This window comes from Callithrix jacchus, chromosome 7 (assembly GCF_049354715.1).
Source record: "Callithrix jacchus isolate 240 chromosome 7, calJac240_pri, whole genome shotgun sequence".
NCBI classification, from domain to species: domain Eukaryota; kingdom Metazoa; phylum Chordata; class Mammalia; order Primates; family Cebidae; genus Callithrix; species Callithrix jacchus.
In genome coordinates this window covers 148,005,059-148,213,382 of record NC_133508.1, presented here as the reverse complement: position 1 = coordinate 148,213,382, position 208,324 = coordinate 148,005,059, and the positions used below count along the sequence as shown (strand labels likewise).

Below are 208,324 nucleotides of genomic sequence, written 5' to 3'. Positions count from 1 at the left end.
CTCTATTATCTCATTATCATCATGTCAATTCTGTGACCAAGTATGGATAAGTATTATTATTTATGTTTTATATATAAGGAACAAAAGCAATTAAGAACGAGTTATTTACTTAAAGCCAATTTTAAAACCTAATTACTGGTGCTGAATTAGCTCATGGCCCCTGGCTTTTCTTCTTTAATGATTCTCTAGGAGTTTAACTTTATTAAAAGCAGTAATTATACTTAAATGGACTGAAATGATACTTTTGTGATTTTTTTTAAATAATGGAGGTGTATTAGTAAGTGTGATGTCTTGTTTTTTGCAAAATATGTTCCTTTAGTAAATACATTTGTCTAACTATAAAATCAGCTTTTTCCTGATGAGGAAAAAATCATACTATTATTTTAACTGTTTTTAAAGAGACACATAGTAGAAAACTTGGATGTGGTTTCCCTGAAGACCTCATATAAAACCAAAGCCTAGCTGGGAACAGTGGCTCATGCCTGTAATCCCAGCACTTGGGAAGGCTGAGGTGGATGGATTACAAGGTCAGGAGATCGAGACCATCATAGCCAACATAGTGAAACCCCATCTCTACTAAAATACAAAAACTTAGCTGGGTGTGGTAGTACCTGCCTATAATCCCAGCTACTCGGGAAGCTGAGGCAGGGGAATTGCTTGAACCCAGGAGGTGGCTATTGCAGTGACCCAAGATCATGCCACTGTACTCCAGCCTGGAGACCAAGTGACACTCTGCCTCAAGAAAACAAAAAACAAAACAAAAAAACCCCAAAAACCAAAGTCCTATAATTTTATTGAGATAGGGTTTCATTCATGTTGCCTAGGCTCGAGTGCAGTGGCACAATATTGGCTCAGTGCAATCTCTGTCTCCCACCAGGCTCAAGCAATTCTTCTGCCCCAGCCTCCCTCAGCCTCCCAAGTAGCTGGGACTCCAGGTGCACACCAAAGCACCCAGCTAATTTTTGTATTTTTAGTAGAGATGGAGTTTCACCACGTTGCCCAAGCTCATCTTGAACTTCTGACGTCAAGTGACCGCCCAATTCCAGCTCCCAAAGTGCTGAGATTATAGGCATGAGCCACCATGCCCAGCTCAAAGCCCAATACTTTTTAAAAGCCTTGAGTGTTTCTCTTAAGCCAGAACCACCTTGTACAAGGCTTTATAGCTACATATTTGCCTCATGTGGCTACTCATTTGCCACAAATATCTACTCAATTGTCTCACATTTTGTCATCTATGGTCTTACCTAACATATGCATAAACAAAAAATAAAGTGCTTGAAAGCAAATTTTAAAATCTATTTAAAATTCTTCATGTTTTATTTCTGTGAGAAGTAAACTGGCATGACTTAGGATCACTGAGACAAGTAAGTCATTTCCTAAAAAAAAAAGAGCCTGTGGCTACGCTTGGTGGCTCATACCTGAAATGCTAGCTAGCACTTTGGGAGGCTGAGGCAGGTGGATCACCTGCGGTCAGGAGTTCCAAACTAGCCTGGCCAACATGGTGAAACCCTGTCTCTACCAAAAACACAAAACCTAGCTGAGCATGGTGGTAGGTGCCTGTAATCCCAGCTACTTGGGAGGCTGAGACAGGAGAATCACTTGAACCTGGGAGGTGGAGGTTGCAGTGAGGCGAGATGGTGCCACTGCACTCCAGCCTGGGAAACAGAGCAAGACTGTTTTTTTTAATATATATAAACAGCAAGACTCTGTTTTTTTTTAATATATATTGTTAAGGACTAGCTTTTATATGTGTGTGTGTGTGTGTGTGTGTGTGTATAAATATATATATAAATACCTAATCCTACCTATAGGTAGGATTATATATATGTGTGTGTGTATATATACATATATATATAAATACCTAATACTACATTTTGACAGAAGCTAGTATATTGTGAAATCTCCTTCCATTCAAAATCATAATTAATAACAACTTAGTAAGGCCTTTTTAGGGATACAGAGAATTAACTTAGATTAGGGTGACTGTCTGGGTCTAGAAAGAAACAAAGTTGTTCTTGAGATAAAGGGCTCTCAGTTTTAAAGCCAGGACAAGTTGGGTACTCCTTATTAAGCAGTGGAGAATACATCTGGATACTTGATAGCCCACAGTGAAAGACTAAAGTTTTTTCTAGTCACCTTCCAAACCAAAAAAAAAAACCCCACAAATTCATTTTTATTTTTACCTCACGCAAGTCCTAATGAGCAAAACAGAAACCAGCAAAGGCATACAACATTTTAAATGAGAATTCATCAGAGCTAAAATAATTAAATTCAATTTTAAATAAGAGAATCTACTTTAAGGCATTAACTGTTTGCCTTGTGAAATGAAATTTTTAAAAATCAGTTTACTTTTCCTATTGACAAGCTTCCAGCTTTCACTTTTTAAACTTTTTCTTTTTTGAGACAGAGTATCGCTCCGTTGCCTAGGCTGAAGTGCAGTGGCACAATCTCAGCTCACTGCAGCCTCTGCCTCCCAGGTTCAAACAATTGTCCTGCCTCAGCCTCCTGAGCAGCTGGGATTACAGGTGCACACCACCATGCCCAACTAAATTTTGTATTTTTAGTAGAGAAGGGGTTTCACCATGTTGATCAGGCTGGTCTCAAACTCCTGACCTCATGATCTGCCTGCCTTGGCCCCCGACAGTGCTGGGATAACAGGTGTGAGCCACTGCACCCAGCCAAACTATTTTTAAAAGAGACAAACTGAGCCAAAGTAATGGCAGGGTGAAACACCTTGCCTTGACTTGTGTCAACCAACCTTAATGTTCTTTTAGCAGGAATAAAAGAAGTCCATCTGTTAAGCACAGTATTCCAGGACCAAAGAAATACGTGAGACAACTTTTAAAGAGCAACAGCAAATACTGTCTTCCTTCCACTGTCTCAAAACTAGACACAGTTCAATAAGTTATTTATATAAGGCACCCATAAATCAAAGAAGTGTGCTTATCATACCTAATTAAACAATTTCAAACCTAAATACTTCAGATGTATAGCAGTCCTCTGAAGCCATAGCAATAAGATGACTCACCAACTGGCAGGTGTCTTAGGTTCTACAAATAATGGGTGTTTGCCTGGATGAAAACAAATGTATCTGCCCCAACAGACGAACTCATCCTGCTTGGCTAAGAGAGGAGAGAGACTAAAAAAACTGATCAGTAGTATAGTACTTTATAATGGACAGAAGAATCAGACTTTGCTACAGAGAGACTTATAATTCATGCAGACTTTCAAAATGCCCTTCCAATTTTCACTTACCAGAAAAGTACAACAGAGTAAGATCTAAGATAATAAAAATCAATTTATGATCCCCAAATTAAAAGTAACTGCAAATGAGAATTATGACATTGAGTTCACTGCTTCAAGAAATGTGAAGTCAGTCACAAGAAAAATAAATCCATATTTAAACCCTCCTATTATATTTTGTGACTTGATGTCAGTTTCCACTCAAGTGAAAATTAGTAGTACATATTTGAGTTCTAGTTCAAGGATGTATACTCATGTGAAAACTGACACCATGTCACAGTTAATAAGATATGGGTTTATAAATATGGAATTAAAAGAAACTTACCCTTTCCCTTTGTGCAGCTCTGACTTCCAACCCAGTTTCTATAGAAACAGGAGGACAAGTGCCAGTGCCAGAAGTCTGCCAATTAGAACTTATCTTTGAGTTGCTGAATAATAAAGTCAGATCCCAAAGTCGACTATAGGTTTTTGTCAGTAGTTCCTAAAAAGAAACCCAGGAGGAAAAAAAGATGTTTAACCAATTACTCTACTTAAAAATGCTCCCTTTAAAATTGGCTTTAGAAAAAAATAAGGGAGTTCCAATACCACATGTTTAAGAAAAAATTGTATTAGGGTTTCAGACATTACTAAAATTAAGAAGCAGCAAATAGAAGAGAGGGTGTCTTTGAAGGTCCAAAAACACTTTTAAACCAGTATATTAAAGGAAAAAAACACTCATACATTATGAAAATAAAGTAGTTTCAATCGTGAAACCTTAAAGTTCAAATGAATCCATTCCTTCTGTGGAATGAACTTTCAGTAAGGTTATAGCATTGCAAAGAGTAAACTTCACAAATGAAATTTGTCAAGAGAAATGATGATACAGGTGAAGTCTCCACTAAAAGCCTCTCATTTCTAGGAGAAATCTATGAATTACAAACAAACCTTTGAAAAGTTTTCTAGAAACATTAGCATTGCAGTGCTTGATGAAAAAATCCCCCTAAGTCACATATACCAATTTAGAAAACTTAAAATTGTGGGATCTAAGAAATAATCTGACTCCAATTTTTCAACTGATATCCACATGGTTGCTTGGTGAATGTATTTGGGACTCTTTCGTCACAAAAATTTACACATTATTTTTATCTTTTCATATGCCTCGAGGTATGAGAAGCACATGTTAAAAGTATCAGGCCGGGTGCAGTGGCTCATACCTGTAATCCCAGCACTAAGGGAGGCCAAGGCAGGAGGTCAGGAGTTTGAGACGAGCCTGGACAACATGGTGAAACCTGGTCTCTATTAAAAACACAAAAACTAGGCCGGGTGCGGTGGCTCACGTCTGTAATCCCAGCACTTTGGGAGGCCGAGGCGGGCGGATCACGAGGTCAAGAGACCAAGACCATCCTGGCCAACACGACGAAACCCCATCCCTACTAAAAATACAAAAAAATTAGCCGGGCATGCTGGCACACACCTGTGGTCCCAGCTACTTGGGAGGCTGAGGCGGAAGAATCGCTTGAACCCGGGAGGGAGGTTACAGTGAGCCGAGATTACGCCACTGCACTCCAGCCTGGTGACAGAGCAAGACTCCATCTCAAAAAAAAAAAAAAACAAAAAACAAAAAAACACAAAAATTAGCCAGGTATGGTGGCTCATGCTTGCAGTCCAAGATACTCAGGAGGCTGAGGCAGAATCATCTGAACCTGGGAGACAGAGGAAGCTGCAGTAAGCTGAGATCGTGCCACTGCATTTCAGCTTGAATGACAGAGCAAGACAATGTCTCCAAAAAAAAAAAAAAAAAAAAAAAAAATAACCAGGCTATGAGCGAGACTATGTCTCAAAAAAAAAAAACGGCCAGGCATGATGACTCACACCTGTAATTCTAGCACTTTGTGAGGCTGAGGCAAGTGGACTGCTTGAATCCAGGAGTTCAAGACCAGCCTGTACAACATAAATTCTTTCTCTACTAAAAATACAAAAATTAGCCAGGCATAGTGGTGCACACCTGTAATCCAGCTACTTGGGAGGCAGAGGTGGGAAGATCACTTAAGTGCCAGAGATGGAGGTTGCAGTGAGCTGAGTTTGTACCACTGCATTCCAGTCTTGGTGACAATAGTGACACACTGTCTCAAAAATAAATAAATAAATAAAAATATCATTCCTGACCTAATTTGATACACTGCAATTTAGAGTACTCTCTGAACATTCATACTGAACTATTTTTTAATACAAAATAATGTTAATACTACATTATTTGTCACTGTATACTTTAATAGGTATTTGATTCATGTTACGTAAGGAAAATTAATTTATGAAGTTAGTACATTACACTTAAGAAACAAAGGCAATTAGGAACCATTCCTCCTCGCAGAAAGCTCTAAACCTACCACTACCAAATTTCCTAAATCCTGGGGCATCAATTAGCAGGGTGTCTACAATATCCTCACCTGTACCTGTAAAAAATAACATGTTCAATCTCACAAAGAAGAGAGGTGACCAGTATAGAATGGGAAGGTAAGAAAAGATATAAGCATAGCAGAGTAATCAAGAACCAACCAACTAGGATAGGCAAAACAGTAACCCCTTCCCCTGTCTTGGTGACAGAGACCTCCGGTAATTTTCTGGTCACCGAGGCTCACTACTTAAGAACTCTTTCATTCTACTTTTCTCGTTGAAAGTATTTTTTAAAATGCTTTACAGTAAATGTCACTGACTAATGCACGAATCTGAAAATCTTATGCACACAGAAGATTCTAATTATCAATTTTTATCATACACAACATTTATGGCTACATCTAAAATACTGCTTCTCAGACTTTAATATACATACAAATCACCTGGGGATCTTGTTCCATTCAGTAGGTTTGGGGTAAGGCCCTGCGATTCTGCATTTCTAATAAGCTTCCAGGTGAGACTAATGCTGTTGGTCTGAGGACCACACTTTCAATAACAGATTCTAGAAGACTGAACAATATACATAGTGTACTGAACCCCAATTACATTCTCAAAGTTTAGTGTTTTGATTTTCAAACAGTCCTTAAAAGGCTGATTGTGTTTATAAAATCTGTCTCTAGAGCAGTTCTTAACCCTGACTGCACATTACAATCACCTGGGAGCAGTTAGAACAAAAGGCAAACAAACTTGGCCCTTTGCAGAAACCCTCTCAACCTAATCAATTTAAACGAATCTCTGAGAGTGGACCCAGTCACTGGTATTAAAGTTCCTCAGGTGATTCCATTGCACTTGTTGAGCCATTATTGAGACCTCTGCTATAGAATGCAGAAAAATTCCAATAAAGGAGTCTAGTTTACTGAAGTGTTTCTGTACATACAGAATATACACAATGACATATATAAGATACTTATCTTGGGAGCTAGGTAAAACTATTGATAATTTTTTTAAGAGATATGGTCTTGCACTTTTTGGCTCAAATGGTCCTACCGCCTCAGCCTCCCGAAGTGCTGGGATTACAGGTGCAAGACTCAGTGCCCAACCTGATAGGCGATTTCTGTTTGTTTGTTTTTCTTTTTTGAGACAGAGTCCCCCACTGTCACCTGGGCTGCAGTGCAGTAGTGTGATCTCAGCTCACTGAAACCTCTGCCTCCCGAGTTCAAGCGATTCTCCTGCCTCAGCCACCCAAGTAGCTGAAGATTACAGGCGTGTGCCACCACACCCAGCCAATTTCTTGTAATTTTTAGTAGAGATGGAGTTCCACTACGTTGGCCAGGCTGGTCTCAAACTCCTGGCCTTGTGATCCACCCACCTCGGCCTCCCAAAGTGCTGGGATTACAGGAGTGAGCCACTACACCCGGCCTCTGATAGACAATTTCTATATGCTAAAATGCAAATCAGTTTTATGAAACATTAATTTTCCCTATAGGTCTTAAAGTGTGTAATAAAAAATATACACACATACAGCATCCCAAAGTATTAATTTTACCTGAAATAATAATTATATTGTGGACACTGGTGTAATAACTTATGCACAAAAATTTTTCCCTAAGTCTTTTTCATAGGTAAAAAGGAATCTGCTGATTACCTGAGAAAGGTCAGATAAATTCAGCACTTAAAAACTGTAAACACACATGTAACGTATTTGCACAGGATAACAGCCATTTCACAAAAAGATCCTCTAAATTATTTTTTAGCAAGGGAGTTTGGTTAGATATCACTAAAAAAAACTGCAAGTTACGAAATACAGAAAGCACGGTCAGTGTGTTTTATCAGTCATATATATGACTACAGTGGAAAATGTGAAGACAGTTTATTGAAAGCAGAAATAATAAGAAGTGGCATGCTCAGAAAATGAGGCATCTTCAGAAGGAAGACTGCTTTGAAAGTTCAGGATGGTCAACAATTATGAGCCCCCCAAAAATAAAATCTTTCTTATTGTACTTAAATAAAAGAGCAGTGCTGATCTCTAACAAGAACATATTTACAGTCTAACAGAATTTGTGAAATGCTAATAATTTATTTTCTTTGGCATTTGAAGGAAATTTATTACTTTCCTTAGGTAGTCAAATCTTGATCAAATTATATCACTCTCCCTGCTTAAAACCTGCAATGGCTTCTTCCCACAGCAATCAGCATTTAAAATACAATCCAGATATAGTATGCACCTAAAGTAAAATAAATAAATAAATAGAATACAATCCAAACCCTTTGTCTGGAGCCTAATAGCCCTAATTCATAGCTTACCACCTCCTTTCTTCCACCAGACTGTAAGCTCCGTGAGAAAAGAGAAATACGTCTCGTTTTCTTCACAAAGATACTCCCAAGATCTAGAATAATGTCTGGTATATAATATGTACCCATATATCTGAATAGTTCATTGCTATACTTATGAAACACAAATGCAGTATACTCAATCATTTACAGGACAAAAATACACTCACTTTTACCTATAATGCCTTTGTCTCAATCCTATTACTAACTTGAGTAGCTGATATAGGTGATGATCCATTAATGGAAACAAGTTTCATGTGTACACACTCAATCCCAGCATCACTTTCAATTTTATGACTACAGTCACAGTATTTTTAGATTGACATCTGAAAACTCAAGGATACCTCAATCAGTTCCTGGCTGTGTATCCCTCAAGTCACAAAACTTTTCTGGTGTCCCGTTAGCATTTCATAAACAAAACAGTGGCCCATCTTCAGGGCTGTTATAAGGCAAAATTAAATAATAATCTAGATTGAGTTTCTTGGAGAAATAATTACATGACTAGAAAACTGTTATGTTACTTAAGTGACAATTGTAAGTAATAAATTCCATGGCAATTGCAGTTTTGTTCTCCTTGTCTGCTGCAACAGCTTTGAAGTTATCTTCTAGAAGCTCCTCTCAGTTTCTGAGACAACACAATTCTTGTTTTCCTACCTAGGCTTTTTTCCAGCACCATCTTCTTTTCCCATGCCTCAAATATGACTTTATCCTAAGTTTACCACAGCACTCTACTCTCCATGGTCCAGTGTTGCTCAATACACGGCCCGCTGACCACAGAATACATCAGAATTACCTGGGGGCTTGTAAAAGAACAGACTCCTAGGTCCTGCTGGTCCTAAGAAATCCCAGAATATCTAGGAGGTACCAAGGGCCTGCCAATGTTTCCCAAGTACTGCCAATGTTGATAGTTTGAAATCCATTGCCCATTTTTCAGGCTTGCAGCTTTAATCCCATTCCTAGCCTCCACAAGTAGAGTGACCAAGAGAGCCTTAGCTGGGACAAAGGGCTGGTTAGAACTGTGGCTCTATCACTAAACAGTCAAATTATGGTCTGTTATGAGACTTAAAGGAGACAATGTATGTAGAGTACTCGGCAGAATCCTTGGCCTGAAGTAGACAGTCAATAAATGATTGTCAATGTGCCCCAACATTATCAATATGCCCCAATTGATCTGTTTCCACTCTCCAACCCTCAAACTGGCCTACTCCAGGATTCCCTGTTTTTGTTGACCCAATCATTTTACTAGTATTCCAGGCTTCAGTTTGCATCTTATCTTTTCCATCAATCCACAAGCTGTTATATTCTTACTCATGCTCATCTGCCTGACACAACCATGTCACCTTCTCTCCACCATTCCATGTCCTACTCTAACAAACTCTTCTGTAAAGCCTTTCTTGACCATCCCAGTTTCAAGTAAACTACCTGTTCGTATGCTCATTCATACACCTATATCACCAATAAAAATCCATTAGAGGCAGGGCGTGGTGGTTCACGCCTATAATCCTAGCACTTTGGGAGGCCAAGACAGGTGGATTGCTTCAAGCCAGGAGTTCAAGACAAGCCTGGCCAACATGGTGAAACCCCATCTCTACTAAAATTACAAAAAATCAGCCGGGCGTGTAATCCCAGCTGCTCAGGAAGCTGAGATGGGAGGCTGAGGCAGGAGAATTGCTTGAACCCAGGAGGCAGAGGTAGCAGTGAGCTGAGATCACCACTGCACTCCAACCTGGGCAACAAAAACCCTGCCCCACCCCCCCACCAAAAAAAAAGATCATTAAAAATTAACCACTCACCTGTTTATATATAGTTTCCCCAATTAAGAGCATAGATTGCTGAAGAGAATAGACAGATCAAAATCTCTTCTTGGTTGCCAAGACCAAACTTGTCTGAGGTTTAAAGGAATTTTGTTACTCAATAAACTCCTCTGCCAAGATTTTAAAACTAGATTATAATTCAAGTTTCTAAGTTAAAGGATCTTTAACCAGGAAAGCTCAAAAAAACTAAATTGAAATGGGAGATAGAGATGATAGTCAGAAGCCATAATCAGATATCCTACTGTCAAAAGAAAAATAGATGCTCTACAAGCTACTAAATACATTGCCTCAGATAAACAGCCTGTAAACAATTATACAACTTAAACTATGGAAGTGGCAATTTATGAAATTCAGGTTGTTTTACTGAAATCAAGATAATAATCCTTATTTTCAATTTTAGTGCTCACAGCAAAACTTTTCAAATTGAGTCCAAGTCAATTTGAAGGTGTTCCTGGAAATGGTTCCTTTACAGAACTCTTAAATTTAGATCACATGAAGGATACTGGGAAACTACACAAATAACTCATAAGGGAAGTTTCCAATTTATAAAAACAGAACTCTGAATCTAACACTCAACTCAGGTAATTTTTTTCACAGTGCAGCTGGGAATAAACTTTAGAGTAATTAAAAAAAAATCGTCATGCTGTGTACCTTCCCATTTTGTATGACATGGTTTTACACACAAATAAATAAATGCCCTGTCTGCAACTTTTTTTCTTGTTCTTACTAGAGAGATGAAGCTTGAAACCTTAAAAAGATACCAGACATACAGAAATATGTAGAAAGTATAACATAATCTTTCTAAATCTCCATAGTGATTTAAAATATTTGCTTACTAACTGGAAAAACCACTCAGTAGGCTCACGGTGTGAACTAGCAAGAAAAAGAAAACACACTGAAAACTGACATTTCTATCAGGTATAAAATGTTTAAAGAAATGCAGGGGAGAGACCATTTAGAAAAGCCTCAGATGGCAGCCATCATCTCATAACCAGCAGTTTTCAAAATTCTTATGACAGTGAGAACCTGAAAAATTCCACTGTACTTCACTTTTTCCCTTTTATTGTATCAAACTATGGGTACATAAGCTGCCTAGCAAAACAATACAAGGAGCTCAATCAAACCTGTGGGAAGGCCGGGCGCGGTGGCTCAAGCCTGTAATCCCAGCACTTTGGGAGGCCAAGGCAGGTGGATCACAAGGTCAAGACATCGAGACCATCCTGGTCAACACATGGTGAAACCCCGTCTCTACTAAAAATGCAAAAAAAATTAGCGGGGCACGGTGGCGTGTGCCAGTAATCCCAGCTACTCAGGAGGCTGAGGCAGGTGAATTGCCTGAACCCAGGAGGAGGAGGTTGCGGTGAGCCGAGGTCACGCCATTGCACTCCAGCCTGGGTAACAAGAGCAAAACTCTGTCTCAAAAAAAAAAAAAAAAAACATCTGTGGAAAAAGTAGCGAGTATAGATCAGCTATTGTAGTTACTAGATACCAGATGTCTTCTGGAAGAGATGAAAAAAGAACAATTCTGTTCAAAAATTTTGATCCCATTTAAAATAAAGCAAGGAAACCTAAGTTGTATTATATACTAACAAAGCTGTGCTTGTGATAAGTTGCCAAAACTTCAAATTTGATTAATGTGGGGGAGAAGGGTTCAGAAGGCTGGTAAAACGACATAGATACTGAAAATGTTAAGGGCAGACAAAAGCCAGACTTCTCAACACTGCTTATTCATTTCCCTAAAGTTAAGGTTGTCTAATTTTATAATCTCTCTGTGGGGCCAAAAAAAAAGAAAAAAAAAAAAAAAACACACACACACAGCTGGCTAAAGTATCTATCACTCTCAATCTGATGGCATACTTTCTTTTGTTGCTATTATACACTGTAATATCTTAACTCTTAAGTTTAGAAATCAGTATTTGTAAACAAGCAACATTTTTATAGCAGTAAATCCTCCTGCATCATTAAATCATGACTAAGGGTAAAGGCCAAGGTTAACAGCAAATGTCAAAATTGTAAAGGACAACAAGGGTATAGGTCCCAAATCCATAACCAAGATTTTAAAACTTTGGCTCACACATTAAAAGTATTTTTTAATGTTAAAAATAAATTAAAAAATAAAAATATCAAGTAGAACAGAAGTTCTGACCTGAAATATGACACTTTGGTGAAGGAAGGAAGCTAGTAATGGCAGCAGAATGCCTTAAGACTTCCATCTAAAGAAACGGACCCAACATTAAAAGCCCTCACCCTATTAATTATAATGCATTTTGACCTCTAAAAACCCTCTTACCTGTTATAAGAGTTTATACAGCTGTTTGCCACTGGAACACCACCTTGCAGAGTATAACCATGGCATCCTTTGTTGATAATCACCTGTTGCCTAGCAATCATCATCCCGCATGGAGACAGACAGCACTAGGGCTCTTCCATCCGAGGTTAAAATTCAAAACAAGCCCAACAAGCCTGCATTTCAAGGTGGTCTTCGTCTGCAACTAGTTAAGTTTAAAACTGGCAAACAACAACAATGGTGTCTGAAGCCAATGGTGCAGCACTGCTGGCTTCCTCTTGAACTCCAGCGTTGTCACTGTGCACTGAAGTCTCCTGCTGCAAACAGGGGAGTTGTTCTCCTGTACTGGGAACAGGCTTCCAAAACTCAGGAGCCCCTGTACAGGATAATGCAGGAACTAAAGGCAAACATTTTTCCTCCTTAAGGATGCCTCCATCTTTTTCCTCACAATCTGTACTACCAACCGAAGTGACTGGGCCTGAGTGTGCGTTCGTACCTATGAAACCGTCACGGTGCATGCACATCCAAGGCATGTGGAACCAAAGGTCAAATAAGGCACAGATACCAAGTAACGGTTCTAATTACAAACGCTAGCTCTCAGGAACTCTTCATCCATTCAGAACTAAACCCATCACTGTATAACTCTGGTAAGAAGCCCCTGGAGACGAAGGAGCTCCTCAAATGTGTCAGGAAAGGCTTTATTAACATCATCATTAACATTTAAAAAGCAAACGGAGCATTCTCCTTCTTTTGGCAATTTGGTGCAAATGTTAAGTGCAAGATAAAGCAATTTCAAACTTCTCTTCAAATTAAAAATGAAACTAAAGCCAAACGTGATGGGTGAACAAAATAAATCAAAACTTAAATTTCAGCAACTCCAGCTCTTCAAACCAGCAAAAGCCCCCGACTCGTGCACTGTGGTGAGGCTTAGGGTGCCTGCCCCGGCTTCTTGAGTGCCAGCAAACAGCACCATTTCCTCATCACGTTGAGAACCGAGAAGCAAATGATCCCCTTCACTGCAAACAAAGGGGGTCAACAGTAACACTAGTGATCCTTCAGAATTGACACACTGTGATAAGTCAAAATGAAATTGATGGTCTCCCTGCTTCTTGCTCAAGACATACAAGATCTGAGCAGCAGCAAGTACCCCCTCGGCTGCAAACAAAGGGGTCAAAGGTTTGCCGTCAATTCACTTCCAGGCAGAAAAACATTTTCCTCAAAAGAAACAATTTATTTAGAATAAAACAAAAGCAGCTCAACTGTGAGCGCACGTTTGAGAGACAGCTACTCTTAAGCTGTGTGAGCCATAAAAAGGGTTTTTCTTTACTTTTCCAGAAATCTTGTGTACACAGCACAAAGCAAAGAGGTCATTTTTTTTCCACTTAAAACACCGGCATTGGCATCACAATAGCAGATACACAACTTTAAGCTGCCATTTTAGTAAAATGCACAAATATTAAACAGATTAGCTTTCTTCCATCAGAGGCCCATGTAAACTCCACACAAGCCACAACTTCTCTTCAAAAAGGTCCATTAGAGCTTTGAATTCCATATCTTCATCCGCTGTTCAACCAGTTTTGCTTGCGGGGGGGAAAAAAAGGTTATTCAGTACAAATGTTTACAATATTAAAAATATATATATTTCCCCTATGCCATTATAGATGAACATAACATTAACGAGACCTTCTTGGATAGTTCACCTCAACTTCAAAAAGCACCAATAATACCCACTGGCATAAACCTTGAAATGAATTTACTGTATGACTACACATGTAACAAATAGAATAGGGTGGGTTTTTTTTTAAAGACTGCAATTGAAGATAACAGGACTGAAATATCCTTTATACTCATGTAACTGAGTAAAACTTGTAAAAATTCAAAGTTTCACGATCAATTTATAATCTATCAATATATTGTAAATAGAACTGAAAAAGTGAAACTATAAAAAGATGATGTTTAGTCAAACTTTTGCCCCATCTGTTTTCATTCTGTAATTTATATGGAGCAACACAGACTACTCCATTATTGTAGAAAGGGGTCGATACAAAGCCATTTAAAAATCCACCCTCATCTATGTTACCAAAGACAGCGGCCATTATTTTAAGAAAACTCTCATACCAATCATTGTTAAACAGCTAAAGAACACTTCAGGACTCTCACTTTTCAACTGTTTAAGCCACACATATAAAACTCTTCATTAAGCTTAACATTTCACTGTGGTTACCTGAATCATTTTCTCCCTTTAGGGATACCACTATAACAGAGTCAGCGCCATGTTTTCTCTCTTCTTGTTCTTATACCTAACTCCTATCTCAAAACCAAACACTGTGGCAGAGGCAGAAAAAAAAAAATGTCCAGAAATTCTCTCCAAATTTTTTTTCACGTAAAAGGTCATTAAGCCCTCTTCTCAAGAGGATTTCCTAATTCTGTTACCAGAGACTTTGGGGAACGGTTCCTATATGGATCCAAACTATAGTTCAAATTGTACGTGGATAATGAACAATCTGCCTTAAAAAGGTGGATTGACATTTTTTATTTTTGAAAAAGCACTGTCAGTGAAAACCTGCTAATCGTTTTTAAATAAACCTAAACAATGTCTGACTCTGAAAGCAATAACCAAACACCTGACATTGGACCTAAAATGATCTGTGAGTCAAGAAGGGCCAGAGTATATTTTACCTTCAAAAGGTGACAAATGCTTATAATCAGCCAGGGTATGAACATTCTAAGATGTAATCCTCTAAAGAAAAACTGTCCACTCTCAGTTAAGGGTCAAAGTACACCAAGAATTTAAATCTTTGTGTGAAAAAAATTATTTACAGGAATCCCAATAAAATAAGCAAAAAGAAGAACTATTGGCTAGGATTTGATTGCTTAATTTTCCATAAAATTTGAAGCTGTGATCTAAAGACTTATCCTCACATTTTTACCAGTAATAATACTTAAGTCATTGAAGGATATCCTGAAGTTTTCTTTCCATTCTTTTTAACTGAGTTCCAGAAAAAGCAACTACATTAAAATAATGATAGAAAAAAAAATGGTTGTTACAAAGAACATTCAACATTGGGATTATTAAATCCTGGCTAATGAGAAGTAGAATGGTTTTAGACTTTTGCTTTCATTCGAATTCTGAAGGTTTAACTAGATACTTTATGGATATTATGAACCTACACAAAAGAATGGGCAATACAAATAAGAGGTTCATGTGCACTATGGCATTCTGTAGGTAATGACCAAACTAAACATAATTATTTTTTTATAATACATACATTTAGAAATGGTATCAAACCATTGTTTCAAAAACACTGAAGCACAAATTGCCCAGACCTAACAAAAGCAGCAATGTCAGGTAACGATTCAAACAAACATGGAGCAAAAACATATACCCTTCTGTAAGCTGTCACACTAATAATTAAAAAAAAAAAAAAAAAAAAATGAGAGAAAAAACAACACATTTTGGATGACAGTAAAATTAGATACCACGGACTTCACTCTCCAAAGAGCAAAATCATTTGTCCAACTATCTTGATTTTCAAAAGTTAATGGTTAGTGAGATTATTTAAACAGGAAAAATGTAGCTAGCCACAAATTATACTTTGAGCCCATGTATGCAGACTCCACACTTGCATTAGCTCTTGGACAGTGTCTACTCCAAACCAAACACTGCTTTTCGAAAGCAAGAAGCATCAAGTCTTCACTGTAGGATTTCAGGTATCTTCCTGAGGACAAGGACCTTCATGCTCATAGCTTAGTACCTTCCTTCTCTCAAAATGGCTAGTGTTTCCAGTTTAAAAAGAAACAACAAAAAAAAAAAGCCGCACAAAACCTGCACACTTAAAAGATTATAAATGCATAGTGAAAACCAAGAGGGATGACACAGCAGTGATGATACTTTTGTGCTGACATGCATTAGACACCTGTCATAATGTAAAATAAAAATTACATGACATTTCCCTGGGTTATTATTGGTGCTATTTCAAAACTACCAGCTTTGATAACAGAAAGAAAACAGTTGGGTTCTGCCAGGCTTCAAATAAGTCATTTTCATAGAACAAAAACATGACTGTGATCCAGAAGGTCCAAAAGTCTCTAATCACAATTAAGTATCAAGGGCCTTAGCTGAAGTCTTCAGCACTTAAATCAAGGGAAAAAAATATACTTACTAATGACCTGACAAACTAGAGGGGAGACAGAGGGGGTAGATAAATAATAACAATAATAATAATAATCCATTACTGTTAAGCAGCAAAAGTCCTTGTTGAGACCCAGAGGTTGATATCATTCTCAGCTTTGGGAAAAAAAAAATAAAACACAAAAACCTGTGAAGGTAAGTTAAGTGATCCTGCAATTAATTCCAGGTGTCTGGGAAAATAAAACAACTAAAAAAGGTTTTCCTACACTGACATTCAATTCTGTTGCTGGACAGCAGTAAGAATATTAAACATAACACTTCCAAGATGTTCAAAACATTTCTAATAATGTAATGTCATTACTGTTTAAATATGAAAATAAAAAGACAAGCAAAATTTTAAAAGAAGATGTCAAAGGCATTTTATGATAACTTTTTAAAAAATTATGCAATCCAAATATGGCTGATTAATGCCCACTGAAACAAAAGATGACTGTGAGCCTGCAGACAACTCTTCTTTCTATTATTGAAACCAGAAATTTGAATGGATACAACAAAAACTCAACTTTGATGAAGAACACTTCGTTTTGAAATATGCACAATTAGAACTGTACCTGCTACACCTCTGAAAAAGTCAGTAAAAACACCACCACACACCAATTACTGACCAAATAATTCTGATTTTAAAAGCACCTACTCACTTCTTGCATACTAGTGTAAGCATAAGACATATATGGTTTGTAACATAGTCCTTAATTTTTACTGAACAGTTTCTGCTACAAACCAAAAGTGCATATACGGGATACAGAACTCTAAAACAAATCATTTTAAAAATGCATGTTAAAACAAACTCTCTGGGAATAAACTGTGTCTTAAGAAATACTCAAAAACCTGATTAAAACAATTACAATGCTATACAATTTACTAGCATATACCTTTGAGATTCCCGATCAAATTTCAGTCATACACACTTCTGGTAAAAGAATTATTTACGTACACACCAATCGAGTCATTTTTAGATGGATGCTACTCTTTATATGGTCAGTGGACTCTTTTCTCCAAATTCTGACTTTTCAAAATTTTGATTTTGTAACTCTGAGGATTTTTTAAGCTCAAGATTAAAAAAAAAAAAAAAAAAAAAACTGAAGAAAGAGAGGAAAAAAAATTACTCATAAGGGTGGGGACTCCTAATAAAACAAACCCATCTGCCCGCTACCTTTAGGGCATCACTTTCACTTAAAATAATAGCTAAACAACAACAACAAAAAAAACCAGCTAAATTGTCCTGACTTAAAACAGCTAAATTGTCCTGACTTCTATTTTAAAGACATTTATAAAAATATAAAAAAGAAAACACTATAATTAACAACTAAAAAGAAAATTGCATCTGATGCTGTATCCCATTACACATCACAAAACAGGAACCATGTCAAAGTAGTAAATACAAGTTACACATGGACTTTAGGACGCACCACGGACAATGATCATGACCAGGTAATCTTCTTCAGATTTGGCCAGTGCCTTGGCAGGGGAATCCAGGAACTGCTGGGAGAACTCACAAGGTGGGAAGGCATGAAGGACCCCGGTGTTTTCCTTGTCTTTGTTGCCCCCCACAGGGAGGCTGATCACCCCGGCTGCCTGCTTTTGCTTTAAATAGGACACAAGGTTCCTAAGTGGCCTCTGAGTAGAAGTGGCAGTGTCTGATGCAGCTGAGGAAGAGGAGGACCGGCTGTCAGAACTTCCAGGCACAGCCAGAAGAATGGCATAACCATTGGGCCCTGCTACTTTGATGCGTCGAGTTACTTCATCCAACTTGGGCTGGTCCAAACGGAGACGCTGAGTGATCTTGAGCTGGGCCACTTTGCCTCCAGTTGAACCCTCCACAAGAAGACTACTAGCCACTTGGAGGTCACCCTGCAACAGATGCATGTTGGAAGGAAAATTGCTGTTCTTCAGTAGAAGCATGCCCTGCCAGGCCAAACAGAGCTTGGGAGAGGCTGCTGCCGCAGGGGCTGTCCCCCCATCCTGCTTCTGGGACGGGGACTTCAGCTTGGAGGAAGCAGTGCTGGTGCTAGGTGCACTCCCATCAGAGCGGTCTTCTTTTTTCAAAGGGCTTTTTCTCTCAGTGGGAGCAGCTGTCCGGTGCTTCCTATCTCGTTCAGCTGATGCAGAGTTTTTACGGTCTCGCTTGTCACCCTGGCTTTTCTCCAAACTACCTCGTCTGTCTCTGACTGGAGAAGGCCTTTCCAAGAGAAGAAGACGGGAAGATCGATCATTGTCGCTGTTGTAACGATCCCGACTACTGCTCAATTCTGGACTGCGATCAGGAGAAGGAGCGCAGTGACGCTTTCGTGGGCGGTCACTTTCAGGAGACCTATCCAGATGTCGTCCTCCACTCTCCTCAGGCAGCCTTCGCTTCCTAGGCTGGTCTCTGCTGCTAGGCAGATCTCGATCACCTCTGTCCCGGTCCAAGGACCAACCATCTCGCCTGCGATCCAGGCTATCCAGTGGCTCATAAGCAGGCACAGAAGTAACTGCAGTCCGAGTGCTGCGTTCCCTGACTGGGGGTGGGGGTGGCACCCAATCAGAGTCAGGATAAAGGTCCCTATCACGATCTCTGTACAGTAAGGGTGGTGTCCTATCCCGAGCACCCCTCAAAGGGTCAGGTGCCCGATGTCCAAAGGCATCTGTCACCAGCTCATAATGAGTCAAGGGCAGAGGCTGCAGATATTGCTGCTGGTAACGATGCTCAGTGTCGGCAAAGTCTACTCTAAGGCGTCGATCTGGGCCACCAAGTGGGAAGCCCCGCATATGGGTCCAAGCAGCATGTGCTGCATCCAGGCTTTCATACTGGATATATGCCCAACTATCACCTTTTCGGTAATCTATGGTGCGTATGGTGCCAAATCGATCAAACTCTCGTGCCAGGGCAGCAAGAGGAACCCAAGGTCCCAGGCCTCCCACCCAGAGGCGGGTGGTGGGTGTAGCTTTACCATAACCAATTTTGATAGGATTCCGAATTATAATTTTGCCAGACATTGCTAATTTGGCCCGGTGAGACATATCTAGGTTCTCAAATTTGAGAAAGCCATAAGTACTAGTCTGGCCGCGAGAAGGCCTCTTGATATCTACTTCCGTGATGACTCCAAAGCGATCAAACGCCCTTCTTAAATCACTCTCGGTGACAGTGATGTCTAGGTTGCCCAAGAAAAGCGTCCGGTTGGCTCGCTGATCATCCTCGGGTGAAATCTCATCCACTTCTCTGAAAGGAGCAGCACCTGCTCCAGCTCCCACCCTTGGCTCAAGACTGTATGCTGGGCGCACTCTCTCGTAGAAGGGGTAGTCTCTCTCTCTCTCCAGCTCTCGAGGCAATGGTGGCGGAGGTGGAGGGGGCAAGCGGCCAAGAGCCAACTGCTGCAGCCGGTAGTCTCTGTATCCCAAAGCTGCGCCACCAGGGGAAAGGGATCTCTGGCCTCCACCCCCTCCAGGAGGGTGCCGGTGACCACCTACAGAGGCCCCGACCACGCTGGCTGATGGAGGGTAAGTATCTTTGTCTAAAGGGGAGCGGCTGCGGCGCCGGCTCACATACACAGCTTCTATCTTCAGAGGCCGGTCATACAGCACCAGGCGGCCTCTGGCATGCTTGGCCGCCCGCGCGTCCTCCGGCCGCCGGAAGTTCACAAAGGCTACCCGCTCATCCCCGCTGCCAGAACCCGACAGATGACTGATTTTGACACTTACATCACCGAAGCGTTTGAACTCATGAAACAGGCCGTCCTCCACCGCTTCGTCACTCAGCTGGGACCCCAACTCGCTTATCTTCAGAGTCTTGTATTCCCCGCCGTCCCCACTGCCGGGAGCTGAGGAGGCGGCCCCAGAGGAACGTGACTCCCCGCCTCCACCCCGGGAGCTGCTGCGCGACTCGCCCCCGCCTGAGGAATTTTTGGTGCTCGGGGAGCTATAACTATGCAAGCGGCTACTGGAGCTGCCCCCACCGGTGTCATACTCGCGGCTGCCACCTCGGCTGCTGGACTTGTCTAGGTGCAGACTCCGCCGCGACCCGCCGCCGCTATCTGTCTTTCCGCTGCTGCTCCCGTTGCTGCCACCAGAGCCACCTAACTTCTTGCTCCGCTCCCCGCGGGAAGTCGAGTCCTCACCACCACGGGAGCGTTTGGCCTTGACTGGCGAGCGCTCTTTCCCCTTCATTGTTGCGGGTCGTCGGAGGTCGTCTCCGCTGAGGTGATTAACCCGCCACCCCGCGCTCGTTTCACACAGCGGAACCGCACGCCGCCATCTTGGACTCCGCCGCGGCCCAGAATCCCGCCCCGCAGTCCTCATTGGCCAATTGGCTCTCTCTTCTACAGTCTCATTGGAAAAATTATTTGTCTATCTTTACATCTCCCCGCGCTCCAGGAAGGCGCCCGCCCAACCACTGTTATTGGGTTTCCAAAGCCCTAGTCAGAGCATCTCATTGGTTATATTTGTTGTCTATCTTAACGGTTCCTCGCGCCAGGCTGTAGCTCCGCCCCTAGCGCTCTACGGTCATGTGACCCAAAGTCTGGAGGTCTTCATTGGACGAAAAGTCTGCCCTGTAACGGTACTTCTTACTCGGTGAAAGCAGCAACCCCACCTCCTCATCCCTTTCATTGGCTTATAAACCCGTCCTTTAAACCACTATTTAGGAGGTCGGGCCATCCGCTTCAGCGTTTTTTCCAGAGGCAGCCTCACAGCGATATCGCGAGAGAGGGTGAGCTCCCTCTTTCGACCCCCTTTTCCCAACTCCTCCGGCGGCTAAAAGAAGTTTAAATCTGATTGGATGTCCGCAAGGAAGTTGATAAGCTGAAATAACTGTCCATCACTTGCTTAAAGGGGTAGGCCCGTATAAAGGAGGAGGCTGACTGAAGGTGAAAGACTAGAACACGTGCTTACTGTGCGACGTCACTTAGATGTCGCGAGAGGGTGGCTGTGAGCCAGCCCCGCCTCCCCGCCTTTTCGGCGTCCTCCCACAAACATTTGTTCAGTTCCGTGAGGTACTTAGCTGTGCTTCGGCCGTTGGAGTTCGAAACGTTCAGGCTCCCCGCCATCCTACCTGCGCCGGCCCAGGAGCGTGGCAGGCTCTCCGGCTGTCGGGGCCCTCCAGTCCCTCAGGAAGCCGTCTTGGGACGCCTAGAGGACACCATCTTAGGTCGCTGTGGCCGCTGCGTGAAAAGCCGGGGGGAGCCCCGCCCCCGCGCGCGGGAGAGTCCCGCCCGCGGTCACCCGGGCCCGCTGAGCTAGGAGTTCAAGGTTCCTGCAGCCCCAGGTCACGCCGCTGCCCCGGGGCGGTGCTGCCACAAGGAACTTCAAGAACTTCAAGCTGCGCGGCGAAGAAGCACTCCTCGCTTGGGGGCCCTGCTTTCCGGGGCGCTCCCCGTCCCCTCCCAAGTACTCTGGGTAGCAGAGGGGAGTGACCGTCGCTCCCCGCCTCTTGGCCCGCAGGCGGAGCCGGAACTGTCGGGACAGCGTGGACGTGTCTCTGGGCGGCCTGTTTTATTTTGCGAATCTGTGTGGATTTTTTAATTCTGTTGTCCCGTAAAATACCTATGTTTGTTTTTAACATCTAATGCTTCTCCCTGGAAAGTCATCAAGCGAAATTTAGGTTCCATGCAGATAATGTAACTTGGTTTCCCCGCTGTAACTTCTGGTATCCCCCACACTCCGCTTATTGTATTAGAAGCCAGCAGCGCAGGCACCTTGCGGCCGCTCCAGATCCACCTCGTTTGGCTCCTCCAACCGTCCGCTTTACAACTCTCTTTTCCGTAGAGCATTACTGTGGCGGACAGAGCACCTGTGGGAGGTGCAGGAGATGCCGAGCTTAGTGGGGTACGGCCTCCGCCCCAGCGCTCGCCGGCTGCTGGAGGGGCGCAGCGCTGAGGTCACCGCAGCCGTTAGACTGTCTGCAGCCCTCCCAGGTATCCGCCAGGGCGGAGGTTATGAGGATTCTTACATTGATCGCGTCCTCAACCTATTTCCCAAGATCTAATCTATGGTAGAGGGTGTGAGGTGTTTTTAAACATGACATTTTTCAAGGTAACAATAATGTCCCAAAAGCCGAAACCTAAACTTGAAAACGGTGTTAAGATTAGGAACTGTGGGCCGGGCGCGGTGGCTCAAGCCTGTAATCCCAGCACTTTGGGAGGCCGAGGCGGGTGGATCACGAGGTCAAGATACCGAGACCATCCTGGTCAACGTGGTGAAACCCCGTCTCTACTAAAAATACAAAAAATTAGCTGGGCATGGTGGCGCGTGCCTGTAATCCCAGCTACTCAGGAGGCTTGAGGCAGGAGAATTGCCTGAACCCAGGAGGCGGAGGTTGCGGTGAGCCGAGATCGCGCCATTGCACACTCCAGCCTGGGTAACAAGAGCGAAACTCCGTCTCAAAAAAAAAAAAAAAAAAAAAAAGGAACTGTAACCTAAATTTAGCGGCCGAGCCATCCTTTTGGTAAGTAATCCTGAGGAATGTGAAGGGGCAGGCCTTTTATCCCTTTATTAGATCAAAGAAATTTGAAGGAAGAAGCTCAATGGTAAAGCAAGAAAGTCTACGATATTGTAATGTATAAACATATTCATTGTATTAAAATAGAAAATAAAACCACAAGCCATAAAATAATGTGTATAACATGCTATCATTTGTGGTTTTAAAAATTACATTTGTGAGTATGTACATTTTAAAAATATCATTGCTTGGAAACTTCCGTGACAAATATATGGGAAAGTGTTACTAGGATCGCCCTGAGGCTGGGTGTGACGGTCTGGAATAGGAAGGAGACTTCACTTTTCTTTGTAGAAATCTTTTGTTTTATACAAAAAGCACGCTATTACTCCTTCAGTTTAAAAAATAATTATTTTTAATTTTCCTTAAATTATTTTTATGGAAAAAGTTTAAAATAAAGAATACTATAAAGAATTCCATATACCCAACACCCTATTTCAACAGTTGTCAAATCATGTCAGTCTTGTTTCATCTGCATCACACTTCCCACTCTTCCTTTCTCTATTGTTTTCTCCCAGACTTACTGATACATTTCCTGCCCCAGTTGTGGAATCAGCCATTTCTCCGGAGAGCTCTGATTCCTTTTAGTGGGAAATGATATTTAAAGATAAAAATCTGGATGCTGGTAGAGGGGAAAAAAAACATGAACACATTCTTTGTAAAAGCACGATATAAAAGAAAAAAGCTTTACCTGGGTTTAAATTTGCTTCAAGGTTATATTAATAGACCACAAATGGAAACTGAAGTTAAACCATTATCTGATTATTCAATTTAACAGCCAATCGAGATAATAAACCAGGCACCAGAGTGACTTTTTAACCTAAATTGACCTGCTAAGGTGACTCACTGATCAAAGAAAAAGATAATGACCAAATCAGTAGTTTTCCAAACCCATGATAGGGGCTGAGGGAGCACAAGAGTTGAGAGAAAGAATTCAGGGAGATAAGCAGGCACCCAGTCTGTGTGAACATGCGCCAGAGGCATGCCAAGCTTAGTGACTTGCCACTTCAAATACCAGGGAGCTTGATGGAAGCTACTGCCCGCAGCTGGCTAGTTGAAGGCTTGCCTAGGGGGACTGGTGATCTGCCTGGAGCCAAGAGGACTAGTAAGGTTTATGGTTAGATGGAAAAGGCCTAAATTCCATTACAAGTAACAGCCAAAATATTGCCTGTGATGTGTGACTGTGACTGTTCCACCTCAGATCATCCAGGCATTAGATTCTCATAAGGAACACGCAATCTGGATCCCTCACATACTCAGTTCACAATAAGGTTAGCCCTCCTCTGAGAATCTAATGCCTCTGCTGATCTGTCAGGAGCTGAAGCTCAAGCAGTAATGCTCCCTCACCTGCCCCCCTCACCTGCTGCGCAGCCAGGTCTTAACAGGCAACTGACCAGTACTGGTCCACAGACTGGGGGCTGTGAACCCCTGCTTTAAAGCATAAAGCTGCTTAGTGAGTTTTTTGTTTTAGAGACAGGGACTTGCTCTGTCACCCAGGCTGGAATGTAATGGTGCAACCATAGCTCACTGCAACCTTGAATTCTTGGCTCAAGCAATCTTCCCAATTCAGCCTCCCAAGTAGGCACACACCACCACACCCAGCTAATTTTTAAATTTTTTTGTATTCATGAGGTCTAGCCAGGTTGCCCAGGCTGATCTCAAACTCCTGGCCTCAAGTGATCCTCCCACCTCAGCCATCCCAAAGCACTGAGGTTACAGGCATGAGCCACTGCACCCAGCCAAGTGAGGTTTTAATATCCTCTGTTTACACATGTGCTTTAGAGACAGCACATATGTAAAAGTGGATAAAAGTGACCCGTGGTTTAGATGGCCAGGACTTTGATCCCTTCTTTTGTTGTTGATGGAATTGTTAAGGTGCAACCTGAGCTTTCATTTGATCTCTTTGTGATCCATGGCCAGATTTGTGAGGACGGCTGACCTAGGTGAGGAGGATCTTTCGATGGTCATGAAAACAGGGCAGGATGTGGTGGCTCACACCTGTAATCCTAGCACTTACAGAGGCCAGAGTGGGTGCATCATTTGAGGTCACATGGTGAAACCCCAGCCCACATCTCTACTAAAAATACAAAAATTAGCCGGGCATGGTGGTGGACGCCTGTAATCCCAGCTATTTGGGAGACTAAGGCAGGAGAATCCCTTGAATCCAGAAGACAGAGGTAGCAGTGAGCTGAGATTGTGCCACAGCACTCCAGTCTTCCAGCCTGGGCAACAGAGCAAGACTCGGTCTCAAAAAAAAAAAAAAAAAGCCACAGAAAGAAAACGGGGTTATGTTACCAGCAGATTCCCTGAGTATCAGAGCAGCTCTGTAAGGATACTAAAAACCACTGAATTGTATACTTTATTTATTTATTTATTTATTATTCGACCAAGCAATTCTCCTACCTCAGCCTCCCAAGTAGCTGGGATTACAGGTATGTACAACCATGCCCAGCTAATTTTTGAATTGTATACTTTAAATGTGTAAACTTTATGGTATATAAATTAAGCTTAATAAAGACTGAAAACATACTGACATCTTAAACTTATGTGCCTGTTTTCAATCAGATGTCCTCTTTCCACCCTTCTCTTTCCTAGGTTTTATTGTTTGTGTATCCTCAATACACACATGGACAATTACTACTGCAATATGAAATTTACCTTGGGAGCTGAGAGCCATTCAATTTCTTGGCAGGTGCAACAAAACAAAACAAAAAGACTAACTCTGGGAATTAAACATTTTTTCCCACCCGTAATAGTAGATTAAAATTTTCTGTTTCAGCCCTTCATAAAATGAGTGGTGTCTTGACAGTTATTTTGTTTGGTCTGCAGAAAAAGTGTATATTTTACCCATAGGCATATTTTAAATCTCGAAAGTAGCAAACAATCATTCAGGACCCAGTTTGTGTTACAAAATCACGATTTGTGGTCTGTGAGTTTTTTAAACAGCTTTATTAAGATAAAATTTATATACCATAAAGTTTACCCATTCAAAGTATACAATTCAGGGGTTTTTAGAATCCTTACAGAGCTGCCCATGTGGTTCCTCCCTTAATATTGTGGAAGAAAGCACTCTGCTATAACTTCTTCGTGACTAAGCCCTGAGATAATTCTCTTTTATTTATTTAGACACCTTATAGGGTAGTGATTAAGAGTACACACTCTGGAGCCAGCCAGCCTGGATTAAATCCCAGCTCTCCTATGGGCCTCAGAAGAGTTACTGGCAACCTCTCTGGGCCTTGGTTTTCTCCTCACTGGGAAGATTAAATGAGTTAAACCATATACCTGGCACATGGTAAGCACTGCATAAATGATTGCTATTATTAATATATTTTATCTTTGAACTTGAGTACGTAGAATTGGATTAATTGTAATCCTTAATTCATGGTATACAATCAGCAGTGGTCCATATCTTCAATGTTTATTATTTATTAATAACATAATGAAATCCATGAACTCAGCACTCAATCCAGCACTCAAATAGAAAATTACCAATAATTTACATCTACCTAAATGCTGCTCCTCTATCCCATCTACTGCCCACCTTCATAGATATCCTGAGTGTAGTATTTAGCAATCCTTGCCTTGTAAAAGAATTTTTAAAGGAATTTTAAAGAATTCATATGTGTGTGTGCTTGCACATGTGTGCACACACACCTGAAAAGTATTATTTTCATTTTGCTTGTTTTTGAACTTTATACAAACTTATATTTGAACAACATACTATATATAATTTTCTAAGATTTACTTTTTTTATTGTGTTACTGTGATTCTTCCATATTATCATATATAATAGCTATAGTTTATTTCCATTGTTGTAAAATATCTCATTATATTGAATATACCACTATTTAGTTATCCATTCTTTTTTTGATTTGGGCTATGAATATTTTCTACTTTTTATGTTATTATGAAGAGTGCTTGATATAGTTTGAATGTTGTGCCCTCTATTCTCATGTTGAACTGTAATCTTCAGTGTTGAAGGTGGAGCTTGCTGAGAGGCATTTGGATCATAGGGGAGGATCCTTCACGGCTTGGTGCTGTCCTAGTGATGGTGAGTGAGTTCTCCAGAGTTCTCATTTAAAAGTATATGGCACTCCACTCTCTCATTCCCACTCTCACTATGTGATATGCTGGCTCCCCCTTTGTCTTCTGTCATGATTGTAAGCAGCCCAAGGCCTCACCAGAAGCTGAACAGATGTCAGCACCATGCTTCCTGTACAGCCTGAAGAACTGTAAGCCAGTTAAATCTCTTTTCTTTATAAATTATCCAGTCTTGTATATTCCTCTATAGCAACACAGAATGGCCTAACACAGTGCTACCATGAAGATCCTTACTCATATGTCCTGAGGCACACATGCAAAAATTTCTCTGGGATAGGATGGAGAGGTGGAAGGTGAAGGATACTAGGAGTGGAATTATTGGATTAAAAAGGTATATTGAAGCTGGCCTGTAATTCTAGCTACTCAGGAGGCTGAGGTGGATGGATCAATTGAGCCCAGGAGTTCAAGGCCAGTGTGGGTAATATAGTGAGACCCTCCCTGTCTTTTTTTTTTTTTTTTTTATAAAAAGGTTATATGAAATGTCCAGTTTCATAGGATAATGTCAAATTGTTTTCTAAAGCAGGTTTTTTTTTTAGCAATTTACAATCTCATCAGTAGTGTATAAGAGATCTTATGATCCATGTGACTAACATTTTATAACTTTTTGTAATCAAATAGATGGACATAAAATAGTATGTCTCTGTGGTTTTGATATTTTACTTCCTTGATTACTAGTGGGGTTGCTTATCTCTCTATAAGTTTACTGGTCATATATATTTCTTCATCTATGCACTATCTATTCATGTCTCTTGCTCCTCTATTGAATTGTGTCTTTCTTATAGGTATATGAGTTTTTCATATGTTCTTGATCCTAATCTTCTATAGAGCGTATGTACAGCTAATATATTTTTATAGTCAAGGCTTATCTTTTCACACAATTTAAGCTGATTTTAAATAAACAAATTCTTAGTTTAAATACAATTGAATTTATCAACATTTTATAATTAGCACTTTCTGTATCTTGTCTAAGATCATTTTTCCCAACCCTGCCACCAGTATTTGACTATATTAAATTTTTCTTCTTTCTTATAAATTATAAAAAATTTTCTACCAGGCACAGTGGCTCACACCTGTAATCCCAGCACTTAGGGAGGCAGAGGTGGGAGGATAGCCTGAGCCCAGGAGTTTGAGACCTGCCTGGGCAACGTAGTGAGACCCCATTCTCCACAAAAAGGAAAGAAAAAGACAAAAAAAGTTTATTTTGCCAAGGTTAAGGATGCATGCCTGTGACACAGCCTCAGGAGGTTCTGACAACAGGTACCCAAAGTGGTCGAGGCACAGCTTAGTTTTATACATTTGAGGGCAACATGAGACATCAATCAATACATACAAGATGTACATTGGTTTGGTAGGGAAAAGTGAGACAACTCCAAGTGGGGAGGAGGCTTCCAGGTCGAAGGTAGATAAGAGACAGATGGTTGCATTCTTAGCCTTTCCAAAGGAAGCGATCAGATATGCATTTATCTCAGTGAGCAGAGGGATGACTTTGAGTTCTGTCTGTCCTTTGCAAGGAATTTCCCTGAGGAGAAATTGTGAGTGAGGTATGTAGCTTGTTTATCTTAATAGCTATCTTTTTTAGGAATAGGATGGGAGGCAGGTTTGCCCTAAGCAGTTCCCAGCTTGATTTTTTTCCCTTTGGCTTAGTGATTTGAGGATCCCACATTTATTTTCCTTTCACACCTTAAGTATTTCAGCCTGTGTTTCTGAGCTCACAGGCATTACCTTAATAACCCCAGAACAACGATCAAAATCAAGAATGATAACATTGGTACATTACTATTAACTAATTCATAATACATATTCAAATTGTATTAATTGTTCCAGTATGGGTTGAGCATCCCTAACATGAAATTTCAAATATTCCCAAACCCAAAACTTGTGAGCACCGACATGAAGCCACAACTGGAAATTAGCATACAAAAACATTAACACAAACTTTGTTTCATGCACAAAATTCTTATTTTTTATGATTATTATTTTTGAGCCAGAGTCTCACTGTGTCACATAAGCTGGAGTGCAGTGGCATGACTTTGGCTCACTGCAACCTCTGCCTCCTGGGTTCAAGCGATTCTCCTGTCTCAGCTCCGTAGTAGCTGAGATTACAGGTGCACACCACATGCCCAGCCTCATTTTTGTATTTTTAGGAGATACAGGTTTCACCATGTTAGCCAGGCTGGTCACGAACTCCTGACCTCATGATCCACCCACCTCAGCCTCCCAAGGTGCCTCGACCACTTTGAGTAGCTGTTGTCGGAACCTCCTGAGGCTGTCACAGGCATGCATCCTTAACCCTGGCAAAATAAACTCTCTAAATTGACTGAGACCTGTCTCAGATATTTGGGGTTCACCAAGGGTAAAGTAAAGAGATATTTCCAACATCCTCTAAATGACTCAGAAAACTTTCAAGGAACAGATTCTTTCCTTCTATTTTGTTGCTCTGCACTTCTACTGCCTTGTGACCTGATACAGCTTCTCAAGTTCCAGCCACGATAAGCATTCCAGTCAGTCAACAGTGAAGAAGGGAGGAACAGCAGCATGGCAGCTTCCTTTCCCAACACTACCTGGAAGTGACACACTAAAATTCCACCTATATCTCATTAGCTGAAGCATAGACATCTGGCTACATTTAGCTGCAAGGGAGGCTGGGAAGTGTATTTTAAAATTTATTTTAGCCCAGCTGCAAAGCAGAGGTTTTATATCTAAGGAAAAGGGGGAGAGCAGGCACTGGGGCCAACCAGCAGTTTCTTCCAGACTCTGTCCTGGTGAATTACATGACACAATGCATGTGATGTCCATGGTACTTGGTAGGATTCAATTATAGCGTGTCATTTCATGATTTGACTTAAATTATCTGATTCAATTCTCACAGTAATCATATGAGTAAAGACAAATACGAATATCTTAATTGCAGATTAGAAAACTAAAATTCAGCTAATTATAGTTGGTGGTGGTATTTTTTGTTTGTTTGTTTGTTTTTGAGATTGAGTTTTGCTCTTGTTGCTCAGGCTAGAGTGCAATGTTGCAACCTTGGCTCACTGCAACATCTGCCTCCTGGGGTCAGGGATTCTCCTGCCTCAGCTTCCTGGGTAGCTGAGATTACAGGCAACTGCCACCATGCTCTGCTAATGTTTTGTATTTTTATTAGAGACAGGGTTTCACCATTTTGGTCAGGCTGGCTGGAACTCCTGACATCAGGTGATTCGCCCACCTGCGCCTCCCAAAGTACTAAGATTACAGGTGTGAGCGACCATGCCTGCCTTTGTTTGTTTTTTTTTTTGTTTTTTGTTTTTTAATTTTTTATTGGATTTTAGGTTTTGGGGTACATGAGCAGAGCATGCAAGACAGTTGCGAAGGTACACACATGGCAGTGTGCTTTGCTTTTCTTCTCCCCTTCACCCACATTTGGCATTTCTCCCCAGGCTATCCCTCCCCACCTCCCCCTCCCACTGGCCCTCCCCTTTTCCCCCCAATAGACCCCAGTGTTTAGTACTCCCCTTTCTGTGTCCCTGTGTTCTCTTTTTTCATCACCCACCTATGAGTGAGAATATGCGGTGTTTCATTTTCTGTTCTTGTGTCAGTTTGCTGAGGATGATGTTCTCCAGATTCATCCATGTCCCTACAAACGACACAAATTCATCATTTCTGATTGCTGCATAATATTCCATGGTGTATATGTGCCACATTTTTCCAATCCAGTCTATTATCAGTGGGCATTTGGGTTGATTCCAGGTCTTTGCTATTGTAAACAGTGCTGCAATGAACATTCGTGTACATGTGTCCTTATAGTAGAACAATTTATAGTCTTTTGGATATATACCCAGTAATGGGATTGCTGGGTCAAATGGAATTTCTATTTCTAAGGCCTTGAGGAATCGCCACACTGTCTTCCACAATGGTTGAACTAATTTACACTACCACCAACAGTGTAAAAGTGTTCCTTTTTCTCCACATCCTCTCCAGCATCTGTTGTCTCCAGATTTTTTAATGATCGCCATTCTAACTGGCGTAAGATGGTATCTCAATGTGGTTTTGATTTGCATCTCTCTGATGACCAGTGACGATGAGCATTTTTTCATATGATTGTTGGCCTCATATATGTCTTCTTTCGTAAAGTATCTGTTCATATCCTTTGCCCACTTTTGAATGGGCTTGTTTGTTTTTTTCCTGTAAATCTGTTTGAGTTCTTTGTAAATTCTGGATATAAGCCCTTTGTCAGATGGGTAGACTGCGAAAATTTTTTCCCATTCTGTTGGTTGCCGATCCACTCTAGTGACTGTTTCTTTTGCCGTGCAGAAGCTGTGGAGTTTGATTAGGTCCCATTTGTCTATTTTGGCTTTTGTTGCCAATGCTTTTGGTGTTTTGGTCATGAAGTCCTTGCCTACTCCTATGTCCTGGATAGTTTTGCCTAGATTTCCTTCTAGGGTTTTTATGGTGCCAGGTCTTATGTTTAAGTCTTTAATCCATCTGGAGTTAATTTTAGTGTAAGGTGTCAGGAAGGGGTCCAGTTTCTGCTTTCTGCACATGGCTAGCCAGTTTTCCCAACACCATTTGTTAAACATGGAATCCTTTCCCCATTGCTTGTTTTTGTCAGGTTTATCAAAGATTGTATAGTTGTATGTATGTTGTGTTGCCTCCGGTGCCTCTGTTTTGTTCCATTGGTCTATATCTCTGTTTTGGTACCAGTACCATGCTGTTTTGATTACTGTAGCCTTGTAGTATAGTTTGAAATCCAGTAGTGTGATGCCCCCCGCTGTGTTCTTTTTGCTTAGAATTGACTTGGCTATGCGGGCTCTCTTTTGGTTCCATATGAAGTTCATGGTGGTTTTTTCCAGTTCTGTGAAGAAAGTCAATGGTAGCTTGATGGGGATAGCGTTGATTCTGTAAATTACTTTGGGCAGTATAGCCATTTTCACGATATTAATTCTTCCTAACCATGAACATGGAATGTTTCTCCATCTGTTTGTGTCCTCTCTGATTTCATTGAGCAGTGGTTTGTAGTTCTCCTTGAAGAGGTCCCTTACGTTCCTTGTGAGTTGTATTCCTAGGTATTTTATTCTTTTTGTAGCAATTGCGAATGGCAGTTCATTCTTGATTTGGCTTTCTTTAAGTCTGTTATTGGTGTAGACGAATGCTTGTGATTTTTGCACATTGATTTTATATCCTGAAACTTTGCTGAAGTTGCTTATCAGTTTCAGCAGTTTTGGGGCTGAGGGAATGGGGTCTTCTAGGTATACTATCATGTCGTCTGCAAATAGAGACAATTTGGCTTCCACCTTTCCTATTTGAATACCCTTTATTTCTTTTTCTTGCCTGATTGCTCTGGCTAGAACTTCCAGAACTATATTGAATAGGAGTGGTGAAAGAGGGCATCCTTGTCTAGTGCCAGATTTCAAAGGGAATGCTTCCAGTTTTTGCCCATTCAGTATGATATTGGCTGTTGGTTTATCATAAATAGCTTTTATTACTTTGAGATACGTTCCATCGATACCGAGTTTATTGAGGGTTTTTAGCATAAAGGGCTGTTGAATTTTGTCGAATGCCTTCTCTGCGTCAATTGAGATAATCATGTGGTTTTTGTTTTTGGTTCTGTTTATGTGGTGAATTACGTTGATAGACTTGCGTATGTTGAACCAGCCTTGCATCCCTGGGATGAATCCTACTTGATCATGATGAATAAGTTTTTTGATTTGCTGTTGCAATCGGCTTGCCAATATTTTATTGAAGATTTTTGCATCTATGTTCATCATGGATATTGGCCTGAAGTTTTCTTTTCTCGTTGGGTCTCTGCCGGGTTTTGGTATCAGAATGATGTTGGTTTCATAAAATGATTTGGGAAGGATTCCCTCTTTTTGGATTGTTTGAAATAGTTTTAGAAGGTATGGTACCAGCTCCTCCTTGTGTGTCTGGAGGCAGGAGAGTCGAAGGGAAAGGAGCAGTATCACCATTCTGGAGCCCTAGATTTTCTAGACAGATTCTCTCCTCATAAAGTCCTGTAATTCTATGTTTTGTGACTTTCCCAATTTGGCACATAAATCTGCAAGGGACAGAACTCAAGTCCACCGACTGCCACCACTGGACACTTTCCACTGTATCCCATGTGAAAACAGGTCGCTGGTAATGACATGGGTCTTGAGAAGCTGCCTTTCCTTCCCACAAGTAGAAATGTGAAGAAATAAATTATCACATGGTCTATTCACTGGAAAATAAAGGTCAAATTCATTGAGCACATACTACATGCCAGGCATTCTGCTCAAGCTTTCCTCACATTAGCTTACTTTACCCTCACAACGACTCCAGGAGACAGGTAAGCTTATAATCCCCTTTTCTTCAGATAAAGAAACTGAGGCTTAGAGATCTAATATATTTTGCAAATATTTAAGAATAATAATATGTGTACCCTGGTTGGTCCCCTGGCCACCACCGCAGTCTGTGCAAAGCATTTGATTTTAAGTCATCCTTCCATATTGTGGATAACACTGCTGGTTGCCTGACCCATATCCTTCCTCCTGTTCTTTGTTGTGAATAAGTGCAATACTTTAAGGGGAATTTGATAACAAGTGGTGCAGACAATTCTGTAGAAATGTAACATCAAAATATACACTATATTATTAATTGCCTGCTTCAAAAATGGTACTTTAACCTCTGTAGTTTACAGCAACCACAAGAGAGTATTTCACTTGACTGTGGACAGTTTAGAGGCAAAAAATTAGGTGTCTTGCAAAGGAGATGGAGATTCAGGGACTCAATGATTGGACAAAGCTTCTACAGTCAGAGACAGCAAAAGTATGATTTGCAGCTCTTCGTTGAGTATTAGGCAAAGTTCTCTTGCTGTTTCCAGTGTCTGGTGGAGATTCCAATTTAGAGAGCTCTTGAGAGTATATTCTGTGTAATATTCCTATCTCTCACATCTGAAATTCCACCCACTTATAAAAACTGGTATGGTTATAAAATTGATAGACTATGAGTACATCTGTTACCAACTGTGTTTCTTTTTCTTTTTCCTCTTTTTTTTGGGGGGGGTAAAATTAATTAAATAGAAGACTGCCTTGGTCTCCCAAAGTGCTGGGATTATAGGCTGAGCCACTGCTCCCAGCCAACTGTTTCAATTGGACAAAAAGTGGTAGATTCAGATATTTTTTGGAGTGTTTTAGCACATAAAGTCTGTCACACAAATGCAATCAGCTTCTGAGATCTCACAAGCTATTTCTGTGAGCTCACTATTAGCAAGACCAGACTTAGTTTGGAGAAATCCAGGCTCTTGAAACAGCTGTAAATCATCTAGTAGAAAAAAAGTGGAGTTTTGGCTGGGCACAGTGGCTCACGCCTGTAATCCCAACACTTTGGGAGGCCTAGGCAGGCAGATTTCTTGGGGTCAGGAGTTTAAGACCAGACTGACCAACATGGGGAAAACTGTGTCTACTAAAAACCCAAAAATTATCAAGGCATGATGGTGCATGCCTGTAATCCCAGCTACTCAGCAGGCTGAGGCAGGAGAATTGCTTCAACCCGGAAGGCAGTGGTTGCAGTGAACCGAGATAGAGCCACTGCACTCCAGCCTGGGCAACAGATCAAGATTCTGTCTCAGAAAAAAAAAAGCAAAAAAGTGGATTTTGGCAAATGTTTGTATATATGTAGCATGAGTAAAAACAATATTGCCATGAAATTTTAAAATCGTGAGTTCCAGGCAGGGCACGGTGGCTGACACCTGAAATCCCAGCACTTTCGGAGGCTGGAGAGGGTAGTTTGCTTGATATCAGGAGTTTGAGACCAGCCTGGGCAATATAGCTAAAACCAGCCTCTACAAAAAAACACAAAAATTTGCCAGGCGTGGTAGCAGGCACCTGTAGTCCCAGCTACTCGAGAGGTTGAGGCAGGGTGATCACTTGAGCCCAGGAGGCAGAGGTTGCAGTGAGTCAAGATCACACCACTGCACTCCAGCCTGGGTGACAGAGTGAAACTTGGTCTCAAAAAAAAAAAAAAATCATGATTTCCTTTAATAAATCAACTAATTAATCATTATTAATCATGTCTTATGTGCCTAGTACAGTTAAAATATAGGGAGAAAATCATGATATGATTCTTACCCAGAATTTGCTTGTATGGGGATAAAAACCAGGTACGCTTAAAAATTAGTCAGTGAAAAAATATAAATACTTAAAAGTAACACCTTCAAAACATCATCTTGTATGCGATAAATACATATAATTTTGTCCGTAAAAAAAAAAAGGTGTCAAGTATAAAAATGTAGCGAAAGTAGACCAGCAAAGACTGGGGACACCAGGCCAGTTATATGTGTTCATCGTAGCATTCCAGACAGTACAGAATGCTCAGTGTAGAATTCTGATTACATTTCAAGCAGTGTTTTATGAGGGGTGCTGACTCTGAGAGTCCTTAGTGCGTCATCTTGGGCATGACATGTAACCCCTCTGTAAACTGGAGCTGTTGTGAGTAAATAAGAGAGAGGTAACTGTAAGAATGTCAGGAATTGCTATGGGTAAGTTGTGAGATGATGCTTCGACTCTAAGGACCCCAGAAGCTTGGGGACAGGATGAAAGGCTCGTATTTGGGATTCGAATAATTGGCAATCGAATGAGTTGGCTCTTGTTTGGGATATTTTTCAGAAATAAAGAAGGAATTTTTGCAAATGGTTGAGGGTGATGATGACTTCTATGATCCCTCCCAGCTTTGAAATTCCCAGATATATAAATCAAATTTGCAGTCATAAAGGGTAAATGGTAGGCCCCAAAGGTTACAGGTGGGTGTTAGGCTGGAAAGAGAGTCCTGGGGCTCTTTTTGGATCCTAATAATAGATGTTCCAGAGAACATCTCTAATTTTAGGATATGTTTCTACACAATGCTTTGCTTGAATGAATTGAGGTGAGAGCAGACCACTTCTTTCACCATTCCCAGTCCTGTACGTACAGAGGGGAGATTTCTGGAGAAGTGAATGGATATCTGTGAATTATTACAAAGCCAGCTGTGTAGTGGGTTCAGCTGCTTTGTAGAAGAGGGATTGATCTGACACATAAGATGATCAGCATCCTTTTCACCACCATCATCATATGCCAAGCTACCACCATCCTGAACCACTTCAATAGCTTACTAAATAGCTCACCTAGATTCACTCTGGCTCACCTCTGATGAGTTCTCCACTCAGCGATTTGAATGGTCTTTCCAAAACACAAATCTTATGGCTTCCATGCTCCTTGGATAAAGGCAAATTCCCAACATGGCCTATAAGGCTCTATAGGGTGTGGCCTTTTCTACCATTCTAGCCTCATCGTGCTCTCCATCCTTTCGCTGGCCTTTTTCTAGTCCCATCCTGGGGCAAATGCTCTTCTCCACCCTCATCCCCATGTGAACCCTACTCATACTTTAAATGTCAGCCTCAGGTCACCTCCTCAGAGCAGCCTTCCCTGACCAGACTGAAGCTCCCTATTATAGGCCCTAATTTGGCTGTGGAATGTGGCTCTTCTTTATTGCATCTGTCAAAATTATGATTTTACATCTTATAATTATTTGATTTGCAGTCTAGAGCATTTATGTCTACCTCCCCCCAAGTCTTCATAAGGACAGGCCTGTATGTCTGGTTAGTCACCATTCTATCCAGACTCAGCACACTGTGGGCACAGAATTGGCACACAAAAATTGTTGTTGAGTGAACGAATGAATGTAATCTATGATAATATTTTCAAATATCCTATAAAATAAAGCTGATTAAAAAGTTAAATGACTTTATAAAACCCTTTATACCATATTATTTAAGACTCCATCTCTACCCCCCACACATATTTTCATATAAAAGACTGGCAAATCCTGCAATAAAGAAGCCCTCAACTTACTTAACCACAGGATATAAACCAGGACATACTGTGGGCAGCACTTATACTCAAGAGAGACAACTTGGATGCCCATGCTAGTGCTGTTTCTGAAAGTAGCAAATGGCAGGAAGAGTTCTAAATGTGCACTAAAAGAAACTTCCCAAGAGTTGGCTGGGCACAGTGGCTCACACCTATAACCCCAGCACTTTGGGAGGCCAAGGCGGGCAAATCACTTGAGATCAGGAGTTTGAGACCAGTCTGGGTAATGTGGTGAAATCCTGTCTCTACTCAAAATACAAAAATTAGCCAGGTGTGGTAGTGTACATCTGTAGTCTCAGCTACTTAGAAGGCTGAGGCACGAGAATTGCTTGAACCCAGGCGGTGGAGGCTGCAGTGAGCAGAGATCATGCCACTGCACTCCAGCCTGGGTGACAGAATGAGACTCTGTCTCAAAAAAAAGAAAGAAAGAAAAGAAAAGAAGAAAAAAAGAAATTTCCCAAGAGTTAAGCTGCCTTGGGAATCCAGGCATGTCTAGGATTTGGGATGTTTTGAATGGAGCCACGAGCACAAAAATGTTCTATAAATAGAGCCTCACAATTAGTTGAAGAATGGACTCTACTCAGCACAGTAAGTATGTAGCACAGTAAACATTTGTGTGGTGAATGAATGAAGAGAGAGTATCCGGGGGTGATCCCACCTAGGTGGTCTCATCTTTTCATAGAAAGGACAGTTATATTGTTAAATCTAAAATTCAAGTGTGAGTAGAAGATCTTTAAGTGTGGGCTTCTTAACTGGCTAGGTAGTGAAGAGTGAGGCGTAACAAACCTGCACATTTAAAGAACTTACATGCCTAGTAACTGGATTTGAAGAGGTACCATGAACACTCTGAGGACAATGAAATACTGATCTTGTTGGTTTTGTGATAAATGTTTTGTCCAGTGCTGCTCATGCTAGGACTTCATATTCAGTTTTGTCAAATGCAATGTTTTCTTTTTCTTTTTCACCCAGTGCTTATCCTCCTTGATCTTTTGGTATCTTGACAGTGTCACAACTCCTCTTCCTTTAAATTCTTTCTGCCCTTGTTTCTGTGACCTGCACTTTCAATTCAATTTTATTTCAACCCATATTTATTGATCATCTGTGCTGTGCCAGACCAATAAACTATCATCATTGGTTTATTAACTCATTCATCAACATTAACTGAGTTCCTACTGGGTATTGGGCACTGTGCCAGTGACGGGATACAAAAATGAACAAGATGTAGTCCCTGACCTAAGAGGCTGCACCATGTCGTGAAGGAGTCAGCTAACTATCTCATGAAGTGGTGAGGCTGTTACAGAAGTGCACACTCAGGGCCTGTGGTCCTCAGAAAGAATCAATTACTTCGCTTTGGGAGCGGGTGTACATTGCAAAGCACCAGGCCTGCCATGTGCTAAATTTCCAACAAATATTTGTCAAAGAAACAAAAAGTCTTCCAGGCAGAAAGAACAGCACAAACGGGATCTCCAGGGAGCCCTCACTGGCTAAAGTAGTGGTTTTCAACACAGTAAGGCAGAGTCTTCCATTCTCTGGGGGCATGGAAGGGGGATAGTGACAGGAACAATGTGTATCTGAAGGGGGATTACATAGAAAAATGTATTCCTACTGTTACTATTTAACTTACACATTTTACTCACATGCATATTTAAAACCACATTACATAAAATATTAATTTATAGACTCAATTTTATATATTTATATATCAAGAATGAGAATAAAATCATTGTTTTCATAATACAAATTACAGAAATTAAAGCTCAAACTAGGAAAGCTGGATAAATATAGGTAAATATAGACGCTCCAGAGGTTCTGCAGCAAAGCCATTGTCCTCTTGAGGGTGATGTCAAAATTTTTATGTTTAACACAAGGGGGTGTGGAATACTGGGTTGTGAAGGACTGTATTCTGTAGGTTAAGGTTTGTCAACTGGCATCAGAATCAAAATCAAAATCACCTGAGGATCTTGTTGTTTTTTCATTTTATTTTATTTCTATTTATTTATCGTTTTTGTTTTGTTTTTGGGATCTTGTTTTAAAAAGCAAATTCATGGACCCTATGTGTCACTTAACAAAAGGGGTACATTCTGAGAAAAGCATCATTAGATGATTTCATCATTCTGCAAACATCATAGACTATATTTAAATAAACCCAGATAGCATAGTCTACTACATACCTAGGCTACATGGATAGTCTATTCTCTTAGGCTACACACCTGTACAGCATGTTAATGTACTAAATTGTAGGCAATTGTAACACAGTATTTGTGTATCTAACATATTTAAACTTAGAGATGGTATAGCAAAATATAGTATTATGATCTTATAGGACCATTGTCCTATAAGACAGTGTTCATCATTGACCAAAATGTCATTATGTGGCTCATGACTCTGTGTGTGTGTGTATATATATGTATATGATTTATTATAAGGAATTGGCTCACACAATCATAGAAGCTGAGAGGACCCAAGATCTGCAGTCAGCTAGTTTGAAACTCAGAAGAGCTAATAATGTTCGTTTCTTTCTTTCTTTCTGTTTTGAGATGGAGTTTCACTCTTGTTGCCCAAGCTGGAGTGCAATGGCACAATCTCAGGTCACCCCAACTCCTGCCTTCCGGATTCAAGCAATTCTCCTACCTCAGCCTCCTGAGTAACTGGGATTACAAGCATGTACTACCACGCCCATCTAATTTTTTGTGTTTTTAGTAGAGACGGGGTTTCTCCATATTAGTCAGGCTGGTCTCGAACTCCTGACCTCAGGCGATCCATCCTCCTTGGCTTCCCAAAGGGCTGGGATTTCAGGCATGAGCCACCGCACCTGACCCCAGCTTAGTTCCATTCTGAAAGTTGGCAGGCTTGAGACCCAACAAGAACCCATTTTTTAGTTTAGGCAGGAAAAGACATGTGTGCAGCTCAAGTAGTCAAGCAGAAGGAGTTTCCTTTACTTAGCCCTTCTCTTCTATTCAGACATTCAGTTGATTAGATGAGGTTTGCCCTGTTTTACTCAGTCTACCAGGTCAAATGTTAGATGTTTGTTTGGCTGTTTGTTTTGAGACAGAGCCTCACTCTGTCACCCAGGCTGGAGTGCAGTGGTATGATCTCAGTTCACTGCAACCTCTTCCTCCCAGGTCTAAGTGATTCTTGTGCCTCAGCCTCTCGAGTAGCTGGGATTACAGGCACCTGCCACCATGCCTACCTGGCTAATTTTTGTATTTTTTGTAGAGACGGGGTTTCCTCATGTTGGCCAGGCTTGTTTCGAACTCTTAGGCTCAAGTGATCCATCCGCCTTGGCCTCCCAAAGTGCTGGGATTACAGGTGTGAGTCACTGCCCCCAGCCAAATGTTAGTCTTACCCAGAAACACCCTCACAGACATACTCAGAATAATGTTTGACCAGATGTCTGGACACCCTGTGGCTCAGTCAAGTTGATACAAAAATCATACAGATGGTTACTGATGCACACTGTGCATCACATAGATGGTTTCGGATGCACATTGAAACCTGAGGACTTTTACAGACCATTAGGGACCATGGAAGGTTTTCAAGAAAAGTGATTTGATCAAATTCGCTGACTACTTAAGAAGGATCCCTGATGGCTATGTGGAAGGTAGATGGTGATAGGGTAGGGTAGGTAAAGCAGGGCAGGGTGGGTGGGGTAGAACAAGACTGGAAAACAGGAAGTTGTGCAGGACAGAATGATGAGATCCTATTCTTTCTTCTGCTAATGACCCTCTTCCCCTTACTATTGCTACATAACAAATTGCTCCAGTGCTTAGTGGCTTAAAACAATCATGGGTCAGAAATCTGGGAAGGGCTCTGCTGGGTGGTTCACACTTGAGGTCTCCCACATTGTTGTAGTCAGATGTTGGTTGGGGCTTTTTTATTTTGTCTGTGCTAAGATAAATAAGATGCATGGTTAGCAGTTGATGCCAGCTGTCATCTGCTGTACACAGCCTCTCCAGCAGGGTAGTCTTGGGGTAGTCAGACTTCTTACATGACATATGGCTTCGTTTCAAGAGAGCCAGGCAGAAGTTGCATGGCCTTTTCTGACCTAGCTTTTCAGAAGTCATGCAACATCTACTCTACTGTACTCAAGTAGTCGAAGCAGTCTCAACTGGTCCAGATTCAAGGGGGGTGGGAGGAATTAGACTCCACTTCTAGATGAGGGCAGTGGCCAGTTCACAGTATAGAAGAACACATGGGATAGGAGATGTTGTTGCAGCCCTTTTTGGAAAAAAAATCCGATATAGCTCCCAAATTGACTTATTTTATATACACAATTGCTCCCAAGATACCTCCACTTGGAAGTTTTGTTGTCAACTCAAACTCAAGTCTAAAGAATTTATCACGAAACCCTCCATCCTGTTATTATTATTATATAATAACTTTTTTAAAAAAACATAGACGAAAACTTTTTTTTTGAGATGAGGTCTTGCTCTGTCACCCAGGCTGGAGTGCAGTGGCGCCATCTCCGCTCACTGTGACCTCCGCCTCCCGGGCTCCAGCCATCCTCCCACCTCAAACCCCAGGTAGCTAGGATCACAGGCACGTGCTACCACGCCCATCTAATTTTTGTATATTTTGTAAAAACAGGTTTCTCCATGTTGCAGGCTAAAACTTTTTATCTTTGACTTTTCTCTCTCTGAAAATAATCTGCTACAAAGCCCTATTTTTTCTTCTCTTTTCATGTTGGTTCCACATCCCACTTCCCTAATTCTAGAGTGGGCCCCTAACTGAAGCCCATTTATCTAAATTTCTAATATTGGGTTCCCTGGGAAGTAAACTCTGAGGCAGAGCTTAGCATGCAGGTTATTTCTTAAGGGGTTACTTTGAGCTGGACACCTGTGATAGGGAAGAGAAGGAATAGAATTGGGAAGGAGAAAAAGTGGAGCTTCAATACAGGCCCAACACAGCCTCAGGTGACTCAGTGGGGAGCTCTGGAGTTAGAATGTTCCTTCAGAGTTGTCCCACAATGGGCTAAGATGGCCAAGCCTTTATATTTCTGTGTTGTCCAGTCATTGGATGGGACACCATGGAAAGGAGCATGAGCCTGGGCAAGGCAGCTGTCTGCAGTTGAGGAACTCCCCAAGCAGCTGACAGCTGCTGGCTGTCCACTCACAGCACTCCCAGGAGCTGAAGCAACAAGTCCTTTCTTCATTCAGTCTTCGGCAAACTTCATTCCACGTTGTTCTCTCCGTGTTGACTTATTCTCTGATTATTTCATGGCAGCTATTTTGCCCTATTCCAGTACATCTAGGTTATGAGCTCCTTGAGGGAATGAATGGAGACCTGCCTTTTCCCAGTGATGTTCAGCACAGGTGAAGTACAGATATATGTATAGTCAGAGCTCAAAAGGTGCTCGGTAATCAGTTACCTAGGGCTTCGGATTGATGCAGAGAGGGCTCAGTGTACTGTTTGCATTACCATTGCTGTAGCAGAAGAAATGCTTTGGGGACCTTCACCTCATTGCCTTTCTAAAGGAGAAGAAAACTAACATCCTTGTTATTAATAGCTGCCCAGAGCTTGCAGTGCTGGGCAGGGAGTGGGAGTAGGGCCTGGAAACGGTGCCTCTCTGATCCGAGCTGCATCTGAGGTCCTCTTCCCCACCTGGCCTTTCCCCTCCACGAAGCAGAGCGGGGATCCTTCTTGTTCTCACAGGGTGCTATGTGCATTTAACTAAAGTGTTGTCCAAATGTCAAGTATAATTACGGTTAGCAATTACTTTTGCCTGGAGAGGCAGCATTCCAGCCATTGTCAAGGGAGGGAAATGAGTGATAATGTGTTCTCTTAGAGACTAGGGGAGCAGGAGCTGCTTTCCTGCACTCAGAGGGTCAGGAATCTGGATGCAGCTTTCACACACACACACAGGACACACCTAGGCAGGAATCCCTCTCAGGGCCATATTTTTCTTTATAGATTCATTTCCACTTTGGGGAGAGAGAAAGGCATTTCTAAAGTGCAGTGCCAGGAGCCACCACCAAGGAGGCTTCTTAGAGTGTGGGTGAGCTCTGAGAGCCACTCATGAAGACCCCCTCTTCCCCTGGGCCCCAGAGATGCTGTGGGCGAAATTCACTTGGAGGTTTTCTTGCCACCCCCACAGCGTTACCACAGCATCTGAAATTTAACAATACTCTCTGTAATCATAATAATACATTAAAAATAAAGTACTTTGGGGCTCCCTAAATGGAAATTTCTATGTGGTTTTTATATTTAGAATTCTGTCTCTCCCTCTGGGTAAATTTTATAAATAACCATTGGGAATACTGAACAGAATCCAATTTCCATATTGATTCCTTTGTCTTTTCACATAGGAAATATCAAGCAATTTTTTTGCCATGTGACCTTTTCCCATGAAAGTTTATAGAGTTAGATAATGTAAACTGGCCGGTAAATAGGAAAGGAAGGAAGAAAAGAAACTAACAATGCTGTGGAAACAAGCAATGGTTTACTTAGACAAAAATGAAATTCCGTGTTATATCTTGAGATCAATACAGACTCGCCTCCCTATCCTACCTGTTCATAGTTGGAGTTGGAGGCTATGCTAGCTAACATTGATTCAACGCTTGCTGCAACCCACGTAATTCTCAGGTACTTCCCTGTGTCTTATATCATTTATGTCTCACATTAACCCTGGAAGCAGATATTATTACCAACCCATTTTATAGAAACTGAAGACTCTAGAAATTAAGGAATTTACCACATGTGTCCATCTGGCTCCAGAGCCAGGGCTCCTAACATCAGTCTACCACTAAAAGCTGGGATCTGCGGGGCATGCCGTGAATGTGTAGGGTTTGTGATTTCTAGAAAGGAGGGCCAGAGCACTGTAGGTCCTGGGATCATTCCTTCATGCCAGCTCACTATGAACACCCCAGAAGCATTTTTCACCCTCTTTGCCCCACGACTGTGCAGTCTTAGAAGTTTCTTGGTGAAGCTTTCCTGTGTCTATGTATTGAATCTTTAAGCAAAACTTGAGTCCATGTCCATTATTTGCACTAACTCAGAAATAACCTTAGAAAAGGATTTTTTTTAAGATACAGGATCTAACTCTGTCACCTAGGCTGGAGTGCAGTGGCTGATCATAGCCCACTGCAGCCTCAACCTCCTGGGCTCAAGTGATCCTTCCACCTCAGCCTCCCAAGTAGCTGGGACTATAGGCATGTGCCACCACATCTGAATAATTAATTTTTTTTTTTTGTAGAGACAGGGTCTTACTAGTTTCCCACACTGGTCTCAATCTCCTGGACTCAAGCAATTCTCCTGCCTCAGCCTCTCAAAGTGCACTTCACCCAGCCCAAAGACATTCTTTTATATAAAAACCTAGAGGCAAAATTTTTCCTGATACATCCCTCCCCAACCCTGCACCCCAGTCTAGGGCAGTCCCTGCTACCTATCATGCTCTCTTAGAGCATTCTGAACTCTTCCTTCATAGCATTTATTGTGGTTGTGGATTATATGTTGATACGACTGTTCGACCAGTATCTATCTGCCTCACCAGGTTGCAAAACCTCATCAGGGCAGTGACTGAGTATGTGTCACCCTGTGCAACATTCCCAGAACCTAATGCCATGCCTGAATGGAACAAGCACCCAGATATGCACTAGAGGGATGAAGGATGCTACTGGTGGCCCTATCTGGTTCTGAGAAAATGCTGCCGCAAGCTACAAGAAAAATCTGCCTCTCTGAAGCCTTTAAAGACTCATTTTCAAAATGAATATTCTTTAATGCACAACTTCAATTATTTCTGAAATGAGAGTAATCACTGGCTTTTGTTTGCTTGTTTTGTTGTTTTTTTCTTTTTTTGGAGTGCCGTGGCACGATCTCAGCCGACTGCAACCTCCGCCTCCCTGGTTCAAGTGATTCTCATACTTCAGCCTCCCGAGTAACTGGGATTACAGGTGCCCACCACCACGCCCAGCTAATTTTTGTATTTTTAGTAAAGACAGGGTTTCACCATGTTGGCCAGGCTGGTCTTGAACTCCTGAACTCAAGTGGTTTGCCTATAATAATTTTTAGAATTTACAAAGCTCTTACTGGTCCTGGAGTCAGAGGGTCTTGTTCTCATCCTCTGATTTGGATCACGACTTGCTGCAAGATGATGATCAAATGTTTTAACATCCCAGTGCATCCTTTTCCTCCTGAATAAAGTGGGGCTAATACCATTAAAGCAAAGATGTAAAAATTAAATGAGGTTACCACAAGTGAGCATTCAGAATTGCATCTAGTGCATGGGAATCCCTCATAAGTGTTAGCTATTATTATCAGTGTGCCATCAGCTTGGAACTCATACAGTTCTACAGATTTGTATTGTTCCTGAGAACAGAATATGAGACCAAATTAAGACCAGGTGTAAAGGCATCTGGACCCACCTATATCCCTGCCGTCTAGTTTCTTCAAGAGGCCAGTGAGAACCTCCCTCAACTCCAGCCTGCCAAGTGTCATTTATTTTAATGCACTGTGCCCCTGGTCCTAGGAAACAGAATTCTTCATCTTCCAAGGCTTCTAGATGAGACTGGAGACTCGTGCTTGCTCCACCGCTTGGCTGGATTGGATGCCCTAGAAAGATACTTTTAACTTAGGGAAACTGTGACTCCATGAAAGGGTCAGATCCCACCAACAGTCATTCCAGTTATCCATCAGTTTCTCTTTCCACCCCTCCTCCCCCAGCCCATCCTCCATCTGGGCTCCAGGGCCCTTTCCTTCTGTGTTCCCACAGGACAGTGCCTGCTTTTTCCCACCCTCTAGACTTTGCCCCAGTCACCCCAAACAGCTGAAGGTCCAAATTGAATAATAGAAATTCACTTCTCTAAGCACTTTACAAAAACATGAACTCATAAGGTACAGAAACCCAATGAAGTCGGTGTTGGTGGTGCCTCCATTTTACAGATGGTGAACCCTAGGAGAGAAGGGACGTTGAATAACTTGGCCCAAGGTCACTTGCTGAAAAGTGACAGAGCCAGGATTTGAATCAGCCTCTGGTTCACTGCCTTGGAAGAAAGGAAAGTCTCGCAACTCCCACCCCTGGGGAAACTCTTCTTTACCTTTCTCCACATTATCACTGGTCAGATAAATGAGAGGCAAGAAGAGAAACAAAGATGGATGGATGTATAAACTTAGGCAAGCATGGAGAGCCATGGTGGCATGGCTAAGTGTCAGTTCCGGGCCGAATTGCACCGGTTAGTGTGCTGGATTTTGAATTTACTAATCCTGGAAAATAAAATTAGAATAATAGTAAGTGTACATATCTTACAAGGTCATTTTGAACATGAAGTTAATATTAAGTCCTTAGAACAATGTCTGGCATACAGTAAGTGTTCAATCCTTGTTATCTGCCCCCTTTTGTTCTTTCCTTTTTAGGTTCTCAAAAGGCAGAAGCAGCAATGCTTTCGTAGAAACAACGGTAGATTTGGAATCAGAAGATTGGGTCTGAGTACCATTTAGCTTTTCTTCCTGTAGGATCACCAGTAAAGCATTTTTCCTCTATGAGGCCTTGCTGTTTTCATCCCTAAAATTCAGAAGAAAATATTTTTACTCACTGGGATGGTGGCCTATGAAAGAGCTTTGTAAATTCTAAATCTAAAACACTGTGCAAACTGTGACCAAAGGATTATCCCATTTTGTGATTTAGACCTTCTCCTGGAGTAGGTAGAAAGTTGCCTTTCAGAAGGTCTTCAGACTGAAAATACCTTCATCTTTCAGAATTCCACCACTGAGAGCCATTGTTGGAGTCTTCCAGACTTTGAAGGTCTCAGGAAGTAGAGAGCCCAGTGTGTCTGCGCAGAGAGAAGGGAGTCTCAGGAGTATCACTGCCTCGTGAAGGAGTTGAAAGGCTGTCACGGGGTGGTCTGGTCGAACTTCTGAGTGATCAACAGGTAAGAACTGGGTCTCCAAGTGGAAGTGTCAGGGCCGATTTAGTGTGAAGAAGGAAAAGCGTTCTTTTGATTATAGCCCTCGGAAAGTGGAAAGGGCTGCTTGATAGTGAGTGCCTGCCATTGGAGGCGTTCAAAGAGAGATCTGAGAACACTCCATGGGAGTGCGGTAGAAGAAATGTAATGAGGCAGGTAGTGATGAAACTAGTTGATCTGGGCCTAGGACTATCCAATTCATCCTAAAATGGCAGCATGCTGTGAGGGAGGAGAAGGCCTGTGAGGGAGGGGAGGGCGGGTCATTCAGAGAGGCAGGAAGAAAGCAAAGGGGGAAGCCTGATGGGAACCCAGGCCCTGCTCAGCAGAATTCACTCTTTTCCCAAAGTAGTTCCTGTCTCTTCCGCCACTTTAGGCCCTAGAGCCTAGAACTGTACACAGTATACTCATTCATTCAATGAATTCAGCAAACATTTACTGGCCTGAGAGTCACTTCCCGCAGTGAACCCAGCGTGGGATTGCCTGCCCCGGTGAGCCTCCTGCCTGGTAGCCAGCAGAGGGCAGGAGAGCCGTGCAGATGCCAAACCCTGCTCAGCCTGCTAGCCAACTGAGCTCCGCTGGGGAAACTGGGTCACTCAGTCCTGCCAAGCTGCAAACATTCTGAGGGGTGTGGGCATGTTCGGCCTCTCCAGCAAGAGCTATGAGGCCCCAGATGTCATCTGGCAAGACTATCTGAGACCTCAGACCTCTGGACTGGCAAAGTCACTCCCTCCTGCATGGGGAAAGAAGGAGGGATGAGGCTGAGTGTTAGCATGCAATGGCTCAGGGAGAAGGCTGGAGGGATCTCTTCCCAGCAAAGTGTTTCAAGTAGCAGAGACAGCCGAGTCTACGTGTTAGAGAGGAGCCATGGGAGCCCAGGCCTGCCATGGTGGATGGATGGGGCCGTTTGCTTCAAAGAATGCCTAGACTTCACTAAAGGAGCTTGAGGCTCTCCTTAGCCTGGGCTGAAACCCCCATTTGGAGTTGGATAAAAGGCTAACTTGCTGGCTATAAATGGGTGAATGCCAGATCTGATATCTGAGTGGTTAGGAGGCAGGTTTGGAGTCAGATTTGCCTTTGTGTCCTGGTTTTGCCACCTATATGTCACAGGACCTTGGGTAAGTCACTTCAGACTTGCTTTCCTTTTTTATAAACTGGTGGTGCCACTGTGAGCAGTAAGTGGAAGAATGAAGCGAGTGTTCAGAGTGTAGTTCTTTCTCCTCCCCAGCTCTCTCCCCTCCTGGTCGGGGGACTGCGTGCCTGGGATAATGGCTGAAGTGGGTGTCTTTCTGAGAATGGAAGTGAGGAGTGGATGCCCACTGTGCTGTCAGTTCGGGGACTCGTTCTGAGGGAATGCGGTTCTGGGTGAAGCATGTGGGGCCACCTCTCCCCAGGCTTCTCTGGACCCCGTAGAGTCCTGCTGCAGAAAGATGTGAAGTGTGTGAAGGCTCGAGTAACCTCTTGAAGTCTTTGAGGGTTGAGGAATCAGGGAGGTGAAACAGGCCTGGAATGGGAGGAAACTGGAGGATGGAATGGGAAGAAGCCATTCCCCTAACTCTCGTTCCCCTTATGGACTCTGATGGGTAGAAAGGCCACTTGAACCTGCAATCAAGGGCCAGTTTATGTACTCTCAAAATGTATTTTCTCAACTAATCTAAGACCTTAAAGCAAGGACCTTGTTGCCCATTCCTCTCCAGCAGAGGGATGGTGGGCGCTGAGGCTGCTGTATAAATACTTGTTGGCTATTGCTGAGGAAGGCATCTTGGACAGCTCATCTGACTTCCCAGTTGTATTGGTTAAAAAATAAGTAGAACTGAGGCTCAGATAACAGTGGCACCAGGAGAAGGAAAGTTCCTGTCATTTACAATTGCTGCTAGAATCCTCATCTGTGACCATCTAGAGAAAGTGGCTGGATCCCTATGGTGAGCTGCTCAAATCTTGGAGTCTCTCTGCCTCCTTGGGGATTTCTCTTTGTCTACGTCCTACTAAACTAGTCACTGCTTGTTACCCAACCCCAGGTAGGAGACAGACTGAGTTTTCCTCGCTCCAGCCTAACCTCTAGGAGGAGCAGCAAATGCTTCTCTGGGTGAGGGGTAATTCAGCAGGTGTGTAGTGTTGGCAGCGTAATGTGATACAGCCAGTGGCCTGCACTGCAGTTCCAGCACCACCGTGTACTAGCTGTGGGACTTCAGGCAAGATACTTGATATCTCCAAGTCTCCGTGTCCCTATCTATAAAACAGGGACAGTAACAGTATTTCTCTTATATCCACTGCTCTTTCCAGTCCCTCTTAATCCAAAATTGGAAGCATGAATAAATTAAACAGGCCGAGCACAGTGGCTCATGCCTGTAATCCCAGCACTTTGGGAGGCCAAGGCAGGCGGATCACGAGGTCAAGAGATAGAGACCATCCTGTTCAACATGTCGAAACTCCATCTCTATTAAAAATACAACATGGCGAAATGCCATCTCTACTAAAAATACAGAAATTAGCTGGGCATGGTGGCATGCGCCTTTAGTCCCAGCTACTCAGGAGGCTGAGGCAGGAGAATCATTTGAACCAGGGAGGCAGAGGTTGTAGTGAGCAGAGGTGTGCCACCGCACTCCAGCCTGGCCACAGAGGGAGACTCCGTCTCAAAAAAATAAATAAATAGATAAACAGCCATCTTATTCCCTGGGAAAGCCAAAGAGCAACTCAAAAGGAAAGAAGTGGAAGCTGGACTTTGGAATCTTCTAGTCCAGGAACTAGGAGCTGTTGGGTGGTGTAAAGAGCCCAGGGCTGGGAAAAAGGGCCATGGCCTAGCACATCTCTGCTCCCAGATTGCTGCCTTATTCGCATTGCCGAGCCTCTTTGAGCCTTAATATCCTCCTCTGGACAATGACAAGGTTGAGCTTGCTGACTTTGGAGGTCCCTGTAGCCCTGCCCCTACTGAGATTCTCTGCCATAGAGCTGGGCCCTCGTTCTTTGGGATTCAGCCCAGGCCTCACACAGCCACGGTGGCTGAAGAGGCAGCACTTTGCTGAGCTCTGGCCCACTTCCCAGAGAAGGTCACTCGGCCCCAGGGAAGCCCCTGGTTTGCTGGTTTGGATGCGGTGAAGGGCCAGGCAACAGGGACCTTAGCCTATTGGCATCTGGTTCCGGCCAAAGCTTTTCAGGGACATGTGAGGGTAAACAGCAGGGTTGGCAGAAGCAGTGAAAACCAGCCTGAAGCTGACATTCTCTGGCCTTGCTTTGAAATCTACAACCTCAGCCACCTTGGAAATGATGAAGCTCTGAAAGGAAACACTGGCCAGCGGCCCAGGGGAAGTTTCCTGCTGAAAGGCCTGCGTGAGGGATGGATTCCACGTGAGGGGGAATATATTGATAGGAGGAGGCTCTGCGAAGGAAAGCAAGCAGGGCAGGAGCAGATACCCCATTGCTGATTCAGTCAATAAGCAGTGATTCCGCGTCTGCTCTGTGCGTGGGTAACAGCTGTGGGGGTGTCATTAAAGGGGTCAGATGGCCTGGCTTGGAGGACTTTCTGAACCGTGAGAACTGGATGTGGTGTGGACCATAAACATGTGGGGTTAGGGAGTTGGAGAAGAAAAAACTCAGTGCCAGAGGGCTTCAAGCGCCCCCTGGAGGTGTCTTGGAGCTGGCTGCTCTCGGCTCTCAGGCAGGGGATTGGGTGGATTTCCTTCCTCAGGCAGTGAACTCTCCCAAATATCTGACTCATTCATTTGACAACTAATGCCCGGTTATAACTGAGTCTGTAAAGTGTACTCCCATGTGTTGATTCATTGGATCTAATGACCACTGTTTGGTCAGTGGAGACTGGTATGATTATGATCATCTGTGTTTAGAGACAGAAAAGCAAGGGCCAGTCAGAAGTGCTTCATGCAGGGTCACCCAGCTTCCAAGGCTTGGGGCTGAGATTTGAGTCCATATCTATCTATCTTTGAATCCTGTGTCTATTACAGCAAGATGCCAACTCCCAGTGTCCTCCTATTACCCTGTAGCAAGGATAGACAACATCCTCCTATCTTTACCACATGCAGATTGGGCAGATTTTTTGTGGAATTGTAGACATTTTCAGGGAAAACCAGATGTTCTGGTTGCCTGTCCCCACTGTGAGCAGAAAAACAGCTCAGTATTCACAGGGTCCCTGGGCGAATGCCCAGCATTGCCTTAAAGTAGTCCACTAGGCTCTCTCCTTCCGCAGGCCCACATCTTGGGGCCTGATGTACTTGGAGGTCCCCCTGGATCTTGATGCCTCCACTTCCACTTGGTCACTCCACTCCAGGACTTTTTGGTGACTCACGCAGAGGGAAAATACATGGCCTTGCAGAGCCAGGCAGAGCCACTGGAGTCCTGATGAAGGCTCTCTTAACCAGATGACCTTGAGCAAATTGCTGAGCCCTCTGGGCCTGGGCTCCCTCATTTGTTAAAATGATGACAACCAACTACACCAAACAAAACTTACAGCTTCATTCTGAGAATTGAATGGATTAACCCATGAGAAGCCACTTCACTCTAAGAAGATATCCAATAAATGCTATTTTTCACTGTAAACTTTGAGGCAAGAAGACAGGTTACAGGACTGATAATCACTGAGCACATAAAACATACCATTTACGATGCTCAGTTCTTTACTCAAAATGTGCTATCTCAGTTAATTCTCCCGACACTCCTCCAATGCAGGTACTATGCCTCCTCCAATTGCAGATTAGAAACCTGAGGCCTCAAGATGTTGGATTCCTTGTCCAACATCAAGGTGATCAGGAATCCGATGCAGAGCTCATCTCAGATGCTCTGCAACAATCCCTGCTTTCCTGTGGTGACTGCAGCATTATTCCTGAAATGTCCTCTTGTTCCATCTTTAGGTTTTTGATTCAAGGAAGCAATAGTCTCCTGTAGGGAGTTTCCCATCTCTTATGGTAGGCCACTCTCTCTCCTAAGTGCTCAGAAACTGTGCTTATGTTTAACCCTTAGGTTTTCCATGTAGTGTTACACATATGTATGCATGTCTCCTATACTAGGTGATGCTCTTTGTTTTCTTTCTCTTTGTTTCCTTCCCATATAACTATTACCCACAGTGCTTTGTATGCAGTAGGCTTTTCATAAATATCTGCTGACTTGAGGTGTGTATGAGGCAGGGTGAGCAGGGAGCATGAGAGAGCTGGGTTGGAATTCCTCCTCCCACAGACTGTAATTTGCTTTGGGCAAATTACTCAACTTCTGTGGTTCTCCCTCAGTTTTTTCACTCTAAAAGGGGGTGATCGTATTTGCTGTCAAGGGGTTATTGTGAGGGAATGAAATGAAAAACTGCAGGCAAAGCGTTGACATGGTGCCTGGCACATATTCCACACTCCATCAGTGGTATGTATTCTCATAGCTGCAGGGTGGAGCCAGGACAAGGTGGATAGCCATCATGAGGAAGGAAAGAGAGCCCCAGGAGACACGAGGAACAAGGACCTACTAAAGACCACACTTCCCCGGGGATGGAACAGAGATAGATAAAAAGGAAGGAGATATTTTAAGGAAAGCTCAGTAAAATGGATTGGAGCCAACAGGATGAATGTGAGGCTGCTGGGATAAGGGGGAAAGGAATTGATTAGAAGCAAGAGAAGCCTGGAACCATGCCCCAGAGACTCATTCCAGGGTGAAAGGAGGGGCCTGGAGAACAGGGAGAGGCGCCCAACCAAAAAGAGAAAGGGGCCAGGAGTGGGGAGGGGGTGACTGGGAGGATGACATGGCAAACTAAGGTGGCTGTGGAAGGAGCAGTAGCTGTCTGGATCCACAAAGAGGATCAGAAAGCCAAAAATGATGAATAATCCAGGCATTGGGCTCAAGGCAGGAGGTAGCTGTTCACTTGCGGCTTGATGAGCACTTGAGTAAGGCAGTTTCAGAAACTACTTGTAACGCAGTTGAGACTAGCTGGAGTATGCACCTCACCGAAGACCCTGCCCGGCAGACATCACCGAGTAGTGGAAGTGGAAGGATCCCAGATCCATGGACACCGTTTGGGGAGACTACCGCCCTTCTCATCCCTGCGGCGGGCAGCGGCAAGTTGCCAGAAACAGCCTGAGGAAGGCCTCCTGTCCTGGGCCTTTTTGGTAAATCAAGCAGGGTCTTTCTGTGCATCGAATCTAGTCTCTGAAACTAATAAAAATTTGCTGACACAGGGGCTCCTATCTGCAAGAGGTATGCAGGGAAGGCCAAGGTTAGGGCCCCCCTTTGATCGCTTAGCAACAGGTCTGGTCTCAGCTGGAGTCCTTGGTCCTTCATCTGACCATCACTCAGCCCCTTTCTCCACAGTGAAAGGAAGAGCCTTGCCAAGTGGCAAGAGCCAAGTCATTACCCAGCCTGCAGGGGAAGAAATGTTCTTTCTGACCTCAGGATCCGAGCAAGATTGTCCAAAGCAATTTGTGGACTAACTTGAAAGGCGACATGGACAGGAAAGTGTCTGGGGAGGCAGAAGACCCTTCATCCACAGAGCCTTGAGGCAGACATGCCCTGCCTGTTACCTAGAAATGGCACCAGAGCCAGGAGCCCAGAGGAGCACCACTTGCCAGATGTGATGACAGCCTGCGCACATATATGTACGGGTGTAAGTAAGCCTGGTCTCCCGGCCGCTTTCACTCCAGGGCAGGTCCAGTTTGGTAGCACAGGCTTGTGCTCTACGCTGTTACTCAGGGACTTCAGTGGCCATGGTTTTGCCATCTCCAACCAAGGCTGCCCTGGGATTTGCTGTCCAGCAGGTGCAGAAAGAATACTGAGACCACACCTGGGATATTTTTACAGTCAGGTCTGAAAGTGGCACACATCGCCTCACATTACACTGACCGAAACTCACTCCCAAGAACACAGCTAACCTGCAAGGTAGCCTGGGAAATAAAGCGTAGCCATATGCCAGAGAAGAAGGTGAGATGGATTTGGTGATCAATCAGCAATGTCTGTCACATGCCTAAAAGCACAGAGGACATTTGGGGATGGAGGATTGGAAAGAAGCACCTGAGAATGGAATGGATGGAAAAGACACAGGGAGCTTAGACAACATTCCGCCACGGAGTAGCATCAGTAGGCACCCATCTCTTCCCCTTAGGGGCATCATGTTCTACACAGAAGATGTGCTAGGAGTATTTGACTTGGAGGCTCTAAGAACTGGGAAGCTCTTGGCCAACGCGAAGGGTGCTCTCAAGGCCTAGAGGACCCCTCTGAAGAGAGGCCTGGTAACCTAGGGCCAGCTCTGGGCTCAGATGAGGTGAGTTCAGGCAACCTTAGGTCCAGCTCAAGTCACAGGGGAGGAAAAAAGTCAAGGGCCCAGAACATACACTGCAATGCGCCCTATGCAATTCTCCTGTGCTCCACTTTTGTGGAAGGGGGCTAGGAAGCCAAGGTCTAGGAAGAGGAGCTGAGAGGTCAGCAGGCAAGGGGAATATCACTGCCTGCAAAGGTCTGGTCAAAATGGAGCAGGGAGCTCTGGGCATCTGAGAAGGAGGGGCCCAGAGAAAGAAAGGAGGAAGGGCTATGCATGAGAAAAGGGCAATGGAGGCAGAAAGCCTATTCTGTACATGGTGTAAGAGGCGAGGCTTGATTTTAGTGTTGATGTTACTTTGGAGTGCCAAAGACCTATCCAACAGAAACTTCTGCAGTGAGGGAAATGTTCTCCACCTGCATTGTCCCCTAGCCACATGTGGCGACTGAACACTTGAAGTGTGGCTAGTGTGACTTAGGAATTGAACTTGTAATTGCATTCAATTTTAACTAATTTAAATCCAGTCAGACACATGTGGCTACTGGCTACTGTATTAGACAGCACAGGCAGAGTTTCAGCCCAGGAGAAGCAGAGTGGCTGACAGTCATTTCAGCTGAATCTCCTCATTCTCTGCTTGTTACTACTCCTGGGCCCGCAGCTCCATCCCAGCTTTGCCCTGTGGATGAACCCTGGTGGATGGCAGTCTAGTTCTACCCTTGGGCTTGGGCAGATTTTGGACTCTGAGGTTCTCATTTATCCCTGTGGGTCTCTGAGGCTGAGCCGCACAGCGTAGGGAAGAGAGACTGGGCAGAGTGCTAGGCAGCCAGAAAGCATTACTGAATCTTCATGGTCCTAGTTCTGCAGCTTCAAAAGGAGCTTGAGCCTTGTGTTCTCTGCCCTTGGTTTCCAGGTATAGGGCTTTGGTCACCACCCCTCCATCATTAGGAGGACCTGAGGCACTGAGGCCTGGCTGATGTGGTAGCATTTTGCAAGATGCTTAGGGAAAAGCGTCATAACACAAGGATGGAAAACACCATTGCATCTGCCACTCACCTACTACATGCCCAGAATGTCTAATGCCACTAACTTGCTCTGTACCCAGACTACTTACACTGTAAATGCTTTAATGTCCACTGTTCTGGAGCCCCTGCTTCATTTAGAATCTAACAAGTCCTCTCTTCTGGTTCCCACATCAGCTGAACCAGCTCTGCTTTAAAGCCTATTGTTATCATCTTTCATCCTCTTGTCACTTCAAAATATTGAAGGAGAACATCATCAGCAGACATAACTGTCCATTTCTGGTCCCTGAGAGACCTTCAGGCCTGAGGCTTCCTTGCCAGTGCTTCAAAGCCACATCTGGAGCTTGCTTTATCCTTTGAGACTCCCCCATGCGCACCTCTTGGCCTAGGCATCAAGCTGGAGGGGCAGGACCTATGCTGAATCCTTCCCCTCCTCTGTTGACTCACAGTTCTTTCTCTCCTTTGCTACCCTCCCTCCCCTTTGGGGACAGCTGGTTTTTATCCTCCTTACAGGATACAAGGTTGGCTAGTCCCAAAACAGCATTTGAAAGTGGCGAGAGGGAGTTGATAGAAAAGAGATGGAGCAGGGGCCAAGTAGAGTCTGGCCTGCTTCCTACTCCTATCCCCAGAGTCAGCATTTCCTCAAACCCAGGGTTTTCTCTCAGCCTTGAAGGCTGACCCACTCTCTCCATATGCCAGAACTGAAGCCACCCGTGGTCCTCTGTCTCTGGCCTCACCAGCTCTCTGAGGCACCAGAAAGTGCTTTAGCACTTTCCTTTTTCTTTCTTTCTTTTCCTTTTCCTTTTTTGACGGGGTCTCACTCTGCATCCAGGCTGGAGTGCAGTCGAACGATCATGGCACACTGCTGTAGCCTCAACCTCTCAGGCTCAAGAGATCCTCTCACCTGAGCCTCCAGAGTAGCTGGGACTACAGGTGTGTGCCACAGCACCCAGCTAATTTTTGTGTTTTTTTTGTAGAGATGGGGTCTCACTATATTGCCCAGGCTGGTCTAGAACTCCTGGGATCTAGCAATCCTCCTGCCTTAGTCTTTCAAACTGCTTGGGTTACAAGGACAAGCAACTGTACCCAGACCAGAAAGCTCTTTCTAAAGGGCAAAGCTAATGGTATTCTGCCGCATGCAACATCCACCGGTGGGTGTTCGATGGCTCCCCAGTAGAGGCCAGATTCCTTAGCATGCCTTGGAAGACCTGTCACACCTGTTTCTCTTCTCCAGCCCAATCTAACCAGGCTGGGATACTCATCTTTTTCCCTCTACTCCACACTGAGCTGTGATGGTCCTATGGAAGGCCTAGTCCTCTGGGTGTAGCCAAGATTACTCACAGTTCTCTGTGAGCTACCTCTAAGTCTGCCCCTTTCTCTTCTGCTCAAGCAGCACCCTTACTCCACATTACCTTTCCGATCTGCTCAGGCATACCACCTATGTGGCAGGGCCCTTGTCTCCCTAACACCAGGCAAAAAGGGCCTGTCAAACACTTCTTGGATCTTTTTGGTTTTGTCACAGCATCTAAGTGAGGTTTTACAATTTTAATTTCCTTACGTGTCCCTGAACCCACTCCTAGCAACCAGCACATGTTGGACTCTCATTCATATCAGTTTGGCTAGATGGAATGAAGTCCACCCCAATCACTAGCCTGGGAAGCTTTCTCTTGCCCAAAGCCAGATGAGAGAATCAATGCAGGACCTATCTGGTAGAGTTTACCCAGCACTTTTTACACATTGGTTTGAAAGCTGTTGTTTCCCATGTATGGCCTCTACCCCCAGCCCTCTACTCGCAGAAGGGCAGAGACCTAGGTGGGGCCGGTGCAGTCTCTTTCACAAAGTAGGTTCTCTATACATAGTTATTGGATGAAGTTGAGCTCAGACTTCGGTTCCGTTGTCATTGCTGTTTTATTCTTTGTTGTTTTCCGGACTACAGAGCCATGCAAAGTATAGTCTCATGGACAAATGGTATATGCCCCTTCTTCCTACCCCCTCTGCCCTTTATGAATCTAGAGTCAGGCCAGCATGTTCTCTCCCATCTCTGGACTGCTCTGTTGGGACACACTTTCCACAGCCTCCTCCATCCCCAGGAGCAGCCAAGACATCTTATTCATGGACGCTCCGGCTGTGCAGGGCTTTGGTGGTGGCTGCTCCTCCACCACTCTGCTGCTCGCTCAGCCAGAGGCCGGCCAAGCCTCCTCCTCCACACCTGATGGCGTACCTGGCTGGGTTCTCAGCCTCACTTGGGATTTCTTTCTTTGGTTCCAAGTTAGGCCATCTTCTCCCTTCTCCTTCGAAGGAACACCATGGTGCCAGGACCATCACCAATTTGCCTCCCAACTCCTTGTCTCTCCCCTGGCCTCCTCCCTGGCTGCATCTCCTAGGGCAATGCTGGTGCCCTCCCTACACCATCCTTGGCACTAAACTACACTTGGCCTCCTTCAGCCTTGATTGTGTGGACATGTTTTTTTTTTTTTTTTTTTTGAGAGACGGAGTTTCGCTCTTGTTACCCAGGCTGAAGTGCAATGGCGCGATCTCGGCTCACTGCAACCTCCACCTCCCGGGTTCAGGCAATTCTCCTGCCTCGGCCTCCCGAGTAGCTGGGATTACAGGCACGCGCCACCATGCCCAGCTAATTTTTTGTATCTTTAGTAGAGACGGGGTTTCACCATGTTGACCTGGATGGTCTCGATCTCTTAACCTCGTGATCCACACGCCTCAGCCTCCCAAAGTGCTGGGATTACAGGCTTGAGCCGCCGCGCCCGGCCGTGGACATGTTTGTTTTTAGGGGTTTGTGGTATCGCCCAGTGTGGCTTGTGTGCAGATTTCAAATCTCTCTAAAGTTTGCTGTTGTCTTAAATACTCACAGGAATTTCTTTTTTTTTTTTTTTTTCTACTACCTCAACTCAGTGTAGGAGACTTGATCCTTTTGCTTTACCTCATAGTGGAGTTTAGACAATGTCAGTGTCAACTTTTTTTTTTTTTTTAGAGGGAAAAAAAGAAAAAGAGGGAAAAAGGAATATTACTTCATTCCTAGAATGGGTTTCAATAATGGCCGATCAATATTTTGAGTGTTTAAAGTGGTTAATGCATATTTTATATGTTTAAAATGGAGACCTCTATTGTGTTTATTTGTTCTGGCTCTGAGTTCAAGTCCTGGATATTGTTATCAATTTGTTGTCTCGTTGAATCTAAATCTCATTATGTGCTACAAGGATGTAAGGGTAAAAGGATTAATGTAATAATAAGAGATCTTAACACCCAGATACATAAGACATGTTTTATCTCTCTCAATCATGTCGTGGATTCCTTGAGAGAGGGCTTGGGGGCTCAGTATAGCTTTGTAGCCTCCCACATTCGCCATGCTCTCCCTCAGGCCCCCGCACACTTATTGATTACTCAGAAGTGGAGGCTCATTAAGGGATGTGTGAAATTTGGGTTCCCTTTCGCTAGGCAATGGAACCTGGGTCTGCTTTTGTTAGGACAGTGTTTCCCAAAGTGTGTTTTTTGATTTGTAGGATATTAATAGGTGTTGTAGGATAAAGAGACCCATGATTAACTAAAGCACCTTTTAGTTTTAGAGCCCTGATATGTTAATGAACATTGTGGTATTCCAAGAAGAACTGTGTGAGAACTCAGGATCAACACAGGACCAGCGGACACAGGATCCTAATTCAGTGCCCAGGATGGTGGAGAGCATCTACTTATCTCATAAAGGTTACAAGGCATAGCTCCTCGGCCTTTTGGCTAAGACCAAGTGTAGGATGGAAGACAACTGGTTAGAGGAAGACTAGGGCAAGATCAACGAGTAAATCCAACCTCACACAGATACACTGAGTCACCTGGCTCACACAGCTGATGCCAAATGGGGTTCCCATAGTGTGCGGGGACTAGGAGTCTCTTCTCTCTCAGATTTCTATCTTCTCTCAACCCTGGGAGGTAGTGTGCCATCATCACTATCTTAACCAATAAACCTTCATTCAAACCAGCTACACCTGGCTGCAACAGCCAGCTTCCAGATACTGAATCTAAGCTGCAGACCTAGGAATTTTCTAAGTCAGGACTTATACACCAAATAGCAGCTTTCTGAGATAGGACTGACAACAGCTAGTGGCCACGACCAACAAATTTTGCTAAGAAACTTTTTTTTTTTTTTGAGACAGAGTCTCGCTCTGTTGCCAAGCGCCAGGCTGGAGTGCAATGGCACGATCTTGGCTCACTGCAACCTCCACCTCCCAGGTTCAAGCAATTCTCCTGCCTCAGCCTCCTGAGTAGCTGGGACTACAGGCGTGTGCCACCACGCCCAGCTAATTTTTTGTATTTTTAGTAGAGACGGGGTTTCAACATGTTGGCGAGGATGGTCTCGATCTCTTGACCTCGTGAGCCGCCCGCCTCAGCCTCCTAAAGTGTTCGGATTACAGGCATGAGCCACCGTGCCCGGCCTTTTAAAAAATTTTTTAACATTAGGAAAGCACTTTGGTACATGTGCCTTGGAGGCACTCACCTGTTTTCACCATCAGAGAGGCAGCACCATATGGTCACCACTAATGTTTTGTGATCCTTCTGGGCAACTGTCCCATTGTGCAAATCTCCCAGGCTCCCAATGGATGGTAAGACTAGAATTGCCATTGTCCCTATTGAACAGATGAGGGAAGGCGGAGAAATCACTGGAATGGTGAGTCAGGAGATATGCATTTGAGGTTCTGCTCTATCACCTACTAGATGTGGGATATCTAGCTTTGAAATGAGAATATCTGTCTCCCAGTGCTACTGATGGGATGAAATGAAGATATGTATTAGAGGACTATGTAAGACCCATCACCCCATGACATATTTATTGGACCCATGCTATGTATCTGTCGATAAAGAATAGCTACTGTTCACTGGGAGCCTATAGGGTATCATACACAATTCTTGGCTCTCGCTGTATGAAATTTAATGTAATCCTCCAATAACCTTGTGGGGTTGGTTATTACAATTCCCATTTTATAGAGACCAAGATTTGAGGAGATTTACCCAAGTTTACATCCTTATACTGATAACAAGAAAAGCTGAACACAGCCAATCTCAAAGCCCACATTCCATACTTTTTAGTATTAGAAGTTAAGACACTAGTGCAAAAAAAAAAAAAAAAAGAAAAGACGCTAGTACTAAAAAAAATTTAAAAATAAAGCTTACTTCACATACAAAATCAAATGAAAAAGATACTAGGTATAGGCCACACTGTATGTGGTTCTATATAATGAAGATTAATCATATTAATATTCATCTTTAAAATTAGAAGCAGTAACTTGTGTTAAAAGAACTGTGTCCAAAGCTTACTGCTGGGAGTTACTGGTGTAGCAAATATCTTTGCTGCCTGCCTCTCATTTTCTTCCTCTGGAATCCAGGGGGAGATTGCCACCTATTTCCCAAGGCTGTTGCAAGAAGTGAATTGACCTAGAATATGCTAAGCAGCTACAACAGCCTCTGACTCTTGGCAGACACTCAGTAAGTATATGTGAGTGAGATTCTTTGTAGCTTATAATCTAACAATGACATACATTAACATGCTGCAGATATACTGATTTTTAACGACTGAGCATAATACAGGTGGAGATATTAGTGCTTGTTTTTCATCATTGTGTTTTAACAATCAGGTGATAAGACCTGAGGGCAGGGCAGGAGATCGGCACAGATAGGGTAAGAGCACAGACTCTGAGCCATACAGCCTGGGTCAAATCCACTTACCAGCTCTAGGCCCTGAGGAAAGTCACTTAGCCTCTCCATGCCTGCTTCTTCATCTGTAGAATGAGGTGCCTGTGAGTATTATGAGAGTTAATGTATGCAAAGCATTTGGAACAGCGACTGGTATATAGTAAGTGCTAAGGAAGCATCTCCCTTCCCCCTACTGCTGTCTTTCTAAACCCTTCAAACACTTAGAAATGCCAAGGAGAGGTTTGGATAACGTTCTACACTTTGATATTTTTGTGTTGCAGGTTTTATCTCTCCTACTAGATCTAAGCAACTCGAGGGCATGATTCTATCTGATTCAGCCTACACAGGGCTCATACTCAAGTAAGTTCTCAAAAACTGTTTGCGGAATCTGTGAAGAAACCAATGAACATCCTGGGGGGGTCCAGTGTTGAGGGGCACCCAGGGCTGTGTGTTCCCGCACCCATGCCACCCCATGGCTTGGCTCCTTCATTGCGCTGGACCCCCACATTTCCTGGCTGGAGAAGTCCCAAGAAGAGTATGTATGCTCTGAAGAGGCCAGCAGAGGCTGTAGCGGTCCAGCTGCCGCTCTCCACAAACTTTGGCCAGTCTATTTACACTCAAGGCCACAGATCTTGCCTGAGAGGCTGGCAGATTAAGGGCTCAAAAGCACCTGGGCATTATGATGTAAGGAAAAGCCCCTTCCTCCTTGGCCCCCATCTGAAAGTATACCATCTTTTTCTAGTTACCCTCTGGGGCACACTAAACCATTCGCTAAGAGGCATTCTGTAGCTCAGGGTAGGAAAAGGTGATTGAACCCTAAGGAACTAGCATGGGGAGGAGGGAAGGAGGCCAGCTTCTGGGGCCTTGGGAAGCAGGATTTTTGTCTCTCTTCTCCAGGTGCCTGGCAGTTAGGGTCTGGCTCACAGAGTATCAGAGGGGAAGGAGCCTCAGAAATCCTCAGTCTTCAAGCCTCCTAGGGAAGCGACCAGCCATGGCAGACAATGCTGTTTTCACATCTGTTCCAAGCTCATTCTTCACTCCTGTCTTCCATTATCTCCCTAAACCCTTGCACTGATGTTCAACATATGAGCCATCCTTCCGGGAGGCCACCTGGCACAGCTGCCCAAGCTTGAGCTTAGGGGACAATCAGACCTGATTTTAAATGTGGACCCTGCCAATTACTGTCTGTGTGATGCTGGCCAAGTTCCCTAACCTCTCTGGGCTTTAGCTTCCAATATTGCTAATGTTACTATTTCAATTTGATTAATTTCACGATATTGTTGAAATTGATGTGAGCTAATTATGTTAAGTCTCCACAATGACTAGGACATAGTAAGGGTTCAGCAAATTATGATTGGGATGTAGAGTGTCAGGTCTAGACATACACTCCCCCTTTCCCTCTGTTTTCATCCAACTGAAAGCCAGTCAGTCTCAACATGGCATCAGGCGGCCCAGGGTGAGGGTGAGAAGGCTGGAGGACAGGCCATCCTCTCATCTGGGTGACCTGATAGAGGAAGGCAAAGGAGTTACAGGCTGGGTGTTCAACTGCACCTCATGTCTGGATGCCTGTGCATTTGCCAAAGGCATTTGCCAAGCAAGCTGAGCCATCATCACATCATGAACCCATCCCCTCTGAATTAGCTGTCTCCTCTAGTCGCATTCCCAACTTGCCTTTCTCCAGCAAAGACTCTGGGGATCTGAGTAGAAGGGATGGATGCTTGATTGGGGAAAGACACATGAGAAACATCGGAAGACTGATAGTAGTCATGACCAGTAACAACAACAGATTTTTGACGGCCAACTCTGTGCCTGGCATGTGTGTGCCCATGACTTCACTTCATTATTACAACCCCTAAAAAGAGGTGATTTTATTATTCCTGTTTTATAAATGAAGAAACTGAGTCTCAGAGAGATCCAAAAACTTGTGCAAAATTTCATGGTTCATAAGGAGGGAAGTAGGATTTGAAATTAGTCTAATTCCAGGGCCTGCCTACCATGCGTCCAATATCTTTGTAGATGCTTTACATAATTTCTAATCCTTACAACAACCTTATGAATTGGATACTCCCTTTTTACCGTTAAGAAAATAAAGGTAGAGAGGATACGTAACCTGCCCCCAGTCATCCAGTTAAGTGATTTGAGGAATGTCATGCAGCTGGTAGCTGTGGAGCCAGGATCTAAACCCAAAGTTTGTGTATTTCTTCTGTTCAACTCTACTCCAGTGCCTCCAGTTCAGCAGAGCTTGGAAGGGGGGCTCTGAAGAGAAGGAAGAACAATCTTTGTAAGATCCTTGTATGTGGTCGGCGCTTCCCCAAAAGGTGTCTTATTTAATCCTCACAACTGCTCCATCAACATGGTATAATTAGCCCCAAGAAGAAAACCAGGCTCAGAGAGTGAAGCGACTTGCCCAAGATCACGCAGCTAGTAAGCAGGAACTCAGGATTCATACTGACTGCTGGTTCCCAAGGACTTGTGGTTTCTGCTGGGGTGCACCATCTGCAACACCCCATCTGCTGGTTTTGCAATTTTGCTTTGCTCCCAGCCCAAGATCCATTTTCTGCCTGCTCCATGCTCCAGGAGAAAATCTCTATGGATGGTATCACAGGGCTCTCCTGTCTTCTGTCTTCCGATTTGGGTTAGATTAACAGGAAGATTTGGCAGGAAATCAAAGGCATGAGAGAGGTCAGGGTGTTTATTCTGCTCCCTCCTTCCCTGCCCTTCTTTAATTCTACAACTACAGCTCCTCTGGGCAGCCCCCTTGCGTGGCTCCAATAGTTTCTGGGTCCTGAGGACGCCATTCTTCTGCGCACCTCCTCAGGCCGAGGGTAGGAAGAGCTTCCTGTTGTTGCTGGTCTCTATCTGTCTCAGCATTTCTTGTTGATTCCCTTGACCTTGCTGTACCTCTGCAAACGGTTCCCTCATGCAATTACCTTCACAATCCCAGCTGAGGATCCTTCTGTTTCCTGCCAGGACCTGACCAAGCCTCCTAATGTTCATATGAGGCTGTTATTTTTAGAGCTGCTTGTAAGGAAGGCCAGTGGCTTCTTTCCTGATCAAACAAGTTCAGGTCTTTCCCAAACAAATTGGCAGATAGACAGGACAGTGGCTGGGGACTGGAGGCTGGCTCTTGATGCTGTCCCTTCCTCTGTCCATCTGGAATTACAGTTTGGAGCAGCTCAACCTCTCTAAGTCCAATGCCCCATCTTTAATACGTGAGGTTCCAATAAAGGTTCTGTCTGCTCCCCTACAGCCCTGACACCCCAGGCCTATGCGCTGACACCCAGAGAAGGTAAAGAACTTGCTCTCCCTGCACAGTGAGGCAATGGTGTGAGAACCTGAACTCCTGCATCTTAAATCAGTTACTGCTTCTCTGCTTTACCCTGGAGTGTTTCCTTCACAGCTCAATACATATTTCATTAGTGGTGACTCAATATAATCACCATCCCCCATGCCATCCCAGGCAGCTTACAGCCTTGAGACTGTCACTGCTCTTTGACGTACTCTGTCACTTTGCCTCCCCGGGTCACCATCCTCTCACCCGCCTCTGGCTTTTCCCGCAGGAGAGAGCTGGTCGGATGGTACAATTCCTTGAATGGGGAGAAGCTGGGGAAAGGAAGTATGATCTTCAGGCAATAAGGGTAAGAGGAGCTACTTTTCCCATCTGAGTAAATACCAAAAGAAGATGAATGTGAGGCTCCTGGAGATTAGCTGTCTTCTGGGAGAGAAACACCTTCATTGATTAAATACAAAATCTGTTCTGGAAAACATGGTCCTTGGAATAGCTCTTAGCAGATCCTTGCACTAGCTTTTTGCTTGTAAAAGCTAAACTGCCTTCTGTTCCCAATCCATCCCTCCCACTTGGGGAATTGGAGAAAGGGCTGGGGAGAGGGAGAGGAAGACGTGGTGCCCAGGATGCCACAGGGAGAGGAGAATGAGCTAAAGGTAGAGAGTGTGAGGATATGGTCAGAGGGTTATGCCCCTGACAGTCTTGGGCTGGCAAATGCAAGGGTCAGTGGGGAACAGTGCAGGGGCTGAAGAGGCGGGCACGAGGATGCTCCGGTCACGTGGATACTGGGGCCAGAGTACTCTTGGCTCAGACACTGTGTAAGGAAAAAAATGTAGCTTCCTTATTGCCTGTCCTCTGTCCTTCAAAACAAACACTCTTATCTGTTTAAATAGTAGGAGACCACACTCTCAGTAGGAGATAGCTAAAACAGAAATAAATATACACATAATAGGAGAACATATCTTGAGAAGGTAGAAATGAGACCCTCCCCTGCCCCCAGCAGCTCAGCTAGAAAGCTTCTGGAAGAAAGTGATAGGAAACAACCTGGAGAGGGGCCAGAGAGGAGCAGGAGGAGAGAAGACCAATCAGTGCTCACGGGCAAGGAGGAACGCACTGACAGCTGGGGTGTGATGGCAGACTGGTCTCAGGGTAGGGCCTGCAGGGAGAAGCTGCTAGCAGAGGGCATATGGGGTGAAGGGAATAGGGGGAGCAGAGCTTCAGGTAAAAGAGGAAGAGGGGCTGTTTCTCCATTTCTCTTTGGGCTTTTGCTACTTAATTGAGTAATTCCTGGCTCCAGGGCAACTCTGAGAATTTCTCTGGCTTGCGCTAGAGGTGTCACTTAATTACCTTAAGATTCTGTTTGGGGTTTTTCCTTCTGAATTTCCTCAAATGGCCCAGCTTGCCTTGACATTTTGGTGAGTTTTATTTTCTCTGCCATCAAATGTCCCAGGGGTCTCCAGACAAGCACACCTTTCTGAAAGCCTCTGGGCGGTGCCTTTCACTGAAAGCCTGGGCCAGGCCTGGAAACACACACCCACAGGCCTTATCCCCCACCTCTGTGACCTTCTTCCTAAAACATGAAACTCCCAGGCAGTGTCTGAAATGCCTCAACATGAAGAGAACTAATAGTAATTTCTCAGAAGAACACGGGCTCTTCTTTAATCCTTGGATTTAAAGCGCAGATTCCAAGGAGGGTCAATTGTCTTGCCAGGTTGGGTAAATTTGTTGGTCAGGTAGCTTGTATCCACTAAAAAAAGAGATTAATCTGACTACACCTATAATCACCTGGAACTGTTCCATCTCTGAAATCTTTTTTATTTTTTTTTAACAGCTTCTTGTCCAACAGACACCTCTAAAATCTTAATTTTAAATATGCCACTCTCAGGATATAAATCTGTTCATTCAGCTTTCCCCCAAACCTGTCATTTGTCCTCAAGACCTTCAGCCCTAGACCTCTCTGAGTCTACCAGTCCCTCCTAACGTCCCTTCCTTTCCTGCCTGGGTCCCCGCTCCATAGTTGGCCATTTGACCTAACCTTCGCCAGCCCCTTGTATTCTGGCTCTGTATTAGTTTTCCGGGGCTGCCATAACAAAGTACCGTAAGTTCAGGGGCTTAAAACAATGGGAAATTTATTCTCTCATAGTTCCAGAGGCCAGAAGTCCAAAACGAAGGTGTTGGCTGGGCCGTGCTCTCTGCGGCAGCATCGGGGGAGAATGCTTCCTTCCCCTGTTCCTGCTGCTGGTGGCTCCTAACTTCAGCGCAGCTCCAGTCTCTGCTTCCTTCTCCACATGAGGCCTTCCTCTCTGTGTGTCTGTGTCCTTCCCGTCTCTTATAATGACACCTGTCACTGGATTTAGGGCCCACCCTAATTCAGTATGATCTTACCTCCCATCTGCAAAGACCCTTTTTCCAAATGAGGTCACATTTCAAGGTTCTGCATAGACATGAATTTCAGGGAGACACTATTTTACCCACCGTAGCCCAGTTTTTCCTTCTATTGCATTCCAAAGTCCTCAAGCTTAGCTCAGGCCCACAGTACAGCATCTGCCTGCCTTTTGGCCTTGGAACAGCTGAGCTCTGCTCTTAGCTCCTCCTGCTCTTTGCCGGTCTCAGTGCTCCTCAGCAAGAGCGCTTCCTGCAGCCTCTTCTTACATTTCCCTCGGGAAGCAGGTCCTCAGAGAGGACCAAGGTTGAGGGCAGGAACTCCCCCAAATTCAAACCTTAAGGCTGGGCACAGTGGCTCACACCTATAATTCTAGCACTTTGGGAGGCCAAGGCAGGAGGATCCTTGAGCCCAGGAGTTTGAGACTAGCCTAGGTGACATGGCAAAACCCCACCTCTACAAAGAATACAAAAATTAGCCAGGCATGGTGGTGTGCACCTGTTGTCCCAGCTAGTCAGGAGGCCGAGGCGTGAGGATTGCTTGATCCCAGGAGGCAGAGGTTGCAGTGAGCCAAGATCATGTCACTGCACCCTAACCTGGGCAACAGAGTGAGACTCTGTCTCAAAAAAAAAAAAAATTCCAACCTTAAGACCCCCACAGATGTACCATTATTTTCACCTTTTCCACCCTTTCCCATGCCATTGAAGGCCATAAGCGTTTCTGTGCTTCTTGGAAGCTATTCAGGCCCTCACAGCACTGCCTGGGGTACGGCAAATTATCCTGAGTGTGTTTATCTGCTTCCATATGCAACCTACTCTTAAGACTCTCATACCACTCTGCTGCTTCATTCATTCATTCATTCATTCATTCATTCATTCATTCATTCATGTGTTTGTTGCATATATATTGAGGGTCTGCTATGTGCCAGGTGTTACGTTAGCATTATGCCCTTATCTCCCACAACCAGTGAGATCATTACCCTTTCAGAACATACAACATAGAGTTTTCCATGGTAGTCCTATAGGATTTCCATTCTAAAGTTTACATTCTTTAGGTTGGTGGATAACCTCGTTAACCTGGCCCTAACTTACCTCTGACTTCTGTCTCCCATTGCTCCCATCTCTACCCCAGCCAAACATCGCCCAAGCCAGGCTCTTAGACTTCTATGCTGTGATGCTTTCAGTCTTGTCGAAACGCCTCTCCTTTTGTCTGCCTGGAAAACCCCTAGCTATCTTAGATTTAGTTCCAATGTTACCACCCTCCTAGGTGCCGTCCTTGACACTCCTGTCCTGGACTCCGCCTTTCGTGCCATGTACCTCTCTTATTGTGTGAATCATGCTGCCTTGCAATTATTTGTCTACATGTCTATCTCTCTTTTCCCTTGAAGTTAAGGACAATAATTTATTCATTTTACATTCTCTATATCTGGCATAATGTAGATGTTTAATAAGTGCTTAAGCGTTTAATAAAAGAGGTGGTGGAAGACCTCAATTCATCCGAGAGCAGAATCTGCCTGGAACAGCTGGAACTTCTCCACCCTGTTCCATCCTCTATACCTGACCTGTGTGTTCTGGGCTACCCACGGCCAAGGAGCATCAATAGGTTAATGGGAATGTTATGAGCTGAGCTGTGTTGGCCCCAAACTCAAATTTTGAAGTCCCTCCCCTCCCTCATTCTGTGGCCTTGTTTAGAAATAGGATTGTTGTGATGTAATTAATTAAGATAAGGTCTTATTAGAGTTGGGTAGGTGCCCCTTCCAGTATGATTGGTGTCCTTATAAAAAGGAAAAATTGGACACAGACATCCTACCAAGAAGAACACTCTGTGAAGATGAAGGCAGAGGTCAGGGTGATGCCTCTACTTGCCAAGACTGTTGCCAGCTGACCACGAGAAGCGAAGGCAGAGGCACAGCCCTCAGAAGGACCAAACCCTGCTAACGCCTTGGTCTTGGATTTGCAACCTCCAGAACAGCGAGCCAATACATTTCTGTTGTTTAAGCCACTGACTGTGGCACTTTATTCCAGCAGCCCTAGGAAACTCATACGGGAGGTGACGGTGCTCAGATAAAACAGGACCTTCCACTTCCCTGCCAAGCCCTCATCTTTCGTGCCCATGCGCCATTGGATTTGCACACAAATCAGTGAGCTGGTTCCTCAGTTATTATTACCCCCACCATTCAGATGGAAAGAACTGACACTCAAGAGGGCCAAAGAAATTTGGCTATGGCTTTCTCTATTTTTTTTTTTTTTATGGACAGAAGTAGATTTCAGTTTTGGTCTCTTTCCACTACCACATCAGGCTGCCATAAGGCAGTTTTGAAAAGTCTGAAATATTAAACAGTTTGTGAAGTTATTATCATTATTCATAAAGGACAGTGTGAGGTTAGTCTTACCCTAGAGAGCCCTATTGTTAGCCCAAAGTAGCTTTGCCTGGAGCCCTACAGGGTCATGCTTTCAAGGCCCCCAAAGAGCACAGGGCTGTTGCTCCATCCCAACTCCTAGAATGGCTCATTGTGCCCACCCTGCCCCCAGCTGAGGATCCAGGGAGAAGCACTGACCTAGGCTGATCTTGCTATCCCTTCCATTACATCCTTGCCAGAAGAGCTTTTTTTTAGGGGTGATCACTTCCCTCTCCTCAAAAGAATTCTGGGGACCAGCTCGGGCCTGCTGTTGGCCTCAGGGTCACATCTCACCCAGACACCCCCACCATTCCCTCAGGCCTAGGGATGCTGCTCCCCAACCATGGCTCTTCTTTTTATTTTTATTTATTTATGTTTTACATATGCCTAACAACACACTGTAAAGGGATTTTCTCTTCTTTTTTGGGGTGGGGAGGATGGAGTCTCCCTCTGTCACCCAGGCTGGAGTGCAATGCAGTGGTGCAATCTCTGCTCACTGTAACCTCAACCTCCCAAGTTCAAGTGATTCTCCTCCCTCAGCCTCCTAAGTAGCTAATATTACAGCTGCACTACCACATCTGGCTAATTTTTGTATTTTTAATAGAGATGGGTTTCACTGTTGATCTCAGATGATCTACCCACCTCAGCCTCCCAGAGTGCTAGGATTCCATGCATGAGCCACCGCACCTGACAGGGATCACCCCTCTGGCTGCAAAGGGAGCTGGTGTCCTCCCTGCCTTCTTCCTTTCTGCCCCTAAAGACAGGCACACAGGTGATTTTCCTTTTAAGTGTTTTTCTGTGGATCACTGTGAGGAAGTTGAGAGGGGCTGATAAAAGTAACAATCTTTGATATTCTTTCAGTTGGGTCCCTGATTTTCTTTCTGGGCTGACAACAGCAGTCTCTCCTACTTGGAATCTTGGTTTTGTTTCTTAGCATGGGGCTTATCAAATCCACTTTTTTTTTTTTTTTTTTTTGAGACCAAGTCTCACTCTCGTTGCCCAGGCTGGAATGCAATGGTGCGATCTCAACTCATGGCAACCTCCATCTCCCAGGTTCAAGCAATTCTCCTGCCTCAGCCTCCCAAGTGGCTGGGATTACAGGCATGCACCACCACACCTGATTATTTTGTATTTTTAGTAGAGATGGGGTTTCTCCATGTTGGTCGGGTTGGTCTGGAACTCCTTACCTCAGGTGATCTGCCCGCTTTGGCCTCCCAAAGTGTTGGGATTACAGGCGTGAGCCACTGAGCCCAGCCTCAAACCCACTTTTTAATGAAGAGAGAATAAAGAAGCCATCAAAGCAAACCACTAGCTGCCCATCAGATCTGCTCTGAAGGCTGCCTGTCTGTGGGGGTATGTGATTTCTGGGGCTTTCCAGATTGAGTAATGCTAACCCCACTATGTTTCTGAAATTCTCCAGATACAGCCCTGTTGTGTTTCTTAGAGCAGAGGTTCTTTGCCTTTTTCATGTAATAGATCCCTCAGCAACTTGGTGAGCCCTTCTCAGAATAAATTTTCTAATGCAGAAAGTAAAACACATGAGATAATAAGGGAAGTCAAGTCCTTTGAAATCATTATAAAAATATTTCCAAATTTTGTGATATAGTAAGTTTGGTTACAATTTTATTGTATAGTATAATATAACTTCAGATCTAATAGCCATTGTTATTTTGAGGTAGTGGTGAACATATATGGTATTTTGAGATGTCTAAAACAACTGTAATGTGTTACAAAAGTATCCACAATTTCTATTGGTGACAAAGTGACAAGTATTGTGACTACCTCTGTGACTTGCAACCTACATGCAAAACAGAAGGAAATCCTAATGTCTGGTTAGTGATTGGTAGAAATAAAGATGTAACACTATTTTTTCCCCGTTGAGCTCATGGATGCAGGTTAAGAACCCCTGCCCTGGATGTGTGCTTCTCAAATTTTCATGTGCTTCTGAATCATCTGGGCTCTGTTAACATGCAGATTCTGATTCAGGAGGTCTGGAGTAGGCTCAAAGCTCTGCATTCTTGACAAACTCTAGGGATGGTCAGGATGCTGGCCCCTGAGATGGGCACTGTCTAGAAAGTGTGGTACTGGGTAATGGTCACCACCTGGAATCATTATAGGAATCTGAGAACAGAGGCATCAACTGCTGGGGCCTGAGGGTGGGAGGGTGAGTTGGGGACTTGGAGTGAGTCTATGAACTTCACAGGCTTCATGGCAGTCTTGCGGTGACAAGGCCATCCCAGCGTATCTCCTGATGAGGATGCAGATGACACTCTGACCTGGAATACATTTTTTCTGCAAAGCTGAAGGAAGCCTGCAATCTCTTTAATGCTTCAATTAGAGCCTGAACACAAGGCCTTTCCTTTTGTCTGGTAGAAATCAGGCTGGGCCAGTTACATGAGACTTGTCTAAAGGCTTAGGAATAAGAGGAAAAATAAAGGCAGACAATAGAATATGACCATAGAACACAACTTCAAGACTGGCCACTCAGCAATAGGCTTTAAAGACAACCTGGTGTCCTGTCTTTGGCTGGACCTTTGGACGTGAGGCCCATGAGAGAGGCAGCAGTCATTGTTAGAACATCCCTGAGGGAGTATGAATCCCTGGGTTGGACGCAGTGAGGCCCAGTTCCCCTTACATGCTGGTTTTGGAGGTCTGCGATTTTATTAAGAGAGATGGCAGGTCTCCCTGGCTCACCGCCCTTTCCCCACTTCCTGATTCCTGCTTACCTCAAAGTGATGGATGCTGCCTTTGCACTTAACCTTCCAGGAGGCCACACCCACATGGGGAATTCCCTATGCTTCTAGTCTGAGAATCCTCTTTGTCCCCATTATGGGCTGTTTCATCACTATTCACCCTATTGAAGGAGATCCTCCTTTTACGCACCCTAACATTGTAGCCTTAAACCCACAGTCATGTTTGAATATAACACATTACATTTAATAACCTTCCAAGAAAATCACACACACAGTGCAAGAGGGTCTAATCTGTACCAGTCTTAATTTTGCCCTTGTAATCTATCCTTCTCCGCAGTTTGGTTAAGAGCATGATCTTTGCAGCCACTCATATCGGGGCTCTAATTAGACCATGTACAAGCTGTCTACCTTAAAGAATTTGATTAGCACTGTGTGCTAATCTGCAAAATGGGGTTAGCTGAAGTGTCTACCTCATTGGGCTGTTGTGTGAATTTAATAAAATGATACCTGCCATTAGTTCTCTGTCTGGCACACAATAAGTTCCCAATATTAGTTGTCAATATACTATCCTCACCTCCCATGGTAAAGTAATTATTTCAGCATTTAAGAAAATTTCTTCTATCACTCCAAGTACTATGCTTGTCATAGAGTAGGTGCTTGATAAATGCTTTGTGAATAAACAAATTAAGCATATTGCCAAGACTATTTCTGCCTGGGAAAGCATCCCTTGAGGCTCCTGACTGGTGAGTCACTGTAAGGAGGTCACAGCCCTTTTTGATACATGATCAAGATACAACACTTGACCATTTCTCTTGATCTTTGTATCCCTGTGAGATCATCATTAATATCCCCATTTTATCCTAAGAAAACCAAGGCTCATGGAGGCTTAGTGTTGTACCCAAAGTAACACAGCTAGCAGGCAGCTCCACTGAGGGAAGCCTCAGCGGAAGCCCAGTGTGCCCTGAAACAGCATGTGAAGTCTGTCTGAGATCCAGGGGCATGACTTATGATTCGTTAAAACAATTCTGTGTAGCTAGGGAGCTACAGAAAGAGTGACAGAACCTGGGACTTAAGTCATTTTCGAGAAAGTGAAACAGTTAAGCATTAAGCCTTCATAGAAAAGACCCACTCTAAATGATGCTTTGGAAATGCATAATGAAGAGACTGGGAAGTACCCAAGTCCAAAAAAAGTCATCAGGACTAAATGTAGCTAAAGGGAGCTCAGGCTCAGTCAGTAGTCCCCAGTCTGACTGAAGGAAGCTTAGGGTAACTGAAGGTCTGTGGCCTGCTAGGTGTCCAGAAAAGGGCAAATAATACACCCAGTCAGTGTGTCTCCAGTTCCACTGATAGAGACAACTAGTTCTGGATCAGACATAATTAATCACAATTTCCTGTCCCCTGACCTAATGTCTCTTTGTTCTGTACTCACTAAGTAGTCTTCTGATTATTAGTTTTCTGGGTAAGCTTCATACCAGAAAGGGGATACTTGGTAGGAATTGTCACTTTTTGACGTTTACCTTGGGCTCGGCTCCTTAGTGCTAGGTTTTGAGTTTGACCCCATCAAAATGCGTGGTGAAACTGATCCCTGAAATGACGGTGTTAGGAAGCGGGGCGCAGTGGGAGGTGGGGACAGATCTCTCCTAAATGGTTTGGCGGTAGTCAGTGCTTGCTCTCTGTGAGGCAGATTAGTTCTCACAGGAAGGCTTCCTTGAGAGGGGCTTTAATAGAACCAGGATGCTCCTTGAGTTTTGCCTCTTCGCACATGTCCACCTCCCCTTTGATCTTCCACCATGTCTTAATGCAGCAGAAAAGCCCACAACAGAAGCCAAGCTGATGCCAGCGCCACGCTTCTTGAACCTCCCAGCCTGCAGAACCGTGGGCTAAATATCCTCTTTTCTTTCTTTCTTTTTTTTTTTTTTGAGATGCAGTTTCCCTTTTGTTACCCAGGCTGGAGTGCAATGGCGCGATCTCTGCTCACCGCAACCTCCGCCTCCTGGGTTCAGGCAATTCTCCTGCCTCAGCCTCCCGAGTAGCTGGGATTACAGGCATGTGCCACCGTGCCCAGCTAAGTTTTTGTATTTTTTTTTTTTGTTGTTAGAACAACTCAGCAAAATAAAATTCCTGTTTATTGTTGGACAACATTGTTTCACACATACATCAAACAGGCCAAAAAAAATAAACAGCAACTTCATAGACAAAAAAGGAAAAAAAGGAAACCTTTTAATCTTTGGCCTTTTAACCATATCATACAAACCAACTACTTATAGTACAGCTAAGTACATACACAACAAAGGTACTGGAATGATCGGAATACGATTGTTTTTCTGTTGTCGTTTTCGCTTTTTTTTACAAGGTTTTTTTTCTCCTTTGAGATTATAATGAACATGGTCACACCACAAGTAAAGTCGGAAGTAGGACAGAGAACGCTCCGAAGGCTGGTTTGGTCATCCGAGATCATTAAAAATGGCTGACCCTAACAATATGTACAAAAATATAAAATGTAAATAAAAAATACAAACAAATTTCCTTTTTAAAGTACTTTTAAGAAAAAAAGCAGGGCCTTGGAAGTTTTGGTTCTTTTTTCCTCCCCTGTTGCAAATTCTCATGGTTTGGGTTGGGTAGTGGAGAGCGCGTCGTTCGTCTGCGGGTGGCACTGCCCGCGTTGGGCGGGCGGGCCGGCCTCTTCTCGAAGGTGACCACGTTTAGATTCTGAGACGGGAAGTGGAGGGTGAATAGGTCACGGCGGCCTTTTTTTTTGTTTTTTAGTTTAAGTTTTCCTTTTTTGCTGTCTAATCATCCTCGTCGGTCTTCTGCTTCTTGGTATCGACATCATCATCCTCATCATCTTCAGCTGCCCGCTTGCCCGTAGCAGACTCAGCTTCTTCATCTTCATCTCCATCCTCCTCCTCACCATCACCTTCTTCTTCCTCCTCCTCTTCCTCCCCACCTTCTTCCTCTTCTTCATCTACCTCGTTGTCAGCCTCCTGCTCCCCATTTTCCTCATTCGCATTCCCATTAGCAGGGGCGTCTCTTCCATTTTCCGCCTCTTCCACAACTTCCTTCTTCTCCTTCAAGTCCTTGGTGGTGATTTCGGAGCTGGTGTCTACCGCTGTGTCTGACATGGTGGGGCACGCCGGTGATCCGATGCGGGGGATTAAAAAGAAAGCGAGATTTCAAGGACTCTGGCGATAAAGCTGCCGGAGTCTGCGACGGCGAAGGAGACGCGCGGCGGAGGCGGCTGCGGCGAGCAAGGAGTCGGACGAGGAACAATGCAAAGATGGCTTTTCAGAGCAGCCCAGTTTTTGTATTTTTAGTAGTGATGGGGTTTCACCATGTTGACCGGGATGGTCTCGATCTCTTGACCTTGTGATCCACCCGCTTCGGCCTCCCAAAGTGCTGGGATTACAGGCTTGAGCCACCATGCCTGGCCACCTCTTTTCTTTATAAATCACTCAGCCTTGGGTATTCTGCTCTAGAAACACAAAATGAACCAAGACACTCAGTCTCTTAGAAGTTTAGTGATTGTGAGTCAATCTCTTTTGAGTCACGTCCCCCAGTTTTTTATTGGACTCAGATTCATCAGTCTCTTAGGGATTTAGTGATTGTAAGTCAATGATTCTTGAACCCTAAAAACTATGAGCATGCATATAAATCCAACATCTGGAACCCAAAGCCAAGCAAGGGCCATCCCCTGGTCCACAAAAACCTTTCGAAGAAGGTGCTTTTACCCTGGGAGACACCTCCCACTTCCCCCACAGATCCTGTAATGAGATCTCTCCATCCTCCTGCCTCTGGCCACATGCCTGCAGAGCAGAGTGAAGTTCACAGGTCACTTCAGTGGGAGCACAGGGCTTCCTCAGCAGAACCAAGAGCTGAAAGGGGTGCAAACATAACAGGCTTATTGGAAGAGAGCAACATTACAGACATTCAAGCATCCCCAAGGTAAAGGAACAAAAGAACTCTCTTTTTCCCTACCTATGGTCAGACATGCAAGAGCCTCGCTCCTCCCTATAGAAAGAGAAAGAAGCAGTGAGGTGACAGGTGGAGTTAGAGTTTCAAGGACACAGAAAGATTTGTAAACACTGGAGGCTGTCCCTCACTGAGGGAGAAGTCATCACTGGTGGGGCATAGTCCTTCAGCTCCACTCAAGGGATGACATTTTCCTTTCATCTCTTTCTCCCCTCTGGGATCCAGGGAGTGATTGAGATAATTTACCATTTAATGTGGGCAGATGGCTTAATTAAGCTAAAGTGGAAGGCATTCACAGTGGCACTGAGTATGAGAATAACTTGGAGGTGGGACCCTGGGAGCCACCTGGCAGATGTGTCCTCCTCTGCCCTGTCTCCTGGATTGGTCTAGAGGCTCTAGGGTGCAGGGTGCTCATTGGGTAATTTGCCTGCTTGGGAATTTAGAATCCTGGTTCCCCTGCAGCCTCTGCCAGTGCAGCCTGGGAAGGCCCCAGCTCACACATTGGGAAATGCCTCTGGTTTTTGGCCACTCTCCAGGTCTAGGGAGAGCAGCAGCAGCAGAAACCAGCATTGCTGGACCCTCCCTGAGGCTGGCTGGGTTCTGGGTGATAAGTCATCCATGAGATTGAAGCCAAGTCTCTCAGAGAGTTCATACTTAGGTGGGGACACCAGATTCCTGGACCTTTGCAGGCAGGGCCCAAGAGATTCTAGCCCTTTTCCTAAAATTTACAGATGAGCAAACTGAAGCCTAGACAAGGGAAGCAACTGGCTCACCACATGCCACAGAACACAAGTGAGAACTCAGCTCCCCAGCTCCTGTGCTGTAAGTGCAGTGTGTGCATGTGTACATATGTGGGGAGTCAAATACGGAAAGCACAGCTCTTCTAATTCCCCTTCCCTTTTTCCATCCCATTGCTGTCTTCCTCAATCCACGGGTTCCTGCCTGAAGGCCAAGCCCTTTCCCATCTCCATGTTTATGTCTGAAGGGAGGAGTGGGAGCCCCAAAATAGGTAGTGAGTTTTCAGATTGCACTCGTTCCAAGCCTGAATCTCCACAGCCTTTGGGTACAGGCACGGGGTGGCCCCACATCATTTCCTGGGTGAATTCTACTTCCACAGCTCATTAACCTACCCTTGTCTGCAGCTGTCAAGTTTGGGAGGAGAAACTCACAGCAAACCACCCTCCTCTCAGTCCCCACTCCCTGCTCCAAGCACCTTAAAATGATTGCTTTGGCCCAGAGTCAGGGAAGTGATGAAGTTTTCCAAACCATGAGGCAAGGTTTCTTGTCTCATTAGCTTCTTTACTTTGCTATCCAGAACCCCCCACCCCCACCCCAGGGAGCCTGAACCTAATACCCCCAGGAGAATCTGAGTGACTTGGGGCAGGATGCTCACGGTCCTGTCCTCAGGGCTGCAACTGTTTGCTTCAAGGAGGGCTCCTGGAGAAACTAAGCTGGGTAGTGACCACCGGGCAGCTCTAGGCAGGGAATGTGACACAGCAATTTGGTCTATGTGGGGCCAGGAATTTCCACTGGGAATAGCAGGGCAGCAGACCAGGGGATGGTATGGGAGGGGCCAAGGATGGTAGATAGAATTAGTACATAAAATACAAGACAGCCAATTAAATATGAATTTCAGATAAGCAATAAATAATATTTTAGTATTTGTCCCAAATATGCTATACTGGTACTAAAAAAAAATGTTGTTATTTGAATTGCAAAGTTAACCGGCCATCCTGTATTTCTGTTTGCTCAATCTGGCCACCCAAATGTTGGGGGAGACAAACGGAGAATGGTGCAGCAGAGATTAGGGGATTGTGGGCAGCCGGCCAGAGCTAGACTCACCGGACCTCTGAGCTGGGCCTCCCCTCGGGGGATTTTCAGAGTTGTAGACTGAGGACCTATTTCCTACCCAGGCTGAATTCATGGGACTTGTTTCTGCCTTCCCCAAAGTCTCAGGGAAGAATCCTTCCCTCCCCTTCTCCCACTGCCCCTCTCCCCCAGAGTCTCTCTGTCTTCAAACTTGGCAGAGAGACAGAGCACAATCTCCTTCCACCCTGTGGCCATCAAGCACAAGCATCCAGGCTCTCTCTGTTTGAAGGACTTTATTAAGACCAGCTTTGGAGGCACACTGGCCTGGGTATGAATCTGAACTTAGTTTTCCCCTAGCTGGGCATCTTGGGCATGTAATTAACCCCTCTGTGCCTCAATTTCTGAGAAACGGGACAAAAAGAGAACCAAACTATCGTGGTCATCTAGTCGGTCAACCTATTATGGTCATGTTTATAAAGCTGATGAAACATAGCACTCAGTAAATGATAGCTTAAAAATTCCTAAAGCCCTTAAATCACCACAGGGAACCAGGAAACGGATAATAAAAATAATTAACATGGGGAAGTGACACAAGTATCAGATTCTTTCAAAGCTCTCTCACAGCCATTATCGCTCTTTCAGAAATAATGGAAAGCATCAGTCCTGCATTCCCCTTTTACACCTGGAAGCAGAGCTCACTATATCATCTTTGCTCTTTCAAATCTCTCGTTTCCCAGGATCACTCGAATCAGCATCAGTCCAGATGGCAAGCTGTGAATTGGAGTCCATTCCAATTCCAGGGAGCCAGGTGGGCAGTGTGCATCTCAGGGAGATCACACGCTGGGAGGCTCTTCATTCATTCAACAAATGTTTCTGAGCCTCTCCTATGTATACTGAGGATAGACTAGTGAATGCTGGAAGAAAAGCCCATAGCTTAAATCCTGAAGTCCTCTTTAGGACCATGAATCCAAGCCTGGGGGATGAGGTGATGAAGAGCTTCCCCTGGGGAAGGTGAGTCTTCAGAGCTGGCAGACCTAAGTCCCAGAAGAGGAAAGAAGTAGATATGAGACGGAAGGAAGATTGCAGTTGGGCCCCTGACGGGCATGGTGACAGGCATGGTGACAGACAGGAACAGGGTTCAGCAGATAATGAGAGGAAACTGGCAGTGAGAAAAGCCCGGTGACAAGTGATACCTCCATCCCCACTTCCCATCCAACTTCTCTAGCTGGGAATGCCTTCCATGATGATAGGTGTTCTGCTGACCCTGGGGTAACAGATATGATGGCAGCAGATGGCCCTGGGTCTGCTTGGCTAGGAAGGTGAGTTCAGGACATTGGCACAGAAGCAGGGCACCTTCTTAGTACCTGAAATAAGTTTTGGGCCTTGCCATTAAAACTCAGGGATCCCAATCATACATGTTCACGTGGGTTTTTAATACTCACACCAAAGGGAAGATATTCTTGTAGCTGGGAGAGAACTTCAAAATCATCTACTCCAGGGTTTCTCAACCTTGGCATAATTGACATTGTAAACCAAATACTTGTTTGTATTTGGGGCACACAGAGCTGTGCATTGTGGGTGTCGAGGGGCATCCATGGATGACAGCAGCACCGCATGCTCTGTCATATTGTTACAGCCCCAAACACCTCCTTCGCCAGATGCTACCAAATGTCCTCAGGAAGCAAAGTCACCCCTGGTTGAAAACCACTGACTTGTATCATCTAAATCTATGGATAAAGAAACTGAGGTCCAACGATCCAAGATGGCTGATCGCTAACATCTCGGGATTGCAGCTCCCAGTGAAAGCTCAGAGAACGAGAGGATGCCACACTTTCAAATTTTTGTCGCTCACGGAGCAGAAGATTCCCAGTGCAGGAGCCCCACGGGTCGCCAGCACAACACTTGTGGCCAGCGTGGCGGTTTTGCTGGCACCTCGGTGCGGCAGCTCTTGGTGCAGGGTAAACGGGACTGGTTCCCCTTCTGACTGACGTTTGGAGCTCCGGGAAGGCAGAGTCGCCTATTAGGGACTCAAGAAGGAAGCCAGACTGGAGATTCCCGGGCAGAAAAGCACCATCAGTCTTAACGCTGCTGTTTTGGCCGGCGCAGTGGGTTGCTCATATTTCGGCCCTGGGAATTAACAACTTGGACGTCCACTCAGAGACCTAATTTGAAAGTTGGTAATTACAAAGACGACAGGTGGATAAATTTACAATAATGGGAAGAAACCAGCTTAAAAAGGCTGAGAATACTCAAAATCAGAATGGCTCTCCCTCTAAAGAGGATCATAGTTCCTCATCAACAAGGGAACAAGGCTTGATGGAGAACGAGTGCATCCCATTAACAGAATCAGGCTTCAGAAGATGGATAATAAGAAACTTCTGTGAGTTAAAAGAACATGTTGTAGCCCAATGTAAAGAAACTAAGAACTTTGAAAAAAGGTTTGATGAAATCCTAATGAGAATAGACAATTTAGAGAGGAATACAGGTGAATTAATGGAACTGAAGAATACAATATGGGAACTCCGAGAAGTATGCACAGGTTTAAACACTCGAATTGATCAAGCAGAAGAAAGGATATCAGAGGTCAAAGACCAACTTAATGAAATAAAACAAGAAGACAAGAACAGAGAAAAAAGGATAAAAAGGAATGAGCAAAGTCCCCAAGAAATATGGGACTATGTGAAAAGACCTAATTTACGTTTGATTGGTGTACCTGAATGTGACGGAGAGAATGAATCCAAGCTGGAAAATATTCTTCAGGATATTATTCAGGAAAATTTTCCCAACCTAGCAAAGCAGGATAATATTCAACCCCAGGTAATACAGAGAACACCACAAAGATATTCCTCAAGAAGAGCAATCCCAAGGCATATAATCGTTAGATTCACCAGGGTTGAAACAAAGGAGAAAATACTAAGGGCAGCCAGAGAGAAAGGTCAGGTTACCCACAAAGGCAAGCCTATCAGACTTACAGCAGATCTCTCAGCAGAAACTCAACAAGCCAGAAGAGAGTGGGGGCCAATATTCAACATCCTTAAAGAACAGAACTTTTAGCCCAGAATTTCATATCCAGCCAAACTAAGCTTCACAACGGAAGGAAAAATAAAATCTTTTATGAACAAGCAAGTACTCAGAGATTTTATTACCACCAGGCCTGCTTTACAAGAGCTTCTGAAAGAAGCATTACACATAGAAAGAAACAACCAGTATTAGCCCTTCTAAAAATATACCAAAAAGTAAAGAGCATCAACATAAAGAAGAATTTACATCAACGAATGGATACAACAGCCAGTTAACATCAAATGGCAGTAACCCTAAATTTAAATTGACTAAATCCCCCAATCAAAAGATACAGCCAAAACCCAACAGTATGCTACATCCAGACCCATTTCACATGCAAGGATACACAAAGACTCAAAACAAAGGGATGGAGAAAGATTAACCAACTAAATGGAGAGCAAAAATAAATAAATAAATAAATAAAAAGCAGGAGTTGCAATTCTCGCATCTGATAAAACAGATTTTAAAGCAACAAAGATAGAGTGGTAAAAGGATCAATGCAACAATAAGAGCTAACGATCCTAACACCCAGATACATAGAGACTTAGACTCAATGAGGCAGAAAATTAATAAGGATATCCAGGATTCGAACTCAGATCTGGAACAAGTAAACTTAATAAATATTTATAGAGCTCTCCACTTTAAATACACAAAATATACATTCTTGTCAATACCACATCACACCTACTCATAGGTTTGAATGAAATATTGATCAGCCATTATTAATGCCCATTTTTTAGAATAAAGCAACATTTCTGTTCTCTCTCCCTCTTTTTCTTCCTCCTTCTTCCTCTCCTTCACTCCTTTTCTTTCCTTCTCTCCAAAAAAAAGATGTTAAAAAAAAAGAATTACAGAAAATATTTGCAAATTATATATTGAATAAGAGTCTAGTATCCCGATTTAAAAAAAAAAGAGAGAAACTGAGGTCCAGAAAGGTGATCTGCCTAAGGGACATTTGGTATGTCCTTTGGTGACTCTCTTTCTTTTCTTTTCTATTTTTTTTTTTTTTGACAGGATCTCATTCTGTCATCCAGGCTGGAGTATAGTGACATGATCATGGCTCACAGCAGCCTCAACCTCCCGGGCTCAAGTGATCCTTCTGCCTCAGCCTGCCGAGTAACTGGGACTACAGCACATACCATGACACCCGGCTATTTTTCGTATTTTTGTAGAGATGGGGTTTCGCCAGTTGCCCAGGCTGACTTGAACTCCAAGGCTCAAGCAATCTTGCCTCAGTCTGCTAATCTGCTGGGATTACAGACATGAGCCAGTGTGCCTGGCCCATGAACCACCGTGCCCAGCCCAAGAATTCTTCTAATAACACCCCCACACACAAAAAAAAGGGACTTATAAATCTGCACCTAGTGTGATCATACAACTTATAGCATAGCTATATAAAGCCTTTTAGAGTTAGCCTGCATTTAATTGAAGGAAGGCTCTGCTCCTGCCCCCTCTCCTGAGAGTATCGGGTCTGGGGCCTTTCACGATGTTACTTCCCGCTTCGAGCTTCCTGGAATCTGGTTTAGAACAAAGTGTACCAGGTTTTAGAGATAGAAGCACTGTCACTCTCATTGCCCATGGCAGTCCTGCTGACTTGAATGTCAGACTTTATAGATCTTGGTATTGAAGGAGGATGAAGGCCCTAAGTTTCATCTGGAGAGGGAGAGCTCCACGGTTGGTAGCAGATGAGCTATCTCAGGGACAGGTAAGGTGAGGAATAAGGAAAGTAGTGGGCTGTCCATTTCACCAATAAAACCTATTTTCTGTTTTCTTAAAGAAAAGAACTTTTCAGTGTTAATGGGAAGTTGCCTGTGGCATTAAAAGTGACACAGGGAATAGCATTACCTTTCTATTATCTTCCTGATGCAGGCATCAAGACCTGCTCCCGCTATGCTATTTCACATTTCCAGCTAAAAAGCAAGCGATTTCAAAGGCATTTTGCTGGCCCTGAACGTTTTTAATGATGTGTGTTCTTTCTTGACTTCACTTACAATATCACCCCTATCAAGTAAGCCTAAGTACCCGTGATTATTGAAACAGTGAAAACAGATGTCTAAATTTAGATTTCAGCGGGAAGTGGGGTGGAAGGTAATGTTGAAAGCAGAGGCTTCAGAAGAAGAGGACAGTTTACATGTCCTTGGCAATTTGGTAAAATTTGAGTCTCTATAATTAAACATGTGTGGGTGATACTGGTATATACATATGACCCAGCTCTCAACACTGTTAAGAACTTCTGGGGCAACTGTCTGTTACCAGCTCACTTTTGCAGTCTTCCCCCTGAAGGTCCATGTTTTTCAGCCTTTTGTTTGTTTTTGCTTGGTGACATGATGCACGATTCCTGCATGAGATACTAAGCTGCAGGTGCTGTTCTAAGATGTGTTGAATACAACATGTCCTACTCTCTCTACCTGAAGATGATGCTCTTGCATTTAGATGCACTAGAGGACTACAGTGCCTCTGCCAACGAGCCACCTAACAGACTGATGGTAAATCAGAATTGTCATGAGAAGTATAACTCAAAGAGTCTGGACTGGGTGGTCCTGAGGCAGAATGTAGGGCACAGGAGGTTAGTTTATGCTCTTGATGGTCAATATATTATGCCATGGGAGCTAGGTACCTACATCTTCACTCCAGAAAAAGTCCTGCCATAGAGTCCAGGTACCCATGGGGGCCGGTCAGGGTTCCCTCTCCTTCTGAAAAAGCTAGCGACACTAAAATTATCTTTCTCTCTTTGGTCTTGTTTGCCTGAACACCATGAAAACCCCGCTATTTCTATTAACCAATTCTTCACCCGCTATTTCTATTAACCCATTCTTATAAAGGTCACAGAGCACTAAGGGTGGTGGTGGGGTTTTTTGGTATGAATTGAGAGGATATAAGTGCAGTTTTCTTACATGGATATATTATGTAGTGGTGGAGTCTGGCTTTCAGTGTAAACTTCACCTGAATAATGTACATTGTACCCATTAAGCGATTTCTTATCCCTCACTCCATTCCACACTCCTACCCTTCAGAATCTCCACTGTCTACCATTCTACACTCTGTGTCCAGGTGTACATATTATTTAGCTCCCACTTATAAGAGAACACGTGGGATTTGACTCTGTTTCTGAGTTTTTTTCACTTAAGATAATGGTCTCTAGTAGCATCCATTTTGCTGAAAAATACATGAGTTCATTCTTTTTTTAAGTGGCTGAATAGTATTCCGTGGTATATACATACCATATTTTCTTTGTCCAGTCCTCCACTGATGGACACTTAGGTTAATTTCCTGTTTTTGCTATTGTGAATAGTGCTATGATAAGCATACAAGTGCAAGTATCTTTTTGATGTAATGATTTCTTCTGCTTTGGGTAGGTAATCAGTAGTAGAATTGCTGGATCAAATGGTAGTTCTATCTTTAGTTCTATGAGAAACATCCATACTGTTTTCCATAGAGGTTGTACTGATTCGCATTTTCACAAATAGTGTATAAGCATTCCTTGTTCTCTGCATCCTCACCAACATCTATTTTTTGACTTTTTAATAATAACTATTAGTAAAAGATGATATTTCATTGTAGTTTTAATTTGCATTAAAACCTGATGATTAGTGATGTTGGCCATTGTTTTTATAAGCTTTTTGGCCATTTATATGTCTTCTTTTGAAAATGTCTATTCATGTCCTTTGCCCACTTTTTAATGGGTTTTTTTGTTGTTGTTGCTTTTGTCATTGAGTTGTTTGAGTTCCTTGTCAATCCTGGACATTGGTTTCATGTTAGATGCAGAGTTTGCAAATATTTACTTCCACTCTGCATGTTGTTCACTGTGTTGTCTGTTCACTGTGTTGTCTATTCACTGTGTTGATTATTTCTTTTGCTACACAAAAACTTTTTAGTTAAGTTCTATTTGTCTATTTTTTTTTGTTGCTGTACTTTTGAGGCCTTAGTCATGAATTATTTGCCTAGACCAATGTCCAGAAGAGTTTTCCCTAGGTTTTCTTCTAGTATATTTGTAGTTTCAGGATTTTCATTTAAGTATTTATCCATCTTGAGTTGATTTCTGTATATGGTGAGGGACAGGTGTCCAGTTTTATTTTTCTGCTTATAGCAATCCAATTTTCCCAGCACTATTTATTGAAAAGGGTATCCTTACCTCAATGTATATTTTGTTGACATTTTCAAAGATCAGTTGGCTGTAGATATGTGGCTTTATTTCTGAGTTTTAAAATTCCGTTTCATTGATCTATGTGTCTATTTTTTATGCCTATGCCATGCTGTTTTGGTTGCTATAAGCCAGAAGTATAATTTGAGGTCAGGTAATATGATGGCTCCAGCTTTGCTATTTTTGCTTAGGATTGCTTTGGCTATTTGGGCTCTTTTTAGGTCCCATATGAATTTTAGGATTTGTTTTTCTAATTTTGTGAAAAATGACAATGACAGTTCGATAAGGATTGCTTTAAATCTATATGGATTGCTTTAAATCTATATAGATTGCTTTGGGAGGTATGGTCATTTTAACAATATTAATTCTTTCCATCTATGAGCATGAGATGTTTTTCTATTTGTTTATATCATCTACAGTTCCTTTCATCAGTGTTCTGTAGTTTTCCTTGTTGAGAACTCATTATTTTTTGTGGATGAATAGTATTGCCTCCTTGGTTAAATATATTCCTAGGTAATTTCTTTTTGGTAGCTATTGGAAATGGGATTGTGTTCTTGATTTGCTTCTCAGCTTGATTTTTATTGGCATATAGAAATGGTACTGGTTTTTGTATGTTGATTTTGTATCTTGAAATTTTACTGAATTTATTTATCAAATCTAAGAATTTTTCGAAGGAGTCTTTAGGGCTTTCTAGATATAAGATCATATCATCAGTGAACAAAAATAATTTGACTTCCTTTTTTCCAATTTGGATGCTTTTTATTTCTTTGTGTTGCCTGATTGCTCTGGCTACGACTTCCACATTAACTTCTTAATAACATTTTAGTCTTAAGGAAGCTCCCTATGTTCCCAGGTTGGTTCTGGGAGTGTCTTGAGTCCTCTCTCCCACCCATGTAGACTCTGAAGTTTGGATGACTCCCTCAAAACTCAGGGCATCCAGAGAACTTAGGGACAACTGGTTTTGCTACTTGCTCTATTCCTAGGTAAGCAGCTTTATCTATAGGTTTCAGGGCGCCTCCCTACAGACACCACTCACCCATATCCTGTGGGCATGTGCTTTGAGCTCTTCCCCCAAAATGAATTTGAGTGGTTTCACCCACATTCCTCAATGCTCCTTAGCCTCCCACTGTGACCAGGAGCACGCAGTTCCACAATGTGATGGAGAGGGCCAGGGTGGCTGACTGTGGGCAGGGAGGAGCAACACAGTCCAAACCCACAACTCAAACCTGTCGGCCAACTCTCCAGTCACTTTTTGACTGCCAGCCTTGGCATTAGTCTCAGCGGAGGGGAGGAGAGATGGTAACCCAGGGTCCCTGTTCTTTCCAGAATCCTCATCTCACAGAAGAGACCTACACAGAGATAAAATAACTCTCACGAAGGCAGACCATTTCGTTGCAGTACCAACAGAATGCTAAAGTGTTTTCAGTGAAGGTTTAGTGTTGTATTTATCTGCTTCCTTAGAACCAAGCCCAGGGTCAGGCTCATATCTATATACAATAAATATTTACGGACTAAGTAAAGGAACCAGTTGAGGAAACACAGCACTTTCTCTCTAGGGATCACACCAGGTCAACGAAAGACATTTTGTAGCTCTAACTAGATGCCCTTTTCAGCTCCTGGGCTTATTTTCTCCAGGAAATTTTATATGCAGTTACAGATTCGACGCTTTCCTCCTTCCTCTCCTTGCTCAGCTTCTTAATGGTCTTTCATTCTGCCAAGGCCAATTGTCCGGGGAACTGTGGAGATTTAGATAGACACCATAACCAACTCCAGGACTATCCCTTGGAGACTTGGGAGTGAGCATTTTTATAATACAAGGAAATCAGATTACTTGAAGATAAATGCATTTTAGGATGAATTTACTGAACGCAAAGGACAGAAAAGCACTCGTGCAGATCAAAACAAAGGAGGTAGTCATTGTAAGGGTCTGAGGCAGCTTGTGGAAATAAAGTGCAGCCAGTCTCCTCTTGAAAATTGAATCTGGGAAATCTGCACTGTTAGGGCTTGAGGTATTCTCTCTCTCTGTCTCTCCCCTCCCCTCCACTCCTCTTTTTCTCTCTTCTTCTCTCTCCCTTTTTAAACTGTGAGGTATCTACTCACTTTCCCATGCCTCCAATTATGGATTATTATGAATGAAATGTCATGATTATGAGTGGTTAAGTCTTCTACCTCCTCAAGAAAACACAGCACTATTGTGTGACTACAGCATTCTATGGAAAATTCTAATCTTATTATAAACAGAGCTCTGGTTTCATAGCCATCCAAGCTGTCTTTGATTCTCTTTCTCTGGGGCCTCTATGGTGTCTCTATGGTCTCATCTATTTATACATTTGGGCCATTTGTCTCTCTGCAGCTTATTCAAGAGGCATCTCTGCCTCTTAATAACTTCAGCCTGCTCACAGCATTAATTGTAGGTAAAGCTCCCAACTCTCAGTAACCTTTGAGCTCTGACTGCATTCTGGCTGTGCAGTACATACTTAAAATTCTCGGGCCAGGCGCGGTGGCTCACGTCTGTAATCCCAGCACTTTGGGAGGCTGAGGCAGGTGGATCCCGAGGTCAAGAGATCGAGACCATCCTGGTCAACATGGTGAAACCCTGTCTCTACTAAAAATACAAAAAATTAGCTGGGCATGGTGGTGCGTGCCTGTAATCCCAGCTACTCAGGAGGCTGAGGCAAGAGAATTGCCTGAACCCCGGAGGCAGAGGTTGCAGTGAGCCAAGATCGCACCATTGTACTCCAGCCTGGGTAACAAGAGCGAAACTCTGTCTCAAAAAAAAAAAAAAAATTCTCAAGAGGGTGAATCTGATTGGTTGCTGACCAGCCAATAGATTGTTCAACATTGAGACAGGATCTGATTCTGGTCCAATCAACTGTAGCTGCATGGTCACATAGAACACATAAGGCAGTAGAGCCAATCCCTTCAGTAGAGTTTACAGTCCAAGACAGATCACAGAAAGAGACAGAGTGGACCAGGTATCTCAGAACAAAATTTCTATGTTAGATCAGTTTTGAAGTCATTAGAGGTCCACAGCTTTAGGGAAAATTGGGGCAGGAAGAGGAGATCTGTTCATCATGGTGTGGATAATTTGAGGGAATATGGGTAATTATAAGCTTCAAGTCACTCTTAGCTTTTCATGTGTGAACAGAGCCTCCTCCTCCTCTTTCAGCTGCTTCCCAGAGTCACTGTACAGTTGGCAGCAAGAGGGAAGATTCCCAAAGCACACGATGGAGACAGTCTCCTTCCCAACCCCACACCCCAACCCCCTTCTTCCCCACCCTGCACTAGAAACAGCCCCCACATGATTGTTTCCTAGCAAAACTGGACCTAAATGTTTCCAGAGGCAGCTAGCCCGCATTTTGTTGGAATGGCCTTCTAAAGAATGAGAAAGTTGTCTGCTGGCACTGAACTCACAAGCTTAAGCCCCCGTAATCAGAGGCTACGCACATGTAGGTATTTGGGATAGGAATAAACCAGTCCAAGCAGATCTGGGTTCACATGAGTCTTGCTTCCCATTTTTAGATTTTTGCTCTTTAAGAGAAATTTTCTAAACTAGATTTTACTAATGAGCTGCCAGGATTCAAAACTACTCTCGAGAGTTGAGACTTTCCAGTTTTAGCTCTACTACTCACTAGCAATGTAACTGTGGGCTAACTCTTCCCCGCCCTAGGCCTCAGATCTCTCCCCTGTACAAAGAGGGAATTTGGAGTAGATGATCTCTAAGACTCTCTTCTTGACCACCTCTTACCCAGCTTTTACCCAGTCACACCATCACCGCTCAGCTGTCCTCCCCGCCAGGAATATGCCCTGAACTCTCACAACCTTCCCACCTCTGAAGGTTTAGCCTCTATTTTCTCTTTGCTCAGTTTCTCCAGGGTGTGAGGGGCATCTGACCCTTGCCGGTTCACATGAGAACTGCATGCCTTTGACTCTGGACAGTCATTCATTGCTTGTTTGTTTTCTATTTCTACCTTCTCCAGAACTGTCATCCTTCTATTTGTCTCCAAGCCTTCCTGAAAAGATCTTTCAAGAGAGTTCCATTCAGCCCCTCGGTGTCTAAATCTACTGAAGAGCTGATCTTCCACATCAAGAGACTCCTCCATTGTCCTGGAATGTGTACCTCTGAATTGAAGCCACAGCAGAGCCAGTCTGCAGGGGCTGAAAAATGCAATGTTACTGAGAAGGTAGGCCAGGCATCCCGTGTTCAGGCCCTCAGGCCCTGAGAGGTTGCTCACTTCTGATGCAGTGTGGTTGGGTAATAAGAGCCAGACCCACTCCGGAGGCAATCCCTTCCCACCTGTAGCCTTGTTTCCCCGCACTCACTGCTACTGTTTGTCTTCCTCACAACGAGCTCCCTCCCACCTGTTCCTTTCCTGAAGGTCATTTTACTTGGCTTCCTGGTTTGCGCTCACACTCTGCAGTCAGCAGCTTATCTCCCTAAAGAAGTTCAGTACCCACATATGGGACAACTTGCAGGACTCGCAGTAGCTATGTGGACAGGGTCATCAGGCTGCCTCTCTCTACGTCTGCCCTGAGGCTATCAACATGGCCTCATCCAACTTCTCAGCTTTGGTTTGATTTTCGTGGTCTGCCATGAAGACGCAACTGTTTTCCCTGTCTTATTTGTGCAGCCCTTAAATCTCTCCAGAAGCTTGTTTCCTGGGGGATCTGCTGACCATAACCTGTACTAGAGGGGAAGGTCCTCTCTGCACTCAGTTTATTTCCAGAGGAATGAGGCCAATGCACCGGGCAACATCCAAAGGGAAGGGACCGAGATAGGAGAGTCTGAGGGTGGCCTGACTTCAAGAAAGGGGAGGACAGAGGTGGATCAGGAACTGCTCATGACCAAGGGAAGCCGGTTGGACGTCAGTGTTTTTCCAGGTGAGAAGGATGAGGCATCAGTAGCTGTGTCCTCTAGAAACTGCCAAGCACCCTAGAAAGCTTCATTTATTCATTCATATATGTGTTAAAGATATATTAAGCTCCTACCCTGATATATACTGTGTAGGCAATATAGAAATAAACAAATCCTGTTTCCTGCCTCCTAGGACTGCCACTTGAGAAAGAGAAGCACAGAAATAGATCACAAAGTACCATGTAGCACATCTTTAGAATGGAGGGGGACTGGAATGGGGAAACTGGCAGTACCTGACATTGTACGAATGCAAAATAACTGGATCTGTCACACATTGCTGGGAAATGCAAAATAATACAGCCACTTTGAAAAACAGTTTGGCAGTTTCTTAAAAGTTAAATATATACTTACTTCTCTTGCCTGAGATCTGGTAACTAAAAAAAAAAAAAGTTAAATATATACTTACCTTACAACTCAGAAATCCCCTTCCTAGGTATTTACCAGGAGAAATGAAAACATATGTTCACATAAAAATTCTACATGAATGTTTATAGCAGCTTCATTCATCATTGCCCCAAACTTGAAACAACTCTAATGTTCTTCAACTGATGAAGTGATCAGCTGTGGTACATCCATACCTCAGACTACTGCCTAGCACTGGACTACGGCTGCTTGCAACAACACGGATGAATCTCTCTGAGTGAAAGAAGCCAGACTCCAGATTTCATTTATGTAACATTCTGGAAAAGGCAAAAACAGAGGGGAAAAAATAAAACCACCACAGATTAGATTGGTGGTTGTGAGAAGCTGGGGATGGGGGAAGTTGCTGACTTGAAACGTGTGTGAGAGAATGTTTTGGGGTGATGGAATTGTTCTGTGTCTTGATTGTGGTGGCGGTTATACAACTGATGTGTCCGTAAAAAATCTTGAATTGTATTTTACTTGGTGTAAATTGCCCTTTAATAAACCTGAATGAAAAAACAGAATACCATGTAGTTTAGATACCAGGCTACAGGAAGGCCCAGAGGGATTTGCTTTCTGAAACGATGGCCCGTCACAGCCTAATGGGTTCTTCTTGCCCACTGCCCTGAAAAAAACAATGAGAACAACAGGTTGTTGCAGCAAAGAGTATAAAGCTGGGCGCAATAGCTCACATCTGTCATCCCAGCATTTTGAGAGGCTGCGGTGGGTGGATCGCCTGAGGTCAGCAGTTTGAGACCAGCCTGACCAACATGGTGAAACTTTGTCTCTACTAAAAACAAAAAATTAGCTGAGTGTGGGGGTGCATGCCTGTAATCCCGGCTACTTGGGAGGCTGAGGCAGGAGAATCGCTTGAATCCAGGAAGTGGAGGTTGCAGTGAGCTTAGATCATGCCATTGCACTCCAGCCTGGGCAACAGAAGTGAAATTCTGTCTCCAAAAAAAAGAAAGAAAGAGTTTAATAATCTCAGGGCCAGCCAGATAAGCAGAATGGGAGAAACTTCTCAAACCTGTCTTCCCCAGAATTCCAAGGCTAGGGTTTCTTTTTCTTTTTTTTGTTATTATACTTTAAGTTATGGGGTACATGTACAAATTGTGCAGGATTGTTACACAGGTATACACATGCAATGGTGGTTTGCTACATCCATCCCCCAGTCATCTACATTAGGTATTTCTCTTAATGTTACCCCTCCCCGACCTCCCACCCCCTGCTATGCCTCCCCTACCCCCGTCACCCCCCAACAGGCCCCAGTGTGTGATGTTCCCCTCCCTGTGTCCATGTGTTCTCATTGTTCAACACCCACTTATGTGTGAGAACATGCGATGTTTTGGTTTTTTGTTCTTGTGTCAGTTTTCAGAGAATGATCGTTTCCAGCTTCATCCATGTCCTTGCAAAGAACATGAATTCATCCTTTCTTATGGCTGCATAGTATCCAAGGCTAGGGTTTCTTAAGGGAACTCTGGCAGCCAGGGGTCTGGGGAACTGAAACAATTGATTGGCCGAGGATATCACAGGAGTGTCTACAATTGCCTTTGTGCAGTTGAGTCAGGTACTGGGAGGTGGTCTCAAGACCAGTTGGAATCTCTTGGTCTGCGAAAATGCCAAATCTGAAAAACATCTCAAAAATGTTTCAGAGATATATGGGGAAGTTCTTTAGGTTTCACGATAGTGATGTTATCTCTATGGAAAGCTGGGGAAGTTATCTTGTGACCCTGGGGTAGTAAAAAACTTCTAGATAAACACGCTAAGCCATAGGCATTAGCCATAGGCAGAATGGGAGAAACTTCTCAAACCTGTCTTCCCCAGAATTCCAAGGCTAGGGTTTCTTTTTCTTTTTTTTGTTATTATACTTTATTGAAGTTAGAACCTTTACCATTATTCTAATCACGTTTTATGAATGTGACTTCAATCTCGGAACAAGGAAGGGACAGTTTTTCTAGCCTCAAAGTTTAACTGTAAACCAAATTCCTTTCACAGTTATACTAGCCTCCAGACTAGAATAAGCAAAAGACCAATTTAGCCTGTGAGGTTGGGCGCAAGATGGAGTCTGTCATGTTAGATTTCTCTCATGACTTACAATTCTGCAAAGGTGATTTCAGCCCCTTCCTGGGGGTGAGGTACATAGGAAGTGGGGTGAGGAGGATTAAGAATGCCTGAATGTAGGGAGTCACATCTTGCTAAAAGCAACAGAATAAGGTAATGGCTAAGGGTATAACCTAATCCTTAAAGGGGCTGAAACGAAGTTTTACTAGCCAGGGGAGGAGGCAGGAGCCAGATTGTAAATGTACTTAGGAGTGCGTTCTTATGGGCGGCGGAGGCACTGGAGGAGCAGTGCTATGATGCCAGAAGGACATGGAGGCAGCGGGGAATCAGGACAGGCCTCACATCAGCTGAACTGGGGTGTGCGCAGCACAGCACTGAGCCAGAAACGTACTTAGAGCCTCAGAGCTTATTCATTCCCTTCAAAGAAAACCCCTAGACAGCAACTGCAGTATAAATAGCAAACAAGCAAGCACATTGCTCTTCTGCATCAGAATGGAGAAAAGAAGTTGGTCCTGAGCAGCCTGGAGTCCAGCAGCAGCACTCTTGGGCCCCAACCCCTCCCAGGGACCCCCCTCAGCTCCCAGGAAGCCAGCATTCTCCCCAGCAAAGCCCACCTTACACAGGCTCCTGAGCCTCCCACAGCCAAACAAGTGATGAATAGCAGCCCTCTCTCCAAGGGTTCTGCCCACAGAGGCGCGAGGGCTGCTTGCTAAATGGAAGCTACAAGACCTCTGGGGCTGCAGAGGTTTGTTTTGCTGCAGGCCCCTTGGCAGATGGCATTTACTCAGCCTGCCCAGCAAGCCAAAATGAGAAAGTGGGGTGCTTCAAGAGAACTAACCAGGAGCTAAGAAGGAGACATCAGAAGGAGCAAACATCCCCATGACAATGGCACATCAAGGCCTGGGGTCCTGGGGTCCTGGGGTCCAGGGAACACAGACTTTAGGCCTCTCCTGGTATTCGGGTCCCTTGGGGTGCAAGTGCCAAGGACTTAAGGGGAAGAAATGGGGCCCATATGAAGATCAAGGGGGCCAATCTGGGACAAAAAAGGTAACAACAGCTGTAGCAGACTTATAGTTAGGAGCAGAGACCAGAGCCAGGCTGGGTTCAAATCCCAGCCCTGCCACTTATGGGTTCTGTGCCCTTGGGCAAGTCATTTAACCTTTCCTCATTTGCAAAATGGAAATAGTAACAGCATCTACTTTCTAGGATTGCTAGGGTGACTGAAGGAGTTACCCCGCATAAAGGGCTTAGAGCATGCCTGGCTGCTAAGGAGGCCTTCCTAAGGCCTCCATAAGGGTCACCAACAATGACTGACTGTTTCCAGAGGGTCTTCTGAGAACCTTGCAGGAGTTCTTGCTGCTTCTCACTAGGAAAGTGATGTCCTGGGGCTGGATTTATTTGTGGGACCAGGTTTGTTCGGCGCTCCAGCCCCTCCCCTCTTCACTCACCCCTCCAGGGTACAGTTTCAGTGTTATGGCTATGAATGTTTCAAGATCTGATCCCATCAGTCAGCTGAGACTCTCTCCCCATGCAGCAGTGCTGGGATCTGGTTGCCACAAAGCCAGTAGTTGTGTCCCTGACTGGCCACTTAACTTGCTTTCCTGCCCATTATTTCTCTCCCTATTCCACAGGGTGTCAGGTGAATTGGGGGAATCGTACTTAAGCAGAAGAGTGGCTGCATCTATTAAATGCTCCACAGTGCCTCTTCCGTCTTCACGGAACTTCAAGAGCCAGTCCCCACCCTGTCCCTAGCTCTCCATGTAAAAAAGGAACAAGGCTACATGTATTCATTCTGTATTCCTGCAGTGCTCTGGGGTTTAATGTTATCGTATGGGAGGCTGGGTCTATCTGTGCTGAAGGAAGGAATGAATGAACAAAAGACAAAGAAGGTAGGAAAGTAGGAGCAACAAGTCACTTGGGAGGGTCAACAAAGGAACCAAGAGCCTCTCTGGAGTTGGGACACTACCAGGCCCATTTCTCCATGTTTTCAGGAGGAGAGAGTCTAGTGCTGGGCAGGACCCTCCCTGTCCTACCCACCTCCAAGGGCCCCTCTCCTGGCTCTGAGTTCCTCTTCAGGACCCCAGAAAAGGCTCCCTGGTGCTAAAATGAAAGATGATTACTATTTGGGCTTTCTCTCCAAACCAAAGAGGGTTAACATCTTGACATAAGTTTCTTGCAATGCAAGAAACTCAAGCAGCCCAGAGGAGTGCAGAATTCCTCAGTGTTGCCTGGAAACAGGGGCCTCGGTGACTTCTTGGGCAGCTCTCTCTAAAAGCTCCTGGGCTCTGGCTACAGCCCTCTTCTAGCAGCCTCAAACCCAACTGCGAGGGGCAATCCTCTGGGTGAGGAATATTTTATTTATGTTTTATTTCTGCTGCTGGAAACTCAGGGAGTCTGAGAGTTCTACTGTTCACTCACCAGCCACTTGTAAACTTGTTTTCCAAGTCTTCTATCCTAGGAAGAACCTGAACTCTATAAAGGAGATCTTTCTCTGGAGATGCTCAAAGAGTGTGGGGAAGGGACAGGGTAAAAGAAGTTGCTAGCATAGCATCAAATTCTGTTTTGATTGCAATTCATTTTGTACTTTATTATTCTTTCACTTTTCTTGGGGGGAGGGGATGGAGTCTCTGTCACCCAGGCTATAGGAGCACAGTCTCGGCTCACTGCAGCCTCCACCTCCCTGGTTCAAGCAATTCCCCTGCCTCAGCCTCCCGAGTAGCTGGGATTACAGGTTAATCCCACCCCGGTTAACTAACTATGCCCGGTTAATTTTTGTATTTTTAGTAGAGACGGGGTTTCACCATGTTGGCCAGGCTGATCTCAAACTCCCAACCTCAAGCAATCCACCCACCTTGGCCTCCCAAAGTGCTGGAATTACAGGCACGAGCCACTGCACCCAGTCCGCTCTCCCTCTTCTTTCTCCCCCTCCTTCTCCAGAGACGAGCCAGGATCCCTCTTAGGGGCCTAAATAAAGAAATATCTTGAGTTCCTTCCAGGAAAATTGCAGGCTCCTAGCTAGCCTTGAAAAGTAAATGAGCGACTTGGTAAGCAAGAAGGTAACAGTAGTTTAAAGCAATAGCCAAGGAAGTTAAAGTCATGTTGGGTTCCCTGTAAAAACTAAAGATGACATCTCAACATATGTCCCTGAGTTGTTTCTCAGAATCCTGGACCCTTACCAAGCGGATCTGCTGGTGTGTCCACCTCAGATATGGGGGGACTAAGGACTGAACTCTGACCTCTGTTCTTTCTTCTAAATTTCTTCCTGAGGGGCTTGGAGGAGGTCATGCCCTTGAGCCAGAGCTAATTCTTTACTGCTGCTCCCAAATGTTTAGACAAAACTTCATCTCCTTAACCAACCACAAATCAAAAAATCTTTGAATCTACCTATGGCTTGTTCCTCTCTCCCTCACTTTGAGATGTCTTGCCTTTTTAGGTCAAACCAATGTACAGCCTCTATGTATTGATTAATGACTTTGCTGGTAACCCCTGCCTTCTTGCCTTTAAAAACTCTTACCTGTAAGCCACTGAGGACTTCAGGGCTTAAGAATTAGTGGCCCTGCAATTAATGCCTTGGTTTCTCTTGCTGCAGTCCCAATGCCAGTGTTTGGCTTCGCAGTACTGGGCCAGCAGACCCCAGTTCAGTTTAAAAACACCCTTTCTTTTTTTTTATAGGCAAAGTCCCTTTTGGAATTCCTCAGTTGTACCAAGAACAACATGAGAAAGAGACTGCCCCACCCCATCCATTTGACCTGGAAGAATGGGGGAGCTTCGTACCCAGAGGAAAGGAAAGCCCAGAGGTAGAGATGTTTGCGAAGGACTCTCCCCAAATGGAAACCCCCATTTAGCCCCCCTCCTCACTGAAAGCTTACAGGAGCTTAGTTTCGTTTTAGAGAGGAAGGCTGGTTGCCTTCCAGGCCTCAATTTGTTCCCCAAAGTAGTCTTTCCCAGGGGAAGAGCTATTTCTTATTCTATGTATAAAACTGGATTTTTAAACCTGTCAGTCTCCCAGATGAAATGTACCCTCTAAACTGGAGTCACTTTGAACCCAGCAACACTGCAGGTCGGACGATGACCCTGTTTGGAGTGTCTGTCTGTCTGTGTCGCCCAGACATGCTCCCATTTAACCTTGATAATCCTTTCTGGATGAAGGATGCCAGAGTAAATATCAGTCATTCTATCTCCAGCAGCAATCTTAGACAGCCAAGGAAATGTCAACCTTGGAAATAAACAGCCCTAATATTAGCCTAGATGTGTGGACATGTTTCCCCAGCAGGTGTGGAAAAAAACCCTTAAGTTCTCATGTATTTTTAAAGCATGCCTCATGCACCAAAATCTCCCAGGATGTCACTAAATGTAGTTTGGCCCAGAACAGCTGTTAATACCGTATCTCTTACCCAAGGGATGAGCCAGCGTCCAGCCCTCAGTTTCCTGGTCTCAGGATAGCTGGCTGTCCCCAAAGCAGGTTGAAAAGCCCCACCTTTGTTGACCCCACATGTCCCCTTTGCCACCAGGCAGGAAACCATTTTAGAAACACAGCACACAGCAACTCCCTCCACCATAGAAAAGAATGTGCAAGTGACAGATGCAAACAGGTCATGAAGCAGACACGAGAGGTCATGCTGCAGCAATGGGCATTTCCTGACAGGGTCTGTGCACGGCATCCTCTGTTGTTCACAGGGTATCCCTAGGTGCTGGGGTTACACGGAGTCCCACACAGGCGCTGACGACTTGACAGGCAGGAAAGATAGGGCATCGTCATCATGATAAATACTTATTATCCGGCCTGACTGTGCAGGTAAGCACTACAGGAAAGTCCTCAGGGGAGGGAGAGACCAGAGTGAAAGGAGCGGGGGTCAGGGCTGAAGAAATGGGACCTGTGAAGTACCTTGTTACAAACCTAGACCTCCACTAAGGAGGGGAGAGGGAAGGCTTCTGGAGAAGTATTGGGGAAAGGTGGGTTTGACAAGGTTGGTAGAGACAAGCGAGGCAGAGCACAGCTGTATTGCAAAGAAGTTAGAGCTTATCCTGTGACCTTCTGGGAGCCAGACTAGGACAAGTAAATGGGCCTCAAAATGTATGATACAAGAACCAGAAACTCCCTATTGGGCTGAACTTCAAACTCACTGTCACACATGCGGTGCCTGCAGATCAAAGAGGTAGGTGCTGGCAGAGGGTAGGGTTGGGAAAGTCAGGGAAGAGAACACGCACAGAAAGAAGAAGAAACAGTCACTGGGCTCCCAGTTGCATCAAAAGACAAAGTGCTCTATGATAAAAGGCCAGAGGGTGGCTGGGTGAAGTGGCTCACGCCTATAATTCCAGCACTCAAGGATGGCTTGAAGTCAGGCATTTGAGATAAGAAGCCAGAGGTCTAAGGCTGTATACCAAAAGCATCACATAATTGCTATAGCACCCAGAGTCTGTTCTTTTAAGAAAACAGAAATATTTTTATAACTTTATATTTTATAAGCATTTATTAGATAATTGTATCTTTATAGTTCTAATAAAATGAAATCAAAACTTATGGCCTTGTCATTTACAAGAGTTTAAAGTAAGGTGGAAAATTTTGTTTCCAATTCTTTTTTTTTTTTGAGACAGAGTTTCACTCTTGTTCCCCAGGCCGGAGTGCAATAGTGCGATCTTGGCTCACTGCAACCTCCGCCTCCTGGGTTCAAGCTATTCTCCTGCCTCAGCCTCCGGAGTAGCCGGGATTACAAGCATGCACCACCACGCTGGGCTAATTTTTAGTAGAGACAGCATTTCACCATGTTGGTCAGGCTGGTCTCGAACTCTCAGCCTCAGGTAATCCACCTGCCTCAGCCTCCCAAATGCAGGAATTACAGGCGTGAGCCACAATGCCCAGCCTCCAATTCTTTTTTAAGCGTGCAGGTATGAGAGATTTAAAGACATCACAAAACAGTGCTTTGGGCAAAATTGTGTAATGATAGAAACATCTAAACATCTGCTTTCAAATGTTTTTTCCTTAGCAGGTGGTAAATTTTTAAAAGATAACAAAGCATCATCTTTAAAATGAACTGCTTGTTGTTTTGTATAAGAAAAACAAGTAACTTTAGTTTTGATAAATCTTAAGTACTTGCCATGAGAAAACTGGTAAACCTTTATGGGAAACAAAAGACCTCCCTGATCACTCCATATCCCATTACAAAGCATTGTAAGAATTCCGTTATAAAAAAAAAAAAGAATTGTTATGTTTTATAGACCTTCTTTTTATAAAGTTAGCATCATCAATTACAACACAGCATTTTGTGCACATGTGGCTTTAACTCCTTTGCTGCCCAGTAAAGGAATATTAAGTGTGGTTCTATCGTTGTAACCATATCAGATCCCTCTTTTTATTCCAGTCAATAATTTTTCTATAAAGCATTTTTATTAAGGAAGTCATTTACCCTTTTCCCACTCATCTTCCCTTTAGTGGCTCAAAAATACTGCTTTCTCATACAATTCTCATATTTCAACAAAATGTAGCAAGTCCCATTAACTGAGATGTTAGAAATGCCCCCATTTTAAGTTGAATATATAGCAGATTTCCTATAAGGCGTACCTTGTCCTAACATTCATTTACAAATTTTTCAGCACTGCTTTTCATGCATCTTTCTGTAATGCCTGCTGACAAAAGATTGCACTTTTTATTGCCATATTGTTTTTCACGTCTCATTTCAGCCATTTTTCATGGTAGAAAAAGCAAGTGTTTCCCTAAGGGCATATGGCTTTTTGTGTTTTGCAATTACTAAGAACACCAGAAGATTCATGCATATGTTTATCATTAGATTTAATGAAATGTTGTTAAATACTGGATTAAGCATTGTAATGACTAAGCATCAGTGAAAAAATTGAGAATGTTTTTCTTCATGGTCTAGATGCTTAATTTTTAAGTATCTTACTAAGTGGGAAATTTCTGCTATCATTAGCTACTATCTCAAGACAAAAACTCTTAGGACAATATCCCTCATTAACATTAATAGATGTCAACCATATTTCTGATAATTGTTTTTTAAATGTCGAATTTTTCTGTCAACGTCTTTTTAGCTCCGATTGGATTCTCATCACTTTTGCCTTATAAAATAGAGTACTTATAAAGAAGGAAGAGGGTCACTCCAGAAATCTTCTTTTTGTTTTTTATGCTTTTATTAGTTATATTATCTCCAACTCATATTTCTTTGCAGGAATCTTTTAAAGACATTTGTTCATTTTGTGAAGGTTATATAGACATATGGTAGGTACTTGAAAAGATGTTGGTTGATTGAGAAAAATCAGATAGATGATATACTCATTATTTCCTCTTTTTCTTTTTCTCATGCTGTCTAGTCTAAGATCATCATTTTCTCTTTACAAAGATCTTACAGCTCTCAAATGATTTTCAAGCTCTACAATCCATGGGGCTATCAGTGGCAAGCACCCTTATGCCCTAAATGGCTTGATAAAGAGAGGGAAAAGGCCCCCTGTTCCTACTTCAGGAGGATCAAGTTTTAATTCTCAGGGACTTCTCAGCCAAGATGCATTTTCTTGTATGCCACATTCTTTCTTGAGAGGAGTAAAAACAATTCATGGTATTTTATTCTTCACTTTCCCCCCCGAGTCATAACTACAGATGAACAGTCAAAGAGCTCAGCCTTGTCTGAGATGCATGCCCAGGCCTGCTGGAGTTCTGCTGGGAGAATGTAGCCTGGCCAGGTCTAACCTAGGAGGAAGTGAGCCTGAGGACAGAACCTGGACAGGAAATGCACATTGGTTGCTGAGTCTGCAATCGCACAAAAAGGCACTCTCTTTAACAATCTTTAGACGTCACTTAGAATTGCATCTGGCTCCCTGTACTAGAAACCCAACCATGCTGGCTTACCCAAATGATGCTTATATTTTTGTCATATAACAAGAAATCAGGAAGCAGAGAGTTCAGAGATGTTGTCAAGAAAGTTAAGAAGAACCTCGGATCTTTCGAGCTTCCTGCCCCACCATCCTAGCATGGGGCTTTCCTTTTCAGGAGCGAGAGACAGCTGATTCATTCCCAGGCATCTCCTCCTTCAGGTGGGAAGAAGGGGCAGGGTGAGGCCAAATGCAGCCTTATTCCCCACTTGGGCCTTTCTCTGCATGCACACATGCCCTTCTCAGAGCCCTGCACCTACATTTCATGTCCAGCACTGTGAACACTGCAAGAGAGCCTGAGAGATCAGGGATCAACTGAGCACATTACAGCCCCAAATAAAATTGACATCCATTTAGTGAGATGAAGGGTAGGAAAGACTCTGGAATAACTAGGAAGGTCTGGGCTCATCTCGTGAATTAACCACTCACGTTTCAATTCCATATGGAATAGACTGATCCTGGCTCATCCACCATCCCCTCTCAAAAACCTGTTCATCATGCCTTAGACAAGCAGCACAATGAGAGAAAGTCTTCTGGGGGGTTCTCCATGCGCCCCAGTCACACACTGAGCCGGCCTACGATTCATTCCTGAACAATTACCTTGGAGACAGTAGCCCAGCCTTTGGTTTATTGTGGGGAAAAGGAGACTCCTCCAGGTCCTTGACCTACCTTCTGAGTGTTTGAGGAGGATACCTTCGATTCACAAATAAATGGAGCCATCGGCGACAGGCTGGGCAAAGGCTGAGCCTCAACGGCAGAGCCACAGCATCCAACCCTGCTATTCATCCTGAGTCCAGATGGGCGTGCAACCCAGCAACCCCTGAGGGCGTTGGATTTCAGCACGGGGAAGACCTTGTGTGGGAAGCTCTTCCAGACAAGAGGAGGTGGGAGCAGGAGGAGGGGAGGCTCAGGGCTGGGGAGCTGACTGTACTTGAAGCTGTGATTCTCATCAGCGCCTTGGAGGATTTGCCACTTCTGCTCCATTCCTCTTCCAAGGGTGATATGGTAGATTTCATTCAAGTTAAATAGATTTAATATTTTGTCAAATATTAAGAATTTTTGTGCCATCCTCTTAAAAGCAGCATAGCCTAGGTGACTCTGGGCAGGGTTAACAGTCATCTGTGTGAATGATTTGAAGGAGGAGGGATGGGTTTTTTTCTCTCATTGTCAAATCAACATATACACACTGAAGAAAATTTAGAAAGTACAGAACAATTTTAAAAGCAGGAAACAAAACTCTTTGTAAATCTTAGGAGAAATACAAATCTAGATATAGATTCTAGATATATGGATAGCATCTCCCTACAGTGCCTAGGAAAGTGTCTATGGCAGAAATTGCTGGCTGCTCCCAGCATCATTCTTCATTCCTACCACAAGCTCAAATTCATTTAGCATAGCAATGTGCCCGGGTAAAAGACAGCATTTCTTAACCTCCCTTGCTATGTCAAGTGTGAAAGGGTTATAAGTAGAACTTGGATGAGATTGCAGAAAGACTCCTAACGGGGCAGACAGGTCAGGCATGCATGTCCCTTTTGTTCCCTTCTGTTCCCACTTTTCCTGCCTGAAATGTAAATGTGATGGCTAAAGCACCAGCAGTCACCTTGGACACCGTAGGATTAAAGCTATGTGCAAAAGACAGTGATGCACAAAGCGAGAAGAAACCTGCGTCCCTGATGCGTGGTTGGAGCTGCCATCCCTTCTCTGAAACCTGCCTCTGGACTTTTACGAGAGAGAGAGAGAGAGAGACTTAAGCCTTTGTTTAAGTCACTGTGGTCAGGTCTCATTCATCGCAACTAAATGTAATTCTTACTGATCCACTGCCTGGCACAGCGTGATGTCCAGTAAAAGCTGGAACATCTCTAAAGAACTACAGGTGACGAGAATAGTGGGCAAAAGAATCCTGGCATTGCTCCACTACAAGTTATGAGTGACCAAGTCCCGTGCTCTTTTGGGCCTCAGTTTATTTTCTCTTACATGTGAGGGTCACACTAAATACTCTCTACAAGTTTTTTTGAGCTCATATCCCTCAGAATCTATGGACTGGAGAGATCTGGGTGCTCTTCTGGTTCCACTCGAATCACTTTGTAACTGCAGCTGGGTTTCATAGCCTCTTGGAGCTTTGGGTTTTCATCTCGGTTGAGGTGCACAGGAAATGTCTGTTGAATGGAGGAGGAAAGTGGGAATCATGCCACCTGTCTTGGCTGCCTCCCCAGATGATAGCAAGGATAGAAGAAGATGACCCTGTACAGTGCCACCCAGAAGAGCAGGCTACTGTAATTCTAATGGCTGCAGGTCTGGCCTCCCCCGGCCTCAAGCAGAGCTTGTGTTCTAGGTATTTGCCAGAACTGGCCTCTACTAGAAAATGGCCCCGCCACCTTCTTGCGTGGCCAAATCCCTTTGTTGAAGGAAGGACCAGGAAGAGAAATAAAGCGGTCCACAGCAAGTGTGAGCGAGAAATACAATCAGCCCCTCCCTGAATGAAGTTCCAGAGACAGTGTCCACCATCTTCTGGCTGACCCCTTCTGAGGGTGCCAGGGACTTCTGCCATCATTTATCTTCAGGGGAGAAAGCAGTGGCCATCTGAGGAGCTTCTTGATCCCCACTGGCCCAGAGCTCCACCTGTGCGGCTGTTTCCCGGGAGGAAGTTCGGTTGTCCTGGCACTCAATCTCCATGGCAACCCTTGCTTTTGAGACACTGAATGGAAACTGCCTGGTATGGAGAGGCCAGTAGCAGAATACTGATTTGCCTGAGTGTCTGTAACAATGACTACATCTCAATACCTTTCCAGTTACCCAAAGAGCTAAAAATACACCCGGCTCTGTCTAGGGCTCTCCAGCCCCGCTAAGCATCCTAAAGTACATCTGTGCTGGCTCTGACCTGCTAATATTAGTTATCTTCGGCAACCTGGGCTTGGGGACATGGAGTAGGGTGTTGAATGCAAAATTGCAGAGCCCAGGTCTGAAGGGGTGCATTAGAGAGAAGAGGGTGAAGTGAGGAGGACCTCCTGAGAGGAAACAGGGGGTTCCGGGGGAACAGCCAGCAGAGAGCACACCAAAACCTTAACTCCCTGCAGAGCTCTAGGGAGCCTGTTTGTCCAGCTCAGACTCCAAGCATTTGCTCATTTGACAGCCATCTATTAAGCACCTAACTCTGCTCCAGGCTCTTTGCCAGGCACTGGGATGACAGGGGCGGATAAAGGAAAGTGTATGTTCCCTGCTCTCACCAGAGTTTACCAAATGTCTTAAGTCAGAATCATCTCTGCAAGTCCGGGAATACTGTCTGCATATACTTGGATGTCTCCTCTGCTAGGCATGAGCTTCTTCAACTTGAGGATTATTTTACTTACCATGTCGGCACCCTTTCCAGGACATAGTAGGTGGTGAGCTAATACAGAATTGAATGAAATGGGACGAACTGGAATGACAGGGCTTACAGCCCTGCCGCAGCCTTCTTGTGGGCCTCCCACAGGCTCTGGCTGGCTCTGCGAAGTATGTGCTCAGGCTGTGAGGTGCTGTGTTTGGGATAGACGAGGTGACTGCTCCACTGACACCTGCTAAGAAAGCTCAGTATAAGGTGACAGTTTGAATTTATTCCTAGTTTCCTTGGCAGGATGTACAGACAGTCCTCCCCCACCTCATCTCCTTCTTCCTTCTTCCCGTAATCACTGCACATGGCATTCAATTAATTCTGCATTTCCCAGGGCAGGAAGCTGTACAGAGTTTAGAGCAAACAGCCTGTGTCAGGGCTGCTCTCAAAAAAGCAGCTGTTACACACTCAGCCCCAGTCTTCAGCTCCAACCTGGCCTCCTCCACATGGCAGATAAGCCACAAGATGGAGAAACAGAAAATGACCATGACTCTCTGGGGATGTTCTTGGATATTCAGTGGGTGCTATGAAGGTACATGAAGTGCAAACGCCACAGTGCCCCTCACCGTCCTCCTGAGCCTCAGGGGTCAGGTCCTGTGGCCGGCTGGTTGGCTTAGAGCAGAGAGAAGGGGCCGGGCTCCTGGATGCACCCACATCCTGCAGGCTGTCTCGCTGAGAATGAGAGCGCTTCCATGCAACCGAACCCTCCTTTCTGGCAAGCATTTCCAGATATGCCTGAACAGGGACATCCACAGAAGAGCTGCTTGGGATTCCTTCCTGGAACTCTGCAGGCAAAACAACAGCAACGCCCCCCATCCCCCAATAGGTGGGGACACAGCTAAACCATATCAATGTTCTTGGCCTGTGGAGCTTGAAGTCCTCTAAGTGGACTCTCTAAGCCAAGCCGGACTAGCATGCAGTGACACTGTTGCCCCTCACATGGAGGTCCTATAGAGACTCCTGCCAATAGGCCACCCTACCCCATAGGCACTCCCTGGCCTCCCTCTGGGTAGAAGCAGCTGCCACAAGAGATACTTGGCTGTTCCTGTTTGCCTAGGACCTATCTCCCCTCTCTGCCTGCTACAATCCCATCCCCCAGAACTGTCCTACAAATCCCATCCCCCAGAATCTGCCTACTGCAGTCCCATCCCCCAGAACTGTCCTACAAATCCCATCCCCCAGAATCTGCCTACTGCAGTCCCATCCCCCAGAACTGTCCTACAAATCCCATCCCCCAGAATCTGCCTACTGCAGTCCCATCCCCCAGAACTGTCCTCAAAGGCTGGAGTGTAGCTAAGCCTGCAGGAGGTGAGGCCAGGGCTTCCAGGCAGTCCCGCGGCTTGGCTTCAGGAACAGCCACCTGCTTCCCCACCTGATGGGCTTGGCCTAGCCTCCCTACCCCAGCTGCTCCTCTCCTCCTCCCAGAGAAGCCTGGGGCCTCTCCTAGGGGATTGGTCCTTTCCCAGCAAACTGGCTGTATATGAGCACACAGCACCTCCAAGGAGGTCTTCCTTTCCTCTTTTCCCTCGGAGGTCTTGCTGGGTGCCTCACTCAGAGCAAGTGCCACTCCGTGTTTGTGGGATGACTGAGTGAAGACAGGAAGGAATAACTGTGCTGAAAGTCTCAAAACTAATTCAGCCCCTTGGCAATTTGCTTTTCTTCAGGACAGGAATCTCTATCCACACTGACAGTGCCCCTGACCTTTCCTTATGCCAACCATGCAGCCGTATTTCTTCAAGAGGACAATCCCATCTCTTTTCCTGGGAGCTTCCAACCACAAAGTGGCCCAGGCTTGCGCAGTGGTGCCAAATGTGGCACATGAATTATTCTAAGCAACTCGAAGGCCTGATGTGTAGGTGCACGCCATACAAAGAGACTGACGGGAATTGTGCCCTCAGGGAGCTTGTGGCCAAAGGAAGTGAGTGCAGAAGGCCGTAGGGCAAGATACGGGGTGGCCTACCAGATGGCAGCCTGGAGGACGTGGAGGAGGGAGGAGGGGCCCCTCCTAGGGGTCTGCCTGGACTTCTGGCTGGAGATGAGGGTTGAGCTGAGTAGGCATTGCTGGATGATGAGGTAGGCCTGGTCATGTGGGAGGAGGGAGGTGGAGGAGCCCGGGAAAGGGGAGCTGTGTCTGGGAACCATATGGAAGAGAGTGTTTTATTTGGCATGAGAAAAGTGGTGATGACCCATTCCTGTTTTCAACAACTAATTCCTGCTAAGGTGTTAATTGTTAATTAAGGAAAGTGTTTGCTGATAACAGCTTCAAGGTGGGACTTGAAAACATATGATTTCACTTATATGAGGTACTTGGTCAAATTCACACAGACAGTAGAATCCCGGTTGCCAGGGCTGGGGGAGAAGGGAATGGGGCACATTGTTTAATGGGTGCAGAGCCTCCACTGGGGAAGATGAAAAGAGTTCTGGAGATCGTTGGCCGTGTTGGTTGCACAATATGTGAATGTATTTAATGCCACTGAAAAAAATGACTAAAATAAAAAATTTGTGTGAGTCTATTTGACAACAATTTTTTTAAGGCAACGTTTTTATTCTCTTTCTCCAGAAGCAAGGCCTCTACTCATTTTTTCTTTTAAGGACAGCAGACAAGAGCAGTGACACTTCTAAAAGGTCGCCAACCCTGAGCTTGATGCCTAATTATCAGCTGATCCTGCACAGACTCCCAGAGGGGAATTGATTAATCAGTGTTCTGTCCAGGCCGAGGAGTCTATATATCAGACTCATTGGAAGGAAGCTGGCTCTGGTGCTGAAGTCAGGCCGAGGGAGGCGAGGTGGATTAGCATTCACTGAGTGTCTGCTGTATGCCAGGCAACGTGATAAGCAGGTGCCAGGCATACAAATCAACAGCTTCTGTCCTCAAGGAATTTGCAAGCAACTTCCACCCTCATCTACCAGCCTGCCATCCCCTATTGTGGAGAAGGCCATGAATGTAAAGGGGAAGAGACATATTCTTGCAACGGTCTGCCAGGACACAGGACCCAAAGAATTCCTTCCAGGGCCCCCAGAAAAAAGGTGCCTACCCTGCTACCGACCTCTAGCAACAAAAGTGCCTCTGTGTCCCAGATCGTGAAAAGCAGTTAGGGTTGTCTGACAGAATCTTCATAGTGATGTAGTCGGCCATGGGGCGGGAAAGGACAAGAATCCTATCTGGGCTCCATACCTCCTGCAGCCCCCCAGGGTGGGTGGGCAGGGTAGGGGGCCTGAGAGGACCTCACCTTTGAGCTGACAGAAGAGACTTTCTTTGGCCAGCATCCCCTGGTGATCACAGGTCCCCCAAACTGGGAAACCACCCAAATAGTTCAGGTTCCTAAAAGGAGGGTCTTATCTTTCCTACATCTGCCACTCTCTAGACATGTGGCTGACAGAGATCCCACCACAGAGTTTGGCTGGCAGTTTAAACTTTCAGCCTCAATTCGAAACATGTGCTTTTTATTCATTCAACATCGACTGAATCCCTACTTAATATCAGGTATGTTAATAATTGAGTCTCTGCCCTCAAGCCGAACAGGAGACAGAGACATGTCAAAATATAATTTCCAAAAAGTTAGAAACACGTGTCTCCTACAGTTATAGTTATGAATATGTATTAAAGATTTCATTGAACTCACACAATACAATAATAAAGTTGATTCAGAGAGCATTTGAGGAACTGGGATTTAAAAGAAAGGCACACCAAAATAATTTTTTAAAAAAATAAATACATATTTGGTTAATGTCCTACAAGGAAATAAAACTGGGGTTATCTTTCCTACTGGATACGAATCATTTGACTATCAGGCAAACAAACAAACAAAAACCCTGGAAGTTAATATGTAACTTCACAGTCTGAGCCCTTAAACGATAGCAAATGGCAAAGTCAAGCAGTCACTGTCTTCTTCTGCAGCCCTTTCCAGCGGGTACACAATGTGAATCAGGTGCATAATTTAACTTTTTCTAGTAGCCACATCAAAAAGTAAAAACAAACAGGTGAAATTCATTTTAATAATTTCTTTAACCCAACACATTCAAAATACTGTCATTTTGACAAGAGCACTAGCCACATTTCAAGTGTTCAATAGCCATCTGTTGATAGCACACTTTTAGAGAATTAGTAATCTTTATGTCAGACAAAGCCTCAGTATGGTATTGAAGGAACATGCAGGCATCCTCTAGGCCACAGCTATATTTTGGATCATTTTTCCTACCATAGCTACACAGATCCCTGTGATCTAGTTGGCCAGGACTAAAGGAAAGGAGAGTCTAATCTATGAGGCTTGAAAAGGCCTGTGGAAAGCAGTTGAGTAAACATCTAGTGCAACAAATGCTCTTGTAAAGGTATGTCACTGGCTGAGGAACAAGACATTCTGCTGGCGGGACAAGGTAGATTAGAAGAGACTTCACAAGGTCCGGCGCGGTGGCTTATACCTGTAATCCCAGCACTTTAGGAGGCTGAGGCAGGTGGATCACAAGGTCAGGGGTTCAAGACCAGCCTGACCAACATGGAGAAACCCCGTCTCTACTAAAAATACGAAAACTAGCTGGACGTGGTGGTGCACGCCTGTAGTCCCAGCTACTTGGGACGTTTGGGCAGAAGAATTGCTTGAACCCAGAAGGCAGAGGTTGCAGTGAGCCGCGTCACGCCACTGCACTCCAGCCTGGGTGACAGAGCCAGATTCTGTCTTGGAAGGAAAAGGGAAGGGGAAAGGGAAAGGGGAAGGAAAAACTTCATAAAAGAAATCAACGTATCCAAAAGAAAGGCCAGGGCCGGTGGCTCACACCTGTAATCCCTACACTTTGGGAGGCTAAGGCAGATTGCCGAAGCACAGAAGCTCCAGATCAGCCTGGGTAACATAGCAACACCCCATCTCTACAAAAATTAAAAATTAGCCAGGCATGGTGGCATGTCCCTGTGGTCCCAGCTACTCAGAAGAGGATCACTTGGGCCTGAGAGGTCAAAGCTGCAGTAAGCTGTGATGGCACCATTGCACTCCAGTCTCTCTCGGTGACAGAGCTAGACCTCGTGATGGCACCATTGCACTCCAGTCTCTCTCGGTGACAGAGCTAGACCTTGTGATGGCACCATTGCACTCCAGTCTCTCTGACAGAGCTAGACCTCGTGATGGCACCATTGCACTCCAGTCTCTCTCGGTGACAGAGCTAGACCTCGTGATGGCACCATTGCACTCCAGTCTCTCTCGGTGACAGAGCTAGACCTCGTGATGGCACCATTGCACTCCAGTCTCTCTCAGTGACAGAGCTAGACCTCGTGATGGCACCATTGCACTCCAGTCTCTCTCGGTGACAGAGCTAGACCTCGTGATGGCACCATTGCACTCCAGTCTCTCTCGGTGACAGAGCTAGACCTCGTGATGGCACCATTGCACTCCAGTCTCTCTCGGTGACAGAGCTAGACCTCATGATGGCACCACTGCACTCCAGTCTCGGTGACTGACAGAGCTAGACCTCGTGATGGCACCATTGCACTCCAGTCTCTCTGACAGAGCTAGACCTCGTGATGGCACCCTTGCACTCCAGTCTCTCTCGGTGACAGAGCTAGACCTCGTGATGGCACCATTGCACTCCAGTCTCTCTCGGTGACTGACAGAGCTAGACCTCGTGATGGCACCATTGCACTCCAGTCTCTCTCGGTGACAGAGCTAGACCCTGGGTTTAAAAAAAAAAAAAAGATACCTGCACTCATATGTTTATTGCAGTATTATTTAGAGCAAAGACATGGACTCAACCTAAATGCCCTGCCCACCAACAGATAATTAGTAGATAAAGAAAACGTGATACGCATACACATGGAATACCATGCAGCCACAAAAAGAACGAAATTATGTCTTTTGTAGCAACATAGATGGAACAAGAGGTGAAATAAGTTAGACACAGAAAGACAAATATCTCATGTTCTCACTCATAAGTTGGAGCTTAAAAATGTGCACACATGGATATAGAGAGTGGAATGGCAGACAATGGAGGCTCAGAGGGAGAGAGGGCAGGAGAGGGGTGGGTCATGAGAAATTACTTCATGGGTACAATGTATGTTATTTGAGTGACCGACACCCTAAAAGCCCTGATGTTACTACGTGCAATCTATGCATGTGACAAAGTTGCACTTGTACCCAATAAATGTGTACCGAAAAAAAAAGAAAAGAAAGAAAAGACTTCACAAAGGATGAGCAGGTTCACAAGGTGGAGGAAGGGAGGGGACACTCCAAGCACAGGGAAGCGTGTGACCCAACGCAGGAAAGTGCACACATTCAAACACTCCTGTGTGTATGAGATTGGAATCCGAGTGTGTGGCAGGGACTGACTGAGGCCCAAAAGAGAGGCTGGGACCAGATGGTGAAGGTTCTGGGAAGCCACGCTGAGGCATCTCCCCTTTATCTAGCAGGGAGTCAGAGAAGACTTTTCAGAAAAGGAAAGGCATGACCAGTCTTGTCTTTTAGCAAACTCGTTCAAGGAGCTGTTAGACCTGTGGCTGGTGGAATCTTTTCCAACTCTCTACTCTCATCACCCCAGTTGTAAATAGGGATGAAGTCTGAGTCATCATCGGTAGCTAAAAATATTTTCTGGGCACCAAGGGATAGAGGTGATTCCCAAATACAGGTAGAGGGTGCAAGGTGGCTTCTGAAGTCAGCATGGATTAAGGGCTCCTTCAGGGATCTGAAACAGGCTACAAGATGACTTCCATAGATTGGTGATTTAGTAGCTGATACTCTGGCAGCCTTGAGGTCGGGTTGACAGGAGGTCAGAGAAATCCCAGTTTGGCATTAACTTAGCCACTGGACAAGTGAGGCAAGAAATGGGCTTGGACTATTTTTATCCCCCTCCATCTGGATGGAGGTAAGAGCCAGCTTTGATTTTTCTGCCCTTTATATCCGAGAAGCCTGGAGTACTTCGTGGGCATTCCCTACGATGCTGGTCTCTACCTCCTGCAAGAAGCAGGTCAAACAAGGGCAGCTAGAGCTGGAACAGGCACAGATAGTACGAAGAGCCAAGAACTCCTTCGTCCTCTGAAACATCCTCCTTGATCCCCACCCTCTCCATGTCAGAAAGAGGAAACTGACTTGGTGAACTTCTAGTTCAACCTGAAGACAAGATACGTGCACTGGGCAAGTTTCTTCAGGCCAAGAGCCCTTGCCTAACAGGAAGAGAAGAGGCAGTGTGGAGAAGGAAAGCTTTCGGGATGGTTCCATAGTCAAGCCAGCTCTGTTGGGGGTGCATTACGGAAGCAGAACTGAAGGGTCTTAAATCAGCTTCCTTATGGCTGCTGTGACTTGTCTTGGAAGAGAGTGGACTTTAGGGTCCTATTTCCACTTAGGGTTGTACAATCACCAAGTGCAGGATAACTACCCAGTTGAAAACTCTGGCCTGATCTCCTTAGAGATAAGTCTTCTTGCTTCTGACGCTTCTTGCCATTAACTGATCACCAGCAGGGACTTCATGTGAATGCCTTCTGATGACAGGAAGAGCAGAGAGCACTGAAGCCCAGAGCAGCAGAGGAAACTGAGTTAAAACTTGGGGAATGGTCCTAAATGGACATAGATCTGCCAGCTCTCAGCCTCATGTTTAAAACTGAGCTCCACAAAATGTCAAATATTTCATTAAAGCCAAAATCCAGTCTGAATATCAGCTGTGATCCAAATACCACATACAGGTTCAGTCGCCTCTGCCATAGAAGGCACCAGCACTTAGGTTGAGACCCTCTGATCACTCATCTCTCCCCTTCTCTCCTCTGCCAGACCTACCCCTCCAGCCCCAGCCCCTCATGGGGAGGCTGTGGGCTAGCCTATATTCCTTTTCTCCCCAATTTAGCTTTCCTCAAAGGTTCTGTAGTGGAATCTACCTATTGAATTGGGAAAGGTTCTCAGAGCTCATCCAGAAAAGAAGGAAGAGAGGAAGGAAATTAAACCTTATGAAATGTCAAGTTATTGAGCTAAGTAGGTGGGGTACAGGATCTATTGGAGCTTTGCGTGAACCCTCGGAGGTGGGCAGTGTTATCCCTAATTTTATCCCAAATGGGGAACTGCAGCTCAGCCAGGTTAAGCAAGTTGCCAGACTGCACAGCCCATGGCGGAAGCGAGGCTAGAGTTCAGGCCCCCTAATTCCTGTCCACATTTGGTCTCATGTACAGCTGAATTGAATTCTAGAGAAATCAGCGATGGAGCAAACCCCCCACAGCGTGGATGCCTCGGATTGAGCTAAATGGCAGCCATCGGGGCCACGTGGCTCCAGTTATCTTCATAGCCTCTGCTGGTCCCATGTCTAATTTCTAGACTGAAAGTTCTTCATATTGTGTGTCAGGGGTTGGGGGCAGAATCAGAGAGGTGGTGCTGCTGGTGATCAGGGAAGGAACCAGCCCAGGGCAGAACCACAGGTGGCCTGGGCACCTCCCAGGGCGAAGTGCGTTGGTGTGTGTGAGGCATGGCGAGGCTCTGTGAGCTGAGAGAGGCAGGGCCCCCCAGGCTAGTCCTGCCCCGTCCTGGAACTGAACTTTTTGTTCTTTCTTTTTATTTTTTATTTTTAGACATAGTCTCGCTATGTTGCCGAGGCTGCAGTGCTATGACTAATTTAGAGGTGCCATCATCATGCCCTGTAACCTCAAACTCCTGGGCTCAAGCCATCCTCCCGTCTCAGCCGGTTGAGTAGCTGGGACTCCAGACGTGTGCCACCGCACCCGAGTTAGGGTTTGTTCTAATAAGGGAGATGGTATTCCATTACACAGCTTAGATTCCTAAGCCTCCAATTGGAAAGTGGATTAAGACCTCTTCTCCCCAAACCAGTGGCATCCACAGTTAAAATAAGAACCCAGAGTGGTCTTGGTCTCAAAGAAACCCAAACCTTCCACCTGCCAACGATGGGGTGGCGTCAGGCTAATCCCACCACCAAACCAGCCTGTTAAAAATAATGATTACCTAAAGAAAACATTGCGGAAGAAAATCCCCGACTAATCTGTGCTGGACTGGAATACATGCCTTTTGTTCTGACCTATCTCCAGGGTGAAATGTGCCACCTCTTCCTTGCATTGTTGCCCTGTTCTGCTCATTCACGTGCTCACTCAGCAGACACCCAAACAGAGCGTTTGGGGTTTGCCCAGCTGTTCTATTTCCAGCCTGTTCAGTTCATTTTAGGCCCCGCAGCCTCTGCCCACAGCCGGGCGCAGTCCCTCCCCCTTCCCTGCCTGCTTTTTCTCTCCCGGCTGGCTCTGAGGCTCCTGCTCCTCTCTCTGCCACTCTCCCTGTCCCCCTCCTTCTCCTCCTCTTCCCCTTCTGAGATCCTGCTTTCAGTGTTCCCCTGTGCTTCCTCTCACCTCCCTGCCTCCTTGAATCCATTCCCAGCAGCTCACAGGTGTGTGTAGAAAGGACTTAGGGGTGGCTCCTGGCCCTGGGCCCTGGGGGAGGGGAGAGAGAGGAATGGAAGGTGGGGCCAAGGCGCCCACACACAGGGAGCAGACTTTCGAGTAAGCAGCTGTGTGCATTTCCCTCTGGCCTCTCACTGCTTCAGGAAGCAAGCATACAGGTGCTACTGTTTCCGGGTCATCAAGGGGGAAATGGGCATGAAGTGAGTTGTTTCATGAGCACTGGTGTCCCAAGGCCTTACCTCGAGCTGGACCTGCCTCCACCCTCTCAATCCCTCTGAAAAAGGGCTTCTAGTGCTTCTGCTGTGCATGCCATGCCTGCCAGGGCAGGGTCTCTCAGTGTCAATGGGGAAGGACACACACTGAGCACCGTTTCCTGCCTGGGTCTAGAGCTGCTTCACATATTCCACCTCCATTTACTCCTCTGGGCAAAATCTAAAGATGTATCATTATCACCAATTCACAGACCATGCTTAGAGAGGTTAAGTCATTTGGCCAAGGTCACGCAGCTCACAAGTGGCAAAGCCAGTGGAGCCAGAAATAGCGGTCTGGTGTGGACAGGAATCGACGCTAGCGGTGGTGCTGGTGCCAAGGGGCCGGCTCCTCACTGTGGCTGTGTCTGGCCACAGAACCAGTGTAGAAGCAGGGTCAAAATTGGCCTGTGAAATCTATCTGTGAGATCTCCATCAAATTACTCTCGGTTTCCTCGCCTGTAAAATGTGAGTGATTCAAAAAGGCCCTTACCTCTAGGGGTTGCTCTGATCCACTGCTGTGTCGGGGTTAATGCCCTCTGACTCTGAAGGAACACCCAAGTCCACGAGAGAAAGTCGGAAGAATGTTAGCCCCTTACCTTCAGCGGCGCTTCAGGAGTTCCAAAGGACCCATCCATCCTCTTTCTCATGTAATTATCATCCCACCTTGAAGGAAGACAGGGGAAGCTTAATTCCCATTCACACATGTGGAACTTCAAGCACAGTAAGAGCATGGGATTGGCTCAGACGTCTCCCATGTGGAAACAGCCCTTGCCAGCCTCTTCTTCTTTGTCAACTTACGTGGCAGTAGTTTTGTCCAAGAGCACAAACCTGAGCCCCTAACTAGCCCTTGGAGAGTCGGGGTGGGTGGGAGGCTCACAGACCACTAACGAAGACTGAGAAGGAGGAAGAATGGAGACAGAAAGGACTTGGGATGTGAACCCTGCACTGTTCCACGTTGACTGGGATGCAAACTGTAGCCACCAACATTGCGAAAGAAGGGCCCAGATGGCTGAAGCCTGGAGAGTTGAGGGGAATGCGGACTGTGGAAGGGAGCACTGATGGGGAGCGTGGTGCGGGTGAGAAGAGACTTGGCTGGCTCATGGTGGTGGGATGGTAGAGTGAGAGGCCCAGCAACCCTGAGAATTATTCTGGACAAATCTTACAACCCAACCATGGACCTGAATGACAGAGGTGAACAACAGGAAGTCAGCAGAGGGCAGCTAATTCATTCACTCCTTATTCATTCACTCATTGCTTTGTTCACCTTTGGGCTCCTGAGCACTGAGCAGGGGTTGGAGGTAAAAACATGAATAAGGAAAACATCCATAAATGAGTAAACAAGCAATAAATTAGCACTCTGCTATAATGGAGGAATATGCAAGGTTCTGTGCGAGCATAAGGGACAGAGGAACTCTACCTGGGAGAGCCCAGGAAGGATTCTCAGAGGTGACAGTGGAGTGGGCCTTAAGGGATGAGTTAAGAGTTTGCCAGGCTGAGGACACAACAGTGGAACGTAGGAGGGGAGCACAAGGAGAGGGAAGATCTTCCAGACAGAGGCAGCTTCTGTTGCATATCCCTTTGGATTTCTCTTTTGTGCTCCATGTCCTTGTTAATTGGAGCCAGGCCAGAACTCCTTGTAGCCCTGGCCTCTAATTTGACCCACATAAGGAAGTTTTGGATTTCTTCCTCTCCTAATCCAAACAATTACCTATCCTGCTTGGAGCTCTGTGGTGCTAGGACTTCCCATCACAGAGAACAAGGCTCTCACTCTACAAGTTGACAGGAGGTCAACAGTTCTGTCTCCCAGGAAACACACATGGACCCTCAATTCATACTGGAGTGCTAATGACTAACACAAGATACTTTCTTGTGCATAGATCAGAAAATGAAGAGGGTGAAGAGAGCAGAAGGACCCTGGAAATGTGTGTATGTTTGGGGGCCATACAGTAGTCAGCGAGAACCTCTGGCAGCGGTGGGGAAGAACCTGAGGAGAAAGATGGGGAGTACTGGAGAGCAACTCTCTAGTCCTGTCCAGGGAAACCCAGCTTGTCGACACCTAGCACCGAGGCCCAGAGGGAGCCTGGTATCACTGGAGCCTTCTCACCTCCCTGCTGCCCTCAATATCCTGTCCCCGGGCTCCCTGGGAGCTGGCTGCCATCTCTAGTGGGGTCCTGAGAGAAATGAGGTCCCTAACTGATCTGCTAGGAGTGCAAACGGTGTCGTCCCCTCACCAGAGGAGCAGGTGCTGGGCACACAGAGGGATGCTGGGAGAGGGCTGACAGTGACTCCTGTTCCCTGGTACTGTGGCTGCCTGGTGCAGGGAAAGGATGGCACAGACTGGTCCTTCAGCAGCCTAACTAGGAGGGAGGCCCCAGGAGCAGCTTTGCCATGGTGGCAGCCTGGTGGTGGTGGCTGTGGCAGTGGCACAGCTCTGCTTCTCATGGGAGCTTAGGAGCCAGCACCCCAGGGAGGGGCACCGTGGCAACAGCTACTCTGGGAACAGATCCTCCGGGCCTGCAAGGCTGGTCCCTGGTCTTCCCGAGGGGCAGCTGGCAGGCCTGGGCCAGGTGTGGGGAGGAGGTGGGGCACCTGTCTCTGAGCTGCTGAGCCTCTGGGGCCCGAGGCTGAGGCATGGAGGAAAGCCAGTGTTTGTTTTCCTTCGTTTCCTATGAACATTTGATCACTGATGCTGGATTTGGAGTTAACCGTCCTCGGACCAGGGGCTCAAAATGAGGCGCTGAGGGGAGGGGAGCTGAGGGGAATCTCTAGGGATCTTGCAGGTGGCGCTGGGCCTCAGGCTAAGGAATCCTGGGCTCTGGTCCCTGCAGAGGTCTCCTAAGGAGCAGTCTCTTGGGATAGCCGGGGTCTGTGAGCTGAGAGCTCAGGGTGTCCTTGGTGTCAGTGGCAGGCTGGAGGAGCCCTGCAGTCCTGAGGCCGGAGCAGGCACAGGAGGCTCTGAGTCCAGGAGGACTGGAAGGGGTGGGTGGAGTGGAGTGCTGACTCCAGGTGGACGCAGGAGCAGGTTCTCTTTTCCTCTTTCCCACTCCCAGACCTCACTTCCCTCCCTCCTTCTCTTCTTCACTCTTCATCACCTCCTTTGCCCCTCCCTCCTCTTCCAATTTCCTTCTTTCTTCCTCTGCCTTCTTACTCTTTCTTCCTTTCCCAGCACCTTCTTCAATCATTTCAGCATTTCGCTGAGTACCTACTCTGCATGTAGCGCCAGGCTAGGCCCTCGAAGGGGAGCTAGGAGGAACCAGCTCCTCTGAGCAGCTCACTGCGGCCGGAGAGGGAATTTGACAAGTACCAAGTACCAGGTAGAAAATGGTAGGTTCTAAAAGGAAGAGAGGGGAAGAGCTATGGGAACTCTCTAAGGCTTCCTCATTATTCCGACAGTTTCTCAGGCAGGAAATGCATAATGTAAAAAGAAGAGCTTTCACGTTATTCCCCAAGGACTCCCAGGAATGCCCTAGAAGTGAGGTGCAAAAGCCAGCTGGAGAAAGAGCCTGCGAGGCATAAGAGAGAATGGAGTTCAGCAGCTGCTCGTGCCAGGCCTATCTCCTGCCCATTCATTCATTTGTTCACATTTACTGAGCCCCTACAGGCCTAGCAACTTACAGGAAAGCAGGAACTCACAACTGATAGTTACAGAGGACTGCAAGTCCCTTCAAGAAAATGCACTGGCTGCACTGATGGAAACTGACAGAGGCAGAGGGGCATGGATGTGTGAGGGGGAAAACGCCTCAACAAGAAAGTGACATGTACAGCCAGGCCTTCTCAGCCACGAGAAGGAGGTTGGGTGGGGCTGGGCTGGGTTAAAGTAGTCCCTGTGAGGGAATAGCAAGTGCAAAAACAGTGAAGGTGAGAGAGCCGGGGATGTGTGGGAAACTGACAGGAAAGTGAGCTGCTGGTCCCAGGGGCTGAGAGCAGAGGCATGAATGGGTCTGCAGAGGTAAGAAGGGCCTCAGGAGCAGCAGGGCCTCACAGGCCCTCCTAAGGAGTCTGGATTGTAAACTTAGTGGGAACCCAGCCATTGAAAGGGTTCTAAGCAGGGATGACATGAATCTGATCGTTTCCATTGCAAGACGCTCTCTTTCTGGTGGCTGGGTGGAGATTGGTGGCAGAAGGGCAGATGGGACCCAGGGAGACCTGGGAGGAGGCTCCTGCAGGAGTCCAGGTGCAGGAGTGGGGTGAAGAGCAGGAAGTGGGAAATCCCTAACATGTATTTCAGAGCTAGAAATGTGGAACTTGGTAATGGGTTGGAATACGAGTGGGAGATTATTTTTGTCTATTGGTCTTCTGGCCTCTCTCCCTGATTAGAATGTAAGTCCCATGAGGGCAGGGATCCTGTTGGTCTTGTTCACCACTGTTTCCCCAGTGACAGAGTATGGGTGTTTACTAAAGATTTGATGCACGAAAAATGAGTGAGTGAATTAAGGAATGGAAGGATGGTTTTGACATCTGTTTCAGCTTCAAGGTGGATGCTGGCCACACACTGAGAGGGGGACCAGGGAGACAAAAGGGTGGAATCACAACTCAGCATCAGGGAGCTGTGAAGACACCTAGGGACAGCCACACAGGCAGGGAGAGCACGAGGAGGGGGTGTCTATTTGGGTCCCTATTGTATACCCAGCATATAGAGCAGTACCTCAGACAGAGACGCCACATGTGTTTGCTGAATGAATGAACAAATGAATGGCTGGACCTGAGAGGGGATTTCTGGACTGGGACTATAAATGTGGATGTCACCAGTAACTGGAAGATGTTTAAGGTAATGGGAGGGAATGAGGTCGCCCAGCAAAGAGTATGTGGAGAGAGAAAAGGAGCAACCCCTAGCTTCCACCAGCAACCAGAGCTTGCTAATTTCAGAAGCCAAGACCCTAACTCAGCCGAAAGTGGAAGCCCACATTTCTGGTAGACTTGATTTGAATGGCTATAGTATATGTTTGCTAACCCTGCTCTTCCAGGGATCCTGGAGAAGCAGGTAAATAAGAGGAGGGAGTGGAGGAGCCCCCATAACCCTGTGGGGAAAGAAGGGAGAGGCTTCCAGCGCCAACATCAGAAGGCCTCTGACCCCTTTGACTTGCAGCTGCAGCCATTTGGCTCCCTCTCCTCAGGCCCTAAAGCTGGGCCTGAAGCGGTCTGGGAGAGAGCGTGGTCCCCAGCATCCCCGGCAGCCTTTTAGTGTGATTTTGCATTTTGAATGTGGTTACCATGGCCCCAAGTGACTGAGCCAGCTCATGTACCACCTCTTGTGTGTGTGCCAGTGTGAGCACACAGGGCTTGGTGCCAGGAAAAGAAGGAAAGTGGTCACTGCAATAATGCCACAGGGACCCTACAAGGGTGGGCACTGGATGGCATCAAAACCCAGGTCCAGGACACCCGCCTCGTTCCTGGCTAGAGGAGTTAATGTCTCTCTGCCCTGTCCTACACCACTGATGGGCTGGGAAGAGGCAGAGAATTCGAAGAAAATCTTGCTAGAAAAGGAAAGTTTAGTTGAACTCCGTTTGGAATACCTGTGTTCCGGACCTGCCTCCCCCACTAACTGGCTGTGTGTGCCACGTGAGTCAGAAAGTCTTAGGATTGGAAACAGTCTTCTAATTCCACCTCCCACGCAGAGCAGAAATCCTTCCCACAAACCCTGGTGCAGCACATGATCATCCACTGTGTCTCCAAACATTTTCAGGGAAGGGAACTTCACTACCCCGCAGGGAAGCCTATTTCTATTCGGTAATTTTGTTAGAAACCTTCTTTTTCAGAAAGCCTGGGAGGACCCACACCAGATGTTAACAGTGTCACCTCTGCGGAGCAAAGTGGGACTGAGGAAGGGTGACAGGGGATTCCCTGTTGATTTGGTATAGGGATGGTTTCTAACACCTTGCATTAAATAATGTTTGTTTCTTTGAGACAGGGTCTCCCTCTGTCATGCAGGCTGGAGTGCAGTCGGGTGATCACAGCTCAACCTCCTGAGCTCAGAAGATCCTCCTGCCTCCTCCTCCAGAGAAGCTGGGACTACAGGCACATGCCATCACACCTGGCTAATTTTTTCTTTTTCTTTTTGTAGAGATGGGGTCTCACTATGTTGTCCAGGCTGGTCTCCAACTTTTGAGCTCAAGCAATCCACTTTCCTCAGCTTCACAGAGTGTTAGGATTACAGCATGAGCCACCATGCCTGGCAGTATTAAATTTATAATAGCAAGGGAAACAACAGAAAATAAGTTTCATATATATATATATATATACATACCTACTACGGACCCATAAAAATTACAAATAAACATTTCATTTAAAAAATGATTTAAAAAATTTAAGCCCAACCTACCTTCCTAACATGTCACCTATTAGTTCCAGATCTGCAATCAGAGAATAATCTAAACCCGCTTCCCCACGGTCACCCTTCAAACACCAGGTAGTTGAGATCAGGTTTCCAAGACGTGTCCAGCTTGAGCGGCTCCTCATGTAACTTGGGTTCCAGAGCAGTCCTACCCCACTTACCCACTTGTGTGTGTCAGAGAATAAAATTCCAGTGGTGTCACAGAGGGAAGGAACCAGTCACTGAGCGGGGTGTTACCTCCTGCTAATTAATGAATGAATCCCAAGAGGACATCCCTCCCCACTGTACGTGTATGTGGGGTGGGGTTCACACACATAAAAGGGAGACAGAGTTGAATGACTCACTTCCCCAAGCCTTGGTTTTCTTATCTATAAAAGGGGAAAACAGTATCTTTGCTATGAGAATCAATTGCAGTTAAGGAAATAACATTAAAAGCACAAACTCCTACACTGGGGGTTATAACTCACAAGCCCCATTCAGTTCAGAGAGTGGGTAAGCATTGGACACACAGAGCCAGACTGTTTGAGTTCGAATCCGGGTTTTGCTACTTAGTGGCTGTGTGACTTTGGAGAAATGGCCTGACATTGCTGTGCTGGTTTTCTCCTCTGTAAAACAAAGGTAATGATAACATCAATCTTGGAATACATCTTTATAAGCATGAAATGTACCGCCTAGCACTCAATAAATGCTCGCCGTTTGATATAATCGTCTCCACTCTTACTCCTTCGTAAGGAGATAAGGACTTCACTGAAATGAGGTTGAGTCACTGAAAAGTGAGGACATCTAACCAAACTGGTCATCTGTTCCCAGAGTGAGTTGCCCCCAGATCCTCCCCTCTCCCTCTAGCAATGGTTATGTGCTAGGCACTGTGCTCAAGGCTTGTAGGCATCAACTCATTTCTCCTCACAGCTCCATGAGGTAGATGCTACTGTACCCCCATTTAAAAGATGAGGAAATAGAGGTTTAGCCAGGTTGAGTAACTTGCCCAGGGTCACACCACAAGGAAGTGGAGTCAGGACCCAAACCCGAGTCTGCCTGACTCTAAAAGTCTGTCTTGTTCTTTTAAACAACGTCCTGTTCTTTTCACCAGCTCCCTACTTTGGGCTCGACTCCAGCTTCGGGGGACAGGAGGAAGCCAGAGCCCGCCCTTGCCTGACAACATGGCAGCCTGCTGTTTCTGTGAGGTGGGGAGGAGGGGTGGCCTGCTGCTTCTCTCGCCCACCCCTCTGCACTCCTGCACACTGCTCCCTCCTCTTCCGGCAGCCTGAGAGGGTCACTGGGGACCCCAGCTGCCACCCCTTCAGTCCCCTCAGGACCACTGGGGCATCTGGTACCCATGCTGCTGGCTGGGTTCTCAGCCCCTGACCATGAAATGGTTCCACATCGATCTACAGAAAAAACAGCCACTTTGGCCGTGGGCCCTGATGCGTAATATCATTATGGAGTCAGCAGTGCATCCCGTCCCATTATCGCCTGGCCAAGCTTTTCCGAGGCCAGCCTGGCTGCAAATGGCTTTCTCCTGTCTAGGGGGCCACAGCCGCTGTTTGCCCTCCACTACCGGAGGAGAGATTTTATCTTTAATTGACACTGGCTGCCTGCCACCCCCTTGCCTCGGCTGGCCCAGGCTCCAAGCCCGATCTTCCCTTACACTTCAGGAACGGGCTACCTCTGGCTTCTTCCCTCTCCTCGGCCATGCTGTCGTCACCCTGCTGTTCTACACTGCCCCAGACAGCTCCCAGGTGTGTTCTTGTCCTTTCTTGGAGTAGCTAGAAACAGAGATCTCAGAAATCTGCGAAGAAAAGCCTGAGAGTGATGTGAACAGGGCAGGGAGGGAGCTGACACTGTGCCACTACTGTATGTCATGTCACAGGTAGACACATGACACAGGTTCTTCACTCTCACTGTCTCTGAAACAGGGGCCATCATTATCCTGTAACCAACAGGGAAACAGGTTCAGTAAGTCACCCCCAACTTACCCAGCTAGCAAGCGGCAAAGCACACTTTGAATTGAGGCCCCTACGGCCCTATGTGGATGCCCAGAGTGAGAGTGAGGAGCAAGACAAGAATGAGGAGAGGTGAGTGGGCCACCAGACCCGCCAGAGCCCCGCGCAACATGGAAACGCAGGGCCCCCCTTCAACCGTTATTAATTGCATGGTGGTGACAGCTCAACATTAAACCCAGCATGGGGCCCTTCTGAGTGTCTGCACAGGGTGCACACCCATGAGGCTGGCCCTGCATGTGCTCCTATGTGATGGTGAGAGGGATAACCACAGTGAGAGCCAAGGGCCTCGTCTGACCATCACCGGCCATTTTCCCATCCTATCCAGGCCCAGGATGTGTTCACTCTCCATCCCTAAGTGGTCCCCAGTTGTGCTACCAGTCCCTAGTCAGCCTCAGTTTGTCAGCCATACAGTCATTGCAACGACTTTGGCATCCCCAGGGCCGTGGCCCATTTAGAACTGGTACATTGCAGGGAGGAGGGGAGGCCCCCTGCACACATGAAATACAGCAGAATTCCTTAAACAAACAACAGTCTTTTCTTCCATGCTATGGCAGGGCCTTGGGGACAGCAATGGAGATGAGAACACTGTCTGGGACTCAGGGTCCTGGGTTAGGCCTCTGTGTGGCTTTGGGCAGATGACTTGTCCTCTCTGAGCACTAGTCTCCCACAGTAAAATGCGGGGCTTGGGCCGCACTGATGATTCCTGCAGGAGTGGGGTTATGCTGAGTGTGTACACTCCCCAGGTATCAGGAGAGAGAGCCCCAGGAGGTCCCGACAGACACAGAGCCAGAAAGGAGAGGCAGAGGCAGGTGCTCACAGGGCAGGAGCAGCAGGATGCTCCAGATGTCTTTATTGGGGCTCGAGCACAGCATGACAGTTGGAGGCAGGCGGACGGGGCACAGGGCCCAGCCTGGGCATGCCCCAGACACACACGAGTGGACAGCTTTAGAAAAGGACTAACCAACACCAGGGAGGAGCAGGGAGGAAGGGCCGAGGGAGGGGCAGAGGCCAAGGCTGAAGGGGTCACCTGGCCTCTGCTATTGCACGCATCCTCTGGCCACTGGCCAGGAAGTACAGTATTGCAACTGGTCTCCTCTCGCCCAAGGCTTCCCTTCTCAGACCCCTGAGCCAGATGGGCAGACAGATCCTTTCCCTGCCCGTCTGCCCAGCAGCATCTTTAAAAACAAACAGACGAAGGAGGCAGAACAAAGTCAAAACTAAAAAAGACAAAATGCCCCCCTCAGTCAAGGACATAGATGGGGTGGAGGAAGGAGGGGAGGAGGCTGCAGAAGAGCCCCTGGAAGTCCCCCTACAATGAGGGTGTGGGGTGGGAGGTAGAACCCCAATCTGGGGTGGGGTGGGGCTAGTGAGGCAGTGACCCTGGAGGGCAGTCTGGCCTTCAATAGACTTCACCAGGTTACTTACTGACAGGGAAAACACCCCCAAGACAGGAGCCTGGGACAACACAGCTGGACTGGCCATTCCCAGATGTACTTTTCTTAGGACGCTCCACCCACACAGTCAGCAGAAACAACAGAAATCAGTGAAGGGGATGGGAAACTCCAGGTGGGGCAAGGGCTTAGGGAGACACAGCCTAACAAAGAAGACAAACCACCATAGCACGTGCACTACACACAAGAGTATAGTATGTATGAATATAGATACTATATGTGCATATATATCTCTTCAATGTACAGTAGAACAACATCAGGCCCAGATGGCTCTGGGCTCCGAGGGTCACATGGGAGGTTTTCCACCAGTCCTGTGCAAACAAGGATATCTGAGTCTTCCCCAGCGAAAAGATTCTTGTCTGGGTTCCAGAGTTTCCCTAAGCCTCTGGCTTTCTGTCTGTCTGCCTGTCTCTCTCACGTTGGTGCCGCTTTAAGAGAGGGTGAGGACTTCAGCCTGGGCATAGTTGGACGAGAGGGCGTCTTGGCAGGTCTCTGTGTTTAAAGAGCACAGGTGTGAGACACTGGGACGCACGCTTTCGGCTCAACATTGCCTTCTGGGGGGAGGACAGGGAGTTCAGCAAAAGAAAGGGAGAAACAAAGAATGAGATGTTAGAAGGAAGCCAGCTGCTGACCCACGAGGTGTGGGCTGAGGAGCAGGTCAGAAGCAGAGCTGGAAGGCGTGAGGAACCCAGGGCTAAAAGGCCAGGAAGAGCAGGGATGGGGTCAGGGAATGGCATGAGCCCTTCACCCTTCTGCCAGCGCAACTCTGGTGACTCAGGTGATACAGCTCATCTCCATACCTGTTCAGGTAACCACTAACTCCAGGAACCACGAGCCTCTTAGGTCTTCAGAGCTCCAGTGCAGTGGAGAAAGGGACCAGAGCTCTGCCGCCTTGCATGGAGGCAGTGGGGAAAGTTCCTGAGTGGCTGTGGCTCACAGGCCATCACCCCAGCTGCTGCCTGCCCAACTCGAGCTCTCCCCCAAGTAGCTCCAACTGCTGTCACCACCCTGGGATATTCCATTGTCCCAAGGAGCTGATGAAGAAGGCTCCTGAGTATGATGCCATGTTGTGCCCAGCCCCCTTCCTCAATGTGGCAGAACAGAGTCCCAGCAGTTGGAGGGCATGCAGCCTCAGGTCAATGCTGAAGGGGAAGGTCACGGAGGACGAATGTGCCTGTCTCAGGAGAGAAGGTCAGGAAATAGTACCTTATTGAGAAACCCGACCCCTCAGAGCTCTTCTGGGACCCCATCCTCAGCCTGGGATGTCTGTGACCTGGGCCTTTCCTTCTGATATCTTACCAGTGGGACCACAGGTAGGGCAGGAAGGAGTGCCGTTGTCCCAGCAACAGATCTGGGTCAACAGTGGAGGTGGGAGTTCCAGACCCATTGGGACAATCCCTGCAGCTCTCGGGTCTGAGGTCTAGAGCTGGGCCTCCTCTCAAGGTGGGCGAAGATGTAGCATCCAAACCTCACAGCTTCCACCCTGGGCTTTGGGGTGCCTCCACCAACTTTATAGGGAAGGGGTGTCTGCAGTTTGGGGTAATGCTGTTTCCATCTTCTGAAGACTATATGCTCCAGTCACCTCAAACACTGCGCGTTGGTCTACAAGTGTTCTGAGTCTCTGAGTACTAGCCTTGAAATCAGAGGAGCTCAGGGTTTTTCAGAGCCTCATTTCTGAAGACAAGCAGACAGAGCTGTGTTCTTGCCCTGTACTCCTGCTTACATAACTTAAGCAATACCTGCCACTGCTCCCACTCACTGGGGGCCAGGGAAGTGCCTCTGGGCTCCCTGTAGGCAATTAAGCCCTAAGATGCACTGGGGAGAATGCCTGGGCCACTGAGGGGTCTTCTGTATGAGACAGGAGTCACAGCAAGGCTGTCACGTGTCCCAGAAGCCAGGGAGCAGAGCAGCCCATACTGAGATAATGGCCTTAGATTGCTTCTTCACTGGCTTCCATGGACTCTTCCAGGGACCTCTGAGAGTTGGGGAGGGGTCTTCCTAGGAATCTCACCCTGGATTCTTATCTATTTGACCCACCAGGGGTGGGGCAGGGATTTCAGAGAGTGACACTGGCCAGAGCAGAGCTGGCCCTCCTCTCCCAGGAAGCTCTGTGAAAGTGCAGCCTAGGGCCTGTGGCCAGCCCACCGCCTCCTCCCTCTGGCTCCTGTCAGCCAGGCTCTAGGCTGCAGCGCCCCCTCCTCTGGTTCTACCCCTCAGAAGCCCTGAAAAGTGGCCTCTAGGGTTGCTAGTAGCCCTGCTACAGACTGCAAGGTGAGGTTGTGAACTTCTTCCCAGACTACCTCCCAGTTCTGTGGGAAGGGGCGGAGCTCCAGCTGCAGGGGAAAGGCATCTGACAGCCAAGGAGTGGGTGCAGGTCCAGGTCTAGCCGAAGGAAAACAAACTCCACTCTCAGATGGTGGGTGGGAGAGAGCCTTCTCCCAAGGAGGGAGGCCCAAGGCCTGGGTAAGCCCGACGCTTGTGCAGACAGCCACTTCCTATGGCAGTGCCTGGTATCCAGGGTTTCTGCAAATGCCAGGGCTCACCCTGCCCTTTCCTAGGGCCCTGGGCAGGCCCAGAGGTGCTGAGAGGTTGTAAGGGCAGAGAGTCTACTCAGCCCTCCTGTTATCTGGGTTCTGTCTCTCCCAGATGAAGCCAGAGACCCAGGAGGGATGTGTGGGAGCCAGCTCCCTGAGGCATTGGGGCTCCAGCCTGGCACTGCTGCATCTTGTTGCCCAGGGACATCTGTGCCCACCAGAGGGGTGCCATGAGCAGGCCCAGCCCTGTGGGAGGGAAGAGAGGGAAGGAGGCGGTGGGGGCCGTGGAAACTTGGGCTCCTGACAACTTGAGGGCTGCCACAGAAATAGCGGCCTCGGTTCCCTGAACCAGAAAGGCAAGTCAGAGGAGTAAAGAGCAGTGGCACCCCTGCTAACCTGCACACCAGGCTCGCTGTGTCCCGGTCAGAGCCCAGGCCCTCTGTGCCGGGAGCCCTGTTTCTGTTGGGGGCGGGGCCCTTATGTCTCCATCCTGCTCCACAGGCTTCCCCATCCCTGTCACTTCAAAGGCCGGCTCCCTTCTGAAGGACAGTTGCATGGAGGCCCCCGAATTCCCTCTTCTCCACTTTTAGGGATCACTTCATTCTGCGAGCAAGCAGGAGGTGGGCCCCACAAAGCACTGCAGGGTGGGGTATCCCAGTGCCCACTCAGGACAGACCTTTCCAGAAGGACATTTCTGTGTCTGCCCAAGACTGAAGGAGGCACCGAGGTGGGGACGCTCCAGACACAGGCTTTACACAATACCCCCAACCCCACGCAATAATCTGCTCTGCCCAATTCACCTTTCGGACAGCCCCAGATTGCCCAGCCTCTGCCCAGCCCTGATGCTGCCCTGCCATCCTATCTTTGCTGACCATGGAAGGAGCAGATCTGGACCTTACTTAGTCATTCTCTCCGCAAAGTTGCATAATCTGACTCTAAAAATTGCCAGGCGCAGGGCTCTGCTGTCAGGTCTAATTCCCATCAGGTGAAACAGGAAACATCTTGGCTGAGGCAACCTTGTTCCTCAGGCTGTGGAGGGCCCCCTTCCTGGAAGTGGCAGGAGCAGTTGGGGGCAGGATGGCTTCTGTCCCCACACTTCCCCTCAGCTGCCCCTGCGCAAGGTGCACCCCTGCTCACCCAGTGACTCAGAAACCTGTTGTGCTCCTGGGCTCGTTAGGTAAATGAATACACTTAATTATAGAAATTAGATGAGTCTCCGGTTCTGGCAGGAATACAAAGCGCAGAGGCTGGGTGGGAACGGCAGGTGACTCAGAGGCAGGGCTGGGAGTTTGAGGGAGTGGGAGAGGGAAGAAAAACTGTCGCAGAAGCAGAGGAAGCAGCGTGGAGAGCGATGCTGCAGCAGCTCCGGGCGCAGAAGGGACACCAGGTGCCGCCAGTGGGAGTCACCACTGAATCTGGGCAGAGGCTTCCCAAGGGAAGGGTCTCCCTCGCCTAGGCAGCCATCCAGGACCTGCACCAAGCCTGAGGCTACAGAGCTAGGGACCCCCGCCTGCGCCCCAAGCCAGAGACAGAAAACATCAGGCCTCTTCTCCCAGGGCAGCACTGCCCATAGGCACTGCTCTTCCAAGGAGTCAAACCATCTTTACATGAGCAGAGATGCCCCATATGACAGCCTTGTTCCTTGCTGGTCTGGGTGTGGGGTGGACAGACAGACAGACAGACAGGCTGTTTGGCTACTGGTAAAATTTGCAGAGATTAAAAATATTAACATAGGCCCAGCTCCCCAGCAAGGCTAACTGGCCCAGGTGCACTGTGTGCACATACACGCCTGGTGGCTGAGACTGGGACCCCAAGAGGGAGGCAAGGCCGAGAGACAGGTCCAGAGTGTGCACCTACAGCCCAGGAAGAGGCGGTTAGGGGTGGGGAGAAGCCCTGGGACTGAGCTCCCCTTTGCTCTCCCGTTCCAGAGCTGAACCTTTCGGGAAGCTGGGAGCTATGGAGGAGAGGCTCAGGGGCCTACGTTCTCCCCTCCTGACTGCTCCCTCCTGCTGTCCCCGTGGGCCCTCGGTGAGTGAGCGCTGAGGGCATGGAAGGCTCCTATTTGTGCACATGTGCCTGGAGGGAAAGGTGCAGCTAAGGGGCAGAGTGACCAGGGGGTGGGCCGGTGAGGGGCTGGAAGGGGGTGAGCAGAAACTTTCTCAGAGGGTAGGGTGAGCTGTATCGCGATGCCAGTGGAGACAGCCCCAGGCTGGTTCCAGCTGCTCCAGCTATGTTGTTTAGACTCCGGGACTTTCCACAGCCTTGGTGAAGAAAAGGCACACGGGTCAGTGGGTGCAGCTCCTCAGGGGCCACGTTCCAGGGAATACTGCAGGGCGGCAGCCCTGGGCAGGGGTGGAGGGGCCTGGCCCTCCTGGGCCCTCTTTCACTGTCAAGGTCTGGACTCCTGAGGACAGACTCTAGGGCCCCACGCCCAGCTGACTTTTGTCCTGTCCCGTCCCCAGGTAAGCTTCCCTGCCACCCGCCCCCCCCCAGCTCCTTATAGTCCAGCTGCACAAAGACCCCACAGCCGCCAGCATCGACCTTCTTGATCCTAAGGCCCTAATTAGCACCTGCCACCATCCTCCCAGGGAACTGGCACTCTGCCACATGGGCCTGTGTGGGGAGGCCTGGGCCCACTCACTCCCAGTCTTAAACGTGACCGAGTGTGGAGAAGTGCGGCACAGTATGGCGTGGGGAAAGTTGCCGAGTGCGCACTGGGAGTTTGGCGATGTTAATTGCCATGCTTGTCTAGCAGGGCCTGTTTCCCAGCAACCCACCTGTTCCCTCTCGAAGGTCACCCTAATTGGCTGAGCTACATGCTTGTTGCCAGGAAGCACTGTGGAGGCATCTTGAAAACAGAGCAGCCAGGCCCCACAGGCACCCCAGGGATATTGGAGGGTGGGACGCTGGCTCCCCTCCCCCGTGCACGTGCACTGCCTTCCCCAGGTGCGGCTCACTACCTGTACCTCATGGTCCCTCCTGATTGGCACCCTCATGGCCTCTTCCACACCAGTTTCCACTGAGCCCCTCAATGCCCAGGGAGGAAAGCATGTGTGCATGGCACTCAGCTCCATGTTCTTGAGTCCTATTCGTGGACCGATCATTCTAGACTGTCTGCTTAGCATGGTCCAGCCAAAGCAAGGCTTTGGGCACTGAACAAGGACACAGTGGAAGCCACTGCCTGTTTGGGACGGTAGGCAGGAGAGAAGCCCACCTCCAGGACCCAAGGATAGGACATGGAGGTGAACAAAGGAACACAGGCGAGGGTACAAGGTCTGAGCATTCTCCATCTGCAGCCTTTTGCTGGGATTGCTGGACCACCTCCTTCCAAGCACCAGATCACTGTTTCTGCTTCTGCCAGCCCACAGAATACACACCCAGCAAAGCTGGACACATGCCTTTTAGGGCCTGGTTAGACTCGGGAGCCTGGGGCTTCTGTGGGAACAGTGGTAATGGAAGGGCTGGGAAAGGAACTAGAAGATGCTCAGGGAGCCTGCATGGGCTGGCAGGCTGGGGACATGTTTGGAGGGATAGAGGCATCACAGGCCATTCCTGTAGCTGCCACTGCCCCTGCCTCACTCAACTTAGTTTGGGTCTGGGGTTTGGGGACAGAGAGAAATGGGGGGTGGGAAATCCAGCTGGTTAAGAAGTGGCAGAGAACCTGGAAAAGAGTTTGTTTTGGAGGGAATCAGGGTTTATAAATTCCTGGTCTATCATGGTATTAAAAAAAAAAAAAGGGGGGGAATCAGGTTTTATTCTAGAAATAGGCAGAATGTTGAGAGAGATTAGGTAACAGGGACAGGGCAAGAGAGACAAGTAATTGATGGAAAACCAGGTAGGAGCGTCTGTTTCTCAGTCACCACAGGCCCTTCACCATCCTTGATCATTCCTGCCCCCTTTCCGAGGCCCGGAATCCCTTAGCTCCACAGCCCAATTTCTGTCCTTGCCTTGCCGCAGGCTTGGAGCCTGGGGATGGAATTTCAGACCTTTCTGACAAGCAGGGAATGGGCTGCTCCCTCTACCTCTCCAAATCCTCAGAGCATTCCTCAGATGGGACCCACTCTTCCTGGCCACCTGCCCCACCCCCCAGTCACCTCTGGCACTACCTCAAGAGGACAGTCTCACCCCAGGCACTTGCACATGGTCTGCCCATCCTGTGCTCCAGGAACCCTGGGGCAGGATGGGAGGATGCAGGGCCTGTAAGGGGCTCCCTGACTCCTGAACGTTGTTGGCACCTCGAGGGGTGACCTACTTGGGAAGCCTCAGCTGTGTTTAGAGGAGGCCTAGGGAGAAGCTGGAAGTGACCCTGTGGAGTGGGGCCTGAAGGCAGCAGTGGGAACCAGAGGAAGAGAAAGAGATGCAACGGACACACGGGGCGGGGCCCTGGCCTTGTGTGTCCTCAACCCTCTAGTGCTGCTCTTTCCTGTGGGCAGCTGGACGGGAGCCGTATGCCCTTTTGTGATGAGGTAGCCTTTCTAATCCAGGAACTGGAGATCAGGTACCCATTCTAAAAGCAAGGATGCATCCAAGGCAGAGGAGATGGTGGCCACGGTCTCAGGGGAGGGGGGGACCTCAAGCTCTTTGTGGGGGACTGGGGAGACTCAGCTCTTGGGGAGCTCCCCACCTGTCCAGCTTGGGAAGCCATACCTTTCCGGACACTACCATCGGCGCAGGCATAGTCCCCAGCGCTGAGCAGGAAGCAGGCAGCTGCCTTCTTGTTTCTGTCTCGAGTGGTGGACCGTCGCAGGGCCCGGCGCTCCTCGGGGGTAGGGGAGGAGGCCAGGGGCTGGGTGAGGCCAGCTCCCTCCTCATCAGACAGCACCGCGTTGGCATCGCCATTCTGCTTAGAGTCTGAAGCGGGCACACAGAAAGGAGGCTGCATGAGGGGCTGTCTGGGCCTTGCTCATGGCGTCATCTGGGATCTCCCAGGCCCAGAGTGTCACTTCCTCAACCTCAGGAGAGGGCCTAGCATCTACCTGGGAGTCTGTGTCACCAGGGCAAAGGCAGGATGCTGTGCTTGGTCTGAAGGCCAGCTTCCCTCCCAGCCTCAGCCTAGGGTCTTTCCTCAGGGATGAAGACACAGCACAGATGCCCTACAACAGTGACTCCCCAGATCTGCCTGCTGACGGTTGCCCCAGGAGATCAGCCCAACGCAGGCTGCAAACTCTGCTTCCTCCTTGGGTCTGGCTCAGGCTGGCTCTTGGATGAGTCTGCACTCCCATGGAGAATGCCTAGCTTGCTAGAGGTGAGGGGTGGCACAGCAAGGATTAAATCTATAAAGTGGTGTCCATGCTTTCTCTCTGGATGACAGTCAGTCTGGTTCACTAGGCATCTAGGTCAGAGTCCTGTGCCCAAAAAACCTAGAGCCCCCTGCAATTAGGGCTGACCTTTGTCTAGGGAGGATACTGTGGGAAAATCTCCGATGCAACTCCCAAGAGCTATGGGCTTAGTCCCCACCCCTTGCCTCTGTCAGGCAGCAGCACAGGTGAAGCTCGGCCCTGGGATCTGGAGAAGGGGGTGCTGCTCTATGCAAAGAGAGTGACCCCACCATTGGCCAGGCATGCCCTTAATGTGGCTATTGTTAGGGTCAGGTTAAGGGCAAGGCTGATAGGGCCACTGTGAAGTGTACCTTGAGGAGCTGACCTAAGGACTTCCGCATGTTAATATTAGGATTCTCTCTAAGCCCTGAATGGGCTCAGAGTGCAGCTGAAATTCCCTGGAAGATTAATAAAGATTCACGACTTAGGAAGGGGTATCACTTTGGTGGGGGAGAAATGGGAAGCCTGATGGGTGCTATTATATCAAGACCCAGGCCCCTGACATGACCCTAGGGAATGAGAGGACCCAGGCATGTATGATGGGCACATGCCAAAGGCAACGGGTGAGTGTCCCACGCCAGGTGTCTCTCCTGCAGGGTCAGTCCCACTTTGTCCCAGAGCTTAGCCTTAGTCTCCTGGCTCCAGTCCAGCTCCCTGTACCAGGAATTACATTCATTTCCCAGGAGCGCGGCCTCCACATAACAGTCAAGATGCCTTTCCCGCTCTCCAACCTAAGTCTATGTTGCTGGGGATTAAGCTGTTTTCCATTCCCCATCTCCTGATTCAGGGGTGGAGATGAGCTTTCGTGGGATGGCCTTTCCTGTCCTTGAGGGACAGGATTCAGATGCCCAGGCTCTCCTCTTTCAGGGCACAGATACCAGTTTCTTCCATGTTCCTCCCCTTCCCAACACTGTCTGGGCCACTCCCTCCTCGGTTCCTTTCCATCCCATGTCAACCCCTGAGTCCAGGACTTGCTCTAGCTTGTGCTGAACAGAAGGCAGCCTCCCACTACTATTACGTTATCACATTTATTAGGCCAAGATACCAGACTCCAACGTGTGCAGAGAAGTGATTCATGTGTTGATGTACCTTGGAAGAACAGCTGCCCTGATCTTTGGCTAATAATGACAGTGCCTGACGTTTGTAAAGTGGTTTTAATGTCTCAGAGTACTTTCCCATCTGTCATTCATTTGGGTCTTCCAAAGTCTCAAGGGTAGGATATAATATCACTCCTATTTTGCAGGTGCCTAGAGAGGGTGAGTGACTGGCCTCAGGGCACACAGCACAGTGGCCAAAATGGGATTAGAAACCAGGGCATCTAATATACAGTCCCATGCACTGCCCCTCACAGCCTACACTGGGTGGAATACTCACTCCAAAGATCTGATGTTTGGGAAGCTATGGGAGACCAGCCAGAGGATAGAGAAATTCAGCCTCAACACTTTGCTCTCATAAAGGCACATCTCATGCTTATCCCCACACAATAAATCACCAGCCCAAATCCCAAGGGCTGAAGTTCACCTGGAAACTCCCTCGGCCACTGGGGGAAAAGGGATTTTCCTTCCCAACCCCTAATCTCACCTGCCCGTTTCCTCTCCATCATACCCTCTTCCCGGGCAGGGGGGCTGGTATCACTGTAGGTGCTGTCCCGGGGGGAGGTCTCCTCAGACTTGCAGTACATGGGTGACTCCAGCTGGGCCGGCCGTGGCACGTGCTTCTTCCGTTTCTTGGGCAGCTTCTGCTTGGCCATGGCCAGGGAGTAGTACATGCCGAAGTTGTTGACAATGACAGGCACCGGCATGGCAATGGTGAGCACGCCGGCCAGCGCACACAGCGCCCCCACCAGCATGCCTGACCACGTCTTGGGGTACATGTCCCCATAGCCCAGTGTCGTCATGGTGACCACAGCCCACCAGAAGCCAATGGGGATGTTCTTGAAGTCAGTGTGGTCATTGCCCCGAGGGTCGGAGGGCCTGGCCCCGATGCGCTCAGCGTAGTAGATCATGGTGGCAAAGATGAGCACGCCCAGGGCCAGGAAGATGATAAGCAGCAGGAACTCATTGGTGCTGGCCCGCAGGGTGTGGCCCAGCACACGCAGCCCCACGAAGTGGCGTGTGAGCTTGAAGATACGCAGGATGCGCACGAAGCGCACCACACGCAGGAAGCCCAGCACGTCGCGGGCCGCCTTGGAAGACAGGCCGCTCAGCCCCACCTCCAGGTAGAAGGGCAGGATGGCTACAAAGTCGATGATGTTGAGCAGGTTCTTGATGAAGTCCAGCGTGTCGGGGCAGCACACGATGCGCACCAGAAACTCCAGCGTGAACCACAGCACGCACACACCCTCGATGTAGGTCAGGATGGGCTCCGTCTCTACCTCCCGCCGGAAGTGCACGCTGGTGATGTTCCCCACGCGGAGGATCTCCGTCACGTTGCGGTCGATATTAAAGGCCTCATGGGTCTCCAGACAGAAGGTGGTGATGGAGACCAGGATGAAGAAGAGAGAGGCAAAGGCCACTACCTATGAGCAGGGGAGGAGAGCAGGGAGCAGCTGTCAGACAGGGATGAATAAGCCTGGCTGCGGACATGGACTTCTGCATGAAGGTTACCAGGAAGGGCATTCCAGGGTAAGAGGTGGGATTAACATATGGAGTCAGGGGCTGGAAGTCCCTCCTCAGAGGGTCTTTATCTATCTGCTTGGGGGCTCTAGGACAATGTTTCCCAGTCTTTATCACAGAAGAGAGAAGCTGCTCTTGGCTGGAAGCAACTGGTCAGAGATCTACAGCTGCCAGACCTGCGTTGCATAGGTCTGCCCACCTCCGACCCCTTTGCGTTTTAATGCTTCTCAAGCTGCAATGAGTGTAAAAACCACTTGGGAATCTCATCACAATGCACTCCTGATCCAGAAGCTTGTGGCAGGTCCTGTGATTCTGCACTTGTAACAAGCACTCAGGTGAGGCTCTGTCCACGCACCGAAGTTGCAGTAACTAGGTTTTAAGGCAACGGTCCTCAAAGTGTGGTCCTGGACTAGAAGCATTAGGTCTCTGGTCCTTTGGTTAGAAACGTAAATTTCAAAGTTTACCTAAACCTACTGAGTGAGAAATGCTGAGGGTAAGGTCCAGCAATGTTTTACTAAACCTTCTAAGTAACCCTAATGTGCACTACAGTTTGGGATCCACTGTATGAAGGGACGCCCAGAGGCAGGATGCTGCAAGGAATCGCCCTAGACCACTTTCTGCTGGCTGAGCCTATGAGCCATCGTCTCCTCTGCCTCTCACCTCAGGATGTCCCTGCTGACTGCCTAGACGGTGAGGAAGTCCCTGAAAGTGGATGACATGCACCATGGCAGTTGACAGGGTGGTCTGATCACAAGAACCAGTCCCACTCCTTCCCACAAACAGACATTTCCTGGAACTCGAGCTCCAAAGAAAAAGGAACCACACTCATCAGCATCAGAGTGGCAGGGGCTGATCCCGACAGCTGCTGGGATCTCGGCTAGGATGAGAGCAGCACGCGGCAGAGGGACGGCTGGGTTTAAGTGTCCAATCATTATGAATGGAGATGAAATGCATGTGTAATAACACCAATTACGGAGCCTTCATGTGTTATTCATGCTGTACCATTCACCACTGTCAGGGTGCCCACTGACAGGGTCCAGTCTCATGTCTCCTGCTGCTGCCTGTCCCGCATGATGGCTGGACTGCACTTCCTCCTTGACCAGATGGCTGAGCCTAAATAGGTGGGTAAGGTAGGTCAGTGGCCTCGAGGCCACTTGGTAATCCTCATGCCTTCCTGAAGCACCCTGATTTCCATCTGGCTATGTAGACAGGCACTGGCATGTCCCTGTCCCCTGTCTAGTGAGGACTCAGAGAGGTTTCCCTCCCTGGGAGTCTGCACTGGGATGGGGAGGGCACACCTGTACTCCATACTACAAAACACCAATGAAGAATACAAGGGAACCTGGGAAAATGAAGCAAGAAGCAGCGCCTCCAGGGCTTCTGGAGCAGGAGCAAGTTCAAGGGGGAAATCTGGGAATGATAGTCATCGGCTGCCTCTTCTGTGCCTGGGACTGTTAGGCACTCTGTACATACTTCAATTGCCTTCAGTCCTCCCAATGACCCTGTGAGGCAGGCCTTATCACATTTTATGCAGGAGCAACGGAAAGATCAGAGAGGTTACATACTTGCCTAAGGTCACACAGCCTAGAAGGGATGAAAACCAGATTTGGACTCAGAACTGTTTAACTTCAAAGGTTGTACCTTTTCTTCAGACCACAATGTTTTCACCAGCTCCCAGGCAGGGTCAAGTCACAGGCCTGGGAAAGCCATCTCTGAATCTCTGATCCTGTTCCCAGTTAGCTCCCTGACGGCTGCTATTTCACCCGCAGGAATGTGTGCCTTGGGCTTAGGACAGATCGCCCATCACACACCTCGATGTACCTCATTTACACTTGAACTTGGATGGGTTGATCAGAAACAGCATGTTAGGAGAAGGCTGGGTCCGGGGATGAATGGCAATGAAATGCATGTGTAATAACAATCACGGCCGGGCGCGGTGGCTCAAGCCTGTAATCCCAGCACTTTGGGAGGCCGAGGCGGGTGGATCACGAGGTCGAGAGATCAAGACCATCCTGGTCAACACGGTGAAACCCCGTCTCTACTAAAAATATAAAAAATTAGCTGGGCATGGTGGTGTGTGCCTGTGATCCCAGCTACTCAGGAGGCTGAGGCAGGAGAATTGCCTGAACCCAGAAGGCAGAGGTTGTGGTGAGCTGAGATCGCGCCATTGCACTCCAGCCTGGGTAACAAGAGCCAAACTCCGTCTCAAAAAACAACAAACAAACAAACAAAAAAACAATCACACACTTTCTCTATTTTACAACACTGCTGGAGCTTTTCCTGCCCATTTCTCCCCAGTGAAAGTAAATATAAGTTCCTTTTCTGGCCTCATTCTTCTCCTCTGAAGAAAGGGGCTGCCAAGTCAATACAGTCTGATACGGGCAATAAGTAAATGGCTCCAGCCTGTGGGCTCTCCATGGCCATCCAGAGGTGAGTTGGCAAAACTGCCTGTCCGTGGCCATGGTCATGGTCATGCTGGGAATCCAGTCCTGGCACCACCCTCTCCCATGAAAAGCAGAGAGGTTGAGGTAAGGGGAAGGGACAGCATAACCCAATTCTGCCAGGAAACACGGGAAGCAGAAGCTGGCTCTCTGAGGAAAAGTTAGCCAGGAGAGCAGACTCACCTGGGAGACTGAGCGTGAAGTTAATTAGTGACTTGGAAAAACAAGTTCAGCAGAGGGAGGGAGGGAGGGAGGGAGGCCAGTGTGGCCCTGGCCATCCTCTCACAGCAGGGATGCTTGCCTTACTGCCCTCCTCAACTGCCACCACCATGGGCTCATTCTGCAGCAGGCAAGAGAGTCCTTCAGGTCCAGTGGGTACCAGCCGCATCCTGGATTAGGGAACAACCCCCTGGATTCCTGTCTGTCCACTCACCTTTGCTTTTTTTGTTTTCAAAACCCAAGACTGTCCCATCTACTGTTAACTGCTATACTCCATCTCCACCCTCTAGAAGAGGAGGGGAGCTAAAGAGTGGCCATGTGTGCTCATTTTTTAGGGGAAAGAGAGGCACAAGAGAGGGCAGATGATTTGCTCAGGATCACACTGAGGCCAAGTCGCCTGACTCTCAGCCCAAAGGTCTTTCCAGTTGGCCCTTCTGACTAAGCAGGAGGGGACAATCCCCTCCTCCTTTGCTGAAACCTTAGTGGGGCCTCAGTCTTCACTGTGGCCTCTCCAGGGCTGGGGCAGCAGGCACCCAGCAAGCCCCAAGAAGCCCTGACTCCCCAAGGAGACAGAGCTGCGGCCTGAGCTGTGGCACATTGCTCCAGGTGGGTCCTGAGGTTACAAGTTCCCCTTCAGGGCCCAAATTATTCCCTTCTGCCCTAAGTGGCTCCCAAACTGAACTATTTCATAGGTGGTTGATCCTGCTTGCAAATGGCGCTTTTCACCAGGCCTTCCTCTGGGGGCAGGGATACTGCTTCTGTCCTCACAGCTCCCTTGACTTCCTAGCACAAAAGGGGGCCAAGGGAAGAAGAGGCGGCTGCAGCATCACCACCATGCTTAGAGGCCAAAGCCTCAGCCTCGAGCCTTCTATTCATTCCCCGCTGGGCCATCCTGCCACCCTACAGAGCTGGCGTGGACATCTGAGCCTCCCTCTCATGTGCCCCTGTGTGGACAGACTAAAGGGAGAGAACAGCTAAGGAACGCTACACTAGAAGCCTTGGCCCCAGGTTTAGACTTCCTGGATTCCTCATCCTGGCCCTGCCACTAGCCCAGGTAAATGTACTCTCTGCACGTTTCCTCTATATAACACGGGGACAGTACTAGTACCTGCTTCAGTGTTACTGCAGAATTACATGAGCCTCATGGCAAATGCCTGGCACCCAATAAGTGCTCCATAAAACCGAGGCAAGAGCTGAGGAGGGGTGGGGTTCCCCGCGTGCAGCTTTTGAAGGTGAGCTGAATCTGGAGCCAAAATAGCACAGAATCTTTGCTTTTTAGAAGTGAAAAAGACTGAGAAAGTTACCCAGTTCAACTCCATTTCTGCTGTTTTACAGATGAAGAAACTGAGGCCCAGGGAGGAGTGACTTGTCCTGGTTTTCATGGCTGAAGCTGTTAGTTCTTTCCACCACAAAGGGCATGGATTCTACTGGAAGTGAGAGCTTCTAAGCAGAAAACTGCCAGTGAGCTGGCTCTACCAGCAGCACTTCCTCTCCTGCTAGAAGGATGCAGGAGGGTCTCAGCACTCTGGACAGTAGGCTCCCATCCTCTATGCTGGAGAGTGCCTCTCCTCACAGCTCCCTGCGCCCCCTGGGCTCCTCAGACACACTGGCTGGCTGTACCCTGTTGAAAACCCGCCCATCTTCAAAGGCCCAGGTGTTCAGCCCTATTACCAGCGTCCTCCACCACCCCACCGGGGGACAGTCCTTGTAGAAATGTGAAGTCACACACTTCCGGGTTCAAGTTGGACTCTGCTACTGACTACCTATGAGACCCTGCATGAGTTCCTTCACCTCTCCAAGCCTTAAGGTCTTCATCTATAAAATGGAAGAAGGAGCACCTACTACGTACCAGACACTGTGTTGGGGAAAATACCAGGCAACCACCCTTGCCCCTTGGACCTTACATTCTAATGGAGGCAGATTGTTAACAAATAAACAAGCAAAACACTCAGTATGTCAGGTGTTCTAAGTGTTATGAGAAAAATACAGAGAAAAAGGAGACAAGGGGTGTGAGGAGAGGGGAGCTGCTTCCAGCAGAGAGGTCAGGTAAGGCCTTAATGGCAAGATGACACCTGAACAGCCCTCAACAGTGAGGAAGTGAGTCACAGGAAGACCCAGAGAGTTCAAGGCAGAAGGGACAAGTAGTACAAAGGCCCGGGGGCTACAATCTGCTTGCTACGTCTGAGAGGACGAGGACAGTATCTACCTTGTACAGTTGTTTCGAAGATGCAAAGAAACAATACTCGCAAAACTCAGCACAAAGCCTAGAGCATTCCAGGAATCTGGGGCAGGCTGGGTCAAGGGGAGAGGTGACAGACACCAATCATTGGGAACTGAACACAATCAGCGGGGGCAGGGGAGAGCCCAGGGAAGAAGGGCCAGGGAGACAGATGGACACATAAACATAAGGAGACTCAGACCCAAAAACCTATATTAGGATGAAGTGTAGGAGAAGCGAAAATTGAGAACACAGCCAAAGACACTGGCAGAGTAAGATCTAGCGAGATGGGGTGAGGGACTGAGCCTTCTGGGGAAGCCAGATCCTCATGCCCAGGCAGTGCTGGAGGACAGTGGGGCAACCCTGCGGGTAAGAGGCAGGAAATGAGAGGGTCTGCCAAACAAAGCATCTCTGAGCTAACCTTGGCTCCTGGCTGAGGGCCTGCACTAAGGCTCAGGTCCCAGTAGAGAAACATCCCCTCCTCTTCCCTCCACGAGCACCCTTAAGAACAGGACCTGGCCCTGCCCCACCCTGTGCTGAGCCACGACCTTCTGGTCCCAGTGTACAGAGCCCACCACTACCTACGCTTGCCCTCTGATGAGCCAGCACCTGGGGCCTCTCAGGGCCTCTGGTTTGCCCAGAACAAATGAGTCCCAGTCCCAGAAGGAATTCAGTCTAGCCCAGATCACTATCCAAGAACCCACTGTTCAGTCAAACGGAATTCCTGGTTATTGCCCGTCCGGGGCCTATGCTGTCCTCGCTCTGCTTGGGCTGGCCTCCTGACCACAAAACTCCCCCTTTCCCTAACGCTGCATGCTTTAGCACTACCCACAGTAAAATTTTATTTATTTACATATTTATTTATAACGTGCCTATTTCTAAAAATTCTCAAAGGGCGCTGAGTCAGCATCTTGCAAGGCACGCCCAGCTCAACTTCTATTTCTTTGTGGGCGCCTCCCTGAACAGCCCTGCTAACCCCATCCCACGTAGAGGCGGCATTTGTCGATTCATCCTCTCACTTCCTACTGAACTTTATTTTTTTATGGCTCCTATGGCACCTCTCATGACCCATCTTGTATTACTGTTGCCATTTCTTGTCACCTAATTTCCCTCGACTGCCACTTACGCCACCTAACTCGGGACCCCCTCTGACTCATGTTTGGATTTCTAGAACCCCACGTGTCTGACATGTGTATAGAAAGTGCGCAGTAAGTGTTTTCAGAATGACTGGGTCCAAGGTGACCGCCTGCTCTCTCTCCTGGTCCTGGTGAGACTGTCATAAGAAGAGGTCATCAGACCCACTGACTGGGACAAAGTGACATGGGTATGCCCACTAATACCTCCAGGGGCTGGGGCCTTAGGACCTCTGCTGCCCTCCAGGGTGAGCCAGGTCCACTTTCTGATAGGAACCCTTGCTAGGGGCCAGGTAACCACCCCTTAGCCTTAAGAAAATTCCAGCAGGGAGCAGGGGCAGAGGTCATGGCAGGTCAGTTATACACAGGGAACAGGGTGGTGCAGAGCTCTGGTGCCCAGCATCCCAGGCTAATACTGCCCATGGTTGGAGGTGAAGGGCCCAGGGTCTCCTATCCCCAAAGCCAAGCTGCCTGGCTCTGCTCCTACCTGCTCTTCCCTTAACTCACCAAAATAGCTCGTTTATTTTCTCCCCTTCCCCCACTCCACACCCCACCCCAAATGTGACAATCAGAAACACCTCAGCATTCAGAGACAACATGTTCAGAGACAAATGGTCTGTTCGGAACAGGAGAACAAAACAAACCCAAAAGGAAATGGGAGGCTGCCCCGAGGGCAGGGTCTACGGGGAGGGAGGCCTGCAGCCCTCAGCCTGGCCCCTTCCTGCACTTCAAGAATGGGGCAGAGGGGCTGCCCAAGGCAGGCTGGCACTGCCCTCCTGGAGAGCTCAGAAAGCCAGGGTACTGCCCTCCTGGGCTGGGGTTCCTGACTCACCCTAGCTCAGACAGCACAGCATCAGTGAGTCCCAGCCCTCACTCTAAAGCTTGTCATGACCACTGACCTGTACCCCAGGCAATGCCCAGACCAGAGAAGCCAGGGAACTTCCGAAGGGGGTGGGCAGGAATGGAGCACTGCACCTTTCCTAGAAGGCCTTGGTTTCATGCTCTGCCTGGGCCAGAGAACTTCCCCTAGTCTTTTCTCCTAACCACGCCTCCCTTCATTTTTCCTATGGAAATTTCACAGCAAGAAGAGAGGTTAGACTTGAGTAATTCTAGGGAGTGAGAAGTAAAGGGAGAGTTTAGAGCAGAGCGGAAGCAGCAGCTCTCTAGTGAGGGGCCACCCTCTAGAGGCCAGAGGTCCTCTCCAGGAAGAGGCCGCAGGAGGAGCACAGACTTAGACTCAGGGAACCTGAGTTTGGACGCTAGTACTACCGCAAGCGTGCGACCTTGAGCAAGCCCCATCAGGCCTGTTTCGGCATCTGTATACTGACATGCAGATGTGAACAACACCTGCCTCACCTGGGCCAAGCACAGGCCAAGCCTCCTACATAGTAACTGACATGTAACAAAGGGGAGGACCTGGCTGGAGCTACCTTCCTGGTGCAGGGAGTTCCCCTCCTCTACTCAGAAGGGAAACATCACAGGAAAAATGGGAAACATCAGAGGAAAAATGCACTGATTTAGCCAAAGGAGAGGAACTGTAATCTTTAATAAGACTGACAGCTGAGCTAAAGCCAGCCCTGCCCCAGAGACCTTGGAGACTAGGGTAGCGGAAGGGCAACCTGGGCCCATTCTTCAGGCCTCTTGTCTGCTCTCAGAAGAGAAGGTGCAGGATTCTATAGCTTTGGATGCTGCCAAAGCTCCACTGGGCCCCTTCGGGCTGTGAAGGCACCCCGGCGAGCCACCTGCCCTGGGCAGCAGGCAGTGGGCGGGCAAGGACAGGACCAGTCTGCTCCTTGTGCCTGTTCCCAGTTCAGGCCACAGAAACAGAACCACCAGCAGCAGCCGCCCATGGGCCCAGCCAGTTAATGGAGCAGGGGTGAGCATCCCAGCCCAGGAGCCTGCCAGTGGAACAGCTCCTTGGGCCAGGACTGTAGCTAGGCAACGGGCTCTCATAATCAGCTCAGTTCACTTTCCATTTGTATCCTTTTGCTCCTGTCATAATGCACTACTCAAATGACCAGGCTGCTGTGTGAGAAAGGAGGCCTCAGGGCAGAGCACTGCTCCTCTGCCCCGCTTCGCCCACTGCCCCACAGTGCTGCAGGCCCTTCCAGGGAAGAGGCAGCTATGAGCGAGGGAAGGTAGCACACATATCTTGGGGAACAGGGCTGGGAAGGAAGGGACAGGGTGACTAACCAGGGACAAATGGAGGGGTGAAAGTGCAGCCCCAGAACTCCCCATATGGCATATATTCTCAGGGCTGGAGGGTAATAGAATAAGTCTTCCTTCTCACATCTCCAACTGCCCCTGGGTTTTCTGATGCCAGCCACAGGAGGTACAGAACCTCAGAAGGACACCTCTCGGGCCAGAGTAAGAAACAAGCTCTCCATCTCAACAGGAGCCTAGTTCAGTGGAAAGAACGTGTTGTAATCACAAGAGCAAAGGCTTAGGAGTCAGGGACTCTGGCTTTGATTCAAAGCCCGGCCACTATCTGGCTGTGTGATGTCGGGCAAGTTGTTTACCTTCTCACACCCTCAATCTATTAAACGGGGATAATCATCGGGTTTTAGGATTACTGGGAGGATTAAAGATTAATGTAAAGTATATACAGCAATGTATCTGTCTGGGGTGCTCAATAATGAGCAGTTATTCATTAATTTTTAAAAATTATGTATTCCCACTTGTATGTCCGGGGAGCAGGTGAGGGCTTGCCTTTGCCTGTGCTCCTCAGCAGGAGGCAAGTCCTCTTTTGGCGCACGTGCTGGCCAGAGCTCCATCCAGATATTCACATCAGGATTAAGAACCAGAGGCTGGAAACTAGGAGTGGTTTCCTGGCTCTGCTATTAGTTCAAGTCTTTGGCAAGAAACTTAATGTCTCTGCATCCTGGTTTACTCAATGTTTAAATGGAAGAATTAACCCTGCCCGGTCACAAACTTCAAGACCTCAACTGGAATGCCTGGGCTGAGGTGATTCCAGGTCAAAGGGGCAAAACCCCTTGGGTTCCTGGAAGACTTCAAGGGGCAGGCCAGGCTCTGAGCTTACTCAAAGAGGCCCCCTGGCTTGGGCATTCAATAGTGAGTTAGGGAGAAAATAAAGTCAATGATACATGGGCTGCCTCTTGGAATTCCAGGAGGGAAGAAGAGCAGGTGAAAAACCCTCAGAAATCCTAGAATGCTTCGAAATAGGGCCTAGCTCCCCTAACCACCTCATCTCATCCCTGCTTCTCTAATTTGTCCCCTTTCCCCATCCCTCTCTCTCTCTCTCCTCCCCCACCCCCAACTTTGAAAGAGTCTGAATGATGTGTGCCTGTCTCTCTCCTCTAATGCAGACAGCCAAGTGCTAACACTAGCAAGGTTAGTGATCTACATGAGAAGCCCACAGAACTCACAGCAGACTCAGTCCAGGGGCATTACTGTGCCCTCACCTTCTGAGCCAGTCTCAGGGCTGCAAGAAAAGAAACCCAGACAACTCCCTCGAGTTTTGTTTTCAGTCCTGAGAAAGGTCCCTGCCTTCTTGTGCCTGCCTGCAGCCCCAGCCTGGTATGCCATGGCCCCTGAGACCTCTGCTCCTCCCTTCTCTTCCAGGCAGAATATGCATCTGCCCTGGTCTGGCATTTATGCCAGCCTGGCTTTTCCCTGCAGGCCTGTTCCTCCATTCCCTACCCTGCCTTCTTCTGTGACTAGGAAGAAGTCCAGCACAAGGGTGCTGGGAAAGGGAGGGTGCTCTGAGACTCATTAACATGGCAATTTGGGGTGCCAGAGGAACCAACCAGGTTCCACAGCAAGCAGCAGTCCCCTGACCCAACAAGTTACATTGCCCTTTCCTGTCTCCCAGACAGACCCTAGCCAGGCTTTAGGCTGCTGACCATAAGATCAGACACCATCCCCCAGAGCTTTCCTTCTTTAAAGAATCTAAAGTCATCCTTCAGGAATTTTTTTTTTTTTTTTTTTTTTTTTAGCTGTCCAAGCATAATGGGGTGAGTATCTCCTCCATTCCCTTCTTCCACCCAAAAGGATTAGGGAAACTGGATTTACTTGGGGAGGAGGTGGTAGGTAGGGATTAGGTCTTGCCTAAATCAATCCGTGCTTCCACCTTCCCCCATACACCCATTTCAAGCAGTAACCTGAACCAGGGCTTTCTGGAAAGACTGTGCTGCAGCAGAAAGAAAAGAAGCGGCAACAAAAATCTGGTATCACCAGGAAGCCTGTGGCTGGCCACTGGCCAAGCGAGCCTGCAGGACCTAGAACATTAGGCCCTTCCTGTTGAATTCTGCTCTCACCTCAGCTGAGGCCAGGACATCCCAGGTGTGCAGGAAGCCTTGGGGGCATGGCATGCTCCCTGGGAGAAAGAAGGCCTGGAAAGGAGGCTGAACTGTGGTCTCAGCTTTGCCTCTTATGAGCTGAAGATGCTGAAGCCTATGTCCCCCTCTCTGAAGTGCATAGTTGTGAGCACACTGAGAGCTGCTGGGAGGATGTAAATGGGGTGGTACGGCATGGAAGCATCTAACAAAACCCACCCCAGTTTCCTTCCTCTTAATCCTGCCCCCAGCAGAAGGCCAGATTCCAGCTCTCCAGGACCGCAGTCCTGTGCGGAGTGGAGGGCAGCCGAAGATAGGGCGGCCTGTGCAGACCAAAGAAGTGGGTGGAGGAGCTGAGCTGGGCACCCCACTCACTGGAGGGGATGCGGCAAAGCAGGCAGCTGGGACTAGGTCCAAGTAGTAAGTCAAGTGTGTGCAATCTCCTGATGGAGCGTGCAGGGGAGAGGGTAGGAGTGTGTAATTTTCCTGCGGGCCACGGAAGGGTTGAGAGGAAGGCGGGAACAACCCGCGGTGGTAAGGTAAGTCGGTCCCTGCTCCTCCCTGTCCCTATCCACCACCACCACCAGGGACCCCATGCAGACCCGAGGGGGAGACCGGGGCTCCTGCCACTCACCCTAGCCGCCCGGGAGGAGTAGGGATCCTCGAAGAGCGCCCACATGCGGGGCTGCCAGCCGCGGCAGCTCCCAGACCCGGCGCCATGGCCTGCGCCTCCCTCGTGGGGGCCCAGTCGCTGCAGGGCCAGCTCCCGCTCATCGTCGCCGGCCTCGTCGCTGGGCCCCGCGCCGCTGCCGCCTCCGTCCGGGCTCTCGAAGATGTCGAGCGCCTCCTCGGCGTCGCGGTGCTGCCGGTAGGTCATCCAGCAGCAGGGCTCCACGTCGGTCTCGTCGATGCCCCAGAAGGTGAGCTCCTCCTCGAAGAGCGGCCCGCACACGTCGGCGGGGCAGTGCAGCTTGCCGGTGCGGTAGTAGTTGAGGACGTAGGCGAAGACGCCCGGGTGCCTGTCGAAGAAGAACTCGCAGCCCCCGCCGCCGCTGCTGCCACTGCTGCCCGCACCGCCGCCATCGGTCTCCGGCCGGCCCCCGCCGTCGGGGTCGGCCAGCCAGGCGAGGCGGGTTCCCGGTAGGGTGCGCAGGGTACTGCGGTAGGTCTCATGTCGCGTGCCACCCACGTTGATGATGATCTTCTCCGACGCCTCGCCCTTGGCCATCTCCTCCTTCAGACATGTTTTGGATGGCGGCTTGTTCCCCGACTTGCGCCCGCGGTAGGAGGAGACACACACCGAGCTGATCATAAGAAGCGCTGCGGGGCTCCGGCTTGGGGCGGCCGCTGCCCTCCAAACACCCTTCCCGAGGAGGTAGCGTCAGACGGGGGGAGGGGAGGAGACGAGAAGGAGGCAGGAGGCGGCGGCGGCGGCCCCCTCTGCGGCGTGGCCCTGCCCCTGCCTACCCCCCCAGGGACGCGGAGCGGGAGGAGTTGGGTTTCTCCGGCGCACAGGTGGTTGGGGTTAGGGTAGGAAGCGCCAGAGAGAGGGAAGCAGAGAGAGGGAGGACCCGGGGAGGCAGAAGCAGGCACGCACGCGGTCCCCCGCTAGGACGGGACACACAGACGCTCTGGGCCGGAGACACGCCCCCGCTTCACCCCTACCAAAGACAAGGAAGCGCACAGTCCGAGCGCACCGTGAGGGTCCGGGGCGCGCGCGCTCACACTCACACGAGCCACCCCCCCGGCTCCCAGACCGCACCAAGCCCCGCAGCAGCCGGCTTCCCCGCAGCGGCGGCAGCGCAGCAGCAACAAGTCTTCCGAGCGGCTGCCGGGGCCGGGCCGACGCTCTCACGGCAGCCGGAGCTCCGCCGGCCCGGGCTGCGTGCGGTCAATACGAGGCGGCGGCGGCGGCATGTGGCCTCTTCCCCCCATTCATAAATCCAGCGCCGGGCGAGGAAGGCGGGCGGGGCAGAGCAGAGCGCGGCGGCCGGGCTGGCGGAGGCTGCTCAGGGCGAGGCGGCAGCTGGAAAACAAGCGCACCCGCAGGAGCGAGTCTCGGGTCCTGCGTCCGCGGCTGGGAGCTGCGCCGGACAGGGCGCAGGGCTGCGGGGGCCGCGCTGGGGCGGGGGGGCCTCAGACGGGGCGTCCTGCGCTGCGCCGAGCCTGGGGGGCGGGGCCGCTCGGGAGAGCCGGGCTCTGGGCACTGGCGAAGGAGCACCCGGGGCGGCGGCCGAGTGGCCGAGGACACCTGCAGGCTTCCCGGGCAGCGCGGAAAGGGAGCTTCAGCGCAACGCCCCGGCGCCGGGCTCCTGCGATCTGGCGGCGCCGGGAGCCACGCCATCTACGCGTCTCCCCATCTCCGGGTGGGGCGCCGGCCTTCGCAAGCGCGCGGCAGGGGGCGGGCGCGAGGTGGCAGAGGGGAGGGGGCGCGTAGGCGCCGGTGGGCTGGGGCCCTGGGGGGGGGCCTAGCTCAGCCTCCCGCAGCGGCCGCCAAGCTCCAGTGGCGCCTTTTCCTCGGGAGCCCCGCCTCACCCAGGCGCGCCCTCCGTGGGGCGGGGTGGGCGGGGCTGACCCGGCTCGCTGCAGGCCCCGGTGGCCCAGCGCAGCCTTCCTCCCGGGAGCAGAGGCCCGCCGAGGCGCGTCACCTCCTCGCCGCCAGTGCCCAGCCCAGCGCACCGCCCCTGCCCGCCTCCGCCGGCAGCCGCTCCCGTCCCTCTCGGCCCTGCTCCCCGCCTCCCCCCGGCCCGCAGCTCCTCCCACTGCAGCCCGCTGACACAGAAGCGCTCTCGACCCCTGACCTCTAACCTCCGCCGGTCTCCTCTTGCTGCGTCCGTCGCCCCCTCCTCGCCAAGCTGGTTGCATGTTTCACTGCGGCTGACGGAAGGCCAAGGAAGAAAGGGGGTAGAGACGCTGTCGCGAGCATCAGGCTGCTCTTTCCTTTCCCAGGCACAGTGTTGGGGCCTTCTGAGCACCCCACCCCGCATCCTGCGCCTCGGCGACCCAACGGAGTCCAAGACGCCCATAGTCTTGATGCTCTCTGCCTCGGTCTCAGCCACCACAGCCTCCGCGATGGAATGGGGGACGTGGTGGCCTTGGACAGAGAAGCGCCTCTTGGGCCCGATGGAAGGAAACCGTAGCTCTGGCTCTGTTCATAGCGAAACGTGTTATGGGTTATGGATGTGGGCTGGGTGGGTGACCCTGAAAGGCCATGAATTAAAGCTTTTGCTTGTCACTGCTGTGGGGGCCACATAGGAAGTGCCTGTGTCCTGCCTCGTGACCCCTCCTACTTCTACTCTTATTCCACCCATTGCAATTTGACTTTGCCTGTGTATATTTCTCGTCTCCCCTCCCCAACCCTGAGCCCCTACAGGCGGCGTTGTATTTTTTCATCTTGGTAGCTCCCACCGTGCTTGCCTCTGAGAACCTGTTTGCTAAGTGACTGCGAAGCTTCCATACCCAAAACATTAGGCACCCACTGGATTTTACTGGCCCTATCCCAAGAGCAACTTCCAGATTCATTTGTTTTTGTTAAGTCCAGAACCTATTTTACATCTTCATATTAATCCCCATTGGGTTTTCTTTTTCTTTTTTACTGCTTCAGGCAGCCTCCATGCTTGTCTGGATGATGTCAGAAGATCTTGAGGCAGAAATGACACACCTGCCCTAGACACCTGTCACCATCTCATTTCCCATTTTTGGATCAGGCAGTACCTAGCTCAACTGGGAAAATCAAGGGTCTATGTGTGCTCTCAGGAAAGGTTAAAAGCCCAGTGCCAACGCAAGGGAGTTTTACAAGCAAGTCTCATTATTAATGAGACCAGAAAACCAAAATGACAGTGATCTTTGATGATCTGTACTGATATGCAGGGGATGTGAGTTAATTAGAAACACACATTTACTGGCACCTGCTTTGTGCCCAGTCCCTGCTCCTCAAAATGATATTTATATTTCAGAGTTTAGCTGACTTTGAGTTTGCTGCCATGAAAAGAAATATCCCAAGTGTGACTGGGAAGAGAAGACCCGGGACAGGCCAGAAGCTGGAGTGAGGAAGAAGGAACCACAGAATATTAAAAAAATCATCTGTAATGAATAAGTTTCAAGTCCTATCTGGTCCGTGTCCTGGTAAAGTCCCTTAGGGTCTCTCCCCTGCTTTCTATTCTTCAGGATAACTGAACTCAGTCATTGTAAGAAAGGGAGTATAGTGGCCAGGGGAAAAAAACCCCATAGTATCCCACCCGCCACTGACTTATTCACTCACTGAATACATACTGAATACCTGCAAGATGCCAGAAGCAGTTCCAGGCACTGGAAACACATCAGTGAATAAAACAGCCACTTGCCCTAGGAAATCTGCCCAACTGGTGCTTTCATTCTACAGTGCTTGTGGATGGTGATGAACACCTGGGGAGATGGGTAGGGGGAGAAAGCTGCCGGGGAAAAATACCAGGAGGGAAGGGAGGGAGATCAGACAGTCGGGGTGCGGACATGGGAACCTAGGAAGAGCTGACAAAAGCATAGGGCCCAGCCTGGGAGAGGCAGCTGGGTAAAGGTGCTCAGTGCAGTGACCAGCTCTGGAGGCAGGAGCTCAGCCTCGGTCCCAGGCCTCCAGAGAGTGCCTCACCCTTGCTGAAGGTTTTATTCTAGAGCTCTGAGCTCACCTGTTACCTGTGACTTTCTGGGGAGTCGATATGCTGCAGTTAGCACATGGGACTTGTCCCCATCAGTTCTTTGCATGAGGTGTTGGTGTTCCCTCAAAACGCGGAGCACGGGAAAGACAGGAGAGCCCCCTGCCCAGCCCTCTGGCACAACCTACCATGGATGGGAGGGTGCTGCCCCCTTGTGGTGCTAGGACGTCCTGGCTCCGGACCTCGCCCTGGGCTCTAGGCTATGATGTGGGCAGATGGACATGCGGCTGATTCTGGGCTTCTTTTTGATTCCAGGACCTTGGTATTTCTCCCAGCCTAACTCTGCCACTGGGACTCTGCCTACTTCCTCCCTTCTTTCTTCTTCCAAGACCTTGATACCTGACAGACTTAAGCAAGACCACAAATCAGCCACTATTGGAAATTCCTAGTTCCCCAAGCTTCTTTCTCCCATTTTCACCTTTTCTCTGCTGTCCTCTCCTGGACGCCCTGGTTTCTTCAGGCTGTCAGGGAACAGCGCCTGTCTGAGAGCCAGTTCACAGACGGTGTCAGTCACGGTGGGTTTCCCTCATCAGGGGTGAGGGTGTGGCGAGAACAGGAAGAAAGCGTCATGAGAGATTCCAGAGGGGAATGGGGGCTGTCAAGCACCTGCACCCTTTCCAGGCCCACCTGCCACAAAAAGGTCCTCCCTCACCTTCTGAATGCTGAGGCTGCCCTTGGGAAGCTGAGAGCCTGGAATCAGCCATTCACCCTTCCTTTTCCCCACTCGGGCTTTGTATGGGCTCAGCCTCTTTAGTGACTGCAGCCATCCAATCTCCTCTCCATCTTCCCTCTTTGCAACCCCTTTGTTTTGAGGGTCTCCAGGCCAAGGCAAGGCTATCCACTTTCCCTTTTTTGGCATTCTGGCTCCTGCCAGAGACTGACCCTCCTCCTTCAGGTCCAGGCCAAGGAGCCAGCATCCTTTCCCGGCATGCCCCATTCTCTCCCAGCCTGGAAAATTGAATTGCTTTATCAGACTCATTAGAGGGTGATAGGGCCTCGCTGCTCATGGGGGAACAAGAGAAGGGAAGGCAAGAGCAGGCTGGCAGCCTCCTGTCTGTGTCTCAGCTCATTTCACCCTGCCTCCCCCAACCCCAAGCAGCCTGCAGACACTTGCATCTGGGGAGAACCTAGCCCTAGTGATCCAGGTCTTGTGAAGGTCAGTAGAATGGCTCTGCCTCCGGACTGAAAGCAGGGCTGGGTTGCTATGATAATCCCGGTGAAGTTGTGTCTGGGGTTCAAAGGCAGCCTTTGAGGGCCCAGCTCTTAAAGAGAAGAGAGCAGAAGCTCAGGCCTGGCCAGGGTTCAGGGCCTCATACACTATGGACCTGGAGTCATAGGGTTGGAGGGGACCTGAGTGTTAGCTCGGGGACACATTCCCCCCTCTTCGGGATGTCAGGCCTAAGCAGCAGCAGCGAACTCTGTCTGAGAGGCTGAACTAGGGCTGGGGTTGGATCAAGGACAGAGAACGATGTTGGGGGCCCGTAGCTGACTGGACCCCAGAGGCCTCCTTGTTTAAGGCTGCTGGGCTGGGCACTCGGCCTGCATCCAGAGAGCACCCGCAACACACACAGACACACACACACATACGCACGCACAAACACACGCCCAGGATCCGGCTGGCAAGACTTCTTGACACTTAGCATTTCTCAGCCTGCATCCAGAGAGCATCCTCCTCCAAGACAAACACACACACACACACACACACACACACACACACACACTAGCCCAGGGTCCAGCTGACAAAACTCCTTGACACTTAGCATTTCTCAGCCTGCATCCAGAGAGCATCCCCCTCCAAGACAAACACACACACACACACACACACACACACACACACTAGCCCAGGGTCCAGCTGACAAAAGTCCTTGACATTTGGCATTTCTCCATCTAAAAAAGTACAGATTCCTCCCACCTGGGCTAAGTTCCAGAAAAACTGGTTTATTCCATCAGAGTAGTTAATTAGTCCTGATGGGCTCAGTCCCCTCCAGCAATGTCCTGGGGAAAGGGGGAGCAGCTGTCTGGAGAGGCAGGCCAAACTCAGGTTCCTCTTGGGTGCTCCCGAAGCCCAGGGATTCTTCCCTGCTTGGGTCAGCCCTGGGCAGAATGGAGGGACCCAGAACCCAGGCAGCTCAAAGCCAGGGACAGAGGGCAGATCCCCACTGAGTCTTTCTGCTCTGCAGCCAGCACTGTGCCTGGCATGGATCAATCTTCGTAAGGGTTTGTGGTTGAATGACAGGCATAGTCTTCTGCCGTTTCGAAGGTTTCTTTCCACCTAAGATGATGTAAATAAAGAATGCAATTAGCCAGGTGTGGTGTGCCTGTAATCCCAGCTACTCGGGAGGCTGAGGCAGGAGAATCGCTTGAACCCAGAAGGTAGAGGTTGCAGTGAGCTGAGATGGTGCCATTGCACCCCAGCTGGGGCAACAGAGTGAGACTTTGTCTCAAAAAAAATAGCAGAGTGCCTGGCACCAGTGAGTGTGTCAGTGGAGGAAACGCCCAAGTCAGATTGTGACTGCCTCTTCAAGGCGGGGACTCTTGCCTGGTCCTTTGTATATTCCCAGTGCTTAGCACAATCCCAGGCGCTCGGAATACCTGATTCATACTTGATGCATGGAATTAATGAGGCACGGGGATGGGGAGGAGTCCTCCCTGTCGGTTTCTTGCTGTGTGGCTGAGTGTACTAGATTGGGAGTCAAGAAACCCAGGCATTGGCCCCAGTCTCCCACTTGTTTGGTTGTGGGAATTCTGGTGAAATGTCTTTCCCCTTTGAGCCTCAGTTTCCTCCATTGTTATACAAGGAGGCTTGGCCAGATCATCACTAAGGTTCATGTCCCAGTTACTATTGTTGTGAAACAAATTACCCCCAGTATGTAGTGGTATAAAGCCAACAGCCGTTTCATTTTGCTCATTATTTTATGGGTCAGGAAATTAGGAAGTGCTCAGCTGGACAGTTCTTGCTTAGGGTCTCTTATGCAGCTACAGTCAGATACCAGCAGGCTGCAAACATCTGAAGCTCAGATGGGCTATAGGTTTAGTATGAGTGTTCATGTGGCTGGCAGTTGACACTGGCTGTTGGCTGGACACTCAGCTGAAGCTGTCACCCTAAACATCTGCAAACATATTGCCTCCCTAGCACGGCAGTCTCAGGGTGGTTGGCCACCTTACATGGCAGCTGGTTGCCTCTAGAGCCAGTATACCTAGAATACCAGGCGGAAGTGGCACAGCCTTTCGTAATCTAGCCTTGGAAGTCACATAGCATCACTTCTGCTAACCCTGTTGGTCAGAGGAGGCATTTGCTCACCCAGAATCAAGAGGAGGAGCATAGACTCCACTTTTGATGGGAGAAGTATTAAAAAGAATTTGGGGCCCTTTTTTTTATGAGGAAATCTCACTCTGTCTTTCAAGCTGGACTGCACTGGCTCAGTCTTGGCTCACTGCAACCTCCACCTCCCAGGTTCAAGCAATTCGCCTGCCTCAGCCTCCCAAGTAGCTGAGATTATAGGCATCTGCTACCATGCCCAGCTGATTTTTGTACTTTTAGTAGAGACAGGCTTTCACCATGTTGGCCAGGCTGGTCTCAAACTTCTGACCCCAAGTGATGCCCCCGCCTCAGCCTCCCACAGTGCTGGGATTACAGGCATGAGCCACCGCGCCTGGCCTTTTCTTTTTTTAAAAACAAACAACAACAAGAAAACAAAAACAAAACCCCACCATAACCTTGTGGTCCGTGGAATATTTGGGCTTGGCCCAAGTCCTGTGCCTGGAGCCGTCTGGCGGTGACTGCTCAGGTGAACAGGATAAGGTGCAGGGCAGTGAGACCCCACACCCTGGTACTCCCTTTCCTGGAGAGAACCTTTTCTCCCCTCCTTCCTTGACTTCTACAGATTTAATGCTGAAAATGTCCTTTGCAAATAGCTTTAGGATATGGGTCATTGCACAGGTGTCGGGGCCCCCAAAATAAAGCAGGCCCCATGGCTTCGCCCAGGATTGCAAGCAGGAAGGAAGGAAATATTTAATGGGCACCTATTGTGTCCCCATATGGAAATTAGTCTATGTTGTATTCCAGTAGATATTACTGATGAAGTTCATTTTTTTCCTTCATACCATCTCTAAGGAAGAGATTTTATTGTCATCCTTCTTTTACAGATCAGAAAATGAAGGTTCCGGGGTTTAAGTGGCTTCCCCAAGGTGGTATAGTGGGTGACAGACCCACGATTCAAACCACCCATGATTCATGCCACCTGCCCTGGGACACACCGGAGGCAGAAGCAGAAGCTTCACATGCCCTTCCACCTGCCCTGCTCATCCTCCTCCCTGCTTGCTCCCTCCACCCAAGGCCCGAACTTACTCACTCACCTCCCCACCAGAAATGACCTGTTGTGTGTCCCAGTTCCGTAGCTCTAAGCTGATATCCCCTCAGGAGAAAGCTTCCACCCAGATGCTGGTGACTAAAGGCAAAGATCCCTAACACTCAAGAATCAGCCCATTACACGGGCAGCCACAGATTCTCCCTGCTCCCCATCAACAAGTGGGGACTTCTGTGTGCCCTCCCCTTTATTCCAGCAGATGCTGCGACCCACAGGAAGTGGTGGAGGTACTTCAACCAAAAGACTGAATACAAGCAGTGACTTTCCCAGCACCAGGCCATTTCCCTGTTTGAAAGATACATGGGAGATGTGGAGTCGTCGGGCAGGGCTCCTCCCTCTGCCAGACTCAGGACCAGGCCTTAAAAACCTGGCGGCTTGCACCTCCTGTTTCTTGAAATGGTGTCTCTGGGGACCCTGAGCCCCTCAGTCGGCAGTCTGGCCGAGTACCCATGCTGGAGAGGTAGTGGCACTCTGGCCAGGAGGCCCAGCCAAACCCAGTCTTCCAGCCATTCTCACTGGGGTGCCAGGCATTTGAGTGAATGTGAGGGCAGCTGCCTTGGGCCCTGCAAACTAGTTCTCTGCTAGCTGGATATCACCGAGTGGCCTCAGTTGCCACCAGAAGGGTTGCTCAGACAAGTCCTGCCTGAATTCCTTACTCACTAAACTGTGAGATAGAATGGTTTTAAGCCACTCAGATTTGGGGTAACTTGGAACACAGCAGTAGATAACTGGGCCAGCAGGAGTTATCTCGTTGAATCTATATATTATCTCTATTTTACAGACTAGGACATTTAAGCTCAGATGAATTAAGTGACTTGCTCAAGGCCTCACAGGAAGCAGGGAGCTGGGTGGCATTTGAACCTGAATTTGACAAGTATGATTCTAGATCTCCTTCGCACCGAAGCCCTTGTTATGCTGCTGCGTCTTGGTGGGTCTGTGTGCCCCTCCTGGCAGGAGGCTCGCATCTCAACCAAAAACATTACCTTCAACCAAAAGACTGAATACAAGCAGTGACTTTCCCAGCACCAGGCCATTTCCCTGTTTGAAAGATACATAGGGAGATGTGGAGTCGTCGGGCAGGGCTCCTCCCTCTGCCAGACTCAGGACAGCAGAGCTGATTTTCACATCTTTATTCATCTATAGCTGGCATGGAGCCTGTCCAGAGTGGGTACATAATAAATATTTGTTCAACAAATAAGCGAACCCACAAGGAATAAGAGAAAGAAAGGCAAGCAGGCTACGATCTGGTGAGAAAGGTTTTCCTGCCATCTGGTGGCTATTCCTGGAACAACACTTTCTATAGCAAGAAGAAAATGGCAGGCTCCTTAGGGTCCTTGGCTGTGTGTGTCTGAGTGCAAGCAGCATCATTCCAGCCTGGAGCTGAGTGGGGTGGGGTGAGGCCTCCTCCAAGAGCCAGACTTCTTGCCTTTTTCAATGCCGGTGTTCCTGGAGGGTGAGGCAGGAAGAAGAGCTTCCCCGGCCACCAGCACGTTCTGTTCTTCACGGTGCTGAGTATTCAGTGGGTGTTTAATAAATGAATACTTGGTACTGGAATGTTAGAACAGAGGTGATATCAGATCCCCTAGTTCATCTTTACCTTCTACTGAAGTGTGCAGAAGAGATAACTATCCTGAAGAGAGGGGCAGAACTTAGAATATGCCTGCTCCGGGGAGCCCAGCCCAACACCCCAGCACGTGAGAGTCCCCTGCCTCCTCATCCTCACGCTCAGACCTCTGGGCACTGGCACCTTCCCATCACTGTCCTTCGCTGAGGTGGGCCTCCACACCCAACCCTTGCCAGGCTGACAAGTGTAGCTTTTCCTGGCAGGCAGGCAGGACAAGAGTTTCCTCTGCAGGGTCCCATAAGAGACCACTAAATACCATCCCCACTTCAGATGCAGCTTTGCCTGGAAAAATCCTGACAGCAAAGGATCTCCCTCAGGAAACTGTTGCAAAGAAGACAGAAAATTAGATCTGAGGAATCGCTGGACCCCAATAGGGCCTGCTACAAGTGTGTGCATTGTTACTACGTAGGTCGATTCCTGGGAAAATATAGACATGACCCTGCCCACCCCCCCCCCCCGGCTACTCCTCAGCCAGCCAGCACCCACAACCTCCTCAGTGGCCTGTCCACCCATCCCAGTCCAGGCTTTTCCCCCAAAGCTTCCCGCAGGATCCTTGGCCACCCATCCCTCTCCCTGATTGCAAGAGCAGGGGAGAAAGGCAAGAAGGATTTGGTAAGAACAGACGCTTTATTGCACACCATGGCGGGGGAGAGAGGAAGAGGGGTCTAGGGTGACAATGCCTCCTCCCCTCCCCTGGGCTGAGTGGCTTGGACCCAGGGCTCTGATCAGCCATGGGACACATGGTCTTGAATTGTTCTGAACTTATGCCAGAACCCAAGGTGACGCCCGGTGTGTGTTCTTGGGTCTGTACAGAGCAGAGCTTTCAATGAGAAAGGGCCCTGGGCCCCTTCCCAGCCGCAGTCATCAGACCCCAGTGAAGCAGCAGACCTCACATCTCAGGGCCCATTTGAAGGACCCAGGGATGCTCAGGGAGCCAGGTGCATTCTAACTGATTCAGTTGGCTCTTTTCACAGTGGGGAGTACTCTGGGGGAGTGGGGTGAGGAGTGGGGGGAGGAAGTGCAGAAAAGCAGTCCCCTGCCTGGTAATACTGCAGTGCCTGGGGCCATGGCTCCTGGGCCCCAGCCTCATGACCCACACAGGCTAACTTGGAGCAGGGGTTCTCCTGGCACTGGGAAAGCAGCAGGCCCTGCAGATGTATTGCTGGAGGGCAGAAGCCGACCTCACTGGCATTAACTGCTGTACCCTCCCTGTTCAGCCCCCATCTGGGCCTCAGGCTTCAAGTTGCCTCAGTGCACAGGGCGGAAGGCTCCCTGAGCAAGAAGCTGGTGATGGGGCTGGAGCGCAGGCACGGGTAGGGAACCAGGGGACTGTTGACTCTTTCAGGCACATCCCTGCCCTGGAGTTCCCTCTGCCTTCTGGCAGGCACTGTGTGGACAGCACCAAAGCCAGTGGGGGTGGGGACCCTGTGCAGGGACTTGGGGACGTGGTCCTCTCCTGCTGCCTCCTGTTCCTCCAGGATTCTGGGGCTGGGTCTTAGCTCATCAGGTGACCACACCTGCCCTTGACTCCAAAGGCGTCAGAAGCACAGTGGGGAGGGGGCAGGTGGCCCCTTCCAAACACTGTCAGGACTGTGTCAAGGCAAATGCAGCAGTGCCATGAGATCCTTCTTGGGGCCTTGCCGTCTTAAAAGTCCCAATACTTTTCCTCTGCAGAAGAGCTTTGATTCTACTGGGAACAGCAAGAAGTGACTGGTAAATAAATTTGAGGATTTTTTTCCCCTAACGCCCTCCTTCCCTGTTTCTGGCAAACCCAGTGGTGTGAAGGCAATGAGTCACCAGCAAGAAACACATGCCTTTCCCCACAGCAGGGGGCTCCAAAGGCACCCTGCCGGCCCTGAGGCTGCCTGCTGATAGAGCCAAGAGGAGCAAGAGGAGGCAGGGGGAGGGACCGCAGTCTTCAGGAAGATGGTGAACACTGGGAGTCACAGATCAGCAAGCTACACACACCCACACCCACGTATGTGCACACCACACACACACACACACACACACACACACGCCCCAAGCTCTGGGCCCTACGTCTAACACACAGCAAAGACACAGCAAAAGCCTACATCGAGCACTAGTGAGCCCACACCTAGCAAGCACACAGCCCCAGCTCAGCCCCTCCCGCTGGGGCCTGGCCCAGCCACACGCTACAAAATTAAAAATATATCAAATATACAATGAAAATAGATCTGTACAGCACTGAGGATGAAAATAGTCCACCAGCCACAGTATAATATTGGGTTTGTCATTTAACAGCATTTACACCCACATGTACAGAGTGAATATACAATAGAAATAGAATATATAGAAGAGTATATATAGTAGAGTGTCTCTCCTGGGGCTTTGCTTTCCTGTTGCTAATTCTGCTTGGGATTCTGCAAGGGGCCAGATAGGAGATGTTGTCAGGTGAGGGGGCCTACGGCGGGGTGTTGTACCCCAAAAACTCATCTCTTTGGGGAGATGTGGGTCTCTCTCTCCCCTCAAACACTCAGGAAGAACAGGTAGGGGAGAAGGGGCTAGAAAGGGGAAAGTGGAAGAGGGATGAGTAAGGGAGAGGGTAGGTTGGGGGATAGACCGCTCCCAGGCTTGGGGAGAGAGTAAGGAACTCGGGAGTAAAGAAGGGGACCCTGATTCTGGTCTGTCCCTCCAGGTCCTAAGAGCAATCTGAGCCACAAGAGTGACTCGGGACCCTTTGTGAAGGTGTCCAGGTTGAGCACTGTGGCCTGTTTCTGCCCTGCCCACCAGAGCTCTCAAAGATGAAGCCAGTATTCCCTCCTTTCTCTCTCCCTTCCTTCCTTCCTCCCCCCACCCCAACATCCATCCATCCATCCATCATCCATCCATCCATCCATCATCCATCCATCCATCATCCATCCATCCCTCATCCATCCATCCATCCATCCATCCATCCATCCATCCATCCATCTCTCTGCAGGCATTTACTCGGGTCAGGTTCCTCCCTGGCTGCACTCTGAGAATGGGCTCTCCTCCAGAGGAGGCCCTGAAGATAATGGCGGGTGGGGTCACTGTTGCCAGCTGCAGCCCTTGCCTTTGGCAGCCTCTACTGTCCACAGCACTGCCTGTGGTGCTGGCCACTATGGGCCAGGGAGGCTTGGGAAAGGTCTCCAAGGTGTCTGCACATGATGTACTTGTGCAATAAGGAGAGTGAGTGGTGGCTCAAAGGGGCAGTGAATATCGGTCTTTCCCCAGGAGTGAGGCTTTCTGGTGATAAGCCCCTGAACTCCGGGGACCCCTGTTCCAGGGGAAAAGCTGCCACTAGACAGAACACTGGGCCCCAGGTGAGGAGGGTGGGGAGTGTGCTTCACAATTGTGCTCCTAACCATCTAGTTTGTGCTGGAAACCTCTCCTTGCACCGTTTCCTTCTCTCTCCAGGAAAGAGGCAGAGGCCACCACTGTGGGCTGGGGAGGGGTGCTGGGGACAGGGAGATGGCTAAGCCCTAATTGAGGTGGGAAAGGTTCTGGTCCCAGTCACTGCACTCCCAGGCAGGATGCAGGAGCTCATACCACCCACCCCAGGCAGGGCAAGGACATGGGAAGATTCCACCCAGGGACCAGGGCAGAGGAGGTTCCTCACCTTCTGCTACCAAGGCTCAAGTTCAAGCCGAGGACAGCACCCACCTTAGACAACAGAACTTGGGGCTTCTGTGTATACCCTCCCCAGTCTCAGCCCTGGGCCCTGGCACACCTGCTTCCACCTCCGCCTTCAAGCAGGTAGCCTTTTGAGCTGGGACCATCCCCGTCTGGGCTGGGCAGGATGGTGTCCTGTTCTCATTGCAGAGTGAACCAAAGTCCACTCTCCTTCTCCAACCCCAAGGCCCTCACCACCACCATCTGCCAGCTCAGGGGACCCCAGAGCCCTAAGAACTGCAGGTGGCAAGTTATAGAGAGAGAGGGAGGTGAGGGAGTTCTGCAGTGGCCACCTGGAGTCTCCCATGGACTGGGAAGCAAGGCTGATGGGTTGTTTCAATTACACGGCTGCAATCTGGCAGAGGCTTTTGGAGGGCTAGATAAGTGGGGTCCTGAATTGGGAAACCGAGCTGCTCCCAGCTTCCTGCTCAGGGCTAGGGAGTAGAGTCTACTGGGACTGAAGAGGGGAGTGAGGCAGGGCAGACCCTCTCTTCTTGGGCAAAGGGCCTGGCCTGGGCCTGGTGACCACCTGGAGGAAGAGGCCAGGCCTGGACAAGTGGGCAGGTTGAGCACTGGGGGAGAGGTGGGCAGGGCTGGGGCAGTGGTCAGAGCTCCGACTCAGGGGTGCTGGCCAGGAGGTAGCCGCTCCCATAGCGTCCATTGGGGTTACCGCTGGTCTCCAGGGGCGATGTGCTGCCGGGGCCCAGATAGGAACGGTGAGTAGGCATGGGGGAAGGTGCCTCACTGGGCACCTTGCTGAGGATGAAGCGGGTCTCATCATTCTCCTCCAGGTTGGAGATGTCCTTCATCATGCGGCCCTTCTTGTAGGACACGGAGAGCGTGTTGGAGCCATCAGAGAGCAGGTGGAAGTGCCGCAGGACGAACACCACAGGGATGGGCAGCGCCGCCACGACGATGAGGGTGATCAGGAGTGCCATGGCCCAGTTGGGGAAATACAGGTAGCGCTCGGCAGCCTGCGGATGGGCCACCTTGAGGGCTGCTGCCAACACTGCGACAGCCCTCCCCTCCCAGGTCCTCCAAGTCCGCTCTCCTGCCCTCACCCCTGGCCTTCCCCCCCTCCCCTCCCACCATCCTGGCCAGGCACAGGCAGGGATGGGGGTCGACAGGGGTTTACCTGGTCACCTTAGTGAAAGGGTCTAGGGTGGTTTCTACATCTATAAAATGGACTGATTTCACTCCACAAGCATGGAGAGAGAATATGGGTTAGAAAGACTGGATACGTGCATTAATCTTTCTAAGCCTCAGTGTCCCCATTTGTGCTACCAGGATGATGCCACCCCTTGTCTTTGGGTTGTCGTAAGATTGCGGTTTAGGTGTGAAGGCCCTGGCAGGGCCTGGCACACAGCAGCTGCCCTAGAAAGGGGTATCCCTATCAGTGGTTGCCTTAAAGGCCTGGGAAGATGCAAGTGTCCCAGAGGTTTGGAGCCCCACCCCTCACCTCCTCCTTGATCCAGGCGCTGTAGCCCGGGGGTGTGACCCCCAGCTGGATGACGCTGGCCGTGGTGAGCACAGCCATGCAGAGCGGAGACACGAACTTCCACATGTAGAAATAGAAGCGGTAGGGGCGGAAGCCCAGCATCTCCGTCAGCTCCTGCATGAACCTGCCGGGCATCGCAGAGGGTCCAGCAGTTGGCAACCCTCAGTCACACCTCCCTCTTCCCCCGTCACCATCTCCTCCAGAAAGTCTTCCCAGTCCCTCCCTCTGGGCTCTTCTATTCTTCACATTCAGTGCTCATGTGCTCATGTGTGTGGTCCGGCTGGCCTCCGGGAAGGCTCTACCGTCCTCCTCTAAGCCTCTGATTCTGTCACATCATGCCCCATCCAGGGATATGATAGAGGCCACCAGACACAGCCTGGGCAGGTGCACGTCTGTTTTTTGTATCGACAGCTTGTGTGTCCAGGGAGCGCCTAGCCCCTTCACCCTGGCCTGGCTCAAGACTTCCCCTGCTGGCAAAGCAGTAGAACTGCACTTCTCTAGTGTCCAAAGGTAGAGAGCTGCTCTGACTCAGGGGTTTCCAACCAAGGAGTGAGCAGAATCCGGGGAGGCAGCCAGGTTTGTGCTTGAATGACATACAAAAGAATCATCTTTACCTTAATAACACCTATCTGAAATCTTGCATTACTTTCTATTATATTATGAATGCAAGCAACCGCAGTAGTATTAACAATACCTGTGACTGTCACCAATCGGTTAAATTACAGATATTCTCATATTACATCACGTTATGGAAGATATCTATATTGATCATCATTGATTTTCATCACTACTTCAGAGTTACCATTACTATTAGCTCTGTAGCTAGATTTTATACCAATGCATTAAAGTACTCACACTTAATTACTATATCACAGATTTTAAACAGTATTTCGCTATTTTTCAATATAATTAGTTTCTTATATAATCCTACACATTTTATCTTATGCATTAAAAATAACGTTTTGAGGAGGAGTACAGGGGCATCATCAGACTGCTGAAGGGGTCCAGGACACAAAAACTAGCCCCAGTACCTTGTGGCAATGTCTGCAGCCCCGGCCCACCATGGGAGGAAGCAGAGGTGTGTCCTTTGCCCCCACCCCCCGGCCCCTCCCGTGCTCTCCTGAGAAGCAGATGGCCCCTGTGAAAGAGCCCCACTGCCAAACCAGGTCCAGGCATCAGGGAGCCTCAGATCGAGTGGGTTAGTGGAAGTGGGTCTTACCAAGGACAATGTGGCCACAGCCAATGCTGACTGAGTTAGAGGGACCTAGTCCTAGAACTCCTGGGAACACCTATGTGCCCTAACCTGAGGGATGAGGCCGAGAGCTGCCCTAGGCTTAGGCTGTGAGACCCAATCCTTTCGTATGGCAGAATCCTCTTACCCTGCATGACCCCACACTCGGGGCCAAAGCACACCTCATCTCATACCCCTATCTAGGTCCTTAACATTGTGAACCAGGCTGCTGAAAGTCTGCATTCTCTGAGGGCCAGGGCCTCTGGTAGACCCACTAAGCCCTTCACAAACGTAACAGAATTCTGAAGAGCTGGTACCCAGGAAAGGTGCTATGGTAATTTAAGAATGATGCCAGGACCGGTACCCAGTACACCCAGTCCTCAGCCTGGCTCTGTCTCTCCCTGGACAAGTGGCCTTAGGCAGTCATGTTCTTGCACGATGCCTCAGTTTCCCTAAATATCTGTAAGGGCACTTTCAGCTCTGCCATTGTGACTCTATGATCTGCCTCTCCAGGAAGTCATGATAGGACAGACCCCTCCTCCCGTCCCACCTTTCCCCCACGTCCCCCTTACTTCTTGGTTCCATAAATCCAGGCCACAGCGATGTTCTCAAGGATGACAATGACAGTGAGTGGCAGGGTGGCCGAGTAGTCATCGAACATGGTGACAAAGTAGTTTCCGGAGCGCTGGACGAACAACAGCCCCACGAAGAATGCAAAGACACAGCAGCCCACTACAGAGAGCCGGGAGGCCGGTGTGGGGGCAAAGGTGCAGGGTGGGTGGGGCCCGGGGGGGTCTCGGGGGCACCCAGGCCCCTCCCATCACATCCCTCCCCCAAGCAGGCCAGCATCCCCCCTGCCATCAGGCCCGGTCCTGCACCAGGGATCCAGATAGCGATGTTGTGAGCCCTGCTCTACTAGTCGGGGAGCAGCTGAGGAAGGCATGGTGTCTAACTTGGCACACTGCCTGTGGCATGTGCTCTACTTAAATGCTGCATTTAACTTCAATGATTCATCTGGTTGTTTCGAGTCTTTTTCTCCATCCTAGTTTCCCCATTGGAGAACAGAAAGATATCCCCTCTGGGGATGCAGCTGAGAGGTATTCCTGTATGGAGCCCAGATCAGCTCAGCAGACACCGAAGGGAACTGTGGACACAGCCTGGGACCAGGAGTGACAAAGATGGAACAGGGTGCAAGGCCGGTGAGTGCCCCTGCCCAAGACAACTCAGCGGGCCCTTGGGGAGAGGGGCACGTGAACCAACAAAGGGCCTAGGCCTCCTGGCTCCTGTTTGGTCCAGTCGATTTCCAAGTAGCTTTCTCTTCCCGGCTTGTGAGTCACTGGGTGGCAGAGCCAGGCTCCAGCTGTGTCCCGGTGGGGGGGGCGGAGCTTTCTGGGTGTGGGGTCCGGAAGGACCCAGTCAGAAGCCAGAATGGGACTGTTGTTCACAAGGGCGGCCTGCAGGGCCTGGGCATAGGGGGCAGGGAGGAGTTACCTGTGAACATCTCCTTGGGCACCTTGAAGGTGTCGATGATGGGCGTGGTGATGCCCGCCATGGTCCCGATCATGCTGCCCAGGCCCAGGTTGATGAGCATCAGGAAGAACATGACAGACCAGAACGGGGAGGCAGGGAAGTGCGTCATGGCCTCAGTGAAGGCGATGAAGGCCAGGCCTGTGCCCTGCACGGACTGAGGGAGGGGTGGAGAGCAGGACCCATGAGGCCACCCCTTCTCAGGGAGCCCACCATTTTCTCCCCTCCACCCTTCAAGCTTTTGGAATTATGATTCCCTCTTTCATGGGGGTTCCCACCCCCACCTAAATCCTGTTGATTTTGGCCCGTGGGTCTCATATTTTAGCAGGCATCAGAATCTCCTAGGGGTAGCTCAAAAACAGCAGCTTGGGAGTTCACCTGTGGGACCTGAATCTACAGGTTGTACCAGGAACCCAGGTGATTCAGACGAAGATGCTCATGCTCAGAAATACACCCAGCTCATGACCCTCCTCCTCTAAGATGTCTTCCCTGATTGCTCCAGCCACACTGTGGCCGCTCCCAGCTCAGAACTTCTGAACTGAAGATCTTGATGTGGTGGTCCCAACCTCGGCTCTCAATGGAGCCTTTAAAAACACCAACACCTGGGTCTCACCCCAGGGACAATGCCTGGATTGGTCTGGGTCTGGGTGTTGGAGTTTTTTTTCAACCCAGGAACTAATGGGTAGCCACGATAGAGAATCACTGCCTTAATGCTTGGGCCCCTGCTTGTGGGTCAGGTGACCACACACTGCCCCCTGTCACTTATACATTGCCCTGCAACGTTCAGTGATTGTAAGGGAATATTTTTTCCCTAAGTGAGTGTATAATTCTTGTCATTTGAATGCTATCGGAGTTGTACTGTATGAAAATGCTGCTATAAACCTAGTTTTCTTCAGAGAACCAGGCCATGCGCATGAGAACTGGGCAGGGTTTCAGAGCATGTAGAAAGGGGAGGTCCTTTGTGCGGCTAGGGCAGGGGTCCTGAGATTAGCCTCTTTTGCCCTTGATCACCTGGGAAGGGGCTGGGGTGCAGGATGCGGCTCCCTCAGCATTAGGACGGTGCCAGTCCAATGGAACTAACTTTTATTTGTATTTGTATTGATTTATTTATTTTTGAGATGGAGTTTCACCCTTGTTGCCCAGGCTGGAGTGCCATGGCATGATCTCGGCTCACTGCAGCCTCTGCCTGATGGTTCAAGTGATTCTCCTGCCTCAGCCTCCCAAGTATCTGGGACTACAGGCATGTGCAACCACATCCAGCTAATTTTGTATTTTTAGTAGAGACAGGGTTTCTCCATGTTGGTCAGGCTTGTCTTAAACTCCCAACCTAAGGTGATCTGCCTGCCTTGGCCTCCCAAAGTGCTGGGATTACAGGCATGAGCTACTGTGCCTGGCCTGGAATTGACCTTTAACATAGAGCTCAGACTTTTAACATGGAGTCCAGGGAAAGCACCCCTCTCCCAGTCCCATGAAGCACAGGGTTGGCCTGGGCTGACAGGAGCTGGCTCTGCCCCATGGGAGCCTTGGTTCCAGCCTGGTTCCCAAGATGCTGTAGGTGTATCTCTTTCCTGTTACCCCTCCTAACAGAATAGTCATTTTGAATGTGTCTAGCTATGCAAGTATAAATAGAAGCAAGGTGTCCTAACTTAGGCCTGAGCATTAAGAAGGAGTCAGCATCTGCCAGCCCCAACCTAAAGTCTAAGTGTCATTGTGGCAGGGAGACTGAAGTGGGGACAGCTGGAGAGGGGCAGAAGCATCAGGGGTGGTTCTGAGCATGGGCTCTGCACCCAACTACCTGGATTTGAACCTGCCTCTCTCACTTACTAGTTATGAGACCTCGATCGAGCCACCCACCTTCTACGCTACTCATCTGTAAGGCAGAAAACATGATATGAATACCCAGCTCACAGAGCTGTCACGAGCGCCAAAGGAGACACACAGCAATGTGCAGGCACTAACTCCAACACGTCTTCGATGCTTACCATGTCGAGGCACCGTTCCGAGTGCATTACCTATGGCAGTGACTGGTGCCTGAGAAGCCCACTCAGTAAATGGAAACACCATCCCGTACGCTTACTGTGATTTCGGAGAGGTGTGTGTCTGTCTTACTCCTTGTCTAGGCTCAAGCCCACCTCTGGGCAGGGACTTTGGCCAATACCTTTCTTCCCTTTCTCTCCCTCTGGACACATAGCAGGTCCTCGCTTACTAAGTAAAGTAATCACCGCCTGTCAGCATCCTAAGGCCTGAGTGCAAGCTCCAGCCGGCCCCAGCTGCTCTCTGGGTTCCTGCCTGTCCTGGGAAGGGCAGCCTGTCCCCACACCTTGTCCAGCTCGTCCTCCAGAAGGCAGGGGTCAAGGCCCAGGGCTGAGAACTGGTCCTCCTTCACGGTCATGATAACATTGTACATCTCCATGTAGTCCTTTGTGGTCAGGTGGGAGAAGTTGACGTGGGGTGGGATGAGGTCCCGGCTCAGGACGTTGGTGTTGAGGTACCCTAGGATTTTCTCAGCATTTCTGCAACACAAAACAGAGAGGGCCAGGTAAGAAGGCAGGGGTGGGCAATGGGTGAGATCCTGGAGGCTCCTCCCAGGCACCAAGTGAGGCCCTCATGGGCCACCGACAGAGACATCTCTGAGCTTGTCCTTGTGGCCTGGAGCTGGGGACAGAGTGCTCCTCTGATCTCCATTCCTCAGCCCGAGTGGAGGGGACCTCTCCCCAGGTACACCCCCCTGCCCACTCCTGGGTAAGGTAGACGGGGAGAAGGAGGGACAGGAGAGATGCCACCTACTCGACCACACACTTCTCATTCATGATATTGGCCTTGAAGCCCAGCACAGCAAACACCACGAGGGTGGCCAACACCGACGTGAAGAAGTTGATGAAGGACACCAGGGCGGCATCAAAGTGGCAGTTGTTGTCCTGCTTGTTGTAGCTGGAGAAGGCAATGACACCACCAAAGCCCAGGCCCAGGGCAAAGAAGACCTGGGTGGCTGCCTCCCGCCACACCTGGGGGTCCAGCATCTTGTCCAGCTATGGCGGAGGGCCAAGGCAGGAGGAAGAAAAGAGACACAGAGAAGATGGTTTTATTCACAGGCAAACCCCGTTTCTTAGCCTCAGCAGAGTTCAGAGGCAACAGGCCATGGTGGTAAGAAGCTGTGTGACCTTGGGCAACTTCCCTGACTCTTCTGAGCCTCAGTTTCCCCAATATGCAGTAACAAGAGTATCAACCTCAGAGGATGATGGTGAGGCCTCAGCAAGATAACGTAGCTGAGTGCTTACATCGTGATTTTAACTGCTGCTGTTGCCACCATACTAAGGAACCATTAAGGCCATCACATACACTCAGGTAGTGCACAGCTCTAGAGAGTGCTGTTCACTTAGACTAGCGTGACAGGTGCCTTCTAGAGTCCTGCAAGGAACAGCCTGCACAGCAGCACAAGAAAACAGAACACCAGAATCTCCCTGACGCCCCCTCCATCTCAAACTCCTCTACTTCATGGAAGAAAAAAAACCCAAACCACCTAGTTCTCCCCCACACCGCCCCCCACCCGCCGCCACTACCCAACCTGAAGCACAGAACCTAGACGCTTCCTGGAGAAGCGCCCCCACCTAAGCCTCCATCTGCCCTCAGACCTGACAGGAGCCTGAACCGCGACAGCATCTGGATGGCATGGGGCAATTTCCAAAGCCCCTTTCAATCTCATTTCTCTTTTATTGTTTCTTCCTTGGGACAGGGACCAAGCCTTGGACCCAGCACAGAGCTGTAGAGTCTCAGACAGATCCAGACCCAAACCCTGACTCCCGTCTTTAAATGGTTGTGAAGCCTTAGGTAGGTGGCAGTTACTGTGTTATGAGCCTTAGTTTACTCATCGGAAAAAAGGGAATAGTAATACAGTCTCGGTCTCAGAGTGAATGTGAGGATCAAATGCACAGCAACACGTAACGCCTGTACATGGTGGCGCTTCACCCTAACAAAGTGACGCTGGCCTAGGCAGGACAGGGTATTTTGTGCGTTGTTGGGGGCAGGGAGCAGGGGTTACTAGTCACATTTTTAAAGGGTAGACTGAGAACCCAAAGATGAAATTACAGGTAAGAGAGCTGGTTAGTCAGGGCAAAGTGATCACTAAAATAGAGATATTCTGGGCCAGGTATCTATCCCCAACGCCAGCACCAGCTTCTGACTCAGTTTGCCTATCACCTACATTATTTTTCTTTTTTCTTTTTTTTTCTTTGAGATGGAGTCTCACTCTGTCGCCTAGGCTGGAGTGCAATGGCGCGATCTCCACTGTAACCTCCGCCTCCCTGGTTCAAGCAATTCTCTGCCTCAGCCTTCTGAGTAGCTGCGATTACAGGAACCCACTACCACGCCCAGCTGATTTTTGTATTTTTAGTAGAGATGGGGTTTCATCATCTTGGCCAGGCTGGTCTTGTACCCCTGACCTCGTGATCCAGCTGCCTCGGCCTCCCAAAATGCTGGGATTACAGGCGTGAGCCACCGCGCCTGGCTGCCTATCACCTATACTCTTTAAAGCATTTTCCCCTGCAACCTTTGCTGCTGAGGTGAACCTAAGTGACCTCACTCCAGACAGACTGAGGGAGGCAAGGAGCCAGCTAGAGAGTGCACGTCCCTGTGGTGACAAGCCCTGTGTGGCTCTGGGCCTGGATGCCCCTTCTGAGTACCTGTGGGTAGGTCCTCATCTGAACAACGAGGTGCTGGACTTTAGGGTCTGTCTGGACGTTAGCTGTCTTTAATATCACCGCCCTAAATAACAACCAGGACACAGGGTGCACCTGCTGCCATCTCAGCAGCTTCCCAGGCACATCTGAACATCTGGCGACCCTCCACCAGCTAAGAAGTTGTTGGCACGCTCAGAGGGCTGGCAGGGCAGTGAGGCTGAGGGTGGTACCCCCATGCTGAGGGGAAAGAGGTGGGGAATGGCAGGTGAGCCTTTGAGCTTCAGGGCCTGGGCACAAATCGAGACTCAGGAGGACTGTCTGGTCAGAGAGTCTGTGTACTCCAGGGGAGGTTAAGGCCCCCCATCCAGCACAGAATAAGGAAAACCATCTTTAGTCCACCAAGAAAGCCCGGAACACAGGCCTTAAGGATCTAAGGGCCCCTTGGAATCCACTAGGAGACCCTCTCCCCAGACCACCCCTGGGTACTTATTAGGTGTAAGATGTCAAGGCCTCCCTGTAGCAATGGCATGTAGCTACTCATCCATCAGTCTCTGAGCACCTGCTGTGGGCCAGGCCTGGTGCTAGGTAATGCAGAGACCCAGGAACAGAGGCAAGCAGGGTCTCCATCCTTGTGAAGTTTACATTCGAGTTGGAGAGAGGCACACTGGTCAAATGGTCCCACAAACAAATGCTAAATTGCAAATGTGACAAGGGTTGTGAAGGCTGGGCACCCAGTGCTCGAAGAGCACATAACAAGGGGGTTTGAACAAATTGGGAGGCCTGGGGAGGCTTCGTAGAGGAAGGGGTCCTCAAGCTGACATCTGAAAGCTGATGAAAGTGAGGCTACGAGGGGAGGGAAGAGCACTGGGCAGAAGGAACAGCATGGGCAGAGGTCCTGAGATGGGACAGAGGCTGGTGTGGAAAAGGGAGTGGAAGACGCCAGGGTGGCTGGAGCAGTGAGGGCAAGGTAGGTGGCACGGGTGGGGATGGGAGAGGAGAGAAGTTAGATCAAGGGCCTGTAGAGATCTTGTCTTCACCCTGAGAAAGCAGCCAACCTGAGAAGCCACCATGGGGTTTGAAGAAGCAGAGACACAACCATCTGCATTTCCAAAAGAAATAAGTGGATGCAGCAGACCTTCCAGGAAGTGCCTTCTGGGGTCTAGGCTGGAGGGGACAGTGGCTTTGCTAAGGGGTGGGTGGTGCCAATGGAGAGACCTTAGGGATGGACTGGAGATGGGAGATGCTGGAGAGGAAGAGGCTGAGGCTGAAGTGAGGGCCATGTCTCTGGCCTGCATACCTGAGCAGGTGGTGACGACGGGGACAGTGGGAGAGGAACAGGTCGATGGTGTTGGGCAGGGAGGATCAAGACATTAGTTCTAGAAAGGTTGTGTGATATAGCTGGCCTAGAATTAGAACCAGTACAATGCCATTTTAAAATGGGAAAACTGTTTCCATTCTCCTCACAATGACTGCTAGCCATGGCTTCTGTAAACTACTAAGATTACGTTGCAAAATGCAAAGAGAGGACAAGCTGCAGACTTTCTCTTATCTGTAACTGCCAGAATTGCTGGCCTTTGTTTACCAAAGTAAGCACCCCCAGATAATGCCATCCTGGCGCCAAGTAACCTAAAATTATGTGGACCCCACACCTGTCCAAATAATGTATAAACTAATGTTTATCTTGACCTCTGTAAACCACTTAAGTGGCAATCGGAATGACAAAAGTCCCCTGGCCCTTGGAATATCTGGAGCCCCCTCACCCTCATCTCAGCCTAGGAGGTGATTGACAGCTTTCATTCCCATCTCCGTTCCTCGCCCCCACTCCCAAGGTGGTTTTGTGGGTATAAAAAGGTCTTGTCACTCTACTTTCTCTGCCACGGGTTGGAGAGACGTGAGTCCTCCGTGGTCGCCGGCAATAAACCCTGCAATTTGGCATTCTTTTGTTCTGGTGTTGACTTTCTGTGCTAAGTTCAATGCAACAGTTGAACTGAATGTGTCTTTAAGACCATCTAAAATGAAATGCCAAGTAGTCCGCTGGACAGATGAGCTGGGAGTCAGAGAGAGGCAAGGTGGAGATAGACTTTCTGAGTAGCAGGTGTGGGGCAGCAGCTGAGGCTGTGGCTGCAGTTACAGAGGGAGAGACAAGAGACTGGAGCCGTGTCTGTCTCCAACACTAAGGGCAGGGAAGAGGGAGAGTCTCCTGAAAGGGACTGAGAGAAGGAGAAGCAGCAGAGGCAAGAGGAAAACCCAGAGAGGCCTGGGTGGCGGAGGAGAAAGAGTCAGTGCTGTCAGTGAAAGACCCTGAGGGAGTCTGCACAAGGCTTCAGGGGCATCCTCAGAGTTGCTCCCTGTCAAGAAGCCGGGTGAAATAAAGAAAGGAGAGGAACTGGAGGCAACGTGGAGAAGCAGGTCCTTGGGGAAGCAAGCCTGGGATCAGAAGGGCAGTATCAGGAGGAAGTTATGAAATCAACAAAGGGTTGCATTTTTTTATGTTGTCTTGATTTCATTTTTGTTTTTGTTTTCAATGGAGTGTCTCGAAAAGCTGGATGGGCAGGGATGGCGGGGAGGCTGTCCTTCATAGGCTCACCCTTGGGCTGCTGATGTGAGAGAGGGAGGACAGGATGGGGTAGCTGCAGGCAGGTTTTATGGCTGGTTTCTGTCTCTGTCATCTGAGGGAGTTTCTTGGCAGCTTCTGTTTTTCCTGTAAAGCAGGAGGCAAAATCATCTGCTGGGGATGAGTGTGCCGGAAGGGAGGTCAGAGGGTGTGGAGGATTGGAAGGGTTTAAAATAGCCACAGTGGAGCGTGGGAGAACCAGGTGACCAGAGAAACAGGGCCGGGCTGTCCAGGACTGCTGGGGGCCCACCACCCTCGCACAGGCGGATGTCTGGTTTTTAAAGATGAAACCTTAGCTTCTTTACAAAAGTAATACAGGCCCAAGGTTCCTTATCTAAAAGCCCTGGGGCTGACTGGTTTTGGAATACAAGCTTTTGTTTCTAATTTAATTTGAGAAAGGTAACGTGGTGCCTATGCTACTTAATTACCTAACACCCCAGCGGGGTCTGGGGCAGCACCCCGTAATCAAACACATTAGTATTTCTGCTGCAAAATATGAATATTCACACCAAGTGAATCAATAAAGACTATAAATAGCCTCACATCTGTGCAGGCCATTTTGCTTCCAAATGAGTTCTGGAGGATCAAAACCAACTTTTGTTTGTGGGGCCATTTGGATTTTGGTATTGTGGATAAGGAAATAGGGCTTGTACTGTGCTTAATAGAAATTTGGAGACTAGAAAAGAAGAAAATAATCATAGTTCCACTGGGAAAGGACTTGTGTGAATTCCCATCTTTTGGGTGAGTTTTTGAAAAATAATCTTTCAAGAATGCTCCGGAAACGGGCAGAGAGCTGACTTATGCCTGGAAGGCGTGCTGGCGGGCCTTCTCCGGTATTCGCAAATGTCAATCACAACAGCCCTACCGCAATCTGCTGGAGCCTGGGCGCTTTTCCCAGGCTAGAAACCAGGACCTCACGGGAGGGTTCTGAGCAGTTTGGTGAGTTCTAACTAGGAAGAAGTATGAGATTTTCTAAGAGAAGGAATGTTGAGATTATTTAGTTTAGCCTAAAGCTGCCTACTTACATATTTTAAGTTTGGCCTAAAGGTTTCCCGGTACATCAGGAACAAGACAAGTGACAACAGAGGATGACCTTCTGGCCAGGCTACAAGTGGAGGCGTACACAGACCGCAGCCTACTCTTGTGCCAGTCACTGAGTTTCAGCCAATCAAATGTGGCCAACTGTTTGAATCGAGTTCAAATAAGGCAAACGCCGAGCTGTGACCGATCCCGCTGTTTCTGTTCCTCACTTCCGTTTTCTGTAAGTCACTTTCCTTTTTCTGTCCATAAATCTTCCTCCATCACGTGGCTCTGCACTTGAATCTCTGAGCCTACTCTGGCTCAGAAGGCTGCCCAATTCGCCAATCGTTCATTGCTCAATTAAACTTTTACATTTAATCCAGCTGAAGTTTTGTTTTTTGTTTTTGTTTTTTAAACAAGATGAACACAGTTCTAGTCATGTCACTTGCATGTTGAAAAATCTTTGATGGTTCCTCACTGTCTTCTAGAAAATCTTTTTTCATTCCTTTATGTTCTGAGCACTCTAAGTGCAAGTAACTTACTACTCTCCAAAAGCACTGTGGTCTTTCACACCTCTGGCCTTTGCCTAGGCTGGAATTTTTGCCTGAAATTCCCTTCTTCCTATTTACTTTCTGGTGAACTCCTACATACTTCACAAAACCCAGCATGACTATCATCTCTTCTTTAAAGCTTTTCCTGATTGCCTCTGGTCCTTGGATTCTCACAGCTTTTGTCAATATCCATGTCACAGTTTTAAGTGTCTCATCTTCCTTTCCACACTTTGTGCTTAGGGGTGCAGTCCATCTCCTGCTCATGTCTGTGTGAACAGTGCCTGGCACGTAGGACAGAAGGCAAGTTGGGAGCAAGAGAGACTGGACAAAAGCTGACCTTTTGCTATGAGTTGTGAGCTGAGCAAGAGGGACCAGATACGGGGCTGTGAAGTTGTAGCAGCCTTTTGGGCTAAGACGCTGTCTTCTAGAACAAGAGGATGATCTTAGGACTTCAAAGTTCTACTTTCTAAAACATGGCTATTTTAACACTGGCTTCATCTTATTCCCCTTTCCTCTCCTCTTTCTTCCTTTTTTTTTCTTCTTTTTGTACTTATTGCCTTTTGTGTCTATGTCAATCATTTTTACAAAAAGTCCAGACTACCTGTGAGACCCAAATTCATATCATCATTAGGATTTCCATCACTCCCTAAACCAAAAAAGTTTGGGAGAAATGAAAATGTGAATACATTCCTCAGCCTAGTAACAGTTCAGGGCCAAATGTCATAAATGAAGGCAGCCACTCCTGGGAGGACACCACAGCCCTAAACAGCAGTTCAGAGCTGGCCCTAGAGCTTGGAGGTTTCTTGGAGGATGGAATATTGGATGATTTTGGATGAAACAAAAATTTGTTTGTTGAGATTGCTCTTTTTCCACTAAAAATTATGGAATATTTATTATTATCCTACAAAAGTAGAGAAGACAGTGTGATGAATACCCATCACCCAGCCAATTGATGGAACCAAATCTGACATTGATAGGGCCCAGAGAAGCATCTGAAAGTGAACTTGACCTCTGAGGAGAAAAATGTCTGGTGCAAGCGGTCCCTGGGCACACTCCCTTTCAGCCTGCAGCTCGGAGGGGTACTCTTGCTGATGACGATGACCACAGATGCCCAGCACTAATCTGGGGGTAAATTGAGCCTGGCACCTTCAGTACAGAATGCCTATTGTTCTTTGCATTTAAAGAGGCACTTTCCAGGACTCCTGGGGTGATGGTGCATGATTCTAACAGGTGACAACAGAGGATGAAGTTCTGGCCAGACTCAGAAAGCCCCATCCCCCTTCCAGGCCTCAGGATGCTACTGCAAGAGGAAGATGGGCATTGGGCTTTTCCCTCAGAAAAGAAGGCACACCCCCTCCTCGGGGTGTCTGCTCTAAAACAGAGCAACAGCTTCCTGCCACTTCTTCAGCACAATGGCTGAACTACTCCTTGAACAGGGAAACAAAGTGTATCAAGGCATTAGACTCAGGGGAATGATGATGCTTTTGAATCCACAAGTAGCTGCTGCGCCCTAGCCTGCGCGCATGCGTGACGGGAGCACACACCCTTGCTTCTTAGCACTGCTGTGCACCTGCTGGTGTGGAGCCAGCCAGGGCCACGAGGCACCAGATGGCACTGGAGCACGGGGCTCCTGCTGCCCAAGAACAGTGTCACCTTCACAAGGAACGAGGATAATAATAGCTAACATTTACCACATGCTCTCCACTTGCCAGGAGCTGCCCCAAGCACTTTCCCAACAACACCACTGGGGAGCTGCCACTGTCCACCCATCTTGCCGTTGTGGACACTGAGGCCCTGAGGGCAAAGGAACTTGCCCAGCAACTGCTGAGTGATGAGCTACAGTCTGAACCAGATTATCTGGCTCCAGAGCACACACTCTGGTAATAAGGCTGGGCCACCTTCATCATCCTGCTGGGAAGCCCTCTCTCTAAGTGTGGGAGTCAAGAAACTCCATCCCTAACCTCCACCCTTAGGCCTTTAGAACTTGCAGAGATCCCACTTCTCTTTCTAGGAGTGGATGCACACCCCGATCCCTCTGTCTCCTTTTTCTCATCCCTGTATCCTGAACAACTGGTTCTTCTTCTCCAGATGTACCCATGATGTCAGTTTCCTGTGTCCCCCTCCTGTGATATTTTATGCATATACCAGCAGTATACACACATATACATTACATACACATATACATACACGCACGTGAATATGTGTGAGTGTCTTCCTCTTTTCCCTACTGTCCACACCAGAGTTGTCATGGAGCTCTCCACACTCCTGGGGCCATTGCCCTTGCTCCCAGACTCAGCACTTCCTTGCTGTGCTGAGTTGGGAACCCACAGAGCCCCAGAGCTCCTGGCACACTGCCCCTTCTGTTCTTGCCCACTCAGCCTCCTCGCTACAGTTACCCACTCTCTCTGTGCTTCAGTTTTCCCATCTACACAGTGGTGTTAATGAGAGTATTAACCTCTCCTGGGTTGTTAGAAGGTTTAAATGGGTTAATATATGCAAGGAGCACACAACAGTGCCTGGCACAGAATAAACACCATTCATTGTAAAACACAGGCTGTGTAAGTACCTCACTGATTGTTGGAAACGGTCTGCTTTCAGAGACGTTCAAATGTGAACAACTGTCAATCTTGGAGTTGCAGAAGTGTTAGTGATCTCCACGCTGGCGAGTCCACTGCTTATCCCCGATCCCTAGCCTCCAGGGGCCCTTCTTGCTGCTGCTCACACATTCCCCCCATCTCTTACACAACTACTCTACACTCACTGCTCCTCAGCCCTCCAAGTCCTCCTCCTCCATTCCTGCTCTCAGATGATCACCTTGTCTCCTACTTCGCTGAGAAAAATGTCACAATCAAGAGAGCTCTTCCCCACAGCATCTCACCTGCCAGCATCCATGCCTTTCCCTCCAGCTACTATGGGGACTGTGTGTGGTCCTCGCTGAGACCAACTCCTGCAGCTGAGTCCTCCTGCTAATTTTGCCTCTCCTATAACGTAAACCTCCTCCTCTTTTTCAAAATGTTTAAGTGCACAATTCAGTCGTTTTAGTATGTTGTGTAACTATTACCACACTCAACTCTAAAATCTCTTCATCACCCCAAAGAGAAAACCCATACACACATAGTCAGTCTCCATGACTCCCCAACCTCCCCACAAGCCCAGTCTAACTGCTAATCCACCTTCTGTCTCTACGGATTCACGTGTTCCGGACATTCCATATCACTGGAATCATACCGTGAGAGGTCTTTTGAGTTTGGCTTCTCTCACTTACTTAAGCTTTTCCGGAGTTGCATCGCAGTGTGTATCACTGCCTCATTCCTTTTTATGGCTGGGTGATATCCCCTTGTCTGGATATCCCATCTTTTAAACATTTATTCATCAGCTGATGGACACTGGGTTGTTTCTACTTTTTGGCTATAATGCACAATGCTGCTATGAACATTTGTGTACAAGTTTTTGTGTGAATATGCTTTTAGTTCTCTTGGGTATGTGCCTAGTGGTAGAACTGCTGTGTCATATGCTAACTCTGTTTAACCTTTTGAGGAACTGCCAGGCTGTTTCCCAAAGCCATTATACCATTCACATTCCCACCAGTGGTGTATGATGGATTATCTGTATCATATAAATTGTGAAATAACACCCTCGACCCCATGGCCCTCTCCATTTCTTGTTTCTCTGCTCCTCTACAGCAAAACTCCTGAGAATAACTGGTATCTGTTTCTTGTCTCCAATTCCTCACCTCCCGTTTTCCCTTCGACCCATTATTGTCAGCTTTGTCCTCAGCGTTCCACCAAAGTAGCTCTCATTGAGGTCACCAGTGAACCCTCTGTTGCCAAGTGCCTCGGTCATTTCTCAGACCTCATCACCTGACCTCTGAGCAGCTTTGGATATGGCTGATCATTCCCTCTTTCTTAAAGCATTTTCTTCACTCTGCCTCTAGAATGTCTGTCTGTCTGCTAGCCTGCCTGTCTCTCTCTCTGCTCCTGTTCTTCACACACCCTCAGCCCACCCCTCCCTCCCTCAGCCTCTAAACACAGGACCCCAGTGCTCAGCTCTCTTCTCTGTCTTTGTTCATTCTCTAGGTGATTGTGAACCAATCCATGGCTTTAAATTCTCTCTGTTATCCCAGACTCCCAGATGTAGTCTTCCACACCTGATCTCTAGATCCATACATGCAACTGCCTCCTCGGCATCTCCATGTGGAGATCTATTTGATATCTGAAGCCTGCCATATCCAAAAAAGTACTCTTGATGTTCCCCACCAAATCTTCTCCCTCCACTGTCTTCCCCATCTCCATAAATGTCAACTCCATCCTTCCAACTGCTCATGTAAAGGGCCACAGTCGTCCTTGATTCCTCTCTTCCTCTTACACCTCACAACCAATTCAACAGCAAATCCTGTTGACGCTGCTTCCAAAACGTATCTTCCATTGAACCAACACTCATCACTCCCATTGCCATCACCTGGGCTTAAACCCCAGTCCTCTCTCACCTGGAGGACCTCCTAGCAGGCCTCCCTGTCCTGTCCTTACTCCCTCAGATTTTCTATAGAAGCCATTTAAGAGGCTTAGAGTGATCGTCCTAAGACAAAAGTCAGATCATGCTGCTCCTCTGCTCAAAACTCTCAATGGTATCCCTTTTCACCAGAATAAACGTCAAACTTCTTACCTTCACCTCCAGGACCCTCATGATCCGGGTGTACATTACCACCCACCATAAGTCCTGCCTCTTCCCCTCCTGTTCAAGCCTCACTGGTCTCCTTGAATATGCCAGCCACAGCCAGTCTAAAGCCAAGCCCCTTCACTCACTGTTGCCTCTGTTCTGGATGGAATGCATTACTTCCAAATATCCACAAAGCCTACTCCCTGGCCTCCTGCAGGCCTTCACTCATATGTCACTTCTCAGCGAGGCGTTCCTTGACCATACGGTCCATAATTGCAACTCTTCTCCCCGAATGCCCTAAATCTTCTTTCTCTGCTTTATTTTTCCCCTTGGCCTCAACAGTTAATGACAATTTTTTTTATCTTATATTATCTGTCAATATCTGTCTCCCTCCACCAGAACGTAAGCTCCATGAGGACTGGGAAGTCTGTCTTTTTTATTCACTGCTAGATCCCGGGACTCAGAACAGTGCCTGGCATGTAACAGGCATTCAATAAACCTTTGTTGAATGAATAAGTGAATGATGGTTATTTGGGCTGTTTTCAATGTTTTTCCACTAAACAAATGCTGTAATGATCAGTGCTGCACAGTGATCATTTTGCTTCTGTATGAGGACATCTGTAGGACAAATATGTAGAAGTTACATTGCTGGGCTGAAGGACATGAACAGTTGTAATTTTTATAAACATCCCCTGAGTGTTTTGGTAGTTAAAAACTCTACCACTTTATATTGAACAAACCACATGATTAATTGCATGGCACCCATGCTGACCTGGGTTTTTAACTACATGGAGAGAAAGTAATCAGGAGAAAAGCTGCCCAAGGAATTCAAGAAGTTCATTAGCCATCAACGTGAGTTACTGACCCGTCAGTGATGCGAGCGGAGCATCATGACGGCCTGGCCACGTTGCATTCATTATACCCGGTAACTATCTGGTTGAAGACATGAATTGCAAAGGCCAGGACTTATAGCCTAAATTATTTGAGGTTAGCAGGCTCTGTGGAAGGGAAGACCTTCCAGGTCATTAGGCATAATCTATGGAGTGCCTATGCTTCTCCCACAGGGGTTTGGAGATGCCCTGGTCCAAAACTTTTGGACTCTGCCAGGGGTACCAAACAGCATGAACCGTGGGGATGTCACGAATGGAGCCGTGCACAGCATGGACAGCTAGGACAGTGACCTGGTACTTTACAGCACCATTCTGTGGCAAGAACTCATTGAAATGGCTCCTAGGACCCCTCATACCTCCCCCATCTTGTGCTCAAACAGTCATGCTGAAACTACTCTGCAACAGTAGTTTGCCACCTACAGACTGTCAGGCAATTTTTTCTGAGAGTCAGCCCACTCTTTCTGCAGATGATTTGGAGGGATTTGTAAATAGGAACCTCATCCCAGCTATCACCATTGGCCTCACTTGCCTGACTCCCTGAGGGGGCTTGGATGGAGCCCAATAGCGCTTCCTTCTCAGCCAGCTTAGCTCAACCGTGGGGTATGGGACGGGGAAAGGCAGATTAGCAGTAGTGTCCTGGGGTTTTTGTTCTGGCAAAGCCTTTCCTTCCCATTCTCCAAAATATGGGTTTGTTTTTAGCCATTCCCAGGAGTATAAGAAGGACTGATTTTAGATGAAACTGTAGACTAGGGGCATTTCTACTTAACCCTCCACTCTCGCCGCCTTGCCCTCAGCCGCCAATTTTCCTGAAGCCAGTTTAACAGCTGGAGAGCATGGATGTGGAGTCCGTGGACCTGAGTTCAGGTTTGCCTCTGCTTTTCACTGCTGTATAGCTTCAGGAGAAACACTTTATTTTTATGTTTATTTTTAATTAATTAATTATTTTTCGGAGATAGGGTTTCACTACTGTTACCCAGGCTGGTATCTAACTCTTAGACTCAAGGGATCCTCCCACCTCAGCCTCCATGTAGCTGAAATTACAGGCACACACCACTTCACCTGGCTCTTGGATTTGATTTTTTAAAGTCTCATGAAGACCTTGGCCTCTGCGAATGCCAAAGTGGATTCACATGTTTTCCTGAACATCCAGGAAATTGTTTTAGAAAGAAACACCCCCTACCTCTCAAAGTGTGCATAAGCCATTTTGCATCCATCTAATTGGCAAAAATTGAAGTCTGACAAATGTGGAACAACTGGAATTTTCATGTGCAACTTGTGGGAGTGTTAGCAGATACAACCATTTGGGAGTGCAATTCAATCAACATCTAATAAGACTAAAGCTATGCACACCCTTTGAGACAGCAATTCCACTCCTAAACATATATACCCTGAAAAAATGTATGCACAAAGGCCTGCGTAGTGTTTATTGTAACATTATTACCAATGGTGAAAACTGGAAACAAATGATCATTAACTAGAGAATGAATAAATACATTTCAGTTTAGTCCTACAGTGAAATACTATTCATCCACGAAAACTGATGCACTAGAGCGACATACCACAATCAGTACATCTTAGAAAATCATGTTAAGCAAAAATAAAAGCAAGTTGCAGAATACATATAATATAATGCCACTTGTGTAAAGGTTAAAAGTATGCAGAAATGCTAAACATTGTTTACGGATTCACATATATGCATAACAAATTTCAAAGACTGTATGAGCAAGACAAATCCCAAATTCAGGAGAGTGGTTGCTACGATCTGAATGTTGGTGCCCCTTCAAAATTCCCATGATAGAAGCTAATATCCAGTGGGATAGTATTAAGAGGTGGCAGGTCTTTGGGAAGTAATTAGGTCATGACAGTGGAGTTCCGACGGGATTACTGCCCCTATAAAGGAGGCTCAACTGAGCTTCCTTGAACTTCTGCCATGTAAGGATGCAGTGAGAAAGTGCCATCTTTGAAGCAGAGAGTCCTCACCAGACACTGAGGTTTCGTGCCTTGATCTTGGACTTCCCAGCCTCCAGAACTGTGAGCAATAAATTTCAATTGTTTATAAAGTATCTAGTCTAAGGTATTTTTGTTATAACAGCAGGAATGGAGTAAGACAGTCGCTCTCTTTGGGAAGGGAAGGGAATGGGACCAGGGAGGGCTACACTGGCACTTTAGTGGCATCTATAATACTTTATTTCTTAAGAATTTTTATTATATTATTAGATATGTGTTTAAGTGCATGAGATATTTCATCATTAAAGAGATCATTTAAAGTGTGTCCAAATCCAGTGGGGAGAAGTATTTTGTGTGTTGAGACCAGTAGCTGCTCCTGTGAATCTGTTCCTCTTGCTCCTAGAGTTACATATAGCGGGCTTTTAACACCACTGAGGGGCCCATCTGGAGACCTTTGTGAAGTTCCTCACTTAGGAACAACACGAAAGCAACTAATTTCCTCCTAAAGTTTAGCAAAGTAGAACTGGAAAACTGAAGTGAACATTTTAGACTGATCATCATTCTAGAGATACAGTTGGAATTCCTTAAATGCAGTTGGCTTTCTTTTCATGGCTATTTTCCCCCAAAGAAACCAGGGTTTTATTTTTTCTTTGTCAGATATCATGTGTTTACAACAACCCTATGGCGAGCGACACGGCACAGGATTCACATTCATGCCTCAGGAGATTGTTAAGTGCTTCATAAAGTGGACCTTTGAAGTTGGTCATGTGTAAACCTCAGATATTATAACCAAGAACAATGAGGGACCATTTAGGCACTGTCTCGTGACTATGGAGTAGTATATGCCATAGCTAGTGCTACCCACCAAACATCATGAGCCTAGGGGATTTCCAACCCTATCAGATCTGGGTTCTTCTTCCTGTATCATCCTGCATAAACTGTTTGTGTAAAGGGGTGTGTGTGTGTGTGTGCAAGGCACATGTGCAAGGTGACGCCAATGAACACTGAGGTCTTCAAGGTGGCCTGGCTGAGCTCTGACCCTGTGCCCATGGGCTATAGTCTCACCAGGCCCCTGCTAGTTGCTACTGATCAGCTTGCATTTAGAGGTAGACTCTCAGTCTGACCAGCTGGGGTTTCTAATGTACATGACTTGGGGCAATTTGAAGGGAGTGCCATCTGTATCTGAAAATCTTTTATTCCTTCATGGACTGAGGCATGCCAGTTGTGCCCAGTGGTCTGAAGGGTCATTGAGAGGCAAGGCCATGAGTGGAAACAGACCATCTTTAGGGAACCTGGGTATACAGCTTCAGGATGCCCGTGCCTCTGCTGCACCCTCTGTGAAATGTGAACAGTGATCCTGCTCATCTTGCTCCCTGGGCTATTCAGAGAATTAGGAGGAAGTATGAATGACTTCAGTAAGATTAAAATCACCACTCATGTAGTCTATTATCTTCGATAAAATCGTAACTTCTTTCCTCTGATTTGGGTACAAGGGGAGATTCCCGGGGGGAGCTTCTTTCTCTTAGGCATCTTCTTGGTTCCTACTGCCATGCAATGAAAGCCCCCATGAATGAATGAGTGAATGAATGAATATGAATGAATGAAGATCCCTGCTCTCATGCCCCAGCCAAACCTGACTTCCCACTGTTGCTTCAAGCACACCCAGTGTTTTCCCACACCTTTGCTCATGCAGTTCCCTTTGATTATAATGTCCTATGGCTACTCACTGCAATCCTACCTTCTCCCTGAGGCTCTTTCAAATGTTACCTCCATGCTGAAGCTTTTTCTAATTTCACCCAAATTGATGTGACATGCCTCTTCTAGGAACCTTGAGGGCAGGGCCCATGCCCACTTCCCTGTGCATCTCTTCAGGGCCTGGCACAATACCCAACAACACACAGCAGATGTTTAGAGTACATTAAGTTGCATACAGCTGACCAGGTCAGGTAGACCTGTTGCTGTTCCCTGGCCTGTGGGAGCCTCAAACCCTTACCTTGGGAGTGAACATGTGTAGGATGCCATCAACTGCCCCTCGCAGCAACAGCCCCCGGACCAGGAAGCAGGCCAGCACCACATAGGGGAAGAGGGAGCTGAAATACATCACCTGCAGAGAAGACAGAGACCCACCATCAGGCAGAGCCCTTCCTGCATCTGGCAGCCCCCATCCCTGCTCACATTTGGGGTGCATGAGCTGCCTCTGATGACAGAGGAAAGCAGAGCCCTGGAACCCCTGGGCACAAGGCCAAACCTGCAACACATCTGGCATGGAGCCAAGGCAGTGGCAGGAACAGGACAAGCTAGAGTCTGCATGGCTGGGCCTGGGGTTGGTTTTCTCCTTTCCAGAGCTGGTAGGGCTGAGCTAACAGCCTTCTCACCCCACAGGGCTGTCAAAGGGGTGAGGGAATCCTGTGCTGCCCCCTCCTCATTCTCCCATGTCTCATTCCCCCAGTGGACCCCCTAAGAATCTCCCGTCCTTAGAGCTCCTTTGACGGAAGACTTCCAGGAGGTTACAGACATGGCCCCCAAGCAGAAGACATCTGAAGAAGTCCCCAGTGCCTTGTGAGGATGAACTATGTGCTCTTCTCTAGCACAGCATTTCTTGCACATTTCTTTTTTTTTTTTTGAGACGGAGTTTCACTCTTGTTACCCAGGCTGGAGTGCAATGGCGCAATCTCGGCTCACCGCAACCTCCGCCTCCTGGGTTCAGGCAATTCTCCTGCCTCAGCCTCCTGAGTAGCTGGGATTACAGGCACGCGCCACCATGCCCAGCTAATTGTTTGTATTTTTAGTAGAGATGGGGTTTCACTATGTTGACCAGGATGGTCTCGATCTCTTGACCTCGTGATCCACCCGCCTCGGCCTCCCAAAGTGCTGGATTAGAGGCGTGAGCCACCGCGCCCAGCCCTCTTGCACATTTCTATATCCCTGCATGCCTGGCACAGAGCCTCACACAAAAAAAGATGCTCACAAAATGTTTGCTGCACTGAGACAAATGAAGAGGGCTGTGTGGACAGGGTGGTACAAAGGCCATGAGAATATATGTTTGCCGTTAGACTGCCTGAGTTTTGAGCCTGGCTCTACCACGTATTAACATGTGACCTCAGGCATTTCATTTAGCCTCCATGTACCTCCACCTCCTCATCTCTAAAATGGGTGTACTCATCCCTAACTCATAATGCTGTGGACCAAATGCCTCATATAGGTGGCAGTACCTGAGAAGTACCAAGAAGCATCAGCTACTATTTCAGCCTCTGGAGAGGAAGAGGTCAGTGGCTTTAAATTCTCTCTTCCCACGCAGAAGACCCTACATTCTACCTTTTTAGAGTTTAGCTTCCTTGCTCATCAAATCTGGTAAAGAACCTGAAGCCTCAAACAGCCAGGGTTCTAGTTGCGGCTCTGAGACTGACTGGCTGCACAATGTTAGCTAAGGTGCTTCTCCCTGTCTGGGCCTCATTTTCCTCATCTGTAATATGAGTAGTCTGGGATACAGGATCTCTAATCTAAGCCTTTCAATCCCTGGCAGCACATGAATACTGATAGGTGACAAGTATTTATTTTTTTTCTTGAGATGGAGTCTCGCTCTGTCACCAGGCTAGAGTGCAGTGGCACAATCTCAGTTCACTGCAACCTCCGCTTCCCAGGTTCGAGCAATCCCCCTGCCTCAGCCTCCCAAGTAGCTGGGACTGCAGGTGCCCGCCACCACATCCAGCTAATTTTTGTATTTCTAGTAGAAATCGGGTTTCACCATGTTGGCCAAGATGGTCTCGATCTCTTGACCTTGACATCCACCCTCCTCAGTCCCCCAAAGTGCTGGGATTACAGGTGTGAGACAGCGCACCTGCTAAAAGGGCCCTTATTTAAAGGGCATTTGAAGTGCTAGGAAGAGGTGTGGGAGTCGGCTGTTCTGCCCCTCAGAGACACCTATGGAGCTGCCCCCTTCACTCATAGCATCTACCTGCTCAAAGGGTCCTTTGGCTGTAGCCATGGCAAATTGCTGGTTTTCACCAAAACCTGCCCAAAGCAGGCTCTTCTGGGGCTTTTTCTCTTGGGAACCTGATGGTCTAGAATCTAGACAGATGTCCCTGGGTCAGTACCTCTAGTTTTCCTCCTCACTAATGTTTGTAGAGCAGGCCTGAGTTATCTGAGCATGGAAGCAGCTGGGGTTCAGGGCAATGACTTTCCAGCGATTCCATTCCAGGTGGGCCATCTATGATGAACAACATTACAGCAGTGATAGTCCCATGCCCTCCTCTGAGGGCCTGTGTCATCATCCAGAGCCATCGGAGCCCAAGCCCACCTGGAAGACCCTGCAGGAGGCAGCCTGGAATTCTCAGCCCTGTGCCCTCTATGCCTTTCTGCTGCTCCCCATTTGGGTCCTGGGTGCCCCCCAGCACTCACCTTCCCCGAGGACTGGATGCCCTTAACAACAGCCATCCCCACGATGCTCCAGGCCACGAGGAGGCACAGGGTCATCTTCCAGTTGAGGCCCCCACTCTCCGAGATGGAGTCTGAGATGTCCAAGGCCTCTCGGTACCAGAAGTAGGTAGTAGCTGAGCTCTTTTCACACTCTGCCTCCACCACTGAAATAGCAGCAAAGGTCACAGGTCCTCAGTGGTGGGGCCTATGGGGTCACTTCCTCTGCTGGACCCCCACTCAGGGCAGCAGCGGACAAGGGAGCAGCTGAGGATGGGCAGCTGGGAGGGGCCGAGCTCATTCTGGGTTAGCTAGGATCTGGCAGACCCCAAGGAATCCTAGGTTCCCAGTGGGGTCTGGGAGGCTTCAGGACACACTGGTCTGGCTGATTCCCACCCATGCCTCCCCTGCCCATGTCTCTCCATGGGAGGTAGGAAAGGTGAGGCTGAATTGGCCTAAAGTTCCTTGGGAAAGGTCCTGAGCTGGGGGCTAGAGACCTGGATTCTCATCCCAGATCATTGGTTAGAGGAGTGGTGTGAACATGGGAAAGTTGCTTCTGGGCCTCAGTTTCCTCATCTGTGAAGTGGAATAAGAGGGTGGGTAATAACAACTAAAGTCACAGTTTCCAGAGTTTTACCTACACTCATTATTTTATCCAATCTCCGTAAGAAATAGGCTGGAAAAGAGACCATTTCCTGGGGAAGGGGAAATGAGGATCAGAGATGTTAAGTGACTTATCCAAGGTGACACAACAAGTCTGAAATTTCAAATGTGTGCACTAAGCCTGTGAGACCCCTTCCAGGGACAGAGCTGACTGGCATCCCCATCTGGGCCCCATACTTGCCTGCCATGCTCCCATTCCTGACGACAGGACACTCGCTCCAGGGCAGGGGGTACTGGAAGGACTTGAAGAAGTAGAAGATGCTCCACCCAATGATCACGTTATAATACAGCCCCACAAAGAGACAGACCTGGGGACAAGCCCACCGCGGGATCACCGAGGCTGCAGGCAAATCCACCCTGCCCCTACACTCTACCCGAGGCCCAGCACATGGGCAGCGCCAAAGAACACAGCAGCACGGCCTCCAGGGAGGCATGGGGTGTGGGCCGTGGAGGAGCTCCCCTCGCCCTCCATTCATCTGGTATTCAGGGAATCCACAAAGGAATTTTTCAGATGTTAAAGTTCTCTCTTTTAAGCAACCAAATCTTAAAATTTTAATCCTTTCCAGTTTGAAATTCTTCTAAGATACTTGAAGTACTTTCTCCTCCTCCCTTCCTGATGACTCAAGATTGTAATGACAGAGATGCCCTCCAGGGCTGTGAAGGCACGCTCGGCTTTGGCCCCTATGGTAAACAGAGCCAGATTGCTGTGCTTTTAGAGAGTTTGTGGGTGTTTCCTGTGGATTCTGCTCTCTCTTGGGCATATTAGCATCCTACCTCTAGAAAGATGGCACTGCTCATTTCCAGGAAACACAGTAACATTGGTAGAATTTTATTTAAAACAGGAGAGCATGGACTCGGCCTGAAGGTTCAAGCAATGTTTCTATGGGCAGGGATTTGCTGCATCCACTCTGGACACAGAGGCCCCTTCCAGAGGCCTGGCTCTCTCCCGCATCAGTGAGAGCTGAGGGCCATTTGCTTCATCAGTCTCACCTGAGCGAGTGTGTGCTGGAGCAGCTGCTCATACGGCAGAACGTACTGGAAGCACCGAGTGAGACGCCCACTTCCTTTACTTGGGTCCTTTCAGTCCAAGCAGGAGACCACACACACACACACACTCCTGTGTCTCAGCACACAGCCAACCTCAGCAGAATACATGGCATTGGCCAGTGCAAAGCTGATGGCTGGCATGAGAGCAGGGAGGATGTGATAGGCCCTCGCCCAGTCTCTCACTGAGGCAGGTTTGGGCTGGCCCTACTGCCAGCTGGTGGAATCCTTAGTCAGTTCCAGAAGTTCATGCCAGTCTTTATCCCACGTGTGAGCAGTGAGCATGGGCCCCTGTAGGCTTTTCCCTTAAGGGATGCTCAATTTTCTTACCTAGAGCTCTGAGCAGGGTCTCATCTATAACTTGTGGATAAGGCTGGAGCCCTCACAGAGTTCTCCATCTGGGGCCAGTGGGGTCTCCCTGTCTCTCGCTGTTCCAAAGCCTCACCCTCCTTGGGTTGACCCTAAGTTTCCTGTGTGAGTCCTCCAACTCTGCTCTTTGGCACAACAAAATGGCAAGGAGACCCTGAGTCCCAGGCCTGCCTTTTCTTGAGCTCCCTGCTTGCCCCATTAAAATAGTCTTTGGCTGGCTGGATGCAGTGGCTCACACCTGTAATCCCAACACTCTGGGAGGCCGAGGCGGGTGGATCATCTAAGGTCAGGAGTTCAAGCCCATCTCTAAAAATAAATAAATTTAAAAAATGGTCTGACCGAGGAAAGAGGAGGGCCCTCCCTCATGGGAAGCTGAGGGACCGGTAAGCAGAGAAAGGCATCTGGACTAGTCCATATGTTCCCAGAGAACTCTGGCTGAGCTGTCCCAGGCATCCCCTTGTGAATATGTCCCAGCTTTTCCTCCCTAGCACCAATGGCAGATCTTCATGCTGTTTCAGGCAATGTGGTCAACTTTCAGTTTAGGAATCACAGTGACTGAGTCCTGAAACCCCGGCTCGGAGTAATCCACTGTTGAGGATCCCCCTCCCTACCCTTGTCCTGACGTAGGACTCTGGCCTGGAAACTCAGTGACCTCCTCGCCAATGCCCAGGAGCAGCCCCCTGCCTCCCGCTCAGCGCCTGCCCTGACTCACTATGCAGCTGGAGAAGCCGATGCCTCCCAGGCGGGGACACACATAGTGCCACACACCAATGCTGCCGCGGCGTATCCTCTGGCCCACAGCCAGCTCCAGGAAGAAGAGCGGGATCCCGATGATGATCAGCAGCACCAGGTAGGGCACCAGATAAGCACCTGTGGGGAGAGCGGAGAGATGGCAGGGGGCTCTGGAGCACAGCAGCAGAGCGAAGGAAGGGGCAGTAGCCATGTCTTCCAGTCTCAGCCACCTCTCTGGTCATCTGCAAATTGGCACCAGTCCCGGTGCTCCGCCATGAATGATCTGGCCATACGTGTGGCCTATCACACAGCAGCACACCCAGACCCTCCTTCTCTCCCTTGACTCCGGTGACCCAAAACACTAAATGAAAAACTGTATGTATGTCAACTCACAAGGCTAGGTTCAGCGACAGACAGACATCGCACTGCCTCTCCAGAATCCACATGTCAAGTCACATGCAGCAGACACACTCACCTCATGAGGTGCTCCGTGGACAACTGTTCACACCCTTTCCGCCCACACAGAAGCAGCCCCAGATGGCATGGGGGCTCGCTCGCCCCCAGAGCCACAGACACCGGGTGCAGCCTTCCTGGAGTCTGAACCAGATGCTGACGCAGCAGATTGGGCAGCTCCAGGGAAGCAGAGCTTGGAAGATCTCCAGGGAGGGGGGATCTGACCAGCTTTGCCATTAATCTACAGCTAATTGAGAGGAATGGCAGAGAAATTAGCAGTTCAGGAAAGCGTGGCCAGGAGGATCATAAAGGATAGAATGGGTCTCGCTAAAGATTCCAGATGATAAATTAATCTTGCTGTCCTGGGCCACATTGCAGAAACAATCTCATTCCCAGTGACAGGGCATTTAGCAGGAGAATTAAAACCATGTCTGGACACAGACGAGTGCACCCCGCGGAGAGCCGTGCCAACAAGCTAGTCCCGTTAGCAAGGCCCTGCCTGTCTGTCAAACACTGTCAGGCCAGCCCCAGTCACCAGGGCCCCAATGGTCACCCAGCACTCTGACTAAGCCTTGTAAGCAGAGAGTCTCCAGAAGACACCCAGCTACACTGCTCTGCCCCCATAACATAGCATCCCACATGTTCACCAACATATGCCCAATCTGCCAATGAACACTGGCAATCAGGCATCTCCTAGGCACAAATTCTGGCATTTGGCAACAATCAGCTATTTACTGCAGGTCCACTCTGTGCCAGGCACAGGCAGCGAGGGGATAGCGGAGTAACAGAAGGCGCAGATGCCATCCTGGGTCAGTTCACGATCTGTCAGGGAGGCAGGCAGAGTCACGTGAGCAATGTGTATACACACACACACACCACAGACTAGTCACACAGGCCAACCAAGCACATACATGCTGAGGAAGGGGCCAGGGTTCAATGGAGCTAATCAGAAAGGCAACACACTGAGCCCTGTATGACAGCATCTAACTCACTAGATGCACACGTGCACACCTACATTCAACCCGTCACTAACAAGTAGCCCCATCACGGTGCTCAATGGAGAAAGGGCCCACAAGGCCACATGCTTAGACCCAGCATCTGTCTTCAACTCGGTCTCTCGGTCTTGGGTGTTAGGAGGTGGAAGAGGAGTGATCTGCTGCAGGAAGGCAAAGGGACACAGCTTCACTGGTGTTGTATTTCACCCCAGTGTTGTAGGTGGGGCAAGATGTACAGGGAGGTGGGCTTCAGGGTGTCTGCAAAGTGGGTTGGCACCTTCTATGGATGCCTCCTATTTTCCCCCAAAGAATCAGGGAAAGCCTCCAGGTAACTGCTGCCAAAGAGTGACAGGGGTGGGGGTGCAAAGACAAGTTACTGGCCCCTCACCACCACCCAGGCTCTGTCTGTCTCAGGCAGGCCGTCAGGCCCTGAGTTGACTGCAGGCCTCCCTACCATGCCAAGGCCTAAACTAACCAGGGTGCTCAGGGGGCCGCGGTCAAGGTAGGCAGAATTTGTGGTTAATCAGTGGTACTTTTTCATATCAACCTTTGTTGCGTCACTTGGAAATACAACAGCACCCTCTTCCGCCTTAGAAAATACAATCTGGGGACACAACTGGATTTCCTTTTAATGTTTCCACAGCATTCGAGAGCCTCAGGTTGTTCATCTGAATAGCAAGGAACACTCACTATTTAGGATGTTAGGAGATTTATCAGGACAGGGCCAGGATCCAGGACCTCTGAGGCCCTCCCGGTCTCTAACCGTCTATGCCTCGGTCTGTATTCTGAGCCTCACTTCTGGCAAACACCGAGGTTATTCCTGGGATTTAAAAGACACTCTTGGCCTCGGCCTGTAGAGGCATAGATAGCATAGGTGGTAAGAGTCAGATCCTGAAGTCAGACCTCCTGGGCTTTAACGACATACTAGCGGTGTGACTTTGGGAAAATTATTTGATCTCTCTGTGCTGCTGTTTTCTCATCTGTGTAAAGAGGATGAAAATATTACATATGAAATTGCTGATATTTGACCATTTTGACTTACAAAAATGGCCATTTTATAAGCTTCAACCCAAAACCTATCACCAGGGCTGTCGTGAAGATTGAATGAGTGGCTTACCCATAGTAAGCACTGGTTGAACATTTGTCTTTTTCTCATAAAAATAAACAGAAGAAAAAGCAAGCTAGAAAGATGTCGACATTTTGTGGAGCTAAGGAGGGTGTTCCAGAGTTTTCCATCCAGAACTATGCAAAGTCTGATTAGATCAGCTACGGCTCAAAAGCGCAGAGACTCAACTCTAAGACCAAACAGCTGTTTCCCTCATGTGATAATCTGCCTCCTCCTAAAAAAATACTTAAGATGACTTAGACTCTGTCTCAAAAAAAAAAAATCTGTAAAAATACGGGACAGTTAAAAGTAGAGATAAAAAGGGATTGCAGAAATCAGAGAAGACAGAGGAAGGAAGGCAGGAATGTGGAATGGAAAGCTCAGAATTCTGAGAGTTGACAATGGTTTTCTTCTAGGGTGGCTCTTTATGTCTGGTACCACGGTGATTGGTGTCATTGTGAACAGCCAGAAAGAACACCGCCCTGGGTGTGAGTGCTTTTGTGTGGTAGAGATAGGGACTCTGTAATTCATCACCTAGCGCCCAAGCAGAACTGATCATCTAAGCCAGAAAGAACAAGGTTAGAGTTTCCCAGCTAAGTCCTCCAATGCCACATGTCCTCTGAAGTCATTTTAGGTATCTTGGAGCTCTTCTCAACATCTCACAGGGCATAAGGAAACCACACACTTTTATATCTTTACTTTGGGATGGTCTTTTACAAACTCAGTTATCATGCCACGAACACCATAAGCTCTGATTGACAGTTACTTATTAAAAAGTCAAAAGTCTTTCAAGCAAGGAGACCATGCAGCTAATATAACATGCTATGGGAGAAAGATGGAAGCCTTTGGCCTAATTCAATCATAAGGGTTCAAGTTGGCATTCTCACTCCCTGCCCTTCAACAGAAACTGGAAGGGAGGAGAAGCCTCCCAGCCAAACGTGGCCTTCTGAACCAGGGGAAAATGTATCTCGGACAGGAGGGGACTGCGTCTTTAGAAGAGGCTATATGGCAAGAGTTCTACAAGCAAGGAAGGAAGGCGCTGGGGTAAAATGCCTGCCAAGCCGGCCATGCTCCAACAGGCTGGAGCCATCCCAGGCACAGGGACTCTGGAGCGCAAGAGCTCTCAATAGTTGAGTTTCTCAGGACCAGGTCTGGGCTTGCAAATATCTTTGTTTCCAGCCTATTGGGGTTTCTTTGTTTATTTTTAGTTAGTTGATCCCTGGTTTCAGAGAAAGCTGCCTTTGGACAATTCTGGGGGCTGGAAGTGGTAGTAGTGGTTTGATACCGGGGCAAGATCCTCAAGAGGGATTCAAGCCCAGGGAGCAGCGTGAAGGCCCCTCCTACCCAGAGGCAGTAGTGCTCAGGCTCTGGGCTGGCTCGTTCAGGTTCGAATCCTGGCTTTATCACTAGCTGTAACCTTGATCACACACAACCTCTAACAAGTTGTCTAACGAATTTGTGCCTCAGTATTGCAGTCTCTAAAACAAGGATGATAACAAACCCTTCTTCAAGTAAGGCTGTTGGGGGGATTCGATGGTTGAATCATATGACATTGGCGCTTTGGTTGTTCTAAGATGCTCAAATATCAGCAGTTTCAGGCACTTAGCCCTACTATCCACTAAGCCATTAGAACAGAGCCTAGCACTTTATAAGCATTTAGTAGTAATGGCCAACAGGTGCTCCTTACTGTGTCAGGTAGTGTGTGGCCCATTCTGCATGTTAAGCTCATGTCATCCTCCAACGCTCCTGTGCGGCAGGAGCTACTATTATTCTCATTTTGTAGATGAGGCACGGAGAGGTTAAGCGACTTGCAGTAGGTCCCAAAGCTGATTGGTTGGAATCTGAACCTGGGCAGTCTGAGACCAGAGCCCACTTTCTTATCATGTCCTGTAGTCTCCTGGCAGCTACTAACCATCATTATGGCTATTCCTGGGGCATCTTACTCTGGAATCCTGAGCTCCAACCTACAAAGGCTCCAGTTCTGCCTCAGCAAAGGGGTGTTCTTTTTCACCCCTCAGCTCAGCCCATTTAAAGGGGACGCTGATGCACCCAGAGCTGCCTCTTACCTCCTCCATTTTTCTGGCACAGGTAGGGGAACCTCCAGATGTTGCCGAGGCCCACAGAGAAGCCGATCTGGGCCAGGATGTACTGCAGCTTGCTGTTCCAGGCCGGGCGGTCCTCTGCGTCCAGCTCCTCCTCCGCTGCCTTTTGCTTGCCGCCTGCCTCGCCAGCCACATTCAGTACGCTCTGCTTATAGTCCACAGGCTCCTCGAGGGCCAGCAGGTCGGCCACAGACTCAGTGACATGCTCACTGCTGTGCTCACGCTGGGTCACTTTGCTGTTCTTCGGCATTGATGCCACCTGGGCCGTGTAGCCCTGCTCCCCAGCACACAGAGAAGATGGAATTCAGCTGCTGTCAGCTCCTTCTCATCCAGGGACCTAGGAAACCAGGTGAGTGGGAAAGGATTATCTGACCACACCAGGGAGGTGAGAAGCCCAGCGTAGACGCAACCCAAATCAATTCCCCATCACACCCCGAGGCAGGTCAAGGGCCTCAAATATTGAGCTTGCCCTCCATCCTCATCAGCGGCTGCCCAGTGAGGAGCTCAAGGCCTACAGACTCAGTTTCTCCATAGGTTGCACCCGATGAGCATCATTTGGAAAGGAAACCTAAAGGGGCAAAATAGGCAAAGCCATACACCAAACCCAAGTACAGAGCTATCCGCGAAGACATTTCTCCGTTCCAGGCTGCAGAGTCTGGAGTGCTCAAGACCCCGTGGAGCTCAGTACAGCCTTCCCCTTCCAGGTGCTCTGCTTAGCCAAAACCGCCTGGAGGGAGCCATGGAAGCCAGTGCCTGCCTTCCTTGGGGCCTTTTTATTCAAAACGCAGGGATAATACCAGAAACTGGTTAGAAATGCAGCATCTCAGGCTCCTAAATCGATCTCTGCCTTTTTACCAGATCCCAGGTGATTCAAAGGGACATTAACATTTGAAAAAAAAAAAAAAAGAGGAAGACTCTTGAGCCATCACCATGGAGCCCCTGGACACGAGCACCTATGGCATCTCTAGTCCCCTGGCCAGAGTGGCTGACCAGGCTCAGCTAAAGATCCTGGCACCAGAAGCCAAGAGCTGTTTGCTCAGTGCCAACAAATCTCGGGCCATTGCTCAGCACTGACATTATCTGAGGACTTCTGCAGCCACGAGCTGGTTCTCCATCCTTCAGCGACAGTTTTACAGCAGATAATGTCTGCACAACACAGGCGGGGGAGGCAAACCCTCCCCTGCTCCTGCCAGTCCTCATTTGTCTTTCATGCTTTCTCTTAAAGAAATAAAGCACCAAGAAAATGAATCCTTTGAAGAACTCCACCATTCCGTTATATTTCAAGGCACCCCCTCATTAAGGGAAGGTTGGAGGATTTAAAATTAAACACACACACCCCAGCCTGTGGTTGCCCTGCATCTTTCTAGGGATGTAACTTACCCAGCTCTGTAATTATTAGGGGAAAGAGGTGTCTCTGGAAGCCGAGCTCCTTGTTTGTTCTCCTCGTAGGTATATGCCGCCTGAATGGCACAGGTGAGGTAGCTCAAGTCGGTGCAGCACAAGGGCCAGGCCCGCCCTTCCTGCCAGCCTTGACCCAGACCTCCTGGCTGACCCCAGCAAGGGCCACCTGGATACCTGGCCAGCCAGACCCTGTTACACATGTAATGAAGCTGGGAGGTTTATGGGCTTGGCTAGCCCTCCCCAGGCCAGGTCCTGGACCACATTAGCAGGTGAAACCAGCTGCCCTCCCTTTCCAAGGGGACAGTGAGTCTTTAGTGACTGCCCCCTCACACCTCGAGAACAGTCAGGGTTAGGCTTTGGAGTAACTATGACAGGGCCAGCCTGGTTAGAAGACCACAGAATTCCCTATAAAAAGCTCTGTGGCCAGGTGCAGTGGCTCATGCCTGTAATCCCATCACTTTAGGAGGCCGAGGTGGGTGGATCATCTGAGGTCAGGAGTTCGAGACCAGCCTGGCCAACATGGTGAAACTCCATTTCTACTAAAAATACAAAAAACAGCTGGGTGTGGTGGCAGATGCCTGTAATCCCAGCTACTCAGGAAGCTGAGGTGGGAGAATTGTTTGAACACAGGAGGCGGAGGTTGCAGTAGGCTGAGATCGTGCCACTGCACTCCAGCCTGGGTGAGAGAGTAAGATTCTGTCTCAAAAAAAAAGCAGCTCTCTGTTGGGACTCACTTCCCAGTGGGTCAGTTGGACATCCCATTGTGTCCTGGAGGGTGCCCCATGGGTGACACTTGCATCTGTGGAACTTGCAGCCCTCAGCCTCCCCCATGGCTGCTGTGTTGCATGTGCTACACAAGTGAAGTGCGGCCCTAAGAGTTACACAATGGAGAGGCCATGTCCTTGCCTGGGCTGCCAGGATGAGCTCCTCTCCTCACTCAGCAGGTCCCCATCTCCAGGGCACGCAAACAGAGAAATGGCTGCTAGTGAAAGCAGCCCCCTCCCCCACCCATCCAAACTACTACTAAAGAAGAGAGCTAGGAAGAAGGGTGAGGGTCCCTCTGAGCCTGCCATCACTAGGATTCCTTGGCTCAGAGCCTGTTTCCGGCCACTCTGCCTGCAGCAGGGTTTGATCAGAGCAATCTGCAGTGCATTAGGTATGATTTACTGATCATCACGCCACAACTAGAGAAAACCAAGGGGGTTTCCTGCAAGTCTGCAGAATTTATCTTGCTGCTGACCAATTGGAGCACATGTTTCTCCATAAATAGCCTAGTGAGTGGCAGCTTCGGTCACCAAGATGAGAAAGGGCTAGGAGGAAAAAAAGCATCATTTACAAGGAGGACTCAAGGACATTCTGGTAAAGCAGAAGGATACCTACAGCAACATCTGGCAACCACAGGGCATCAGCTAATATGAGCTTCCTCCTTCTTCCCAAGATGTCACTGATGCCATGCGCATCCTGAGGGATGAGGGCCCAAGGACCCCTGTGCCATTAGGTCTGCAAGATGCAAAGGGCTTGAATACACCTGCAGGCTGAGGCACTGGCTGGGCTGCAGTCATGACTGGAACCCTTTGTGCCCAGTGAATATGCTCAGGTGACAGCAGGGTCAGACTCAGAAATTAAATTTTAAGGACCCTAGCAATTGTCTGACTCAATGTTCCCATTATCTCTCTGGAAACGGGTCCAGATTGAGGAACTAAATTGCCCAAAGCTGCTAAGGTTCTGCTGACACCCTGACCAGAGCCTTGCCTGGGGCAGTCAGACTCAGCAGAAGTGGGGGACACAGGGAGACCAGTGGGTGTGGGAGTGTGAGGCATAGGCTGTGAAGCCAGACAGGCCTGGAGTTGAGGGTTCTCACTTCATTCACTCATCAGTCACTCACTCACTCACTCACTCACTCACTCACTCACTCACTCACCTGACATAAATTTCCTGAGTGCCTCCTACATGCCAGCCTCTGTTTTAGGTGTGAGGAATACAGCAAGGAGCAAAACCGGCAAAGTGTCTCCTCTTGTGGACTTTGCATTTCATTGTGGAAGGGCCGGATACTAAAGAAATTGATGTATAATCCCATGGCCAGGGGTGACACATGCTGTAAAGAGACTCGCACTGGAGGGGTGGAGCAAGCTGGCAGGTGGCTCTTTTATGCTGGATGCGGGGATTGCAGGGGCAGTCAGGAAGGGCATCTCTGAGGAGGTGACATTTGAACAGAGGTGTGAATGACAGAATGAGAGGCAGAGACAGGGAGAGGTGTGCCGGGGAGGGAGGAATGCAGCCGTGCCGTGCCATGAGGACTGGTCCCGGCACTCTGAGCAAAGTGGGCAGCCCCGAAGCCTTGGCCACACACTAGCTGTGTGCCCTTAGACAAGGTACTATCCTTAATTTTGTGAGCGTCCATCTCCTCACAGGTGAAAAGGTTGCATTTAATGACGGTTCCCATCTCCCAGGGAGGGCTGCTGTGAGGGTCCAGTGAGCGGCCGCACATAGAGTGCCTGGCACAGAGCTTGGCACACAGAAAGGACCCAAATGGTAACGGCCACTGCCTGGAAGCCTTGCTTTGTTTACTTTTATACATTTAAACAAGTGTAAGTCCCTATATTGATATTTGGTCCGATAAATCCCATTTCTCCCCAAGAAAGCCCAAAGGGAGCTGACCATGGAAGTGGAGGTGGGTGGAGAGAAGCAACCTGCAGCATCTCAGCAACTCCCACTTTCTTCTCCAGAACCGGTGTCCATCTAGAGCAGCCCCTAGAAAGTTCTACCATATGCCACACTCCAGGGTCAAAGGAAGCCAGGCAAAGGTCCCACAGCTCCCAGCTTGGATCCAAAAGACCAGTAACATTATTATTAATAAAAACAAGGCCTTGCATTACAAGTTTAGTATTATTGTTATTAATGAAAATGTACCTCATGTTTGGAATAGCTTGAGCCCATTTAAAACCATTTTTTTGCAGACCCTACTGGTGCAACATGGGGAAGTGATCCTGCTCAGGAGCAGGCTGACCTGGGCTCCAACCCCAGCTCACTGTGTGCCAGCCACCTGGCCTGAGCAACTTTTCTAGCCTCCCCGAGCTGCAGTTTCCTCATGTGTCAAGGGAGGGTGCCAGCAGTGCCCACCTCACCATACTGTGAGGAGGATAGGTTGTACTGGTCTTAGTATCATGCTGGCACTCAAGAAAGGCCCACGTATGGTGCCTTTTTTTTTAGCTCTCATTCAATTCATACCCCAGCCCAGGGAAGTGGGTTCGTGTTGCCATCACTCTGGGTTACAGGTGGGGACACTGAGGCCCAGGGTGACACAGGGAGTGGCTCATGCCACACAGCTGTTGACAACCAGGTCTCCCTCCATTCTCCAAGTTGAAAGGTGTTTTTTGTTTGTTTGTTTCTTTGTTTTTGTGTTTTGAGATGGAATCTTGCTCAGCCACCCAGGCTGGAGTGCAGTGGTGTGATCTTGGCTCACTGCAACCACCATCTCCTGGGTTCGAGTGATTCTCCTGTTTCAGCTCCCCAGGTAGCTGGGATTACAAATACCCGCCATCATGCCTGGCTAATTTTTGTATTTTAGTAGAGACAGGGTTTCACCATGTTAGCCAGGCTGGTCTTGAACTCCTGATCTCAGGTAATCCACCCGCCTCAGCTTCCCAAAGTGCTAGGATTACAGGCATGAGCCACTGAGCCCAGCCAAAAGGTTTTTAAAGGGAAGGTGGAAGCAGAGACTTGGAACAACCCTCCCCGTCCCACCTCCAGTTCCCTGAAGCCATGTGCTGGTGAAAGGTCAGCTTTCAGAGTAGAGCCTGGGAATCCAAAGTGTATCCAGCCAATGACCCCGAAGCTTTGTCTGGGAGAAGCACCAGGATCAGAGAATAACCCTGAGGGGGCTGATTCTTCTCTTCCCATACCCAAACATCTCACAGAACCAGTCACGATCCAGGCATCAGCAGGCCAGCTAGGTGCTGGTCCTGACCGACCTACTGTGCAAACTGGTACCACTGCCCTAACTTCCCTGGATCTCAGTTTTCCTCTGTGTAAAATGGGTTGGCATGGATGGCCTCCAAGATCCCTTTCAGCTCCAGCATATACCCATCGAGGGCCTCTCCCACATGTGAGTGTGAGCAAGGAGCCACCTGCCCCAGGCATCTGTTAATAATGGATGCGAAAGGTGATTTCTTTCTGCCCTGCCTCCCTCCATCAGCTGAGAGCCCACTGGAGTGTGTTGGGGATGTGGTGACAGCCAGCCCAGCCATATGTAATTATCCCCCCGTAGTAGCTGGGGTGGGTTGTGAAATGGGTTTCACGAGCAACAGGTCGGATGATGAAGCTGCATGGACTCTCTGAAAGGAGTGCCTCCATCTCTGAAAGCACAGCACAGAGGGGCACGAGTGCCGAGCAAGCCCTCGGTGCCAGCTTGTCACTTAGCAACAGAGGTGGCTTGCAGCTCAGAATAGCTCCTGTGAGAGAAGCAGGTCTGAGCAAGTGAACTGTGAATCTTCTTAAAAGGAGAAAAAATAGTGTGACTGGGAGGCAGACAGGTAAAAATATCTCCTGACAGGGGTGGTGGCTCCAAGCACAGCATCCGGAAATGAGCTTAAGGTGGTGGGGGATGGCTGCTCTCACCCTGGCAGCAGGTCAAAGCCTGGAGCCCTCCACCCCACAGCAGGCAGAGAGAAGGGAAGAGGGGCCCTTCTGGAATGATGACAGCAGCTCCCTGAGCACCCGCCTCCTAGGCCTGGGGTGTTTCTTGCTGGGGAAAGTTGTATCAGGTAACTCAAGGGACAAAGAATAATTTATCTTCCAAGTTAGGCTCCCCAGGGGAGGTGAGTGGAGGAGCCACCATCTCTGGTGAAGCAGGCAGTCATCTAACTACAACAACCGAAGACACCACAGTGCCCACCCTGCCCGGCCCCTCCCGATGCTCCTGACCCTTGGGTCTTGTGGCTCTGGAAAGAGTGCTGTGGCCAAGCATATCCTTAAGAGCCCCCAAGCAGAGGAGAGCAGTGGGGGTGGTCCCCACTCAAGACCTCAAAGCCAACATCCAACTCAGGTATAATTGGTGGTGAGTAGGAACCCGTGTCGGAGAATGCTTGGCAGCTTCCTGGTTTCTGCAGGACAGGCAGTTACGGCCCAAACTGTTCTTCTAATTACCTTAGAGCCTCTGGGCTTTTACTGAGCCCAAAACAGGTCGGACTGTTATTAGAGAGGCAAATTATTTTTAATTGTTTTATTAAAACTGCTGACAGTCATCTGGGGAAAACTGCTCCTGACAGGGCCTGGCCTTGACTTGGAGGCTGCTGCCCCTAGATGTTCTGGCCCAGGACACAGGCAGGGACCCTGCACCCTTCTTGACCTCTCTCTCCTCCACCCCAACCCAGGTGTCACAAGTCCTGTCGGGGTGCTCAGCTCTGACCTCTTCTCACCCCCTGCTCTAGTTCAAGCCTGCTCTCTGGCTAGACACCGGCAGCAGGCTCCCAGTTCACTTTCCCCACCAGCATCCTACACATTGCCTTCAGTGGCATCTTCTGGAAATGCCACGCCGCCCCACTCCCACTGCCTACTGAACGGAGCCCAAGGCCCTTTCCGAGGCATTTGGACCCCCTCCATCTCCTGGGCCTTGGCTTCCACTTCCTCCCAGCCCACTCACCACTCACTCTAGATTAACCACTTCCTATCCCCTGATGGCTAAGGCCTTCTAGGTCCCCTGCCTTGCCTCTGTGACACCTCCTGCAAGTCTCTGATTTAGCATTAATGCTCTGCCCTTCTCAGCACACTCCTCCTAACACTCTTTTACATTAATTTACCATTTGGTTGTCTGGTACGAGTAGTTGTTGTTACGCCTGATCCCTTTTCTAAATAAACAGCAAGCTCCCTGAGGCAGGATCGAAGGTGTGTTCAGCTTTGTGCCCACCCTTCAGTGCTCCCTAACCCCCAGGGCCTCGCACACACAGATGATTCTACACATTTCTGTGGGCAGAACATGGTACGTACAGGTGTTCCAGGGTCCCTGCCTTCCAACCCTCTGAGAACAACCTGCTTCTCATGTTGAAATTGTTACTGTCTCACCTTTGAAGCAAAGAGGCAGGGGTTAAAACACTAACAGCAGTGACTACAGAGACATTTGAACATACCAGAAGCCTGTAAGTCCCAGCCAGGGGGACTCTCGTCCAGTGCAGCCCTGCAGCACACATGGGGAGAAACCCAGTTTCTGTTTCTCATTCATCTGTAAGATAAGGAGCGTTGCTCGCCTGCTTACCTACCGGCTGCATCTGGCTACCACATGGATGGAAGGAGAAAGAAAAAGAAAAGCTTACTGAAAGTCAAATGAACAGAGTGGTGATTTTTTTTTTTACTCCCTGTCACAGATCTGTTGGGTTTGTTTGGTCCTCCATTTGATACCTCATTTGACACCATCTTTGCTTCTGCAAGGCCACATCCTGGTAGCTTATTATAGTGTGACTTGATAAATATGGTATGATTGAATTGAATGAGTGCACAAATGAGTTGATCCATTCTTGAATTCCTCAAAGTTTCCAGAATCTGTTTATCCAGCTTCCAGCTTCTCCCATTTTCTGATGCAATATTCTGACGCCAAGACCATGTCATGTCCCAAGGATGCCCCAAGCGACAGTGTGAAAGCCAGGATACACTAAGAAGCCTGGCCATGCCTTGGTGACTTCTTGCCACTTTCGAAGGAGTCAGCATTTGTTCTGTGCCTTCCCTACTTTGTAAACAGAATCCCTCCTCACCCCCGGGAAATAATCTTAGGGTGGGCACAGTCCTGACACACAGCATGCCATGGGACTGGTGGGACTGTTCCAAACAAGACATCTAGCTGAGGAGCCAGTGGCATCTTCTGCAGCCCTTTCTCTCCTTCCTGTTGCAATTGCCAAGTCTGTTCTCTTCAGTCGATATCTTGTTTTCTTAGTCAAGAGGGAAGAGAAGCAGGAAAGGGGGCAGATGGTGCAGAGCGGGAGGAACTGGCACTGAAAAACGGGTGTGTGGCCAGTGCAAACAGATCTTGTGGTTCCATCTTACCATCTCACGCGGGAGAATGCATGCTCTGTGTGCCGTAAACAAGGGCTGCCCCAGGACTGCATTCTCTCTCTACCCCACCCATGCATTCTCTCTCTACTGGAATTCAGGTGTTGAGGGATCCAATGAGGGGACTTCTGAAGGCAGAATGGGGTGTAGTAATAATAACAATGACAACACAGCACATAGGCCATAGTACTGGAGTACCATCTCTGTGGCAACCACAATGCTGAGCCCCACACGAATATTAGCTCCTTAATCCTGCCAGTAATCATATCAGGTATATAGCACTATTATTCCCATTTTACGAATGCAGACATGGAAACTCAGAGGGATAATTGCCTACATTTCATTGAATCTAGGATCCTTCAATGCTGACACTTTCTTGAACTTACCAGAAAGGGTCCACTGAAGGTTTCCACCCAACTAGGGTGAGCTGCTATAGACCCACAGTCATTCTGAAACTGCTGTTGATTGCAATATCATGTCCTGATTTTAAGACGTGGCAATGTGTAAAAGTATACATTTTGGAACTGATGAAATAAGGCAAATCATCCAAAGCCCTGGATCTGCACTGACAGACTGACCTTGGAGCCTGACTCTCAACCTCAATGCTATCATGGGTTTTACAGCCAGGGAAACCTGAAGTCCTACTCTGCCATTTATGCGATATTGGTCTTTGGGAAAGTACACAACCCCTCTGGGTTTTACCTTCTGGACCCGAAAAGATAGGGATGAAGGATGCTACACCTCGTGGGGCTGTCATGAGTATAAAATCAGGTAATACAAGAGTTGTGCTCAACACAGGCCAGGCCCTCAGGGGCGTGCCATCAACCATGTGCCAGCTACCACCTTCCTGTGAGAACATGTGGGAAAAAATGGGCTTAACCAGGAATCAAGGTGTACTCACCCACATCCCACAATGCCCCGGAGCTGGGTGGGACATGCAGACATGCACGTGGAGCCCAAGGACACAGTGGGCTAGCGGGGGATGCTGGGGCTCAGTTCTCCCACCTATACTTCCCTTTTGGCCTGGAAGGAAAATAGAGCCCAGCAACTCCTATAAACTAGAGGTACTGCTGAAACATGGGATTTTAAAACAGTCCTCTTGCTGTTTTTTTAATCTCTTTCCTGCCTTCCTTTCCTTTACTTCTTTCAACAAATATTTGCTGAACATTATGTGCTAGGCCCTGTTCTAGTACAAAAGAGAACAGAGCAAATAATGTCCCTGAGCCATGAGATTTATATTCTAGTGCAGAGGGACAAAAATCAGACAAGTATATAATTTATAGTGTATATATAGACATATGCTATATCTGATAGTATATATAAGTATTTCAAATAAACACATACAATATAGAGTATGAGGGGGTGGAGCAGAACAGGGATGCTACAACAGAGCTGGGGGTTAAGGAAGCACCTCCAAGAAGGTGACATAAAGACTTGAACAGAGTGAGGGAGAGGACCATGTGGATGTCCTGGGAAAGCATTCGGAGCAGAGGGAACAGAAAGTGCAAATGCACTGAGGCAGGACCTGCATGCTTGGTGAGTACAAGGAACAGACAGACAACCAGAGGCCTAGAGCACCCTGAACAACAGAAGAGTGGAAGGTGCTGGGCTAGGAAGATAGTGACTGTCCAGAGCAGGCAGGACTCACCAAGCATGGAAAGGAGTTAGGGTTTTCTTTCAAGGCTAATGGGAAGCTGTTGGAGGTTTTCAAGCAGAGGAGAGATGTGATCTGAGTGTTATTTTATTTTATTTTATTGTATTATTTTATTTTATTTTTTGAGATGCAGTCTTGCTCTGTCGCCCAGGCTGGAGTGCAGTGGTGCAATCTCAGCTCACTGCAACCTCCGCCTCCTGAGTTCAAGTGATTCTCCTGCTTTAGGCTCCTGAGTAGCTGGGACTACAGGCATGCACAACCACGCCCAGCTGATTTTTGTATTTTTAGTAGAGACAGGGTTTCACCATGTTGGCCAGGATGGTCTCGATCTCCTGACCTCGTGATCCACCCACCTCGGCCTCCCAAAGTGCTAGGATTACAGGCGTGAGCCACTGCACCTGGCCTGATCCGACTATTTGTATAGGGATCAATGGCTGCTGGTAGGACAAGTGAGGAAACAGGGACGGTAGGTAAGCAATGATGGTGATGTGGATCAGCCTACTGGATGAGGCTTGAGTTTTGAAAAGGAAGGGAAACCGAGGTCCTGAGGTTCTGAAGGGCACATTAGGTCTCAGGCAGATAAAGGACCCATGAGAATATACCAATTTGGAAAAAAATTTTTTTAAACTAGACATACAAATAAAAGTCCAGGAACAACTAGTGAAAGCCTCACTCCTTTCTTTCCTCATTCATGGGGGGACCACTATGGGGACAGATGAGTCCTCACAGCATCTGCCAAAATCATCTGACCTGGATTTTCTTCAAGTCACTATTTTTTCTTGTCTCAGAAAGAGACAGAGGGAACCGAGGGTGTCCAATTACCTGAGTTACCAAACAGACTGCTGAAGAGCTCTTGAAGGAATAGTGATCAGAAACCCTTAATTACAGTCCCCACATGATGCCTCTTTCCTGAAAATGAGAAGGGTTTGTGTCTCTTTCCTCACCAGGCTTCAGTGCAGCTTTGCAGAGGGCTGGGCAGAAAAGTATCCTATTGAGACAAGCCACAGGTGACCCACTGTGCTTACATATGTTATTTATCCTCCCAAAAACTTGAGATAAAATACAATTCTTATCTTTCAGACAAAAAAAAGCCTCTATCATGTACAAGATTACCCAGCCATAAAATGGAAGAGCAGGGATTCAGACTGTCATCCACCAAACTGTGGTTGTATTTATTTTCAGACATACTGGTAAGTTCCAATCTTTTGCATTTCATGGCACAGAAAATAACACTGGCATGGCACACTGGGGTATGTGGAGGAGGCGCCACCATGCTAGGCCATCCCAGGCTACTCCAAGGGATGAGGGCATCATTATTTCTGGGCCACATGCTACCCATCTGTGGCACCGGTTGGGAAGTTTTGCAGTGTACCATCCAGCCTTGCAAAATGATACACTGTGCAAAATGATACACTGTGCAAAATGATACATTCAGGAAGTCAACAGTGGAATGAGCCCATCTACCATCACTTCTCCCAGAGGTCAGGAACTTGCTCACTTAACCAAGTCCTCTTCCAAAATTCGCAATATAAAACAATTTGGGGAACTGGTCAAGGAGATTCCTTCCAGCTGTTCTAAAGGAGTCCCAAATTACTAGCAGGCAGATGGCCTCAGTGGTGTGACAGGACCATGGACAGCGTCCACCAGGTCATTCTGGGAGCCAGCCACAGGTTGTGCAGCACAGAACATCTGCTCTCCTTCCTTTAGATCTGGGCAGAGGAAGGGAGGCCCAATTCCTCAGTGAGTGAATACTCACTTGGTAGTACCTTCCGGAAACACCCTATCACATGACTATTCATTCCTCTTGCAAGGTAGCTTTAGCAAACATTGCTTCTGCCCTATTTAGAACTGGTGTGGGATTTAAAGCCTCAGGAACCCAGGAGTCTTATAATTAAAGAAAAATGTAGCTAGTAGAATTTTGGGGTGTGGACCAGTGAATTCCATTTGCAAGCAAATAACAGGTGGTAAATTAGTGGCACACAGAGTCCAGCAGAAATTCTAATTAAATCAGTAATTAGAAATGATGGAGTACAGTGACAGGCAACTTGTTATCTTCAAATAAACTGCTAGGTGGGCTTGGGAAGGGAGAGTGGCAGCTCAGTAGGACAACTGCAGCCAATGAGGTGACCCCAGGGCCTGTGAGCTGGGGCTCTATATATGCCTCCCTCCCACTCCACAAGAGAACAAAGAATGGACTCAGCTCTGTAGATAGGGACTCAGGCAGCCTAGGACTCACCTGACCCAGAATTAGTCTCTACCGAAGCATACCTGGTCCTGAATATGAGAATAAGTGTATACAGTAATTCATATCGCATCTGAGCTTATGTTCTTCATGTGAATTTTCTGTACATACTAAATATCTAACCATATTTTTAAAATATAACTGGATTTGCCCATAAATGAGCAATGTTTCAAGATTCACTCATGCGAGGAGGAGGAAGAAAAAGAGAATTATCAAAGGACTTATCTCCACAAAATGGCTGCCTGTGAAGCAAGGGTTTCTGGGAAGTCCTCTTCATCCACCGAGGGTGAGGAGCCTTAATACATACTTACATTCAGTTATCCACCTTCAGGAACTTTCTGAGATCTCAGGTGGTCTGGAGATGATGGGCAGGCTAGGACAGCATGGGTCTGTTCTGGGGCTGGCAATTTTTCCGAGAAAGAGAAGAGACAGAGAAGCTGGAGGAATCAGTGCCAGGTTTCCGAGAGTGGTCAAGGACATGCATGGCAAAGCTCTGGAGTGAGGAGAGAGTGGGCTTTCCATGGGACAAGATCAGGAAGTCTAGGAAGAAGCATGCGGCTTCTCCCCCAAGCAGCCCTGCCAGCAGCTGCTGTAAATAACCTTGAAGTGTTAGCAGTTTTGCTCTGGGGTCTGAGACTCACCATAAACTACTGCAAATCGCTGGCATACACTCTTCAGCAGAGAAACCTGACCCACCAAGCTCCCATCAGCCAGTGGCCGTCCTTGACTCTGCATATGCGGAAACTGTCAGGGCAACATGCACCCGGCCCTGACTCCTCTCACTGCTCCACACACGAACCCCTGGCTTGGACAAATTTTAAGGGAATGAGGTCAAGGGCAGTAGAGGTCAGGAAGAGAAGGGCAGGGAAAGGACAAAAAAGCACCAAGATGGAGCCTGGGATCTTTTTCTGGATTTCAACCTGCCTGGAGCCAAATACCACATTCCCCAAACCTTGGACATTTGCTTATGTTCGTTTCCCACCAATTTGCAATTAGTGCAGGCCCATTTCCCCTTTTCCCGGGGCACTAGCTTAAAAAAACTGGACCCACAAGTCTAGACAATCTTGTCTGCGTAAATGCTTATGTCGTCAGCATTTATTAAGAGTGTATTGCAGAAAACTACCATATAGAGGTTAGGAACATGAAGTTTGGACTGACAGACTTCCAATTCTTTGGTTGCCACTCACTATCCATGTGACCGTGAGCAAATTATTTAACCTCTCTGAACCTTAAATTTTACAATCTGTAAAGTGCAGATAGCAATATCTGCCTCCTGGGATTGTAGTGAAGATTAAATGAGATGGTCTGGGAATAAAGCACTTAGCACAGAACAGAAGCCTCAATAAACAACTGGATATTATCAATTTGTGCCAAGTACAGTGTGACCTGCTGGAATCCAGAACTGCATTCACCCCTCCTAAAAGCACGTGAAGTAGGCATTTCCTCACAGGCCACTGTCCCACTTGAGTTTGGGATAGTGTTCTAGCAATCAGATCTACCTACGGCACTGTGCTTCCGACCTCTGCAGCCAGCACATCAGTCAGGGCTGAGGTGACATGTTTTTTGTTTTGTTTTCCCATCCTGGTGCTCCAGGTGTTTGGCTGTGAGGACTTAGAGCTCAGCCTGGGAGCGAGTGATAACTCAGAGCTAGTTCTAGCCAAAAAGCTTAAACCCATATTCCCTTTACGCTAATCTGCTGCTTATCTTAGCAGCTTTGAATGGATTAATAACGAATTGTCCTGCTGCAGCAAACCTGGACAGAAAAGGAGTCTAAGGGAAGGGAGGGTGCACAGGCAAAAGGAAACTGCTTCTGGGGAGGACACTGGCTCCAAAATGAATGGCAATGCGCACACACACACACACACACACACACACACACACATTTCCAGTAGCAGATTGGAGTCCCCAGAGCCAGCATGGCTTCTTTCTTGCTGCAGTGGGGATCCCCTTATCTCCTTCACTCTTAAGGCACACACATCTTAGCTCAGCACCCAAATCATTTTACAGAAGGAGAAAAGTAGGGGCCCAGGATCCTTCAGGAAAACAGGAGTGACACACCCCCCTTTTCCTCTCTGGGAGAGGCCAGCCTCAGTTCTCCTGAACAGTTCTCTTGTAGCTTTCAATTCTATTACGGATAGAATGGCTGGGGAGGAGGATGTCAAGACATGAACAAAGAGCTCTGAAGTCCACCCAGCATGTGCTGCAGCTTGGGACAAGGCCACAGTCAGAAGCAACCCAAAGGAGTCAAGATCTGTCCTGGAGTCACCCCAGAGCTGTTGCAGGTGGCCAAGCGCAGCCAGCAGACCCAGCACAGCTGAACCCCATCCTACCCCAACACTAATCCTGCTCTTAATGAGGCTTCCCAATTTAGGGTCTCATGGAGAGACTTAAGGCTTGGAAACAGGCCTATGTGAAGCTGAGTTATGGGTCCTTCTTAATTACATGGGAAGCACCGAACCTTCACGTGTCTCCACGTCTCCTTTCGTGGTGGAGCAGGGTCAGTGAGAAAAAGAATTGCCTCTGGTTACGGCCCATAAGGGAAGGGATGGGGAACTAACATCTGATGAGCACCTGCTGTGTCTAACACCTGGCTCAAAATAAGCCTGCAGAAAAAATATCATAGGCATCTTAGTTTTACAGCTGAGGAAATTGAAACTCCCGAGGTGAAGTGACTTGCCCAAGGTCACCCCACCAGCACATGGCAGAACACTGGACCCAGTTCTGACCACAATCACAGAGTCTTTCCACTCCCTCCCCTTCAACTCTCCCCATCTCCCTGCCCAGCCCAGCCTGGCCCTGCTCATCTTCCCATGGAGTCAGAGCTCCAGGAAACTTGCTCAGCAGCCAAAGTTGCGCTTAGCTCCTTCAGAGAACTTGCCCACCTCTGCCCGAAACACTTGGGCTCAGGCCATTCCTGCTCACGAGTCCTGCTAAAGAACTCCATTCAACTCACAATCAGCTGACACACGACTCTGTGAGTGACTCAGGCCAAACAAACTCACTCCAATCAAAGCTGGTGGGCACGATTTGCCTCCTGCACTGAGTCACCCTCCAGGCTGAGCTGCAGGGATTCGCTGAAACTCAACCACCTACTTAGCCACAGATGTTCCATTAGAGAAAAATCCGGCAGCAGAGCTAAAGCCTCTGATGGTCCCCGTGGATGGGCCATGGCCAAGGACAATCAGGTGTGACCTCAAAGCTCTTCCTGCCCAGGTGATGGGTCTGCCTCACAGAGCCATGGGATAATGTAAGCACAGAACGAGATATAAGAACCCCCCACTGTTAACCTCAGCACACTCTGACCTTCTCCAGACATCAGTCATCGTGGCCAGCAAGGCCTTCACAGTTAGGCGCTAAAGTTTTGGTTGAATTTTTTTGGAGCCATTACAGGATTGTCCTTGTTCCTGAAGTTCCTGTTAACAAGGACAGTGCCCGGAAAAAGAATCTTCCTTCTTCCTACCACTTCCCTGTCTCCCCAGCCCATCCCCATTTGCTGCCAGTTCACAGATGAATGGCCCCAAAGGTAGCTCTGGTTAGAAATCTCCAAATCCAAAAGGCCTGTTGAAGTATTTCTTAAAAAAAAAAAAAAAAAAAGGAAAGAGGAATGGGATCAAAAAATATTTTTTAAAGCCAACTTGACAGGGCCTAGGCTCTGTACGGTGAATGGCCTTGGGATTTCTGGGATTTCTGAACTTGATTTCTGCCAGGGCTGTCTGGCCTTTAAAAGGAAACATCACGCTTCTTTCCGAGGCGGCCGCGCCCCTGGGGAAGCGGCCCTCTCTGTAGTAAAGCAAGCATCCAGCATCGCTTCAGAGCACGGCGCACACAGGTATAAATGTAGCAGAGGCCTCTCGCCCGGCCAGGACGACGCTCCCTCCAGATGGGCACCCCACGCACATCCCCTATCTCAGCCATTCCATTCCCCAGATGCGCTTCCCACAAGGGAGGAAGGGTTCTCTGCTGGCTCCGAATCCAGCGAGGACCAGCCCCAGGACTAGGAATTAAATATTCATCTCGGGCTTGAGCGTTCTGCTTCGCTGCCAATGCTACTGTCAAGGTCACAGGCCCGAGGCCGAGCGGCTGGGGCTGGGGTCTCCAGCTGCACAGGAGGTTCCCAGTGGAATCGCGCCCTGGGCGCGCAGTTTCAAGCGGCGGAAGGGCCGGGCAGGCCCCCTCCCGGTTCTCCGCAGGCGCTTGCCTCTGCAGCTCAGCCCAATTTCCTCCGGAGTTCTTGAGCCCTCTTGAGCACCAGAAGCTGAAGCCTGGTGTCCAACCCATGCGTGCGCCACTGGGCACCCCGATGCGCGAAGGAGAGCGGGCCCCGGGGCTCCGTCACCAGGCAACGGCGGCTGGAGGAGCGAGAGGAGCCCGGGACCGGCGCAGGGTCGAGCGGATGCGGGGAGAGCGCCGCCTCGCACCTTGGTCCTCAGCCCTCCCTGGCTGGGGCGGGGCCAGAACAGGGAAAGTTGCAATGGCCGGCCCCGTAAAGCCGGGCGGGGCGCGGTCGGCGACTCACCTGTCACGCGTGGGCAGTCGCGCAGACACGGCCCGTGCACTCCCGCCGAGCAGCCGCGGTCCCCGACGGGTCGCGGACGCACAGCTCCTCCCCCGGGCCACAGGCCCCCGGCTGGGGCTTGGGCGACCGGAGCTGCGCGCCGCCGCGCGCGACTCCACTCGCTCCTCACTCCCAGCCTCACCGCCAGTCCCAACCCGGCTCCCGCCCGCCGCGCACTCGGGGCTCACGGGAGCGGCGCGGGGACCCAGGTCTCGCGGCGGAGAGAGCGCGCGGGGCTGCGAAGACTGTGGCCGAGTGCCGCCCTCCCTGCGCCCTGGTCGTGCCGGCTCTGCGGAGCGGAACGGAGCTGGGCGGAGCGCAGCGCGCACTGTTCCCTCGCTTTCCGAAAGGCCACCCTGGCGGCGGGGCGCCGTGACGCAGGCTTGACTCACGCGCGGGCCCGCGTCAATGCGAGGCTCTCGGGCCGCGAGCGAGGCTCTGATGGCCGACGTAGGCAGAGCGGGTGGGAGGTGGGTGGGGGGCGAGAGGCGGGAGAGGTAGTTGCAAGGGGGCTTAGCCTCTTGAGGCCCCTGGTCGGGGGACGCAGACCCTGGAGCCCTCGCCAGAGCTCTTGCCCTCGGAGGGAAAGGGGGCCCCAGTGGTTAAAGCCCTCCTGGGCCCTGAGCCTTGCTTTCTTCTTTTCAGACTCACCTCTTTCAGCCTTCCTTCATGAACTCAATCTCACTCCATGGGGTTATTTCCCCTGCCCTAGACGTTTCCACCTCCATGCTTCTGTTCCCTTTCCTCGGGATGTCTTTTCCACTCCTCCGTCCTTCCATCCCACCATCCCGCAAGGCTGTTCCCTGTGCAGGTCAACTCTTCAGGACATCACTTGTCTGTGGAGCACCTACTGTATGCCAGGGGTTACAGAGGCTGAAAGGATCACAAGGTGAGGGAATGGAACCTCCTGGAGAGGCAGCATGGGTTGACCCAGGTCTTCACAATACAAAGCAAAAGGATAAGTAAAGTGGGGGTACAGTGACAGGGAAATTCTGACTGGTCTCTGGGTAGGTCTCTTGGAGGATCCTGGCCTAAAGGATGGACAGTCAGAAGGGGAGAAGGATGACCCCTGTGGAGTGGACAGCATGACAAGGGCATAGATGCAAAAGAGTAGGAACCTACGCAGGGGAAGGTTGCCTGAGCTAGAGCAGAGGTGGGGGTGATGAGAGGTGAGGTTAGACAGGGAGGCAGGAGCCATCCTGCCAGGGCCTTGGGGGGCTGTTACGGGAGCCTGGATGAATTGTCTTTCCTCTAGTGAACACCTTTGGCATTGGAGGCAGGTGTTTGGGAGGAAGTGGAAGATGATAAAGGCCATTGTCAAGAATTCTGAAGGGTCTGAGATTTTACCTTGCTATTTAAGTTAACCTGCTGCAGTTTCATGGATGCCAGCAGAAGACAGGAAACTCTGGGCCAGACACAAGGAGTTTAATCACTCATGGCACAGCAGGCTGCAAGAGCTTCACATTCAGATCACCTTTCCTTAACTCTGAAGTCCCATGGAAGGGACATGAGACTGGACCACACACACTGAGGAACTCCGAGCTTAGGAAGCCCCAATCTTTTA

General features: G+C 48.0%; 4 protein-coding genes and 1 long non-coding RNA gene across 16 annotated transcripts; 1 reads left to right on the top strand and 4 right to left on the bottom strand.

The window, feature by feature from the left end:
• Positions 1–13,258: 13,258 nt before the first annotated feature.
• RBM15 (RNA binding motif protein 15) lies at positions 13,259–21,608 on the bottom strand. Its single transcript, XM_002751193.7, has 2 exons — positions 17,650–21,608; positions 13,259–13,628 (listed from the first exon to the last, which is right to left on the bottom strand). Exons 1-2 carry the CDS (start codon positions 20,513–20,515, stop codon positions 13,582–13,584), a joined length of 2,913 nt encoding a protein of 970 aa, XP_002751239.2. The 5' UTR covers positions 20,516–21,608; the 3' UTR covers positions 13,259–13,581.
• Positions 21,197–96,786, top strand: LOC128928243 (uncharacterized). Its single transcript, XR_008473090.2, has 9 exons — positions 21,197–22,128; positions 25,836–26,001; positions 26,683–26,760; positions 46,361–46,533; positions 60,798–60,876; positions 64,077–64,154; positions 88,236–88,439; positions 95,306–95,430; positions 96,311–96,786. It is a non-coding gene; the product is annotated as an uncharacterized LOC128928243 (long non-coding RNA).
• LOC118143081 (prothymosin alpha) lies at positions 73,381–74,572 on the bottom strand. The gene has a single exon (XM_035252434.3). It carries the CDS (start codon positions 74,396–74,398, stop codon positions 74,066–74,068), a length of 333 nt encoding a protein of 110 aa, XP_035108325.1. The 5' UTR covers positions 74,399–74,572; the 3' UTR covers positions 73,381–74,065.
• Positions 73,381–145,567, bottom strand: KCNC4 (potassium voltage-gated channel subfamily C member 4). 11 transcript variants are annotated; one of them, XR_013520334.1, is made up of 6 exons: positions 143,683–145,567; positions 131,709–132,645; positions 129,457–129,660; positions 113,087–113,153; positions 102,859–103,065; positions 98,758–101,667 (listed from the first exon to the last, which is right to left on the bottom strand). XR_013520334.1 is itself a non-coding variant. In XM_035252426.3 (5 exons), exons 1-5 carry the CDS (start codon positions 144,358–144,360, stop codon positions 101,639–101,641), a joined length of 2,055 nt encoding a protein of 684 aa, XP_035108317.1. In that variant the 5' UTR covers positions 144,361–145,567; the 3' UTR covers positions 98,758–101,638. The 11 variants fall into 11 exon arrangements, 10 of the variants coding, with proteins under 10 accessions (XP_035108323.1, XP_035108317.1, XP_035108318.1 ...); XM_035252426.3 differs by lacking the exon at positions 113,087–113,153; XM_035252427.3 differs by lacking the exon at positions 113,087–113,153 and having other exon boundaries at positions 102,859–103,062.
• An 8,768-nt stretch (positions 145,568–154,335) lies between these two features.
• Positions 154,336–207,110, bottom strand: SLC6A17 (solute carrier family 6 member 17). Of its 2 annotated transcripts, XM_035252424.3 has the most exons (13): positions 206,722–207,110; positions 202,517–202,605; positions 189,835–190,207; positions 185,196–185,353; positions 183,252–183,378; positions 182,393–182,574; positions 179,988–180,098; positions 164,428–164,669; positions 163,961–164,153; positions 161,605–161,797; positions 160,686–160,845; positions 158,844–159,006; positions 154,336–158,358 (listed from the first exon to the last, which is right to left on the bottom strand). In XM_035252424.3, exons 3-13 carry the CDS (start codon positions 190,118–190,120, stop codon positions 157,990–157,992), a joined length of 2,184 nt encoding a protein of 727 aa, XP_035108315.1. In that variant the 5' UTR covers positions 190,121–190,207; positions 202,517–202,605; positions 206,722–207,110; the 3' UTR covers positions 154,336–157,989. The 2 variants fall into 2 exon arrangements, with proteins under 2 accessions (XP_035108315.1, XP_035108314.1); XM_035252423.3 differs by lacking the exon at positions 202,517–202,605.
• Positions 207,111–208,324: the final 1,214 nt, after the last annotated feature.

What these genes read in the sequence shown, in the direction of transcription:
- RBM15 (XM_002751193.7), bottom strand. Translation starts at nt 20,515, where the DNA reads ATGAGGACTGCGGGGCGGGATTCTGGGCCGCGGCGGAGTCCAAGATGG. An exon ending in GGTCATGATCATTGTCCGTG is followed by an intron (nt 13,629 to 17,649) that starts GTGCGTCCTAAA and finishes CCCCCCCGCAAG; the next exon opens with CAAAACTGGTTGAACAGCGG.
- LOC118143081 (XM_035252434.3), bottom strand. Translation starts at nt 74,398, where the DNA reads ATGTCAGACACAGCGGTAGACACCAGCTCCGAAATCACCACCAAGGAC.
- KCNC4 (XM_035252426.3), bottom strand. Translation starts at nt 144,360, where the DNA reads ATGATCAGCTCGGTGTGTGTCTCCTCCTACCGCGGGCGCAAGTCGGGG. An exon ending in GATGGAGAGGAAACGGGCAG is followed by an intron (nt 129,661 to 131,708) that starts GTGAGATTAGGG and finishes TGCCCGCTTCAG; the next exon opens with ACTCTAAGCAGAATGGCGAT. An exon ending in CTGGAAAGGGTGCCGACATG is followed by an intron (nt 101,668 to 102,858) that starts GTAAGTAAAATA and finishes TCCATTCAACAG; the next exon opens with ACATTTCCTGTGCACCTCAA.
- SLC6A17 (XM_035252424.3), bottom strand. Translation starts at nt 190,120, where the DNA reads ATGCCGAAGAACAGCAAAGTGACCCAGCGTGAGCACAGCAGTGAGCAT. An exon ending in CAGGAATGGGAGCATGGCAG is followed by an intron (nt 182,575 to 183,251) that starts GCAAGTATGGGG and finishes CTGCTATTTCAG; the next exon opens with TGGTGGAGGCAGAGTGTGAA. An exon ending in TGGATTTATGGAACCAAGAA is followed by an intron (nt 159,007 to 160,685) that starts GTAAGGGGGACG and finishes GATGCCCGGCAG; the next exon opens with GTTCATGCAGGAGCTGACGG.